The sequence below is a fragment of the Strix aluco genome, chromosome 4, assembly GCF_031877795.1.
Source record: "Strix aluco isolate bStrAlu1 chromosome 4, bStrAlu1.hap1, whole genome shotgun sequence".
Classification (NCBI taxonomy): Eukaryota; Metazoa; Chordata; class Aves; order Strigiformes; family Strigidae; genus Strix; species Strix aluco.
This window is the reverse complement of record NC_133934.1, coordinates 98,912,969-99,201,326: the sequence shown is the minus strand read 5'-3', so window position 1 is coordinate 99,201,326 and position 288,358 is coordinate 98,912,969. Positions and strand designations below refer to the sequence as shown.

Here is a 288,358-nt window from a genome sequence, read left to right as displayed (position 1 = left end):
CCTCTGTCAGTCTGGAGTCCACATGGGCTAAAATTTGCCACTGGTCCTGCTGAGAATCCTGATTGATCCTTCAAGGTCTTCCTTTCTCTCCCTCCCCTTCATCACTACTCAACAGCATAACCTCCAAGACAGTCTCATGCAACTTGCACTGCCTCCTGCTTTCAGCAACATGAGAACAAGGAACCAATGAAGAGCAGCCACTATTCTTTTAATGTAAGAATCAGTAGAGAGAAGCATGCCCTTCAGACTCTGGCTGTCAGTCATTAACCTTTTTATGACTTAAACAGTGCTTTGAGCCTTTCAGTGGCTAAGACATACTAAGGATTTTATGCTTCAAGCAGCACAGAACATAGAAAAAGGTTTGTAAAAAACTACTTACATCTCAAAGCCATTTAATACAGAAAATATGGAGTGTTTGTACATATTGTGTTTCACTTAAGAAACATTTCTAGAAATAATATTGATACTTTATTGTCATCAATAGAGTACAAAAACAAGCAGATACATGAGTTCATGTGTTAAATTGTTCATTAAACAAGTTTTTTGTAAGTTTTCGTACTCTGATCTTGTAGTGACAGCCTTCCTGATTTACAAGCAAAGAAACCATGATGTTAAGAGACGACAGAATTGTTTCTTTAAGTTTCCATTACTGTCACTGTCTGATTGCATCAGTAGTGCTTGACAGCATAGTGGATAGAAGTGATTATATTCAAAAGAGACGGGGTTCCTCTGGAGTGATGAAACCATAACTTTCCCCCAATTTTATTTTTTTTCCGAGCACATACTTTTTACATTGAAACAATATTATTTTTATGTGCTCCATTAGCAGTGGATGTATTCCAGATTTAGAAGCTACAGAATATAGCTGTTGGAACATACATTTCAATGTTTTAAAATGAGAAAAAAAACATAGCTCTCTAAAGTGTAATGATTGTCTAGTGACACTGATAGGCACAAATGAAAGGAAAACCACTCGATATTAACAAACAATGTCTATGACTGCATCTCCAACAATTGCCTTAGAAACTAATGCGAGTGAGATTTTGATGTTAATGTTTTCTCAAAGGGATATTCAGAATTTTAAGTAATGTGCGATGTAAAAAATAATAGTATAGTCATTTGCTATTCTTTGCTAGCAGCAGACAACTGTCCATTTTCACACGTAGCTTGAAGCTTTTGATATATTTTTTTAAGGAAGAACTCACATATTAAAGTGCTTTAAACTGTATTTTTTCTGTTCCTTGAAGGCTGGCTGACCATTTTAACAGCACGTGCATCACTTGCATATCCAAGTTCCAGTTTCAAATATAACTTAAGTACTTAAGACTTTAAAGATTAAATCCAAGTGTCATTGAGATCATGGTGTTATGGCATAGATTCTCACTTAGAAATAAGACTTCATTCCAAATGATCGTAAGCAACCAAGTATTTCTATGGCTACATTCTTTTCCTGTGGCATTTAAGATTGCCATTTTCCAGGCAGGTATTAGAGACAAGGTTTATGGGATTTTTCTCAGGATAGAATCACTTATAAACACTGAAATACTGGAAATCAAAATAATCAAATTCCAATGATTTCTGAACCAGCCCCCTGGAGGTTGCCTTTCTGTGAGAAGCATGCTGCTAATAGTTTAGAATGGTAAGTGGACAAACAGCACAATAAACAGCACTTCCCTGTCAGGGCAATACAACCATACCTGATATAGAGCAGAGCAGGCCCTGAGAACACGTCAGTAGCTTGCAATGCACATGCCAAAATTATTATCTTTGCTTTAGCTTACTTGTGCCACTGTAAAAAAGTGTATTACACAGTGTACTACACAGTGTACTACAAAGCAAACAGACTTCTGAAGATGTTAGCTTAAATTACAGGGATGAATAATGGTGAGGGAATAATTAAAAACAGATGTGGATACCTGTGAGTTCTATTAATTTTGAAAGGCATCTTTAAACTAATTTGAGCACCTTACTTTGTAACATGTAAAGGTGGCAAAACCCTCAGGGTGCTGATCAAACTGTGAGTCAAAGTACTTTTTTTCCATAGCTTTTGGTCTTCCTTATGGAATGAATGCATTTGTCTTTTTTAATCCAAGGGGTGCTGTCATTTGAGCAGGAGGTTTCTGGTTAATATATAAACTGCAAAGAGAGATGAAAAGCGTGGACTTCCATGGTAGATATGGTAGAGACACATTATGTAAGTGTAATGGAATGTGTAAAACTGACCAGAGAATTGCTGGGAGAATAATAGACAAACAGAACAAAGCTGTTGCTAAAATGCCTTTCTACACTGTATGTAATATGGCACATATCACTTTCTTCAGATTCTGAGTGTCAGCCTTGAGATATTATACCTGAGATATTCTTCTGCCTGAACTAATCTCCTGCTCAAATATCCCACCTTGCTGGGGTGCCTTTACTGCAATAATAATAGACACTGAAAACCAGAAAACTCGAGTTCATGGAAATATCCACCAATAATTTATTGCTTCAACATATTACCAAAGAAAAGATTGTTCTCAGACTTGCTGGAAAGTGTAAGACGTGTCTTTTTTTATATCAGTGTTGGAATTTTGGGTTATTCCATTCTGGTTTCATTTTTCTTACCAACACCAGTATCAGCCAAAGCTAGTTCTCATCAGATTTTAGGTACAGTAGGAAAACTTACAATATCTCTTAGCCACTGCTTCACAAATTAGAAAGTATATCCTGTCATGGCATTTTTCTTGAGTCAGAAAATAGTCATGAAGCCACTGGGTGGAAATGATTACAGTGTGCTACTTCTACATTATGTTTCCTGGCTGTATTCTATGATGTCACCTAATTTTCTTCCTCCCCAGCCACTTTCTTTGACTAGCCACTTCCTTCTCACTCCCCCATCTGCCTCCACAGCCTGCACTCCACACCATTTTAAGTGATACTTAATCACTGATGGTTAATTTATTTTCTTTCACTCATCTAAACTGAATTTTTTACAAGAAATGCAAGAAGAACAAGATGACAGGTGAACCCTAATTTCTAAAACAGAAAAGACAAAAAAAGCTAAAGAAAGCTAAAAAGTTTGCTTTGAAAAAAAAGTCTGGTTCACCTAATAAATCACATGCAAATATTTTTATTTGAGACTAAATAGGTATAGTAATTATTATAGGGTTCTTTGCACACTGTGGGAGAGCAATTCATTCAAAAAAAGTAAGAAATGACCTTCTGAGCAAACTCAAATCATACAATTTTGTGATAGCACTCATGATATCAGACAATTTGTAATGCAAGACTCTAGAATAATATTTACTCCAGAAATTGCAAAAGAATAATCACCCTCTGCAAAAAAACTGATAAAAACTCGTATTTCCTTTCATTACACAAGCATATAATTAATTTTTTAAAATTTTAATAACAGGACAATCAGCAGTTTTCCCATTATTAGGGTACAAAGTAGGAACCTGCATAGGCTGACCAGTTATTATGACTGGATTGCTTTTAATTAGGGCTGATATTAACTTATTATCACCTTTAAGAACTTATTTCTGATCTGCTTACTCTAGTAATGGTGCTAAATTCCAAAAAGTCAATGAAAGGACTGCAGTTTTAGAGGTAATATAGTAGGAAAAAAAAAAAAAAAATTAAAAATCTATTTGAAATAACACCTCTAATTCAATAAGGCACTTAGAGAATATGGTATTTTTAACCATGTTAAATTCCAACGTTAATTGCCAAAACGTATGAATATGTAGTAACACCTCTTAAAATTTAGTGTATGCTTGAATGCTTTGCTGCATTTGAACCTAATAAGAGCTTTTGAAGTTTTTCATAGCTTTTTAATAACTCAGATTCTTGATAGCTTTTATCAATATAGAAAAGGTGGAAGTATCTTCATGATTATTTGGAGATCATTATCAGTGCTACGGGGAATGATAGCTACACTGTGATATGTCTGTGCTAAGAGCTCAATATATATGAAGGCATCAAAGATTTTTACAACTCAGCTAGTCTAGTTTTTGTATTGTGTCTACAACGATGATGAGAAAATGACTTGATGTGTGGTATGGCATACACTTATGAATAGCTTTTCGTGATACTAATTTGACGACTGTAGTATATTATGGGCCTTGTTTTAACCACCACATAATATTAGCCTATTCATTCCTTGAGACCTTACACTTGATGTGTTCTTCTATGAATTAAACCTGGGTTTTCTGTAATCTGGAGAAGAATAATAGGCTCATTTCTAAATCTACAATGGAGTCCAAGATTTCCTATCATTTTTGTAGCCTCTTGAACTAGATATAAAGGAACAATAAATAATTATACTGTTTCATATACCTTGAATTCAAACTGGAATAGCACTGAGAATCCTGAAAATTTTTACATGAAAATCTTGAAAATGTAGAATACGTAGGTGTAAAAATGTAGACAAGAGTTTACAGTTCTGCACACCTTTACAAGTTAGGAATATAAAACTTGCTCTAAAAAAATATGCAATTTATATTTTTAAAACAGTCTTTAATGACTTGCAGCTAGCTTTTTTTTTTCTTTTTTTGCATGTAGCTTTTCTTCTTCACTAACAGTGAAATTCACTGTAGTGGGGGATGTTATTTATATTGTAATATAAATTAATATAATTAATATTGTATATTAATTTTAATTAATATTGATACAATTAATATTGTATATTGTGCTTAACTAACTCTCATCTAAACTCCATTTGCAGCTAAGATTTCGGCAGAATACACTGTGATCACAGTGGTCCCATGGAGTCATACAGCAGAAATATCATGAAGGAAACATATTTGCCTTAGCCCAGTGAAAGTATTGAAGGGACCTGCTCTATGAACCACAAAGGAAAACCACATCTTTGCTTATGTGGGCTAGCTGCAGAATAATTTTGGAGAACATGGTATTCTCAAAGATTTTTCCTCTAAAGATCATAACATTGTGGCATAGCACACCAAGATGTTTCTTCATTTGATCACTGTTATTTAAGTGTCTGATCTGTGCTTGAACTGTTATGTACAAAGAACCTATATGTATTGGGCAGAACTGGCAGAAACTACACTAGATAGTGTAGGGCTGGGACAGAGTGGTTTGTGACATTCATTTGTGATATAGTCCTGAATGTTTAGCTATTGTTTCAAGCAAAAGCTGATCTTCACTTTTCATCTCTTTTATGTCATCTTCATGAGATGGGAACTCCACTTCAGCCATATAGGGCCCAAGTATGTAGTCTTCATGTGGAACCATGAAGGGGTTAAATGAAAGCCTTGGAGTTTATACAACAATGTAAAATGAGATGATGTTCTGCAGTGTAAGTGGCATTTTCCTTGAAGCCACTGCTGCAGTTCTTTCACCTTTAACTCATCTTATTAGCATTCAATCAACCAAAATGCACATTAGTTTCAGCCTATCCCACTGTCATTCTACAGACCGGTCAGCATATGCTTACGTTGAGGCCACACACATAGTTCGTAAAGGTGTTACAGAATTCCTATATTTTTGAGATTTGGGTCTTTTGTGTTGTGGAGTACATAAAGACAATTTTGATGTTTCACCATTAAATTCAGACACTAGTCCAAATGTAAGTAAGCTATCTTCATGCTTACATGCCTGAATGAGTCAGAATTGATAGGAGAAGATAAATTGTCTGGTATCCTGTACACTGATACTTCAATCACAATTGCTAACTATAGCCATGTTTGCTGAAATTTAAAAGTTAGTTTATCTGACCTAAATTAGAAAGGAAACATTCTATATGGGAAGTTCCCATGTGAAAGTCAGTGGTTTATTACTATCCTTTACAATAGCCAAATATTCTAAAAGCTGTAATGCCATTTATGAAGTGTTGAATAATACACGGCACCATGTGCATTATTAATAGCTACCTATGTATGAAGAGAAATTCAGCTAAACTTCCCCGAAGGTATACTTCAAGGACTGTTTCTTAATGTTACATCTGAGGAACTAGTTTGTGAAGATGAACATGACATTTATTATTCATTTAAGCATTGACTGTAGGGAAAGACTTATTCTTTTTAAATATAATTACCCTTGTGTAATGGGTAGTTTAGATCCTTCAAAATCTGAAAGACTGTCCTTGTGACCAAATCCCTTAGACAGCAAGATGCCCTAACAATTTCAGTTATGTCAGCTGTGGAAGTTATGTTTAAGTTCTTGTACTCTGAGAAATTGCCTTGGGGGTTCAAAGGGACAAGGTCTTCTGTGTAGTTCGAAATATTAACAAAATATTTGGGAATAATGAAGTGATAATTTTTGTTGCTAATATGAAATTATTCAGGCTAATCAATGTTAAATTGACAGTGAAGTGTTGCACTGATAACACTTAATGACCAACAATAAAATGCCAGATTATATAACAACAAATACAAAGGAAGGAACCACCCAGTGGTGCAGACATTTTGTGTGAGACTCATTTGATGAAATGTAGGTACTTAGAGTGTAAACTTCCACATCAAATTTAGTTTTCTGTTCCCCATCAAAGGTGTTACGCATTTTATCCTAAAGCATCTCCTGAAAACTCACATTTTTTGTTGAACACAGAAAGAGATCAGAATAAAAGTCAGAACCCCAAGACTTCATCAAAAAACACTGAACTACATTAACAAAATTCTCTAACATCCCTCTGGTTCAGATATACTAGAGGTTACTGATGTATATAGCTACACTGCAGTACAAACACATTACACTATAAACACTTTAAACTCATACTGCCTAAACATGTGTTTTGCTGAATATTTTAATCTTTAACTTTAACAAAATATATTGTATTTGCCTGAATATTTTCCCCATTGTGGTACTAAGTATTGTTAGGAAAAGTGCCAAACGCTATAATAGCCACCACGTACTAAAGCATTAAAGAAGTTTACCTTGATTCAGGAACTGCTATAGAACACTAAAGTGTTTCTTTGGGAAACAGAGGACCACGAATTCTCAACATAATTTTATTTTCTTTTTTTTTAAGTGCCTAGTGAATGTTCTTTACTTATGCAATGCCCTTGTTAATGAAAATTGACTGTAGGTCTAACAGACCGATCATCATAATTTTCCAAATTCAGAGACTTTTTTCATACATCTTGAATTTCTGTAGTCACCCATATCAGGCTGTTGTGTGGCCGGTTTCTTCAAAATGTGAGGAAAATTCAGGACAATGAATTGCACTGGGTGACTCAATTCCCATTAACAGGACTCAGGACAAGCCTCCTCTCAGCTCTTAGACAGCTGTCTGCATATCAGCCAAATCCTGTTCCCAAAAGCTGGTAATATCTCTGACTACAAATAGGGACATCTCTGCAGACATGGAAAAAAAAGATCTGTAATGACTGGATTGGCAGCACAAATCTCCAGTGCCTGCAGTTCTGACCTCTGTTATTTCTGTGGTTTTATTGAATTTTTCCACTCTTCCAGGCAAGAAGATGGATATTTTCACTATTATAAAGCACTATATATGTTACTTATTAGAGAGAGAGATGAAACTGGTAACAGCAAGTAGCTGGGGGAAAAAAAGGAGGTAAAGAGAACAAAAGGTACTGAAGAAATTTAAGTATGAGTCAAAGATGAATGCTGAAGAGGACAAGGGGAAAAAATACATCTTTCTAAGTACGAAGAAGGGAAAATGAAAAGGAGAAAATGAAAAAAATTGTAATGAACCATATACAGAACAGAAAAAATGCGAGAGGAAAGAAATGCACGAGTATAAAACAAGGTAAGATATTAAAAAGATGGAATTTCTAAATTAGTGAGTTTATTTCATCTGCTTAGCAGGTGTGACTGATACAAGAAGTCTAGAAAAGACATTGTCTGAGCCCCTTAAAGCTAATACTGCTGCTAGTTTCTAGGCTTTCTATATATTATAGACAAAAATGGCCACAATGGTTTGTGAGGGATTTGTCTTCTTATATTGTTTTCTTACAGCTCACTCTGTTCCTCTAAAGAAATTGGTTCCTTCATCTTTTCCCTGCTCCATAAATTCCTGACGCTCCATATGAATTTTTCACTTCCATTAAGTTTTCTGAAGCAGGAGGAATTTTTCACACTTGTTGAGTGGGGACTAGCATATTCTGCTACTGCTGGTCTGCAACATCAAAAGATGTTGACACCGTGGTCTTGTTTGGACACTTTTTGTTAGCCTCTCTGCCTATTTAGCCTCTGTCTTCACTGATGAGATTTTTCAGAGGTATCACTTCATTGATTATCAAAGTGAATTTCAAGTCCATTTAAATAGGTCTGAAGCAGAATTCTTTTTTCAAGATGTAAGGACTAATTTGTTTTTACAGATCCCAACTAATAGCCTGGGAGTTACTTTGAAAACCTAGGATAGTCTTGATTTCATATATAACCAGGGAAAATTACTACTTCTCCTTACTTTACCAGTGTGTTGCTGTGAGAGATGACTTGTAACTTCCTGAAACAAGGCCTGAGAGAAACAGGCCTGTGAGGAAAAAACAGCCTTAGAGAGATAAGGGATGGTGGGAACCAGAGGCCCTCCAAGCCAAGAAACATCTCAAACACTCACAAGTAACGAAACTATAGTCACAGGGTAGATGGTGTGGAGTTTGGAGCTGATAAGGCTGCCTGGATAGCACAGGATGCAGCTGGAGCGGGGAGCCCTGTAAAGGCAGGACGGTTCTGCTCTGGGGCACCTTGTAAAGTTTCAAGAGCTATCTGTCTGGTGAATGACCTTTGCTTCATTATCTGTGAAATGTATCTTAAACTTGACACCCCTGAATATGTTAATAAAGATTAACAAGATCACGTTATTTATATCACCCCATGAAGCACTCCTCCCCATACATGCGATATATAGGTATGTGTGTCGATTTAGGGGACAGACCCAAGGAAAGTGTATATAAATTTTGGCTGCAACTCAGGGAGAAAAGGAGAGTTTACGACCTTTGGAAGAAGGGGCTAGCCACTCACAATGATTACAAAGATGCCGTGAGGTTATGCAGGACGGAAATCAGGAGGCCTAAAGCCCAGCTAGAAATTAATCTGGCTTCAGCAATCAAGGACAACAAGAAATGTTTCTATAAGTATGTCAACAGCAAAAGAAAGACCAGGGAGAGCCTCCATCCCCTGCTAGATGCAGGAGGAAACATGGTAACAAGTGATGAGGAAAAGGCTGAGGTGCTTAATGCCTTCTTTGCCTCAGTCTTTAATAAGAAGACTAGTTGTACTGAGGGAATCCAGCCTCCTCAGCCAGAAGACAGAGACTGGGAGAACGACCCCCCCACAATCCAGGAGGAGATAGTCAGTGACCTACTGCATCACATACACAAGTCTATGGGACCAGGTGGGATACACCCAAGAGTGCTGAAGGAGCTGGCTGGGGTGCTCGCCAAGCCACTTTCCATCATTTACCAGCAGTCCTGGCTGACCGGGGAGGTCCCGACAGATTGGAAATTGGCCAATGTGACGCCCATATATAAGAAGGGTCGGAAGGATGATCTGGGAAATTACAGGCCTGTCAGCTTGACTTCAGTGCCCGGGAAGCTGATGGAGCAGCTCATCTTGAGTACCATCATACAACACGTGTGGGACAATCAGATGATCAGGCCCAGTCAACATGGGTTTATGAAAGGCAGGTCCTGCTTGACAAACCTGATCTTTTTCTACGACAGGGTGACCTGTTTATTGGATGAGAGAAAGGCTGTAGATATTGTCTACCTTGACTTTAGTAAGGCCTTTGACACATTTCCCACAGCATTCTCCTGGCAAAACTGGCTGCTTGTGGCTTGGGTGGTCACATGCTTCTCTGGGTAAAAAACTGGCTGGATGGCTGGGCCCAAAGAGTTGTGGTGAACGGAGTTAAATCCAGTTGGCGGCCGGTCACGAGTGGTGTCCCCCAGGGCTCGGTTTTGGGGCCCCTCCTATTTAACATCTTTATTGATGATCTAGACGAGGGGATCGAGTGCACCCTCAGTAAGTTTGCAGATGACACCAAGTTGGGTGGGAGTGTTGATCTGCTCGAGGGTAGGGAGGCTCTGCAGAGAGACCTGGACAGGCTGGAGCGATGGGCTAAGGCCAACTGTAGGAGTTTCAATAAGGCCAAATGCTGGGTTCTGCACTTCAACCACAACAACCCCCAGCAGCGCTACAGGCTTGGGGAGGAGTGGCTGGAGAGCTGCCAGTCAGAGAGGGACCTGGGGGTGCTGATTGACAGGCGGCTGAACATAAGCCAGCAGTGTGCCCAGGTGACCAAGAAGGCCAATGGCATCCTGGCTTGTATCAGAAATAGCGTGGCCAGCAAGGACAGGGAAGTGATCTTACCCCTGTACTCGGCACTGGTGAGGCCGCACCTCAATTACTGTGTTCAGTTTTGGGCCCCTCACTACAAAAAAGGACATTGAATTACTCAAGCATGTCCAAAGAAGGGCAACGAAGCTGCTGCAGGGTCTGGAGCACATGTTGTACGAGGAGCGGCTGAGGGAACTGGGGTTGTTTAGTCTGGAGAAGAGGAGGCTGAGGGGAGACCTCATCGCCCTCTACAACTACCAGAAAGGAGGTTGCAGAGAACTGGGGATGAGTCTCTTGAACCAAGGAACAAGTGATAGGACAAGAGGTAATGGCCTCAAGTTTCGCCAGGGAAGGTTTAGACTAGATATTAGGAAGCATTTCTTTACAGAACAGGTTGTTAGGCGTTGGAATGGGCTGCCCAGGGAGGTGGTGGAGTGCTCATCCCTGTAGGTGTTTAAGAGTCGGGTTGACATAGCGCTGAGGGATATGGTGTAGTTGGGAACTGTTAATGTTGGGTTGATGGTTGGACTGGATGATCTTCAAGGTCTTTTTCAACCTAAACAATTCTGTGATTCTGTGAAATTGAGGGGGGAAGAGGAGTGAAATATAGAAAGAAAAAAGAAGACATGAAGAAGTGAAGAAAACAAATGCATCCCTGATGAACTTGGACAGGACCAATGCAGGAACCCAGACCAGTGATCTCTATTTCTCTATTCTCCCTCCTTTCCTTTTTCCCCTTTTCCCTCACTACCATTAAGTAACACAAGGCATACTATATCACTTGCCATAATTCATTATATACCTCGCCAATTATTGTATATCCAGTTAGGACATTGTGAGAAGTTAATAAATGTCTGGAATTTGAGACTTTTCTCACTGTTGTCCACTCCACTGGGGATTTACGAATCACTTGTCTCCCTCTTCTGAGTGGGACATGACAATTGCTCACTGCTAATAAGATATATGACATTTACAAAAAGGGTACACTAGGGAGCTTTGAGGGAAACTACGGGGACATTTTAAACAAATGAAAGGAAGTGGTTCTTCACACAATATGTAATTAAGTTGTCACAAGCAACTGTAGATGCTAAGAGTTTTCAGGAGTTAAAAAAGCCAAAGGTTACATCCATGGAAGAAAAAAATAATTTTAAGGACTACTAAATATAAAGAATCCACTTCTGGCTTTGGAGTGTCTGAGATGTAAAATGCTGGAGAAATGAGGGAGAATTTTCTGGGGAGCTGTTACTTGCAATAGCTATATTCTTACCCTTTCTCCATGCTTTCCAGGCTATGCACTAAGCAAGTAAGCAATGAAACCAGTCATCATTCCTGAAATTTAATTAATCCTAAAGATGACAGAAATAGCCAAACATTCTCAATATACTGGAATTCAGATGGTAATCAACATCAAAACTGGAAGACAATTACATTTTGATCACTAAGAAAATGTACTAAATTTTACAGGGAATCAGTTTATAGGCTTTGGCACAAGTACTATAATGCAGCTGATTAAAATACTTCATATAAAGATTTTTCAGTGTTTCCACTGCAAACTGTTGATTTAACAACATCTAAATCTCATGTGGAAATAACTGATTTTGTGAACATTTAGTAGATTTATAAAAATTATTCTGTTTTGCAGGTTTGAAATCTATTTCAACTATATTGTTTGACTTTTACTGTGTAATTTTTACTACAGTAAATAAAAATGTTTGGACTTCATCATAACAAGGCCAAGTGCCAGCTCCTGCACTTGGGCCACAACAACCCCACGCATCGCTACAGGCTTGGGGAGGTGTGGCTGGAGAGCTGTCTGGAAGAAAAGGCTCTGGGGGTTCTACTTGACAAGCAGCTGAACATGAGCCAGCAGTGTGCCCATGTGGCCAAGAAAGCCAACGGCATCCTGGCTTGTATTAGAAATAGTGTGAGCAGCAGAAGTAGGGAGGTGATAGTCCCCCTGTACTCTGTGCTGGTGAGGCCACACCTTGAGTATTGTGTCCAGTTTTGGGCACCTCAATACGAGAGGGATATCGAGGTGCTGGAGCAAGTGCAGAGGAGGGCAACGAAGCTGGTGAAGGGCCTGGAGAACAAATCTTATGAGGAGCGATTGAGGGAGCTGGGACTGTTCAGTTTGAGGAGGAGAAGGCTAAGGGGAGACCTCATCACTCTCTACAACTACCTGAAAGGACATTGTAGAGAGGTTGGTGCTGGTCTCTTCTCACAGGTGATTAGTAACAGAACAAGAGGGAATGGCTTTAAACTGCAACAGGGGAGGTTCAGACTGGACATTAGGAAAAAAATGTTCACAGAAAGAGTGGTCAGACAGTGGAATAGGCTGCCTAGGGAGGTGGTGGAGTCACCATCCCTGGATGTGTTTAAGGGTCGTTTGCATGAGATGTTGGGAGATATCGTGTAGGGGAGAACTTTGTAGAGTAGGGCTGATGGTTGGATTCGATGATTCCAAGGGTCTTTTCCAGCCTGAACGATTCTATGATTCTATATAAGGAGTAGAATTAATGTGAAGCAGAGAAGCTACAATATAAACAATAATAATAACTCATCACTTTCACTCTGGCATTATATCTGACCTGACTAGTAGTCAACCCATATATGAAACTATCAGTTGTCACAGAATATCATGTTATAAATTTATTCTGGTCACATCTTTGGCTTTTATTTTACTATAACGAAATACGTGGATTTTTTTTCACAGGAGGTTTATGCTTCTTTTTTGGGGGGCAGGGGGGAATAGTGATCTGCACACCTCTTCAGTCTATAGTGTGGCTAGGTGGAGAGGAACAATTCTGGGAGAAAAAAAGCAGAAAAATACAGAGGCTCAGAGGTTGTATTGATTCCCTAAATTAGGGAACCAGCTGCAGCTCTGAAAACCCCAGGAGCCAGCTGCCTTATTCTGGAGTCAAGCCCAAGTGTCTATTCTTCCATAACTGCCATGGACGTATGAAGTTACAAGTTTCAGTTCAAGTGCAAACCTAAATTAATATAGCATAGAACTAAGGAGAACCTTATGCAGTATTTGAATATCCAGGACAGAAATTTGAATCCATATTTTTTATGCTTACTTTTCAGCAGTGCAGAGCAGAACAAAATCGTAGCTTCATAAGTTATCTGTTAAGAGGAATACTTCCTTTTAACTCATATTTAATTGTCTCATCTTGAAATTCTTGTCCCACTGAAAAGTAACACTCTAACGTAACACAGCTGCCTCAAATATGGACCGTGTTTTATTCAATGTCACCTCTGAGGACAAATAAGTTATTTACACAGCATTCTACAAACAGCTTGTTCATTGAAAGACTAAACTTTGGAAAAATAAATCCACAGGAAACTCAACAAACTGAGATTCCCATATTTAAACAGAAGAGGGAAGTAGAGGGCCAATGTCAATACAACTTCAACCATTGGGTTTCATCAGGGTTATTTTCAGATTACACTAATGATTTAAAATATCCAGAAATTAATGTTGGTTTCTGTGCAGCAAAGGTTGCCCAAGCAAGTCTGAAGTGAATTTGAATTAGCTAGGTGACAAGAGAGAACAGAACAAATGATTTAAAAGACCATAGTGGTATGCTCTGCTTGTGCATCAGGTATCTGAGAGAACAATCAGGAATAATTGCTTGTTTAAAGCAACATTGTGGTTGCCATCTAGCAGCCATCAGGCATTCAGCAAGTGTTAATGTGGCACCTAGGGTACATACTATATAGAATATGATGGAGATCTTAAGACAGCACCTCTAGGGGTTTTATAAAAAACCAACATTTGAGAATTCATCACCTCATAATCAGTGTGGAGGACAAATCACTTAATGTCATCATCTGTCACAATCATACAATACAGAGTGTGCTACACACTTCATACCTACATAATCAATGTCAGTTCCTTCCTGATCATGTTTTCAATCTTGAGTATAAGGTAAGAGGCAAGTGGGAACGGCAAGGGTGAAAATGACAATCACCATGTCAGCATGATGGGCATTACATTAAGCTGCCAAGTTTTGAAAATTATCTATGAGCTACAGACTACCAGTTCATTGAGTACTCTGAGTACTGTACACTTACTATGGAAATATCAATGAAAGAGAGTCCCTCTTTGAAAATGAGAATGGTAGATCAAGGCTGATGGTAACACAGTTCTTAGGGTGATTCTGGATAGTAAAAATTGCACAGAGTAATGTATCTTTCCCTTCTGTTAAGGATCTCCAAGCCACAGAGCAGGGTTTTAAATGGCAAAGCAGAGAACAGTTTGCTAAAGTGTTCTAAGGTCATTTTTTTTGTCTCCTACAGAAGTCTTGTTTTGTTATTAAATTGCAAAAAATATTTTTCACAGATCTTTTCAGACTCTTCTGTTGTCTTTCTGTTTACTTGTCTTCAGTGACTTTTCTGGGACATGGAAATACAGTTGACATTCCATTTTGTTCATGTTTTTAAGATCAAATACTTACAGATAACTTTTGACCCATTGCATGGGCAGTACAATTTTTGGACCATTTTACTAAGCTTCTCAGCATGAAAAGATGTAGACTGTGGAAACTGAGCTGTCAGCCTAATTTGAGAAACAGCAACAGCAGCAGAAAAATAACAAGAGAGAGCTAACGTTTTAGCCAAAGAAGCTAAACTACAGCAGCAGCAAATGTAGTCCCTGCTGTGAGAGAAGCTTTCTTGTGTATTGTTTTCTTGACTCTCTTTTCTGGAACAGATTTGTTATACAGTGGTGTTATTCCCTATTTGATTTACAAAGAAAATAAAGTCAATAGAACTGAACCAGCAGTCTAAAAATATTCCACTAGGCTTCTTTTTTTAAAAAAATCCTATTTAATCACTTCTCCATACCCACACCAACTTTGTAATTTAAGATGCAGGTTTGGGAATTTCAGCCTTGAGATTCTTCTAGCTTCTCTTGAAATTATCCTTCTGATTTTTGGACCACAATCACTCCTAATGAATTGCCAATGACAGTACAAAAGCGGGGGAGGAAATATTAAATTTCACTGTCCTGAGACTGCAAAGGCCAATTAATCTCCTATTCCTGAATATGGAAGCGCAAAAGACTGCCCTTTCTTTCTCATTCACAAGCTATTTATGTGATACTGAATCAAATAAAAATCTTGCCTATTATTCCTTGTATACTTCTAGTGTCTCCAATACTTCTATACACATCCATCTATAAGCCTTTGAATTAGAAAGGATTTGAACTGAAATAAAGTTTGGTTGGGTCATATCTGTTGTTTCCAGAGATATCTTTGAGGTCCTTTATAGGATTTCATTTTAATTCCTTGAAAGGGACAGTAGTCACTCTAAAAGTAACATTTCATAAGAGGACAACTGGATCTTCTCAATTTATAAAACACATTACAGCAGTACAGCTCTTGCTATTACTGGTGAAAATAAATTTGCTTTTCTTTCTCATACCTCTATTTAAACTTTCTACATCACCACAGAATTCTTTTTCCAGGAAGTACCATAAAATCATCATGATTCCTCAATATTCTTAAATCTTTTGAACAAGAGGTGTGAATGATCCCAGCCAATCTTATCTCGGGAGAACCAGGTACATAGGAGTCCAGGAGTGCCACAGTTCTTCTGTCACAGCACATCATAGGATCATAGAATGGTTTGAGTTGGAAGGGACTTTAAAGATCATCTAGTTCCAACCCCCCTGTCATATACAGGGACACCTTCCACTAGCCCGGGTTGCTCAAAGCCCCGTCCAGCCTGGCCTTGAACACTTCCAGGGAGGGGGCAGCCACAGCTTCTCTCAGGCTCACAGTAAAGAATGTCCCACTCCAACATTTGTTTTGTTTTAGTATGTGAACACAGGCACATGTCATCATGGCAGGGGCAACTCCTGCTCTGGAGAGTGGAGTCCATCCACACTGGAACTCCCTTAATCTTTCTTTGTGATTCTGAGTTCAGTGAACTGCAGTGGATATAATGCAATGAAAGTAGCAGGTAATAAAGAAATATTATGTCACAAATGTGATTCTTTTTTTAAAATCAACTCTTAAATTCCTCATAGGGTTGTTGTGCATCCATGAACTCGTGCAGTAGCCCACAGTGGGGATTTTGCTGGGTCTTCCTAAATTTGGGAAGGAGGGCATGTGGTGTTTTCATGCTCAGACTGAGCATGAAACAAGGTCTGCAGGAGACTGTTACAGGGTCCTTTACAAAATGATGTCTGGGTTGGTTTTTGGGGTTTTTTTTTTTGCTTTCTAATTGATAGCAGCTAAATATTCCTATCTTGTTACTGTTACCTTAATGATGAATAACCCATACTGTTCTTGTTTTGTATATTCTTCTCTTAAACCTCTGTTGCATAATACACCTAAATATGAATACATGCATCTGCTACAAAATTTTCTGTTGAGCTCCCCACCAGCAAAAAAAGCCATAGAGCCACCATGATGAACTGTGGTAATAATACTGCTGTCACAAGAAGTACAGCCATCTATATTCTTTAAAGAGTCTGAATCTGTAAAGAGAAGAATATATTTTATTAAACCAGCTAACAAAAAAGGGAAATGACACTTCTGGATGCATAAACCTCCTACAGGTCCCTGCAAAACTTATCCCTAAAGAGAGCTTGTCTTCCCCAATGTCTGTTTTCCAAAATGCCATCCCCCAGCCTAATAAAATATTACCTTTTTTACATCCCTTGTCTGACTTACAGTCTTAGCTTGGGTGATCACAGCTACAATGACACTGCTACCCTTACAACAAAGTTAAACTCTAGAACATTCACCCTTACTTTAGCAGCAGGTTGTCATGTATTGAAATTGGCAGCTTTACCTCATTCAGAAATCGTTCTCAAACAATAATCTGCAAAAAATTTCCAAACACAAAGAAGAATGTTGCGATGATAAGGGAAGAAACATATGTGCCAGGCCTATGCTCATAGTTCAGGAACTGTAGTTAGCTACATTAATTTGTAGATATTATGCCTAAAAGTTCTTAATTATAGCTGACCCTGTAACTCTATTCTTGGTCTGATCCCAGAATGACCTTTTTTCATTGGACTTTGATGATTTATGGTATGATTGTTTACCTTACCTGATTTAAGTAATACAGAATTTATCTCTTGTTGGTATCAAAGAGTTTGGTTCACTCACTTTGTTACATAAAGGGTTACTCCTTCTCACACTACCATGAAAGTTAGGCCTACAGTACACGCTGAACAGGCATACAAAAGCCTTTGGTTTTTTTAATTACTCCCTTCCATAACTAATATATACTACTTATAACATACAGATGGGTCTACCCTTTTTCTCTACAGGAGATGCTGTCTTTGCTTATCAAAAATACTGTAGCAAAAAATTCAAACCTTGCTAGAGTGGACAAAAAAAAATCCAAGCAATCAAAACCAACATCTTCTTTTAATTATTCTACCAGGAATAGTTCCCCCCCCCAGTTTTTGCTGTTAAATTACTTCCTCTCCTGGTCATTACTTTCTATTTGTATAATGCTAGCTATTTTACAGGTTAAGTAAAACACTCAACTGGTTTTCCCACTAGCAGTTTCTAACATTCAGACCTTATGCTACAACCAATCTGTCAGGATGCTTTCACATGGAAGGGCTCAGTGCATTGACACTGGATTACTTCTGAAGACACAAAAGAAAATGTTCCTATTTCAAAATAATCCAAATGAAAGAAGTTAAAAACAGTACACAACAGAGAAAAGAGAAGTGGAGTCTCTAATGAAATGTTTACATTTCTTTTATTTCTTTTTCATTTATCTGAGTACTTTTTCTGAATTAAATGAATGATTAAGTCTCCACATTAGCACACATCTCTTCTGCAGCATGGATTTTCTTCCACTATTTAAGTTCCTTCTTCCCACTTTAGAAATGGATGTAATTTACTAAAACTTATTTCTTCTTGATTTTAAAATCAAATAGAACTAATTCCTCTCTGGGAAGAGAATGTCATGGCCTATTGTGACACAAAACAGGAAAAACTTAACATGGTGAAAAAGCAGTGGTCACAGACATTTCCACTCATCTCTCCATTCTTTTCCATCACCAAAGCTTTTCTTGCCTTCTTCTGCAAGTGGAGAAAGAACCTCCAATTACCCCTGCAGATTTCCAGTCTCTGGAAGCTGGACGTGAAAGGCTACCACAGACCTCAGTCTGGCATTCAAGGGATACCTACTGGGACAATAACACAAGGAAGAAAGAGCAGTCTCCTGAGAAAGGAGACACAGGCCAGTAAACCAGCCTAGGGAGCACATTATCCCCAAATCCAAAGACGCAATAAAAAACTCCTCCTTATGACTACACATAAAAATAACATCCCAGCCCAGGGAACCCCCTTGCTAAACACACCCAAAACTACTGTTGCTTCACCTGCCTCTGGGGTACAATGGGGCCAGGATGCCTGACTGAAGCTGGGAATACAGCAGGACAGGCAGCACTGGTGCTGGCACTCTGGGCACATTTGTCTGGGCATGGAAAGCCATGAACAAAGGGGCTCCATCCCTGCCATGCCAGCCTGGCCCTGAGTTACAGGGCAGCCTTGGTCCCAAAGGGCAAAGATGGCACCTCTAGCCCCATATGCAGTGGGATCACACCAAGCAAGCTGCCAGCTGGCCAGAAAGCCTGCCAGATCTCCACCCTGGCTACAGGAAGGCATGAGCTCAACCTAACCCCACAGCAACAGGAATGACTCTTCAAAGGAGGTTTCTAATTTTTGTTTGGTCACTTATACTCTGGAACTTGCAAACCTATATTTGAAAATCAGGTTTGTTTTCAATCTTTTTTTTTTTTATTTAATCGAAACACATTCATCTCTCTTCTTTTATGAATCTAAAACAAATTGTTCACATTGATTGTAAAGAGCCAAAATGCATTTTCCTAGTCAACAAAACTATGCAAAGCATTTATGCAGGGCTGGCAAATTCAGCAATATGGTAGGCTTTCTTGAGGTGCACATAATTCTTGATGTTCCAGTCTTGATTCCCACTCCAAAACTACCAGAAATAATATTATGGTTTTTACAGCAGAATTGAATTAATATTTGCCATATTGTCTTTTTTTCACCTTTGAGACTTTTGATGCATTTTCTAGAAGAAGGTCACCAAAGTCGGTGTTTTTTTGTTGAGCCCCTGAGTAAATCTTGGCCCTACATGCTCAGATTTCCTGTTCTATAGCCAGCTTGATCTTTCTGATGCTAAGCAGCTGGGGTCTTTTCCTTTAAGGGAAAAAAAATTCTTTTGTCTTTAAGGGAAAAAATTGACAGTTTTCCGTACACCTCTGTGCCCTATATAATATCTCAGCAGAGTTGCAGTCCACATGATTAAACTCTGCAATGCCAGGCTATATTCTGCTCTAGTGGCCTGTGCTGTTAGTTTCTCAGGAGAAAAAGTACTGACAACAATTCTGTCTTCATTAACTTAGCTGTCTTGTATTAACCAGTTTCATGCTCTGTTCTTTTCAAGCTGATAATACTGATATCTGTTCTGAGTGACAGCCCACATTTTAATCTTCTGAACCTTGGAGTAAAGATAATTGATCAAAGCAAAAGCTTGCAGATGATTTTAAACTGATTTGCAGATATTTGAGTAGAAAAAATGCAAATGTAGCCAAGAACTTTCTTTTATAAGCATATGTCACTCATTCTGAGAGCTGGACAGGAGTATCTATGAAACATATTTTCTTGGCAGTTGTATTTTCAGTAACTGTTCCTGTCAGATAGGAAAGAAACAAAGATAATGCATTTAAAGTATGTGTTCTCTGTAATCAATACCACAAGCGTTGGTCCTAGGTTTGAAAGAGTAGGCTTCTAAAACTGCATCGAACCCACTGTAAGGTTGTAACCATCTAGTGCAGTATCAAGCATCCAAAGATCCCTATAATTTCATTTTCAGGGTCCAACAGGATAGAAGAATTAATTCAAAATAACAGTCCACCCCAACTACATAATTAATTCTTCACAAACCAACAACTAATGGGACATACTGACTCTTTAATTTCCTGTTTTAGCAGAATTTTATGGAGGAAAAAAATGTAATGTTATGTACTATCCATACATTATTGAATATAGTTCTCTTTTTAAAGAACTTTAACAGTTAACTTTTCATATGTTTGTTTCCATGTGAGATGTGATATTGACCTATGTGGGGCTTTTAGAACATCTATAATAAATGTGTCATTGATTTGTAAGATCAAAATGGGAAAAAGACTTCACAACCACACCCATCCATCTTTAAATTCTCATAGGTTCTTGTTAGATGTTGTTGCTAAAACAAAGCAGACAACTACATTACAATTATAGAACACATTTTAATGTGTTTTATAAGAGAGGAAGGCGAACCCTGCTGATAGCTCTAATCTTTTCCTCTCAGCCTTAGGCTTGCCTGAACCTCAGATAATAACAAGCTGCTCACGTTTGCCTCACTGTTAGGACTCTGAAGTAAGTAGACTGCTGTACTGTTCAGAATTCAGCCATTCTGATTAAAACAATCCCTTTGGACTGGTTTGAAGATGATGGAATCTATTCATACTAGCTGTTAATTTGCTCGAGTATCTTACTTGCCTTTCTGTAAATGTGATCAGAAAGCTGTCTAGTGAAACTTTGATGTGGATTACTAATGTGTTAAGGTAAGATGGCTAAGAGAGGTCTCCTGTTCTAGTCAGAAGGTGGGACGAAACTGTGTGAGGACACTGGGTGATTATCAGCAATTGACAAAATCTGTGTCTTCCCTGTAAAGAGGATGATCCGTTAACGTGAGTGAACAGGAACACTGAGGTTAAATTGATACATTTCCAGGCTTCAAAGCTAGTCTGGGCCAAATGCACAGCCAAACACGGAGAGCCCTTCTGTGTGAACCTAAGTGAGGACTGAAGTAACAACTGAACTAAATGCAACAGAAACAGACTGAACAAAAATCAGAATCCCATAGCAGACTAATCCTTCTCCTAGATAAAACTGTATTGTATTAATGAGTTTGAAATTATTCTATATGCTCAACTCTATAGCAAACTTCATAAGAAATAGGTGACAGTGATGGGACTGAAAATTGACATGCTGACAGAAGGGTAGGTCATGAAAAAGCCAAGGCCAAGGGCAGAACATTTGAAACAAGCCTTTTTTACATACACTTATATTACTCTACATCTGTCCATTTTCCTCTCACACTGTCTATTTTTTCCAGCAACACAAAATAGTCATTGGCATTAAGAAACTATTCTCAGACTGAGTAATAGTTTTGCCACTGATGTTCTAATAATTAATTCTGTGAAGCAGTTCAGTGAAAACTAATTGTGACCTGTGCTGTGGGCTACTGCAAGAGTATGTACTTCTAATGCTATTTTATGATTTTCTACTACTTTGTTTCCTTACACTTTGGGAGATTTCAAACAACATCAAGCTATATCTTAACTAGGTACTTGCTGGGAAAGTAATGCTGGACTTTCATGTAATGATGAGACTTAATCATGTCTTGACTCTGAACTGATACTGTCTCCCTATATTTGCAAGTATTTAATTGCTTCTGAAAGAAATCCTCTAACTGATCAATAACATATAATGAAGTATTTTCTCAACATTCATTCTAATAATGAGGGAGCAGCAGTCTTGGAAAAGATCTCTATCCCACATCTAACGTATATCTTTTCATATGCAAAGTATAGACCAGTGTTCAAGCTACTGTTCTGAACCATGAATAAGACTTTTCCACTTTGCTTGCCAAAGCCTCTGTTTATCAGGAAGAATTTGAATCAGGAAAGTGATTGCCCAGCTATTAAGGCCTAATGGATTTAAAATGCTATCTAAATATTAAATAGTAATTACAATTATTTATTTTCACTGAAGTCAAAGAACATGTTTTGCAACCTACTTAAAAGGGGGAAAGTTCAGGCTCAAGAAAAGATGAATTTGTAAAAAAATTAATCTTAAACATTATCGTAGTATTGTATTTTGTTATTTAAATTATATTCATTTATTTGATTATATCAAAATTTTGAGTGAATTCACATGGGAAGAAGTAGCACAGAAATTTAAACAACCTATGATATTCACAGAGATCTTCAATCTTAACAAGTTAATAAGTGCAATGCTTTTAATATCTGACAGAACATCTATTTAAAGAGGCTGTTAGATAGCTTTCTCAGCATCACAATATTAATGTTTTTCAGCATAATTACTTCTTATGTTTTAATTGCTTCTTATGTTTTATTTCTATTAGACTAAACCACTGGGTTTTTTAAAGAATATTCTTTTCTCGACAAATAGTCTCAATGGTATAAGTTACATAATTTTAAGTGAAAAATCTACCAGCAGTATATAGGAAGAAGAAAGTGCAAAAGAAGATTCCATAGCGATTTCTTCAGATAAGAAAAGAAATAATAAAATTTCAAGATAATAAACTCCTTTATCTCTTTTTTAATTTAGTTCAATCAATGCAACAAGTCACCATCATTATTTGACATGTTTTTTCTAACAAGAGCAATGTGTTTGTTCCTAAGAGCAATTCAAATGATATGTGTCCATCTTAGAAGAAATATGTGTTAATATTGTTGATAGAAATACAGAATGATGTCAAAGTTCATTGTCCAGAAAGCAAATACATCTAGCATCTTTTACAACTACCATTTTAAAATGAAAATAGTACATGTAACATACCTCTTGAATTCCGTCCTTGGATGGATCCATCCTTTCCATCCTTGGAAATATTCAAAAGCTGTTTGGACATAGTTCCGGGCAACCTGCTATAGATGACCCTGCTTGAGCAGGGCAGGGGTTGGAGGAAATGACCTCCAGAAGCCCCTTCCAACCTCACCCATTCTGTGTTTTTGTGAAATCAGGCTCAGACACAGACACATTTACTTGTTTACTTAGTATCTCATCTAGTATCAGAAGTCAATAATATGGTTCCTTTTCTGTAAAAGTTTTTATTTTATATGGTTCATCTGCATCAGTGGAGGGGGAGCATTTCTGAGTTGGTTGTCTCTGAATGGAAGAGTGACTAGGACATGTGAAATAAACTATCATTTGGAGTTACCTGACTCTCCTCATTGAGTATAGACAGTTTTGACAGCTACTTAGCCTAGAAGTATTTTCTAGATAGCTAAAGTTCGATAATAGGAATCATAACCAGAAGGACCAATTTAATGTAGTTTGGGGCACAAAGCCTTCCATGTTAACCAATCAGGTGAATATCAGACATCCTCCATGAAGAACCTGGCATGAGCAATGAGACAGCATGAGTAGTTGAGATGTACATACTTATACTGTAAACTTCTGTAGCTGGATGGGATTACCACTATCTTTAACTTTCTGTAGCTAAATCTTGCAGTCAAATTCCACAAACATCTGCCTACTTTCAGATACCTGGTTTCAGCAATGATTAAGTAAGAATCTGAATTAGCCACAGAGTGAACTGGGACAATTAAACAACTAGGTTTGGGATTCGCAGGAAACACATGTTTTGGAGCAGATGTGTAATCTTCACAAGAACACTTAAGAGAAGGTCTTCTATAAAATGTTTTGGATGTCTTATGTGCCTGGATCTCTGAGTTCAGTATATGTGTGAGATTGCAGTCCGCATCATGAAACTTCCTTTTTTGACATGGGCTGTCTTTTACATAGGGGTATCTGGCTTTTTTCCTTGTAAAACAATTTAAAGAGAAGGGGAAGAAGGGGCATCACTTTCCTTGTATGTTCTTGCTTATTGGATAAAAGAGCTACCTAGGAAGTCAGACATGTTCTGCACCCTCTCAGCTGCAGGCTGTTTTACCAACAACCCAACAGTCCTTTAGTTTACACATCTCTATCTCACCCAAAAGACCTGCCCACAGTCCAAGTTCTCACCTATATTCCTTTAGGCAAAAGATTATATATTCCCATTAAGTATGAGATAATATCTCAACAGATTAATGGGGACTTTAATCCTTACTTTCCCAGGGCTTTTTAAGACAACACAACAAGAGTCTGTTGTGGTAAACTTTTGGGTTTTGACAAAACTTTCTTGGTTCTGAACTTGTACGATTGATTGGAGTGTGAATTATTTTGTAATAAAAGGGACTGAAATAAATGGAAACTTCTCACAATATCAAATAACAATCCAGAATATCACTCATGTCACATTCCATGCAAAGGAGTGTCTTAGAAAATGTCAGCAATGTGCCATATTTTTTTCTGCTCCAATTAACAGAAAATACCTTACAATCCTGCAATCACTAAGGTGAAACTTATTACAACTCAAAGGACACATAATCCTCCATACCACTTATATATTCTTGCACAAGTGTTATAGGGTAAAATATGGCTCCCTCTTCCTAAATATAAATGTATGTGAAAGCGCTTTTAAGATCTGAGGTATAAATTCATGGTTCTGTAGATCATTAATTCAATTTCATTACTATTTTTAAATGTGACTAAGAGAATATATAACCTTAAATAATTCAGAAACAAATCCCACTGAATTTTAACAGGCCTTGGGCAGGCACTGCAGTGTGCCTGTAACCTGCAAACTTATTACCTCTGATATTAAGAACCCTCACGTTTGGGTTTTTTTTTTGTAAAACGGCAGCACATTGTCAAGCATAACAGGAACATGCATAGAATCAGACATTATGAAAGAACTAATGCTTCAAATGTTGTTAAACCTCTGTTTCAATTTAAACCTTCCCACATGTGGACTCACTGCCTGCTTGTTCTCCACAGTTAATGTTTGTACAGACAGAAATCACAGTTTCTGAGAAGGCACTTTGCATTCATGTGAGTAAAACACAAGGGAAGATAAAAAGAACAAAAGTGGACACTATTTATCAGCTGTCTGAATGTTTTTCTAAAGCTAATAAGCATATCATATTTGTTCAAACAGTTATGCAATATGTGTACTATCTTAACTTGAACATGCTTCAAGAGAAAATTTGCCTCTTTTGCATTTTCACTGAATTTGTCTTATTCCCTGAAATATAAGCCAAGGTTGACTCAAAATCTGGTGAATCTTTGCTTCCAGAATGTCTGTATCCTGAAAACTCTATATTCTATATTTCTGTACTCTGGAAAGTATATTCTGCAAATTATTTTCAGTTCTAAGGCTAAGAGAACCATTTGTGCCTGTTACAAGCAAATTGGCAGTAGATAGATTCGTAACTTCATATATTTTTGTTATTTAAAAGGTCTGTCAATCATTTATCCTTAAAATCAACCTTGCATACTGCAAGTGCTTAAATATCCAATTAAGTTTCCTAGATGTACCATTATTCCTCAATAAAATTCAGCAGTAAAAGCTTCAACCTCCTTAGACTTCTTGGTAATTGCTAGAATTAATTTCAAATAATCAACAGAATCACTTTGTTAGTTTAAGTTTTACACAGGGGTTGCAAGAAAAAAAATAAATTCTGTTAAGTAAAAAGTAAGAACACATAAAACTAGGGAATGGGACGGACAGTGAGGAAAATGTGAGGGAATGATGACTTTGTAGGTGTCTGGAGTTATATTTTGGTGTAAGTAAGTGGAGAAAATATTCTGGAAGACAGATTGATAATAGCCATAAGGTTTTAACTTTGCTGTGGTCTTTCTCAGCTCTGAGGTAAGTAGAGGCTATTTTCTCTTTCACTCTGGTGTTTTGTAGTGAAAAACTAAAACAAAAAAACCCACTTATCCTCACCATCGATAATCACAAGCATGATGGGAGCCTGGGTATTTGAACAGTTAAACCTTTGAATGTCATTTTAGATACCTTTTAAGCTGTGCCTTTTCACTGTCATTCCTTAGAAACCCCAGAGAGGTCACAGTCCTGTTTTGCTGGCAGGTAAACCTGCCAAACTGACAGTCCCCACCTCAGAAATCTACTGTCCTCAACATGACCTCTGTTTGTCATCTTCAGTCTTGCATGTTTAAGGACCAGATCCTTATCTGATCAAATCAACTCAATGCTTAGGAAATAAATGTTATTTTCATTTGTATCGGAAGAAAGGACTTCTGTGGGTAAAGGGAACTAGAGGAGGACATAAGAAAAGAGTGTAATTTAAGGAATTGCAAATATGGTTACAGTTCCAGATTTCCTTGCAACGGAGTTTCTCAGGGATTTGAAAGGCATCTTTGAATATTACATTTTGGAAAAAGGAAAGAGGCAAGCGACTGGAGAGACAGGATCTAACTTTACATTATTCTTTGTCAGAAAAATCTAGACTTGATTTCTTTCTGAGGATCTTGCATTGAGAAGCTGCAGCCTTAGCAGAAGTCCTACGCTCAGCAGCAGTAAGTAGCAATTTGGACAACAGGTTTTCTTTCCATTCCTTGGACATTTCTTTAAGTAGAGATTTATCTAAGAGCTATTTTTGGACACTGCCCAGGAGCACAATTATACAGGCTTCCTAATTTCCATCTGAAAAATAGTATCAATAACTTCAATGCACATCTCATATTTTAAACACATTAAGCATTCCCCAAATTTTAGCGGTGATTAGTGAAACTAATGACCACAAAGGGATTTGCTTGACTTGATTGCAGAAGCTGTTAATATCAGAGGCTGAGGACATTAATCTCTTACTTCAATGAGCATTTAAAAATGTGGAACATAATGATTTTTCTATGCATTGTTTTCAGTATATTTCTAAATGTTAAAAATATGTTTATTGGATAATAACATGTCTCTGCTACCAAGAAAAGCGACCCAGAGTGGAAATGTTTTTATTTGACAGAATAAATTTTCCACAATAAAACTTTTTTCAAAAGCCATCACCAGAGAAGTGGTGTTTCTCATACAAGACTATTTCCAGTGCATTACTGAACCAAACCTGCAGGAAATAAAGCATAAGTATTTTCTAAGTAAATAAGCAGGACTCACTGGTACAGATTAAATTGTTTCTTTTAGACACCTACCCTGTGGAAAAAAATAATTTAAATTACATTTTAAATTACTCTAACTTCCTTGAGCTGTCTCCTAATGAGTTACTGAAACTACAGTTAAAACTCACATCAGGTAACCACCCAGTTTGGCATTAGCCTCTACACTACTTTTAACAGACAAGAATGTAGTAATATTTTTGAAAATAAAATTAAAGTGCTGTATCTGGGCCACAGATAAGGATGCTTGTATACCTACACAATTCATACAGAACTTTGTATTCAGTCCTTCATTTACATAAGGTCTAAGAACCAACAGTATTAATTAAATCTGGATGATCTAAGCAGTGGGATAAATATTTTAGGAGGATCCAAAGAAATCTTTGGAACTTTGATGAAACCTTTATCATCCTAATGCTTTCTATTACTTGGAGCTGCTACTGGCCAGCTGCTACTACCAGACTCTCACGTAGCAACTTCTTCACAAGCATGATAGCTTGTGATTACACTTTAGGTGTAATTATGTTTGTAAACACAGTAAAGCTTCTAGGCCTCACGTCCTGTCAGTAACTACTAAATCCCACCGTATCCAGTTTCAATGTGAAGCAGTAGTTGTAAAGGTGATGGGCTGAATGGAGCTGACCCCAGAGCCCATATCACAGAATCATAGAATCATTCCAGTTGGAAAGACCCTTGGGATCGAGTCCAACCATCAGCCCTACTCTACAAAGTTCTCCCCTACACGATATCTCCCAACATCTCATGCAAACGACCCTTAAACACATCCAGGGATGGTGACTCCACCACCTCCCTAGGCAGCCTATTCCACTGTCTGACCACTCTTTCTGTGAAAATTTTTTTCCTAATGTCCAGTCTGAACCTCTCCTGTTGTAGTTTAAAGCCATTCCCTCTTGTTCTGTCACTAATCACCTGTGAGAAGAGACCAGCACCAACCTCTCTACAATGTCCTTTCAGGTAGTTGTAGAGAGTGATGAGGTCTCCCCTCAGCCTTCTCCTCCTCAAACTGAACAGTCCCAGCTCCCTCAATCGCTCCTCAGAGCATTTATTCTCCAGGCCCTTCACCAGCTTCGTTGCCCTCCTCTGCACTCGCTCCAGCACCTCGATATCCCTCTCGTATTGAGGTGCCCAAAACTGGACACAATACTCAAGGTGTGGCCTCACCAGCACAGAGTACAGGGGGACTATCACCTCCCTACTTCTGCTGCTCACACTATTTCTAATACAAGCCAGGATGCCGTTGGCTTTCTTGGCCACATGGGCACACTGCTGGCTCATGTTCAGCTGCTTGTCAAGTAGAACCCCCGGAGCCTTTTCTTCCAGACAGCTCTCCAGCCACACCTCCCCACAAGCATAGCTGGAGGACTCCATTGTAATGTGTGCATAAGGTAACTCCATGCCCAAAGTTGCTGTTGTAAATTTCTAAGCACTACACCTGTTTTGATCTTTTACTCACCAGCTAGTTTATTGGTTCATCGCTAGACAATTGCTCTAGATAAATATTCATATATCTCATCCCTAAGTATGAGGTTTGGATAAGGAGGATTGATCATGCAGTATACTTTCCAATATGCTGAAGAAAAGTTTTCCTTGATTTACTGCTTTTTGTAGGTATGTCCCTGCCTTCTTTAAATAATGCAAGTAAACAGGAATTCAAGAACAGGATAGATCTTTAATTTCATTATCACCTGCTTGCGGATCTGTAGTCTGTCATTAATACGGAGTTCAATTTTCCCATAAAAGGTAAGAGTAAGTTTTTAATAACAGCAAATAATTCATATAGGTCTTTTTAGAAATAAATGTCAAAACACTTTTTATCCCACTATGTAGTGGAGCACAGAGAGGCAGGGTGACTTGATCAGTGTCACACAACTGATGCCTAGTGCTATTTTATGTAACATGCTTTCCTATGCCGAGTACAAAAGAAGGAGAAAACCAACTACTTTTATTTCTAGATAAATTAATTTTCTCTAGAAATGTAAATATTGTTTGTCTTCACTTCTCTTTCTAAAATGAAAGTCAATTCTTCCCTTATTGTTCATAGATATCTGCATATAACATATTGGTTTTTAAAAAGGCAGTACCCAGATTTCAATAATTCATTCCAAGTATAATCTTATTTTGTTTACATGCACAAACCACGCTTCCAATCTATGTGATCAAGTAGCAAATAAACAACCATTTTCCTCTGATATCTCAAATCAGCCTCAGTATTCAATCCCTACATAAAAATTATTCCTCAAGAGTTGTCTATGCTCAGAAACCAAAGGAGAATATAAACCTTTCATCCAGCTTCCTCTTCAAGCAGTTTCTGCACAAAACTGAACATATTTCTCTAAAACTAAACATTTACTTGTGTATGCAGAACAGCATTGAAAGTATGTGCAAATAATACCATGTGTGAATTCTCACCATAATATACAATCAGCATTAGCTCAATACATAAAACTGGCTTTCCATTGTCTCTGCAAAACAAATTCTCTGAGGAAAAGTACAGTGATGAAAAATTCAGGATATCGATCTTTGAATCTTCATTTCTATCTCTAATTGCAGTTCATTAATCAGCATGTTTAATATGGTAATAAATACTCTAGGGAAAATTGTAACGAAGCTGTGCAACAATCTGGAGTTTTATTTCTAATGCTCTGATACATTTGTTCAAAAGTTTTGTAAGGAACTGTGATGAGTCAGATGGGCTCCACAAGCAGAAATGTTAGAAAAGTTGAAAACTGTATATTTAATTGGTTTTACTGTGGTGGATTAACCTTGGCTAAGGGTCAAACTCCTGCTTAGCTGCTCACTCCCTTCCCCTACTCAGCAGGACAGGGGTAGAAAATAAGATAGGAAAGATTGTGATTTGAGATAAAGACAGGGACATCACTCACCAATGACTGACTTGGGGAAAATTAATTTAATTTATTGTCCATTAAAATAGATTTAGGTAGTGAGAAACAAAGACAAATATTAAAACACCTTTCCTTCCCCCTTTCCCATTCTCGATGTTACTCCTTCACTCTGAGTAAGAACTGTGAAACATTTAAAGCAACTCAGTTCAAAGAAGAATTATTCTTCTGTAATGCTAATAACTCATCTAATGTTTATCACATATCTTCTAGTGATTTGTTTTTAGCACATGACCTTCAATTTAGGAATACTTTTATTTTTCCCCCATTCTAGGATGGTATTTTTCCAGACTTGATCAAGTTGTAAGGAGTTTCATAAATTAAACTGAACTTTGAAACTTCAGTAAATGGACACTGTTTGCAGGACTGTAAATAGAGAAAGCAGAACTATTAAGTTACAGACCAGATGGTATCTGAAATGCTGTATTCATTGCACTGGTTACCAGCAATTTTATAGTGTTTTCCCAGATATAATAATAGCAATATGTAAGTAAAATTACAGTTTTGAGATTTACCTTGACATCTATATTATCTAGCAAGTTTTGGGTTTTTTTAACTCTCTAGAGCTTACCATCTATGTTAACCTGGAACCTCAAGTTTTATGGCATAAAAAGTAGGATTCTTGTTCTCATTACTTCAGTGAAAAATTTCAGAGTGTGACCCCATAAAAGCCAAATTAAAAAAGGAACAAAGATAGAACCCCATCTGGAACACAAACTGATTTGTAAACCAGTTCAGTAGTTTTAGAGAGCTTTGGGATTGGCAATGTTAGATTCAAGCTTCCACAGTACAGCTGTTGTTTTGCGCTTTTTTTGTGCTTGTTTGTTTGGGGGACGAGTTATGACTTTGCCTGAATTAAGACATGTGTTACATAGAAAAGAGCACTTTGGAAACTTGAATAGCCGTTCCAGACTTTAAGTAAAATAATGGTGCTGACAGAGCAGAAATTGAGAAGGATGAATGCCTGAAAAGATGAGTGAGGGATGTATCTCTGGAACAGTTATTCTCTGAGGAGGTTCACCAGGTAATGTCAGACAGAAAAGACAGATTTTTCAAAGAAGAGAATAAAAGCCCTAGACGTAGGAAGAAATTGGTTGCTATTGCAAAATAGGAAAAATTATTGGTCATATGTTTTCTCTGAAGTCAGTTGTATATTAAAATATATGCCATATCTTTATTTACAACATATCAATAATGTTTAAACAATTTGGTGACTTTTATAATTTGTAAGTCTTTTGACCAAAATATTCCTGAAATTGTATATAAGCTCAAAGCCAAAGCACTAATTACATTTTAGATCAAATTTATTAAAGAGTCAGCTAGGTTGTTCAACAAGCACTTTCAGTAAGCATAAATTGGCACAGATACTGGAAAAAGCATTCCTGGTCACCACTAAAAACATGCTCCTATCCTCATTCCTCCCATCCCTTATATCAGCACAAATGATTGTGTGTGTTTACACAGTGACCTGGGTCAGAGAGCTGAGCAGATAAAAATGGAAAAGGGGAAGAGAGAGGGAGGAATCATTTTCTGTCAGATCAGATCCTGCATCCGATCCTCTACTTTGACACATCAACAATTTTCTGACACAACTGAGCCTTGAGAGCAGGGAGCACACGGGTAAGGAGTGAGCAGGACTTCTTTAGGTGGAAGTGGTGACTTGTAACTGCTGAAATGGCTGCGGAAAAATTCCCATCTGAGAAGCACCAGATTCAGACTGTGGTATGAGCTTACTCTGCTGGTTTAAATATTTTCTAAAATGGTTGACTATTTATAGCAGTATTTATTTGTAGCAGGATTATCTAAGCAAGTGAAACATGCAAACATCTAGTAAAGATCAGGAAGGATAAGCTACAATAAACATTTCTATCTTGCTGTTAGATTTTTTTTTTTTCTGCTATGTTACATGTTCCTCTCTTGCACTTTAGCCTGGATCTCACCATTTTCATCTTTTCAATGATACTTTAGGATTTAAGACCTTCTTTTAACCTTCTCAGCTATATGCAGGTTACCAGTGTTGTGAGTAACGAGCTATAGTGAAACTTGTTCAACAGATATGTATCAAATGAAAACTTAATGTTTGCCTTTTAGAAGTTCCTACTGGATTGTTGAGCAGGCAACAATCTTATGTTAATTTTTTTTACTTATTTCTGGCAGCTGCAGAAGCTAGAAGAATGTATCATAAGGCCAGTTTGCACTCTGTGTGTGGCTGCCAAATACAGGTCATTGTTTCTATCTAGGGAGAAATAGCTTGTCTTTGCCTTTTCCTCTCTTCTTTCATGATAACATTTTCTGTAGGAGATTCCTCCTTCTAGCAGTGCCAGCTCCAACAGCAAAAATACAATTCCTAGAGCCTAATGTACAATCTATAAAATTATTTAGCTGAAACCTTCATTTTTTTCCTTCTGCTAGTCTGGTGCAAAACTTCCTTTAGGAAGAGAAACAGTTTCTCTTCAGACAGCAACTTCATACTGTTGATCACCTCCTTTATTGACTAAAACCTTATATGAAGAAATGAAACTAAGTATATTTTGATTCTTATGTAACTGATCACAACATAACCTGTTACAGATACCTGCTCAGATTTCCTGTAGCATAGAAGAGGCAGAAAGATACTTGAACTTCACCACAGGTGTATTTGGTCTTTTGTACATGAGAACAGAACTGGGAAGTGGCTACCTAGTTCCACACTAAAACTGATTTTGGATCCTTGCTGCTGTGTGTGCTGGAAAACAAGGCACAGTGTGGAACTTCAAAGGCCAGAAAATGGCATATGAACAATTAGAGCACGTCAGAGTTCTCCAAATATCATCAAATTTATTTTTGGAAAAGTGGGCAAAATATGCAAAGGAGAATGTCAAGTCTCCTCTGTGGCTCCCCTCTGCCACACATAATTATAGGATGGTTTGATTTTGTGGGACCTCTGTGGTCTCAGATTAGGATCTACACCTGGTCATACAGAGAAAAGGAGTAAGGGAGGTTTTATATTAGGCCTCCTGTACTGAGATGTGGGTCAGCCCAGGCTAAGCACATTGTAGTTCATTCTGTTATACGAAGAATGCTGCCATTTGCTGTGGGGCTTCCCAGAGCTGAAGGGTTTCTTTAAATCCGGTTTTACTACTGGTAGAATGGCTGAGGCTCTTCAGGAGATTGTAAAATATTTCAAATAAAAGCTTAGAAGGAGGATTTCAAATAAAAGCTTACTTTCAGTTTCCTGTTCTTAAGTCACACACTATTCTACTTTTTATAGAAGCTGTGTTTTAAGTGTATTTTAACAGAAACTAAACTATTTTCAAAATACGTCAAAATATAAAACTGTGCTTCCATACTGTTGGAGCCTCCTTTCAACATCTTTCAGGCTTAGGCTAAAAATCAAAATATCTTCTAACTGAACTAAGCAGAAGGCCTCCCCATATAAAACATGGCCATGCACATATTAAGAGGAAAACATGCTCAAAGATGCAACACAGTCCTTTAAGAAGAGCAGTGTGCTTCTTCCTGTACAGCTTGTTCTCTGACAATGTATGAAGCTGAGAGAAAGAATGGTATATGTTTTTTTCTGGCAGTAGAGCACCATGTTTTAACACTTTCATATTTCAATTCTATAATGCCTGATTATGCATAGTACGTAGGTCTGCAAGTGAGGAGTGTTTTTTGTGTCCTTTGCCATTCTCCATATACATCTGTACAAGAACAGCTGAAGTTTGGCCCCCCAGGAGTCCTGGAGGTTTAACTATCTGCTGGTCTTAGAGACAGCCATAGCAGCTGCAACACAGATTTTACTGGTTTGAAGCTTAAGTAGACAGATAATAAAAGTGCTGGGGCATAGATGTGCTAAAGCAGAGCAGGAGTCACTTTCAAGGTAAGATACAGACAATCTGGTGCTTGAAATTAAAAAAAAAAAAAAAACAACAACAAAACACAACAAAAAACAACACAGGAACAAGTAGCTAGGGCTTGCAAACAAAATTTCCGATCCATCACAGGAATTGTCTTTCATATTGTGGAAAATTAAATCACATCTTAATAGAAGGAAATAATGATAACTTCATGAAACTGTGTCTGATTCATGCATATTTTAGCTCTTCCAGGGCTTATAAATGCTTATATTTGTTATGAGCAATGGGTAGCTGCTGGAATGGGCACTGACACTCTGATACCAGAACAACTGACCTGTTCATCCAGCTGTTTCCTTGTCAGCGAGGGAAGCACCCATCCACCCCAATCTCCTGACTGCTGTCATCTGGCCATTTTTCAGATCAAATCACATAATACTTTAAGCTGAAAGGCACCTCCATTACCATCTATCCCAACACCCTGCTCAGTGCAGGTCTAATTTTATCAGGTTTCTCCAGGCCAAGTGCAGTCAGGTCCTGAATACGTTGAAGGCTGGAGAGTCCACAACCTCTGGGGCCAACCTGTTCCTCTTGGTAAAAAATGTTTCTTTATATCTAGTTGGAGTTTTCCATGTTCCTGTGCCTGTTACCTCTCATCCCATTGCTGCACACCGCCAAGAAGAGTCTGACTACATTTTCCCTCCATCCTCCCATCAGGGATTTGTAGGCAGTAGTAAGGTCTCCCTGAGACCTTCCCTTTTCCAGGCTGAACTTTCCAGTCCTCCTAGCAGATCCCGTCCTCCAGCCACCCAGCCAGTGAGAGCTGGTCTTCACGGCACATCTTGTCAGCTCTGTCTGTCCTGTCTATAACTTGATCAGATGAAAAGCTGGTTGAATGCATAGGCAGGAGCATAAATTGGGTGTATGGCCCTTTGCTAATTCATTCTGCTCTCATAAAAACATTAATGGCTTTGAAACTTTATATCAAAACTGGCATTTATTTTGGGGTGAGAAGAATAAAAACTTGTTCCCCTGGCAGTTAGGCAAAAGTAAGTGAAATTACAGCATTCCCTGAATTGACTAAAATTTTTCTGATTAAAAAAAAAAAAAAGTGGGGTCAGAATGGAAAAGTTGTGCATATTTTTAAGCTCTGTTGAGTTCTAAACATTTGTCTAAGGATTTTGCTAAAAACAGATAAATTTGGGTTAATCTTACAGTGATAGATGAGCTGCAACTAGAGAAAATAAGGCTTGACTTTTTTAATCAGAAAAAATATAAATGTATAGGAAAACTATTTTAAAATCAAGATTTTTGAATAAGCTTTATATTACACTTGAAGAAGGGCATTTCTGTGTATATAAGGAAGGAAGATTAGTTATAAAACTATTTTTAAAATTACATAGACTACATTTAAATTTATAATGTCTTTTGGAATTAAAGTATAAATATTTATGAATTAATGCTATTAATTTCTGTAGCAAATCAGATTTTTATTTAAATATTTCTGAAGTAAAACTATATCCTTGGATAATAGAATCCAAATCATTAAATAAATAATATTCATTTATAATAAATAACTAACATGATAGTTTGCAAATATTTTTTTCTTCTGCTTTTTATCTTTTACTACTACCTATCCTAATAAGATCTGAGCTGGAAAAGGTAATTTGTAGTATGACAGAGCCGTTCAACTGATGAACTAAGTCCTTAAATTATATGGAATATTATAATAATTTTTTGTCTGAACAAATCAAGTTTAATCCCCCAAGGGGGCTAGCTTTTTAGACATTCAGTAAAATCAAAGGAAATATCTTTGAACCTGATTTAGTCTATTGTTGCCTTCCACAAGTGTTAATTGTCATGGGACTTAAGAAGTGAATGGCACTTACACTGAAACTAATGGCAAATAATTTCTTGAAATGTCCTTTTTATGAATTAATTTTGTCTGTGTAATAGGCTATATGCTACAGAAGAAATCTTCAGAGAACTAATAGCAGGTATCAGCAATTTACAACTGATTAATTACTAAAGTACTACTTAATGATTATTAGAAGATAGCTAATATATTAATCCCTGTTCATGGAAGATAATATTGAAGTATTTATAACTGAAAGATGTTTATAACCACTGATATGGGGAGCTGATATGATATTAGAGGATAAAATGCAATTTGTTTAGGAGTCTTGATAGTTCACATAGCTGAGATGAGTACATTATATATTATTGACAAAGTTAAAAATACAAAGCAGTAGTTTTAGATAGTAACCAAAGCTTCCAAAAATTCTATTTCAGGTCTCCCTTCTTCTGTATACAAAATAGACTGAGAAAATAGGCTTAAAATTAATCTCTACAGCCAATACTTTGTGGGGTTTTTTAAATACAAAATAAGCAAATAGCACACAAGCTTGTCTACACACACATGTATACATTTTTTCCCCAGAAGAGAGAGAAAAATAAACAAAAATAATGAAAACATCTTCCAGTGCTGGAAAAAAAATATATTGAGAATTTTTTTTTTCTATTTTGCCTGGAGTTTTTTGTTTGGGGTATTTTTTTCCCCATTTTCCTAAGGTGAAAAACCTTGTTTCCTATATGGATAATTTTGAAGAGGAATTTTTATCTTTAGCAAGTTGAAGTGGAAAAAGCTTCCATTTTACAGCCAGATCTAGGAATCTTGGCAGGCCATGAAAAAGAATGAGATTCCCTTCTTTTTTTTAAGAAAATACCCAATGTGAGAGACAGCCCTTGAAAGTGAACATGGTGGTTCAGAAGGTGGCACTGTTCCCCCTGTTGACTTTAAATGTTAGTGTGGTGTACAGGGACAGGGCACAGCTGTCATTTAATTAAGTTGTATGAATTCCTTCCACATCCATTAATGCATATGAGAAGGAAATGGAAAAATAAAATGAATGTTAATGCTTTGCTTATTACCTACTGAGTCAAGTAATACCCTATTACAATTCCAGTTATGTCTCTTACCTGCCTCTCTGTGCTTGAAGTATGTAAAATCACCTCTGTTCACATTATGGAAATACAGACTATAGAATTTCATTATGAATATCTTGGTTTTGTCATGGTCAGACATTTCTGATATGGTCCGTTATGTTCATTCTGCCCACAAATATACACCAAATATGGTAAAGAGAGTATCTGCTAATTACCCTTTATCTCATCTCCGTAAACTATTTTGCTATTGTTTACTCTAATAAATAAAAGAATATTTAGAGTTTTCTGTAGTTTTCAGAAAGGAAAAATAATCCACTTTCTAGATGTAATGCATTAACTGAAAAACTCTAAAATAACAGATGTCAGTGCAGATTGGATTTATTTTTCCAATATGCTTTTAAACGAATGAATGTGAAACTGTTAATACTTGTTGTATCTCAGAAAGTTGGTTATATTTACATGATTTTAATGTCTGTTTTTTAATGTTCGAACTGCAGTCACATATGTGGGAGGTAACTGATGTTTGGCAGTTTCCCAAAAGAGCCTAGCTGCTATGAGCTTGTCATTTAGGATGACAGCCATCTTTTCTTTCCTATTTATTTTGTGATTTCATAAATCAGATCTTTTTTTCACAGTTAAATACTGAATGCAGTGTTTCTACTCACAGTAGAGCTCAACAGTCAGATACATGTTCCAACAATGCTATATGGACAAATGAAGAAGGGCATATTTTTCCCGGAAGAAAGACATTGTAGTCTTCTAAAGCAGTGTTGTATTGTTGTTGAACCTGTACAGAGATATTTTCTTCTTGATGCAGATAATGAAATACATGCTGGTTCATTACTTGTAGGCATCTTGAGAATGTGATAAAATGAGATCCACTAATAAACCAACCTGCAGAGGTTATGGTCAGGAAAAATAACATTGTAAGGTGTGATGTCCTATTATTCTGAATCTACATCCTTGAAAGCTGTGGAGTCACACAGACTTGCTGTAATGCCAAAGATTTTTTTTTTCACTGCTGTGTTATAGTATCAATACAGTTATGGAAGAATGAGCTGGACTGCAGCTTTCCTTCTACATCATCCAAACTGTCAGCTTAGCTCTGTCTGCAGACTCCTCATTAGAAAGGAGAGTGGAGGGAATGAACAGCTTGCTTTTTTCAGATTCCAGACGGACTTTGTAAATCTGACAGGTGGGAAAAAGAAATGAGTGGAAAAGAAACATTTTCATACTTGTGAAATGATGAAAATCTGTCTAGAAAGTCTTGAGAAAATGAATACTGGACAAACCAGGGTTGCATATTATACCTTTCCTGAGTATAACAGCATTTGAGGGTTAACCATTCAAAAGTACTTAATTCAAAATCATTCAGAAAAACTAACAGCCAGATAATCCACAATTAGAAATATATCAAATGAATACCAGCTGAGATCCTTGTCCATGAACAGATTACTTTGCATAAAGGCTTGCACTATTAGGTATTTCATTTGAACCTCATTTTCCTGTATCCTTCATGTATGAAATGTCTCTCTGCTACAGAAATACAAATCTTACAGATACAGCTTACTTGCTTTTTTAAAAAAAATCTAATGTGTTTTCAGGCATCAAATAACTGTACAAGGGCCATATGGAATGCGCTTTTTACTTTGCTTCACATAAATTTTTAAGATTTCACATAACTTTTAATATGCTGGGTTCCTTTTTGAGCTTGCAAGCATGAAGCTGTGATTTTCCAGATATGGGTATTAGACTACACAGCACAGGTGTCTAACTAGGTAGCTCTCTAGCTTCAGGTCAATACTTATCTGCTTGCTTGCTTCACATCTGACTGTGCCGCTTATCTGAAATGAACTGGACTTAAATAAATACAGCAGCTAGCTTATATAAATCATACTTTCCATTTTGCACGTTTGCAGATATTGGAGGCATGGAAAGGAAGTCAGGTTGAAAGCTTAAAAGCTAAGCTTTATGCTACAAGCCACTTAATTTCTATATATTCCCAAATGTATTGGAAAAGCAAAAGGTAAGGAAAGAGCACAGAAAAAAAAAAAAAAACAAACCTGAATGTGTGATAATAAAATAGACTGAAAACCAAATTTCTTTTAACGGTTTGTGAGTAAGTATGTGGATATGTCTGATTGCTCTCTGCAAATGCAAGCTAAGCAGCTATGCAACACTACTGGGAGCAGCAGGTAGAGATGAGGTATATGGAAGCCTATGGGGGTTTGTGGAGCAGGTATGTGGAGCAGTTGTGGAGCTCTGAACTAAAATTTTGCTGCCTGGCTGGCTGTCATTGTATGAAGACTAACTAGATTACACATGTGGTTCCTTACAGTCCTATTTGGGAACAACTGAAGTGAAATCCCTGACCATGTTGAAGTATTTCCATTCATTTGAATATGCCTGGGTTTAATTTTAATTTAATTTAATTTTCTAGGCAGTCTGTTGTGTTCCTATCTCTGAATTTGCCTATATATCTATATAGACATACATATACACTATATATATAAATATAATATATAGTATATATAGATATATATACTATACAAATATATATACTTCCAGATTATAGTGTGTCATAATACAGGCTTTAGCTGGCTTGTAAACTTCTCCAGAGCATAAGTAGGTAAAATAAATGCTAGGTAAAATAAATAGCTGTACATCACAGTGTTGAGCTCTCCAGTACTTTATGACATCTGAAGATTCACAGTACAAGTAACTCACAGAAAATCTTTCATATCAGTTATGATCCAGACCCTGACCTTCATAAGAAGTGGCATACAAAAAATGTTTTAATTTGAGTGAAAGGAAATGGAATATGATTATCTTGAAACTAAGCAACTTAATCCTTTGCGATAATATATGCCTTTACAGAACTATTTCAAGATGTCAAGAAAGAAAACTTACTTTCTGTTAGCCTGCCACATTTGTATTACACCATTAAAATAGAATTAAAAATAATTTAAAAAATCTAATTTCCTTTTCACATTGTTCATCATTTTTCCATTTTTGTATACCACTAGTCTTGAAATAATTTATTAGTTTTACATTTTCTTATTGTTGGTTTTCTTATTGTGTGTTTCACCTGACATTTCATGCAATAGATGAAAACTGAAATATAAGGAATGTTACATAAGGTCAATGCAAAGGTCTGTCTAATCCTTGCAGTGGCTGATAGCACATGCATAAGGGAAGAGTACAAGAACCAGGGCATTTATATGATCCTTCCCCTTTTGGATTCTGGCAGATCAGTTAAACTAGAGGTTTAAAAGCAAAATTTTATGTTTAATAGCTATCAGTGGAACCATCTTCCAAAAATTATCTTCTCCTATTGCCTTTTAATATGTGAAAAAGATTTGTGTTTATTTTTTACTTATAGTGCTTTACCTTTAAACCTTTATATTAGATACTGAAGCAAAATGACTGTACTTTTCCCTAAAAGAATGGCCCCAGAAGCTGTGAATCCATCAAACAAGGTCAAAGAACCTACAGAAACTGATACGTAAAAATCTATTTCTCTAGTCTGAAATGGGCTCTTGGCAGGGCTTCAAAATCCAGATATAAATTTCTTCTGACCACAGAAGGCCTGCTTCTGGGTCACAGAAGAGCAAGTGCTTTCAAGGAACACGAGATTCACGATTTTGCTCTCAGTGGAGTGTAAACTGCTAAAGGCTGCATACCTGAAGGCTGCATTCAGAAAGAACTCTGACTCCTTTGTATCACAGAGAAATATCAAACTCTTAGATATCCTCTGGGGGAAAAATGTATATGCTGGGAAAATAAAGGTCCTGCCTCTACCACAGGAAGGTATTACACTGATGCTTTTAGAAGCTGTGGAAGGATATTTGTGATCTGCTATGCTGTGTTGTACACCATAAATTCTTCATGTTTCTGTTACAAGCTGTTATTTTTACTTTAGTTGCATTTAGAAAGAAAAATACCTTTTAGGGTAGTATTTCACAACTCACTGTCTGCAAAGTGTGCAAAAGGAAGAGGATTGTTCACTGGTTGACTCAAAGAATTCTAATTTCTCTTCCCATTTTGCATCTTTATGCCTTAATCTAAGCACTTCAGGAAACAGCCATACTCTATTCTCACAGAGGCTCTAGGCAGAGATTTATTAGCAACATGCTTCTGAATTCTTCAGATTAATATATGACTGAAATGCAAAGTGCCCTTACTGATTACAGAAATTGCAGCCTATACAACCAGGATAAAGCATTTTTCATAAACTTAAACTGGAATCAAATGCTGCTGCATTTGTATCCATAGTGTGTATTAGAGGTAGGTAGTAAGAACTACCAGAGATTCATTAATTTTGTTTCCAACCAAAAAACCATGTATTCTAAAAATTTACTTAAAATATTACTTGGGCAGCCTCTAAGAATGCTTGGCTTGAAATTAGTCATCAAGCACTGAGGGATAATTATAGCACCGTAGCAGAGTGAGGGTGAGGAATTGTGGTTCTCATTGCTGAAGCAGAGACAATTACTGTGAGCAGGCTCTCCCCCCTTGCCTTTCTATAAACACTCAGCCGAGGAGTGGTGAAGAGACTGCTTAGCTTATTTCTGCAAAAACATGTCCATGTGTCGTTAGTCTAGAACATTAAGAGGAAATCTATTTTAGTCAAATCAGTGGTAATTTTGCTGTCTTCTTCAACAGCTATGTCTTACTCTACCATACTATCAGAGGCTCAAATGTGCTTATTAGTCTGTTTCCCCGCTGTTAGTAGTATCTGACAACAATACCTGCTTTCTGCAGAAGTATCCCCAGAGCCTCATGACATCCTTGTGACCCTCCCTTCCCTTTCCATTTCAGTCCCAGCTACCCCTACATGCACCAAAAGAGCCACACAGTAGCAGGATGAAAAACAACCCTCTCCTTTCGCAGGTAAACCCCATGTTTCAGGTATCTAGCAACTGATTGACATGCACATGTCTTTTTTACTCAGGCTAGGAATGCCTGCATCATATGCCAATATGGGAATATTTGGCATGTAAAAATTTCTTAGGCAGTCCCCACAGACGCCTTGATCACCACCATACTTTCTCTCCAGCTTTCACCAAAACCTGAACTGTACACAGTAGCAGTCTGCTCCATGCAGATACTGCAGATGCAAAATGCAATCCAAGGACTCTAATGTTTGATGAAGATGTTGTATATGCTGGTGTCAGAACATGCTCTAGAGAACTTGGTTTTGTTTCTCTGTCCCAGTCAATCCTGCATGCCTTTTCACATTTTTCTCCAAATCTCTATTCTCTTTCCCATTTACAGAATGTCCAAACACATCTCCAAATTTGTCAGCAAATTCCCTGAGGAAGAATTCACCTATATTTTTCTCCAAAAGCAGCTCAATGTGTTGGGGACATGTTGAGAGCACTACTTCAGCAATCTCTCTCATGGCTTCTCCACGCTGCTGGCCTACAGTGGAACTCCTGCCATACAGAGAGGGATTTAACATGCAGAAGCAAATCTGGGTAGAATGGAAGTCTGGAAGAAGTATAACAATTGAAAAATTCCTAAGTAGTAAGTCATACATGTGATGCCTCAGCCTGCCTAAGGAACAGAAGCATGCAAAGCACCTCTATTGCAGCTACGGACACCGATTTCAGATGTCCATGCTAGTTTCCAAGGTGGCAAGAATCAGCAAGGAGCTTGTGCAAAGCTCGCCATTCTCTCTTGCTGGGACAGACACAACAGATGAGCAGATTGTCTTAGATGAAGAAAAGAAAAAGCAGACCTTTCCTTTCCTCTTTCCCTTTGCTTCCATTTCTTAGCCTTTCCATCTGCTCTAGAGGAATAGCTAGCATAACTGTGCTGTCTCCTTCAGAACCCTGAATCTGCAGTGTGAAGTTCAGCTACCTAAAAGACAAGCATCTAAGCTTTCTCACTGGAAATAAAAATACACTCTCATAGTCCCCTATCATCATCTAAGCCAATGCAAGAAATGTTTCCAAAGTATGACCACATATTGAAATTATTTTTGTATCAGACAAAATAGCCTGTGGAGATGTTTTAGAGAAATTACTGATTTAAAATGCTCTTCACTCACCTGAGTATGGCATTTTTAGTTTTTTGTTCTGTGATTTTAAAATCATGTAAAATATTCTATTGTTAAACTTGTTTACTGCTGAAAATTGAGAGTCTGAGTTCCTGTCCCATTGTTCATTCACTCAGGAAAGTGTATGTTCTTTATTATAAATATGGTGTGTTTTTAAAGCAATTGCATTTTATTTGCGGGTTTCTACATTTCTGAAGCAAAGAAAAACACAGGCTTTAGTACTCTTGTACTCACATTAACCAAATAATATTATTAACATTTGAGAAGGGCTTTTCATATACAATGTTATGTCAACACGTATTTTCTCAGCCCAGTCAGCAAAATTGAGTTCTAATGGAATTAATTATTCCTCACATAAGAATGAAACGCAGGCAATGTGGCATCTTAGTAAGCAAAAGCATCATTTTAAACATGATTTTTATATGCATGTTAAAATAAAAGTCACATTATATAATAATATTTATTCTCTCCACACAATTTTCCTTCCTAGCTGACTTGTCATAACACAAAATGTCAATTCCCAACTGTTAAAAACATGATTGCTTTGTTTGTATTTTACGTATTTTTTCCCCCTGCAATGCCATTACTAAAAACATAATTTGGGGAGTAATTTTCAGTGCTACCTAATGTAATGTGTTTCTGGTGTGGAGTTTTCACATAAAGATAAGTACCCACCTTGAAATTTGCGCTCTCTTCACTCTATTGATTTTTAAATATTTTGTGTACACTACAGAGTGGCAGTATATTTTTAAGGAAATATATCTATTGTCACTATGTCTTCTCTGAAAAGTCCTGTAAATAAATATTACATAAAAATCAATAGGTTTTGGGTTTTTTTTCTTCTAGTGATTATCCAAAAGCACTGGCATCAGTATCAGTACCATTTATGTAAAGGACTTCAATAATTTTAACTTAAGAGTACATACTTATTCTAATACTTAATAGCTAAGTTGCCAATTCAATATACACTCTTTGTTCAGCTTGCTTCTGATTTTCAACAAGTGTCTTAGTTGATCAGTTGTGGGTTTTGCAAAATCTAATCACAGTCCCAGAGCTGTAGGGTCATCTTGCCTTTTTTTTTTAACCAGTCCTTATATACTGAAAATCTCCTTACTCATTACTGAAATCTGAATAAACATTAAGTAGAAACTTTTTTTTGATTATAGGCCCATAGGAAAATTTAGTGACTTCTCTTGAACATAGAAAGCCCAATAAATATCGAGTGATTTTAATGTTCTTTTGTTCAGGCTGTCAGAATAAGTAGCTCTTCAAGAGAGTTGGGAGAACTATAACAAACACCAGAACATTTGGGTTAGGCCAATTATTGTCTGAGTAAGTTGTTAGTTTTTCAGTGATTCCCCCTCTTCAAGGTGCTGGTTGGTGAAGAATTGAGAATTAAGAAGAACAGATGCTATGGGCAGCATCACGTACATGAGCCAGATACTACTGGGGTGAGAAAACACAACGGATGATCTCTTCTGTATCTGCCACTCATAGAGATGATGGGCAAGAGTTTTCAAACTGCTGAATGTCACCTCCTGAATTATATTATCAGATGATAGCCACCAGTAGTCTTCCTGGCTGCCAGAAATGGCAGTTGTCTACTTCAGCAGCTAAAGGGTGAACTCAGCACAGATTTACATGCGTGGGCATTGACTCTTTCATCTGGAAGCTCTCCCTTCACTGATGCTACTCTACAGCACTCAGCCAGTATCTTCCTCAGGGTCCAGACACTATCTGGTGTAGGTGTCTGGATGTTTATGAGACAGACATCTGGCAGTCAGATGCACTAGCTGCACTGCCAGCTCTGCTCCCTGCCTACCACTCTGTGGTTTTTGGAGAGCAGGAAACAGTATTTGCTGTTCAGTGGCTGCACAGCTCCATTCCCAATGTCCAGCTGCTGTCAGGTTGCAGACCAGAAAGGCTTCTAAAAAGCACTCGGGAAGTGACTGGCCTGAAAGGTAATGGTGTTCTGTTAGTGGTGTGGTTCTTTATCAGGGGTTTTTGCAAGGCTGAGCTCAGAAACAGGAGAGCCTGCGAACCAGCTGCCAAAAGCCTCCTCAATGTGCCATGCAGCTACACAGAGGAAAAACACCAGGCAATCTGGAATAGTAGCCCACATGACCACAGAGCATGCAGATGTAAATGCCATAATACTGCTCTCTGCATTCTCACTTGGTCCCATTCAAATCTGCACTAGTGATCTGAGAGCACAGGGATCCCCTTGAAATGAAACTGAATGCACGGCCTCAGGTACCAACAGAATCCTGTCTCTCCTAAGCTTTCCCCTAGTTTAATTTAGCTTTTTTGTTATGTTAAACACTCATTCTAGCTATAATTCCCTGACTCGGGGTTCTCATTATTAACACCTGAGAACAAAAGTCACAAATCACTGAGTATTCTGAAATCAGATGTGTTCTGAAAAACACACAGAAATCCATGAAGTTTTCAATTTACTTCATTTAAACTGCCTTAACTTCTTAAAGGACACAGTGGGGTTATCTGTATATCATACTGTGTATTGTTGCAGTGTACTCTTTATTATCTTGGGGAGAAGGCTTTACCATCATAAGTACTTGCATCTGCACTTTTGCACAGAAGAATATTAAAGAAGTCCAGATAAAAGAAGCCAGTTGAAAATTAAAAATGTCTTTTGGATTTGGTCTGCAGACTGTAAGCAGTAAGGGAGTGGGGTTTTTTAAATCCTGTATACTTATGAAAAACTTCAGCTGAACAAAAAAATGTTTTTCCAGTCTTAGCAATATTTTTCACTGGTACACAAGGAAAACATTTACTGTATTGAAAGAAAAATGAATTAAAAAAATTGGGAAGATTACAAGATTAAAAGAGAAGTAACTTCACTGAAATTAGGCAGCTACAAGAACACAGTGAAGTCAAAGTGCACATTTCAGAGCAGAGCCAGCACACCCCGCAGAATATTTATCATTAACATTGATCATGCAGTGTTAAAACACAAGTTAGCTGCAGTAATATTCTCACTCATAGAACACTAACTTTTAAAACTAACATTTGGATGTTAACAAGAATGTATTATTTCATGATTTTCTCTTCCTCAACTGTCTTTTTTATTTTAGGAATTTTTGGCCTGACCTTCTTCTACTTCCCCTTACAGACAATCAAGGCTTAAAAGACAGAAGTTGCTTAACATGGATATTTTCTTTCCTTTTTTTTCCTGACTTAAAAAAAAAAAAAAAGGTTTACCTTTAGACACAAAAGCAAGCAAATGCAACAAATATCCAAAACATTTTTCACTTAGACAAGATGGTATCAATGAAAGCTGATTTTAGTTCTGCTTATCTAGACATTAAAGTGCTTATAAAGGAGAAAATTTATCTTAACTCTTTGCCAGAGATATGCAGGTTAAAAATATCATGGTAGTGAAACAAAACACATGATGACAATGTGCCAGTTGACAACTAAATGGCCTAGAAATGGAATGAATTCTATGTACAATATCTTCTCCTTACATGCTCTACACAAGTTTTCTTTTCTCAGTTACCCTCTACTATAGCATAAGACTCAAAAGTAGAATAGTCAACAGAATGCAGTGTTAACTTCAAGTTAGAGATACACTACTAGATCTGGAGTTGGTGTTTGGGGAGGTGATAGTGATTGTTTTGTTAGAAACAGACTGAATTTTATTCATTAACTGTATTCATCATTACTTTTCTTCAATAGATTAACAACAAAAGGCAACTAATATTATTATTATTATTATTTATTTAGTTTAAATATGTCACAGGAAACTTTTCTACTAACAGTACCAAATGTTCTTTTGGAACTGAATTTATTCAAGAGATTGGTTGGTTTTCATATTTAGATAACTCTTCTCTTTCCTAGACAGAGACTCTTTACTATGTTTTTTATTTCCCTTAGTTTGCAGAAAGTAAAATGTAGCTAAGAGAAATCAATCCAGAATTCATTTTTTGAACTTCAGATTATTATCAGAAGTGTTAACAATAAAGCCTAATGAAGACAAAGCTTATGTTGCAAAGAGGATCTGCCTAATTTATCCTAAGAAATATTTATAAGGAACTTTATTAATGACATGACAGGAAGTTACTTTGATTATTGTTACTATTATACAGAGAATGAAAGCTCTGCACAATGAACCGCACTTTAAAATTAATCCCTGAGTATTCAGAAGAGCAGACTTCAAATACTTGGAAAGTTTATAATCCCTCTTGGGAAGTTAACATCACTGGCCATATACAGGTGCGTAGTGAAATTAATTTTGAATTTCATATGAAGGAAAAGTCACTCATTCTTCTTTAAATCCTCAAGACTATTAATTTTTAAAGCACCTTTCCATTACATATGCTCAAATCCTTCAAATGCTGTATTGTAAATAGATGAACTTCCCCCCCCCCCCCCCAATTTATTATGTCTCTGTATATTGACTACGCTATTGAATCAGCATTTTTAGTATTTAAAGAAACATGATGGTGCAATCAATTGTATTATTTGGTAAGTGATTTCAGGTCAAAAAACACAGTATTGATTAGACCCCAGTTTTGAAAGAACGAAACAAACTGAACATCTATTGCTTTATCTTTCTGTGCATATATATATGTATATACACATATATGTGCATAGCTGCTTATTTTGACAAAGATGGTTTGACTAGCTCCCCAAGGGAATGGTGCCAATAATCAGCTAATCATGAGTGCAAAATTGCCCATTGGGCATTTATTTCATTGTCAGAATACACAAAGCCATTTCACCTAACTGATTTTTTAAATGACTGGAGAGGCAGGGTACTATGCTATGTATGGCTTGAAAACTGATTTTCTTAAATACAAAATGAAACTCAGAAGTTATTAAGTATGCATGCTTGCTACTGTCCTCGGCTGTATACAGTGAAACCTTTTTAAAGTTTGAGATGTTTACAGTGCTGGAGCTGACTGAACTCCAAGACTCTTTTCTCTGAAGTAAGGACTGTGAGCTATAATGCTCCCAACAGTCTTGGTGGGCAACAGAGAGCCCATGCCATGAGTAAGTACACAGCTTTGCACTATTTATAGGCCTCACTGCACACCTGTTTCACCTCTGTTGCAAAAATTCCCAGGGTACGTGTACTAAGTCTTTGAGGATTGTGATTATTTCAGTAAGGTGATAATGTTAAACTATTTCCACAGAAACACGCATATCTATACGCATACATAGGATATAGATATACCTGTAAATATTAAAAAAAATATGTTCATTAAATAACTTATTAATTTCTTTCTTAAGACCACTGATTTGATTCTTTCTGCCTCTGAAGACAAGATTTAATTTACTGTCATTGACGTAAGCAATGTATTTTACAGCTTTCGGGTTGTAACTGGACTTTTACCTAATAATCCTTACTATTCTAAAAAAGCACATTCTCCCACATGCGTATGTCCCTATCCAAGCAACCTGACCATACAAATTGTGTCTAATATCATTTCAGTACAACGTCTAGCATTGGCAACCAACCAGTAAACCTCTGTGGTGGTTTGACCTTGGCTAAATGCCAGGTACCCACCAAGTCACTCTATCTAATTTCCCCCACTTCCCCTTTTTTTCTCAACAGGGCAAAGAGGGGAAAGAAAATAAGATAGGAAAAAAAAAAAAAACCCAACCCTTGTGGGTAAAACAAAAGCAGTTTTAATATAAGCAAAGCAAAGCAAAGGACAGCACGCGAAAGCAAAAAGAAAACAGATTTATTCTCTACTTCCCATGAACAGGCGATGTCGGGCCTTCTCAGGAAGCAGGGCTCCCATACGCATAGTGGTTGCCTCGGAGGACCAAGGGTGACCCCACCCCCTTCCTCCTTTTTCCCGGCTTTATACTTGAGCAGACATCATATGGTCTGGAATATCCCTTTGGTCAGTTCGAGTCAGCTGTCCTGGTTGTGTCCCCTCCTAAGATCTTTTCCCTCCCTGTCCCACTGGGGTGGGAAAATGTCAGAAAGAGCCTTGGTGCTGTGTAAGCACTACTCAGCAGTAGCCACAACACCAGGGTGCTATCAACACCCTGCCAGCTCCCAACATAAAACACAGCACCATGAGGGCTGCTGTAGGGGGAAACCAATTCTGGCTCAGCCAGACCCAGTACAACCTCTTTCAGTGTTAATGCCTTAACAGAGCCTGTGGCTGATTTTTACCAGAGGCGGACTCAAATCTAGCCCTGAATTTAACACTATTTCACATATCAAGTCTATGACACAGAAAACTTTGAAACTATTTTCAATTTGCTGTGTCCTCACAAAAAGCAGACAGATGGTCAGTGGTAGAAAAATAAAGAAGAAAACCCACAGGAAATCTATTTTAATGTTATTAGAAATTCATATTAGAAAAAAAAATTACCAAATAATTCAAGAAGCAGTGGTGCAAATGATTTGCATCTACCTTCTTTTTGTATCTTCCTTTGTCAAGACGGGTTGCAGAAACAAAGGTAAACATAGTCATTAGAACAACAAATCTGAGTTCCAGAGAATAAAGTTTGTCAAGATCTTTAAGCTTCTTTAAGATTTATGGTCTTTCAATTTTTCACCAATGCCGAATTAACTGCTCTGCAGATATGGATTTTCTGATTTTTATGGTTTTATTTGATGACTCTTATAAAAAAAAAAGATATAAGCAGCAATGTTCATGAGTGAAAAATTTTTATAGTTCACTGTGTATTTCAAAAGCATGCCTTATCATTATATCCTGCCTATGATGAGTTTTTATAAGCAGAGGTTTCACCTTTTTTTTACAATAAAATGCCTCCTTGCGATTCTTGTTACTCCTTATTCCCACTTTGAAGATTCATTAATACACAAATTAGTTAGAAAAGATTGAAGAGTTTTACAAGGGGAGTTACAAGAAACATAAGGAACATTCTCTGTCTTATCAGACATCTGCCCACCATGAGGACAGAGGAGAGCTTCGCAGAGCTTGCCAGTCCCAGTCCACCTCCTCGCATACCCCCCAGTGCCATGGCAGGATACAACCTTCTCAGGCAGGTTTTGAGTGCCTGTGCTGGCCTCAGACAGAGCCTCCTCCCAGTTCTTCAGGATGACACTTGAATCTAACTCAGTCATGGAATCACAGGAAAATTTAATTAGGTCATTTTGTCCAAACTCAAAGCAGGGCTAATTTCAAGGACAGATCTGGCCTTCCCAGCGATGGCTATTCCACTGCCCCTCTGAGCAACCTGTCCTTGTGTATCATCACTCTCATCACCAAGAACTTCTTTCCAGTTATATCTACATACAATACTGTAGTTGCGGCACTAAGACCTGTTAAGAAAAGAAGACCTTCTTAAAAAAAAACACAAGGTACAGATCAAAGACTCTCCTCTTTCAAACCTACCAGCTGCTGTCCAGTCATGGTCACACTTTTAAAAATTACTTCTAATTTTACATTTCTTTCTCATGCATATTATTTTGGGCATTTTAAGCAGTTCTTCAAGTCTGAGACACCAAGAAGTTTGAGATCACTTTTGAAGATGCAGCTTTTGGTATCTCTGGGCTTCACCTCTCTTGAAAAGTTAGAATATACTTCATAGAGTATTATGCATGTTAATTGTCAAAAATTGGAATAATTATATTTATTGGCTTAGAATGTTGAATTTAAACTGTCATTACCTGTGGATTTCCACTAAAAGCACTCCCTTCATCTTCAAAACTTCCTAACATTACTCTGGGACATATGTTATCCACAGCTCTCATCCAGAGCTCCACTTATATCAGCAAGACTATTATTCTCGCAGTTTTAGGAAGTACAGGGTACTGTCCTATTTCTGAGTTGTAATCAGAATGTGAAGTGAGATACTTGTTTTTCAGTTACAATGGGTTATAAAATATGGATTCCATTGTATTGCCAATATCTTGTAAGGATTTCTGTTCACAGCCTTGACTCTCTCATAGGATTACACCTTTCTTCAAATTGAATGTAAGACTGTGGCTAACAATTTTTTTTCAGAAAATTGGAATTTAGAGTGTGTGTATATGTATGTATGTGTCTGCCTGTAATTAGTTATGAATCCAGACAACTGCACACACAAATGACAGCATTCAGCTATCTTTCACAGCCAACTGAAAGGCAAGGTAGTTTGACCTTAATTTTTCCATTTGCGTATGCAAAAATAGAAGTCAGACTGAGGAGCTTTTGAAAACTTTGCATCTTCATAAGCCAACATCATAATATTGATAAAAATAATAGTTTTCAAAAATCTATTTTCAATGCTTCCTCCAGCATGTAGTGTATCTTCAGTTATCTATCTATATGGTCTTTAAACCTACTCCTGTTATTATTAGCAAGCTGTTTCAAATATAATATTTAATTGAGGAAAATAGATTTCATGTACATTTTCTATTTCAAATATAAAACCACATAACAGTTTACACCCTAAACAAAATTAGGGTCTATAATCACTGCAATAATAAAAAATAAACTGCATGGTTTTCTGGAAGAACAAAACTTTCCCAAAACAATCATATTTTTCTTTTTTTTATTCACAGCTGCAAGTTGAATAGAAAAATAAACTTGTTTCTAAGAAAGGAACATATTTGTATTATCTAATCTGGCACATGATTTAGGAAAGAATACTACAGAGCTGATAAAACATTACACAAGTGCTTTGTACAGGCATCAGAGTAAATTATCTAGTTGCTGTCTGCTTTTTCTCCACTTTACCATGAAGGGCATTTTTCAAATAATTGCTATAAACTTTCTAAGAACTCTTGACTCCAAAGCAAAAAAATCCTCAGTTGTAAAAGTTTTTAAATTAACTGTTATGAAAAAAGTTTCTAACCATTCTAAAGTCCTTGAATTTCATACTCAGCTCCATAATCTTTAACACTAGTCTCCACATGGCTATGATACTAATCATTTAGTGATGATAAACAGAAAGACATCCTGTGCAAATTATATATAATTCTATGCTGCATTCTCCATACCATATTACGAATCACACTAGAATTTCTGTGGTCAAGTCATACACTTTGTTAGGCCAGGCAGCATGTGACGCCACTCCCCTGGTAATCATAAACATTATGCATAGATTTTATCTCCTCTTCAAGAGAAACCTGTAATTAGTGACTAAGCCAACCAGATCTAATAAAATGATAGGGTCTTCCAAGTCCTATAAGCATACACTAATCAAACCCCTTTAAAGCTCCCACTGCTGCTCAACCCACTGTATGTCTTTTCAGAAAAGTGCATCTTTTCAGAAAATTTAGGAAAACATCACAAACATTTCCGAGAACTCTGAGGCTCACTTGTGCTCCCCACTGCTTTGCTGTGAGTCTGAAAGCTTTCTGAGGTATCACTGGTCAGGGAAGACAATTCTTCATCTCATTCTTACATAGCTATTTTTAAACTGTCCATGTGCATTCTGTGACAACAAGCATCTGTACCTTAATTTTAGGGAGCTGGACAGTTCTAATGTATCCCAGTAGTTTGGGGTTTGGATTTTCCACACACAGACACATATATATATTTTGATGTTATCTTAATTAGATATAGATAAGGGGTATTTCATTTGGACAGTGCTCATACTTAATTAAACACTTTAATTCTCAATTTGAGATGAGGCTTAGAGGAGACCTGAATTTGCAGTTAGGGATATTACTTTTAATGTAAACAGGAAATGAATAAATATCAGAAGATATCAGTGAAGAAACAGAAAAATGATGATGAAATATTATTCAACTTTTTGTGGTGCTTCATTTTGTCTGTCTTAAGGATAAAACAATCTTGTAGAACAGCATCCTCCACATACTGGACTTTTATTGATATTTTGAAGTATTGAAACTTGCTGATCTTCTTTAATGGTTCTGTGAGATGAGAGTTCCTCTATGCTTTGCTCTACATGTCTTATAGATCCTGCTGTAGAATATATCATATCCAGGCTATAAAGTGTTGTTTCTTCAAACTGACTTGCTTCCCAGCCTCAATCCTTTTGGTTGTTCTTTCAGCCTCATAGAAAGTATGCTTTCAGGAAGGTATTTTGGGGGCTTTTTGTTATGTGGGAAGGGAAGAGTCCAAAAAAGTAGAGAGGAGGAATGCCTCCTTTGGTACCTGTCAATATTTTCTGATTCTGGACGAAGTGAAGAATTCCTGAATGCTCCCTCTGTGGGTAACAAAGGGGTGGAAGCGATTTGTTAAATTACCTTTTTATCACTAAGAAGTCTGTATCTATTAATACAGACTTACCAATTTTGCAGTGCATAGATGCATACTGCTTTTCTTGCAAATATTCGTAAATCATATTAATTCTGTGGACCAGATTGTACCAGATTTCTTTTTCTTAAGTAACACTTGCTAATACCGAGTACTTCCAGAAGAAAATATGACAGAGCAAGGACGATGGAAGTATACTTTTATGTTAAAAATGTATTTGTACCTTTTAAAAAATACAGATGCAATTCTGTCCATTTAATTTCTTACATATGGATGCATTCTTTCATCATTAGAAAAAGCAATACTGTTTATTTCATTCTGAAGCAAAAAAAGAAACAGTTATGGTCCTTCAGATGACACACTGGGGATCTGCTGTCGTTTTGCAGTATACATGCTGTTCATCACGGGTGACTAGTTTCTGCTTTTACCTATGTTGCACAAGGTTCTACCCCTCCGGCTCTCCACAGACCCCACCTCTTGACTCTTCGAGGCTGGCTGCCTTCCTAACTAGGCAACAGGAACCCCAGTGGCTCAAGAGCCTGTCCCTGCCATCCACCAAGTCCCCTGACTCACCCAATTACTTTTAATCACAGACTTGGATTTGTGATGTGGGGTTTTCTGATCTGAGGGCTAGAACAATTAGCAAGAGGAGCACCACATGCAGGTGACAGCAGAACACAATTCTGGCTCCACAGCACTGCCGCCTGAGAAATCCAAAAGTCCAGGACACAGCTTCCCTCTATATATAGTTCATCAATACACTGTATCATGCTGTTTCTTAAGAGCTATTTTCTCTATCTTACATCTGTAAAGCATTTAAATTGCTTAATGACTTTAGCTATGCACTAGGAATGAATGCCAGCACTTGTCATTAGCAGCCTTGTGCACTCAGTTTATGCTATGTATCTTTAAATATTATGTTTGAACTTTATTTCCCATATAATACTTCAGGTGTCCTGCATAGTTAGTGCTGTGATGGACTGCAGACATTCTGTTCATTAGTCCTTTATCAAGCTCTTTGTCAGCGACACTCCTAGGCATTCCGGTGGTTCAACTGCATAGCTATAATAGATTTCCTGCTCTCCAGGCCTGCATTTCTTTGGCCTAAATTCTGAGGTCATATTTCTCGAAAGCAGTTTATTATCTGAAATGTAATTTTAAGTATCTTGCACACTAGCCATTTCCACAGTTTCATGTGCTCCTGGAGCAAAGGCAAAGTTTTGCTTTTGAATACTCAGATGAGTCTTAGAACCAGTAACCATCAATATCTCTATTACACCCCTGCTCTGGTGGAACGGATGGAAAGCGAACCTTTCCGAATCTGGACCTTCCTCCTGATCCCACAGGATTACAGAATATACAGGCAAGATCAGAGTTCGTGTCTTTGATCTCAACCCTGCAAACACTATGGCTCTCAGCCATGTGCTTTGGTAGAATTAGTTAAAATGGTTTCAGACAGTATCACTTCCTAGGTTTGAGCAGCAGGTTGCTGCAAGGAATGTTTAGGTTAGAGGTGAGGTTAGTTTGTGCTGAGATAACAGACTATGAATTGGAGTAGGAGAGACACAAACCCATGTCCTGTTCTGCTGTGCAAATGGTAAACTCTGTGAAGGAATCTGGCATACAGCTGTGGGCATTAATCTCTCAAATTTATTCATTTAAATCCACCAGATATTACTTGTCAGAACCATTAGGCACTCAGGTAATTTTACATGGTTGAGTGACACATCTTTTTTGTGTTGTTTAGGGCTACTTATATGTGTAAACACACTTGTTGCTTAGACCTATTTGGCATGAAGGCTGAAGTCTGCTGGGCAGTTTCGGTGTGCTAAATCTATCTAACTAACAAATTTATCCAGTTATAGGAAGAGAACATGGCTGAGCACAAGCATGTCACTCAGCCTGACAAGCCCAAGGACATTGAAGAACACATTTTTCAAGAACAGTACAAGTCATTGTAAATGACAGGCTATATGCTTAAATATAAACCAAAGTCCATCAATATAATTTAGCATTTCTAGTAGCAGCAACCAATTTATAAAAATTACATTCTACTAGTTCAGAAGATGATGGAAGCAAAAATGAGACACATTTGAAAGGTTTGAGTAGCTGCAAAAATAAAAGCTGGACTTCACGTTCTACTCTTATCTGAAATATACTGCCTGCAGAGAACCTACAGGAGAAAAAAGAGAGGGAAAAAACCCCACCCAAAACCAAAAAAAGCAAAAAATGAAACCCCATCAAAATACACTAGAAGAAGAAAAAAGGGATAAAAGGTTGAAGGGCTGGAAAGTGTCATTTTTAGTGTTCCCAAATGCATATTCAGCTTTTTTCTCCTTGGTTTCTCAAATCAGGCAATTAAATGACCAGCTCAGCTTCAGCGTTACTAGTCTGTATGGTTGCAGAGAAGTTAGAAAATGACATTTTAAAGGACTTGGTATTTAGATAGTAGATAAAAATGGATCACATATTTGGATGTTCCCACGTTTATCTTTCTAAAAAAAGGTAGTGAACTCTTTGAAGGTCTCAAGACTCAGATTTATCCTAAAAAAAGTAACCTTGTTTCCAACTTTTCCTTTTAGAACTGTGGCCCGTTTTCCCTGTTTTCATGGCTGTGCATCTGGCCAGAATTCCGTGGATGTGGAAGACACTGAAATCTACTGGCAACCAGACTCACACTAAAAAAAAGGGATCTATCTTTTGGAAATTTCTTTTGAATATACAGGGAAAACTGAAGGCCACTGAGGGCTGAACTTCTTTAAATATAAGATGGGGAGGCAGCAAGGCATTTGTGGGAGGCTGTTGCCTACAACAGAAGTAGATTGGTCTGTTTCCACGACACCCATGCAAAATTTATTGAAATTAATATGAGTCATTGAATGGATTTCAGAGCATTTTTAAGAGATCTAAAGGCCCAGCAATACAACTGAGCGTAACAGACTGAAAAACTAAGGCGGTAGTGAACAACTGCTACTGTGTAACATCAACAGCCATTAGATTAAATGATGGGATCAAAACACACACAGGCCGAGCAAACAATCAACTTACATTTTCATTAAGTAACAGAAACTGTACTGACTACAGTTCATGTTGACAATCACACAAAAATGCAGTGTTATAAATTAAACATTGTAAAATAAAGTACAAAAATATCTTGCTATGTCAGGAATGTTTATTTTCTTACTATCCAGCTTATTGTTTTCAAGCATGACATCCCCAGTATTTTCATACTGAACGCTCAGCAATTCCAGCCCAGCGTGGCGCAGAAGCTGGGCATCTCGCTCACCCCCCAAGCAGGCAGTGTAGCAGCAGGATTGTTTGCAGCCTCACCCCCCAGCGTGGACTGACAGCCCTCCGTTACTACTTCGAAGCCGGTCATTACTGGACGCCTGACGCTCCGGCGGAGCGCCGTGCCTGCCGGGGAGCTCGCTGTGGGCTCCGAGCAGCCGCTCCCGCACCGGGCCCGCCGGGCTCCAGCGCCGCTCCGCCCTGGGGCCGCTCGCTACCCGGCCCCGACACCGCGGGGCCTCCCGGGACAAGGTGCGAACGTGTTTCGGGCTCCCTCGGTGCCTTTGGCGCTGCAAAACTCCCGAGAGCGCCAAAGGAATGCTTTAGAGATTCATGAGGGAGATTTCTCCGTCTAAACTCTTTTAACCCAGGGCCGGGCGCCTCCGCCGCCCTCCAGCGGCGCGGGGCTCCGGCCGCGGCGGAACCCAGCCTCCGCGGGGCCTCCCCCGGCCGCCGCCGCCCCCACGGTGCGGCCCCGCGGGCACGGAAGCGGCACACAGCCCGCGACAGGCAGCGTTTGGGGTTTCTTTGTTCCCTCCCCGCCGGCGGTCCCAACCTCCCGTCCCAACGCGCTGATTTCCCCCTGCCTCCCGAGCCGGCTTCCCGCCCGCCCCGCCCCGCCCCGCCGGCGGCGGCGGCGGCGGCTCGCGGGCGGCCCGGGACGGGGACGGCGGCGGGGGCGGGGGGCGGGGGGCGGCCCGCGGGCGGCCCCGATTGGCGCAGCCGGCGCACGTGGGGCCGCCCTCACGCCTCGGCCGCTGGCAGCGCGGCGGCTGCCGCCGCGGGGCACGGCGCGGCAGTCGGCGCGGTTCTCCGCGCACCGTCTGCGGCGAGGAGAGGAGCCGAGCTGGCGGGAAGGTAGGGGGGCGGGCGGCAGCTCCCGGGCGGCGGGTCGCGGTCGCCGTGGGGCGGGCGGCGGGGCTGCGCCCACCGGCTCCCTCGGTGTCGGCGCCGCGCCCGCCCCGTTGGGGCTGCCGGCTGCCGCGGCGCCCGCGGGAGGAGCCCTCTGAGAAAGCGGGGCTGCGAGTTAACGATCAACTCCACCGTGGCGTCCCCCGTCTCGGCGCCGGGAGCGCCCCGGGGTGCCGGACCGCGGCAGCCGGGTTTGCGCCCTCAAGGGGAGGCGGCTGCTCCCGGGCCCCCGGCGGGGCGGGGGCGGTGGCTGCCGGAGCCCGCGGAGCTCCGCGGCCGCGAAGCGCCGTCCGCCGCGCGGTTGGGGTGAGGCGAGCGGCGCGGCTGGGTGCGCAGCCCTCCTTCCCTCGCCGTCGGAGCCGGGCGGCGCGGGGGGTGTCCCGGCCCTGCAGTCACCCCACAGCCGGGGGCTTCGCTCTGGCCGCGGCCCAACAGGCTGGGCGCTGCCGGGAGCCGCTGGTGCAGCCCGGCAGTGGTCCTTCCCCTGTCGTCCCTCCTGGGGAGATCCTCCGGGTGGCGAAGAGCAGCACAAAACCGGCCAGCGAACGTTAAGCGGATCTGCTGGTCTCCGTCCAACACCATGTTTTAGGAGTAACCTTGACAGTCAGTGGAACGGCCACCACTGTCTTCTGTTTGAACTAGCTTTGCTAATGGAAAAGTAAAACTTAAAACATCAGTCGTTATCCGCTTGTGCTGCACTGATGCTGCTGAAGTCTGAAGTTCAAGGAAATATTCACCATTATTTAGAGAAATGTGTTACTTTTTTTTTAAAAAAAAAATCTTAATTTGCACTCTGACAAACAGAGAAGTTTACATTTTAGGAATTACATCACTTTGCAAATTCCTCTATCTTTGTCTAAATACAAGCTGTCTTTTAGGGTGTCTTCTGCTTGGCTGTTTTCCTTTTGTGAGTCAGAACTAGTGTTACTGCTTTTCATCGCTTGAACAGGCTCCACAGACCCGTGACACCTCTCTTAGGAGTTTTAAGAGTTGTTGCTTGTAGGATGGGGGTCATCTGGCATCTCTTTGGACGTAATGTTACTAAGGTGGACGGGACCTTATCCTTTTCCGTCCTGAAGTACTGGAAGATGGCAATATGGTATCTTGAGGGTCTTTTGGTTATGACTTCAATCAAAGCTGCAGCATCTAACTATAGAGGAAGTCTCTGACCTGTCATCACTTCTGTAAGGGGGGAATAAGCAGACAGCAGGGAAGTTGTACCTTGCTGGTGATGCACTGAGTTAGCAAGTCGTGTTGCTTTTCAACATCTGTAGTTTCTAAGCTCCCTTTAACTCCTGAATTTTTCTGTAAGTGTAGCTAGCTATTTTAATGAGGCCTTGAAAACTCCAGATGTGGTGTTTTTTGAATTAATAAACACAAAAGAAATACTTGTGGTAGTTTATGAGTGTGAATAATCGTGATGGTGAGTTGTTTGGTTTTTTTTTCCCCAACCCCTGTGAAATATAATTTTAGAGTTTCTTGCCCCTAGGAAGAATGATCCCCCATGGGGTTGATGGCAGTCTGCTTGATAAATTTCTTGAAAAAGGTCTCTTTCACTGAAATGTTTTAGGACCTTTCTGCCCTGGGGGAATGCAGTTATGGTGTAGTCATGCCACACTAATTTCCCTTGTTCATACTCTTGATTTTCTTTAAGAATATGCCTTAAAAGTTGGATGGCACCTTTAAAGATGTGCTAAGGTAAATCAATGAAAATGAAAAATACTGTGACATTTTTAGAGTGGAGTGAAAACACTAGTTTGGAATTTAGCCCAATCACCATTTTGTGGTAGCTTCCCCAGGTGAAGGAATTTCTAGGTGGAAAAAGGTCTTTGAAGTATTGTGCTATGAAAAGTAAGAGGTGTTCTACTCCTGAGTAAGAGTGTTTGCTGTGAGGAGTGAAGTTTCTGTTAACTCACACGCATTGATTTCTCATCTCCATTCCATTTATCTTCAAGTTTCTGAGTGTCCGTCTAGACATGGTCCAGATCTGAACATCTAGAGTCAGGGAAGTGTGATGATAACACAATAATGTGTGCTATAGAAGGCCAAAAGGGAAATATTTTATGTTTTTTCTTCCAGATATATATTCAGATCACCTCACTCTTGTGTGCATGTAGGATTTTTAGACAGTGAGGATAGTATAAAAATAAGCTATTTACAAAATCCTCAGTATGAAGGGTATTTTTTCCCCCTCCTAGTTAAATATTTTTTCATTACACTGCTTCAGGCTACTTATACTGGAAGTTCACTGTTAATATATACCTCTTGTGTTTGTTAGTAGATTAAAGTATACATTTTAGAGAACTTAAAAATACCTTTTAAAAAAATGCAGTTTTAAAAACTATATGAGGTAAGATGACTTCTGTTTTATTATGAATAAAGTTCAGTGAAATGATGACTCTGGAAAGCAGTAGCTGTTGGTCTGTCCTGGGGGTAGGTATGCTGTCTAAATAATAGTGCATTTGTTCTTTCTTTCTCTTTTCTTCCTTTGTAACTTAATGTTCCTTTCCAGTGTACAGCTGGTAAGTTGACATTGCCAAGGTTGTACAAAAGTGTTTTAATCACAGTTTTGGAGGCCTGTGTTTGGATAATGTGATGGTAAGACAAATTGATTCCTCTGGTTTTTAACCAAACAGGAATGCTGTAGCTAATGTGCGTACAGAGACAAATCAAGTCCTTCAAGAGAATGCTTAATTTGTTTAGTCCTTGATTGGCAGTCTCTAGTGATGTTGGGGATTTAGCAAACGGATGAACTAAAAAGCCTTGGCATTAATTTGTATTGTAGCCAGATATGCCAATGAATTCATTAATACATTTTTTGCATATTACTGCAGCAGGCAGTGCTGTGTTAACTGTATAGAAGTGTGTTTAAATTTAGGCTTTTGGTTTGACTATTTTTTTGTTATGAATCAGGACACACAAACTAGGGTAAATCTAGTAACTTATCAGTGCTAACAAACGTCACCTGATTGTTTCTGGTTGCTTCTTGTGTAGCATTCCTTGGTTCTACAAATCTTTAATAAGGAACAACTAAGCCAGTGTTTGGTTTTTTTTGTATTTCAAACAAATTTCTTAAACTTGGAGAAAAGGAGAGCAAAATAGTAACAACGATTCAAAACAAGAAATATCTTAACAAGAGAAGGGACTATTAGTTTTCCTGCTCGAATGATGTCGTTGAACATTTAGACTGACATGAAGAGGGGAACTCTAGTTTTAGAGAGGTGGGGGGAAGGACGTTGCCTCTTAGTGCCTTTTTTTTTTCCTACTCTCCTCTGAGTAAGCTGCTATCACAGAAAGGAATGATGGTTTCTCAGGAAGCAAATGCATTACTGAGCCTGTATATATAGCAGAAATAAACTCATGAAACATACTCACTGGGTAATTGAGGGGAGAAAAGAGACCAGACCATTTTACAAAATTATTGTATTCAAACTATTCCAAAACTGCCAGTACCCTTCCTTCATCCCAAAAAATCTTTCTGGTAGTCCGTGTTCTTTCTCCAGTATGCATTTGTTGGAGACCCAGTTGACTTCTGGCATGTGTTGTTCATTGTGAACATTAAGGTGCATTTTTTTTCCATCTTAAGCTTAGACAGATGTTCTCTGCAGCTGAGGTCTTTGACACAGATGATGCTGTGGGGCTTCTTTGCCATAAGTGTAAGAGATACTAATTCCTTTGCAAATGGGATTGCATGACTGTAGGTTAGCTCAGTAATATGTGTTTCTGTTTTCCTTTTCATAGTATTTCTTTGGCAGAAAGTGTTGGGAAAGGATTCCTGGCTGTGCTGGAGGTGCTGCAGGTCTGGGAGCAGTTTGGACTGTAATGTTCCTGGAAGGGCAGTCTGTGTTCTTTACAAGGTAGCCCTTACATTAGATTTCTGATGCTTGTAAGACCATATGTATGTGTGCAACATTGTGAGCTTCTGACTTTTATATGTAGATGACAGTTAGTAATGCAACGACAGTTGCCCCAAGGGAAAAAATCTGGATATTTCTGATCTGTAAAATTTTGATTTCCTTAATAAAACAGGAGCATTACGAATGTTTAAGATTTCTCAGTGCGGATTTCTTACCAATGGTTATGAACACAACTTATTAAAAATTTTACTGTCATAAGCTGATATAAAGTCCAGCCCTGAAAGCTAAACTTCTTAAACTCGGTTATAGTCTTGCTGTAGACATGAGAGCAGTGCCAGCTTCAAGAGTCTTCCCCCCTGCCCTCTGGCCTTGACTATCTTGTGTGGTAAACCAGATGCTTTCCCTTCATTATCTTCTCTTAGAGATTGCATGTGATTTTTATCTGTGCAGTTTCCAAGTAGCATAAAACTCATATGGTATAATTACAGCCAGATCTGTTAATAATAGGTGAAACCCCTAGATTATATTTATCTGTATGAAACACTTTGGATGGAGAGACTTCACAAACAGGTTTCTGGGTAGGTTCAGTTTGTCTTGTCTGTGCATAAAACAGTTCAGTTAAACCTGTAGCAGTAATAAATGATAAACTTGTTTTGAATTAGATTTCAGTATAAGAAATTAACCTACTCCCTCTCCACTTAAACTGAACCAAAATAAACCTGGTTAAATCATGAATAAAATTTTACTGCTGTGGAAACGATTCCTTTTGCTTGAAGCATCACCATAAGGTAGAATCGGAAATGTAACTAATAAAATTTGGTGCTTGCCTGCAGTTCATTTATGAAAAAAATCTTAAATACTTCTAATTTCCTCTTAGTAACTGTGCTGGCCAATAAGTTTGTTACTTACACGTTTTGGTTTTGGGTCTCCTTTTCCCAGGCAAGTCTGTGCTATGCAGGCAGGCTGTTTTAGAAAACACTCTTTTGTATTCTGCAATTACTTGCTCACAGAACCAAAACCATAATTCCCTAAGTTTGCTTACAGTTTTTTTCAGGACTGTTGAAGCGCAAAGTTGGAAAGTCTTTCAATTCTAATTCTACCTCTCCACTTGCTAGTGTATTTTGGAGGAGGGGAAGAACAAACAATTGACCATATGCAATCCACACTTGGAAACTCCCTCTTGGTAATTAATAGACGTTCTAGGATGTTCACAAGCTTCCTCTTGAATTGTTTGCCTTTGTGGGCCATTATCTGAGCATACAGACTTTTTCTGTTTATTTAAAGAGACACAATGCTCAGGTCATTATCGTTACTTATATATAGGAAGAAAGAATGTGATCAGTTATTGACAAATTAGTATTACTTTGTTAGAGTGAGTTCCTGTTAGTTCATTTATTTTCTTCAGCTTGTATGGCAGGTTCCTGACACTGTAATAAAGTGTCCAAATGTTCTGATATGCCCAGAGATCAGTGACTAGTCTGTTAGCACCTTTGTGACTTTTATATAAACATTTCAGTTAGTTTTGTGGAGTGTGAATTTGTTCGCTGTAGGTTAACAGTCAACTCTACCCTCTAACAGCATACACTTTGTTACTCTGTAGGACTCCGTGTTGGGGCCTTAGTCTTTCAAGCAGCATGCACTGGAGAAGGGATGGATGCTCAGAGATGTGCTCCACTTGTGCCTCGCAATGCAAAGGGACTTAACTGGCTTCCTGGTGGCCATCAGTTTCTTGCTGATAGACAGCCACTGCAGATGGGCTCTGTACCTGTGGCCTTTGCAACTTTTCTTCACTGAATGCAAGTTATGAGATTCAGAGAGACAAAAAAGTGGTGTCTTTCCACTGGGAAAGACCAACAAAAGGACTTGTATTCAACTTCCCTTAGTCTCTTAAGGACAGATTTAAAGGTAGGTGTTGAAACTCAGAATTCACAACTTAGTTTTGTCATTTTAAAATCTCTGTCCGCACCAAAGTGATTGCCTGAACAAAGCAATCTGACTTCTAAAATGCAAAAAAACCCCAGAATATCAGGGTCACGGAACAGTTGAGGTTGGATGGGACCTCTGGAGGTCCCTTTTTTCAGTTCTGTCACACCTTTCTCTTTAGGACAAAAGCTATGTTAAGATTAACTTTTTTGTTTGTTTTGGAAGATGTAGAAAGGAAATTGCTGCTTGTAAATTTAGATGCTCACTAGTTAAGAGGGAATATCAAACACAGGAGGTTTGGTTTTGTTCTTTTCCAGTTGCTTTGTAAGCAGATGGCTGAGTGAGGTCAGAGAGGCATTCACAGATGGAATGGAGTGCTTGTTTACTAAACCTGAAATTTTCTTAACACATTTTTCTGAGCCATCTTAAATGGGGACCTTTTCTGAGCCATCTTAGATTGTGCTAAAACTATTAATTTTTGTCTTGATCAGTACAGAAGTTCAGTTTCAGTATAAACACACTTTCAGTATGTTGTTTGGGGAAGGATTGTACTTGACTGGTTTTAGTAAAACTCCAGTTTGAGAATTGAAATCATGTGTCAATAGTTCATTTAAATTTTGAAAACATCAGTTTTACTGTAGCCTGCATGCATTTGCAGCTGTTCAGAGTGACTGACAGAGGAGTAAAGAATGATTCAACAGCACTTGAAGAGTTAGATACTTCCTACACCACTGGTAATGTAGTATGATCTCTATTTGAAAAATGCAACACAGACTGAATATTTACATGTTTTTAATAACTTTTCTGGATGACAAACTACTTTGGGTATGTTATGTTATGTATGTTAAGCCTGATCTCCTTCTACGACAGGGCGACCTGCTTATTGGATGAGGGAAAGGCTGTGGATGTTGCCTACCTTGACTTTAGTAAGGCTTTTGACACCGTTTCCCACAGCATTCTCCTGGCGAAACTGGCTGCTCGTAGCTTGGATGGGCACACACTTTGGTGGGTAAAAAACTGACTGGATGTCTGGGCCCAAAGAGTTGTGGTGAACGGAGTTAAATCCAGTTGGCGGCCGGTCACGAGTGGTGTCCCCCAGGGCTCGGTTTTGGGGCCACTCCTGTTTAACATCTCCATTGATGATCTAGACGAGGGGATCGAGTGCACCCGCAGTGAGTTTGCAGATGACACCAAGTTGGGTGGGATTGTTGATCTGCTCGAGGGTAGGGAGGCTCTGCAGAGAGATCTGGACAGGCTGGAGCGATGAGCTAAGGCCAACTGTAGGAGTTTCAATAAGGCCAAATGCCGGGTGCTGCACTTGGGCCACAACAACCCCCAGCAGCGCTACAGGCTTGGGGAGGAGTGGCTGGAGAGCTGCCAGTCAGAGAGGGACCTGGGGGTGTTGATTGACAGCTGGCTGAACATGAGCCAGCAGTGTGCCCAGGTGGCCAAGAAGGCCAATGGCATCCTGGCCTGTATCAGCAATAGCGTGGCCAGCAGGGACAGGGAAGTGATCTTACCCCTGTACTCGGCACTGGTGAGGCCGCACCTCGATGACTGTGTTCAGTTTTGGGCCCCTCACTACAAAAAGGACATTGAATTACTCGAGCGTGTCCAGAGAAGGGCAACGAAGCTGGTGAAGGGTCTGGAGCACGTGTCGTACGAGGAGCGGCTGAGGGAACTGGGGTTGTTTAGTCTGGAGAAGAGGAGGCTGAGGGGAGACCTCATCGCCCTCTACAACTACCTGAAAGGAGGTTTCAGAGAGCTGGGGATGAGTCTCTTTAACCAAGTAATAAGTGATAGGACAAGAGGGAACGGCCTCAAGTTTCGCCAGGGAAGGTTTAGACTGGATATTAGGAAGCATTTCTTTACAGAACGGATTGTTAGGCGTTGGAATGGGCTGCCCAGGGAGGTGGTGGAGTCCCCATCCCTGGAGGTGTTTAAGAGTCGGGTTGACATAGCGCTGAGGGATATGGTGTAGTTGGGAACTGTCAGTGTTAGGTTAATGGTTGGACTGGATGATCTTCAAGGTCTTTTCCAACCTAGACGCTTCTGTGATACAGTAGCAGACTGAGATTGCTTTAAGGTACTCACTTTCAATTGACTGGGCCCTGAAATATGCATACCGAAATTGGCGATTTAAGTGTGTTTTTTGAAGATTCTGACTAATTTTAACTCCCGTGAAAATTAAAGACTGTAGTTGACTACATGGGGACTTGAACAGCAGCTAGGCATGCTTTGTCCTGTGGAGTTGCTTTACTTTCCTGACTCCTGTGTATTTAGTAGGCTTCAGACATTCCTTTAATATGTAACTTTGGGACTAGATGGCATGCATTTCTCAGATGCTAAGACTATAGATACAGTATATAATCTATTATTGAAATACCCAAATCTATGACTAAGGATTTTTCTTATGATGATTGGATGTATCTTACAAAGCTGTTAATTAACCTGCAGTTAGATACAAATTGCATTAGTGGTTCAGACTGGGCTTAAAACCAGAGTCTTTTGTGTCAGGCCTTGCATTGACTCTTGTGACTTGACACTGTCTACTCGAGGCACCTGATTATCCCCTGACCTGAGGTGTCCACATTTCCTGTCTAGTCAGTGGAAGGAGTTTGAAGCCCTGAGGGCATGAATTGGAGCATTGTAGTGTTTCACAAAATAGTAATGGCATTAATTCAGTAAGCTGTATTAAAAAGCATGAACAGAAATAGCTTTTATATGAGTTGGGAATAAGGCAATGCAATTTTGTGGCTGTACCATATTGAGTGATGCTAGCTGTCTGTTGGGTTATGTCCCATTTACACATCTTAGCACACCAACATTCCTGCATGCCTGAACTTACCAAGGTAATACTGAATTGTGGATGGTTCTTGTCCCCAGCCCAGGGGATTGCTTGTATGGGGGTGTTTCTTGAGAAGGCTTTGTGAAGGTAAGAGAATTCATTGATCTTTGAAGTTTCTCAGGATGAAGTTGGGACCTGTAACTTGTTTTTAATGCCTTGATGTGATCTCAAATGTGACATTTAACATAAAATAAAAATAAAAGCTGTGTGTCTGATATTTTAACTCAAAGCCCTTATCTGACAGAAGATTAGTATGCCAGCTCTTAAAGAAGTAACACCAAAATTCCTTGATTAAGGAATCTAGTAGATGTGAGCTATGTATAGGGCACCTTCAGATCCTCAGAAGAATTCCATGTAAGACAACTAGTTTCAGGTTCTGTTCAGTTTTTAGACAATGTTTCAATTTAGGGGACAAGTAGTATGCAGTTAAAACATTTTAGGCTCTGGTAGCTTTTTTTTTTCTTTATAAATCATGCATCATAACCTCCAAAAAAAAAAAACCCAAACAACCACTTCACAGATAACTTCTGTTAGCTAAGAAATGTCTTGATTGTGTTACATTTTTTTTCCAGAAAAGAAGAAAGTGTATATGTGTATATGTATTTTTATATATAATATGTGTACACACACACATATATTGGACTTAGTCATGTCATGTAAAATAAAACTGCCCTTTTTTTTTGGTAGGGGTTATCCTTGCGGAAGAGACAGTAATGTTTTGGAGCGGGAGAATAAGTGCTTATGATGGGCCTTGTCCTTAGAGTGCAGTAACAGTGCTACTGCATTAATATTACAGGGGTGATAAGAACATGTTTGCAACTCTGGTTCTTCTTCCCCACCACTACTTTGTTAGAGACTAGTTTATTTAAAGACTCAGTTTTCTGCATGTTTGGGTAAGTAAAATGGAATTCTGGGGTGGTATTGGACACTTGCTTATTTCATGTTTGTCCCCTAGCGAAGCTTGTGAAGCAGTATCTGGTTAAGATGCTGAAATGGCTTGTCTTCAAATTATTTATCTGAAACCTTGAAGTAACTTTAAATATTGACTGGTTTTTGTGTGTGAGGGTAGTCTTGTTACTCATTCAGAAGCTAGCTGTGTACAGTTTGGTATTTATTCTTTGTATTCCATTTACTTACTAGGAAAAGTGCAGGAATGGGTTGTCTTTGCCAGTAACCCAGGTACCACTTTGAGTGCCAGGTGAGGCTTCCTTACAGCCACCCTCTCGGAGAACTGATCAGGCCAAGGAATGCAGCTGTGCACCCCTACAGTACTGACCTGGCACCTGTGGTCCCGCAGGTGTGTACTGAATGCTCCCATACATCTGTGAGCTGGGTGAGGTGAACCCACATTTGCTGCCGAAGTAAATGACCTTAAATGAGTTGTTTAAGGTCATGTTACACTTTAGTGGTAAAACTGTGATAGTAATGCATCTTTCTATTTCCCTTTTTGTAGATTGCTGGTGTATTAAACTTTATTTATATCTTTTAAGGAATTCAGTAAAAGACTTGAAATCAACTCAGCATGCATTTTGAAGTCCCTTGGTATTTGAATTTGTGGATTTATGCCATGGAGAATCTTGCCCAGCTGGTAACACAGACTTGTTCCCCTTTGTAGTTTATAACAAACCAGTTACTCTAGGTTTCTAGAGTAAAACAGGCAATGATGTATTTGGATGGTTACATTTTCTGCCTCTTTCTTTGCACATCTGTTGCGTCTTCTTCTGTAGGCTGACATAGTTTGTGCATGTACCCGGTCTCTGCACCAGAAGGAAATGAACTTTCACAGGTGGAGCAATAAAGGTCACCCACGTGAAGGTGTAGTGTCTGGGTGTTTCGCAGGGACCTGGTTTGGTAGCCAGTTACGCAAGCGCATTTGCTCACTTCCTGCTGGTGACAAAGCAGTAAATCCAGGGTTAGTTTTCTGTATGTTCCCTCCACTATGTGGATTTATTTCATGTTCTTAAAACATAGGCTTGTCTGAACTTCAAGACGTGCCCAGCTTTGACATGTGAGTGCTCATAATAATTTTTGCCTTATCACTTCATCATTCCCCCCCGCCCCCCCTTCCAAAAGGGCGGTATGAGATAGAGGTGACGATTTATGTCTATTATGGCTTTGAAAGGGAACCTTGTTCTTCTGAAATGGGGGCAAATAATGTGATTTTGGTGGCAGTAAGAGAAAAATCCTTTCTATTTCGTTTGGTGAGCTACCCTGGAGGGGAGGGAGGCTAGTAGGAATCCCAAAAAAGGTGAAACCCAAACTGCATTGTATAATGTATTCTGATAAGCTATTTTGAATAAACTCCTCTGAAAATGGAAAAGAAATATTATAGGACTTTTGGAAAGTGCATCAGTCCCCCTATAAACATGTCTGAGATAGGGGGAAGTGAGATTTCAGTACCACTAAAACACGGAGAGGTGCAGTGAGTAGCCTTCTTAACACTGAGGTATGTGTGCAAGCTCTTGGAGGTATTTATCTGATTAATGAACCAGTAGCAGTGGTTCAGCTGTCCTTCTCTGACAAGGATTATTCCCATGACCTGGCCTCAGCTGTGTGTTACTCTGTCTAATCTTGCTCTTTATATTTTCTGTCTTCATAATTTTGGCTATTATTTCAGCATTTCTCATTTTGTTGTCCTTCATGTGTGTCTTTAATCATCAGGCTGCTCTCCTTCAAACCTCATTTAGCAGTCCCCTGGGACTTCTTAAGGGACTCAGTAGGTGTGTATTTCACTGTTGTGCCTCACCTTAAATGTTAACTTCTGCATCTTTGGACAAAAAATTTTGTCTAGAGATTGATTTCTTCCATTGACAGATTAGCTCTACCCTTTCCTCATTTTCTTGTTTCCTTATCTAAATAATCAGACTTTTCCAGCTTATCTTGAAAACAAGGTATCTTGTAGGAGGAGAGTAAGATGTGACATTTTCTTTTTAGCTTCCATTTCTCTCTACTTTCCATTTTTCTTCCCTTTCACAAAGTTTCTTCTATCATTCTTACGAGAGTTGTATACTTTAAATGAAACAATGAAGTAACTGATGGTAAGGGATAAAAGGTAAGTGTTCTGTAAATGCCACTGTGGTATGTTCTGGGTCTTTCCAGATATGTCATTACAGTCTGTGACAGGAGGATGTAAAATATTTCACACACAGTGAGTAAATAATAGCTGTTCAGAATAAATGTTTTTAAATTAGCAGAGCTGGATAACTTGTTTAAGAAAATCCTAAAATGAAAAGCTGGAGAACATGGATAGAATAAGGGGTTGCATGGAGAGAGGGCCCTGGAATTATATTAGATAGGTAAGTAAATGGTTGCTCCTTATGCTATAGTGGAGCGAAAGCAGCCAATGCTGTGCCAGTGCTTAATGGTCGCTAAAAATAAGAAGACAAATCTGAGGTGGTGGGTTGTTGTTTGCCTCAGAATAGGGCACTGTGCAGAGTATTCTATATGTAATAAAGCTTAAAACTGGATCAACGTACATTCAAAGGCAAGAGAAATAGATCCGTTATCTTTACACCTTTCATTGAAAGGAGCAATTGGTTTCATTGTAGGATGATCTGTATAATAAGATACAGGACATTGAAGGGCAGCTTCCTCTTCTGATTGTCATTTTTCCTTGTTCTAAAAAGTCTGAGCACTTCAAATACTGGTAACATCTCTACCATACTTCTGAATTTTCTATTGCACTTCTTTAAAATTATTTGTTAAGGGTTAACTTTAGTATACATAATTAGTGAATTAATTAGATGTTTATCTATATCTGAGACCTCTGCTTTTTAAGAGATGAACTTGTATCTCTGCATAACCATAATGTGCATTTTTTTTTATATTAGTTTGAAAAGTGGGACATAAGCCAAATGTGAATTGTCTTAACTTCAGGTATCAGTAAAAATCTGCTCTTACAGAGTATGAAGTTGAAACGAGTGGTCTGTTTGCAGAGTTACATTGTATTACCAGTACACAGAAGCCCTTAGAATGGCAGTGGTCTGAGCAGTATTATGTTTTGGATTGATAATTTATTGATTGATCTGCCGTGTTGATAGAATAAATACATTTTTTATTTTTTTGTGTTTGGACTTGAACGGACAGCTGAGGCAAAAAGCATTTCTTGGAAGATTTTTGGAAGGTTTATTACCAGTAGATCCTTGCTTGATTCCAGATGGAAATCTTTCAATTCTCTTTGGGGTTTTTATGAAATTGTTCTTTCCTACAGTAAGCAAATAGTCTCTCTCAAGTATATAAATGATGCTAGAATTGTCAAACTGAATGAGCGACTAAAAATAATGAGTTGCAAAGAATTCAAAGTATGCATCTGGCTATTAGGGCTATACCCACACTTTTCTGATATCATCCTTATTTGAAAACCATTTCTCTTTCTTCACTTGCTGTGCAGATGGCCATACAAAAGATTGCTCTTGTAAGAAAGAATGAAACATCACTAGGCACAGTAGCTAAAAGCATAGAATGAATTTAACTGTCCTCAATCTCAAAATCTCCCTTATGTGGATTTAGAAGCAGCTCTCACAATGATGTATCTTTTGACAAATTGGTATCCTTATAAAAGTGAAATGAAAGCCTTTTAAGAAGTTGTCAGAACAATATTTGTGTCGTGCTGTGTGCCTACACTCATGGCTCTTGTATTGTAGATGCTGATTTTTCCAGAGTTGCCTGTCTGTTCTTGCAAGTACTTCCTGTAAGAAATTTTCTTGGAGAGACAGAAGGTTCTCAAATAATAATAGAATATGTAGCCCTTAAGACATGTATGTTTTGCAAATTAAATGCTTGCTTGTTTCTTCAGGTAAATGGAGTAATGTGTGGGGTTTCTGGGTTTTTTAGGGGGAAAAAAAAAATCGTAAGCTTTTTTTCCCCAGAGCATTTTTGGAGGTTAACTTTGAAAATATAGTCGACTCCTGTTTTTCTTCTTTGAAATCTTTCTAACATATAAACAGGAATAATAAGGATTTTTAAGTAATGCAGCCTCAATAGTATCCCACTTTTTAAAAGCATTTGGTGCTATTGGAATCTTGATGAAAACATCTCAACGTGTGGAAAACTAGTTTCAGCTACGGTAGTGGAGTATGATCAGAAGAAAGCATATGTAGATATGTGCATGCACCCACTGTGTCATCAGACCCTTTCAAGGATAATGTTTACTGGTTCTCTTTTTTGAAACTTCTTTACCTGTCTGTATGTGTTGTGTGTGATTCATCGGTGGCCTCACTGTACCTGTTATGCTGAATATAGTCTGTTAGTTTATATTTTGGCTCAGCATCACTCCTCGAATACATACTGTACGTCTGCATTGCACATAAACACTCTATTTAAAAAAAAAAAAATATTTCTCATATCTGCCAAGGCTTGAATTCAGCCTTTGAATTTCTGGGTTTTTTTGGTTTTGGTTTTTTTTGCTATGGCTCAGGAATCGGTTATGAAACTGTGGTGAGGAATGTGGGTCCCGCTTTGACGTATTGATGAAGGTGGAAGAATTCTGTAAGCCAGGTAGTCTATTTTAAAGACTAAAACTTGCAGTATTTAAATCTCAGAAGGTTAGTGATGGTAACGTAGTAACTTATCCTTACCAGAGTAGAGATGAAAATATTATTTGCAAAGCAAATGTGGGCAAGATCAAATGGGTCTGCCTTATTATCTTTGTGGGGTATGGATAATTTTTTGTTTGGTTGGATTTCTTTGTTTTTTGTCTTTTGTTTATACTGTGTTTAATGTATTATGTGAGCGATAATATCTATGATAAAATGCATGGCTGAATCCTTCTTGCATAATGGGAGAGCTACTGGAAGAGCTGTTGGGTATGAAGAGTTGTCCCTGAGCTTTTAATTACCTGTCCTGAAGATCTCTGTCAGGGATTTCTCCAGTTGTTGAACATAATGAGTGCAGAACATCATTAACTTTAAAGATACCTATGTGTAGAACACAATCCTGGCTTTTTGTTGAATGCATGACATTTATGGATTTTCTTCCTCTCAGAGGAAGAAATTTCTCCTTTAAGTCTGTCCTGTTCCTGTTGCACACTTATCTTCATGTGAAAATTAATAGGTCTTCCCTTCCTTTCCTTCTCTTTCCTCAATTTTCCTTCTCCTTTATCCTGGTGTCACATGCTTGGATTACCTTTCTTTTATCTTCTGTTCCCTCCCTTCACCAAATTTATTGGGTACGAGTGGTTGAAAAGATTGTAGTTGCAGCAGGATGCCTACTTAGGTTACAGCGTGATTAGTGTGAAAGTTTACTATTAAAAGGAGAAGACTTTAAAGAAAGAAAAAACTGTTAAACTACCAGCAAAAATGTACAAAACCTTGATGTTTAACAAGGTATAGAATGCCATTCATGTTGCAGTGAAGAGTACTGATCACAAAAGAATATTAAAAACAGTAGCTTGAATGAGATTTTAACAGTTCTAGGACAAGTTTCTAGTTGATGAAAGCTTGTTTAAAGATATTTTCCTTTTGACTTCAGCGTACTTTCACACAGCTCTCTACCCTTCCCACTGTATTGCAACAGGGCTCAAAAACAGAGTTAAGCCATTTTTCTTTCCTTTCAGAAAGGAACAGAGGAGAGAATTGTGTTTCTGGTGAAGACAGCTCTAGAGCTGTGTACGAGGAAATGCTAGATCTGAATTGTTCTTATTGCAGTTGTGAAAAGGCATCAGAGCAGTAAATAATTCTATTGTGTAGCAGCAAAGACAACTAAAGGACAGTAAACATTTGGGTTTGATCTTGAATCTGATTTACATAGTTTATTTAACAAGGCTACCTGCTTTTAGAGTAGAAGAGCAGGAACTTGTGGCAATTATAAGGTGAGTAGTAGCTTGAGTTTCCATGTATGCCTTCTTCAGGTGTTTGTACCTTGGGTTTACTGGGTGTCACATATGTTGAAGCAGTTAACATACTTGCAAAAGCTAGCAGGAATACTGCATACATTTGAATGCTTGGCAAACATTTGTAGTTTATTTTAGGCAAACTCACAGGTGTCAGGGTAAACTTATAAGGCACCAAATGTGCTGGTACACTGAGAACACTTCTCATCAGTGTGAACACAGCTGTACCAGCTGGCTTCTTGATACTGGGAAATAAGATCCTGAGAAGGGTGAGTCCTCCTAACAAAAGGCTGAGAAAACCTGGTGGTGTTTGAAGGACCTAGTTCTTTCTCTCTGTATGTGAAACATAGCTGACATCTTTGCACTACAAGGAAGGAGAGAATCGGGCAATCTTCCTGTGAGAGCTTCAGAGACCATGCTGACTGGGTTTGAGAGCATTGTATGAAAAAAATCCCATAATCTGCTGGCAAAGTAATGGTATAGCCAGAGAGTACTCTTAATCTCTTTGGGGTGTTAAATATGAGACTAAAAACCAAATTACCTTGGCTTGAACAGAAGATGAAATTCATCTGATTTCATTCATCACTAAGGACAGCAGTAGTAACCAGAATAGCCTGGTGATTTCAAGTAAACTGTGCAGTGTTGATTTAAAAACACCTAAAGAGGTAGAACCACAAATTTGTTTATGAAACTCGGGTAACTTGAAGAGGTTGTGGGTGTTTGTTTCACATGGAACCTTTGTTCTCCCTTTTACCTATACCTCATTCATATTGTGAAGTTGTACCGGGATTGTACCACCAACTTCAATCATGTGTTACTACAGTGTTTTAGGATTCCCCCCTGTGTCCTCTCCTTAAGTAAAGGTAAGGAAAATAAGGTGATTACTGTTTCCATTGCAAATGTGTTGTGAACTAAGAGAAATGAGGGCACTTTATTAAAACTGTAGAACTGTCCTAGATTTCTCTCATCACAACACTTCCTCAAAAAAATGGATTTCTGGTTCTTGTTTTCTGAAGTATTTAAAAATGCAGTCTGCTAATATATTTGAATTGGAAGAAATGGTCTCAAAGATATGGTTAGTTTAAGCTTTTTTTTTTTTTTTGGAACTAAAGTTACCTAAGAAGTGGCAGTTGGTCACTTCTGTTACCTCTTCTCCTTCAGGGAGGACACTCACAAAGCCAATAAATGCAGACTTGTGTGGATCAGAGTGGATAACATTCCAAGGTTATAGCATTTGGATCTAATGCTTTGCTCCCAATTCCTTTTCTTCTATACCACCCATATAAGTGCTGTCTCTCCTGCCCCCAAACAATTATGTACTGAAAATCCATAAATTGGGGAATTTGATAAATAGTTTAATCTCCTATATCAGCTAAGATAATTTTCTCTTCTGTGTATTCAGGTTGTGGAATGAAATCTGGGGATTTGAATTGCATGAGATGTTCCGTTCCTCAAAAGTATACCCAAACAGGAAACATACGACAGGAATTAGTTTGACTGAGTTGGAGTAGAGGTGTTAAACAGAATGCGGTACTGTGGTGAAAAAAACCAGTATTTTCATTTGTGTCTGGATTATCATAGTAATGTTAAAAGTTAAAAGATTTTGGTGCTGATTTAGCATGGAGATGAACTTTTTTCTTAAACTGTATAATAAAAAGAAATGTTGCAGTAATTTCTGAGAGACAGTTCCTGGCAGATACTAGAATTATGATTATATTAATATAAAGTTAGTTGCATTATTTTTATTTGGTTTACTTTTTCCTTTCTGAGGTGGATGTGGTGGTTCCTCTCATAGAAGAATATTTCTGAGATCTTCTGATAATGTGTGCAACAGTGACAGTGCCAGAAAATGGTTCTCTAAAAATGCAGTCTCTTAAGGCAACCGAATGCTTCATTGCAAGCAGCTTTTTAAATCTACAAGTCAGTAGACATCAATCCTATTCAGTGATTTGCGCTCACGATTGATTAAGTTTTAAAAGACAACCATTGATGTCATACTGAAGCTTGCATAATGCCAGTGCTGGTTGCCTAATGCCGATTATTTCTATGAGCTACCCAAAATCCAGACTTCTTTGTAGTGCAGATACTTTACATTGTCTTCTGGAAACAGAAAGGATCCTCTTTTCTGCATTGTTTTCCATATTGTAGTTTCAAGTAACTGAAGAAGGTGCATTTGCCTATGATTTTCCACCATTGCCCACAGCAAAGATCCTAGATATTGCCAATTTGGCAAAATAAGTTTATGAAGGTAATCAAAGAAAGGCTATTTTGAAATAGAGCAGGAGGAGAAAGGGAATCTTCCCCTATGGATACTGTTACTATGCCTAAGTGAGAACAGCTTAGAAGTCTGCCCTTTGCATACAGGTTTTCTTTTTTATCTCCGCCCCCCCATGTTGGTTTAATAGTGTAGGTATGCTGGAGACAAACCATGTAACCTCTCTGTGGTCATATGTGGAAATGCTGTCTCAGAAGAGAAATGGGAAGAGGGAAACTTACGTGAGACAGCAGAAAGATACTAATTACAAATGTGAACTTCCAAGTCTAGTGTTTTATTTCAGTATGTTTTCAGTTTGCATCTGTTTATTTACTTGGAACAGAATTATCACTAATTACTTTAACCATTCCATTTGTCTTTTTTTTTTTGGTATTTTGGAGCACTATGCATTATTAAACCACTCGTTAGCCTCAAATGTTACCGTTTGTCAGTGAAGTTCGTAATATCTTTTGCTTCTTTAGCTTAAAGAAAGAGGTGTGCTCTCTGCTTTAAACCTTTATGTTTTGTGTGATTGTGCTAGAAGGTGGTAACTGGCACCTTGGTTCTTCATACAATTTAAGGATGCTTTTTAATGAATTTCCTTTGCTGTTCTTCACGATAACGTAATTCACAAGAAACTGAAAGGAAGTTACGTGGAATATCACATGTCTGTTTCTCTTTTGGCAGTACTTAGTAAGCATGTTTCATCATCCCAGAAATTCTTTTCAGTCTAAGCCTAATTTTGGAAAAAAAGGAAAACTGGCTGTTTCTGTCTGGAACTTGCTTGCTACAGGGCAGAAACTTTGTAACTGAAGGAATACACGTAATTTGGGTTTGAATAAATTAATAACCATAAGGAAAAAATATGAGTTGGAATCTTAGGTTTTTCATTTGATTTCAACTGTCATGAAAGCAGCTTCAGTATAAATGACAGTTTTCAAATACACTTGCGAATTTTGTCCCGTTGCTTGTAGGTTGCATTAATCCCCTTTCACTGCTTTTAATGGGTTTGTGGGATCTCTTCAGCAGCTGGAAAGGAGTCTGTCTCATAACACTTGTCAGCATCACCATTTATAGTTTGTACAGTGTACCATCTACTGCTTGCTGCTAAAGTGCTGAGCTATTCTAGCATGGAGGTATGTGACCTATGAGTCTTTTGCATACCTTTATCCTATGCATAAGCACTGCAATTACCTCATGCTTATGTGTCACCAGCATGGACATGAGCCCTGTGTGTAATACAGAATGCTCATGTAATAGAGGAATGCTTGGCGGAGTGATGTAATTAAGTGTGGTGCAAACAGGACATGTGTATCCGTCAAATATGAGCTGTATGTTCTATAACTAGTACAAATAAATGGTCGTCTTTGGATGGACAAAAGTCTAGCGTTTTGATCTGTTAAATGCTAGATGACAAGATTATCAAGCACTAAATAGAAAGCTCTTAAATTTTTTCTGTTTTAAATTTGGGTTTAGAAGATTGAGATCTCTGTTTCTTCTAATGCTGTTCAAACTAATTTTTTACATCAACACATGGACAATGGTTTCTGGTTTTAAAAAGTCAGATTACTACTTTTATTACTACTTTTTAAGATGCTTATGCAATTTGACAGTGTCTTTGAGTTTGAACTATTATGTAGAAGCAGGCGAGGCTTGAATGGTATCAGTGACATTAGTAGTAAGTAGGATTAAAGGATATTAAAACAAGCCAAGGAATAGCTTGTTCCCTTTGGGTTTTTTATATCTCATATGCATGAAGTGATGGGTTTCCTTTGGTTTAGACAGATTTAGGAATGACGTTTCCTGGTTTCATCTCCTGGGGGGAAAAATACCTCTAGAAGAAGGTTACCTTGGGGTGGCATTAAAAACTGCTTAGAGAATTACCAGTTGTAAATGTGTACTGGAGCTGTCCCCAGGAGGGACTAGATTTTTTTGAAATGCTTTCCAGATCTATTTTCTGAGTTTCAATATGAATTAAACTTCTTTCAGAATGAAAGCTTACCCACTCTCCAGAAATAAGAAATAAGTCCTGTCCCCAGAAATAAGTTGATCCGTTGTTTTTGGTGTTCCCCTATATCAGTAATTCTTAACTGGTAGTTTACCTGGCAGTGGTGCTAGTTGCTTTGTTTTGTTGCTATTTTCTGTTTCAAATCTCAAAATTTTGCCTCCTTATGCAAGGCTGAGGAGAATCAGTTTGTTTTATAAGTGGGTAAAACAGTTCTTGTTTACAATAGGTAGTTATGTGCTTCACTTCATACATCTACTGACCAAAAATGGAGAAGACCTGTGGGAAATAATGAAACCTTTGAAACTCACCAAGGGTTTCTCATAACTGTTCAGGCAGAAGCAGCAGTCTCTTATTTTATGCATAGGCAGCATTTTGAGAGGTAGAATTAATTAAACTATTAAGGTTTGTAGCCAATGTCTTATTGATAGTTACACATACTACTGATCTGTGAAATGATTTTAACTCTTTCTGAACAACTGCACAAATTGCTCAAAAATCTGATGTAAAATGTTTCTCTTATACAGGAACAATGCTTTGGACTTTTTTTCCCTTTCTGTTCAGACATGCTTATAAGTTCAAGGATTTATTTCTTTTTTTTTAATTTCTTTGAGTTTATGGACTAGAGTCTCCTTGATAATTCAGAAGACTGCCTGTTGCTGACCTGTATGCAAAGGGAACCATATTGAACCATGGAACAAGACCATTCCATGCATAATTTTCCTTTCTGGTCTGCTGCATTTATCTTCTCACTAGGATGGGACTGTGCCCACTGGATGTTCATAAATATTGATAAGGATCAGTTGCAGTCTGAGCAGTTACTTCTATTATACATGAACTGTTGTGTTTGAATAAGAAGGAATTTTTATTGACACTGGTATCATGTGCTGGGCGCTCTAATTGTTAAAGTGGTTATCTCATTGTCTTGACTTAGAGTGGAAGAAGGAAGAACTGGTGAGGCTCGGTAGGTCTTTTGCCTCCTATCTAGTTTATATTTCTTGCCAGTGTCACCAAACCAGTTTTTTAATGTGCTCTTATTAGACTAGAATTGCTCATATCATTTTTCTTTCCCATTAAATTTCAGCTCAGAGTTTGTCAGAAGGACTAAGTATGTTTTTGTGATGCTGGTCAGTGTTTCGAAGAATGTCATTAGTCACTTTGGCTCTGTGCATTGAGGCTTGCCTACAGGAGGCATGGTGACTAAAGGAGATGGTGTAGCCTTTCTAGGTCAAAGTCAAATCAGGCTGCTGCTGTCATTTTGCAAAAGTTTTGCAGCCCTCCCTCTCTCCATCTGCAGTTCTGAAGTCCTTGCTGCCCCTGCTAACCACAAATAAACACAAAGGTTTTGATTCAGTGCTATAGCTTTCAGATGTGTGCTGTCTTCCTTTCTGCTGCTGAGCTGCTGTGCTGGGCAGTCTCTTGCATAACTACCTTTTCTTTGAAAAATAGCTCAGGCTGGTTACTGCTGTTGAATTGGCGATACTGCTATGTGCAAGCAATGGTTAGGTGTTTCTGTTTCCTTCCTTGTGCTTTTCTGCTCTCATGGGTTGCTCGTCCTCTACTGGTAGCTTCCATGGTAGTGTCTCTTGTGATCTGCAGTCCATTACTTAAAACCTTCTGAAAGCAAGTAAAAATCAATTTTGTTTGCTTGATTCCTTTGTTTTTCCCTGTCACAGTGAGACTTGAAATAACTGCGTGGTAGCAAAAGGCTTGAGTCAGTATGGGCTTTGGATCCTTCTTGCTGCTTAGTTAGTTGACTCAAGCTGTTGTTGATGTTCCTTGTGCACAGTTGCTGATGGTTTTGAGTCACACTTCTGTTTCTTGTGTAGGTTAAACCTGCCCAGGTGCCCTGTGGACAGGTGGTTCCCTGTGGCTGGGGCACCAGGAGTGGCAGGGGCGCCCGTGGGGCTTACAGCCAGGGCTGGGGGGCAGCCCCAGACCAGGGCATTGAGCGTCTCCCTGGGGATGAGGACAAGCCAAGTCCAGGCCAGGACATCAGCCCATCGTCAGGTGGGGGCAGGATCAGGCCTGTTGAGGGGGAACCATGGACAGACAGGTCTGTAGGGACGGGCTGAGGCCATGCTGGGATGTGGGCCTGGCTTGGTGAGCCCATGGCCAGGCAGGCAGGGCTGTGGCGAGCTGGAGACAGGCCCTGCTGACTGCAGCATCACTGGGGCAGGGGCTGGTGGCCCCGGGGGCTGACATGGGGCCCTGGGCTGGGCTGGACAGGGAAAGCCCAGGGGGGACTATGCAGGGCCAGTAAGTCCTGTCACGGTCCTGACAAAACCTATACATGGTTTTAGCTGTAAAATTAAAATAACTAATAGAACAGTTTAAAATACCTATTTAAATATGAGGGTTTTTTACATGAAAAGAGTAAAACATAGAAGAAGCACTGGTGGTTGTCAGATGTGCAGAAGGCTGGACTGAGGATATTTTCTAGCACAGAAAGATCACGAACATATTGGCAATCTTTTTTACACCATAAAACATAGCTTTAAAAAATTTGACTAGCTATTTCTTTGACATGCTTATTGTAAATTTCTATAACAATAGGAGGTGCTGTACAATTTTAATAGTTTTACTCATGTACCCCTGCTGATACTTTCAACGTACAATTTTTTTTTTTTTTTGTCAGATTGATGTTATGGAAATAACAGCTTGTTATTGCTTGTTTACAGAAGTCTCCTTGCAGAATTATAGTCTACATTTAAACCTTGACTGAGAAAAGAGGATTAGTTCCACTGTTCCCTTCCCCATCTATGTCTTGTCTTTCTCCTTTATGCTTAATAAGAATTAGTATGTGAAGAACTTCATTCATCTAATTGATGTGCCAAAGGTCATATGGTTTACAGCAACAATAAAAAGTCTGAGAGTTTTTACACGCTAATTTTACTTCATGTGGCATAGTAAGACATGTTTTTTGCTGTTGGCTGTACATAAATAAATGAAGTTAGTAGTGCCATATATTTATCTTATTATGGACGTTATGTAAAGCAAATGGTTTTGTGGGGGTATTTTCTCTGATATACCACAACCCCCTATTCCATTTGGGAGAAATTTGCTTGTTGATTTGCATTATTTAAGGTAGAAGTTAGACAAGAAGTGGGATAATACTAATACTGCTTTTCATAACTCTGAAACTTGATTAATCTCAAACTTACTGGGAAGAATGCAGTGGGAATGTAACAAAATCACTTCTTGAAACCCATTGGCTATTGGGCAGTGACAAATCAATAGAATTTGGTATGATATAACTGACCTCTAGCTGTTATGTTCTGTACTTTTGTATCTTTGTCACGTAGCTGATAATGCCCTTACTGGACCTGCATTTAACAGTTGCATGTTGATTGCTTTGCTGCAAAAGTGTAAAATCTAGGATGATATGGAGGTGGTGACTATAGGGGTTTTTTGGGTTTGTATTTTTCGTATCAAAATAAGCATACAGTTTACTAAGGAACTAGTTACATGCATCATACGGTGGTACTAAAGTCTTATATCACCAGCTCAAATTACATCTGTTTCTGCCTTAGTAATCTTAGTTTGGGCTACATCTGTAGCTCAGATGAGTAAAGGCATAAATTTGTTGGTTAATTGCTGTAGGATTTTTCCAGATTGTTAACACTTCAGCTTCATGGGTGCATGTCTCTTCTTGCCTTTGGTATGAAAGCTGTGAAAGATCTTTCTTGTGGAGTATTGAACAGTATCTAGAGCATTGAATAAAGACCAGTGATCCCCTTAAGTGCAAGTGAAATGTAATTTATTTGAGCGTAAGTAAAATAATTTGAAGTGAGGTATGTTTGACTGTTTGAAGCTGTTTTCCAGTTCTGTGGATTTCACTAAGGTATGGGTATTTAGCTTCTATTACTGTTCTGAAGTGCCAGGTTTTCTTCACTGGGATGCAAATTAGATACACTTTAGAGTAGTGTTACAAAAGAAACTGGATAGGAAGGAGGAAATATTATGTTAGAAAACAGAGCCACGTGCAAAGGAGGATATGGTAATGATAGAGGGTGGGGGAGGAGAGGGCAAACATGCATCATAAACAGATTTCTCTCTGAACGGGTTCATACTGGAATTCTGTCATTTTAGGGGTAGATGAAAATAAATATTTATGGGGAAGAGACATCATGTAGCGGTTATTTCTTTTAGCATAACTCCACTGATGTTATTCAAGTGTGTAGTGAGAAAGACTTTAAAAAAAATCAGTTAACTAACAAAACTGTCTAAATGAAAACACTCTACTTGATTTGAGGTTTGATGTCAAACTGAACAATGCTGAAAGTTACTTCTTTCAGTTTCATTATCTGTTAATAAACTGTACTTGGGCCTTAGTTTAATTTTATGTCACAAACAATAATAGTTTTTGTTGCATAAGACCTATGCAAGTAAACTTGAAAGCCAGAAACCTGAATATTTAGAAGTTATACTTTTTTACAGATCATAACTGGGAAATTCAATCTCTATTGGCAAGACTGTTTTCTTTTTCCTAAATAAGTTGTTCAAGTGTCGGCAGCATACACTGCCATTTCAGTTTTAGCACAATAGTGTTTAGAAAAGACTAAGACAGGAGCATGACTGTCATGCTTTATCTTCTGTATACAAAGTGAAGCCTGGTATTTTTATAAGCAAGACATGCTGAAGGAATTAATTCATCATAAACAAAACATCTTGTCTCCCTAGCAATTTTTTTGCTGGGATTGAAATGAGTCATGGGTTTGGGAACTGTGCTGGTCTCAGCGCAATGAGATCACCAGAAGACTTAAGTGTTTTCACTGTTTCCTGCTTTCCAAGAAGAAAAATTATATTTTCTTTTATAAAAAAAGTTTAAAAAAAGAAGGGGAGATGGGGGAGGGGCTCCCGTGCCTCAAAATTATATTTTGAAGTCAGTAAAACTTACCTTCCTTTTACAGTTGCACATGGCCTTCTACTTTTGAGCCTTATGAAACTAGGAACTCTCTTTCATGAGAGCTGTTTTCTTTCCCATTAAATGGATTGAAGGGACTTGAACAAAATTTTCTATGTAGTAAAAGAAAGAATCTGAATGCAATGAGAGGAAATGAAGAATATGGCAAGAGTGGTGAGAAACAGCAGGTTGTTGCCAGTTCAGTTTTGGCCTAAATTTATATATGGGTAAATACCATAACTGAGGGAAAAACTTTGAGTGGCTGGCAAAAAGTAATACAGAAATGTTTTGAAGAAAATCATATTTTAAACACAAACTGCTTGGAAAGCAGTGTCATGGCACTAGTAGATGGAAAATCAATGTTGAAAATGAAGCTGTTCTCTTCTGCACTTGCTTTTTCTGGGTTTTATTTGTGAAGTATTAGTTTATCTAGTTGACATGATTTCTTTACAAGGAGATATTGAGATGACTTTCAATAATTCAGTCCATTCTTTCTAACTCTTGAGAAGATGTAGTAAGTTTTGAAATACTGTTTAGCAAGGACGTTGTATAACTATTCTCCAGATTTGGTGCTGTAGTTCATAAGGGAAGAACAGCAACTATGTTGCTGGCAGAAAAGTACACAGTTGGGCTAGCATAAGCACCTTGCACTTGAACTTTCCTTTTCACACAATCACAGAATCGTCTAGGTTGGAAAGGACCTTGAAGATCATCTAGTCCAACCATTAACCTAACAGTGACAGTTCTCAACTACACCATATCCCTAAGCTCTATGTCGACCCTACTCTTAAACACCTTCAGGGATGGGGAATAAAATCCCTAATTTTGATTTATATGGAAACTGATCCAGTCTCAGTCCCTTAAAAAAAATCTAGTTTGTTTTGTACCTCAGCTGCTGGATCCCACGTGCTTCCTGAGATCTTTTGTTACCATGGTGGTCAGTGGCCCTGTCTCTGGGTATCCTGCATATACTCCCACACTGAGATGCTCTATCTGGTAATCTCATTAAGCAGTGGGATCCTTTACTCCAGCTATGAGTCATAGGCCCTCCCATGATTTTATTTCCTCTTTAGGGTTGGATTTTCTGTGGGAGTCTTATTTTTCAAAGTTTCTTTAATTTATATTAATATGTCTTAGCTGCACATAAATTGAGGAAGGAGGCTTATCCTAAGACTTAAAGCATGAACAAATTACTTTTGTACTTGGCAAGACCATCAGGGTATCACTGCTCTCTTGCTAGGCAATGGTGGTATTATATGGGCTGAAGAAACAAGTTTTACCTTTTCATCTGGAATGAGAACTTTTTTTTTAATCTCTTCTGGCAAAGTATTTCATAACTGTGCCACCTGTCATGAGCTTCTAAATCAAGGGCCTCTTGCACTTGGGGTTATTGTACTCGCTTAATTTTTTACTGGTATTTCATCAAATGTTCTCTGTCTCCTCTCCCTTCATCACTGGAAGCTGGAATTGCTCTCTTCTGTAAGTTTCTTGACTGCACCCATACTGTTTTGACCAACATACATTTGTTTCACGTATATGTTTTCTTCCTTGTAACTGTACATAGGGTAACTGCTGGTTACTATCTAGATTGCAAGTCTGTTAAGGTGGATGTAGTGAGATTTTTTTATTATGCATTTAATGTTGCCAAAGTGCTGTTTTCAGTGTGGATGAACCAGACACAGAAATGAGCTGTAATGTAATTTTCTCAAAGTTTTTGAGTACATTGTTTAACAAGACTTTATATAAATTCTTCTGTAATTATATGTATTATAAGTTACCTTAAACGTGCAAGCATATCCTTAGATGGTGGAAGTTGTAAATGTGTATTGTGAATTTAAGTTACCTGTGTAAATTCTCAAGCTTCTTCACTAAATCTTGTTAGTCACTATGAAATGAACATTTTTGAAGTGAATTGTTACAGTTGTTTAATCTAGTGAATGGTCAAGTATCAGATTCCGAAGCCATGTTTATTTACACACTGACTGTGAAATAAAAAGTAAAGTAAAAGGTAAAGTGAAGTTTGATTTGGATCATTCATATTATTAAATGAAACTTTTTATTTTAATGTAGCTGATTTTATAGGTGGGTGGTTTTCAGGAGTTACGAGTCTGGAGATAATGCTACTGATACCTGTGCTGTGTTTGTGTGGTGGGGGTCTTTAGTAGCAGGGGAAGGGGGTACAGCAGTGGCCCCTGTGAGAGGCTGCTCGAAGCTCCCCTGGCTCCAAGTCAGACCTACCTCAGCACCACTACCTTAGCAACAGTAGCTGTGCCTCTGCAATAATGTATTTAGAAGGGGAACCTGGGAGGAGTTGTGAGGACGAGTTGCAGGGAGGACACCTGTGTGAACACCGAGGTCGATGGAAGAAAGGAGGAAGAGGAGGGGAAGGTGCACCTGAGCAGAGACATGCAGCCCATAGAGAGAGGGCAGGGCCACCCCCACTATCACCCATGGAGGTCACCGGAGGAGCAGATGCCCACCTGCAGCCTGTGGAGCACCCCATGCAGGAGCAGGTGGCTACGCCCAAAGAAGGCTGGAACTCTGTGAGAAGAAGCCCCTGCTGTTGTAGTTCAGCGCTGGAAGGGTTGAAACACATGGGAGGGATCCATGGTGGAGCAGCTCTGGAATGGCTGCAGCCTGTGGGAACAACTCATGTCAGAGGAAGTTCATGGAGGACTGTCTCCTCTGAAAGGAGAGCCAGACTGGAGCAGGGGAAGAACGTGAGGAGTCCTCCTCCTGAGGAGGAAGGAGCGGCAGGACTGACCACAATGGGGAATGGGGCCCAGTGGCTGGTGGGGAGGAGGTAGAGAAATCGGGAGCAAAGCTGAGCCTGGGAGGAAGGGAGGGGTGGGGGGGAAGGTGGTGTTAAGATGTGCTAATACTTCTCACTGTCCTACTCTGTTAAGTGTGTTGTTGTTAGTGTCTGAATTAAATTGATGTTCTTTTTCTTCCCCTAAGGAATCTGTCTTTTGCCTGTGACAGTAATGGGTGAGTCATCCCTCCTTGTCCTTATCTTGATTCTCAAGCCTTTTGCTTTATTTGTCCTTCCCATTCCTGAGGGGGAAGGGGGGAAGTAAGCAGCTGCATGGTGCTCAGTTGCCCTCTGGGCTCAAACCACGACAATACTTCTGACTTTTTTGTTTTGTATTGTTCTTCTGTGTCTGCAGAATATATGAAAGGAAAAGTCTATAGCAAAGAAATCACTTGGCCTAATGTAAGATATACTTGTAAATTTTCTGGATGCTGGGTGTGATAAGTAGTTAATTACTGACCAGACCTAATTGCTTTTAACTACTTATGATGATTGTTGGACTACTTGAAAGGTAAAGTAGTTTAGTAGTTTGGGATAAAGCATGGTGTTAGGATGAATAGAGGTTACATGTCCTGTTGAGTAAAGAAAGAAAAAGGTTGAAGCTGTGGAGAGGACTCTCTAGATTCATTATAACAGGCCACATCACATCATTGTCTGAGACATCAGTTTAAGATTCAAGTCTAATCCACTTTAAGAATGTCATTTTCAGGCTTATTTCTAAAGACATCTGCAGAGACAAGGGTAAGGTTTCAAGAATGAATGAACACAGTGAACTGTAGATTATTGCCAGAAGCAGTGCATATTCCCACAGTCTCACTGTGTTGATACTAATGATGTGCAGCTGCAAATTTTAGTATGGGATTAGCGTTCTGATGAATCTTCAAAAACCTGGGAGATGAAGGATGTTGACCACTTTATTTGGTAGCATCCCACAATTAAACTGGCAAAAGCTGGTGCTGAAAAGTTTCTTTTGGCTGAGGAAAGGACTAGATTGACTTCTTGGTGAAACAATTTTCCTACCTCTAAGTGGGTATTTCTGTCCTTAAGCAATTGTATGGGTTGCTACTATTGCATGGTGGTGGTTTGGCTTTGCGCACATGGAGGATTTTCATGAAGCTGTTTATGTTGGAAAAAGAATATTACATCTGAGATAAACATGTATGTATCTACATGGATTCCTCTTCTAGGCTGCACAGCACAACCAGGGATGTGTGGCTGCTAGTTGTTTTCTCTTAAGTTGTATTCAGATGTGTTAGTTAAAGATGCAATCTATTTCTTCCTGTTGATCTCACAGGAAGTATTTGTGGGTTAAAAATCATAAGACTATATGGGATATCTGCTTGTTCTTTCAGTTGGATGCCATTATCTAAGGGTGTTGCCATGTAAAATACCTTTTTGTATTTTTTTAGATGGTTTCTGGCAGTAAACAGTTTGAAGGTTGGAGATGTCATTCTGTTTGTAATATCCATGTTCACAGCTCAGCACTAGATGTGGGATGTATTAAGTTGATTTTGACACAGAATTGCAGTTGCAGAGGATTTGTTGCTGTGGACGTTGTCAATTATTATACTTCTGAATAGTGAGGAGAGTGAAAGGGAGAGTGAATAGTGAAGGAGGAGGGAGACTAAAATTCTTAGTCCATTTGAAAATGTATGTTTCTAAATTCAGTGTACTTTTGGTGCTACGATTATCTTTGTGTAAGCCTGTGAAGATATTTTGAGAGATGATGTTATTTCAGGGTCTGTAGCTGTGCCCACTGTTTAGAGACAATGTAAATTATTCACAGTAAAGCCAGCAGGGCTTTGGATTTTTCAGTCACGGGATAGTATACAGGACACCAGACCTGTTGGCATTGGATGGGACGCACCTGTCCCAGAGGGGGAAAAGGATCTTGGTGCAAGAGTTAGCTGGGCTCACTGAGAGAGCTTTAAACTAGATTTGAAGGGGGAAGGGGGCAAAACTGGAACTCCCAGACATAAGCCCCAGGGTAGATTACCGCAGTTTGTGGGCTGTTGTGCCAGCGACGACCCTCGCCCTGCCATTTCAGTGGAGGCAAGGGATGGAGACAGGCAGCACAACAAAGATGCAAGGGATATTGATGGATCAGTAACTGTGTTGACACCTGTGAAAGCTCAGGCTGGACTTAGGACCTCTAAATGCAAAAAGGTGCTGGGGACATCAGCCCATCTGCAGTGCATGTATACCAATGCACACAGCATGGGTAACAAACAGGAGGAGCTTGAAGCCATGATGAAACAGGAAAATTATGATGTAGTGGCTATTACAGAAACATGGTGGGATGTCTCCCATGACTGGAGTGCACCAATTGATGGCTACAAGGTCTTTAGAAGGGATAGACAAGGAAGGAGAGGCGGTGGGATGGTACTGTATGTTAGGGACTGTTATGATTGCTTTGAGTACAAGTGTAGTGAAGACAGGGTGGGGTGTCTTTGTGTTAGAATCGGGGGAAGGCCAACAGGGCAGATATCGCAGTGGGAGTCTACTATAGGCCACCCAGCCAGGACAGAGAGGTGGATGAAATATTCTATAGGCACTTAGGAGAAATCTCACAATTGCTTGCCCTTGTTCTTGTGGGAGACTTTAACTTCCCAGACATCTGCTGGAAATACAACACAGCGGAGCGGGACCAGTCTCAGAGATTCCTGGAATGTGTGGGAGACAACTTCCTGATGCAGCTGGTGAGTGAACTGACCAGAGAAGGAGCCCTGCTGGACCTCCTCTTTGTGAGCAGAGAAGGACTGGTGGATGATGTGGTGGTTGGAGGCCGACTAAGGCACAGTGATCATGAAATAATAGAGTTCTCTATTCTTAGGGAGGCCAGGAGAGGGGACAGCAGAACTGCCATCCTGGACTTCAAAAGAGCTGACTTTGTCTTGTTTAAGCACCTGATTGACAGAATCCCTTGGGAGACAGTCCTGAAGGGTATAGGGGTCCAGGAAGGCTGTGCACTCTTTAAGAAGGAAGTCTTAATGGAACAGGAGCAGACTGTCCCCAGGTGCTGTAAGAGAAGCCACTGGCAGAGAAGGCCGCTCTGGCTGAACAGGGAGCTTTGGCTGCAACTCAGGGAGAAAAGAAGGGTTTATGGCCTTTGGAAGAAGGGGCTAGCGACTCACAATGATTCAACAGATGCTGTGAGGCTATGCAGGGTGGAAATCAGACGGTCTAAAACCCAGCTACAAATTAATCTGGCTTCAGCAGTCAAAGATAACAAGAAATGTTTCTATAAGTATGTGAGCAACAAAAGAAAGACCAGGGAGAGCCTCCATCCCTTGCTAGATGCAGGAGGAAACATGGTAACAAGTGATGAGGAAAAGGCTGAGGTGCTTAATGCCTTCTTTGCCTCAGTCTTTAATAACAAGACTAGTTGTACTGAGGGAATCCAGCCTCCTCAGCCAGAAGACAGAGACTGGGAGAACGACCCCCCCACAATCCAGGAGGAGATAGTCAGTGACCTACTGCATCACATACACAAGTCTATGGGACCAGATGGGATACACCCGAGGGTGCTGCAGGAGCTGGCTGGGGTGCTCGCCAAGCCACTTTCTATCATTTACCAGCAGTCCTGGCTGACCGGGGAGGTCCCGACAGATTGGAAATAGGCCAGTGTGACGCCCATATATAAGAAGGGTCAGAAGGATGATCTGGGAAATTACAGGCCTGTCAGCTTGACTTCGGTGCCCGGGAAGCTGATGGAGCAGCTCATCCTGAGTACCATCATACAACACGTGTGGGACAACCAGATGATCAGGCCCAGTCAGCATGGGTTTATGAAAGGCAGGTCCTGCTTGACAAACCTGATCTCCTTCTACGACAGGGTGACGTGCTTATTGGATGAGGGAAAGGCTGTGGATGTAGTTTCCCTTGACTTCAGTAAGGCCTTTGACACCAGTTCCTACAGCATTCTCCTGGCAAAACTGGCTGCTTGTGGCTTGGGTGGTCACATGCTTCTCTGGGTAAAAAACTGACTGGATGTCTGGGCCCAAAGAGTTGTGGTGAATGGAGTTAAATCCAGTTGGCGGCCGGTCATGAGTGGTGTTCCCCAGGGCTCGGTTTTGGGGCCACTCCTGTTTAACATCTTCATTGATGATCTAGACGAGGAAATCAAGAGCACCCTCAGTAAGTTTGCAGATGACACCAAGTTGGGTGGGAGTGTTGATCTGCTCGAGGGTAGGGAGGCTCTGCAGAGAGATCTGGACAGGCTGGAGCGATGAGCTAAGGCCAGCTGTAGGAGTTTCAATAAGGCCAAATGCCGGGTGCTGCACTTGGGCCACAACAACCCCCAGCAGCGCTACAGGCTTGGGGAGGAGTGGCTGGAGAGCTGCCAGTCAGAGAGGGACCTGGGGGTGTTGATTGACAGCCAGCTGAACATGAGCCAACAGTGTGCCCAGGTGGCCAAGAAGGCCAATGGTATCCTGGCTTGTATCAGAAATAGCGTGGCCAGCAGGGACAGGGAAGTGATCTTACCCCTGTACTCGGCACTGGTGAGGCCGCACCTCGATGACTGTGTTCAGTTTTGGGCCCCTCACTACAAAAAGGACATTGAATTACTCGAGCGTGTCCAGAGAAGGGCAACGAAGCTGGTGAAGGGTCTGGAGCACATGTCGTACGAGGAGCAGCTGAGGAACTGGGGTTGTTTAGTCTGGAGAAGAGGAGGCTGAGGGGAGACCTCATCGCCCTCTACAGCTACCTGAAAGGAGGTTTCAGAGAGCTGGGGATGAGTCTCTTTAACCAAGTAACAAGTGATAGGACAAGAGGTAATGGCTTCAAGTTTCGCCAGGGAAGGTTTAGACTAGATATTGGGAAGCATTTCTTTACAGAACAGGTTGTTAGGCATTGGAATGGGCTGCCCAGGGAGGTGGTGGAGTCCCCATCCCTGGAGGTGTTTAAGAGTCGGGTTGACATAGCGCTGAGGGATATGGTGTAGTTGGGAACTGTCAGTGTTAGGTTAATGGTTGGACTGGATGATCTACAAGGTCTTTTCCAGCCTGTGAGATTCTGTTTGAAGGATATCTGATACATTGATGGAGCTGGTATCTTCTGAGGTCTGTCTAACCGCAGATGTACACTGTATGTTTTGGTTTTTCTATTTTTTTTTTTAAACAGCCCTCCTACTTTGACACATGAAATGGGTAGATGCCTAAGGGTTATAAATGTAAGTTCTGTATGCAAGAAACAGAATCACTCCTAAATTTATGAAATGGATGTTGCAGGACTTTTCCTTGGATAGGATGTTTTTTATACAAGCTTAAGTGCCACTGTTTGGTCCACCTTTTCGTGACTCCATGTTGTATTGTCTCAGTTCAGGTGTGGAAAACATACGTAATTATTTGAAGTGAAAACATTGAGAGAAAGGTACTGCAGTCTCTCTTGGGAAAATGTAAAAGCATGTAATAGGAAGAACTAGAGAAGGATGTGTTTTGTTTTGTTTGTCTATCTAGGTTCCCCTATTTCATCCCTCACTGTGCTGTTACACTGTTGATCTCAGAATTTAGTGTAGAACTGTAAAATGTTACTTTGTCTTTTACAGGTATGCTATACTTTGATTAATAACACACTCAAACTGTGAGAAATTTTAATCTAAAACTTACTGGTTTGTCCAGATTCATAAACATGATGAAAGCTTTCACATCCTCAAGAAGTCACTACTTGATCCATGAAAAAAGTGCAGAGGCGGTAGCCGTATCTTCTTTTTTTGACTTTAAAAGAAGAATATCTCATTCCCAACAAACTGTCACTTGACAAGGTGAATTCTCCCCACACCTCCATGTTTAATGGAAATTTTCTAGTTGTTAAAATAGAATACTGCTATCACTGATTGCAAATTACTATGAAAGCATCTCTCCACAGGGAGAGGAAAAAGCCAGTAGTTTCCCTGCTAGCTTTGCTCAGATTTCTGTGAGACTAAACAACAGGCCATTTATTTAAAAAAAAAAAAAAGTCTTGAAACATGCAAGGTCTGTTTGCAGTGTTGTTTTTTTCTTCCTGAATTCTGTCAGAACTGCAGAGCTAAGCAATCAAATGGGGGGGGAAGTTGGGGGATAAAAGCCATGGATGGCATTTTTAATAATTCCTGAGATAATGTGCCTTGAACAAAACACTGGAGCAGATCAGTTTTTCATAATTTCTTCAGCTTGCAGGAGTCTTCAGTTTTGCAAGCTTTATTGGGCTCACCCATTTTGAAATGGGTGATGCTTATAGCTGTTGGAAGATTCCTGGAAAGAAGTATGCAGCATGTCAGAAATGTGCTCAGCTTGTGTTATTTGCCAGAAAGAAAACTGTTTAGTTAACTGCTAGAAAGTATTAGGATACTGCCAACAGATGGTTTACTACTTTTACACAGTTCTTGTTTTCTCTCAAGTAAAACATTGGTGTAATACTTTGCAGAGGTCTCTCTGCCCTTACACAGATTCTGATATCCCCAGAACCTCATATACTCTGTTCTTAAAAGAATTATGCATTTTGCTAGTAAGTGATTTTGCTCAGACATTTGGAGTGATTGAAAAAAAAAATCTATACATACCAGAGAAAGCTGATTCATCTTGGATGGTTGAAATAGAATGCTTTAATCCCTTAATGTTATGTTTTATCCCATTGTATTACTCTGGTTTTGTATTCTTCCCCAGCATTAAAGTAACATAAAAGAACATAATGATAAAGAGTTCACTTCCCTATTTTTCAGATGTGAGGTTGCAGTTGAGAAAATTGAAAATCTTCAGAGCCTGAGAGACCTGGCTTTGTTCCCTCCTTCTCTTTTGGAATATTCCACTTCATAGATGACTGTACTATGCAGAAATTTGCAGTTTGTACCAATACCAGCTATGTGAGGAGGAATGGAACTGGAACTGTGAGGATTTGGAAAGCATGATTTAAGAGCGTACTGAGGTATACTAGTTGGAGTAAGGCAGTGGCAAGAGTACTATGTGCTAGCTGTTAGCTGAAACAATTTTTTTTCCCTTTAAAACACCTTCAGTTAATACTGTAGTAATGCCCTATCTCTCTGGCAACCTGTACCCTGAATTATGAATCCATTTAACATCTGGTTTTGCAGTGATGAGTACTTAGTACTTGCAAATTGTCCTTATTGAGCATCTGTGATTGTTCATGGTAATAAGGCAAAATCAGGTTCCTGTGAGATGTCTTGCCAGAGTAGCTGCCGTGACTTAGTGTGTTCTAGTTATGTAGGATATACTACAGTAATAGCATTGCATAATACTTTTGTATATTCCTATATGCAGCAGGTTCTGATTTAGTGCAGAAATCACACTGCAGTCTAAGCCTAACTTCCAACCTGCCTTTTTGCTATGCATATGTTTAACCCAACAAATAATGGAGTCAGTATACCAAGAAATTTGCTCCTATTTGAGATACATTTGTTCTTATCAAGAAGACCCATATGAATGCCTCTGTTTTACAGCTTTTTATTCACAGTTTGGCACTTTGTTGCAAGTTTTGATTTTGAAAAATTTTGTCTAGATTGGCTCTATGCCATGTCTTCAGTCAACCAATTTCACTATTTGAAAGCTCCTGACATTTCAGGTTTTGTCTTTAAACTGCAGTTTCATGATCCTTGTAAACTAATACTGCTGGTGGCTAAGGCAGCCCTAATCTTACCCCTGCTCTTCCTTCCCGTGTGCTGACACACAGCTGTATAGTGAACTGAGTTGGAGCTGATCTGAGTAAAATCAAAACTAATCACTATTTTTCTTCGTTTAAACTGGATTAAACTTGAATTAATTATCTCCTCTAGTTCACTGCACTACCTCATAAGCACTTGTGCTATCATAAGGAAGAAAAGTGCCCAGGGAAATGATTCCTTTCTGCCAGTATAAATGCACAAGGTGGCCATAAATGAAATGTGAAACAACACAAACAGCTGAAAGAAACTGCACGTGCTCCAAACTGCAGTCCTTCAAACCAGTTCCACTTTCCTTGGGGAATGTGGACTGCTCCTTCTCACCAAGATTCTTTAATTTCATTTTAAAAATTATTTTTCTTTGCTGAAATATTGGACAAACAATGCAACAAATTAAGAGAGAACTCAAAAAAACCCCAAAACCAACATCCCAAACCCCTAAACAAAAAACCAACTTCAAACCAATTGATTTGTTTCTGTGATAAAGTTATTAGACCATACGAATAAATTGAAACTAGCAGATATATCTCCACTTTAATGGTGTCTTTAATAGTGTCTCATGTGACATTAGTCATGAATGAACTAAGGAAATTAAGTTTACGTGGAAGTAGTGTAAGATGTAGGAACAAAAAAAATGATTGTAGAAGCTATTCAAGGGAGTTGGTATCTTTCTAGTTCTAACTGGAGGAATGAACAGAGGCTGTGTTAGGTTTCAACCAGTTGTAACTGTCTAAAGTGGTGGTACACTCAATGTAGATCTTGGTTTTCAGTGTGTCAATCTAGAGACCTGCAAGTGTTGCAAGACAGGATTGGAAGTTAAAATGATCATACAGTATTGGAAAAATAGCCTGAAAGTTGTAAGTACAAAAATCCCCTGTTAAATGGGAGTAATTAGTTACTTAGATGTCAAATGTCTTATTTTTTCCAGAAAAAGATTGAAGAATATGGTAGATGTTGAACTGAAGCCCTTGTCTTTTGCTGACCAGTTGGAAAAGATCCACATATGGCAGTAGCTATACAAGCAGGAGTGTTTGCTGTAAGGTCTATAAAGTATCATAGAATCATAAAATATCTGGAGTTGGAGAGACGAAAAAAGATCAAGTCCAACTCCCTGCTCCTTGCAGGACTACCTAAAACTAAACCATATGACTAAGAGCGTTGTCCAAATGCTCCTTGAACTCTGACAGGCTTGGTGCCATGACCACTTCCCTGGGGAGCCTGTTACAGTGACCAACCCATTAGTTTTTCCAGTTGACTCTGGTGCCATAAATGAAGCTGAGAGTCCAGATTTGAGGACTGCATTTCAAAAAAGATGTAGGCCAACGCGAAGGAGTCTAGAGAGGTGAGGTGTCTAGGACAAGAAATCTCTGAGGAATGGCAGAACAAGCTGTAGTAGTTCAGCCCTCAAATAAAAGTCTAAGGGTGGATGTAATGACTGGTCTTAACATCTAAACATATCTAAAAGGTCATAGGAGTTAAGCTAACCTCTTAAGACTATGATTTTTAATGTTGCTATGAAGTCCCGGTATCCTGAAGTAATAAATACAATTTTCCACAAATGCAAATGTGGTCTCTCTGGGGCTTCGTTGCAACATCCAGCAGGCAGTTCCTAAGTTTCGCTGTGAATCTCTTTGTGAAATTCAGAACATTCCCATTTCAAAAAGATTACTCCAGTGGCAGTCTTCCCAAGCACTTTCTGTTTGGATGGAGCTGCTTAATGTGGCATTGTCTATCCTTGTTTTCAAATGCATATGTTCTCAGACAACAACTTTCAGACTTTGGGACTCTTCTAATGAGGACCTCTCTGAGTGGGTCCCTAGCTGTTCCACTTCATTCAGAGAGGCCCTGACAGGGCTGTACCACCTTCTGCTGAGGTGCCTTTCCCTCCCTGGGGCATGTCCCAGAAGCAGCCCAAGCTGTCCATACAGGGTTTGGGGGAAAGCTTGTTTAAGGAACACTGCTGCTCTTGGCTGCTTAGAGGATGAATATCCACAACGTCCACCAATTCTTGCGTTATTATTTTATTAACTTCTTAGGCGTATAGCATTGATCATAAATGCTAAGGAAACATAAGCAGCAATTCACTTTAAACAGGCATGCATAACAACCATACATTCAAGAACTGCAAAAATTAAAGTAGTCTACTGTCTGCAGCTGTTCACACATAGAATTGCAGTACAGAAATATTATATGTCTTATTTAAGCTGGATTTTTCCAGCTTGCAGTACTGTAGGTTCACTTGAATTCACATCCTTGTGAGCAGAGTTTAGCTGGGACTCACCATGCTGTTTACTAGGACATTAGCTGTTAGATCTGGAATTGCTGTTTTCTTGTCAGAACAAGAAAAACTTGTTTGGCGTGGAATATACAGTAACCCATCCATCAGTATGCTTCTTTGGTGCCTTCTTGTGCCACCTCCTACCTAATTTTTTGTACCGTTTGGGGGCACAGAATCTCAGAACCACCAAGTGATGTTGCATGTTCTGCTTTTTCCACCATCTGGCGTGAGGAAGTAAGGATCTTGGTTACCATGCTGCTGTATGCATGTGTCTCACTCTCTCAGCAGTAATATACTTTTACTAGAGCAGAGTGCAGGAATGAAAACAGCTGCTCTGTCTTCCATGTGAAAGTGGGATTGGTTCTGATTTACACACTTGTGGGATTTCTGTCATGTCCCTGATAATCTGTCATTGTAAGTCGATGTTTGGGGTCTTTTGGGGTGATGAAGGAAGGTGAACAAAACTTCTAGGTGAACTTTGTTCATTTTTTTTAAATGGATTGTGTCAGGGTTTGCCAGATTGAGGCACTGGATGATATAAACTCAAAGGTACCTTTCTGTTCTGCATCCCTTTTTTTTATTGCTTCTTTATAAATACATATTCCATTCAGAGCTCTTAATGCATTTGATCTCTTTACATCTATAGGTCCATACAACTTGCACCAAACTCAAATTGCCTTCCTTTGGGATGAAATGTTGTAGGAATTGCTCAGGCTTCAGACTGCCTGCCTCAGGTGAAGAAACATCAAACATCAATATTTAAGCACTTAACTGCTTCTGTCTGACTTTAACATATTATTACTATACCTTTTGCCCTTTTTTTTCTTGACTAAAAACTTCAGGTTCTCAAGCCACAGAGTATGGTACCATTCTTTTTGCTTATGGTAGGAGTTTTTGAGAGATTCATGGATCATTCAAACCAGGCTGCTCTAAGGGGTGAGTAAATAGTGCTGGAACACTATTAAATCCCTGTAACCAAACCGTAGCTCAGTTAAAAGCAAAGTTAAGAAGGCTTGTATTTCTAGCTTACAGTATGTTCTGCCAAACATTGATCTTGGATTAGGTAGCTACAATATAGAGTAGGCTCCACTTAAAAGGATGAAAAAAGTCACTTCACTGCAAGAAAGATTCAAATTTTAGATTTAGGAGCCATTGCTTTCTGAAGTCTGAAAGTCCAGTTCAGCTTGACTGGGCAGACAGTTTACTTTGTAGTTATATATGTAAGTAAAAACACATTTATTGTTTCTATTTTAAATTGCTACAAATACAGTTACAATTTTGTAATTTTCATATTTTAGAATTAATATTCAAATAAACCAGTTATCACTGCAAGTTTATTTGAAAAAATTAATTGGAAATGTGCCTACAAATAACTCTGGAGAGTGATTTTTTTTTTTGTTGTTTTTTTTTTTCTTCCCAGTAAATACTTGTAAGTCATGAACTCATGTTAGTAGGATGTAATAGAATTTTTCTGTCCTGTGGAGTGACTGCCTCTATTGTCCTAATTTAAATAAAAATCTATCAAGCAAAGTTAGATTTGCAAAAAGAAGGATGACAGAAGATATTCTGATCTTCTTGTTATGTTCAGGCCTTCTAAAGATTTTACGTCAACTGTTTTAGAGTAAGGTTGATCTACTGGTTTAATCCTTGTTTGCAGAACTAACTAAACTTGGTGTTATTCCTTTAGGATAGAGTTAAGCGTAATAAATCTACTGCAAAGCAGCTTCAGAAATTGTATGTTTTAGTATGTGTTTTTTAAGGATTTATAAATTATTTGCCTTGCTTTAGCAATGATTTTGTGCTTCTCCAAAGTTGTACTAGCTATTTGAGATACCAACAAATACAGAATTTTGATGAATGGTAATGATCAAATATGTAGTCTCAACACTTTCAGTAAGTAAATACCAGATAATTATCACAACAACAGAAGCTGGGCTTTTAATAATGGTGTCTTGCAATGATTTTCTAAAGTAGATGTTCTCTGTCAGGATGGTGGCTTTATTAAAAGCAGATTTGAGTGCTAGAGCTACCAGTGCAGTCCAACAATCTTTGGTTGCTCAGATGATTTCACACTGCAGGGAACATTTCAGTGGTTAGCCTGTTCTGTAAGCCCATCCCTGTTTGTGATTAAACTAAAGATCTTTGAAAACACCAAGACTTAACATACTGAACATTTTTTCTTTTTTTGGAAAACATCACTTGCTCTTCCTTCTCCTTATTTCATTTCTCCTTTCTAATTTACTACTATTTAAATTCTGCATGCTGAGGATTAGTTTCCCCAGTTCTTTCTGTATACCAATACCTCAACAAAGATACTATAGATATCTTTTTTTTTCCACTTACTTGCATAGACCTACAAAACATCTGGATGTGAAGATAAGTCAGCCGCTTGCTGGCTGTCTGCCTGAAAACAGTCTGAGATTCTGGCTGACCAGAAAACAGTTTTCTGTTACTGAACATGTGGGATCTGTGAAGGTATCAGCCTAAGTATCTTGGTTTTTTACTTGTAGGGGTTTTTTGGGGTTTTGGGGGTTTTGATTTTGGTTTGGTTTTTTTTGTTTTAGAAATTACCTTTAATCACTGTCCCCTCACACACTTATAGATGAATGGTCAGCTGTTCCTAGGAGGATAGCTGTTCCTAGCAATAGAAATATCATGGAGAATAATTGCAGTACAGAAAGGTTTGAGGAGATGCAAATGGGGTGTGTATTGCAGGCACTAGTTCAAATCCACACAGGAATCCTCCCTCTTGGGCATTTCTGTTGGGCACTGGAGGCACAGTGTAAATGCTCACATCTTCTTCCATAAGGCTGTGATGGTTGGAGTGAAAAACCGTGTCAGGAAAATGGAATTTTCTTCGTTCAACCAAAAGCATCGTTATAATGATTTGACTGGAATTAAATATGTGGAACAAAGAAAGTGTGTGAGGCAGGAAATGCAGGCTTTCTTCAAAGACTCTTGCGTTTCCTGAAACGCTTAAATCCCCCTTGCCTTAGAGGGGTAAACGTTGTGAAAAGTACTGTACTATCTTGGAGTGCTCAGAGATCCTCCAGTAAAAGTTTCTTCTGGGAGGCATTTTTTATTCAAGCATGGGGGAAACTGTTTGCATTCCAGTGTGTGAGTCCACATGGCTGTGGATGGAAACTGATGATGGTTTGAATTTGTCCTGAAATGTGCGCCAAGAACAAATGTTACTGTGTAAGGAAATGGGCATGTACTACATGAAATTGTGCATGTACAGCCAGCATCTTTTTTTATTTGTTTTTTTTATGAAAAGAGGTGGTTTGTTGGAAAATGGGAAAAATTGAGACTTACTCATGTTTCTTGAGCAAGTCTTACATATTTTTTTTTGGTAAAACTAACAAAAAGATTGCATTATGTCTGCTCTTGAAAAAGAGGAACACTGTAATGTTTTACTTAAGCAAAGGTCTTTTGTGCACATCTGCCAGTAAATGAGAAGGTTGCTTATTTAAATCCAGCTGCTGATTTTTTGACCTATGAAAAACAACTTCATTCAAACTGTACTGACAGCTCAAGTGTGCAAGTCTGCCTGCACACAGGCACAGTTAGTTGTTTTCTTTTTTATATAGACTTTTGTGTTTTGTGCTAGTGTCAGTTTCCACATTAGATGCAGCAATCGTGTCAAGTACACTGCATTAGATTAATTGCTTAATTCTGGCATCTGAGGCTGTTGTAAACCAAGTATTGGGAACAGAAGGATCGCAACCTCCTAGGCAGTGAGTGCACACTTTAGTTCGAGGTTCCAGTTACAATGATGGGTGTCTACTGTGTCTGTGTACAACTTCTGGTAGATGTATATAAAACCAGCTTAATCACAAAGCAAGTAAGAGCATGCAGCCATAAACTGCAATATTTGATTGTTCTATGTTGTCTTCTGTGTTTCTACTGAAACAGAAGATTTAATCTGCCTTGGCATACTCTGTTGAGCTAGTCTTTATTTGAAGTTGGATTTGTATGTTGATTGTGCATAAAAGCACTTGCATTAAGTAATAGAGATGTTTGTATACATAGAGAGGTGTGTTAATTAAATCTAGGTTTTGCATTTATTTTGGATTATTGAATATGTGGCTGTCATTCTAGTTTCATGTTGTAAGTTGTAGTGCACATATGAAGGAAAATGATTTGGGGTATCTATGGAACAGGGTTTGAATAGTGTCTTGGTTGGCTTGCCTCCTGTTCAGCAGAGTTTTATCAAATGCAGCTATATACCATGAGACCTATTGCTTGTAATATCCTTACAGTAAATCTTGAAGTACTATATGAAAGTTTTGAACCTATAGACCAATAACATTTTCTGCTACAATCAACTGTAGGTAAGGGAAATTTATATTCTCTCTTAATCCAGGAAGCCTTTACATCACTGAGTATATCTTTGAAATCACACTTTATTTTTCAGTGTGTGAGTCTGAAGAAAACGTTTGAGAACATCTGTTCAACAAGTCGGTTAACACAATTAACAGCATCAGATCATTGCAAGCTGGAGAACACTTTTTCAGTTGGATGTAACTTGAGTATATTTTTACCTTGCAGCATTTGTGTGTGTTTTCCCAATAAGCATGTAGAGGTCTGAGACAGAAGTTATTTTTCCAAAGATTATCAGTCTCCATCTCAGGAGGAGGTCTGATTAAACCCATAGTCATTGACAGTGGCCTTGAATTTAAAAAAAAAAAAAAAAAAAAAAAAGCCAGTAACCAAAAACTAGTTATAATGTGTCAACATCTTCCATAACATATATTGCAAATATTTTCAGAACATAGAAGAAGAGAAAATTGTGGTATAATGAACATTGAATGTGAAAACAACCTTTTCTGAGTAACTAGCAGGCAAATTTATTCTTTTAATTCTGTTTTCATGTTGCTGTATTTGTTGTTAAGGGATAGGTAACTTACATAGCAGAAGTTACAAAATCATATCTTTTTCAGGAGCTGCGTGGTTGTCTTTGAAACTGGTCTGGGTTTTTCTTTTGATGGGGCCATTTTTTAAATGCAGTTGATTTTTTGTAAAGGTGCATGTAAAATGACTCAATGATAAAACTTGTCAGAATTTACATACCTCTATTGGTTAACTGAGGTATACCATTACAAAGTATTTAGGCAGAGGATTCTATTTGCATCCCAAAATAAGTAGGTGGTGGATTTGAGTTGGACTAAGTTGTGTTCCCTTGTGCCTCTGTGAATATGGCTCTTCCTTTTTTCTTTTTTTTTTAAGATAAGGGAATATCATAAATAAGTACCAACAAAATATTGAGACTGAAAGTGTTAAGACAATTACTCTGCTGGTAGTATGCACACTAAAAATAATGGATCTGTGACTCTTTTGGCTTCATAATCTATTTTTGACTGGAATTTATCTATGTTTTCTAATAGTTAAGTTGTGGCAAATATCAAATGATTCCACAGGCAGAATATCTGGCTTCAGTAGTTGAGACCTGAAGATGATCGATCTTGTACTAAGAAAGATAAGGATGTCAAAGATCTGTGGGCTTGAAAGTCTTAATAATATGGAGATGAAGAATTTAATGCATGTGTCTTGAAGCATCATTATATCTGAACAGTTAAAAGGGGCATTCCGCAGTCTGTATCACTGGGACCTATGTACTTATTAACAGATTTCAGTGCAGAACTAATTGGAGTTACAACTGTGGTGCTGTCTACATAAAGAGCCTGTTAATGTCCTCTCAGAAACTGCATCTCTCTCCTTTAATTGGGATCCTCTGTAAGCTGTGGTCATATCGACCTTTTCTTTGATGGACACGCCTGAATAAGCAGCTTCCCTCCTTTTCCCTCCCTGTTCTCTACAATTTTTTTTCCTCTCCAAATGTCTCCTAAGTTGACTGTGCTGTTTTCTTGTGAAACACATTGAGGAACTGACCTGGGTCAAAATTACGTAGGAGAAAAGAGGAGGTGTGGTTTTGTCTGCGTTAACCTCGATGATTTCTCTGACGCTATTTCCTGTGCAGTTGCCCAGTTGATAATTATAGAGGAGTTGAGGGGATGAGGGTGCTAAAGCTGCGAGAGGTGCAGGAGCTGCTTAATCAAGTACTGTCACCAAGAGTAGTGTTCCTGAAGGGAACAGTCTTACTGAGTATGAAGCTTTCTCCATCTTCTGTGAATGAGACTTGTCTATCAGCACAAGCACAGTGTTTCTTCCCTATGTCCTTGCAGTGCTTTCCCTGTCTATGTGGGACAGATGAGTTTCCCTCCAGTTTCCAGAGAGGGAATTAATGAGGCTTTTATGCAGCATGAAGTAACAGGGTATCTCTCTGAGAAGATTTTTGCATCATACTGAAGAGCTAGTGTGGACAGCTTCTGCCCAAAATAAGCTAAGCTAGTTTAAGAGAATTTAAGAAGCATGGAGAACAAGTTCAGTGAAGACTCTTAGATACTTTGAAAATTCTGCCTTTAAGTGCCTGAAATTATCTTCTAAATTCTTCGAATCATTAAAAACTTTATTTGAAGGTCAGAGCTGCGAACACACATGTAAGCTAACTGGACTTTCACATAACTTAGAAGTTTCTGATATTTTTTTATTTATGATTGTATTTTTAGAGAGCAGCAGTCTACTATATCTGTGATCTACAATGAATGCCAAGTCTGCAATCAGCAAAGAAATTTTTGCCCCACACGATGAAAGGATGCTGGGAGCTGTCCAAGTGAAAAGAAGAACAAAAAAAAAGATTCCTTTCCTAGCTACTGGGGGTCAGGGTGAATATTTAACATACATCTGCCTCTCAGGTAAGATTAATGATTTTGACATCCAGTTATCTGTTTAGCTTTATCTTTGATTAACTGATTAGATGTTATCCATAGCCATAAGGAGCTGGGTGACTTGAATCTTAATAATGTGACCAGGGAATTACGGCACTTACGTCTTTAATCCTGAGAAACCACATGCTCAAGGCTATTAATGTTTATACCATGTAATAAATTGAACAGGTGGTTTCATTGTTTAAAAAATATTACATGTTCTCTCACAGCATAGCTTCAGAGTATGAGCAAGTAGAATATTTGGTAACAGTCTTTGCATATTGAGGTTAAGATCTTTCTTGGAGGGATGAACTTTACATTGTATTTCATTTTAATGCCCTGAAATTTTTTGTTTGAAGCAGGTATGTATTCCTCTTCTTTTTATATTCTCCTCTGTATGTTACTAGCTCATTTGGTAGTTAGATATGCAACTTTCAGCCAGAATATTTTCAGTCCATTGAACAGAACAGTGGTACTATGTGTCAATCACCTGATTTTAAAAGGGACTAACATGGAAATTCTTGGATTGAAGGAGAAAAGGATGTATAAAGACACATTTTATGAGAGGTCATGGGGAACAGGGATAAATTTGTTGCTGATGTGTTCAGATGAAAGTTTCTCCAAGGTCAAACCAGCACTTGTGACAGTCTGGATTTCAGGAACAGGGTAGGTAGTAGCTACACAGTAGTTTGCTTTATATATTTACCCTTTCTAATAAGAGTAAAGGTCCAGTTAATATGTTTCTAAATGTATAAATGAAATCCAATGATTGGGTAACTTGTGGTTAACTATGGTTATCGTAGGTTTTTTGGCTTTTTAATGCTTTGAATACTCTGGTTATTGTAGTGAAATTTACCTTCGGATTACGTCTTAAGGCAGTTGGAAAGTAGTTTGTGATTCTGATTTGCCTGTAGTTTATACCTGTTTTCAAACTTAATAATGGAATTCTGTTGCCTGGAGGTAGGCATTTAGTGCAGTTTCAGGTTTCCAGCTACCTCCAGGTAGCTCTCTAGAAAGGCAGAAATCCCATGTTGTTTCTGTGTCTGCCAACTGAGTATGTGTGAATAGCTCTAGTATCCTAGGGTGATTTAGTCACTTAGGTTTTCAGGCATATCTGTTGCTCCCCTTTGAGTGTGTGCATTTTACTGGAAGTACAACTAGTGGTCAGAGGAAGAAGTGCTCTATTAATCTCAGAAGACTGCAATTATTTTTGGACTGTAAGGAAGATAATGTTCCATGGACTCCTTCAAATTTTTTTCCACTGAAAACTACGTTAAAACTTTCAAAGCATAGGAAGTAAAACTCAGTGACTCTACTCAGTGACTTGGTATAAGACCACGTACACTTTCACACAAAATGTACATTTATGGAATGTTGTTGAATGAAATGTTATTTGTATGCGTATGTAAAAATGCTCATGTTAAAATACAAGTTGCAGAGTATATGCACACACATGCTGAGGACAGTGAGACAAAACAGAAGACTTTTCCTTTCCAGCTCAGTGTTCTACTTGTCATTCTCCCTATATATAGAGCTTCAAGAAAGGGTTTAAAAAATTATTCACCTAGGCTGTTCCCTAGACTTGTGATTGGAATGCTCTTTGGATTTAAGGATTGCAGGTTTCAATTCTCTCAGGTTGCAGAGGAAGCTGAATCTAGGTCTCCCATCTCTTAAAGAAATGTTCAAATCGCTAACCTTTTTAAACAAAGCTCAACTCTTCTTAGTTTGGCAGTCAAAGTGTCAGTCCAATTTTTTTTCTAAGTCATCTTATTTTAAAGAACAATCCTGTTCTAGGACCAGGTAGTCAATTTTGTAATAGCCAGGTGTTTGATACTCATGTTCATGAAGAAAGGTTAGAGGTGTGATCTCTGCTTATAATTTTCTGTAGGCTAACTCTATTCAGTAGATGGATTTTAATTTTTTTTTTAATTGGCATTCTGGGGAACTTAGCCCTCCTTCAGCTCCCCCACCCTCATGTTGATGTGTAGTAGCCAACGTGGATTTTAGGAGATTGAATGATCTTAGACGCATCTAATGTCTTTCTGCAACAGGATAACATATTATAAGTAAGAAACAGCAGATGTCCTGACTTCAGCAGAGTTTCTTTCTCGTGATGAGGAGAAGCATTCAGGATCTAAATAAAAAAGCTGCATAATTGTATTTGAAGAGCCCTCATGCATGGATCACTCTTAGTGGGGTTTTGCAGGGATCTGAGACCAGTTGTTTTGTATACATCTGTAGTTTATATTATGAAACATACAGTATCATTGGTAATTTCAGTAGGCAGCGAAGCAACTAGGGAGAGGACTGCCTGACTGTGTGTGTGTTTGAGGGCAATATTAGAGTTCCAAATAGTCTGATCAGAAAGATGATGCAATTCAGTAGGGTCAACTGCAATTAGTTATTTAGATGGATATAATCAATGGCACAAAAGTAAGGGGTAGGGAACAACTCTTTCTGCCACTGTGGTTTTTACTATTTGTGATGACTATGAAGCAATAATGGTTTTAGTTGCTGCAAGAAGTTGTATTACCAATTAAGAAAAAGCTTTCCTTTAGTAAGGGTAAGTTAATGTGGGGATGTCAATTTAGCTGTGTCCCCAAACGGTCTAAGATGAACTAATTATTATTATAATATATTATATTATTATAATTATTATAAAATAATTATTATCTTGGGATAACAGAATGTACTTGGTGTCCTTCCATTTTTCTGTGATTCGGTATAATGAATGTGACACAATGGTTGCTAGCTCTGGATTTTATTTTCTATTTAAAGTGACACATGCTTTAATGCTGAGTGTTGCAACACCTATCTTGGAAACACCTTTATCAGCCTTTGACTGTTGTACCATTTTTTCCCAGGTTTGCAGTATATTAAGTAAATGTAGTGACTGAAATATATTTGTGTTCTTAGTTTCCTTTGACTAACTCAGTTTGGCCTTTGCTAAAAGGAATTTGATAATTTACTGTTTAAAACTGTTGAAAGAATACACATAGAAACTGACTTAAGGGACTTATAAATATTTGTGAATATAAAATATCCTGCCTAGTTATAGTTTCATTCAAGATGTGGTATAGAAAATGAAACAACAGCCATTGTGATAACTACTTTTAGTTACTGCTCAGTTTGTAACTGTCAAATTGCACAAATTAAGTGTTTTCCTTTCTGTGTTGAATTGAAAATACATTATCTCATAATTGTTGTATATCTGCATTTTTGTAAATATGGATAGAGATGCTGAGCAGGGAGAATACCCTTAGGCCTTGAAGAGATGAGGTAGTGAAGCATTGAAAGAATCAAATAGTGAACAGAGCAAGATAAGAGAGTAAAGGAGATTCTTTCGTCAAATACCAATTTTAACTATATACTGGATTTTTTTTTTATTTGACAATACTAAATACTGAATTGGTTAGAAGGAAATCCTCATTAATGCTCAAAAAAAGATGTACCTAATGTTTGTCATCTGAAACTACAGACAGGTTAATGTAAGAAAGCTGTAGCAAGACTGCTCATGTTACCTGCAACCTTTCTAGCCTGTTGTAGTGGTGGTTAGACTGCCAAGCAGAGCCAAGGAGATCTTTTGGGAGTTACATAGTTGAAGAACAGCAAGAAAGGAGTAGACAGATGGGAAACACAGAGGTGGGGTAACTGTAGGCAGAACAGAGAAGATGAAAACTGGGATTTTTAAATCTTTTTTTTAATGTAGAAGAGGATTTAACATAGAGAAAAGACAAGAAATTCAGAGCTGAAAGTGGATACTTATCACCTCCTCCACACTAGCAGACCTAGTGACAGTTATTGGATCAGATCTAAATTTTAATTTTGTCACCATTGTCTTATATAATTGAAACATAATTATTCAAAATAGTTCTTAGCCTTATTTAGAATTCCAAATTAAGTATAAAATGCTTCAAAGGTCACTTCAGAGATATAGGACATTGGTGATCTCTTCTACTTGCTTGTGCGCAGTTCTCTGTGTTATTTCCTTTGACACCCTATCATTACATTCTTTTAAGTAACTTCTATTTAAAAAGGTTTTTAATGTGTTATAGTGCATTGGAAGTGTTCCAGTTTGTATATATGGATATGGTGTTGACCTTTCAGGACTAAAAATCTATTGAAGTTGCAGTGAACTGAATGAACCAGATGGTTCCTTTTGAACCTGAATTCCTGTGTGTCGTAACACTCTCAGCTTAGCTGTACCACTCTTTCTAGTCCTTCTGCTGAAAAGCTTGGGATTTGACTGTAAAGCTAAAGTTGTTTACAACTGAGAGTGGAACTTTTCCCCCGTCTTTACAACTTTAATAGTGTTCTTTCTTTGCCATTTCCAAATTAAATTAACATATTGTCACTTCAGGGTCTTTTTTTGGATGGCTTTTATGCAGAAATACAATCTATCAAGAATGGTGCCAGAAGAGCCAAAAGGAAATGCAAAGAAATCATTAGAAATAATATATAAAAATGTATGTGCAGGGGGAGAGCGTGTTGGGTTTTTCTTCCTCCTTTAAAATCTAACCTTATTGGCCACGTCACGGATTTTTTTCAAAAGACTGCTATTTGCAGTTAACCACAGTAGGTGTTTGGGATTTTTTTACTTCTGTTTCTAAGTATACAGAGACACAGAGGTTTGGCTTACTAGTTTAAATAGTTCTGTGAATATCCTCGTTTGTGCTCTTACAGCACACTTACTTCAGCAGATATCTACCACCGCCACTCGGTTACACTTCCAACATAAGCTTTTGTATTCTGTTTTTTCCCTGTAGAGCCAATGGTGCCGTGAAACTCTTTTCCAAATACGCATTTGTTGTTGCTTCCATGCTGGCTGCTCGTGGAATAGAATATTACCCAGGAATGACTTATATCTCTTGCTCCTTTGACATGACTGCTAGAAATTGGCCTTAATGTCATGTGGCGTTCCAGGGCAGGTTAAGTGCAACTGAGTTTTCAGCATGGTAGCTGAACTGAAAACTAGAAAGCAGTGATAAGGAACTTCATATCAAAAGAATTCAGTTTTCTCCTAATGTGTTTTCATTTTCCATTTGAGTTTCACTACTGTACTGAAGTGACAATCTCCCAATTTATTTTCTGTATTTTCTTGTTGAAGAAAACATCCCATTTTCAGGACATAATAGTGCAGAGGATTCTCATGGTTCTTTCTCAGGACGTGAGAAAACAGAGTAAACATTTTCTGCTGATTTTTCCAGGAGAATGTTGTAATCACCTCCCCATAGTGTGTATTTGAGGAATTACTGCATATTTGGGGGGGCATTTCCCGCCTGTTTAAATGTTGTATTAAGGAGTGAGAATGATACTTCAGTGTTCATGGTCAGACACAGGGTATTCACTGTCTGACCCACTTAAATGTCAGACTCTCCAATGAATGTTTAATTGTTTATGTAAAATAGAACATGACTGGCATGAGAGATTCAGTCAGCCCAGAAGAACATGCATGTGAAATGGTGGTCCAGTCTTCTGCAAGCTCTGAGCTGGACAGCCATTTGAAGACAACTGCAGGCCAGCTGCGGTGCTTTCCCTAGCCCTGTGGACCCAGACTGGCACAGCAGGCTGAACATCTGGGCATAAATTAGGGGAAATATTTCTGGTACCTGTACCTAAGACAAGGGCTGCCTGTTGCAGATGGTGGCTTTGACATAAAGACCATATTCTATCCCTCAGAGAAATCAGATGTTAAGTATTCCTATGTCTCGGATGAGTGTCTTGAATACTAATCATCAGTATAAAAAGTGTGGCTGCCATCACTAGTTCTCTGCCTCAACACTTTTGTATTTTATCTGAAAATACCTGATAACTTCCTGATGGCTAATGGAGAAACTATTCCAGAATTTAATGGGCAGGACTCTGCAGTGCAGAAAATGTAGAAAATAAATGTACTATTCCTTCTTTATTGGCTTTTTCAGTGCCAAAGTACAGACACATTGGAGACTTTCTTCAATTGGCTACTGATCCTTCTAAAACCTTCTCACTGTTCAGAGTCTGGCTGATTTTGTTTCCAGTTACTCAGAGACCTGACCTACACAGATTTTGTGCATATTTTGCATTAGTGTTGACTAAGTCAGTCATACAGTTTGTTAGGGTGGGCGGAGTTAAATTGATGTAGCATTTTGTGGTTTCCACACATACGTAGTTAGGTTCCGATTTAATGGCAACTTCATGTTTATTCCTGGACTTCTGTGGACTGATGCCTCTGACTGCCTTCCTGGTGCCTACACTGATGTTCATGTGTCTGTATAGTGAGCTCACTATAGCAGCTCACTGAAGCTTTTTACCATGGCTCATGCAGCTGAGCTGGTGCAAATGTGTGAGCAAGAATCTCTGGCTGTGAGAAACATTAATAATTTCAGCTGACTTTTACTGGTATGGAACTATTAAGACTAACATTACAGTTGTAAAAAAATAAAATACAGTGATGAAGATGCTATGAGGAAAACGTTTTTGTGGGGTTTTTTTAACAGTAAGAATAACAAGTCATTGGTATAACTATGAAAATTTATATAGTTTGTCATTGGAGACCTTTGGGAAGAACCTGTGGAAGTGTGTCAGGAGTGGTATTAAAGGTGACTGGCTTTGCATTTAGGATAAGAAGATGCTCAGAGAGATCACTTGTATTTACTTCAGATAGATTATTTTTTTAATACATTATTACATAGACTTTTTTTTTAGAGTAGCTTCAGCACAGAGGAAGGAAAAAGTCAGTAACGTACTGTTTTCTGTTAAGCTGTTGATTTTTTTTTTTTCCTATTCTACTGCTGGATACCTTTCAATATGCTTAGATGTAAATGTGTTGGCATATACCTGTGTAAAATGTAATCATACTAAATCCTTTTTTTTATTCAGTCTTCATACAGTAATTGTTTTGCCACCAGAAAGCAAGTAAATATACACAAGGGTTGTCAGCCTTTATATGTTATTTCATACATGCTGTATCTTGTTTCTGCATTTCAAGTTTTTCGTTTGTATTTTCAGATTAGAAAATCTGGGAAACAATTTTCTGGGTGTGTACAGCACACCATCTGTATAATACTTAGTTGATAATTGGAGCTGTGGTTCAATCTTGAAAAATCAGCTTTCCTCATCTGGGGAAATACTTCATTCACTGAAGAAGCTTTCCAGGAAACCTGCTGAAATACATAAGCTCTTCAGTGAAATTTAAGGGCATGTGTGAGGATTCCTTAAAGTGAGTCAGAAGGCTGTGGCAAATATTAAAAAGGGTCAAGGACTGAGTCCTTTTCAATACATATGTCTTGGCGTTCAAACTTTCAATGTTGGGAGGTGGAATAGGCTTATTCTGCTTTCTTTGCTTTGCTTTATTAATTTAGAAAAAGATTATTTGATCATTCCAATGCTTATCTGTTCTACTTCTGAATAAGATAGTGCCTTCTTGGAATTGTGTACATGGCAGATTACTCTATTTTTCTTTACCACCAAGTGTGTGTTAGGCTGGTGCTCATATTTGTTGCTTAGCAAAGTTATATCCAGTGATGATACCAAATTTAAAAATGTCATTAAATGCTAGCAAACAAAAGCCCATGCTTAGTGACTGTCAGTATTAATATAAAGTCAATTTCTGCATAACATAAATTCTCATTTGGAAAACACATTTACATCATCAAATATGGAAGAATGATTATGGCCTTTCATGGATGGATAAATTTTCCCCTTATTAGCATTGCTTCAGAAGTCAGTCCGAGTGGAGTTAAAATCCCTTGTAAAAACAATAGGACTGAAGCAAATAGGTCTCTTCAGCATCCCTACCTTGTCTTTACTAGGGTTTCTTTTAACCTTGATGAACCATCATAGGAGCTTGGAGGAATTCTCTGATGCTTACTCTGCCTTTACTTTTCCTTCTGAAATAGCTACTTAAAAACTCAACAGAAGTTTCTGCTTAATTTGAGTTATTTAAATTTTATTATTTTAAAAATAAGGAAATAGAAATTTATGTATGCAGAGGCATAATATTATCATTAGCCTTTCTGTGAACTAAGATGTGTTACAACATTGATCTTTTAAGACAATTTCTAAGAGAAATAAAAAATAAAGTCCAAGAGATGTTTCAGACTTCGTCTTCTCTACCATGAGCCTCTAACCATGCATGTTGCTTTAGTTTCAGGTGTTAGCTGAGTTTTTTGTGTTTTAACAATAACAACATAAGCTTTGTACTGTGTTTTGTAGTGAAATGCAAATCCTTTTTTTCAAAAGACAGAACAGGAAAAAAACCAAACAGGCTTCTCTTCCTTCCACTTCTTCCAAGGGTAAAGTTAATAACCATCACTGCCTCATCTTGGTAATGGCTTCTTTAAGGTGAAGGATTAATCATTTGGGTAGCTCTAGGGCAAATGAATGTCCAGCTCTTCTTGCTGGGTATTCAATGACATATATTCTCTACGCTGAACTGACTGTTAAGTTGGGTAAAGGAGAGCACTGATACTCTTTTGAATTGTTGCTTAACGTGGTTACATTCATGTTGTGTACTGTGTGTGTCTAAGTAAACATAAACGTGTACATATGTACGAAGTTTCCACCTACTCTTAGCTGCTAGCCTCAGGGCTTGTTGAAACGAAGCAGTTGTTTCCAGTAGTGCTGGTTGATTGTAACTGGCTGTGCTCAGACATATCTCATGTTGAGGCTTGGAAGACTGGCAGCACCTCAAGGGTAATGCTTGTCTCAAAAACAGCTTTCCTGATGCATCACGGCTCAGTGGATTTGCCACAGTGTTGATGCTTTAGGTGCAGTGCTCATATTAAACTGTCAAAATATAATCACCTTCACCTATAAGTGATTGTGATACTGAATACAGTTCTTAACCAAGTGTCTTTTGCCTTCTTTATCAGAACATGTTTTGTCTTTGTTAGGTATTTCTGACATTTTATCTCCATGGTTTCCAGAAGGAGTTTTAGAAGTCCAAATATCACTTGCTCTTAATACTAATAAATGCCAAATTCCATTTATGAAAGGAATTTAAAAATCTGAAGTCATGTTAAGGGTCTTTGAAAAACTTTGCCAGTGATCAAATCACAGAAGTGAAAAACTGGTGGCTTTTGGGTGGGGGCCAGATTAACCTTCTGTTCTTCATTATTGATTTTTTTTGTATTTATTGAAATACAAAAGGGGAAATTATTAACTACTTCGGCAGGTAGGCTGTATTTATTGATCGTATTCAGAATAACACCCTTAATATATGTTGATGTTCTGATCCCTCGTGACTCTGAGTTGTTCAGCTTAATGTAACCAGTCCTTTTTCACAATAATTTTGTGTAGGAGGGAATCCTGTTATAGCAGAGCTACAGAATTGCGTATTTGAAAGCATCTAGTCTAAGATTAGTGTGCTTTTTGTTTGGTGTTTTTTTCTGAAAGTGGAGAAAGAATGTATGTGTGTTCCTGTGCTTCCTCCCAACACACTACTTGATCTAATTTGCATGCAGGAAATATTTTCTAAATTTCAAGCTGAAGGTGTGCAGTTATGTATCTGATGTTTAGCTCTTTTCCTCTTTCCTTTTTTTTTTTTTTTTTTTTAGAATACAGTTGTAGCAGATAAAGCTTCACAGTTAACTATTGAAACAAAGCAATTGACTCAACAGTCAGAATCCAATATAACTGTTAAGCAGGTATTCTTTATTAGCAGCGCTGGGGTTGCCCTGGGGATTCTCCACCATAAGGGCTCCCAAGAACTAGCAAGGGATATCAGTTTACATACAAACAAATCATACATATTCATTAGATTTCCTGGAAAGGGGTGTCTTATGATAATAAGTTCCAGAAATTCATTTACATAGTCTGAGCATGCGTAGTAAAAATAGAGTGGGGGTCTTCGGTGGTGGAGGGAAGAAGTAAGTAGTCTTTTTCACAGTAGTTGACCTTCTTTCCAGAGCATGCACTGTAAAGTAAAGTCTAGGTGTTGGCTTCCTAAATTAGCAAGATCATCCTCCCTATAATAGGATCTCTGTGTCCTTTTGTTCGAGTCCCCCTTATCTTCGTTTGCCCATTCTAGGAGTTGCCCGAGTGTCCATTGAAATCTCTGAGTCTGCTATCAGTGATTTACTTCGGGAGATCTAAACAGACAAAAGAGGTCTAGGGAAACAGTTAGAGTCGTTGGGAAACAAAAACCACAAGCAAATCTTTGAAACAAACAAAGTAAAACACAAGCAAAGGTTTCATGTATCACAGTTTAGTCTTAATCAATGATTGTCAGAAATTTATTTGTTTGAGCCCTTTCACTATTGTGCATCACTTCCAGTTTTATAAAATGAAGTGTTGTTCCAGGGAACTTGTGTTACCAATGTTGCCTTCAGTTTTGTTCAGAATTGAGCTTTTGGAATTGCTTCTCCATCCACTTCAAGCACACATGGACTTATTGGAAAGATTTCCAAAACCCAAAATGAGATTATCTTGGAAAAATAAGAAAGGCAAAAACATCAACTAAACAAAATCATGGAAAATTTGATGGGAAGATCAGATCTGTTTTAGTCAGATGTAATTTTGCAGTAATTAAAAGGGATAGGTCTAATATTCATAAATGTGAAGCCTGTATTGATGCAGTAAGTTTTTGTTCATAAAGCAAGCTGGTTGCAAAGCTGTATGTTGGAAATTGTACACTGGAAACTGTGTGTCCACATTCATCATAAAGGAAGCTTGATGATGTTATTCTTAGTTGGAATTTGTAGCCTTTCTGTGGAGGCATCCAAAAATTACTGTGAAGGCTTACACAGAGTTGTGAGGTTGCAGGCTCCCTTTCCCACCTCCAGGTTCAGAAGAGGATGGTGTCTCTGTGGTGCTTTATCCATTCGTTGGAATTACTTGTGTTGGGTAGGTTTGTATTCCTCAAGAGCTGTCAGTAGCTTCCTTCAGTGAGTACAGCATATTTCACTGCAGTGTTTTGCCCAGAACATGGCAGATGCTTGCATCAAGTTTAATGCCAGGTTAAAGTGTTTGAATGCTGTCATGGTGTCTGTTTGTCATGCTGTCTTTGGAAGCAGTTTGTTCATTCTTTGTTCAAGTGAGACTTTTGGCAGGGCTTGGTGCTGTCTTATAGATGATAAAAATGCAGAACTAGAAGTAAGGATATACTAAACAGTACTGCATGGCAACTATTTCTTCAAGTTGAAGTACAGCAACCATGCACATAAGACCTGCTTGAGTATCCCCTAATTGCTAGCTTTGGTGGAAAGCATTCTCATTCTACCATGATAGTTAAAACTGGTGTGTTTTGCTTTGAGGTAGAATTCATTTTGAACAGTTTTCTTAGTTTTCCTGATTCTGGAGAGTTGTATTTATAATACCCAGACTCACTGCATTATGGGTTGTTGAACTTGAATCATACTGGCTAGAAAACATGTGGATTGTTCCCTTGCTGTTACACTTCAGAAAGCATTTCTGTCAATTGCTGTGTAACTCTGCTCTTAGTTGTAACAGCTTGTGAAGAAATCCAAAACTTCTGCCTGACCAGTGGTTGGTATATTACAGACTCTTAGTAGATAAACATCAGATTAAAATCTTATCCTTTTATAGTCTTCCAAGCTGTAGGAGTCAAATTCTGTAAGTTTTCATCATACTTCTGAGCTTTGAAGACTGTCCTATCAAATAATTTTCAGTGCAGAGCAGCACATAAGGAGTACTTAACAAAGGAATTGCTAAGCTGATTAGAATATTCCATCAAGTTTCTCTATCATTAGGTAGATTTTATTGTTGCCTTGACAAAGAAGATGATGAATGATGCAGTCCTGATCTCTAAATATTTTCTGTTTGTGACTTTAAATAATTTTTTTTAAAGCAAGTTAAATAGGAAAAGAACAGATCAGAACCTGATGCCTGATCTTCTGTGATTTGCCTGTATTCCCCACTTTATCCAAACTGCTGCCGCAGGAGCTCAGATACCAATCAAGTAGCATGCCACCTATAAAATACAGTAGGGAGGGAATTTTGAACTAATTCTGTCCAGTTCTCCCTCACCAATACATCTGAGCATTTCAGATGGCAGCAATAAAAACCAAGCTCATGATCTCGAGTATGCATGTATATATGCTATTGCAAACAACTGTTCTGCATTTAAAGCAGGCAGTGTTCTTCCTCCAGCCTACTAACATTAAGATTTTCATGTAACTTGGTTTGGGTAGTCTGATTATGCATATCCTAACAAGATGGAAAAACAACATATGAAGGGTGGGGAGGCTGAGAGAATATAAACTATGCAGAGTTTTGTTGGCCTTGTATCAGGGAGGAGCCTAATCATTTGTCCAAGTTAAAACAATCTCTAGTAACTGTTTGGCTGGAACAACTTCATAGAGAAAGTCTGGTACACCCTATCAGCTGTTCTTCTGCTGTGTTCAGTAGAGCTTAGTAGCACACAGTAACTTTTGGTAGCCTCAGGGAATGATGGAGTTAAAACCATACTGCAGCTCAAATTCTCTTAGCATTAGTACTTTGAAGAAAATTTCATTTAGGTGAAATTTTTAGGGGGTGGGACTGAGATAGCTTTATAATATTGTGGAACATATGCATCAGTCAGTGACGTTTTAGACAGTTTTATCCCCTAAATCTAGATGGCTATTGAAAAATTGCTTTAAGCTTCTAATTGTCCTTCATATTGTCTACTCTGACATATCTTCAGAGGACAGGCTCAGCTGGAAGGGAAGCTGCAACATAAACTTCTTGCTGGATGAAATAACTAGTAAATGCTTTTCATGAATAATACGATATCAGCCCCTGCTGTGCTAGTTTTCTTAAATCTCTGCCTCTTCTCACTCTTTGGAACACAGTAGTAATGGCAAGAACAGTTTTCTGTGACTGGATCAATGACTTGGAAGAGAACAGAAGTGTTAAAAGAGTATTCTCTTCTAGCAAGAGAAGCTTTTGCACAAAGCATTTAAAGCATTTACACAAAGTATGTTTTTTCTGAGTGAGGTGAAAATTGAAATCTTAAATAAACAAAAGCTTTCAACCTCCAGTCATTATGTTTGTTCACTTGCATTAATGACAGATTCCTAAAGTTCATGTGTCCAGGAATATCTAAAGTACTGATAAGATTTTTGGCAGCTGAAATTTTTTGAGTTTACTTAAAAAGAAAACAAGAGCTAGGTAAAGAACTTTTTTAAAAGTTCTGGAATAATTTGTGTTCCATTTTATTTTTGTATTCAGATGTCAGTTTCTTTTAAGAATAGCTTTCTTAAGTTTAGCCCACATAAATTTAGCATACAAATACACACAAACCATTCTTCAGCCCTACCATCTGAGGGAATGCTGGTTGCTTACCCAGTGTAGTTGGAAAGCAGAAGAACAGAAGTCGTCCTTAACTGTGGAGAACATAAAATTGGAAGAGACTTGGAGAGATGCTTTGAAATTTGTCAGGAATTGGAAAAAGGGGTGGTTTGTACCATGGCATTTGAAAGATTCAAAACTGATAGACCACCCTGTGTGTTGACTGATAAAGCCATGAGGTATTCATGTTTTATTCAGTTGGACTCTCAAATCAAATCTAATTTTTTTTTTGTAAACTTAAATTTTAAAAAAAGTTTTCCTGTAGTGTCTTCCCCTGCGGCCCGTCCGCCTGTCCGTCCGTGTGTGTCGTCCCCCCCACCCCCAGAAAAAAGGTAGGCAAGCTTTCCAACTTCTTTAAGTATTGATCTGTGTTTGTAGCAGATTGTATAAAGCAATATGTATCAATTTTAACCAAAGGTGAGGTTTGTTTTCTAGCTAGAAACTGATGTAGCCTAATTTAAACATTTTTGTGCTGATGTCAAATAGCTTTTTTTCTTGGCCAGGGGAGAGATCAGGAGGGCAAGAGCAGAATGGTAAGAGTCAATGTGTGCAACTGTACGAGCTGGTAGAATACAGACTTAACGCTAATAGTGTATTGGAGCATGATGTTATTTTGCAAGATAGGTCTTTCCATCCATACTGAGATACTGCAAGGACTAAAGCACTCTAACTTCCAGTGGTAGTGGGGTTTTTGTGATCCAGGTGATGAGATATAACATAGACTTCATTGAAGACTCTAAGTGCCTTTTATATATGACAAAAAAGGCTTTTTGTTTGTTTAGTCATATTTCAGTCCTTACGCTAGACGAATCATAGAATGGCAGAACAGCCTGCGTTGGAAGGGACCTTGAAAGATCCTCTGGTCCAGCCTTTACTTACTAAATAATGTATTCAAAGAAATAGTCTGTAGTGAGACAGTGGTGTCATTCAGGCAGTCTGCTAGAATTATTCAGAGGAGCAGTCTAAACAGTAGAATTATTGTCAAGAATTGTGTTAGCCATTCATTTAGATAGCACAGTCTCAAAGAGGTATACGATTGCTTTGGTCTCAAAATTTCATGAAGTGGAGAAAAATACCATAAGGGTTGCTTGTATTTGTGACTTTCTACAGTTCTATTTTTCCTGTTGTAAGCACTTACCCATTACCTATTATTTCAGACTGTTTCAGCTCAGTGTTGGTCACTTTCTTAATGGATTTTGTAAAGACTGTTCTCACCTCTCTGCTTACTGTGGACCTGTTCAAATTTTATTCTTTCCATTTGCTCTTCTCTCCTTTTAAAAAAGCCTACATCATTTAGGGGAATCAACTTGGTTTCATGATGTCTTTCCCCTTTCTGCATATCTAAAATTCCTTGAAAGGCTGGAGAAAATGTTTGAAATGCCCTTTTTCTGTAAGTAGTTTCTATTTTAAAACAAGCCTGTTGTGGACAGCTTTTTAGCCTTCTTATTTGTGGAAGCTTTGGCAAGGTTTCTGTTTATTACTTCTGCTTTAAAAATACTCCTTTTTCTTTATGGTTAGTTAATTGAAGTCTTTCTGCAGCCATTGGTATTGCTTCTTGCCGTATCTACTGTTTTCTGTCAGCTGCTTGTCTCTGATTCTCTTAGGCTACAACACCTTCTTGGAGAAATTTCAGTCACTGAATATAGTTCCTTCACTTCAAGTTAATTCTAGTTTTAATTTTGCATGCTTCCTTTCTGAATATGAATACTCACCAGCAACAGTCCATTGTCAACTTGCTGCTATTTCTGCTTAACTCAATTTCCAGCTGTCCAGCTCTATGCAAGAATCTACTGGGTTTTTTAAACAGGTAAAACATAACACTATTCTTCCTTTGTCAACCATTGCTTGTACCAACCTCTTCCATTCCTAACGCAGACTAGCAATGTTGCTGATTCTCTGTTAACCTCACGTGATTATTCCATCCCCTTTTACCTTCCTTGTTCTTTTTAGGCAGTCCAGTCTTCTGACTTTTCCATCTTACAGTCAAGATCTTTAATTCGCAATACTTCATCTGCTCTATTGGACCATATTCTTGTTTTGTTTTGTATTGCTTTGTTTTTCTCTTTTCCTTTGTTTCTAGAATCCTGCTGCAGCTGTAAACCCAGGCTTCCGCTATGCCATTTCCGTGAAAATTTGATATCCTATCGCTTGGCTTCATTCCCTGCTCAGGAGAAATCATTTGAAGTGCAGAATTCCTATTTCTTATTCTCCCTGCATGCTTTGCCTCCAGCCCAATTGGATGTTTGCTGTTTCTGTTGGCTTTTGCAAACTCCATGCTTTGTTAATGAGTGTCTATTGGGAGATCAAAAGGTATCATTCAGCAGACTTGTGTAATACTTGATTAAAGCAGTCCTAGCACTTGCTTGTCAGCTCTGTACAAGGAGTCACATAGCAGAAGGGCAGAGAAATTGTTCCTGAAAAATGGTTTGGGTTTTTGGCTACACAGCCTGGTTTTAAAACCATTTGGAAAATTAAGAAATGCACAGAATAGCAAAGAAACAATGAGTATTAGAACAGCCTTGCAGATCTATATTTTTGGCTGTGTATGAGTAGTCATTAGGACATGTTTGTGGGGATGGATCATTGGAAACAGCTGTGTTGCATTCTCTTAAGCATTTGGGATTCAGCTGTAAATTTCTGCTGCAGCTAGTTGTGCTCTGTCTTCCTTTTCATCTGTTAAAGCATATTACTCCTTCCCTCTAGGAGAGCTTTTTGTCTTTACTGTTGTTCATGCTTCATTCTCTTTTGCATGTTAATCTCAATAGAGAATTTACAGCTTCTTCCCCCCTTTTTACACAGTGTTCTCCATAAACACTATCATATATATGTATAAAAGAATGTATTGTCCATGTGTTGAGGCTTCAGTGAACATCACAGGAGTGAGGAATACAAATCGATCTCTCTTTCAACACATCCATCCTCATATGTTTTAAAGTTAGCTTTAGACCTAGTTCCTCTTTGTTACAAGCTGTCTCGCAGAATTTCTTGCAAAAGAGTGCAGATAAAAAATGGGTAATATGGTGACTTAATTTTCTCTTTTTCATAAAATGCTTTATCTCTGATAGTGTGACATGTTAATAACACAGTTTGTCAAACATCTGTATGTGTATAGAAAATAGAATAAAAGAAATGCAAATTCTTTGGGCCTTAGAGTGCTGCCTAAGCAGACAATTTCTCTTAAACCATAACAGGAATACATCAATTTGAGGGCTGCTTTTAAAATTATTTTTCATAAGTATAGAAATGTTTTTAAAGGATGGATTTTGTTTCATTTTGAGCATAATACAAGTATCTCAAGAACTGAATGGAATTGATATTCAGTAAATTCTGGAAACTTAATATAATACATGCACATGCAACTTTGTCAGGCTATGTCTTGACTATGTGCTTTATCTGTCAAAGCAATCTGACTCAGAGTACACATAGAATTTCCTAGAATAGTAATAACTTGACTGACATGTCCTTTATTTTAAGATGTTATTTTTACTGAACCAGTAGTTTCATAATCTAGTTATCAATGTTCTTGAAACAACGGCAGTTACCACCAAGTTGCTAAGTGAGTATAAGCTTGCATAAGGGGTAATTAGTACTGTAAAGAAAAAAAGTGGGCAGTCTACCCCTTATGTTTCTAGTATAAAACTCAGAGTTCTTGTCTAATTTTTCAGGTTCATTCTTTGACACTGATGTGGCTGAAACTTGTATAGAAATTAGTTTTATCTTACTGGGTACTGAGTACCAAAAGATATGTTACAAGATACATTGAATCATAAAGGTAGATGACTGCAGGATTACCTTTCCACAAGGAATGCTATTTCCTTATTACCTGAGATGTTGGCTAGTGCTTTGTTTCATTTTTTTAAAGCAAATGAAACAGGATCTTTGAGTTACCAATGACAGGAAGTCTCAGGGGACAGCTGATGCCATACTGTGCAAGCTGTGCACAGTACGGTGTGCAGCCTCCATCACAAGAAGGGTGCAGCTGTGCACCTGCTCTGCACACATCCACGGTCTGGCCAGATCTTTAAGTGCAGTATCCTCAGCCATGGGAAAGTTAGGCTCAGAACCTCTGGGGCACACTTTCATAGATGTGGTATTTTAGCTAATGGTATTCATACTTACTTTATTGAAATTCAGTCTGGATTAAGGGAGTAGCATGTGTAAATTAAAAGGCACCACAAAGAAAATCACTCACTGGAAACGATGATGGCTGCAGAACATCCAAAATGTGATTAAGCAAGGCATTGAGGTACTATTTCTGGATATTTCAAGTACCGTGAGGATCTGCAGGATTTTCTTCACCACTATAATATGGTATGGAAAGAACAAACAGTAGAAGCAATGAATTAGCTCACATTCCCTTTGATGTTGACCATAACAAATTGGACAAGCAGACTGAGGCAGGTAAAAGGAGATTGATTTACTAAACTGATGTGTATCAATACATGTAATCCCTGTGTTAGTAAGGTCTAGAATCTGGAAGAGGTCATAATATTTGATCAGTAACAGGTGATTCTTATGGACATATCTCAAAAAATTGCATGTTCTTTGAAAGCAAATGCTGAGTGACATAATGTGTGTTATTCCTTTCCACCTGTGTACCTTTGGGATTGTTTTGTTGCTCTGAAATGCAGTGAGTGTTCTAAAAAGACTTTGTTGTCTTCCCCCTATCTTTTGTGTTGTACCAGTAAGTGCTTGATGTACAGCTGATAATGGCATTGATAGCTTCTAAAGAATTCAATGTTGTTTTCTTCCAGGTTCAGTGTGTTAGTTGTTTGAAATGCACTGTCCAAGGAAGTTGGTGAGGTATGTCATGGTTTAAACCCATCTGGCAGACAAACACCATGCAGCCATTTGCTCACCCTTCCCCACCTGGGGGATACAGGATAGATTGGAAGGGTAAAGGGAGACTTGTAGGTTGAGATAAAACCAGTTTAATAATTGTAATAAAATAAGACAATAGCAATAATAGAAAGTACAAATGGATAATGCATAATGTGATTGCTCACCACCCACCGACTGATACCCAGCTGATTCCCGGCTAGTTCCCAAGATCGCACAATTGCAATCCCGGCAGTGAGATAACCCCCTCCTTCTCAGTCACCCCTCCTTTATATATTTACACTGAGCATGACATTACATGATATGGAATATTTCATTGGCTAATTTGGGTCTGGTGCTCTGGCTCTTCTCCCTCACAGCTTCTTGTACTCCTGCCCCTGAGCAGGACGTGGGGAGTTGGAGAGACCTTGATCTCTTAACAACAACTGAAAACATCAGTGTCTTGTCAGCATTGTTCTCATACCACATCCCATACCGAATCCAGCACTATTCTAGCTACTAAGAATAAAAATTAACTCTATCCCAGCCAAAACCAGGACAGGTGTCAGAAAGCAGAAGCCAGGCAAGTGGGGACAGAAATAGAGAAAAGAGCTATAGTTCTATCTGCAGCCAGTGTATCCTGCTGACAGTACTACCATTCTATAAAATTAGGTGGATACTACCATATCCAGTTCAACCAAGTCTTAATTTATTTTATATCTGATATGCAGTCTCTGCATTCGTTCAGAACGTTGTTAAAGTTGTTATGCAGTTGGTCGGTTGTTTGTGCCCAACCTGCTGTTGGATTGTGTTTGAACTTGGTTATTAGTGTTCCAGAGGAATGCTAACAGGGGTAACCACACACTTGTTAGGTGGGGTGTTTTTTTTAGATAAGACATTTCTATTTATTGTTCTGGGAAACTTTGACCTCTTAGTCATATAAATGTTTTGACGCACTCCAGGAGAACAGAAGTTTACATTTTCCCAGCAGTAATTCCTAGTCCCAAGAATACCGCACCACTGCTTCACCCAAATGCTTGGTTATTCAGTGTACTCTGACATACTCTCTGGAAAATCTCCTTTTGAAGACTGAGAGGTGCTTATTCTGTAAGGTACTGCTATTCTGATTTCTATTTGACTGTAATTTCAGAGCTATTTACTCTCATATATTATATATAAACACTAAAAAACAAAACCCCAGGCCCTAAATCCTGTTATCCCAAACCTCCATCTGTGATGATACTAGATCTGTGGTCCCATAATGTTAAATCGTTCATCAGAAAGATATCTTATCTAATCTGTAACCTTAATCTACAGATTAGCATTGTTTCTTATAATGCAATAATAAAATTCAATAATTTCCTACTCATGCATTGCTGTATTTCTTTAACTCTGCAGGATCAGCCACATGATAATCACTCTTGGCTGTGTCTCATCTGTATTATGTATTTCACAGGATCTCTGCTGGTAATATTTGTTTAAGCTTTCAAGATGCAGCTGCTTCTTATGTTTTTAAACCCTTTCATTATGTATTCTTTACAGAAGAATAAATACAAACAGGTTAAACGACAATGGCAAGAGAACTTACTGCAGTTTGGGGCTATACAACTGCAATTTGTGTAGTGTTGTACAGTATGCTGTGTTCACTTTTAAAGTTCGACGTTTATATACTAAGAATTCACTATGAATTTGCTGTATAATTTCTAAAATTAAGGCTGAGCTTCTTAGGATGGTAGAATGAATTAGTAAAAGGCTGGGATTCCTATTAAAGCCAACTGATTAGTATACTATATTGGCAAAAGAAAGCCTTCAGTGATCTTAATCTGAGTGGTGGTAGGTACAGTATGAAATTCTGATTTTAAAAATCAACTATTAAAAAAATCTAAATATCTTTAGTACGGGGCATTAGGATTTCTTTTTTGTTCATGGAAAATCTTATATAAAAACAAAGTTACCCCCCTGCAAAACCCTACCTATAATACCATGCATTTTCTAATCTCTTGAGATACGACCTCTTCTGAGAATTGTTCAGCACAAAAAATGGTCTGCACTGCGTATGTGGAAGGCTAAGGAATTACAGGAACTTTAAGTAGATACTCATTTTTCTCCAACAGCTACAAGCAGGGGCAGGGAAAAGTATCTCAGCTAAATATAATTTTGTTCCTACTCCAGCTACTTGAACTAGCTCATGTCGTTCCAGGCCATGGACTTTTGAATCCTTGTTTATTTGCTCAATTGAGAGATGTATATGCAACTCTGATAGCTCTTTATCTTTCTCAGTGAAGGAGTAGTTGAGTGAGATTTTTGTGGTGTTGAGGAGTCGTCCAAGGAATCTTAAGCAGAATTCCTGCATTTTTACATGGGATTTCCAGACAAATATGTATGAAAGTGCATGCATTGCAAGTCCTGAAGTGTGTGTGTGTTTGCAGTTCTAAATCAGTGCACACACTGTGCAGGTGTTTCTCAGGATCCTGCTATGTTGTTCAGTCTCATAGTCTCACCTGAGTAACAAATTTTGTGGGAAACCTCATGCAAGTATTCCATGTCTTCAGCTTATGTTTAGGAAAGACTTCCAGATGGAAAGAGGAGGACGTATCTCAGGAAACTTGAACATAGGGCAGGTCTGTTTCTTAGCTTTGTTTTATTTTCAGCTTTCTGGAAAGTGACTTGCTTTATAAACAAAATGTTGAAATAATAACCTTGTTTGGTAATGTTAAAATAATTGATCTGCAATAGATGACAGATACTTATGTAGAATTTTTGGAAAGCTTATTGTACTCATGTATTGTGTGTTAGGATTTGGGGGACCAAGTGTGAATCAGGCTGGATTATTGTATTTTAATTTGATTTTCCAGATTAACATGCTTTATCTTCTTACCCCAATTTGTAATCAAATGCATGTAGTGAATCCTCTTTCTGCATATGTGAAACACAGTATCTTAAGCAGCTTCATAAAGCCATGTTTTTATATTCCTGTCTGAATAGCACTATCCCTAGCAATGACCAAGAGAACTTGCCACAGCACTGATATATATACATACTGAATTGTTTACACTGTCTTTAGCTGTAATGATTTGGGTGAGTTTAATAGTATATCCAGTGGTGCTTATTGTTCTGATGGTTATAGGGCTTTAATTATCTATTTCATTTTGTCATTGTTTGTAATGGTTACAACTAAGTCCTAACTGGCAGAGCTGCCGTGGGAAGGTGTACTTTAATGCTCTATTGTCAGTGCTCTGGTTAAGGAGAACAGTTTCTGGCTAATCCAGCAGTAAAAGATAAATTAGATGTTAAGCCTGAACAAAAATCACATACTATTTATTTTAATGATAGCACGTTGTTGTTTATATTGATGGGTGAATTGGAAAGTAGACAGGATCCTAAGGCAGTAAGGGTTATTCAGCAATTGCATTTATAAAAACAAAGGAATTGACTTCTTTTAGAATGTTCTTGATGATGGCTCCAAACTTGACTATTTGCTGAAATAAGTAGTCCCCCTTTTTACTCTCATATATTAATCTGTCATAATTTCAGATAAAGTCATTGGGTGAAATATTTAAATGATTTAAATGCTTTAAGATACAGTTCAAGTCAAATGTACTAGCTTGAAAAGTATAATAGGAAGCGCAGTTCAAGAAACTGTTCTAAACTAGTCAGTAGGGTCTGTTTCCTTCATGTAAGTGAATTACTGTGGTTTACTTTTTGACAATTTCATGGCTTCTTTCTCAAGCTGCAGAATTTTGGTTATCTTTACTTTTTCTGTCTTAAAATAGTTTGAACCAAATATTAAATCAACAGGAAGGCCATAGTGTGAACCAGGACTTAGAAAACATAGGATTAGAAGAAACCCAATCTTTATGTAGTCTCACCTCTCCTGTAGCATAGGTCACAGAATACTGTCCAGCAAATTGAGGTTGAATTTGTATTTAGTTAGCTCTTATCCAGTGTAATGGGAGACTGACACAGTCCAGGTCATGAAAGACAAGGAATTAGCTCAATGATGTACTGGGGGATGTGTCAGAGTGAAAACAAAGCAAAAACAAACAAACAAAAAAACCACCCCCAAAACCCAAAAACCACAGGTTTGAAAGGAGTCTGCAAAGCAAGTTCTTCAGCATAAGTCTTTGCTCTTACCTTTTAACATTTTGGTGGCTGTTAAGGGAGTTGCTATTCTCTCTCTGATAGCACTGCAGTTTGTGAGGTTGTATACTGACCCAGGTCAGGAACTGATTCAACTGAAAAGTATTTTTCTTTTCCTGTGTTCCTTTTCAGCCTGCTCACTTTGCAGTCTGGTTCTTTCTGTGACTGTGAAAGCCACAGCATGGGACGTAGTGAAAGACAGGGGAATGGGAGGAGGAAGCTGGCAGCAGTACCTGATTTAAGCTGTAGAGCTTCCAAGATTCTAACCATAGTCTGTGCTCTCTCTGCACTGCAGCCCTTGTTTGGTGCTGGTACAAATCCTGAACAAACCAATTTAAATTCAGATAAAAGTTATGCATTTATTAAAAGTAAAATAAAAATGTTGTGTGTAAATAATCAAAACAGGAACAAAGTGAAATTCACAAGGCTGGGGTATTACAGGAGGGTTTTCCTAATCAGTAGCTGTTAAGGTAACAACCTTAATAGTTACTTCAAATGTGCTTTTTGTCCAAAAGATAGAACAGTATTTTGCATAGACTCCCCTTGATGAATTGGTCATATATACTAGGATATGCATTCAGAGGAAGCTAAGGGGCGCAACAGCCCATTACATAAAGGAGATGTAGCAAGCTGCTCAGCGTTCTCAGCCACAGAATGGCAGCTCACAACCCAAATAAGTGTTCCAGCTCAGTCACTGAAGCCTCTCAAAGATGGTGGGTTATGTCCCATTGTAAAGATGATATCTTAGGCATTTATCCCTGCCAGATTTATGTGAAATGCATGATTTATTTCCTCGGACTATTGTTCTTTATTTGCCATTGATTGAACACTTAGTATCAACATTATAGATGGTCTCAAATCTTCATTTTTATATTTATTGCAATGAATTAACTTAATAAATTTATTGTAAAAGCTGTATAATATATGCATCATCCATCTCGGGAGAAATGTTGTTTCTGATTGGCAGTATAAGGCGAGTTGCGGAGAACGTATGGTGTTATTAGTTTTCCTGTCACATTCTAATACTTGTGAGTATCTCATGTTGAGATATAAGTAAAGAACTGCTTCTTTCTTAAGCAAAAGTATTGTATCAGATAGCATCCCTTTTCCTGGGTTTTTATGGAAGTATGATGCTGATGTCTGTGTTACATGGGTAGGAAACAAAGCTATGTAGCTTCAGGGTCTTTTATGACTGTACAGATGACCTTTCTGCAAGGTCTCTTTAAGATGAAACTAATAGTTCTTACATCTGGACAATTTGACAAACACGGAAGCGTGAAAAAGTTTCTGCCCCTTTTTTAGATCACTCTTTAAATGCATGATGTGCATGCATAATGTAGCTGTGAAACATCACTTGGCTGATGATGCATTTCATCTCTCCTTAAGAGAAATTGATGTGATTCAGTTATTTGCTTTAAAGTAATCGGGTCCTAGTTATTTCCTTACAGTCTTGCTGGACGTATTCAAACCTGTTAATCTGGGAATGGTCTGGCCTAACTCAGCACATAAAATACAACTGAATCAGATGTCCCTTTAAAATATAATTAAAACCAAGAGGCCTTACTATTCCCATGGTATTGTCCAGTAATCTTTGAGCATTTGTAAACCATTGGGATGCTGCTTTAACCAGTCTGTCTGTCAGTACTGTATGTTATGCTTCATGCTGTTGAGTTTGACGAGGGAGAGTGAGATGTTAAGATAAAACACTTCAACTAAGATAGGGCTGTTCTGCTCCCTTCCCCTGTAATTTTAGTCCTTGCATCCTTTCAATCCAAATGTCTTTGCTTTTTTCCCCTGATGTTGTAGTTTCTATAGCTATTCTGGATCACATTCAACTTCTTGTGTTCACAGTGTTTGCAATTATACCTCATTCAGTAAATCTGACAAGGCTAAATTGACTTCTGAAGAGCCTTTTGAAGGCCTCATTACTGTCAGTTTCTGTCCTGACATGCTAATAGGGACATCCCTGCACTTCTAGCAGTGCTAAAGAATTAAATACTTGAATACCTGTCCCTGTGCAGTATAAATTTTCTAGGATAGTGCTCTCGTTTCTTTTAGTTTCAAATAGCGTATTCTCTACAGCTGTGATAGAGTAGGTCTGTGGAAACCTGGAACTGGGATGCAGATGTGTCTGCTTAAGAACCATTAAACCAGCTGATGCAGCAACATACTGCTTGTACATAGCTCTTTCTAGCTGGCAAAAACTTTTTTAGGTTCATAGCTAATCTTACGGATTTAAGATTCTAGTTAATGTAAGAGCAAACCAGTATTCTCAGTCTTGGGAGAAGGATGGAAGGGTTCAGTGGCGGTCTCTCGCGAGTGCCATGAGAGGTTTTGAACAGCAAATGTTATGAACAGCTGTTGCATTAGTTAGGCAGGTCAGATGATAGGTACTAATTACTGTATTCCAGTGGTTCCCAGATATTCTGATGTCCCATTTACCATTTCATGAGTGGAGACTGAGTTTTGAAAGAAAGTTGTTGCTTCTTGAAAAGCCAGTGACAGAAAAAGTGCCAGGCAGGAGAGGACTCAAAATGGGAATGCTGAAATGGTGTTTTATGTGTACGTTTAATACTAACTCTCTTGATTTCTCAAATGATCGTGTGAAAAGATGGAAGGGGGGATTAAACCCCTTAAAGTGAGGGGTCCTATTTCTTGATCTTTTATTTATTTATTTATTTCAGAGGGGAAGCAAAATAACTGGTTTTAGTAAAGCATCTTACCTAGCAGCAGAATGCTGCTCTGAGCAAACAGGTCACTAACTAGGAATAATTACTAGATGGAAAAGGTAATGGAAATGGACATCCATGAAACAAGTAAATGTTTCTCATTAAGAGAATTAGCCTGTAGGGTGGGGTGGTTGTAACTCCTGTCCCTCTCCCTTCACACTCACCCCCCCGCACCTCACCCCCTGGCTTTTAAGGTACTCTGCTACCATTAATGTATACTTATGTAATTAAGCTATTGAATACTGCTAAATTTTTAAAACTTCTGTTTCTAGGAGATTTCTGTAGTGTTATTTTCTCTTAAATTTCACTCTGAAGCAGCTTAAATAATGTAATGGCTTTATTACTACTTTCTTCTCTTCCAGTTTCATATTTTACAAAGGGTTGGGACTTGGAAATTTCCAACTGATTTTCCAACTTCCAGTTTCAGTGGGAGGCAGGATCAGACCTGCAGAAATTATGGTAGCTCTTGACAATACGCTGCTGTTGTAAATTCTTTTAAGTTGTGAAAGTGAATCTTTATGGTGTGAAGCAAACCCTGTGTGTTTTTTTATCTGAAACTTAAATGCTGAGAACTTCTTTAAGTACGCAGATTTTCCCATTTTGATTTCAAACACTTTTTACATTTCAGTTCTGTTTCCAGCTTATAACCCTATTCTGAAATTTAAATTTATTTACTTGACAAGGTTCTGTTACGTAAAATAAAAGTTTGTTCAATAGGGCTTGTGTTTGCAGGGACTGATCTGTGAAAATTAATATTTTTATTTACTGCTTCTGTGGAAAAATAGTGAGTTTTTTTCCCCTCTGTAATGGAAATTCTTTAGCAACAACTCTAACTTTATTAATTTCAAAGGAATTTAATAAATAGTACATCTGATGTTTCTAGAAGGAAAAGGTATGGAAGTATACTGTACCTCCTTGGTGGATAGAGGAGGACAGAGACAGAAGCCAGCTATAGATATACCGTGTTTGACTTGTTTTGAATTACCTCTGTCTCTCAAAATGTGTGCTTATCTGAAGAAAACAAAATATTTAAGTGATTCATTGGCTAGAGCTTTTTTGTACAAAAATTGATTCCTAGCATTAGAGAACCAACCACAAATTGTAAACCACAATAATAAAACAGGTCATGATAGTGTAGTGAGTTCTTCCAGGCTGAGTAAATCAAAGCAGTTAGTTATTACTGAAGCAGGACACAGTTTGACACTGCATGGTTGAAATCTTCCTCAGTTTATACAAACAAAGAAAAAATATTAGCCTTAGGCCACATGTATAAGACAGTGACTTGGAACTGTTTTCCTCCTGAAACATCAGCCAGAGACGTGGAGCTCTGATGCAGTTATCTCTTGATGGCTGGGGACAGCTGGCTGTGAAATGGTGCAGAAGAGAACTATTAAGGGAAAATAGATTGTGCTAAAGCTTCTTGTTCTGTTCTCCTTTTATCTTGACTTAAGAAGGTTGTCATCCCGTTTTCACAGGGCTCTGATAGGAAAGGGAGGTGTTACAAGTCTGAATTCTGCAGAGTAGTGACGTGTAATACAAACATGTGATTCAGTTAAGCATGGAGAAACAGTGATACATGGGCTGCAGTCCTGAGGTTCCCATCCCCACTTCCTGAAACTGTGTGAGGCTGAGCCCAGTAAATAACCTTTGATTCAAAATGAAAGAAACTTTCACTTGCTTATACCAATATGCTTTAGACTTAAAGTATTCTTTTCACTGCTCAGCAGCTTGCTTTAGCCATTTAAGTGCTTTAAGGACGTCACAGAAGGCAGCTGAGAAATAATTCTTGCAGTGTTCTTTGTTGGTTTTTCCTCAGTCAGCTAAGCATTTGGTAACTTGCAAAGAAATGCATGATTCAACAGGTTTTAATAGTGGGTTTTGACTGAATAGCTTAGTCGGTGCTGGTCTGTAAGGTTACTTTGTCTGTGACTGGTTAGTCTGTAACAGCTATACTGAGAATGATCCATCTAGCTGCAATTTCTTTGATACTGACTAATAATGAGTACTTGGAGGGCGAAGTTAAGGAGAGGGTGAACACGTCATTATACTCACTAATATATTTTCTAGCTCCTTCCTAAATCTTAGACTTTATTAGAAATAGCCATTCTATGGCTTACGTGTGAAGTAGCTTATTCTCTGGATTAAGTCCTGGTTCAACTCTTTAAGTGGTACTTAGGCATTAAAACAGTCTAGAAAGATTCGGATGGAAAATGTTTTCTGCTTGTAATGCTTACATTTATCTACTAAGCGTCCTGTTACAGTGTTCTCCAGGACTTTTTATTTTTAAATATATGAGGATTCTTAATAAATCTGAGAAACCACCATCTGGGACCGCTGGTGATACTGAAGTTGGTTCTCTTGCCTTGGCAGAACTTTGCTGTTGTCCTGTTGCTTAATAAATCTGTAAAACATCTCATCTTAAGTCCTCAATATAGACGGTCATCAGAGGATTTGTATTGATTTGCATCAGCTGATGGGTGAACTTAAAGGCCATATATTTAAGTTGAGGTTGGACTGGGACTTATACCCTCTTGACAGCCTGTTGACCAGCTGAACAAACTGCATGATATACCACAGTTCATGGAGAGGGACTTCATGTCTTTTGTCTTCAATAAGTGATAAAGTTCTCAGTAAAATAGGGTATCTTTTCGTAAGTCACTTTTGGTATATCACTATCCTAATAAAAGCAAAGCTTATCTTTTCATGGTATTTTAATTCTTTAAAGTAAATCTGAGTTAAGGCTGCTGTATTGTTTTTGTGGAATTATAAAAGCTTTATTCACTAAAATTAATACTTTTGAGAGGTCATTTTGGTAGTGTAAATCACTTGAAATCACTGGACAAAGCTGTTGAAGCATGAGTTTAGTGACAAAATCTACTGTTAAGGAGGATCTTTTTTTAGGAAGTTTTGACCCTTGTTTTCTTGGTCAGCTCTCGTCATACAGTTTCTGAATGTTATATTAAAAAGTGTAGCTATGCCTGTCACTGATCTGTAAGTATACCATTTTCTTTCTTATGCTTTTAAACTAATAAGTCAATACCTGTAAATAATGTTCTGAATTTTATGATTTAAGTACTTAGTTTATCCTGATATCACACGGCGAATGTAATTTCAAAGGCTGCTTTGCAGTAACTTTTTTTCTTGCATAAACTTAAGATCTGTAACACTAATTGATTTACCAGGGAATCTCTTCTAATCTGCAAAGAAAATATGTAGTGTTACTAATAGGAGGTGAAGGAGGTACTTTATGATGCTGTTGTTGGAAAGGCTATTTTTAGACTGTTGAAAGAATATAAAAAGCTGGGAGAGAGTCTACTTAACTTTATACATTTGTACACTTGCAGGTATGTCTTAAGTACAGAGATTCGCAACGAAGAAGCATAGGAAGTGTTAAAATCTGTAAATATCTTCTAAAATATATTCTTAATTTATGTAGCATAAGCAGAATACTTCAGGGAATATTTTAGTGAGGTGCTTTAATGTAACTTTTGACAAATGTTCAGAATTTACTTTCTGAATTGCCAAAGCTGAATACAAGTGTGTGTATTGCAGTGACACTGGTTTGATTTGCAAATGCATCACTTAGGACACAGTCCCACTTTTTTGGTTTGTCTACAGCTATTAATAAGTTAACAAATGCAACTGCATTTTTTTATAATTTTTCTAAAATAATTTTATATTGGACATTTTTATTTTAAAAAGACTTGTCTTTTGAGGAGAAGATGGCTAGTTATTGGTGTTTCTGGCTATAAAGGTCTAATATGTTTTAAGACTTTCAGCAAGCTTTGAAAGAATTTTATTTCACACAGGGTAAAGTCTTAAGGAAATTGAAAAAGCTGTGGAGTTATTACTACCACTACTGTAGTTCAAGTTCAAGGCCATTCTGTCCACATCTTAAATAACAAATTTCAATGTAGTTTCAAGCCCTTGAGAAACACGTTGATACATTGAAACTAGGCGATTTACAGTAAGGACAGCAGATATATTTTCTTCTGTGCTGCACCTTTTAACTGGTTTTATCAATGAGTATTTATGGATGACACTTAACAGGGTAATTACAGGATAGCCTTCATAAACTAGGCAGCAGACAAACTAACACTCCTGATGATTTTTGGCTCTGGACTATGCAGTAGGAAGAAGCTATTAACAGCAAATTTACAAGCGATGGGGCTTAGAATAATAGAATGTATTAATACTTTGTATTTGAGAACAGGAAACCCAAGCAAATGCTGTTATATGTACAATATCAGATTAGACATAGGAGCTTTCCTTTCAATATGGGAATTGTCTGGTTTAGGGGTATATAAAGCATAGAATAAGAAAGAAACTTCAAAAAGTCATAACCAAGCCAAAAAAAAAAAAGTTTAAAAAGTCAAATACAAAAATGCATGTAACTTGCGTAGTAATAAATTTCATACAAGAAAAATAGGAATTGGTTAGCTATATGTTGAAATTCCAGTCCTGCTGTTTGGAGATTCTTCTGTTTCTTAATGTGAATTTAAATTTGAATGGGGAAAAGTGGAGGAATGGGTAATTTGTTAAAAATATTGTGGGTTTTTTCTTTTACTTAATTCCCTCACTTTAAAGTGCTTGCAGCTTTTACAGACTAGTTAGCACACTAAAAATGACTGAGACATAAATGTTAAGAATATAGAATTTGGTCAGAAGAGAATGTTGACACCAAGTAAGAGGGCAGTTAAGTTGAATGGTAACATTATTTCTGAGTAATAGGTCTGTAATTTCTATGTATTTTTAGTCTGTTCAAGCTTTCACTATAAGTTTATGTAAACATTAGTTAAATTGAAATTTGCAAATCAAATTTCATTTGCAAATCTGCTCAGTGCTAGACCCTTAGACACTATGTTTGCCATTATATAATTGGTCTGATTTTAAGTGTTAGGCCCTGAGTCTTCAATAATTAAGTAATGCTAAAGTAGAGTATTGGTGAGGGTAAAAGTTATGTATTACAGAAAATCGACATCAAAAGACTGATCTATAGCTTACTGTTCAGCATTACAACAGTAAATCGATGTATTGATGCTTGTAATGTAATTTAAATCCTGAAGTAAATGTAATATCACTCAGTTATCATATGGGGACATAGTCATGTAGAAGTGTAGTACAGTGCTAGTCATGTAGAAGCATAGTACAATGCTCTGCCTTTCCACCCTTGCAAGCAGATAGGGTAATTTGGATTGGAGAGATGAACTGTGAGGTGAGAGGAGGAGCTGGGAGGACCGCAGGGCTCAAAGATGTGATTCTGTGTCTCCTCAGTGGTTCAGAGTCTTAACTGGCCAGCTGCTGGTGGAATGGTGCAGAGGCTGGTCCTGGCGCTGATCCTAGTTCATGTCCTTGTCTGCTCAGGACAACGGGATGTGCTGTGCTTCCCTCAGGTTTGCAAGAGATGCCAAATTGGAGGACAGTAATCATTATGCGAGGAGGGAGACAGGACTTTTAATAAGCTGACTCTAGATGGGGGAATGAGATGACAGGAACATCATGACATTCAACCAAGACAAACGGAAAGTCCAACACCTGGGCTGGAATAATCCACTGCTCGGGCTGGAGACTGGCTAGTTGAGTTAGGAGCAGCCTTGTGGTAAAGACAGGCTGGATAGGGGTGAGTGGACCACCCTTGCAGCAGTGAAGATGCTATTAGCAGGAGTGTAGCCTGCAGATCAGCAGGAGTGATTAGTCTCCTCTGCTGGGCATATGGGACTGCATTGGAAACCTTCTTCAGCATCCTAGTGTAAGGTGCATACTGTTAGACTTCAGAGTCTAGCACAAGTTAACTGTAGTATATGTGTAAGCTGTAGTATATGACAGGAGGAGAGACTGAGGAAACTGGTTTTGTTTAGAAAAGATCAAAAGAAAACAAGGCCAGGGGGGATCTAATTACAGCCTTCCTCTCCCTAAATGTTTCATGGCTGTAGAGAAGGTAGAACTACATTCTTCTTAGATGTGTACAGTAGAAAACTAGGAGGCAAATGTGACAAGTCACAATCAGGGAAATCACAATCTGTTAAAAGGGAAAAGGAAAAAAAAAAAATTGCTATGGGGAAGTGAAGTTATGCACTTAGTTTTGCTATGTTTTGCCACTGAGCCACCTTGCTGAATGTTAATGTTTGCCCTGTTTTGAGCAGGGGTTTGACTAGATGACCTTGAGAGGTCTGTTTCAGTTCTGTGATTCTGAGTTGTATAAACAAGCAGGCAGCAGTGGAGCAACTTCAGTGTGTTTAGACAAATTCCAGTCTGTCATGAGATCACACATGTTTTGGGAATCTGAGTGCTGTGTACAACAGGAGCTTCTTTAAAGCTTCATAATGGAATTGGGGCAAGCAAAAAAACTTTTCTGAAGGAAGAGGAAAATATTAGATTTAGATTATAAATCTCTTTATGAACGTGCTGGGTGCTTCCTAAGGCTGTCACTGATACCAGTGGACATTTTTTTCCCTGAAGATTGAGTTTGGAGATATCTATTAGTCCTGAATTAACTTTGCTTTTAATGACAAGTACATTGCATAAGAACTAGGATGCTGGTAAATGCAAGACATTTTGTGAGAGAGGGAAGATTCTATCAAGATAAAACCTGAACTGATTTTATCCTTGCTCCTGATTAGCATTGCCAAAAGTATCACCGCTCGGTCGTAAGTTTGTTGATTATCTTTTCCAAAATTTAGCAGTGAAGTGTGGCAGATTGTAACAATATCATGCTGTGACAGAAATTGCATTTGATTTTAACTTCCCAGATTAGTCTCCCTCATGAGGAAATCCACAGTAAAGTCTTATTTATTAAAGTTGATATTTGAATCTTACTTTACTTTTCAACAATGGCTGTTACGTATTCATTTTGTAACTATTGGTTGGATGTGGTTTTATCTGGTGTGTTTTTGTACCTTAGCGTAGAATGGGTGGACCTAATATGTTTTCCTTCAGGTTAAGTGCTGCAATAGATGTATGAAAGTGAATACAAATTACTGATTTTCTGATGACTTCTGCAGCAAGTGTACTGAGCCTTTTTGCTAGATTATTGTAGACACAAGAAGTAGTTTCATTTAGGGACTTCATTTAAAGAAGTCAGAATAATTATTTTCATTTGGTCTTGTTTGATTCTTCTAGTGTTTGGCTAGAAGAAACCAAATGCATTTTCCATATCAAGCATGTTGCCAGAGGCTTCTTGTAAAACACTGGCGAGGTATAGGTTATCCATACTGTTATCTCCAATGCACTGCAAAGGACTGAAAAAATCAGTCATGAGACAAGAAAGCTACACTGTCAGATTTCAGTTTACAGGTTGTGCATCTCTTGAGGTGGTTGTGTTTTAGAGATCATAACTTCAAGTATAGGCTTTTAAAAAAAACTCACTGGAATTAGTTGCGTTTTTTCACATCTTAGCAGTCTTGCCAGGTACCAAATTTGCCTGATTGTATGCTGGTCTGCACCTCATTTCTTACCACAAAGAAGCTAAAACTCAGTCAGAAGAATTAAGTACAGGGAGACATAACAAGCAGTTCATCCATTTTAAAATAAATCTCTCTCATTGCATTGTGCAATTAATACATAGTGACAACAGTAGGAACAAATCTGCATGGTGTTAGTGGTGCTTGTAGTATCAGCTGTCTTTATGTTCAGACAGTGTTTTTCTGTAAGGAGACGTTTGGTGAAATGCAGATTGGGGTTTTTTGCAGCATTTTTTTGACACACAGATTTATCGTAGCTATTTTGAGTTTAAAGTGATCCTACTGTATTTCTCCTGGTTTGGGGAATTGTTTGGCTTCCAGATACTACCATGATTTAGGGCTTTTTTGCACTATTGTAGCATTGTATTTTTCCTTTCCTGTTATATGACTGTTTGTGGGAATGACCCTGTTAATTTGATTGCAGTAGTACTAATGTCCTCTGTATGACCACCCACCAAGACGGCAGGTACCTCCACTCTTTTATAGCTCTTGTACCAACCATCACAGCATGACTGTGAGCTAAGGGGGCACACCTGCTGACACAAGTTCAAACTATTGAGTGTCCTAGTTGTGTAACTCTTGCTAGACAGTGAAGCTATTTTAAATATTTAAGATTCTTGATTTCTGTGCTCTATAGTTTCTTCATGTTTCATGCCTGTTCTTTATCTTTGTGTTGCTTTTTTTTCTCCTTTCAAGAATTTTCAAACTGTTGCAATTTTCTGCTTCAAAATATCTTTAGTTTTAACCTCTGAATGTAGAGGAAATCAGGATCTGAGGAACATTTTTTTTTCCTCCCACCTGGTTTTAATTTGGCTATAAATATAAATGTGTTACTCATACACACACTTTGCAAAAGAAAATAATTGTTTTTTCTCTCTCAAAGACTGATGTTAGTGTACTGTGTCTGGGAACGCTATGGATATTGCTTTGAAGAAAATACTCTATCCTCTGTGTGTGAGTGTCCTTTAACTTATCCTTTGTGTACTGTCAATTAATTTATACTTTCAGTGGCTGTTTTCTTGTAGGAAACTGATCCAATTCAATCATGCAAAACACACTTCCAACCAAGTGATTCATAATTATCTACTTGGACAGATAAAATCCTACTGTTCAGATAGTTTTTAAAAACAAAGGCAAGCAGTAGTGCTTTTAACAGACATGCTTTTATTCTAGTTTATTTCTAGTTTGGGGTTTTTTGTTGTTTTGTTTTGCAAAGCGGATGCATGGGCTAGATATGTAACAGTTTTGGTGTGTTTTATACTTTCCTGAGGAAGAGGTTTTGTCTATCTATTTTTCCATGAAGTGTGCTACAGCAGACCAAGTTTAGATAAGATAGTATTCAAATGTTAATCTGCTGATCTGTTTCAAACCAAGCATTAGTATGCATTCCCTGTCCATAGAGTTTAACTGAGAGGACCCGACTCATTAGTTCAATGGCCCTGTGTAGGGATGATTAATCACCCTTCAAAAGGCCAAGTCAGTTCATAAAACATGAATGTTGATGTCGTCTTTTGCAGCTCTTGTGGTGTAAGCTTCACTGATTATCTTCTGATTCTGTCATTCAACCTCTAAAAACCAAGGTCTTGTGTTTTAGTCTATATATGGGAAGTGCTGAAAATAGTGGCTAATTTCTTGCCCTGTGAAGGAGAAGGACTTTTGTGGTTCCATCTTTGGAGGCAGGAGAGAGTCACTGTTTTTAATATTTCAGAAAAAAATGACATGTCAGTAAAATCTGCTAGACAGTATCAAAATTGTCTTTCGCAGTTGAAAGTAGTGCATACTATAGCATTTGGGTGCTATGCTACTGAATGCCTCCTCTTTATCTTAAATTGAGTGGTGACCACTAATGCATAGTATAAAAATAACTTTTTGAAAGTTCTGACTTCATTTTTTAATCAGTTCTTTGGACTTAACTTATTTACGGTATCAGTGAGATTTTTGCTTTTGGGGTCCTTATATTTTAAAAATATTTTTTTGTCTTTTTGTTTGTTGGGGGCTTTGTGACTTGATGATAATTGATACTTTGTAGAGGGAAATTGGAACGTATGTCTGCAGTAGTTTCTATTGTGAGCATTTACAGATAATGGACAAAACTAGTGCAATCTATACAGACTTGTTAAATAACATTTCAGTATTGATCTGGAACCCAAAATGAAACTTTAAAATGTTTCCAGACTGAAATATCTTTTCTCTTTTGGCTTCACTTTTCAGCTATAACTTTAGGTCTGGCCTCTTCATGTACCACTTAATGTGTCAAAAACTATTTCATGGCCTGTGGGTCTGTTCTGTTAGTCTTTCTTCTCTACTCTGTATCTGTTTTGGTAGGATTACAGTGTTTAGAAGCCTTTAGTGAACATCTGTTAACCTGAAAAGTGTCACAGAATCATCTAGGTTGGAAAAGACCTTGTAGATCGTCTCGTCCAACCATTAACCTAACACTGACAGTTCCCAACTACACCATATCCCTCAGTGCTATGTCAACCCGACTCTTAAACACCTCCAGAGATGGGGACTCCACCACCTCCCTGGGCAGCCCATTCCAACACCTAACAACCCGTTCTGTAAAGAAATGCTTCCTAATATCCAGTCTAAACCTTTCCTGGTGCAACTTGAGGCCATTCCCTCTTGTCCTATTGCTTGTTACTTGGTTCAAGAGACTCATCCCCATCTCTCAGCAACCTCCTTTCAGGTAGCTGTAGAGGGTGATGAGGTCTCCCCTCAGCCTCCTCTTCTCCAGACTAAACAACCCCAGTTCCCTCAGCCGCTCCTCATACGACATGTGCTCCAGACCCTTCACCAGCTTCGTTGCCCTTCTCTGGACCTGCTCGAGTAATTCAATGTCCTTTTTGTAGTGAGGGGCCCAAAACTGAACACAGTAATTGAGGTGCGGAATGTTAACAGTTGTTTTTGGTTTTATGAAATGTAATGAAAAGGATGTTGTCCTCATAGCGCAGTACATTGTGTATACAGTAGAAAAATAAGTTGCAAAGGCCTCTTGCTATGAGGATCTATAACATGCAAAGAAATAAGGTTAAGTCAGTCATTTTTTGTGCTCTAAAATAAGTTAATGAAGAAAACTCCTTTTGTAACACTGGCAGTATAGATTTTTTTTTCAGGGTAATTTTCAAAGGAAAAATTTTCACAAAAGAAAAGCTATTATAAGCAGTAAAGTGTTACTGCAAATTAAAAATCAATGCTACATTAGCATAGTAAATCATTAAAAGGTTTTTAGGATACTATTTTCTATTTAAAATGTGTAGAGTTATTTCTAGATTTTTTTTGAGACATTTTTATGTCTGTGGGGTATCTATTTTTCTCATTAAGCATGACTCATCAATTGTATCTTAAAACTGTGTCCAAGTTTTTCTTTGGTTTGAAATTTCATATGTAAAGTAATAGCCAGGGGCACATTCAGTTTAGGTTTTCATAGTTTCACAGCTGAGAGATAAAATCTGAAGCCAAATTTCATTTAATTGAGTTACAATTAAAGAGAAGAGCACAGTCTTCCACACTACTGGGCAGAAAATTTGGGGCCTGTAAGGACCAGAGTATATTCCTGTAAGAAGTATGCCTATGAAATAGCAGTAATTAATCCTGTAACATAAGGAGCTATGCATTTTAAGATATAAATCAATAGGCCTCCTTCAAATGGAAAAAAACACAAACTGAAAAAAAAGAGTTGGTGAGAAAAAAAGCTGGTGGCATGCACTTGAGATGTTTAGTCCTACCTTTGTATGCATGCCCACACACAAATGTAATGAGAAAGGTAGTTCAGTTAGATGTACCCAAATGTTGCATGGTAAGTAATAAGGTAAACTTTATCCTTTATCTTTTTACTTGTGTTTTTCTGCCTGGAAATTACCCATTTCAGTGAACCTTTTAGGAAATGGAAATAGCAGATTGACTGAATACCAGTTTGATCACCTGCTATTCATCATACTATACCATATTAAATAGCATAGATTAAATCTACTAGTTTAAATTAGATTAAATCTACACCTAATCACATTAAATCTAGTAGATTTAATAAGCCTGCAGAAAGTTTCTGAAGTCAGTAAGATCCTTGATGAAGAGAACTACAAAAAATTTCTCTGAGGTTTCTTAGACCTATGTATGAGGAAGCACAAATACAGACACTCGTAACTGACTTACTGAGAGGTCATGGAGGAAAGCTGGAGAAAGTCTGCCACAGTAGCTTTTGGCTTTTCTGACAACATACTGGATATTTTCATATAATTCATTCTACTGTGATGTCTTGTATCTATGATTTTAGATATTCAGCTTTTGTTCAGTTGACCAGTCTGAGAATGTACCTCTTCAAAATACATTTTCAAAATATTCAGTTATTTAAGTACATCATCATAAATCACTTGGACTTGGGACAGTTAGCCTCTTATGTTAAGTTTTGAAGAGATGGCTTAGGTAAACTTCCAATTTACGAAGGTGATCTTCACTTCAAACTTGTACTGGTTATGTAGTCTTATGTTCGGGGATATGGAAGCTGTTAGGGAAGTCCTTCAGCTGTCCCCTAATTGCATATCAAAGTGAGACCTACCTGTGGTCAATTCTCTCCCATCACAAAATGTTGCCTGATGGACCTTTCTTTGGTGGAGTACCTTTTAAAATTATTCTTCAAGGAGGTGTAGCTCAGTCCTTGATTGCTGTGGCCTCATTTAAGGAGAGTGATTAAGTTGGAGAAATAAAAATTTGCTAACAATGTACATGCTTTTCTTCTACTGTTAAACCTGTTTGACTTACTCTCTACAACAACTTTTTACCTGGGTTTCTGGGGTTTTTTCTTCTTTAAAGGCTAGGAAAGCTCCATGGTTGGAAATGGTAGACTTTTCCTTGGTAAAGAGGAACTACTGATACTTTCGAGAGTTTTCTTTAAGAATAGTAAATATGAGAACTACCATTTAAGTCAAATTTTCAATCTTAGCATTGCAAGATTGTGCGATGGCAGATGAGAGTAGTTGTATTTTAATAAAACTATTTGAGTTAAAAGAAGCACATTTTGCAGAGGTGCTCTGAGATTCAGTGCTTTGCAGAGGGCTTTGGTAGTAATAATAATAGTAACAATGCACACGCTAAGTATTTGCTTTTCAGTTTCTGCTCTGGTCCCTTATAGTGAAATCTTTTATGTTAATAAAAGGAACTGTATGCAGTATTTCATACGTCATGTAACTTAGAATACTACCTATAGTAACTGAATGCTATCTACACATAGCGTCTTCAAATAAAATCTAGTACACTGCAGGTGCAAAATTTGTAATGTAGAATATAAAATGAAAACTTCTCTTGCAGTTCAAATATATTTCTACAGAGTCTAATGAGGGATATATTCCTACTGGATATGTTTGTTCTGTGAATGTACCTAGGATCCAAGTGTTAAGAAAAATGAAAGACTGTTTATAACATGGGTAAAATCTGTGAAGCTAAGATACTCAGATTTCAGTGTCTGTTCAAAGATTGAGAAAATATACCTTTACACAGTTGAAGTGTATTCACAAAGGTCTTTCTGCATTGGTTTTACTTGTCTGAGAATACTGACCCAATGAATCAGCAATTGATACTTGCTGTGTTAAGGGGGGAAAAATAAAAAATCCATTCAGATGGTCCTACTGAAATGCATTCAGGTGCAATGGTGGTGTGCTGTAATCCTGGAGTTCTGAAAATTATCTCTTATAACATGAAGTACACATTTGTTTTGCTGTTAATTTCACTAATGTTATGAAGTAACTGTTACAAATGTCTTGCATATATGTTTAATATAAATTGTGTATTAACAAATACACAAGAGTTCTAGAGTTTGTGGTGGGGGCTTTTTTGTTTGTTTGCATACCAGTAGTAGAAGACTGCTTTTCCTTTTTTCATACTGTAAATACTTTTATTTCACACTTTCTTTACAACCTTTCAGTGTGACAATGGAAGACAGACATACCTTATTCACTGACCTACTCTTGTAGGATTTAAGCAGCTAATGATTTCTTTCCCACAAAATCACACCTCCTTTTAATGCATGTGCCATCAGTGAGATCAGGATCATGTTGATTATTTTGGACTGCACAGCCAGGGAGACAGAGGGGAACTGAATTAGGCTCTTTTTTTTTTTTCTGTTTTGCTGTCTAAAAAGAAAGGGAACCAAAATATAACTATTTATTAAGTATTCTACCATGTTTCTTTCTTCCTGTTTATTTGTCCTTGTTTTTAGAGCTGTAATTAGTTGTTCAGTGTTTGTCACTCTCATTCTTTTGGTGTTGCTTGTGGCTGCTCTTGGTTTATTGTGGTAGGGCCTTTCGATGGATCAGTCTGTAAGTAAGCATTGGTATAGTAAAAGTAGCAAAGTATACATACACTTCAGTTTCTAGGCACTTTGCCGGCATCTTGTTCACAAAGTGAAACAAGCTCACTGGGTAGCTGCAATAAATCAATAGTTGAAAGAAAAAAAGGCATTTGAGAAATGCTATCATTGTACAAATGTAAAATGGAGCAGGAGAATAAAGCATAGTGGAAAAGAATGGAGTGTAAATACAGAACCTAAGGGTTGGGTCCCAGTTCAGCAAGACACTTATTTCTGTAAAATGGATTGGTTTTATTACTTTTTAAGTTAGCCTCCTTAGGGTCTCAGTTTCATTTGGTTTTCAGATCACAATTCATATGCTTAAAGATTTCAAAACTTTAAATAATACTCACATGGTCTCAAAGTGCTTTGCAAACCAAATTGGCATACAAATAAGTGGAGGTGACTTCTGAGCCTGAAATGCTGTTGTTGAACAGGACATGGAAATACTAGTGAACATCTGGACAAGAGACCATGCTGTGCCCCTTCAAATAACTGAAGCTGTATGGAATATTTATGAAGGTTTAAGAAAGTCTCTGTTTATTTTGTGGGTTATGTCAAGAATACTTGGTTGATGCCATTGAAAAGGGAAGACCTTATAGCGGCCTTCCAGTACTTAAAGGGGGCTACAGGAGAGATGGGGAGGGACTCTTTATCAGGGAGAGTAGTGATAGGATGAGGGGTAACAGTTTTAAACTGCAAGAGGGTAGATTTAGATTAGATAAAATGAGGAAATTCTTTACTGTGAGGGTGATGAGGCACTGGAACAGGTTGCCTAGAGAAGTTGTGCATGCTTCCTCTTTGGAAGTGTTCAAGGCCAGGTTGGATGGGGCTTTAGATGGTCTTTAAGGTCCTTTCCAACCCAAACCATTCTATGGGTCTATGAAAAAGAGGACTTAACCACTGAACTCAGTGTGCAAGAGCATTGAAAACCTTGGTTGCAGATGGGCAGAGAACAGATTTCCAGAAGCATGATGGGCATTGAAAGTGTGACAAGGGTGCAGTCTGCTGAACTATCCATAAAACACTGCACAGGATTCTGTCTCATGGAGGTTTTTGGTCTTGCCTATAAACTGCTTTGATAGTGTTTAATATGTAAATTTGTGAAAATTGGGGTCTAAAGTTAATTTCATAGAATCATAGAATCATTCAGGTTGGAAAAGACCCTTTGGATCATCGAGTCCAACCATCAGCCCTACTCTACAAAGTTCTCCCCTACACCATATCCCCCAGCACCTCATCTAAATGACACTTAATTTGTTGCATTCACATTTTTTAGAGCAGCCAAAAAATTGGAGGGGTAAGATTGCATTTCAAAAGTCTGTTCTTCATACATGTATATGTATGAAATAAACCAAATTACTCTGGACTACTACTGGATATGTAGGATAGAGATGGGACCTGCTGATATGTAAAATATTCTGTGTATTTGTGTAAGACACATCACTTGAGCATTCTCCCAGATCGAATAACAGTAGTACTGGTAGTCTTATTTTATGAACTTAAATCGAGTTGAAAATATTCAGAATAGACATACTTTAGAGACTTTTTTCCTACTTTTACATTTCAAGCTCAATACTACCTGAAATGTATGTGTTGCTGTATTTCATTTTAGTTGTCTGCAGAAAATAATTCGGACAGTAAAAAAACATCAGCATGTAAAAATGTCCCTTCATAGCAATTATTGCACTTCCAGTGATAAGCTGCAAGAAAGGCTGGATGTGACTTCTGCTGAATAAATGTGTTGTGGGTGATATACTGGGGGTAGAGTACTTCAGAGAATCACAGAATCATCTAGGTTGGAAAAGACCTTGAAGATCATCTAGTCCAACCATTAACCTAACACTGACAGTTCCCAGCTACACCATATCCCTCAGCGCTATGTCAGCCCAACTCTTAAACACCTCCAGGGATGGGGACTCCACCACCTCCCTGGGCAGCCCATTCCAACACCTAACAACCTGTTCTGTAAAGAAATGCTTCCTGATATCCAGTCTAAACCTTCCCTGGCGCAACTTGAGGCCATTCCCTCTTGTCCTATCGCTTGTTACTTGGTTCAAGAGACTCATCCCCATCTCTCTGCAACCTCCTTTCAGGTAGTTGTGGAGGGCGATGAGGTCTCCCCTCAGCTTCCTCTTCTCCAGACTAAACAACCCCAGTTCCCTCAGCCGCTCCTCGTACGACATGTGCTCCAGACCCTTCACCAGCTTCGTTGCCCTTCTTTGGACCTGCTCGAGTAATTCAATGTCCTTTTTGTAGTGAGGAGCTCAAAACAGGTGTGGCCTCGCTTATCTGATAGGTTCAGATATCTGTATCTGATTCAGATATTCAGTATCTGATAAGTTCAGATGCTGGGTTTTGTTGAATGGATAGGATTTAAATAATTGGCTTCAGTTAAAATAACGTATGATAATTTGGGATGGCAGCTGTTAGCCCACTTGTTTTTCATCCTGCTTGGCCTCTCCTTTTATCACCTCCAATACTTCCCCACAGATGTGTTTCTGGGGTTTTTGTTGGGGGTGTGTGTGTTTTAATTTCTTCATAATCTGAAGTCGTCAAAATCTACCAGCCTTTTTTAGTTGCTTATATTGAGACCTGGATGTTGTTATGCCACATGTGAACATGAAGGGTTTTGTACAATTCTGTCCATCTGAAAGTTTGAGCCGTAAGAATATGGAATAATTTGTGCACTGCTGTTCTGACTTCAGCTGTTGTATAGTAAAAGCTAGGGATTTTGTGCTGAACAGATGTAATAGTACTTTCTTGCATCTGCTGTGTCAAAGTATTTTCTGTACTAGTAGTCTCGTCTACTATATTTTAGGTCATTGATTCAGTACATCAAGAAAACAGCACAGTTTTATAAGTCAGTTTAAAAGCTCCAGTAAACACTATCCTGTTACAACAGGGTCATTTTAAATTGTAGGATCTTAAAAGTCATTGGCCAGTTAGATCCAGAACCTGAAGTCCGTCAGGTTACCTAAGCAAACTTAGAAATGGGGAACTCTTTCATAATACCACACTTTTTATGAGTTACTGAGTAACAAATTCAAACTTTAATTTTCCAGAGCCTCTTCCTGCCCCTCAGGACACTTGCTGTGAATTTCAAACATTGTTTTCAGGCTGGTGAGGTAATTCCTAGTGTACTCTCTGCATGCGGATGCACATCTGTTAACTTGTACGGGAATTATGCCAAATTTCACTTACTAAGTTTAGAAATACATTTGTGATATTGACTTTAACTGGTTCTCCATAGTTGCGGGTGCTGAAGTGACCAGAAGTGATAAAAGGAGTATCTCAAGCCACCCACACAGATATTCAGTGTGGTCTGTATCTTGAGCCTTGATTTCGAAACTAGATTGAAGTGGGATTTTCTGAAGTGTGTGTAAATGCTTACAAGACTATTTAAAGTATCCTGTTCAGCAAAGTCTGTGTAGGATGCTGCCTTCCTTTTAAGGAAAATAGAGCAAAGAAGATTGAAGCTGTAGATGATCCAGAATAATACAGAAGGGCACATGCTATGGTGGGCTGAAATTCTCAGTCACCAAATACCTTCTAGTTAAGAGGTGAGGCTCTACCATCCCAGGAAAAGGTGAACTACTAATGTGAAATGCTCTAGGCCAGGATCAGCAGGAGCTCTGTGCTGATTAACAGGTCTCTGATTAAGACTTTGATCCCTGGGTTGTGAGGAAGTCATCCCTCTTCCCTGGGACCTGGCTGGAATACCCGTTATCTTCCTCTGCAGTAACAGTACCTTGGTAGATCTGTCAGAGCACCATCCTGTTCTCTCAACTAGGTTTTAACTAAAACCATATACACAACTCAAATTTGCTATATTTGACTAGAAGTATCTCGAGTCTTCAAATGCAGCTGACTGTATGCAGGAAGGAGGAGGTGATAGAAGTTTGAAAGTTGGCTGCTTTGCAATATAGAATAGTAAAAGCAATTCCAACAAAACCTGGAAGTTCAGTCATCATTCTGGAAGTGAATGTGTGTTTAATAAGATTCCTTTCCAAATATTTGCAGATAAGCAGAAGCTTTCTCTCGGGCTATAAAATGAAGTATGCCATTCTTTCCACTGTTAACTGCATCTGTCTCTATAACCATGCCAATATGAAAAGCAGTTGCTTTGGTATCAATACCTCAAACTATATTGCTGTAGTATATGAAGAGTAATTTAAACAAGCTATTTATAACTGCAATAGTTCTATCTTTCTAGCTTTAATAATTTTATAGGAATGAAAAAATGAGTCTGTCAAGAAACTGTAAGGACTAATGTGTATAGTATGATGGGGACTTAAAGTTTTTTGAATAGGCATGAAAACTATTTTTAAGGACATGTATTTACATGGCATTCTGAAAAGTAAATATAATGGAAAACTAGGTGCAAAAACTGAAGAGCAAGGCGCTATAAGCAGCAGTTTTGTTATTAATGCATTCCGTGGTATATTTGGAAAATAATCTCTCACTTCAGGCTTATAGCACTTTATGTGTCTTACACATGAAAATAAGTTTTTCATTGCAACCCAAAGCAATTTTTCTTTTTTTTTTTTTTATTTAAAGACACCAGAAAACTGTTTTGTCTAGTCTGTCATCTTGGGAATTTATCACATACTTTAATATGAATTTTCAGAGTAACTGATTTTTTTAGTACTTGATTTTTGGTTTACTATTCAGCAGATGCAAGTTATCTTTATGTAGAAAGAAAAAAAACTACTTAAAACTATTTTGAATAATCAGTGAATAAACCTTAATTAAGAAATATATATTTCCTACATTTTTGTCTGGAAAGCAATGAGAGTGAGGCTGGCAACTTGTTACAGACAGTAATGCAGTAGATGCTGATTTAAGCAGGCAGATGATGCAGAGTGTTTGTTATTTGAACTATTGGGAAGGGCTCTGGGAAGAAAACGTGTTAGATTATGACTAGCATGCCTATGTTGTATCTGAAAGCTTCTCTTTGTGTTTTCCAATTTGATGTCAAAACATTATGCTGTGACAAAAGAAACAGAAGGAATTCATTTCTGGTTAAACTGCTGTGTATTTAGGGCCACTGACATCCCCTTGTCCTATTTGGCAAGTAGAAAAGGTGGGAGCTGTGCAGCTTCTCCCTGCTTTCAGCTCCTTTGATCCCAGATGGTGAGAAAGCAGCATTGTCAAAGGAAAGAGGAAATATGGGCAAAAGTAGGAAATGCAATTCTGAGAAGTCAAGCCTTAACTTATCAGACATTTTGACACCTGGCATGCCTTGACTAGCAAGTGGTAATTTAAACCTGCACCAGTTTCAGCTGCTTTTCTTTATTTTCAATGAGTCTAGCAGTCTTCTACTGCAAACATACCCTTTTTTGTCTGTACCTAAAATTAATCCTGGAGGTGGCAGCGTAAATCTGGGTTCTTATTAGCACTGTCTTCTCAGAGCATCTCTTTGTATTATAGATAGCTGAGGTCTAAGAACCATGGCAGGTACGAAGGTTACAGGAGGTAGCAGTTGCATGGCCACAGTGGGAAGGCTTCAAGTTCTAGAATTAATTTAGACTCCACATTAAATCAGTATTTAGTTGAAACTTCTCTGAAAAAACATGAAACACCACAAGTTTTGATGTTCAAACTCAAAGCTGGAGTTGATAGACAGCAAAGCTCACAACCATCATGTGAAGCAGAATGGAAATAGTTTTCCTGAAATCTACATGGTATACTAAGACAGTTTCATGTATCTGGTCCTAATTCTTTAATACCTAAGCAAGTCAGAATGTACTCATTTGCTCTATCTTACTTAATCCTCAGCTTCCTTTGACCGTTGGAAAGTTGCTTTAGGAAATTCTGGAAGTTGCTTGCCAGGACCATACTTTGCTTATAGGACTATGTGGCCTGAACAGTAGTACTTCAAACTACCTTGGAGCATTGCACAACAGCAATAATACAGGCTTCTACTATCATAAGGGATGAGGGGTCTGTTACTTAGTGTCCCTACCCCTGCCTAGTGCCCATTTCCTCACTGGGAATAAAACAGGGAGAGTAAAATTTTGAAATGTGGAGGAAAACAATTGTAAGATGGTTCTTGTGACAGAAGGAAGAGCTACTAGTGGTAGAGGAACCAAGTCTTGTTTTCTTGACTTTTGCTTTGAAATGGTATAGGTGAGAATAGCAAATGAGGGTCAGGCCTTGTAGATATCTTGTTGATACTGTCTTTTCTTTCAGCCTTTGTACTTTATGACATTTGCAAGAAAGAAATCTGTCCTGAGTTTCTGCAAATTTCTGAGGCATTTCCATAAATTACTTGTGCTATGTCCTCTGAATACCAAATTCAAACATGTTGCAGAATTGAGTAGAAATTGGTCAAAGAAACAAAAAAGTCACTATTTTTTTGACGGTCAGAAACTGCAGATCATCAGCCTAACTGGTAGCCATAGCTTACTAGGACTGTGTATGTGACTGTCAGGATTTTAGTCAGCTTTTTGCAAGTTGTTTTCTTGGTGACTGGGAGTGAAGGGACTTGCAGAGTGAGAATTAGATGTAATTGCACAAGCAGAAGTCTGGAGGGAGAAGACAGCTTTTCAATATGTAACTCTGGAAAACTGGAAAGTATAGAGAAGTAATTATCTCGGTCACAATCTATTCATAACTTTTTTTCCTTAAGAACTGGCTTGAAAAAAAGATGCATTTCTACCAGAAATACTAATACATAATTTTATCTATTTTGTAATAAAATCTGTATCAGATATTAAATAATATTTTAAATTAGAATGTGCTACTGCTTTGAAATCTGCTCTCTTTATTCTGACTGAATCAAAAGCTCTTTGGGAAACTCCTGGCTGTTTTTAGACTTACTCTCACTGTGAAAAGAAGAGTTTTGCTTTAGGGCAACGTTTCTAGAAGAAGGTAGGAATGATTAAGCTCTAGATACAATGACCATGAAATCACATCACACAGCGATGATACTGAGTTCAACTTTTTCTTCATCAGAGATCTTTTTCTAAAAGGCTTTAGACTGTCTTGAGTCTATTCTAAAGCTTGTTTCCATCATTAATTATTAACAGCCACCTTGAACTTCGCATCATTGATTATTTGTGACTTGAGGGTTGAGTATCCACTGTACAGGATTTGACATACAGATAGATTATACTGATCGAACATTAAATTGATGAATAGTTTTGGATGGAACTACACAGATAGCCAATGCCTTCAGTAGACTTCTTCAGGCCCATTCAGGAATGAGTCTGTCACTTTCACAAATGAAATAATTTCATAGATGAAAGTAATTTTTTGAGTGATCTTACTTCTTTTATGCTATTTTATTTTTTTTCCTCAAGAGCTAGTGACAGAATAACAGTAAAAGTTAAGGCTGCTTAAGTGATTAATCTGTGCAGTGCCCAGGTAAAAAAAATTACAGAATCACAGAATCATCTAGGCTGGAAAGGACCTTGAAGATCATCTAGTCCAACCATTAACCTAACACTGACAGTTCCCAGCTACACCATATCCCTCAGCGCTATGTCAACCCTACTCTTAAACACCTCCAGGGATGGGGACTCCACCACCTCCCTGGGCAGCCCATTCCAATGCCCAACAACCCGTTCTGTAAAGAAATGCTTCCTAATATCTAGTCTAAACCTTCCCTGGTGCAACTTGAGGCCATTACCTCTTGTTCTATTGCTTATTACTTGGTTCAAGAGACTCATCCCTATCTCTCTGCAACCTCCTTTCAGGTAGTTGTGGAGGGCGATGAGATCTCCCCTCAGCTTCCTCTTCTCCAGACTAAACAACCCCAGTTCCCTCAGCCGCTCCTCATAAGACCTGTCCTCCAGACCCTTCACCAGCTTCGTTGCCCTTCTTTGGACCTGCTCGAGAAATTCAATGTCATTTTTGTAATGAGAAGCCCAAAACTGAACACAGTAACCAAGGTGTGGCCTCACCAGTGCCAAGTACATGGGTAGTAAGATCACCTCCCCGTCCCTGCTGGCCACGCTATTTCTGATACAAGCCAGGATACCATTGGCCTTCTTGGCCACCTGGGCACACTGCTGGCTCATGTTCAGCCGGCTGTCAATCAACACCCCCAGGTCCCTCTCTGACTGGCAGCTCTCCAGCCACTCCTACCCCATTATTATTAGAATGTGAACAATTGCAGCAGTCACTGCCTGCTTCAAGACTTTGTATTTTTTAATTTCTCCCTTAGGCACTGAATGACTGAACTAACTACTGTAGACATAGACTGCAATGTGACTACAAATTTTGTGAGTCAGTCAAGCCATTTGTCATAAGATTCCTAATTACCTAGAGTTTGAGTTATTAAATACACAGATCCAAATTTAAAGAACATCCAAAACAAACACAGATATCCACAGTCAAGACTTGAATGACAGACATTGCTTTTTAAATATGCATTTCAAATCTGGTAATGAATAAATAAAATTTCATAGTGTGGTGGTTTAGAGCTTTCAGACTGCTTCTCAAGGCTTGGGTAGGTATTTAAGGAATTAACCATTTTTCATTATTTTATCTTTTCCATTCAAGTAAGGATACTTTAGAAGACTGAAAAAATAAAATATATTCTGGACTTCAGATGAGATGAAGTTGGACTATGACTTCAGTTTCCCTTAGCATTCTGTGATGAGCTGTATTGATTTGCTGCTTAAGATGCGAGACATGCACATGGTACTTGATTCTAGCTGAGGTCTGGAATTCAAATACATTTGTTTCTATGTGTTCCAAATGATGAGAATAGTGACTTTCCTGACTGTCATAGCATTCTTTAAAGCTAATTCTGATCTGACTGTTTCTGCCTCATATTCTCTGATCTGCTTTTGAAAGAGTATTTCACTTAAATACGTGCCTCTCAAGTTTTAACAACCTCTTTGAAACTTAATACTGTAATTTATTTTTATTTATAATGCAAAATGGTTAATGTCTTCAATGCCAGAAGAAATGGTGCTGGTTCTGACTCAGCACTTTTGGTTGTATGTTAATCTAGTGTGTAAAAAAAAAAAAAAGACAAACACCAAAACCAAACCTCATGATGTCTTCCATCATAAATTGCTGTAGCAGACTTCTCACACATTCTTTCTTACTTTACCAATAACTGTATGTTCCTTTAAAAAATAAATAAATAGAAATGAAAAATTTTATTTACTTGCATCTGACACACAGAAATACCATATGGAACTACCATCTATTGATGGGTTCCAAATAAATATGTTTTTCCACACTACTACAGCTTCATATTTTGAAGCATAATGTTAAGTACTGTTACCAAAAAAAAAAAAAAAAAATCCACACAAAGAAACCCCAGAGCAAACAAAAACCGCCACCTAAAATTGAAGCATAACTTAATAAAAGAAAATATTTAAGGTAGATAATAATTGTGGAAGACTTTAGCAAACACATTTGAATGACTTGTCAGAGAGGGACTATGGCTAGGAACATGTAATTGCTTCAAATTATTTTCACATTTAAGAAAAGACTTCTTACATGCTTGCAAGGTAACACCCACTCAGTGGCTTGTGTGGAAGTGCTCTAGTTTGCAAAGCAACATAATGAGCAGCTAGTGAGTTTGGTTTTCCCAGCTGCCAAAGGGTTTCACAGAGTTGTAATGACTGCCATACTACTGTCAAGCTGTCGTGGACTAAATGAAGGTTTTAAAGCATGTTTGCTGGGTTTGTGGGTAGCTGTTGTTTTGAATATTCTAGAAATGCTAGCTTTTTCCTAAAATAACAAGACATGAAAGGTGACATGCAACTAGATCTGTTTGGCTGTGCGCAGTAATTAGAAGTGTGAGACCTAAAGGGGGAACTGCCATTTTTCCAAGTGGATCACATCAGCTACCTTGAGACTAAATGTCTGCCTAAGACAACTGAGATACCCAAGACCCTGAGATACCCAAGACTCCCTCTTCTGTAGAAAAGGAGCCCTCTTGGCCTCTCCCAGAGTTACTGTGTGGTGGATGGTATAGAAAGAGTCATCTAGTCAAGATGTTTTTATAGTTGATCACCAATAGCCATTTTTAAGAGTTGCCAAAGTTTAGTCACTTCTTTTGCTGAAGTACAGTGCACTAACAGCTCCAGCTGAAGACAAAGCTGCTGTTCATTGATTATTAAAAGTGCTGTACAGAGAAGTTTGGGGAATTAGATTTTGCATATGTCAAATGAGCCAATTTATGGAGATGTTGAGATGAGACATTTAGTGTTTAACTATCATATATGTAGATTTTGATATTTTCACCTTGAAATGGTGAGCCTTGTTTTCAAGAGCACTAGAATGTATGTCATGTAGAAGACTCCAGAGAAGTGAGAAATTTGCTGTATTAAAGTTTAAGGCTACATATCTCGTAATTGATTATCCATGAGATACTGAGAGGAAAAAAATAGCGTTTGGTTACATAATTGTTGTGTCTAGTGGTTCCTAGTTTTGAATGCTTTGTTTTGCAGTGCTACTAGGGTTAATTCTATATGTGGCTTATGTATAGTGTGCACAATTTTTTCTTTTTAATACATGGCTCATTCAGCAGTAGATTATTGCCTGGTTTGCATGGAAAGAGAATAATCTGCAGATCTCAAAACTTGAGCCACTGTTAGATAGCCTTCTATTAGTACTGCTTTGTAGAAAATATGTGAAACTTCATGTAACGCTATAGAGTCTACTAAAGCGATCACTGTTCTTGACAAAAAAGACGTGAGTAAATATTAGAAATGGTGAATTTGTGGAAGGTAGGGACATAAGTTGGTGGCCTGCTCATGTAACTTTTGAATTCATTTCCCACTCAGTCGTGTGTAAACTTGAAGTAAAAGCAGAACCTGTATACACGATGTAACTATGGATAGGATGCCTGTCACCTCTGTTTTATTGATATTTAGGCTTGGGTGTATAGGCCATTGAGCAATCAATGAATCTTTAATCTCACTTCTTACTAATATCTAGTCTTCGCATTTCATTAATTGTTCTGATCTAGTTTTGCTGCTACCTTCTGATACTACGTTGGTTTTTTTTTTTTCTGTTCTGTACTATTTTAATAGAATGTGGAATGCAGATGGAAAGACCTTCGGTTTAGTTCTGTTTTTTACAGGGTGTTGGCATCTTAAGCCGATAATGGCTAGAATATATCTAATTTTGAGTAGTATAATGCTTGTCTGGCATTGTACCACCATTCTGACAATGAGGAATGTGCTTTTTAGTATGTTATCCAGGAAGGGGAATGTGTTCTACTGTCAGAATCAGTGACATGTGTTTACTTTGTGAGACATTATAGAAAATACACCAGCAAACCAACTACTGATACAGTGAACTAAATGGCATGTTTCTAAAACATTAAGCCCGTTTCAGTTATATGTTTTTTCTGTTATATGTTCAGTGACAAACAAGAAACCAGCTCAAGCATCTATTACGAAGGTGAAGCAATTTGAAGGCTCTACATCTTTTGTCAGGAGAACGCAGTGGATGCTCGAGCAGCTTCGCCAGGTCAATGGTATAGACCCTAATCGGGTGAGTTTGAACACTTCTAGAAAACAGAAATTGAGCTCTTTTACAACTGATTTGTGAGTCAGGCATTCTTTCGCAATTCAAAAGGTATCTGGAAAGATAAGATACACGTTTAAGTGTAAATTCTCAAAAAATAATTAAGTCAATGGAATATATGAAATAGATTTTAATGGGAAAGTTGGGAAGAGGCCGAAGCTCACAGTCATACAGGGTTTTTTTTCTTCCTGTCTTTCCCTACTTTTCTTCCTACTCCCTTTGTAAAGAGAAAAATAAGAGCGTTGTTTGCCTTGTCTTCAGCTATAAGTCTCTTGGGGTCCATTTTGGCATGTAGCGATGTTGTAAAATAGAGCAGTAAGTAGAAGTAAGGATAGGAGAGGTTACTGAGGTTCAGGTTTGTGAAATATTGTGAACCTTGCGTTTTTTCTAGGACATTCCTCTCCTCATATCCTTCTGCATTGCTTATCTTTTTCTACAAAGGGTGGTGGTGTGGTTTCGTTGCCAATGGCACATGAATGCTGATTTAAACCAAAAATAAAATAAACAAACCAACCCCCGCTAAATAGTTCTGGAATTATTCCTTTAATGTGGAATATACAGCCTGCCTTGAGCTGTCTCAAGACAGTCATACTAATATGCAATAAGCTTATGAATACATATCTTTAGTAGTAAACGAGCAGAATTAGAAGTTAGGAATGTGGCTTGTACTGTGTGATCACAAAGTGACTTACTGTGTTCACTGTACAGAAAAATGTTTGTGACTAACCCACTTGGTTTGTTCAAAGCTGTGCTCTGATCAGCCACCTAAGCATATTAACAGTGGTGCACCAAATTCTGTTACTACCCAGTACAGTCCTTTTTCTACAAAAAAGACGACCTTTGGCCACTGTCTTCTGAAATGCAGGGGGTGGAATTATATATTTCTTGGGGAAAGGGACAATGAAAATGAGAGCGGTGACAATAGATAAGGGATATGAGTTTTAGGCCCTTTCCCAGCTTGTGCTGCGCAGCTACGTAAATAACAGATACTTGGGATACTATCAGATTGAAAGTCCTGTCAAGTTCTTAAGCTTAGACACGTTCCTTTCAGACTTGTCTTCCTGTGAATTCCTAGTGTCATCAATTAAAAAAAAAAAGCATTTACTAGATTAGATTGCAAAATTATATTTAGCAAATATTGCTAAATGTATAGCAATACTTCTTGCATAAAATTCATTTATTTTGGTAGTTGATGCATGGTATAGAGCTGGACTTTGATTTGTTCTGGGAGTGCTCTTTTCTTCACGTGATCCTGAGACCTAAGCAAGACTTTATGGTAATACAGTAAATACAGTAGCTAGGACTTGCTATTTGTTTTCCCTTTTTGGCTCGTCATCAAGAGCAGAACCACATGTGTGAAAGTAGATTCTGTGCTGAAAGTCACAAATCCTTGTGTAATGTAGAAGACACAAGTAACTGTATTATTGTAGATAACAAGGATTTCTTAAGAGGTTCCAACTTATAATTTTTTGGTCTAAAGTATTTTTGTTTTCAGGTATTTTTGTCATAGCTGAATAGTCCTCATTAAAAATATCTGCAAGAAAAAAACTTCCTGCCTTACTTTTTTTGCATCCAGAAACATGCAAAGGAAAAATAATCCCAGGGATGGTCTTGAGTTGCATGAGCTTCCAACATAATAACTTCTAAAAAATAATATTTCTGTATTACTCTCCAAATCATTTATAAAACTGGAATAATAGTAGTGTGTTGTTTTTTTTTTCTTCTAGGATTCCCCAGAATTTGATTTACTATTTGAAAATGCCTTTGACCAATGGGTAGCAAGCACAGCTTCGGAAAAATGCACATTCTTTCAGGTTCTACATCACACTTGTCAGCGTTACCTTACAGACAAGAAGCCAGAATTTATCAACTGCCAATCTAAAATTATGGGAGGTAAGTCAACTGAAGCTGGAGTGCTTTGTGCAGTTGGACATGAAATGATTTTGCACGTGAGTTACTCTGTGTTCAGATGAGCTCACAGCCTAATTACATCTTGAAGTCATGGGTCTGAATATGCTAACTTGACAGTAGTAAACTTCTAGGCTTCAGCATTTCTTCATCGAGCACCACTTCACACTCTTCTGCTATTTTTGCTCTCCTAGTCTTCAGTTCTAGAGGCAACGTCCCCTACACACCTTGTCAGAAGTCATTCTCCTCCCCTTTTAGCAACCCTCGTTTCAATTTGTGCCTCTACTTTTGTTTATCCAGAAGCATTTCTGGGTGGCCTGAAATATTTCCTACTAAAAGCCTGTCCTGTGTTGCCATTTCCTTACACATCTGTGAAAAAGTAGTTATTACTAAACTTCCCATGGGTTTTTTGGAATTTGCTTTGATCTTGACAGGAATCAGTTGGTTTAGAGTTTTTTTACATTTTGTAAGTCTCATATCTTAAGGTGAACTTCCAGGATTACACTAAAAAAATGTCTGGTTAAATAAAAAACATCTGGTTAATATGTGAAATTGGTATTTACCATTCACTTCCTGAGCAACAAAAACTGTTTTTTGGGGAGGATGTTCACATATTTCACTAAGTATTCTTTATGAAAAAAAAATGGTTTAGTTGTTCCCTTAAACTGATATCTCTGAAAACAGTCATAGTCTTTTTGTCTGCTCTAAACCAGAACACTTTTAAAAGTACGCCTCCCATGTTCTTCCCAGCTGGAATAAAAAAATGTTTTTTCTCTTAATGAGTCTCCAAACTGTAGAAAAGTGCAAGCTGCCTTGGGGTTCTGTTTAGTTGTTGTTTCTTCCCCCTAGTAGACATCAATTATAAATATGCAGAGCCTTACTCAGTTCTTTCTGGTAATTCTTCTCTCTCATAAATCTAGAATACATTACTGTTTGTTCTTTTTTCTGTCTGTTATTTGTCTTGCATCCGTTTCCTCTAAAACACCAAAGGTAAACTTGAGGAAGGGGGAAATCATCTCCAGTTTGGTGCTTACATTTTAGCTACTGACACTGAGATTACCACTAACTTTGTGATCATAAGTCAGAACTGTTTTGTCAATCATTCTTTTCTTTTAGTGTCTTCTCAAATGAAGAAAAAAGGCACAAAATTTCTTTCAGACTATCTTTTTATTTTTTTTAATCCCTTCCACATTAATAGGATTTCCTTTTTTTCTTTTTGGTGTGGTGGGGAGGAGGGAGGAGCAGTTTCTGCACTGATGGGAGAAGACATATCCTCTACAATTTTTCCACTTTGTATAGAAGAAATCTCATATCAAGCCTTTGTTTGTCATCTGTTTGCTAATGATGCTCACTTCCATCCTTCCTGCTAATGTCAGTATTAATAAACCACCACTCATTTCAGCCTCTAAAATTATTTTATTCTCATAAGCTTGATCTGTCCAAACTTGAGTTCCTGGTTCAACTGACACAAATACTAACCTTTATCCTAAACAAGTGTCATCACAGCGGGGGGGAAAAAAAGAATGTTGCCACTGAGGTTCATAAACTTTTGCTTGACTTCTACTTTTTTTAAAACACACACTGAGTCCTACCATGTCCCATGAAGCACATTCACATTCTCTCTATTACCACTTTGTAGCTAAAATGGGCTTATTCAACCATCCTCTGGTACCAGATGGTGACTGTTTCCGTATTCCTTGCCTGTCATTCTGACTGTGCACAGATGCAGTCTGTGTGTGTACACACACGGTACAAGGCTACGGACATGGTACAGGGCCAGGGACTAATAAACCTCCTCATGGATAAGTGCTTCTGCTGTTCTTCTTGCTGTCAACTTTTTGCTCATACTGGGTTACAGACTCCCTGTAGATAAGTTTAAATTTGACAGAAACTATAATAACTGTAAACCAAGTAATAGTTGACCCTAAATTCTAGTGACTTTCTGTGTGCCAGCCTCACTGAGCAATGGAAAATCTACCAAAACTTTTAAAAAGTCCTCATTAGCAAATAACCAATATCAATAATTATAAACAGCAATGCAATCATACTTTTGGAAATTGTCTTGTAATACATAAGGTGCAATAGTCTGTTTAAATGTCTGCTATTCCTTTCATTATTCAGATTGGTATTCTTAATGCAATACTGTTTTCTACAGAAATACTGTATCTATACTATAATTACAAGTTTTATAGGTGTGTACAGATAAATTCTTATTCAGTTCCAAAAGCATTGTTCTAGCACTCATGCTGGTATTTTAAAATTAGTTTTTCAAACTAAATTTTTTTGACTTGTGGAAAAAATTTTGTGCTCTGTTTAGCATTTTTCCTAATGTTCTAGTATACATGGGAATATATTTCATTAATCTTTCCATCATCTTCAAGAACTTTTGCATAAATAATTGTCATAGCAGCTTTGAAATATCTCCCAATTAAAGCCAGGTGTTCTTGGTAATGTGTAATACTGTGAAGTTAGTTCAGTCACTGGGTTATGTTAGTCGGTAGTTGGGAGGGTCAGACACTGGAGTGAGATACCTGCAGTTCTGCTAGTCCTTGTTTGAAGCCCAGGGATGGGCCAGCTGTGTATCAAAACCCATTTAGTCTGAAACCTTCAGTATTGAAGTTTTTTTATGGAAAATAGTGAAATGTGTTGTTGGTCTCAGATTCATCCTGACTGGAAAAAGTAAGGTCCAACTGTAGCCAAGCAAACCAAAGAACATATACCTGACGATATAGCTTGAAATTAATTAAATTCAGTTCAGAATTTGCAACTTGGTTCTTTTGTTGGGGTATTTTGCTAATTAGCCAAAACAGTATATTCATATCATTCTTACACCTTAGTGCGGTCAGATTTCAGGTGAAGCCTGTCATTTCATCTTCTCCAACAAGGTAGCATTTATGTTTTAAGTGATATTCTTCTGAACTTTCTGGAGGATGTGAAAAGTTTTTTGGAAGGTTAGTCAGTTTAACTTCTAATACCCTACAAGTATTTTTTAAAATACATTATGAGAATATATATGCGCGTACACCCACATGCTTATATATGTAATTATATATAGATATGCATATCATATATGTAATGTGTATCTTGTAGCTAATGCATATTTTCGAAACAAAAAAAAAATACCACCAAAGAACACTTCCTCCCAAGTGGAACTGAAGATGAAAGAACTTAAAGGGTTTGTTTACAAGCTTACTTACCTTATTGAGCCTTATTGCTTCCTAAAGGATAGGAGTGAAGAAAGTGAAATTCATGCTGCTCCTGTTTCTGCAGGAAGTGCTTAGGAGCTTAGCTGTAAATATGGGTGTCCCTGTGGAACTGCAGACCCTCTTCGTTGCCTTTCTTCTTTTACCTCCTCACACACACACATGCACTTTGCACTACAGGCTGGAGCCCTGTCCCTGATTCTTTTCCTTCAGAATCATTTTTTGCTTTATTTTCATTTGAGTATCATGTAAGGATATAGTCTGTAGAGTTAAATAGGCTAGACTGTTTTCTGTAACTTGATTAATGACATTAGTAATTAGAGCAATAATGAGAACTGATTAAAGGTGCGGGTGCTAATTCTGAGAAGAAGGAACAAATTCAAATTTAGGAAGATCGTAACAAGATTCCTCCCACTAGTATCTTGTACTAAATATTTCGAGTTTGTCTTTTGTTTAGAATTTAGAAGAGCACTCTCCATAGCTTATGTACATTCTGGATGTTACCTTGGAGAGGGAAGGAAGGGCAAGCATTTGGGAGTAGAGGGTTTTTTAACTGAGGTAGGAAGTATTTTCCACTTTTGTATCTTACATACAGGTTCTGATACTGGAGTATGTTTAATTTGGAGTATCCTTCTGTTATGTTAATTGCTATTCAGCGGCCAAGTTAATCAGGTTGTATTGCTTTTCCATCAGTAAAGTAAAAAACAAAGCTGGAGATGAGTGGTGTGCAGAAATTTTGTCATCTACAAGTTGTGTTCATTAGAACAACTTAATTCTTGACATAACATTAGCCTGACGCTGAAGATGAATTTGACTCTTATTTCTGGGTAGAACCTTGTGATACAGCATTTGAAGCTCTTCAAAGATTAATTCTGGACCTGTAAGAATAAACAGTTGCTGCCACCTGTAGTTACATATTAGAAATGCATAATCCTTGGAAAGGAGTAAGACCTAGGGTTGAAGGAAGATTGTGATCTTGAGATTTTGTTTTTTTGTTTTAAGCTTTGCCCTACATATATGCTTTGGTTTTAACAGTCATTCTGCTGAATTAATTAAAATACTCTTAGAAGCCCAGTAATGACATCTTTGCCTCTGTAACCTTTTCTCTAGGACAAGTGGCAGGCGTTATTAATGGATCATTCTTTTTCTTCTCCAAGAATATATTGCCAGTGTGAGAATGGTAATGAGTACTTCTTTTTTCATACACTATTGACTCGTGTTAGCTTACCACATTTGAGACCTGGTAAGCGTATAGTGGTGTTTACCATACTGTGCAAGATTAATGACTGACTAAAGGAGATAAACAAAAATTTGCTGTTAAGAATTAGGATGGGAAGACAGACAATTGCTCCCCTCCCTCCTGTCAAATACTTGGTAGTTGTTGGTTTTAATTCTTAACTGATAGCCATTGGGAAAAAGTGTGTAATTAAACATAGTATTCTTACAGATTTTCCCTTTGTAAATTAGTTGTGATGCAAATTAATTATTTGACCAAAAAACCCCACCCCAAAGTAGCTACTATATTATTTTTGTGGTGTTTTACTATTTTGAAATTACAAATCAGATAAATCTTAGCAATGTTTCCATGCAGAAAGAACAACTTTTTTTGCATTTGATTAAGATAATTCTTGCCAATATATACTAAATACTCAGTTGTTTGCTTTAGAGAAAATAAAGGCCACTGTCAGTCTGGAGATTGAAATATTAGAAATACATTTTCTGCTGCCAAAGACCGTTGCAGGTGCTTGCTTTTATGCTTTGCATATTCATGTCAAGATTAATTCTGCTTTACCTTTTTTTTTATTTAACTGGATGGGTTTTAGTTATCTTAAGCATAAAAGCCATGTGTTGAGATCAGAATGGATAAGAATATTTGAGTGCTTGTTCCATAGAAATATTGCATATAATCAGAGCTCTAAATTAACTTTCTAAAATGGGAATCTTGGGGAAAAAAGTACATTATGTTCTTGTAAAATCTGTAGGGTTACATAAAATGAGAAGGGGCATTTGTCATTATAAAGGTTGGTTCTATTTTGATCTGTATAACTCTGAGATGAGATAATATAGAAAGCATTAAGTGAGATATTTTCTTGTCTTTTCTGAAGAATTAAAGTCTGAGTGAGGTGTTATCTTCAAGATGCAGAATATTACTGTTTGTCATAGAAATGGGAAATTTTCTTGTGTCAAATTAGCAGATTTTGGTGCTTACAGAGCCAGAATGGAGTTCTGTGGTTTTGTAGCAATTAGTGATTCTGAAAATTCCTGGTTGGTTAGAATTTCATTAGTTAGTACTGAAAATATGCTAACTTCAGTTAGTATTGATTTTTATAAATGTATTAATTGAGAGTTTAAAGTTTTCAAGTCTAAACAAATTTCTCAGTTTAGAAGAGAGTAAAGGTTGTGGTAGTACGAAATTGATCCTAATTAGGTATTTCCTTAATTTATAGCTAATCCATAATATACAATAATGTTCTGTCCTGGCACCAATGCCAGTATATAAAAACATCAACAAGAGAAGTACATTTGAAAGAGAGAAGACAAGTTTTTTTTAAAATTCATTTGTGACCTGTCAATTTGGCTCTTAATATTTGTGCTATATATTCTCCAGACTTTAATTATTAGTTTCTAATTTCTGTAATTTTGACTAAACTTTAAACTTCAGTACTGTATTTTGGAGGCAGGAAGGCAGGGACATCAAAACTATGTGGTGATGTTGAACCCTAGAAGAAACTGAAACGTGTGAATGTAATTGGCTTGAAAAATTATAGATAATATCTTATCCTTTTATTTATGGAATATTTATTAGCACTAAAACGAGGTCAAGAGAAAAAGATCAAAAAAACGATCAAAAAGATCAAAAAAAACGAGGTCAAGAGGAAAATAAAAAAAAACTTAGCTTACGAAAATCCTTCCTTTAATGTGCTGCCTCTGTAAAAACATTTAAAAGATTAGCTATCTAAAAATATGAATATAATAATAATTTTTTAATAAGCAAAGACTGGATGTAATCTGTTATTTACTTGTTCTTCTGATCATCAAGCAAATTAGTAGTTATTGAGGCTTAGGGGATGACTTCGTTGTATAGTTATTCCAGTGTGCCTGTCACATCCCTTTGAGAAGGTGGTAATGCATACACCTAGACAGACCACGGATCTGATCCATTGTGGCAGTTCTATTTACTTCTCTATAAATAAAATACAATTGGTTTATAATGCAGTTCTACTGAACTGCTGTCCTATCTGTAGTGCATTCCAAGACCTTTGAGTCATACACTTGTGTATATTGTGTGTCTGTGCCTTGGTAAGTATTTTCCTAGGAAATTGCATTTAAACTGAATGTATTGTTTATTGTGGCTTGCAAGTTACTGCACTGTCGGTTTTGGTGCATTATAGTTCTGCTTGAAAAAGTGCTTTTGTGGTAGAAAGTGAATAGAATGTAAAAATAAACTTGATAGAGAAGTCGGTTTCTGCACATGTCAGTCATGCCATGAATCTGATTCCAGGAGAAAGCACAGTGTCACAGTGCTACATATGACAAGAAAAAGTTTGTGTGGGTCCTATTTCACATTACAGTGAACACTAGAGATCACATCCTCCACATGTGAAGAAAGTTACTGTATTTCAGATGAAATGCAACTGTCTGGACTCATAAACTAATGCTGACATCTTTGAAATGCTCGCTGCAGGTAGCTGATATTTGCTGTGGTTCACTAAACAAAATTGCTGATAAGTAAGCTGAAGAAAAGTTAATGTTTTTCTTCTTTACTGGTTGATGGGTCTTAGCACACCTGAGTTATTACATACTCACTTCCAGTCCTGTAAGCCCACCTCAAGGACTACTTGATATGTTTCTTACCCCAGAGGTGGAATTTATCTTGAATGTAATTTATGATAAAAGTGGCAAAGCTATTCACTGTCAGTTTGACCCTGATTTGTTTTACTGAGATATCTTTTGCTGTTTCACTTTGCATAGCTTCCTTAGTTTAGTGTTTTTAATAGATTTCGAAGGTAAAAGTCTGATTTACTCATACTGAGTATAGGTATATAGATATATTCATGTATAGATGAAACGTAAGTTTGATTTTCTATATGTATTTTATAGCATTTTGGAATTCATCAGTACTTGCTTAAAATGAACTGGATGCTAGTTCTGTTTTGGTGCTGCTGTGCATTAATTGATTGGTGAATTCTGGTCACCTTTGTGGGTAGCCATGTGAGACCAGCCAGTTTCTTCATCCTTAATGAAACTTTTTGATCTAGGTGTACTCTGATATGGAAAGGTGATTGTCCATGTTCATAATGACTTCAGAACCGTTAGAAATGGAAAACAGAATTGCTTCTCTTACAAAAAAGAAAAAAAGCAGCCTTGGATGATGGCCAAATGAAATCTTTTAAAAGGGAAAACTGCACCACCTGAATGCCCAGCTGTTTCAAAAACTAAAATCCTTCTTTTCTGTGCCTGAGACCCGGTATTTCTTTTCTTCTTTATGTCACGGTTACTTCATTCAATGCAGCCATTTTTCCTAGTCTAGAAAATGAATGCAAGTGGTGCTTCGATAGTAATGACTGAAAATGAACTACTGAAAATACCTCTATGGGACACACACTTTTGTGTGAATCCAAACCCATTCCTTAATATTTGTGAGCTGCTTAAGTCCTTGAGAATTATTTTTGCATAAACTCTTAGATTGCTTGAGACAAGAAAACTCAAATGAAGCATTAAATAACAGTTTTTCTTAAAATGACAGTGTTCCCAACCATTTGACCTCATCTTGTTTGTAAACCACACAGCCACTAGTCCATTTGAAATGTGTTACTCAGAACCATGTGGTGCTTAATGAATTGATTTTTTTTTTTTTCAGTGTATCTTTTTGTTATATTTTTGAATTTTGATTCCAGTTTCAGTCAGAAAGGATAGGACTCAATCTGTCTCAATAATCACTTGATCTTCTGGGTAAAAATCCTATATGCCATATTTTTCATAAATGGTCCCTTTCAAGGTCATAAGGCAATGACATTACTATACATCTGAATGAAGTAAATTGTAAGTGTAAATTATCTTGTATTTGTTATCCAGCATTGTTTCCATTCCAAAATTCTTTCTAAATTTAGTACCATATAGTCCTTCATAAGTAGCAGGAATTCATTGGTGTTGACACTTTCAGTTTTCTGTACTTCTGTTGACACAGATAGGAACAGTTCAGTGTGTATATATATCCCCACCATGTGATTTCACAGCAATGGCTCTCTTTCTACTTTGATAGCATAGGTCATTTCTCTTCTGAAGGATTTTATCTTCTCCTTCATCTTTCGCAGTTCCCATATTGACATAAGAATGTGTAGACCACCTTGCTTGGATAGTCTTATTTACTAACACTTTATTTTTTATTTCTGATTGTTCAGATGCAATATTAATTTGATAGCTGCATTTTAATTCATAATATCTATAGTACATGATCTGTGGCTTTGTTTTTCATTTGTTTGTGTTTGTAGGGGTATTTGGTGGTTTTTGTTTGTTTGTTTTCCTTCTTATAAACCCTAGTATTTGAAAACACAGAACTCAGAATAGGCCCCTACAGTGGGAAAAAAAATCAGGGTTGTTTTCCCTCTGACTTAAGTTCTTGCAGTTCAAACTACGTTTTAATATGGCTGACCTTCCCAGGTTCAGGGCTTCCAAAAAATGAATTGGAAGATAGTATTTAAATGTTGGAAAAGTCCGTGCTAAATCTATGTGAAGATGAGGCAAACAATACCAGTTAAACTACATTCTCCATCTCCAGACTTTCTGGGAATTGATGGGAAGGAAGATAAAAAAAAGTTATTCAGCAGCTGAGATGTTGGGAGGTGATCCCTTTGTTCCACATGGTAATAAAACCATAATCCTTTCCAGGTCACCTGGAATAAAACTTCCAGAATCAGGAGTCTGTTTAGAGGAACAAATGATTAGAACAACTAAAATTGCTTCTTTATGTGTTAATACATAGTTAATTTTGTGTCCAGCAAAACTAAATCTACAACAAAGAAATATTATTAAGTATTTTATTGCTGAACAATGTTCCCTTCATGTTTTCATCTCTCTTCTTTTTCAATTCTGTGTACATAACTGTTCAAAAATTTAAAAAGTCTGCTGGCAGTGCTGTCGGATAAAATTGCCCATTTTAATTGTCTAGTTTTGTTTTCCACCCCCTGATTTTAACAACCATTCCATGCTAGCTTAATTATATATCTCCAGTCTCCACGTTTGAATAGAATGTCAGTCCCTGTTCTTTGGCTTAGAAGAAAAAGCTAGTTTCTGGGTGTCTAGCATCTTTCATCTGGTCTCTAAATAAACATAGATATGAAACCTTCCTCCTAACCAAGCTTTCTAAACTGTTTAGATTTCTAACCTGGAAGAGGTTAATCTAAAATACAAAGTTGTAGATCATCAGTCATGGTACCAGATAAACAGGAAAGTGTCTTCCAGGCTACTCAAGCCACTTGAAAAATAATGCATAAAATTTAGGTGCAATGAGTCAATATTTTTATGATTCCTTTTCATGGATTAGCATTATTGTTTAATATAAAACATTAAGAAATGGAACACTGTATGTAGTCTTGATGATGTCTTAGACCAAAGTATCGGATTTTTGCTGTTCAGAATTACTTACAAAAGGATTGTTTCAGAATGCCTGCTGTGGCATCATACTAATTTTCTAAGCATAGAATTTATTGATTTTTCTGTCTTTCTTTCTTTTCACAGTATTTAAACTCATAAAATGTAAACCAGATTGGATCTACATCACCTTTACTCACTGTAGACTTTAGTGCATTGCATTACATCTGTGCAGCTGTAGAACATCTTGAGAGGAGAAGAGGCTTGGTATGAATGCGACTGTTTTGATTTCCAGGGGTAGAATCAAATCTGAAGTGACAATCCCTAAAATCACTTAATTTTCCTATTATTGAAGGTTAGAAGCTGATCCAAGCTACTGAAAGACTAGTTATACTGGCTAATCATGGTAGATCCTTTGCTGCTATCAGGCTACAAACAGATTTTGTAAAGACATTTGTCTCATCTCTTTATTCTGTTAGAAATTTTTCTTCGTTAAAATAATACATAGTTGGTGGAGCTATGTAATATTGTCTATTCTCTCTCCACTGCCAGACCACTCACAAGGTATAACATCAAATGATTTCTTTCCTTCTTTGCTTTTATTTACATTTGATAAAAATGTAAAATGAGTACCTTGGCTGGTTGCTTTTTCTTCTTACCAGTACATACCCTCAGTTTGCACACCTATATAAACAATATTCTTTCTTCTGTTTCCTTCTCCCCTCCTTCCCCCCTCTGAAGGGATAGTGCTGAAATGATGCTTTAAAGCCAGTTACGGATTTCAACAGGAAAGTACAAAAGGTAAAGTTCTTTCAAGTGTTGACTTAAGCTTACAGTTAGCAAAGTCATTGCTATTCTAACCTGCACAGGTTTTTAGTACCATGTCCTTCCACTCCTGCTGAATTTAAGGTCAGTAGTGTCTTTCAGACTTCCCTTATCCCCTGTCAGGAACCGTAGCAGATTCCTCTTCATTCACTGTGAATTTCAGCTCTAAGTTATTAAGCTGTTGAGCACCTGGATACTGTGATTGTCCTACATGGTTCATGTTTGATAGTGGTGCAAAAGTGAAGAAACGTTATTCCATCAGTGTCTCATTTAGAATATTTCCACAAATATATGATAAAAAAAATCATGCAGATGAGTTGAGCATAACTCTACTAAGCAGAATACTATTAGTCTAGTTATAGCAGTCGTGAAATCAGAGCATTACTGGGGTCGATAGGTGGACCTTGCAGCCTCTTCAAAGATTTGTGCAGCTGTGATGATATTACTTGCAAGACCCTGGGTAGCTGGCAGTTCACATCTGGAATGTGTAGGCTGCACTCGTTGCAGGAATGTGAAATATAGACACAGTCTTCATTCAGTCAGTCAATCCAGAAAGAATATGTAGCTTTCTTTTTTAGCTTTCTTTTCACTAAATAGGTTAAAGCCAGGGCTAAAACAAAAAGTGGGATGTTATCCACTAGACTGATCTTTTAGTTGTGGGTTTTTTGTTGGTTAGTGTGTTGTTTTTTTTTCCTGTGGCACTTAAAATGTACCTAGCAAATCTGAAGAGCTGACATGGCTAATGAGAGCAGAGGAAGAAACTGATCTCAGTTGTCAATAAAGGTTATCTTGTTTTGTTGATTGCTGATGAAGGTTTTGCAGCTGAACAGTTAGGATTATCATTTTGCCTCCTACCTTTATAATCAGTAGGACTTTTCTAAAAGTATAATGTTATGATTTAAAGGTATTTTTTGTTATTGTTAGAAATAACTTGGAAGCATCTGTTTAACTCCCAGGGTATAGATATTACTTAAACTAGTGGTAGTAAAATAATGCAGTTTCCTCATGCGAGAACTGAGATATGTTAAACTTGGGGGTTTTTTGGCCTTAAAAGTACAAGATTACAGATATATAAAAAGAAATTGTACGCAGATGTAAATAATGTATTCAGAAGCAATAAAGTGACAAACTAGGGTTATATTAGAACATTTTGTACAGTATGAAATATTCTAAATTACTAGAACTAATGTTACAGGCTTCATTTCAGATGTTGCAGTCAGGAAGACTGAAAAGTATTGGGTCATATTTTAAGAGGTTTATAGAGGTTTAAAGAGTGTTTATAATCCACTGTTTTTTCTTTGTCTTATGTGCTTTGGAAAAAATACCACATTAGATGGATTTTTTTAATCTAAAAGTCTCTGCTTCAAAATAATATGCAATTTTCCTGCATTTTTCTATTCACAGCTGTTCTTGGCCACTGTTGGCATTAATGGGTATTAAAAGGTTTGTGTCAGAAGAAATAGCCTATGCCACATCAAAACAGGGGAAACTAGTGTAATCAATCTTAATTTGAGATAATTTCTTACTCTGGAACCTCTGTTACTTTCGTGGGCAGAATCACATTTTTTACAAAGGTGGACCATTGATCTGTGACTTGAGAGTACAGTGACTCATAATGTTGCGTGATTAGTAAAAGCTAAATTAAGTGCAGAATACATACTACTTGCATCACAACAGTTACCAGACTTTGGTAACTAACAATTCTTTTGATGGTCATAAACTTTCCAGATTGCGGTGAAAAGACCTACAGAACTGGTTTGTTTACTTTTAAAGGAGGTGGAAGTCTGTGGAAATCCTCCTGTCCAGGCTGAGCTAGGAGACTTCTAGATTTTATAGCTTACACTTAAGTTGGAAAGTATATTATCCAGATAAATTGAGAGATTTATGTTCACATTTAAATTCAGGTTCAAGTATTTCAAAGTTACAATTAAATTAATAAATCCAGTAAAGATACTGCTTTCCGTGAATGTTCTGTCTTTCAGATCACTTAGTCATCCTTTCTGGCTGATAATTTAAATATAGAAATTATCTGGAGAACTTTCCAGTCATGTGATACAGGAATTCATTAAGTTGTAAGAGGGAATTATCTTATAGGATTACAATCACAGAAATACTTTTTCTGTAATCTTCTACTTAATAACTCGAGTTGCTTAATAAGGCTTTTGAATGGCTCTTTGAGAGGTCAGAAACCTTTTATCTGTTTAGTTCTTTTTAGCAGCAGTTTCCTCTTTTATGCAAAAGAGCTCCTAAACAAGGCTGTTAGCACAGCACCAATACACCTGAAAGGATGTGTAACAGTCACTTGGCAGGGAGGTGAGGGCATGAAAAAGGAGGGGAAGAACATGTTTGTCCTGTTGACCTTTTTATGATCAGCTGTTATGTTACAGTACTGATGGAAAGCCTTGGGCTCATGGTAGTCTAGGAACTGTAACTCTGTGGTAATGACGATTTTAACAAAGCAAATGTGCTCATTAAGGAGAGGCATCTTATGGAAGTGTGAAGTGCCACCATCAGTCAGAACTGATCAGTTTAAATATTCTGAATTTGAAATACCTAAGCTTCCTGAGTTAGAAGCCTAGATAGAGTTCACTTAGTCCTTTATTACTATTGTGGTGTTTCTGGTGGGTCATTCCAGACACAACTGTTCCTTGTTGTGAACAGTTTCTGTGACAATTTTAGTGGAGGAAGAGACTTGCCTTCATGTCTTCAGTGCTGTGTTGCAGTAATGAACAGCTATTAATTATTATTTTTTTATGGTATAATTCTTTCTCCTAACAAAATTTATTAGCCAGATTCAGCAATCAAAGCAATATGTGGGAGTCACCAGAGCTTTGAACAGCGTAGGGGAAACTTTCGAACTAGAGAAACTTGTAACTTCTTCCGTTTTCTAGGAAGTTGAATTCCCATCTGAACAAATGCCAGGTAAAGAATTTGAGCTTCCTGTGTTTGCTTTCTTCTTTCTGAAGTGTTGTTTTCAGTGGTTAAGTATGGTTTGGAGGGTGGAGGAGGTGGCTTTTGCAAAGTGTTTGCTAAAAAAGAGTGACTAATCAGATACAAGAGATGTTCAAGCTGTTTTTTATTATTGACAGTAGTTGATGGAAACAGATGGGAGAAATGCACACAGTTAGCGGAGAAGACTTTCAGACATAAACATAGTCGTACCAGTCCTGGGTGGCTAGGATGCTGCTGAAAGATTGCCCTTAAATGTATTGCTTCTAGGTTACCAGACCACGTTTTCCCTGAGGACAGCTACTCTTGTACAGCCTGTCAGTCTCAGGCCAGACACTGCATTTGTCATTTGACACGTTCAAACCATTGCTCTTAACTGACTCCATTCTGACCTTGACCTGTTCTCACTCAGTCTTCTTCATTCTTACTCATGAGCTACAACTTTGTCAGCCTATGTGGTAACAGAAGTTGGTGATTTTGAATATGCTACTTAAATAGCCTTTGTGTAAATAAACAGATTGAATTTGTAGCAAACACAGAATTCTCAGTCACCTACCTGATTTAGAAGTGTGAATCTGTTGACAAATACACTGTGTTCCATGCCTCCATTGTAGCACATTAGCGTGTTGTTTCTCAGTAATAATTAATGCTACTTAATCAGAAGATCAATCAATGCTATTGACACAGTGACTGCAAGCAGTACCTTTGTTTAGAAAAATCCTGTGTTCTATCTTCAGGGTATGTTGCTACCTGATTCTCCTTCCCACCCTAAAAGAAATGTCAATACTTTGGTGAATTGAGTTCAAAACAAAACAACAAAAAAGTTGCATCTGGAGATGTGTAAACCCTTTGGCTTGCCTTACCAGGGAAAGATGAATTAGACTTTGTATTGGTTTTGGCTGGGTTGGAGCTCATTTTCTTCACAGCAGCCAGTAGAGTGCTGTATTCTAGACCTGTGATCAAAACTGTGTTGATAACATACCAGTGTTTTAGGTGAACAGTGCTTCCTTACACAGTGTCAAGGCCTTCTCAGTTTCTCATTCTGTCTGCTCCCAGCAAGTAGGCTGGGAGAGAACACAAGTAGCCTGGAAGCTGAGCCAAATTGACCAAGATGATACTCCATGCCATGTAACAGCTTGCTCAGCAGTAAGAACTGGGCAGGGAGGAAGGGGGTTCCCAGGGAAGCCACTGCTCAGGGACCAGCTGGGCATTGGGCTGCTGGTGGTAAGTGATTGGTTTTGCATCACTTGGTTTTTGTTGTTTTTAATTCTTTCCCCTTCACTTATTAAACTGTTTTTATCTCAGCCTTTGAGTTTTCTTGCTTTTGCCCTTCTGGTTCTCTTCCCTCATCCCACTGGGTGGGAGCAAGCAAGCAGCTGGGTGGGAGCTTACCTGCTGACAAGGGTCAACTCACCACAGGCTTTCATTCAAAATCAGATGTTTTTCATATTAAGTATAACTCTACTTAGTAGTGCTGTCTTTTTATCATATATGAAATATGTTTCCTACTGAATATTCCTTACAGAAAAATATTCTCATTTAGAATAGAATTTGATTGGATATTTCATCTTGTGGTCATGAAGAAATGTAAGAAATACAGGATTTCGCCTACTGGCAGAAATGGCTGAAAGGTTTCAAACAAAAACCCCATACTTCCTCTTTATAGGATGATATCAATGTCAATAAAAATCCACATGGAAGTTATCCCATTTCCAGTGATTTTACCACTCAGCTGATCAAAAAGCAGCAAAGCTCTCAAGCTTTTTTGGTATTCACAACTATCCACATGTGGCCCCAGCAGAACTGCACGTAAGATAAATGTTTAAATTTGGCATCTCATTCTAAAACAGAAGCTTGCCATGGTGTGTAGCTGCTGTTCTTTGATTTAATTGCACATTCTTCTGCTTGTCAGGTCAGCTGTAATAGTTGCATTGCTTGAGATCCAGAACTTTTCCAGAGTAAGCCCCTTTAACTCATAATTGTCATAATGGGCAAATATCACTACTCAGTATGATTTTTAGACTTTATTGGTTTTATCATCCCCAAGAAAATTACTATTTTTAGAGAACACATTAAGCTTTCTTTCTGCAAGGTTTTCAGAGTTATTACATACAATTGTCTTTTCCACCTTGGCTCTTCAGATACGAAGTTTTTCCCGAAAGTGCAAATTTCTGTGTATTTGGCCTCTATTTGATATACTGGGTTAATAATCTTGACTATTTATCATTAATATAAGCACTAATTAACTATCACCATTAAATGTTATTTAATGATGGTTTTCATTTTTCAGGATTTATCTTTAAGAAGGTATTTACTTAAAATGTAGTAAAACTAACAGCATAATAACCCCCCAAGGATTAACAACATTTTGAGCAAAGTAAAGATAAGAGACAAATTCCTACAGTAAATTGAAGCAAAGATATGTTAAATGATTTTTTCTAACTTTACTGTTTGAAGTTTGAATCAGTAGTTTGATCAGATTAGTCTCATCATGCCTAGTGCAGGCATTCTTAACAAAAACTTTTAATATGCAGAGTTTTTCTTCCTTTTCTTGGTCTTTGTCAGATTTTTCTGTGGAGAAAATATTTTTTGACCCTTTTTCTACACCTTTGAATCTGGTCCTACTTAGGTGACCCAACTTGTAAAGCTTTAGATAACACATTATTTCACATATCATCTATGCAACATAGCTTTCTTTTAATATTTCTAAGGACATTTATCTTTTCAGTTAACACAATCTGTGCTTATAAAAGCATTTCCATTAGTTTAACTGTTCAAAAGTATGAATAATTTACTTGACACCATTGCTATGGAGTACTGAATTAAACAGAAGGGAATCTCAGTAGATCAGGAGGTATTCTCATTATCAAGATATCTCATCAATGAAAAACCTTTTTTTTTACTCTAATGACCCCTGTGTTGTTTAATGTCCCTATTTTAAATAAAAGGGCACTACCATCAGAGATAATACTTCCATTTTCTTCTAACTGGCAAGAAAGCTTATCATACTCATCTGTATGTGGAGGGGATTATTATAGTTCCTTGCAGAACCATAAAAAGGGTTGGTTTTTTGCAGTACAACTATTTCTAAATCTAAGATTTTGCAAGCCATATTGAGAAATTTGGATACACCTTGCTTGTTAGAAATAAAAATACTGAACTGTTGTACCCTTAAGGTAATTTTTTTTTTTTAAGACCTTATCTTCTCCACTTGATTAAATTTTATTGCCTGTGCTCTGCAGAAGCCATTCTGTTCATGTGCTGCTTTCAGGTTTTGGTCAGCTTAACAGTCTGCTGTGTTTCATGCTACCTGATTTTTATTTTTTTTTTTTTTTAATTTATGTAGTTCTGGTTAGGATATGTTGAAATATGGGAGTTAAGTAGCAGAGATATCCAGATGCATATATTTGGAAATAATATTATTTGGCCAGCTAAAAGGAAGTCAGTTCTTTTCTTAGAGCAGTTTATGAAAATAATTCAGTCAAGATGATATGTGCAAAGATACTGTTTGTCTTATGAAATCCTCAAAGCCACAAATAGCTGTAGACTTGGCAAATATACTAGGTAAGTGTCACTATATGTTTACCTTGCTCTAAAACTTTTTGAAAGCATCTGCTGGTTCTTGTAATTTTCTTAGATGTCCATCAATTGTTGTTAAACATCTTCAGGAGTTTTCTTGGAACATAATGAACATGCAAACCAGATCAGAGTAAAATCTATTTAGCCTAGTATTTTGTCTTTGATAGCAGTGATCTCCTTAATTCATTATTTGCAAACAAAATTGCCAATTTCTAATGCTTTTGGGGAGAGGGGGAACACATCCTAAAGGGAAGGTTTAGAGCATTTAAACAGGTTAAAGCATGGGTGTCTGAAGGAGATCAAACTGGCTTCAATACAGTTCCTATGTGTAGCTAGACTGATTAAAGTGAAAGTAAAATTAAATAATAATATGGGCATAAGATGTGTTACTACTGGCAAACACTACTAACTGTAACTCAGGATTGAGACTTTCTGTGACTTGATCTGGCTGTTGTGAATCCAAAGTAATGTTGCAGGAATCATCCAATTTCTGCTATGTTCAGAAACGCTTCAGTTTTTCTGTGGGGCAAATCCCAGCTCTCATCCTTAAGCATGGAGGTAAGTTTTGCAATGGAGCTGCTTGTACTCTAGTAGATTTAGGAGAGATTTAGGGGAGATTTAGGGAAGCCTATGTCAGGAGTGTTCATGGGCTGCAGACTGCAGAGCCTGGTTACTCGCAAGCTGTTGATCAGCATTGCTGGTGGAGACATTTAGCTGGAACAAGTACAAATTTCAACACAGCAGCCCACACTAGAGGATTTCTTCCCCCTCAATTTCCTGCTGCTTTAGTTAAATTACCTTCAGGTTTAGCATAACAAACAAACATTATCTCTGCCAGAGAGAGAACCTGCCAGAAATAGAATGCTAAAATAGCAGCCTTTCACTGAGGGAAAGACACAAAAGGACATGATGTTAAAAAAAAAAAAAAGTCTCATTGTGACTGGAGTGAGCTGTCATGCTGATAGATTTGAGAATTTTTTTTCTCCAGTCTATTAGAAGTTTTTATAGTAGTGAATGAGTTTGGTATCAAGGAAATACTGTGGATCTTTGCTGTGCAGTAATTATGGGTAGGTGTTTTCCAAAACTTTTTATGAAAACTAAGATGGAGGTGGTTAAAAAAAAATTGACAATTCAAAAAAAAACTGCAAAAAAACCAAAAAATCCCCCCCCAGAAAAAAAAAACCACTTCTACTTTGAGACACGCAAATGACTGTAGTAATTTTTATCAGGCCTGGAATCTGAAAATTAATGCTTGACATTGACAACTAAGACAACATCCAACATGAATAGCCATATTATGGGTAAGACTGAAGATTAAATGAGACTTTCACGAGTTTGAATTCTATTTGCATTTATAGAGAAGCTTTGGTATTTAACAGTTATGTGAACCCAGTGATATTTCTGTGCTGAAAACTTGAAATACATTTTTTTACCTTTGTAAGGCTATTGAGCAAATCCTCTAGACACACAGAGGACAAGGATTGCTGGAACCAGAGATTTGTTAAAAAAATCGTTCCTAACCAGCTTGTCTTCTGCGATGAAGTGACTGGCTTGGTGGATGAAGGAAGGGCAGCAGATGTCTCCTTCCTTGACTTCAGCAAGTCATTCAACACTGTCTCCTCTAGCATTGTCATAGCAAAGCTGGGGAAATATAGAGTGGATAGGTAGACAGCAAGGTGGGTGCACATCAGAGGTAATGGTCATCAATTCAAAGTCCAAATGGTAGCCAGTTACTATTGTCATTCCTTTTAAGTCAGCACCAAGGCCCATGCTATTTAACAGCCTCGATGACAGCATGAAATGCTAAGAGAGACCTAAGAAATTACTTGTGGTTAAGAGAAAAATTTAACTTTATTATATTTCTGAAGTTCATTTAAAAAGAGATGTAATATCTTTAAAAATCACAGAAATACTTGACCTGAAATTACTGTTTATCTTGAGCATTTTTCCCATGCTCAATTAACTTGCCAGTAAGAGATTTGGAACACGTGAACACAAGATCAAAGTATTAGCAAACTGGCTCTTTTTCTTTGTAATTTTCTTTATATTTTAATCAATTTTTATATATGTATATGGAGTCTAATAATAATCATTGGTGTGAAGGGGTTAGAAAACTGCTGTAACTAAGCAAAGAATTTAAAGCTGGTCTGTTATGTAAGTCAAAAGGATCATCATTAATTTTACATGGAAATTAAAAAGGTGATTTATTTTCAAAATTCCCTTTTGAAGCCATATTCTGTCTTTATCTCATCAGTCCTTAAAAATGAAGGTGACAAACTGGAAAGTAATCTTAATTCCTAGCTATAATTAGAAATACAGTCTTAAGACTTCTTTCACTATTCTTTGTCAGGAAACTCAGAATTTATATTAATCTTTTCCCCTCTTTGTGTTTTTTATATTTGGCTTTTGTCAATTTAAACAGGTTTTTCAGCAGGTGTTTTGAAATAACTTGGGAAGAGAAATAATGCTATATTATATAGCTTCTTCCATGCCTTCAGACCACTTTCCCACTTAAAAAATGCATTTCTGTGATGCTGCCTTCTTTCACAAGGGATATATTCATTCTTAACTGTTCAGCATCTTTCTCTTCTCCTTAAAGTCCTTTAGTTTTATATTGATATTTTAATTGGTCAATGCTTTTGGTTCTTAAGTGATCACTTGAGTGTACAGGAAGTTAACAAAACACAAAATAGTAAGGAGAAAGTAGCCATTTTTTGTATTTACAATCAATGTTTCCAAATTTCTGTTGAACTTCTAGTGGCACCAGCATATCTGAGTGTAGACAGTATATGTAGGCATATAGAATAATTATGTTGTGATGGTGGTGGTCTTGCTAATGAAGTTGAACTGATTGTTATTATACTTTTAACCTTTATTCAGTGACACAGGTCCAGTTCTGTGCAGTTCAATGGGCATTGTAAATACCTGTTTTCTTTAAAAAGTGTGTGTCATAGATGGAACTTCTTAATTATAGCTAATTGCATTTATTTCCTTCTCAGGTAGTTGCTAAGTGCTGTGTTAGTGTATATACAACTAAAAAGTAAATGCTAGCATAAGACTGTAAAGTCTTATCACTAATGTACAGATAAATCCCTGCATTGAACTGAAATTCATTTGATGTGGCTAATAGAGAATGTGATTAACCTTTTACGAATGTGTGTTAAAACAAATCATGCAAACTGTCTCTAGAGACCAATTAGTTTCTTCAACAAATAGACTGGTTCCCATGCTGTTTGATGATAGTGTCTCTATATCTTTCAGGTATGGTAGGTTAAGGATGTACTTTTCTCTTGTGCATGATAAAAGGCCTAAAGTAATGTCACTTCATTTCATGGACTGCAAGACTCTCTGATATAGCTTGTGATCATAAGAACCATAGATTTAAAAATGAGTCTGAGAGGAGCGGTGGTGCTTCCTGCAGGGTTCTTCAGTTTTTATGCCCATAAAAACCATACTTCATACTTCAACCATAAAACCCCATACTTCAAGGATCACTGGTCTAAAGCACTCGCCCAAGGCCCACTGCCCTTCTGTTTCTTCATCTTTGGGCCCCAATAATGTTACATATAATTATACAGGTCACTAATTGAATTTTCTAAGGGGAAAAGGGAGTTTAATTCCAATAGTTTATATTTTGCTACAGGAAATTCAAATAAAATATTTAATTTAACAAATTGGATTACCAAGCTGTGTAGCTGTTGACTGGTTTGGAAATCTTCATGCTCTTTTCCTCTAGGTAGACAACCTCAGATAATAAGACAAAAAGCATTATAGAAGAAAAAGCTGTGTTAGAAGCGATCTTATTAAGCCATTTGTTTGAGTAACTGAAAATAAATTAGCAGTATGTTTCTGTGCTTTGAAATATGTAGCAAAATTAAACTGAAGAAAAACACTGAATTAGGCTTGATTTGTTTAGTTTCAACTGAAGTTGGCCTAAACATATGTGTTTTGCTGATACTAGAAATTAATACTAACCTAATACTTTATAATAAGCTCAGTATAAATACGTATTTTCTCCATGTTATCTGGTAATATTTGCTCCACTTACTCAGTGAGTCTGCAAATACTGTTAGATAGTGAAAAGCTGTGTGCTTGCCCTTAATAGAAACTTCAGAAAATGCTGTTTAATAAAATTAAAAATTATGTGAACTTTCCTATTTTGCTTTCATGCTTATTTGAAAGAGAAAAGTCTGTAATCTCAACTCTGGGACCTGTTCTGCAAAGCTATAGAAAAATACGTGCACTCCAAAAGTGGGAGGATCCATGTATACTTTAGAAAAAGCACCAACACAAGCATGTGACTCTTTCTGCTCACAGTGAAGACTGTAGCCATGCAAAGTTTGAGATCACAGGCCATTGGAGTTTGAACATCTTGGGAATAATGCGAGTGCTTTCCTACTAAAAGCAACTCAGAACATCAGCTGACCCATACCCATATTTTTGTGGTGTTTATCTCATCTTGCAAGTGTTATAAAATCTCTTTCCTAAAATGTATGTGAAAAGCTCTTGAAAGTCTTCCATTGAGGAGCTTATGTCTCTCACCTAATAGATAAGAAGTCCTGAAGTTCCTCAGACTCTTCATAGACCAGAAAAAACAAAACAAGGTGGTTAACAGCAGTTGTCACGTCTTTGGTTAAAAATTAAACAAAGATAGAAAACAGTATTTCCAGAAAAGAGTTGTTGACTGTCATTTCTTTGATCTTTTCTTCAGTGGCTTAGTGCAGATGGTAGGCCTAAGTTTACACCTAAGTGGGTACAGCTCAGGCAGGTTTGTTGTTCAGTCATGGGACAGACTTCTCCGGAGATCATGAATTGTAGTAGTTACCTACTGAAGAGCAGCTTAAAAATTTTGCAGGTTGTAGGTGGTTTGTTCATAGGAATGATTCTCCACTACATCCAGTACAAGTGTTGCTATTCTTGCAGTGATACTAATATAAGGACAAGGCATAGTCAGTCATACCAGAAACCACCTACACATGCTCTAGAAATACACTGATGAAATTCAATAGACTACTGACACATGAGTTTGTGTTGCTCGTAGAGTGGATATTTTTATTTTGCTGACATTCCATTGGAAAAGATTATCCAAAAGTAGTTCTCTAAAACAGTCTCACTGCTCGTAGAAGAATACAGAGAGAACACAATACCGTATTAGCTAGAAGGAAAAACAATTATTATGATTGTGCCAAACTTCCAAGTTCTTTCTTTTCTGAAAACAGTGTGGAGAAATAAATATCAATCTTTGGCTACAAATTCTGATATTTTCAGGAATACAGAAAATACAGAATATTTTCATTCTGCAATTTCCTATTGACATTGACAGTAGGTCAGCAATCTGTGTTAACCTCTATTCCCCAACACATGTTAAGACTTCAGAAGATGCTTAGCTCTATAAAGGTCTCCGTGTACCCTGCTTCTCTTGAATTCAGCAACATTTGAGATGCTGTAAAGCAGCAACAGATTTAATTCAGTGTTGAGAGCTTTTAAAACTCTTATCTTAGAACACTAGCACTGATTCATACAAGAGGGTAAAACCTTTGGATCAAACCACCAAAAAAAGGGAAACTATGTGGTGTTGCCCAGTACCTGTGTTTATTGGAAAATTTACCTGAACAGAATCCAAAATAATCTCCTAAAAACTGGCTTTAAATGAGCAAATTATGAACAAAATAACAATTAACTGAAAAAATCTTGAATTAAGAAAGTGTACAATATTTAAAGTTGTTTGGTTTTATTATCAGACTCCTCAGTGTCTGAAGAGAGACCACTTGTAAAAATAGTTTCATTTCTGTCTGCAAATTCCAACTTACTGTATTCTCAGATATTATTCTCTTCAACATTAATGGCAATTGTTATTTTCCTTTTCTAAATATAGCGTCTTTGTTCCATGCAACAATAGAAAAAAAAAAAAAAAAAGTAGCTGTTTCACATCCTATACATCCATTATTTTTTAATTGCTGATGTGAAAAATGTAACAATATTGGTATACAGGAGGCTACCGTGCTCTTTGCTTGGTATTTCTCATACTGATTCATCATATGTGAGTCATTGTGTGTGGGTTCTTGGGTCCCTCCCCCACTTCCATAGTTTTATACTAGTTGTGTTTTATTTAATAAAATTTTAAGGCAGTTTTTTATCTCAAGAGTTCCTACATGTGCAGCTTGTACTGTTGTTGCACAGGATACTTGGGGCAACCTTCAGTTTCACTCTTCATTGTTTGTTTGCTGTTTTTAAGGAAAGGAATATTAGCTGTAAAATGAATCTGAATGGGTCTTTTGTTCTTTTTCCTGATGAAACTAATAGAAAAGTAACCCTTCAAATTAATGCTTGGGCTTTATTTTTTAATCTGGAAATATTTTTGAGGTAGACACACTTTTCAGATTAATGATAAAAGCAGTAGGTTTGTGTTTATTTTCATTTGTCTTTGTATGTAAGAACAGCAGACTTTGTTGTAACGGCGGATTTGCTGCAGTGCTCAGTTCAGCTTCATGTGTTGTGCTGGTTTCATACCTTTACCAGTGTAATTCATTTAAAAGTGTTACATATTGGGTTTTAATGCTGTGAAAAAAAAGGCTTTGTGTGATTACAATATTTGGGGCAGTTTAGAAAACCAGCAGTGACAGTGTGCCTCTAATGGTTAATACTCTGTATTGGCTTTCTGGCTCTCACATTGCCTTTGGATACATCTAGACAACAAATTGCTACGTAACAAATTCCCTGTAAGGTAGATTAAGTTCTAAAGTTTGTGCAAGACTCCAAGGGCCTACCGTATTGCAAAAAGCTGAATTTTTACTAGTCCTTTTTCTGAAAAGGTTAAAGGAGAAGACCTACGTGTGTTTTAATACATACCAGTTCATAGCGATAATGTGTAACTTTGAAGAGTTTCCAGTTTGTACTGTGGTTCGTACTATAAACATTCATCAGCAGTTCATTTCCGAAAGAGGTCCCTTCTGTTGAGAAGCAGTATAGAAAGGAGTACTGAAAAGAGTGAGCATTTGAAAGGGAAAAACGTAGAGGAGAAATGCAGTTCTGATGAGAACTTGAAACTACTACATTTTGTGCCAGAGAAGAAACAGAGAAGCCAGTAAGTTGATTTGGATGGTGAAGCTAAAGTCTTAGAAGACATTGAGCCTTGCTGGGACTTTAAATGGTAAGGTTTAAAGAAAGTGTGTTGTCGCATGAAACATGGCCAGTGCTGCATGTGGAGAAGGGTCAAAGGTAAAGAGATCAAAGCAGCATAAAATAACTGTAGTAATAGTGTTTTGGGTGCACTTGTAAATGAATTAATACTATAATAATTATAATATGGAAAAAAATGTTCAATTCGTACAGATGTGTCCTGCAGAGTCTATCATTTATTCTCTAGGGGAACAGTGTAACTTCCAAAGAAAGTTGATCTGTATGAACCATGAGAGTGTTGTGAAGAAGCTGTGTGCACTTGTGAATGGTTTCACTGATTTAGTAGCATAGCTTCATGAAATGATGTATGAGCATAAGGCTTAAAGAAATAACACGTAGCTGTTATATCCACTGCTTCCTTATGTTACCCAAGAATTATGTTGCAATATGGTACTTGTTTATAATTTGCTAAAAATACGGTTTGAGTGAGAAAACAGTAACTTACCTATTATCCAAAATGCAGCTAGAGGATAAACTAGCAGATAACACATCAGCTCTAGAACATTATAAATTAAAATAATTGTATTTAATACAAAGCTTATATATAGTTGGGTGTTTTAACGGTTTCTTTTGATATTGCAGGAAACAGCATACTGCATTCAGCAGCAGACAGTGTGACAAGTGCAGTACAGAAGGCAAGTCAGGCTTTGAATGAGCGTGGTGAAAGGCTAGGTCGAGCAGAAGAAAAGACAGAGGAACTGAAAAACAGTGCTCAGCAGTTTGCGGAAACTGCACACAAGGTAAGATTTTGGTGGGAGTAAAGCTCTCAGTAGGTCAGTGTCACACATTCCTTTATTGCAAGGGGAAGAAGCTCTAGAAAGAATTGCAGTCGGTCACTGTTTACAAACAGCTTGCTGTTTGCCTTGATATATATACTGTTCCTCACTTGGCAGTTTTTTGGTTTATAACTACTTCTGTGCATAGATCTGAGGTTTGCTTTGCCACTTGAATTGAAACTACTTATCTTCTCCTTCCTGGAGTATATTTCAAATCCATCTTCCCACTACTGTTTGGAACGATTCCTCATACTTTGTGCAGCAGTATAGTGAAATTGTTGTTAATCCTCATTGATAAGCAGTCGTAGGTCTGTGACTATCTGTTTCTGAAGAGGTATCTTTTTATGTCTGGAAAAGTTATTTATGAGGGTTTTGAGGAATTGTTCAGTCTTGGTTATGCATGGACATTCTCTATGCTTGGTGAAAGATATTGATAGTACTATGCCTGTTGCGGCTGCATGTGCATAATGGTGCTGAGTTTCCATCTCTGTGACAGAAATTCTAGGCATCCACAGTGTTTGATTCAGTGGCTGTGTAGCACCTTCACACCAGAAAGTTTTCTGCACATGGGCAACCATTTTAGCATGCAAGTTTGATAGGTTTCCTGCTTAGGACATGCGTTAGGCCTTATCGTGCTTATGCCAAACAGTGCCTGGCTACTGCATTAGCGCTAGAAATCCTGGATTGATGTCTTGCAGTTCTGTACAAGCCTCAGTTTTATGTAATCTTCAAAATTTCACAAAACATTTTAATTTTTACTGGGATAATTCTCTACTTTGTGGTCCATTTAGCGTGGTTCAGCTTAGTGGCATGAGTATGGAGTCTGCTCTTGGGTTCTTCCATCTAACACCACCTTCTTTCCCCACCCCCCTCCCCCAGTGATGATAACTATGCCGACTCAGAAAACCAGCCTTATACAGCAGCTGCCACTGCTTCTAGGATGGGGGGGGAATCAGGTTTGCTGCTTTCAAGTAAAGCATAGAGTGCTGCTTGGTAGGGAGTTCAAAAATGAAAAATGCCTCTGATAGTTGGGCTACTATGAATCTTGATTAAGATTTGAGTAAGTTTCATTAGTGTGTGTTGTCCTTTCATCGTCCACATATTCAGAACAGCAGTTCCATAGCTGAAGACATGCTGTGAACAAAACCAAATCTTTTCAAACAGATTCTGTTAGGGAAATCTTATGTCTAAAAAATCTCAGTATTTTAATGAAAATACTATCCTTGATAGCCTGTGCTGTACCATATTTAGGATTTTGTAAACATTTATTTCCAATATAATAATTTAAAACAAATGTTGAGGGGAAACACAGCAGGAATGGTGGAGAAGCTAAAAACATCCACAATACAAATATTTTTTTAATCAAATAAAAAAATATAGGGAAATTCTCAATAGGATATTGTACATAGTCATTTGAGTTTACATGTGTCTATAGCAGAAAGAGAGCAGTTTCTGCAAGAAACGTCTAGGTGATGCAGAATAGAAAAGGATAATCTCCATTTGGACAGTGTGCTGGGCTGAGATTCTGAAACATTCCTGCCAGTCCTGTTATACAGATCAACAGTCTTCCTCAGATAAGTGTGAAGGGCCATGTGCTGTTAAAGCTATCCCAGTTACCAGCTGCCTGAAACAGGAGTGTGACAGTCTTTCAGTTGATGATAGTTAAGGATTTGTAATAAATGCTTGGTTTTTGTCTTTTTAACAAGAAAATAGCATCTTTGTGTGTGAAGAAAACAAAATAAAGTTTAGGTCTTAAAGGACCATAAATGAACACTTGTCATCTTAATGGTCATAAAGGTAATTTAGTAAAATGGGATTTAACAACATTTATTGGTACCCCAAGTCTGGAATTATATCTTAGAGGTGCAGTAGTCCTGCAATTCCTTTACTGTTATCACACAACAATGCACAGGGCAGCTATCGAAGAATGTATTAGGTTAGAGACGGTTGTTTTATGGTGGTGTGCTTTGGTTTTCAAAAAGTTTTGTTGGGGTTTTGGCGAAGCGTTTAGGAATAAGTACAATATTGATATTGTATAATATTCCTCTGGTTAAGTCTTTTAGGGGCAGCTGCTACTCAGACCTTAGAGGTTGTTTGTACAGAAAAGAAAACATACTACTCCAGTGAAACCAGAAAATTGAGGTCCACCTGAGTGTTGCTTAAATGGCAAAATCGTAACTTTCTGGCAAAATGGTGACTGAAGAGAAAGGCACAAATGTTGACTTACATTTGTGAACACTTTGTGCAGCAAAGCAGAGTTCCCATTTTGGTTCCTCTGTCGTTGCCTTCAGTAAAAGTACTTTGAATTATTGTCAGCCCATAATTAATTTTGCCACTATAGTATCAGGACTGGATATGCTTAATTTGTATGTCTGCACATTGCTTTGGTTATATGTCAGGTTATTTTAAGATATAAAACACGTAATTGGAGACGGAAGATGCACAGCGTAGGAATACACTTTCTATCATCTTTAAAAAAAACCTTAGTCATCTATTTTAAAAAAATTTTTAAAAGCAACCAAAAACCAAACAAAAAATGACTCAGTTTGCACCAGAAACAACAGCCCTCACAGAGTGCTTCTGTTTTGGCTATTGGAGTTTGTTGAATGAAAGCATATATCTATATTTAGTTGTGTAACAGCTGGAACTTAGCTCAGGGTATCTATCAAATCCACCTTATGACACCTTCTTCACTTTCTTTGTTTGCCTCTGAAATTTCTTTCCCTTGTTGGTGACTGCACAAGACTCAGAGTTATGGATTCTGTATAATAAAAACTTACTGTCAGAATTGCCTGCTAAAGATGAATATTTCTGAAAAAAAATCTTGTTGTTTGAGGTGAGAATGAAAAGTGTTGGAGTTTTTCCATGCTGAAATGCCTTTCCAGTATATCTCTCTAAATAATAGCTTTTTTAAATGGCATGTTTATGACCAGGTCCTTGATTGTCAAAGGCTTATGTCAATTAAATTCGAGTCATTTATTGGTCAGCATTTCACTGGTAGCAAATGAGGAAATTTTAACTGCCCTTACCAATTCTGGTTTCTAGGCAACTTCCTAGGGGGTTCACTCATCTCAGCTTTGTATAGCATGCTATTATCTGCAGATTCCAATTTTTTATTATACAGAGCCTAGAACTAAGTTCTCTGCTTGGCTTGCCAATGTCAGTTTGTCTAAACTTTTTATATAGGATTTAATTCACTTCAGCTCTTTCTTATCTCTCTCATTCCCAGTTTTAAGTCCATTTTTTAATTATTTGAAATGGAAATAATCAATAATCACAAAGGTAGAAAGGCAATCAGTTCTTAATTTTTTCTCACTTGTAGTGGCAGTGCTGCTGAATAGGTGTTTTAAATTACTTCTTTAGAATTTCTGATTATATTTAACAATCCAAATCATTCGGTCTAAATGACTGTACAATAAATAAGTAAATAAATAAAGCATGTATTTGTTTCTAGCATCTTGCTGTAGCCCCTTCTCACAGATACCAAAATAATGGAACATTGGGAAACACAGCTATGAAAGCAGATAAATCCTACCTCGTCAGCATAGCAAAGGGAGACTTTGCATATCTGTCACAGCAAAGGGTACGACTGCATATCTGTGTGCAAAGAAGTTATGGATTTCAGGCATCTTTTGAAGAATTCAGTTTACAAGGTCTTCTGATCCAGACTAGCCCCGTTAGTTTGATCTAGCTATCATTACATGTGATCTCTCTTTAATTCATTTTTTCTTCATTTTTCAGCTTGCCATGAAGCACAAATGCTGAGATACTGCCCAAAGTTGAAATCTTCCCGAGAGAAACTGGAAAGGCTACGTTCAGCAGTTCTTACAGGAGATCCAGGCTTCTGTGTGCTTTTTTTCTTCCAGTTCAGTGGAGATGCATTCTTTCAGTTTCTGTGCAGGAGTGTTGCATTTCTACCTTTTTTGACTTACTTTTGTTCCTTTTTTGTAATATTGCTACACGGTCCTGCAGTACTTTCTACCTGTATTTCAATTGTTACAGGAGTGAAAGCAAACAGGGGAACTGGACCAAATGACAAGCTGATCAAGATTAAAATAGTAATATTATTCCCTATTTGTACAGATAATTATTTAACTGGTTGTGGATGTATGTGTGGAAATAAAATCCAAAGAAGGGGTATACTTCATTTTATGTAGCATTAGCAGAATGTGAATGTTGGAATTAAACACCTGGGGTTGTAACTATAGTGGAGAATAGACTGCTTTGTCCTGGGAAACAGAAAAACTTGTTTCTTCTACCCAGTGTAGGAAGTTTTGCATGTGCCATCACCAGCATTCAGAAGTGCATATCTGAATTTCGTAGGGGAATCTGTTACCAGTGCTGCATTTTGAATATTTCTATTTTCCCTTCCGTATTGGTTATTTGAATAGTATAATGAAACCTACAGAATGTATGCTTGAGGTTTCAAAATCGAGGAAAAAAAGTAGTTTTTACATCTGTACACACATGGCTGTGCCTCAAACACGATCTTGAATTTACCAATCTGATATAAAACATTTCATTTTCTTTTTACCTGTGATTCTGTGGATAAAGTTTTATGTAAATGAGAATACAGGGGCCTGAGAAAATGAGACTGCACCGTTTTCCAAGTCTTCTGTTTTTCATAAATTCTAGAGTAAGAAATTTTGGGAACACTTCAGAAATTTGTCTGATTAGAATGACTTTTGTGTTAGCTAGTTGTCTGATTTTTGAATAGAAGCTTTCAAAAAGCATGTCTTGGTACATTAGAACCATAACTTCTAGTTTGGGTCTCAGTTTTCAGTATATATTATCACTGGATGGGTGATTCCCTACTTCATTCTGTATTCACTATATGCAATATATGCACTGTATTCTCTTACAAAAATAAGTAGGTTATTCTTTTCCTTCACAACTGTGTTCTTAACATTTTTTAAGTGTTTTAATATGCTTCTAGAATGAAGGAAAAAAAAAGGAAAAAGAAAAAAAAAAAAGATGCTGCACTTTTTTTTTTTACCGGTAAGCTAGAATCAGAAATCCTAGCAGAAGTTTCAGCCTTCATCTTCTGAAGATGTGTACTCTTCACTTCTGTCCTCATCTTACCAGAGAGCCAGAAAGCTGGCATTATATGAATGTACTGTAGTTTTCATTTTCAATGTAGAATAAGATTTTTGCATTATTGATGACACTTTTAACAGTCTAAATCATCAGAGCAGTGCTTGCAGGAGAGAGAAAAAAGCTTCTGTAGTAATTGAGAATATTTTAGTTACTGCAAACTGAAGTAACTGAAATCTCTTGGAAATAACCATTTTGTAAAAAGATGCTTGGCTTTAGGAAAACATTCTCATTTGAACTAAGGACATGTCTTGTTAACTGATTACATTCAAACTTTACATCTGTTTTTCCTGTAATTTAAACTGTTTTGTATCAAGCCTTTTATTTAATCTCAGAGTGGGAATTAAGAGATAAATTTGTCATCTGCATAGTACCATACGATCATTTAGATCTATTTAGCATCAGCTCTAACAGTTAGTACATCCAGCACTGTCAACTGAAAAGGAATTTGGCCCCATCTGTTGTTAAGTCAGAACAGGCTCATTAACGACATGAGTTCTGAACACTCCATTGAGCTACGTACAATTAATGCTTGCCCTGGAAATGCCAGTAGCTTTCTGAGCGCTATTGTAATGACTATTGGTATTTCTGCAAATTAACTAGGAAAGCAGGCCCTCATTAGAAATGTCTTCTACTAGACACAAAATGTTAGGCTATTATTTTAAAAATAGCTGCATTGGAAATTAGTCAGGGAGTACATTTTTGACCATATAGCTATCTTCTGTCATCATCTTTTCCACTCTTTCTTTAACTATATTCTGCTGCTAACCTCACAAGTCTTTCTCTTGAGAGAAGGAAGGAATAGAATAGGTTTTGAACTGCTGCCCTCTAACACGTCTTCTAAGTTTGTCAATAATTTAGAAGTGTCTAAACCCCAGATGAGATAGACCTGACAAGAATTAGTTGTCTAAATTCAGATAAAAAGGCATGGGGTTTCAGGTGTTTACATGAATATCAACTGGACAGGACAAGGTCACAGTTGCACTGCTAAGTTCCAGACCTTTTGTGAGTTGAAGTGTTCTAAAACATTTCTTTAGTCCCACTGACAGTTTTTCAGCTTTTTTTTTTTTTTTTTTAGATCCTCCAGTTAAGTGTATTGTGTTATGTATCATAACTCAGGACTTTTATCCAGCCATCAAAAGCCATTACTATGGGAAATCTGAGTAACCTAGTGTTACTGAATGAAGGAAAAGTTTTTTGTCTGTGTGTTTAATTTGTTCTTGCTGTTCATTAAATGACAAGATTTGGTAGTTTTTAGAGAAAAATCAGAGGTGTATAAATGTCTATCCAAAGGTAAATCATACAGCATTGCAATCTCATTCTGGAACTTAGCTTCTAGCTTATACAACCTAGTATTATTAGATAGTCATGTACATAACATATACTATAATTCAGGTTAATGTTTCATATGAAAGAATGTATTTGTAAATTGCAACATCAATAGTTTCTTTATCTTTTTAAAGTTCTGCAAAGAATAAAAATACTGTATTGCTAGATTTGACTGTGTACTGCAAACTCTGTCTTACAAGGCTACTTTTGTGTTTAGCAAAAGTTGTGCATTATGTGAAATATTAACAAAAATATGCTCTCTAAAAGTGATCTTAAAGGTAGGTAGGTTTTGCTATGATACACCAGAACTGTAATACTTGCGGGTATCTGTTGTAACCAATTTCTTGAAAGTTCTCAAAGATGTAGAAATTATTTTGTGCCATTCTGGGGGGAAAAAAAAAAAGTGGGACCTACTCTCGAGTCATTACTGGAAACCCTGATTTTGTCATTAAATACTTTAACTGTGATCAAAAGAAAACTGTCCTTGGATTATTTGTCTATTCAAAATATAAATGATTTGTAAATTATATTTTTATATTTCACTCTAGCAGAATTATATTTCACTCTAGCAAAACTGAATAAAAATTAACTTCCACTGTAATGATGAAAACTTTATCTAGAAAAAATACTGTAATTAAAATAGTAATGGGAACTAGGTTGATGGATTTCACGTCCAAGCAGATTCCAGACAGTGGTTAACACAGCTTTAAGTTAGCATCCTTCCTAAAGGTTGTACAGGTTGAAAAGAATGTCTGTGTTAACTTGCTTTCAGTTTGCTATAAAATGCTTATTCTCAAATTGTTACTGTTTTCTTTTTGGCAATCTAATTTTATTGATAATCTTTTATCAAAGTGAAAGAATTTTAATTGCCCTATGGGAATAATATAGAGGTAGAATTCTTCTACACACAGTGAATGGGGGCTACTTGCAGAAGAATTGTATCCAATATGAACTGACTTCGCTGCCACCTCTTCTTTTTTTTTTTTTTAGGCTTAAGCATGCTCCCTAATCTCAGAAATGTCCTGTTGATTAATATTGTCAACTGGTTAAATTACTTCAATTGCTGGGTAAATTTTTGCTGGAATGCATGTCATCCATCCGATGTTGAATGCTGTACGTGCCCAATGCCCAAAATGTATGAAACTTTTAGAAAGAAGTAGATTTCTGGTGGGTCAGAAGCGAACTTGATCAGAACAGCATTTTGTTGTAGTTCACACATAACATTTTGGCAGTTCTTTTCCATCATTATTGTACATTTATCCTGTAAGAATAGAAAAAGAAAATGGTTCATTTTCTGACCATTTTTTTAGATCAATTTCACCATGTTGGTATTTTTTTCTTGATTTTGTGGTTCTCATAAATCATCAGGTTAATCTGCTGCTGTGTATAATTTGATAAAGATGATGGGGTCTTGTTTGTTATCTTTAAGTCATGGAAGAGGCTCAAGCACGAATGTTTACAGATTCAATATATTAGGATTTCTAAGTCAAAGATGGGCTAGTATGTTGAGTGTGTTGTAGAATATTGTTGCTGTCACACTCCTGAAGGCATAATATGTGACTTGAGAAAATCAAACTAAGCCACCTGTCACCTTCAGCTGCAAGTCACAATATCAGTGAAGATATGCATTACTTCACGTAGTAAGCAGATCAGTTAGACCTATCCAATACTCACTAAGGATTGCAATGCCTCAGATTAAAAATTGCTTTAATTTTTTTTCAAAATTAGTCCCTCATGGAAGTGGTCAGCTACTAGTAGGGTAATACATAACTTATATAAACAATAATTTTTCCAATGATTCTGAAACCTCAGCGTCCACTTCATAGCACATCAGTTTTTGTGCATCACCTGGAAGCACTGTATAGTATATGTTTCAACTATACTCTTTTTTTATTATTTGAGTTGTTACTATCTTTTTGTCTGCTGTCACCCCAAGCAATCCAAATTGTGGTAACATTGTTTAATGTGATGGTGGCTAGTTTTGGCAGGCATTGACTAGGGATTACAGGCACAAAAAGTAATTTACTATTTATTTTCACAATGACTGAACAACTCTAAACCAAGTGTAGAGATACTGTTACATAGAAGCATAGTAGTATGGGAGATCTTCAGTGTTAGGACTAAGTATCCAGAGTATAAAATGGTATAAAAGTAAGCTTGTTAGGGAAGTCAGATGGCTTTAGAAGTGTAGAGAATAGGCATCTAACAAAATTCTAATAGGTATTTTAAACAATTTCACAGGTTTCTGGTAGCTAAGATTGTGATAACTTTTGCAGAGGAACTAAAGTTCAAGCCTGTATTGTGTTGAAATTCTGTTGCTGCTAAAAATGGAAGGACAAAGATTTTTTTCTTCTGTCTTAAGTGTTCTCTTCTGAATAGAACAGAAAGGAAATGGGATAAAAATAAACCAGAAAATTTTGATCATGTTTCATACTATATCAAAAAGGAAATCTTCAACATATGCAACTAACATTAATCAACATGCTGATTTGCAGCCAAATCAGTGTCAGGGTTTTTTCCTATTTCAGAAAGAAGAGATACAGTGAAGCTTTCTTCATATTAGCGTTATGAGAAAATAAGGATTTCTACAAAAAGTGCATTTACCTATGGGAAGTATTAAGATGGTAATGAGAATCCTTCTTTCCAAAACCTTTACCAGTTTTATAAATAGAGCATCTGGAAACACGTATGACAGCTATGAGATCCTCAGTGTTGTAGGTATGGTCAGCACTCTGATAAAAGGCTTTAATAATAGATTGCTACATTCGTTTGAGGCTTGTAAGACAGTTTAGCTCAGAAGCATCCCAATATTGCTCTGTAGGGAAAAGGAAGTGTAAGCACTGTTTGTGCTGCAAATCAACAGCAGCTAAACTCTGAGGTGAGGGTGGGTGAGATAAGGGAAGAGTTGGAGACTTCTGGGTCACCATATGAGCAAATCAGAAGAGGTGATGAAGTAACTGCCAGGAGAGCCCTGTGATGATGTTGCTCCCAGGGAAGAGGACAGCAGGGGTGAAGGGCTTGCCATGAGTGTTTTCTCACAAGTGGGTAGAGAGCCATCTGTAATTTTAGCAGCGAGTTCTAGCAAAATTTATTCAGGACAGTCCTGAGGGGCTTTAAACCTCTGTATAGAGAAATGTGAGTACCCTCGGTTTCTATCTTACCCATTCTTTTCTGTTGCTTCTCCACGTGCAGTTGTTCAGCATTTCAGACAAGCTGAAAACAGGTCTGTTAAAAGGCGGAGCACTCAAACTGCATGACAGGTACTATTCTTTACTGAGGCCGTGAACAATTGCGGAGTTGCCAGTGTCTGACTGAAATAATAGCTGTACATATAGGATCATTTGTAAGACAGATGACTGAGAAAGGTACCATTTATCTGCCAGGCAAGGTTTCATAACTCTTAGCATCCATTCATGAGAAAAGCATCATTAACTGTTAGCTATTGCTAATTACCTCAACTTAGTAGGTGTTAGATTAAAATCCTTTTTTTTTTTTTTCTGAAATCTGTATTCTATATGGCAGTATCTACACTGAAAGAGGAAAAGTAGGTGGGAAGAAAGTGGTTATGTGTTCATGTTCTTTGACTGGATATGCTTCAGAGAATCTGTTCCTCTGTCTCTGTCTGGCACAGTAGATGGTGCAGTTATTTATGGCTTCCCCTACTACCCCAAGTGTCTTTCCTAGTTCCCACTTCTGTAGTACAGTCTTTCCATATTCAGTATCATGTTTTCCTCTCATTACTTACAAGTCCCTCATGCTAAGAAGTGGCTCCACAGCTGAACACTTGGGATTTTTAAGGTCAACATGAAGTACGATCTTTAGCCCTTGCCCTTTGGAGTTTGAACAGCTCCTGTTGATTTATTTATTGACTGCAGTTTGTTGCTGTTTGTAGATGAAGATGTAGACATGCACTGCACATAAAATGAGGATACTTCACATCAGAAGGGCAAAGTTGTAGTGGAGGTGTTTCAGCATGTCTGAAAGCATTTAGGACAAGATTTCATAGTCCGAAATTCATAGTCCTAGATCACCAACCGAGGTGTTTCTTCCTTAATCTTGCTAAGTTTTTCTTTAAAGTCTGTGCTGAAGCTGTAATAATAGAAGGTATTTATACTGAATTTAGTATTTTTCACTCTTCTGTAACAAGAATTCAAAGAGAAATACCAAATTTCTTTCATACAGGTATAAACTAAGGCATGGAAGTAAGTAATTTACAGTAAATTAATGGGCAGGAATAGAATGGAGATCTAAGAATATAGAACTCAGATCTCTTTATTCCTAGTACAAAATGTCAGGATTATAATGGAAATATTTTTACTTTCTTGTTTTGTTAGAAGCGTCAGAAACAAAAGTAGGCTTGTGACAAAGACTGTTTTTCCTTCCTGCTCTAGCAATATAGTATCTTTCATGGTGTGCGGTATACACTGCCTGCAAAGCCCAATCTGTTGTTGCAAAATGTTTCTGGAGAAAGAGAGGAACCAGAGGAAAGCTGGGCAAAGGCAGCAATAAAACCTCATTGCTCCTCTACTTGGATTTTACAAGCACTGCAAGAAGCTGTCGGCTTTCAGGCTGAATGCATTTGTATCAATGCCATGAAAGAACTCAGTTTAAGGTATTTGGGGGAATGCTCTGTGTGTATGCCTTTTGTCACAGGCTTCAGCATCTCTGAGGAAAAAATGTCTGTTGCCTTGTGCTCACACAGTTCTGACACTCTTTGGCTTGGTGTAAGGAACAAAACCATCTGTGTCAGTCACACAGAATGCCTTGTCCGTGTCAGCTTTCATTAAACTGCTCTTTTGAAACATACGAACCCTCCGTCCTCAAAGCATCAAAAAAGTAACTCAAGGAAAAGAAGGTAAGTCTTAATAAAGCATCAGAAGTACTCCTATTCTGCAATGGTATTTGCTATAGGAATTCATATTGCAAACAGTATTTCAGGCAGCCAAACTTGAGCTGTTTTCTTAACTCAGCTGAATGAAATTAAAAAGCTCTTCAAAGTCTTTCCTGTCCCTGCTTTTGGAATTTAGAAATCAAGCATTGGAATTGTCAGGTGAAGTGAAAGGGATTGTATTACAAAATAACAATGTGGAATAGGATGAGAAGTACTTTTAGAAACAAGACTTACCACTACCCATGGATGGCACCCAGGAGGGGGGTCATGCAGGGAACACAGGAGGCACAGAAAGACCAAAAAGTCACAGTAAAGAAATGAGGATAGGCTGGACAGCCTTGATCCTCAAAGGGCAACAGAATTTGGCATTTCAGGGGAGAAGTGATAATCTGTGAAAAGCATGTGATTTGTGGCTGTCATGCAAGAAATAACCAGGACAGTCATGTAGAGTTAAATTTCATAAGATCATGTAGAGAATTTACAAATAGAAAAGTAGGCAGAATTTGTTTTTTAACCTCAAATAGTTTAGCTGTCTCTAATGAACAGCATGGGGTTTCATTTTAAGGTATGCTTATAATGAGTGTAACTCAACCATTTTCAAGTTTCATGCTGTAAGCTGTAAGCAACTTTATCATTCCTAATCAAATGCTAATGTAATGTCAGAGGGGCTTAGTTTAACCCAAATGAGACAAACAGATGTCTTAATTTTCATTCTAACTGATCAAAAAATAGAAGAAACTGTTCTTTGGCCATCCCTTCCATACAAAAAAGATCTTTGCAGTGTTGACTGTTTAATATTTCACCAGTTCTGCTAAGGTTCCTTGTCCTGTAGTGGGGTTAAGTGAAAACTTCTAGTATCTGTTGTCCTCAAATCTGGAATTTTTCAGTTCTGAGACTTGTAAAAATGTTACTACTAAAATGGCACAAAGTCTTTATCTCAATTTTGTTATTTTACAGCATAGTTTCTATCTGAAATGCATCATAGTGCGATTAGTGGCTGACAGCTCATGCTGTGACCTGCAATGACTCGTCAAACCAGTATAGTGTTACCAAGTTCCAATCAAATTCTTTATACTGGTAAATATTAATTCTTACTAACCTTACTAGAACTTGTATTAAAATCTGTCATACTTTTGACATTCCAAGGATTGTAAAGCAACAGAGTAGCATTTTGCCAGACAGGCAGTGATTCCCCAAGTCAGACTGCAAGTGCAGCTACTTGTGTCAGGTGAATTTAGAAATCTCTCCAAATAAAATAGCTTCAGGATTTTTCTTGCTAAGAAAGTCAATGTAAAACAATGATGGAAAGGCTTTTGGAATGGTAATAATAAGGTGGTTTATTTTCTTAAATTGAAGGGAATGAAGAGAAAGGCTGGCTGGAATCCCTAGAAAGCACAGAGCAGAGACTTTCTAGGAGGTGATGATAGTTTAGGGTTGTTTTGCATAAGCCAAGATCTAGGCTTGTTTGTATAGTCAGAGACTCCCTAGACAATTTTTGTGAGTTTTATGAGTTTCGGCACAGTGCGTTAAGGCACTTCTGAGTGGGATGTATAGAAACCGGCATGCTGTCATATGATACATCTAAAACAAAGAGGACATGCAAGTACACTGTGTCTTTTCACAACATCTGGAACATATGTAGAGTCAAGTATTAAAAATATATTTAATGGAGCAAGTTAGCAAAATCACATTAGTATATGAAAATACTTATTTGCCAGACTTACCCAGGGAATTATAAAAACGTAATCATATGTAATCACTCATTATAAAAATGTAATCATATGTTCAAATGAAGAACATCTTCCAGTAAGAAGATGTAAGTCCAATAGCTTTCATCCTATCATCTGTATCTGATCCCTAGAAAAATGTTATAGGCACATCAGAAGCAATTCAGATACTAGGGTTTAATGGGTTCCTCAGTTATGTTCTGACAACTAACTGGGTTCAGGCTTATCCAATAAAACAAACTTGCTTAAACTACTTTTGTAGTACGCAGCCTTTGTGTTTTAATCAAGCATGGTTTATTTCACAAATAGGAATTCTAAGAGAATCCACATGGCCAGTTTTTAAAGCTTGACTAGTGAGTTAAGCTTGCTTGACACAGTATGACAGAAGTCACATAGCCATAACTTAATTCTTCTCATTTTAGTTATTACAATTAGTTTGCATTATTGTTCTTTGTTCCTTTTCTGAATTTCTCCTTAGTGCAATGTTTCTGTAAGTGCAGTTGACAGATTTCCTGAGTTATGTATATTCTTTCTAGACACAAGTGTAATCAAAATAAATGCTTAGTTAGATGTTTTTGCTGCAGTAAACTCCATTTGTCTGTGTAACCCAGTATTTTTGTGGATTTTTCAAGACCCTCTCAGAAAAGTTTTGAAGAATGACATGAACTATGTTATGTGCAGGAAGTTTGCTGAACTGAAAAAAAAAGAATAACATGAGGAGAAAACAATTCTACTGTCAAAAGGCACTTACTAAGTTAATTAGCCTACTTACAAAAGCTAAAAGGAAAATGCAATTTCTTACAATTCTTGTTAATTCTGTCATGCTGATTAATATGAGTGATAATGATAATGTGCCTTGTTTCTTGTCTATTGTGTAGGCAATGGAATCCTAGAGGAGATTCAGAAAAGAATTTAAATGTCTTGAAGACATAGAGCATACTGCCATAGTGACTTTTAATATCCTACATGAACTGTTGTGTACAGAAAAAAATAATCCTTCAATTACTAGTATTGAAAGCATGTGCCACTATAAGTTCTGAGAGTGTGGGAGGGATGTTTTAGATGTTTATAATTTATCAAAAGTTAAAAGTTATTTGAGCCAGCTGCATGCTAGAGTACAATTCTTTCATGTGAGAGGTACTGCTAAAGAAATTGACTATGTCCTTTATGAAGTATCAGGGAAACAGAAAAACTCTATGGTATTAAGAAATGGTATATGTTCTTTACTACTTTTTTAAGTTGCATTAAGATAATAGTCTCACTTTTTCTCTTGGTACTAATTTATCATCCTGATATTTGTCATTATGTAACAATATATACCATCAAGCGTGTGTGTCAGAATTAGTGCAAATTGTCTTCCTCTTCAACAAACATTTACACATTTTCAAATATTTTGTCTTCTTCAACATACATTTTCAAATATTTTCAAACTCTCTTTGAAAAGCAGTATCCTAATCTCATTGCTACTTCTGCTGTAGGCACTCATGTTCATAAAGAGAAATAATCTTAAAATAAATTTTCATTTATTACAGTATTTGTTTAATTGTTTTTTTGCTGCTCCCGTTCTCTGTGTCTTAAGCATATTTTGACAATCTTCTGTGTATAGCTTAATCATTGAGACATTAAGTGATGAATTTCACCCTAGGTCTGCCTTGAAGGACTATTTTGCTAAAGGACATGGAATTTTGTGATGGTCCTTTACATAATGTTGCAAGTTACATTCAATGTTCTAGAAACTAACTTTCAATTTATTAATTTGGCCTCTTACATGTTGTAAATTACAAATACAGTACAGATTCCCATGAAATTGATTATTGTTGTAGGTGTTCTTAGCCTGATAGTTAAAATTGACTTATGGTCAAGGATACCCTTGACCGCCTCTGGATCTGAAATTTCAGTTTCTGGAGTGGAACATTATCTTGGATATATGTCTTGTGTTAGATAACAAGCTTTCCTTCTCCTCTGTTGCTTCCCCTTTGTTTCCCTCTCAAAGAATAAAACCAGGCCATGTAGAATGGAAGTGAGCCACACACTTTGGAAGCCCTTTTGAGATAACTGGGGAAAAGAGAAGGTGGGATGTGTGGCACAGCACACTTTCCTTCAGTCTTGACAAACCAAAAAGATGAAGACTCCTCTGACCAACATGATAAATTGAGTCATTTAGAGCTCCTTTGAAAAGGTTAAAAAGTTAATATTCTTTATGTCTCAAGGTGTGAATTACAGGAAGTAGGACCTGAGAAATAGATTACTTCTGTGAGCACCATAGGACGGCTTACCAACTGTAGGCAAGGAGTGCAAGAAGAAATAAAAAAATAAGTCTCTCTGGTCTCGGATTAAGATTTGAAAGATGAGGGATTACCACAGTGTATTTGTTGTAAGAGAAAAAAGGGACTTCCCAGGCTTTCTGAAGCATCTGTGGAAGAGACATGAAGAAATGTCCTTTCTTAATTGTGATATTTGTTAAAGCTAAAATTACAATGTTGACTTAAAATTAGGGGAACTAAAAATTCAACTTGTTGGTCAACGGAACTTTGGGTCACAACGGAGTTAGACAAGGCAATGCATGCACTGGGTCGGTTTGTCATGATCATTAATCCTTGTAGTCACTGGAGTCAGTTTCAATTTGCAATAAATTACATCTTTATTGATTTGCAAAGAAAACAGTGCTGCAATGACACTGGTTTGGGGGAGCCTCTCTTTTGGGGTTTAGTTTTGTTTTGTTTTAGACAAGTTTTTATCCCACTCTCCCTGGTTGTGTATTCATAGTTTTCTATGAAAATAATAACTGGTTTTTATGTAAACGTTTATCTTTCAAGCACTGTCCCCAGAGTTTGGAATTGATTATGAACTTGTATAAAACTCCACAGCCAGCCAGTACTTATTCATGGCTCTGGAAAGGAAAGGAAAACAAATCACAGATGCACAAAATTAATATACAGAAATTATATTACACATGCACATGCAATACTCAAAACATACCCCCGATACATCATATTTGTAATTTGAAATATGACTGTATAATGTGACTCATTTTTCACATAAAAATCCTCCATTTTCTGAGGAGTTTTGCACCCCATATCCCAGGTTTTTTGTATCTTAGGAAGACAAAAGATGAGGTTGCCTGAAGTAGAAAACTGTCATAAAAGATTTTCTTAGGAAATTATTTCTGAAACAGTAAGGTATTTGTCTACTTGATAACAAATTATTAGCTATCATGAGCTGAACAATTAATTCCACTACTTCCTGAGATTTCTAGAAGTCACTTCTAGTTGTAAATATCAGTAATTAAGTAGTTGACAATTAGCCTGAAAAATGGTGACTCGAAGACCAGAATTGTCAACTAATTTTTGTTCCTGCACAGTACAATTATATCTGGAGCTGCAGAGTAGAGATCATGATACTATAGTGTTTGAAATATGTGGTTAGTAAGATAATAATTATACAGGATTTACAGAAAAGGAAAAAGCAATTCATGGCATTTTTCTTCATAGTGCTTTTCTGTCACGAATTCAAGCATGACTATTTGCTCTGAAGTAGAGGAGTGTTCTCATCAATCATCCAAATGAAAAAGCAAAAGTAATATTACTGTAGTATCCTTTACTATTTTTCCTAAATTGGTGTATATGTGAATTTATACTTAGAGTTCTTAGACCATTACAGTTGTCACTTGAAGCAATTAAAACTGATAAACAGCTACACTGTGCTAGCAGTGATAATTATCGTGGCCTTTTAAAAAATCACCAAAACTATGTTAAACAGTTGTACTATACATTACACATGTCTGAAAAAGCAGTTTCTCTCTGAGTCCCCTATTTAATGTTCAAACTATTAAGAAAGTCACTAGTAGCAAAAAAAAAAAAAAAAAAAAAAAAGGAGAAAAATGTAAACAGGTTCCAATTTTAATGACCCTACCAGCTGACTTTATGGCTGTAGGTATCACCTCTTATTTCATGGTTGTTCTGCTTCAGATACAATTCTTTATATTATCACTTCTGGTTTAGCTTATGGTCTGCCATCTTCTCCATATAACAGGGATTGTTTTCTACAGTTCTTCTGATAACATTCTGCAAATTATACTAGGACTTCTTTTTCTTTTTCTCTGTTACAGTGGTTTCTTGTAAAACATGAAGAGATGCTCTTTTGTCAAGAAACAAGGAATCTGGGATTTTTCTTGCTAGATAGTTCTAACTCTCAAACAGTGGGCTGTGCTATTAATGTATTCATCTATTAAATGATTTTTGGTTGCCTATTATAGTAATATAAAGTTTGATTGAAAAAAGCTCTAAAATCTTAAATGCTCTTGAATACATTGTCTTATGCTTTAAGTACAATATATGAAATATTAGAATACAGTTAATGCATTACTAATTTAAAAAAAAAGTAGAAAAAATAGAACTGTTTCTTCAATAGAATATTTCCTCTTTCAGATATATTTCTGAACTACAATGTTGTATTAATTGTCCTTTAAACTGAGGAACCAGGTCAGGCTATATAGGAAATAATTATTTTTCCCTAAACATCCTTCACAAATAATGTGTCTTCTCACCTAACTACTTCTCACATAACTACTATTGATTATCTGCTCTCTGTTAAATTCTGCTTCTCTTCAGCACTGAAGGGTGCATACAGGAGTTCTGACAGATTGATCAGGATGTGCAGAATGCAGTTTAAGGAGATGATAGCTCTAACCTTCAACTGAGAAGCCAATCCAAGCTGCTGTGTAAAGTGTGTTCTTTAATTACCCAAGTCATTGGACTGATATTTTCTCTCGCTTTAGAAATATATATATAATGTTTATGTAAGTTTCTTCAAAACCTGAATTTTGAAACTTTGAAGTTTCACTTTTGAAAAATGCAATTGCTAGAAATAATATAGGAATACAATGCAAAGGATCAGCAAAGCTATAATGAACTTGATTTGACAGTATTGCACTTCTGGCAAACAAGGCACCTGACTTACATCAAGTGGTAAAGAGAAGAAAAGAGTTAGTATTGTCTCTTGGAAGAATGTTCAGTATAACAAATCTCAAAATAACCCTGGGTTCAAAACCACAGATATTAAGATTGTATTTGGGAGTGAAACAGGCTAAAAAAGTGCCAAAAAAAAAAAAGATAGTAATGATACTTTCCAAGTAACATAAATAAAGGGCAGAACCTGAATAATGTAACAGAAAAAACACTCAAAGCAAGTGTAGTATTTATTGAACTCAATGATATCTGAATATCTCACAAACAAAAATGACAATGTATATAGAGATATTTCACTTGACAGCTGTCAGCCAACCCTTACATGCCATGAAAATATGGTCATTAAGAAAGAGCAATAATAAGGGATTGGAAGTGGTTTAGTTACCTGCATCCTGAAAGTATCTTGGAAGTGTCTTTGATCTGTATGTCAGACTGAGGAAGAAAATCTCGAAGAGGGTTGTCTGTACTGTCCTTTTGAAAAAATTGTGGTATCAATGTTGTGTTGTATACATCATAAGATAGCAGAGAACGGTAATGGTGGGACATCTGAGGCTTCTTTATGGAGAGAAAAAAAAAAAAAAAAGGAGGACTCTCTCGGATGTGGTGATATGTTCTCATCTGGGTCTGTAACTTGGAGGTTAACAGGTGATTATAGCACCCCACCAAGACTGGAGATATGAGAAAGGAAAAATAAAAAGGAAAAAAGGCAAAAAACTCCACCCTGGTCAAAACTAGACCAAGATAAATTTAGAACCATTTCTGTACATTTATTGTATGTTTTGCTAGACTTCCTATTATCAAAATAATGTGAGATCCATAGAGAAGGACAAAGAAAAGAATATAACCAGAAGTCCTTGAACTATTTTCCTGCTTAGAATATGATGTGATTGTATCCTAGACCTCTGAAGACGTAAAAATGTTAAGATTGGTGTGCTCAGAATTTTTGTTTTGACATTAGAAGTTCAGAGAGTTTCAGAGATTTTTTTATCATTGTAGTGAAGAGAGAAGCATAGTAATAGTGTTTAACCTCCAGCAAGCGCTAACATAACAAATGATAGAAAAAAAGGTTCAGACACTGAGTGCTGAGACCTAATTGTGAGTAAAAGTCAGGTTACTGGCAAGCAAAACTTGGATATTGACTTACTGCATCCTGAGGTTATGCTGGCTTTTCTTGTTATATACAAACCTAAGCATGCGGGCAGTATTAGATGCTGTTGTTTTTACATCAATGCTAATTATTGTTGCTTTCAGTGTTGTAGACTACAGAATAAATGGTGTTATGATGAGAACAGTAACACCTACCATAATTTTTCCCCCTGTCCTTTGCAAGGGAGCAGCGTCTAACATTCAGCAGAATGTCATGACTCAGGGCTGAAACTGACTCCGGTTTAGGTCTCATTGTCAGCTATAATTTGCATTAATGGAAGAAACTTGCCTTAATGGAAGAAAGAGGTTGTCTGTTTTTTTTCCTGTCCTGTGCTGTCCATAAATTGTAAGAAAATTCAGATAATTTTTCTACACTAGATCACAACACTAGTGACAAGAGAAAGAAAGATCTCCTGCAGATGAGGAAGTTTTCTTTCCTCTACTCTGGTTCTTCTCTTCTCTGAGGACATCTGGCATCATTTTAAATCTGGAAGAATTCATTAGAGAACTCTTGGAGATGCTAGGAAAGAACCACTTGTGGCCATATTGGTCCTTCTACTGTGTGTGGCTAGAAAATACTGGATAGCTTTGGCATTGGTGTCTACATGAGAGATGTAAATATCCTCAGATGGGTATCTACATCAGACAGACCCAAAAGTGAGGCTTGGATGTTACTGTTACAGGTGGGAAGAGACAACTGAAAAAAGTACAAGTAATGATGTAGGAAATTAAGAGTGGAGACACTTTCTTGTTGAAAAAATGTCTTGAAGTATATGCTGCATGAGCTGATACATGGCTGATGTTTAAAGATCTTTGATTCCAAGAAATGTGTATACTGAAACTGAAGTTCTTTACATATAAATCTTTACATTGTTTCACTGTTTTTTTTTTAGAAATTAATCTAAATTCTTGTAGGCTACAAAAACCACATCTGAATAAAATAATAAAGTTGCAAACTGAAAAATGCTGCGTGGGCTAGTTGCAGGGATATACATCCCTTGGCATCATTGCCATACTGTGATTGAAAAAACCCCTACACTATGTTAAGAGTGTAGACAATCATACCCTTATGGCCTGCATTATTTTTTTTTTATCTCTTACCCCTTTTCAAGTATTTATCAGGTGGCTAACTTTCTGCTGTCTCCCATTAAAGCAAGGCTAAGCAGCAGGAAACCTCTGCAATTTGTTTTATTATTAGAAACCAATTACTGTCTGGTGTTATACTGTTGGAAAAGGTTATTTTTCTATGTCAGCAAATATGAAGTGAGGCATCTTGGTGAACGTACAGAGGAGGCAGGAATATTGCTGCGATATAACTATTGTCTTGATCCAAGAAGCCTTCATATGCATGTAGATTGTCTGGTAAGCCAAAAGAACAAAGTGGCTAATGAAGTTGTTAATCTTTTGCATTTTTGATAGTAGCCATATGGAAGGACCTGGGACACTGAACAGGGAATTTTGTTCAAGATATTGGATGCATATCAACTCTTCAAAATAACACCTTTCTAACACTCATCCAAACAGCCATCTTGTCTTAGTCAAATATTTTTTCTTGAGCTTGCCATGAAAGTTTGTTTTTAATGAAGCAAAGCTGACCTTTGTGTTCTAAAAAACTGCCTCAGATATTTGACCAGCAAAAGAAAATATGGCTAGGAAGCACCATAGCTAAAGCCTCACCGTGACAACAAATCTGAAATAAAACCCATTTGGGGTATTTCTTACATTTGAACAACAATAGACTTCTTTTGCACAAAGCAACAAATTTATTTAGATAGATATCATTTCCTCTCAAATTAGTTCTGTTGGCTAATTTTTGACCTGCTTTCCTTGTTCCTTTTTCTGATATCTTAATTGACCAACTTCCTCTCCAGCAATAATTCAGGTTTTCTGGGACAGTTTCTTTCACCCAAATGTATGCAACATTCAGACCATCAATGTCAGTGTGCTGCTACCTCATCTTGTCCTCATTTCTTCTGCTTAATACAGTTTTGGCATCCTTCTTTCCCCAGCACTCTTACTCTTTGTCATTTCTCTATCACTAGAAAGTGAACTGTAAAGTTGCTATGATTATTTTTTTTCTAGTCTTTGCCTTTCCAGACAAAAAAAAAAATATCGTTCACAAAGTCCCAAACCCTTTTGACTACTTCTGTTATGTGCAAGTAACAAATTGCCATATTGCTTGCATTCTTGTTGACTCTTCCACAGAGAGAGGTCTGACATGAGTGGAGAGTAGCCTGGAACTGAAGGGCAACAAAAATGATCTACAAAGTGTTAAGCAAGGAGGAAAGTCTGAACACATTCAAGTCATTTAGCGTAGCAAAGACAGAGAATGCATGATGATGACTTACAAATATGTAAAAAGATAATAAGAACAAAGGATTAAAGAGTATTAAAGTGTTTCATAGCAGGTAGCTTAAGAAGCAATGGTATTACAACTGCAGGAAAGCAGATATAAGTTAGACAATAGAAAACATTTCTTAATGGTGTAAATATGTGTCCTGGTTTAGCTAGGATAGGGTTAAGTTTCCCCAGCAGTGGGGGGAAGCTCTAGCCAGGTTACTCATATACCATGCTGACGTCACATCCTGGCGCCATAGCGCGGGAAGATTCGGTGAGCACGTAGGTTTGTGCAGTCGGTCCTCTCACTGCTGTATCGGTACATACCTTGCTTTGTTCATTGTTATTACTGTTATTCTTATTGTTATTGTTGTTGTTTGTTGTGTTGCTGTTGCACTGTTGTATTAAACCTCTCCTTATCTCAGCCCCGGGGCTTTGTATTTCGCTCCCTTTGTAGGGGAGGGGCAGCGGCCGTGTGGTCTCAGACCCCGGCAGGGACTAAACCACCACAATATGGTTGAATGGGAATCACTGAGAGTTCTGAAGACCAGAAATGATGGAGCTATGATTTATCTTCTCTTGGGGCAGGTAACCTCAGTATCCTTTTCATCCATATCATTAATGATTCTGTGACTTCAGATCTCTTTTCTATTAGTGTTCACTAATTGAGTGTAGACTCAATCAAACTGCATTTCACATCATCGTTATCCTTGTACTGGCTCCCCAAATATACTCATTACATCATTAATTAAATTAGAATGTAAGTGACCTTTCCTTAAGGACCACTTTAAAGTGTCAGTTCAGTACATGGCACAGTAGAAAAATCTATTGAGGTTACTCTGAAATACATATCTCTCTCTGCAGAGAAACTCTAAGGCTCCTTGGAAATTAGGAAGAATGAAAAGTATAAAGATCAAAGACAAGAAAAAAAAAGTAAAATTGACTGGCTTGTCACACTTCTGAATAGTCTTGGACTATGTCACTGAACATTGTAAGCAGGATCTGAAGTTAACAGTTGCCCTTAATCAAAACTGGCTTGTTAAGATCTTTGTGAGTGTAACTGAACAGCCGTGTTGCAAAAGTACAAGGTCAATAGCATCGCATAACTACACAGAACCCAAAAATTCCATGGATATGTCTTCAAGCCTAGCAGCATTGTATGTTATTTTTCTCTGTTTTCCTTTCTTATTTTGTTCACACTTAATAGTAGTGTAAAAACTTCAAATGTAAAAATTCCTAGAAAGGAATTGTTTAGACTGCTTTTTTCTACACTACCTGTAGAAGGTTTTAATAAATCAGTATTTTGGATTTTATCTCAAAAGATCAAGAGCAAAAGATAGAGATAAGAGTGAAGCTTATGCATTTATGTTAAATACCTTTAACTGTGTCCAGTGAAATACATGTCATGGTTCTAGGACTCCGCTTTGAATTAGATGTTTCACATGTAATTTGGGCGAATCAGTGTCTGATGTTGCCTAGTGGGCTGAAAGAAATAAGCTAGCTATTTTGGTCCATGAGTTTTTCTCATGCCAGTTTTTCCCGAAGCCAGTGATGGTAAGGAATATCTCAGCACCTGATCTAGGGGTTGTCCAACTCCCAGCCATATTTTATCCTGTCAGTATGAGACCACATTATCTCAACTGATCTTGATAACACTGACAGGCCTTCAGAGGCTGAGATACAGACAGATTAGAAAATCTTCCATTGCTATTTCTAATCATGTATCTGCTCCTTCTTTCTGAACACCTGATGCACTATGATCATCCCTACTCACTTTTTAAAGTAAATACACAAAAGAAACTGGAAGTTTTACAGGCATTTGAGGCTTTTATACCATAGTTTCTGTGAAGTGTATGAAATGGTAATTTAAAATTACTTGTTTACATTCTAATCAATATTAGTATTTCTTTTTCTTTTTAAAATATGGTTCAGACCTCTTAAATCACATATATAATTTTTACTGTGTAATTGTTTGTTGATTATTTTAATTCAGACTTACAGACATCAATCTATATCTTGTCCATTTATTTCCTACAGTATTTTCTATCAAGCTTTAAATCTAGTTGATGATCTAATGTATACCTCCAATTATATTTCTGGTTAAGATAGATTAACCCTGAAATGAAACATGTGGTTCTAACCAGTGATCAAATACACCATATCGTTAACTCCAGTGAGTGGAAGTAAGGGGAGTTGCTAGTGAGTAACAAAAGACTAAGTTAAAAACATTTATCCAATTATTCTTAGCTTTATTTCACAAAAACAGAAGTGTTCAGAAATAAGTAATTTAGCAATTGTGATTTTTTTCACTTTCTGAGTGAAATATGTTTAATTGCCTGATAAAATATTGTATTAAACAATTATTCTTAAGTTTAAATTTCTTTCAATTTCTGCATTTTACTTAGCTATATTTTAACATAAGAATTACCTCAATATATTTTGCAGTTTTAAATAGAAGGACATGCTTGGTAAAGGTCTACTTTAAATCATGTCCATTAAAATAACTCCTACTGTTTTGCAAGTGATTGGAACAGTGGGTACGTTTGCTTAAATCTATTTTTCCTCTTTCTGTATGAAAGAGAACAGGAGTAAAAAAAAAGTGTCCTTTCTACCAATGGGGTTCAAATTTAACAGGATAACACTTTAAAGCTATTTTTGGAAATATGCTTAAGGGGTTACATTTCTACTTGATACAGCTCTGTAGCTGATTGTGTGTGATTTTTGTCAGATAATACTTATTGAGATCATGGATTCTGGATTTTTACTTGTCAGTGGTAATCTGCTGTTTTCAGAAAGCAGATCCTGCATTTTAGGAGAAGGTGGTAATTCGAATCTGAAGGCGTAAATGACCTCTGTATTTATAGGACTAAGCCCACACTTTTAATTAACTACGTTCATCATTAAAACCACTTCCATATCATCTTCAGTGATGGGGTGACTGTGTTTGAACTAATGTACATGAGGGTAGAATTTGGCTTAGGATGCCTTGATTAACTGAACTTCGCCTTCCTAGTTGGCTGCGAGTGTGCACAAGCAGAAGAAAACTCTATAGCCGTATACTATATAAAATTGCAATTTTTATGTTATAGACCAAGAAGCAAATTCTGGCAGAAATTATTAATACATCCCCTTAAGATATAGTTCAAATGTTAAGCATAAACAATATGACAATTACCTTGCTTGCTCTGATTCTTTTAGGATTTTCCCACTCAATTACTTAACTTCACTGTAGTCAGATATTAATGGCAAGATATGTAGCATTTAGGCAGGAGGTTCAAGCTAGATTCTGTCCACTTTGTTCATTTGGGATCCCAGTGTGCATTTTGTAAAAGCAAGACTGTCATCTTCAACAGGCTTGATCGTAATCCACAGTCATATTCTCTCTGATCAAAATCTCATTACAATTTTAATTGGATGTGATATTCTTTATTTTAAACTATATAAAAGATGCTGATACCAATAAACAAATGGTAATTATGTTAAAATTTCGAGTCTGTATTTTTAAGTTTGAGATGCTTTTATGGGTATGCAAATTTGATATAAATATGTAGACAATGTGTGCATGTGTGTATCTATATATGTAAATATACACTAAATTTGCAAGATCAGTCATTTAAGAGTTAGGAAGGGCCAGTCTGTTTATGTACTGTCAACTTGAAACTGACTCTCCTAGGTTTATGATTCAGTATTTTGCAGTCATGTCACCAACTTTTTTTTTCTTCACAGATCTCTGGCTTAATTTCAGGTAGAGGTAACAACCTGGTGGAACTTGCTTTAATCTTTTTTGCCCTTTTAGATATAGTGAATGAAGAATGAGAAAAGATGGCTGCAGAGTTCAGGCAGGTAAATGTTTCCTTGGGGAGTGGGATTCTGTCCCTGTTTCATCTGATGTGTCCAGATGCCCTGAGTTGCACTTTCCCAAGTATATACAGATACAGCTGTGCTTCAACAGTAGGTGTTAGAAAATGTTTGGCTGCTCAAAAATTCAGCTCCAATACATGTTGCAATTCATCAATCTAAAACTAATAATGTTTTTTTTTTTTAGTTTACCTCTAAAGTGGGAAATAATGTTTCACACCATAGTAAGTATTGTGAAAATCAATACTAACTATTTGTGAAGGACTTGGACTTTATACAGGGATAAGCACCACAGAGAAATTGTAGCCAAACTCATCACTCACTGTTCAGAATAGTGTTTGATGATGGATCACATACAAGGTATGGACTGACAGCCTAAACAATGACTTGAAAACAAAAATAAATTGCTTTATTACTTCCTTACATGTAATTAAATGCCAAATAGTACATGTGCATTATTAAAAGTATAGAATACCAAAGATCTGCAAGGAAATACTTCTTGCAGTAATATGTGGTTTCTGGCAAAGTTTCACAGCAAAAAGCAATATGGCAGATTTTTTTTTCTTTCAGTTTCTATTGATGAAACGAAATCAATTTTTTTTATTCATTTATAATCCTTTTAATCTTCATCCCAATGAGGGATAAGTTGTTTCTTCTTAGGAGATGTATTCTTTTTTTTCTTCTTTTTTTTTTTCTCTTCTTCTTATTTTTACTTTCACTTTGTTGTTTGGATTTCCAGAAGATGCTGAATATCCCATGTTGGAGGACAGAATAGATGACTGAGCTGCTGAAGACTGCTAGTATGAACCCAGTACTAGCCCATAAGTCACGTAATTTAACTACTACTCTGTTTAACGGAGTAATAGAGTATTGTGGAAAAAATGAGTTTAAATATTTCTCTCTATTTTTTTATTGCACTATTAATAAGTTAAGATTAGGGCTTTCTGGTTGCCACACTGCTTAATGATGCCAAGTTTTTGAAATGAAATTAAGGACAATAATTTGAAAGTTTAGCTTAAAATTGTCAAGATGCTAAAAATAATATATTTGACTTCTTTTTTTCAACTGGTTTTAGGCTGTCAGCATACAATCAGGTCATATATACAAGCTTTTCTTCAACCATGGGTGTTAAGAAAAGCATATTTCTCAAGGAAAGCCAAAAGCCTTTCATAATCACAGATCTCCAGCAACTGGAATTTTAAGAGATGTATCAAAGATCTTGAAACCAGTAACATTATTACAAGAATTAATGACACTTTTTTTTTTTTTCAAAATAATAATCTTCATTTACATATTGTAAAGGAAACTGGTGTTGTCAGACCTGAACAGCACAGTTGGATTCTGAAAAATACCTGTATAGATGTGCAACTCTCATGATTTTTGTGTGGATCTACTAGCAGGGCCTACAAAGCATTCCTGTATATAGGCTAACATCTATATTGTTATTGTGCTATTAGTTACCAGACCAACTAAGATAGGTCTGTGTCCTGGTTTTGGCTGGGATAGAGTTAATTTTTATTTTTAGTAGCTAGAATAGTGCTGTGTTTTGGATTTGGTATGAGAAGAATGCTGATAATACACTGATGTTTACAGTTGTTGCTTAGAGATCAAGGACTCTCCAACTCCCCATGTTCTGTCCATGCATAGGTGTACAAGAAGCTGGGAGGGAGCACAGCCAGAGCACTGGACCCAAATTAGCCAATTAAATATTCCATATCATGTAATGTCATGCTCAGTATATAAAGGAGGGGCAGCCAGGACGGAGGGGGTTCTCTCTCACTTCTGGGATTGCAGTTGCCAGCTCTTAGTTTTTTTGGGATCACTGGGAATGGGCTGGGCATCAGTCGGTGGGTGGTGAGCAATTGCATTGTGAATTACCCATTTGTATGTTCTATTATTGTTATTGTCTTATTTTATTACAATTAGTAAACTGGTTTTTATCCCAACCTACATGTCTCCCTTTATCACTCCAATTTTCCCTCCCATCCCCCGGGTGGCAGGAGGGTGAGTGAGCGGCTGCATAGTGTTTGGCTGCCAGCTGAGTTCAAACCATGACAGTCTGTGACAGTAAGCATTAAAAATGTTGTGTGGTCTATTCAATTTGTTTTTATACATAATTCCAGAAGTTCTTACAGTGGCCAAAGTTAACTAAAAGAATATTCAGAATAATTTTTTTTAAAAATGTACACCTTCATGTAAGTACATTCTTTTGGTCTCAACATTCTGGAAACATTGAATTGCTTGGTTTGCAATCTGGATAACCTGTTTTGAAAAGAAAGAAATGGCTTTTTTAAAAGAAATCAGAGCTCAGAAATAAAAAAGTGGTGACCTTAAAAGTCCAACATTATAATAGGAAAGGTAGAGTTTGCCTCTCACTGAAGCTGGTGGGAGACACATCTGAGATTTTTCTATCCTGCTTTGGAGCTATAGTTCAGAAACTTGAGATACTGCTCTATATTTTAATACTTATTCCAAATACAATGAGTAAAGCAAAAGGCTAGCTGAATAGGGCTATTAATCTTTTTCTGCATGAAGAAAGAGTCAACTTCTGACCATACTTTTTATTATAAAAATACAGTCATAAGTCCTGAAGATTCTGAAATAAAGTCTACTTTGACATCCTGCTAATAGCTGTTCAAATTGAAAATTTTCTTGTGCCAGCACACCGCAGTCCAGCTGGTGCAAACGATAGATGCTTCCTATTTTCTTAAATTGGTTTCCTGGCTCTGGATTATTTGCTATGCAAAGACTGCTGTCCTATAAGGGTTCATGGAATCCTTTTAGAGACTGGATATGCTTGCATTAATTTCCTCCATGCCTTTTTTTGTGAATTAAGCCTGGCACAATTGTGACTGTTCCCTTTTGACCAAACATTCCAGACAAGGACTGCAGTTCATTTACTACCTCTCAAGTAACCATGCCAAAGTGCATTATAGAGCATGATGTCTGAGGAGGTGTTGCTACTATCTGAACTAAGCAGGCACATTTGCAAATTCATGAGCTCTTTTTGAAATTCATGAGCCATCCTCTGCCCAGTTTTTCATTTTGTTTTCTACAATAGAATATTCAGAAGATTTGTCTTTTTCTTCTTCTGAAAGCATATTACAGCATCTTTTAAAATATAAAGCCAACAAAAAAAATAAAATATGTATATAAATACAAGGTAGAACAAGCATATGTGAATGAATTATGGTCTTCCTTCTTAGCCACAATTTTTTCTTCATTCAATGCATTTCCAGCTGAAATCATGGGGCATATGCAATTTCCATTCAATTAATCAGCTTTCAGTTACCTGATTTTTTGTTGTTTTTTTTTTTTTATAGCAAAACATCCTCCTCCATGATATGTTCCAGTGACAAAGTACTTGTCTGTGCTCATACATTAGACACAGGAATTGCACCTGATTATGAACATAGGATGATGAATAAAAGTGTGCCTTTTTTTTCAGTCCCATTCCAGTGTCTGAGCATCTCTTCTGATAAATCCCATCTGGTTTTCACACTGGGAAGATTTCCTGGACTCAGGAGAAAGATGTATGGACAGCAGTAATCACCAAGATAATTTATTAGGTCCTTCTAACTATAGGGATGAGTTTTACATGGACATTTTGTGGACACCATGAAAATGCATATCCTATGCTACTCACATTGTTAGGAGACAAAGACAGAAAAGCAATTGTTCCTCTCACCTATGCAGGGCAATGTAGATAACAGAATATACTCTAGGGGTTGGATGGAATTCATTGTATATAGGCATATGAATTTTTCATTTTTGACTCATTGAAAAATGCTTCTTGGTAACTTGATCTTTGTCAAAGACAATAACACATATTTGTGGAAATGAATACTAGTGCTAATAAACTGCATTAATCTTTTATATATTGGCTACAATAGGCATTTGTATCAGGGTACATAGAGAACAAAATACAGAATGGTTAAAAGAGTTGGTAGAATAAAATGTAACATGATGACCTTCAGTACTACATGTCCTGATTTTTTTTCGTTGTTGTTGACTGTTGTTGACTAAAGACACTGTTGACTGTCTTTAGTCTCACACTAAATTTCTTAGTTTCACTGAAAGTGAGATATGAACTGAATAAATACAAGAGATGACAAAGTTGTGGGAGAAACTATAGGAATTGCCCAGTTCTGTGTAACCCAGCATTAAATTAAGCATAGCCACAAAATATCAAAGAAAAAGAAAATGAGTGATGGGGCAGGGTTTTGAAATATCATTGACAGGGAAACATGAGAAAATTACACAAGCTCCTTAAATATAGAAATCCAAAAAAAAGCATTCAAAGAGATATCCCTAGCAACTCCACTGGTTCCAAAGGGAGGGTTACTCTTCTATGACTGCAAATTTTGCACCAATGAGACAATACTCTATCAGAAGAAGTTGCAAATCTGAAACATCCCGTATCTGATATTAATTGAATTGGGTTTTTTTATAAATGTTAGAGATATTTTGGGCATTTTATAGCAACTATCCTATTTAAAAAAATAAGTCTGGTAAAGGTTGAAAAATATGTGGTTTTTATCTGCTGGAAAAAATTTTGATGTAAAAAACAAACAATTGCATAAATTTATTTTCAAACAACTTTTTTCATGCTTTTCAGCCTTTTTCCACAGGAAAAAGTGATTGAAGCTTTCCTTTTTTTTTTTTTTAACAACTTTTCCATTAACATCTTTTATTTTCTATTTCAATGTATATGGTAGTACTATGGTAAAGGCCCAGTCCTGTAGATGAGGTACAGAGTGAATCAAAAAGTAAAGTCCAGAACCTTCCAATGTTAAGATAAGAAGGAGAATCAGAAGTGCCCATGGCCTTGACTTGTACTGGTATCAGAAGTCAATCTTTCACCCGGTCAGTTCCCACACTTCACTATGTATTGGCCTATGTTAAACCCCTCTTTTTGAGGAAGAAATAAGATAGTCTCTTACAGTCTCCCATATCCAAACAGTTTTGAAGAATGATGTCCAGTGCAGAAAGATTTCCACTGCTCTGTGGAAACCTTACTGAAAAATTCATGGACCTCACAGTTTTCATGGACTGCTGGCTATCAAGGAAACACTTGTTGAGGTGGTTGCTCAGGCTAAGCAAGCTTTTTTTAAAAACTCTATGTTAGTGAACTGCCTGTGCCATGTGACTGAGGCATTTCCTGTTTGTCAATTCTGAATACACAGACCCCAGCAATGATATAATGCAAACAGCCAACAACCTTGAATTGCTTTGCAAATAGAAGAAGGCTGAATGTAAGTGAACTTTACAGAACTTTTCTACCAGTTATGCCTCACCCCTAACTATAGCAAAGTTCATCAGGAACCACTCAGTTTGGGGAATGAAACAGGGAATATTCTGCATCTCTTTAGCTGTTCTTTTTCCATTATTTGCAGAGCAAGGCAATCCATGCAGATGCACTGAAATACTGATTTCAGACATATCAATATTAACAGTGCCATTCTGCTTTTTGTAGGAGACATGGTAATTACAAATTTGAAATAATTTTACTGTTTTCCTAGTTAAGTTCTTGCAGTGAATAGAATATTGACTACTTTTGAAAAAAACTAGTGGAGGCAGGGAGCGAATGGTTAGTTTGAAAATGTCTGAAACATTGGATAAATTGAGTAGAGTCACAAACTAAAGAAAATTGCTTCAAAGTAATACTCTTAAGCAGGAAAAGATAGCCTTATATGTAAAAAAGATGAGATTTTTGGAAACAGAAATAAAGAGATTTTTGTGTGTGTATCCATGCAATGTATATGCATTCAAATACTTTCAAGATGCTCTATCAAATCTCTGGACTGAGCCCAACACAAAATGAAAGGATGGCTCAGAAAACTCAGACTATAGCAGCCATAGTGAATTGACAGAAAAATTCTAAAGACATGAGGGCTGAGTCCGAGTATCTCTCAGTTTTGTTCCAAGAACCAGGTCAGGCAATAAAGAATCATGACTGTAAAGTCAGATCCAAGACTCAAGAGCTGCTTTGGCTACCCAGGGAGATAGGTGTTACAGTTGGTATGAGTGCACTGTCTGAGCTACGAGTGGCACAGTTTATCCAAAAGGCACCACTAGCTAATGGTAACTGAAAGTTTCAGTGCAATTCCATTGGGAACCTTCACAAAACAGAACCGGTCTACAGAGCTCTGTTGATGTTATCTGACATTGAGTCAAATTTCTTGCATGTGGGCTGCAGGGATGAGCCCAGCAAATGTCTGGGCTCTGAGATTCCTCAGAGATCCTACTGCCCCCGCACTTTTCAAGACCTTGAGACTACTGTTGGCCTAGTGCCTTGGGGCTATCAATTCAAATAATTGTGAGGAGGAGGACTGTAAGTGGAACCTGGGAGCTGGGCAGTAGGACAATGTCAGCATTTCTGAAATATTTAATGTCAGAAGATTTAGTCTTGCAATAAAAAATGACATTAAAAAATGTATTCTCCAATATTACTTGCCCAATTACAAAATAATAGATGTTTCAAAGTGGTTCTGAAAAGATTTTAAAAGTTCACTAAATGTGAGATGTTTTAGTTATCTAACAATAGGTGCTTTATAATGTATGTGTGCAAAAAAGACAATTCTACAGGCAATTTTAAGTCAATACTTTAGAAATATGTGCTTGAGCTTTTACTCAGTCATAGTGTGTTAACATTTTCATGCCATCTAGCTGACTGATATTTACATTACAGTTATATCAGGCATTTGCAACTACTGTGTAAAAGATTAAATTTTGTATTGAATATTTTTGCACAATGAGCACATGATAGGATATTGTATTACAAATTGTGGTAGGTGGAGCTAAGATAAATGTTGCTAAATTTGCATCCAGAACATTTAAACACAAATTAATGTAAGGGAAGGAAACCTTGAGTGTGGGTTTTATTGGGTTTTCTCTCAGCTTGAGAATAGATCTTGAAAACTTAGAAGTGATCCTACTTTTGAATAGATCTTGAAAACTTAGAAGTGATCCTGTTTTCAGGTTTGTCAGAAACATATATGGTCTTGCACACCAGAAATTAACGTAAAACAGAATTCAAAGCAGTTTTGCTGAAGACAAAGAAATGAAGCACAGAAAAACTGCAATTCAGATTACCCAAAGCACCCCAAGTGGAGACTGCCCAGAGGATTCTACACTGGAAGTATGATATAAAGAAGTTGACAGTCTATGTATTGTATGGTAGATAATGTGATTAGAGTAAGAGTTCTCTTGGGCAAAAGGGTATCCTAGAAAAAAAATTCATTCACAGAATGATGTTTGAAAATGTTTGCAAATCAACAGCATGCAATCAATTAGAAGCACATAGAAATGAAAATTTTCAGTTTAATGTAAAATGTCACAGCATTACTTGTGTTTCAACTGGTGGTTGAGTTACATTTCTAAGCATTCAGAGACTGATTCCATTCATACAGCTTAAATGGGTTTTCAGCCCAGGTTGGAAATTTCCCAGCCCCTGGGAATGAAGTAGGAAATTTAAGAGAATAGCTTTTCAGCTTCATGGTATCTAAGAATGCAAGCTAATTCGCATTTTAAGCATATCTATTTGCTGGATGGTTTATTCTTTCTGTTTTGCAAGATGCTATGATATCAAATGAACAATATTAATTTGAGTGACTGCATCTGTCAGAATTACTTTACCAGCATAGGGGATTGATCCTCTGGAAAGGATTGCGTGGAAAGGAAGATTGTAATGCCAGTGTTCTTTCTTGCTGAAGAACATGTTTTCAAATATGTATTCAAATATATTTTCAAATTAGTGTTCCACAGGATACCCTTATTGAGGTTGCTGAGGATGTCTTGTGGCTGAACTACCTCCAGTCTGTTTTTGTAAGAGGGATTATAGACTCACACGGCTGAGACACATCAGAACTCATTTGGACTTTGCTTTTCCTTCCCCCTCCTCTTTGCCCTTCTCTCTGCTGAAAGTCTGGGGACAATATTATCTTGCTAAGAGAAAATTTGAACTGAAGAGTACAAAAAAACAAATGGCTTGCACAACAGTAAAAGCATTAACTTTCTCAGGATTCCACATGCAATGAAGGGGGAAGCCTGGGGAAGAAGGTATTTTAAAAGTAAATTAGTGACATATAGGATATTTTTTGTCTTTTTTTCCCCAGCATATAAATGCTCTACACTTCTGTAATGCTGCTTCTTTTAAAGTTTTTCTAATATAAAGAACTGGCTGCTTGTTCACTTTGCACACATGTTCCTTTATTTTTAAGCCAGTGTAAGTTTAGTGTACATTGAATAACAATATTGGAGTGAGCCAGACATTTTGGGAAGATATAGAGGCTTTCTCTCACTGCTGCTTTAATGCACCTGTATGTTGACCTGCAATATCCCAGTCACTGGCCCCAGCAGAAGACACTTAAAGACATGACAAGGAACGCTGATGCACTTTGCTAGCTTGTGCTGTGGCAAAAGAGTTTACAAGAGGCTTTAAAATAATGAACTCTGACAGCATTCAAATATTGTTCTCCAGACCTGCAGCACAAACACATTCATTGTGAGTCCTAGCTCTTTTATACCATAAAAGGAGACACATTAAGAATGTCATTACCATACCACAGAGGTGTTCACAATATGTAAAACAGAACACTGCATAGACTACATGGTGATAATTGCATGGTTTTGTGTCTTAGGAGGCTTTAAAATGCAGTAAGGCCTAAATTAATTTGTCATATTGAATCACAGGCACAATGCAAAGTTATTTCATGGTCAGGTAAGTTAAAAAACTCTATCTGAATATTCATCACAGATCTTTCTTACATCTCCTGAAATTACACAGGACGAAAAACTCAATTCCAGGTTACTTTGGGTGGCAAAACACCAGCTTTTGGAAGGTCCTCTGCTGCTACTGAAAGGTGACCTTGAAGTATCAGAGCCAGCACTTGCTGCCGAGTCAATTGTGGCTATTATCATGCTTTGGCTGCAGCTTGCAGCAATGTTGTATTATTGTCACTCTTGGCAGAATTCCCTACATGCATTAGTATGAAATAGTATATACAAAGCCTGTATAGTCAATAAAGTTGTAAAGGCTGGAAAAATGTAGGAAAACATGTTTAATTTGCTCAGTTCCCTGGGCTCATTAAATTGGCTCAGTGACTGTATTTAAAATAACCAAGCTGATATATCAGGCCCAAATCATTTTTATGCCAGAAACAGCAGCATTGTACTCCAGTGCTAGATTTTCCTGTGACATACTGCCCTCTTGTGCATCAGTAGCTTTGTTATAAGGACAATCTAAGAGCGAGAAGCCCATTTACAGCCTGCCAAAATGTACGTCTGATATTGATACGAATATAACAGCTTGCAAAACATTCCACGGAGCATGAGGGACAGAAGGAATATGTAATAAAGAGAAGTCCTCATACCATCTTGTGATCTCTTTCGACATCTTCTATTTTTATCCAGAATGAAATATTCTTAGATAAATAAATTAAAAAATGATGTCTTCTTTGCAGATAATACCTAACCAATGGACAACTGTGATATACCTACGGGTAGGGCCATTCAGAGGGTTGCCAAGAGAATGAAGAAATGAGTTGACAGAAACCTCGTGAACTTCAGCAGAGACAAGTGCAAAATCCTGCGGGGAGAGGATAAGCCCATGCAACAGTGCAGGCTGAAGAGCGACCAGCTTTGCAGAAAAAACCCTAGGGGTCTTGAGGGATGACAAGGTGAACACTAGTCAGTGATTACTAACGGAGAAAAACCCCCTGCCTATCAGGCATGAGTATAGCCAGCAGGTCTGGAAAAATGTTCCTCCACTTGTGTTTGACACTTACAAGATTGCACCAGAAGTGCTGTGTCCAGTTCGGGGCTCCTCAGGACAATTATAGGTACTGATTTGCTACTGATTTGAGTAAAAAGGTGTCCTTCTCTTTTGCATTTATTAAACAGATGATTCTCAGCTTACTTCAAGTATCAGAGATTAAATGAACTATACATCTCACCAATTAATGCCATAATAGCTTAGATGAGAGTTATAGGTGCAGTTAGTTATGTTTGGCAAGGATTAGTTTAACTGAGGCAAGCCCTGTGGCAGAAATAAGAGGACATGAAAATTTCTGTATCTCAGTTTAGTATGTCAAGTTTGGCAGTAAGCATTTAAGCAGCCATGTTAGATACCTACATATTTTTGCTGATATAGGCCCCACTGTACTTCTGGAAAGAACTCTGTGTCTTTAGTGCTTTCGAAAAATGTTACACTTTCTTTGGATTCAAATTAAAAAACTATGTGGTAATTTAAAAATAAATCGTACTTCCCTTACTCGTGGCAATGTTTGGCCCTTTATGAGAAAGGAAAAAATATTAATACAGCTATTCTACCATCAGTCATGTACCACATCTCTATGAAAGTGCCAGGTAATTTATTGGAGCTTTCAGAAACACGACAGTATAGATTTCTTATATAATAATAATTCTACTCTAAAGAAAACCTTCCTTGCCAACAGCAAATAGTGATTTGGAGAGGAAAGAAAATATTTTCTATGTAAACAATAATTATTCAAAATATAGAGCGGAAAACTTGCTCCTACACATTACATACTGTGTAGTATATACTATAAACAGCCATAGGAAACTTAGTAATGACAATTTACTAGGGACTCTGTTTTTACAACCTTAGAAGTGATTTAATGGCTCTGGATTAATTCATTGTTAGTCTAATACCTTACATCTATAACAGCACAAATCCTGCAAAATTAACATACAAACTATTACTTCCTTTCAGTCTTCTGGAAAAAAGGTCATTCACAATCCTTGCTCACTGATGCCATCACACTCTAGAACAATTTCCACTGATGGGAGAACTTTTTTGGCTGCAAAGGCCTGCATCCATTTCATGAATCTGCCAGTTCAAAAAAATGTGTAATAAAAGGTGGAAAACTGGTGGTTAAGTCAGGGTGCTTGTGAGGTTACTGTCCCTGAACAAGAAACAGAGGTTATGTGAAACCAGAGGAAGGATTATCTCACTCAGCTTAAAGTGTGTGACAGGGCCATGTCTGGAATCTGTGGAGAAGAAACTTAAGAGCTGGAAGTCTTGTACTCCAGCCGTCTCCCTGGTTTTGACAGCGAAGGGACCAGACTCTGCCTATCCCACAGTGCAGCTGTAGCAAAAAGGCTCTGAGTCATCCAGAAGATAATTCAGAGCAGAAGTCTTACTTCCTAATGTCTTTAAAAGAATCCTAGAGAAAACAGCTTTCTAATTTAAAGATCTTTGTTAGGTGCCTAAAATTTTATGAGTTGAACTTTACCAGCTTCTTAGCAAAATGAACTCTTGAAAGTTCATGCAACATGCCCCAGATCCTGGTTTATTCCAACGTAATATCATCAGCATTCATCAAGAGGGATTGGTGGTAAATTAAGTCCATTAATAAAAGTCTATGCAAAAGTTTTAAATCAGTGAATGTTATTTTCAGCAGCTACTTTAGCCATAATTTTGTTATTAGAAATAAACACAGACATCTCCAGTGTATTGCTCTTTTGCATGTTTAGCAGGGGATTTGTCACAAGTAATGCTATTCAATTTTAATCCTATTCAAGCTGCGCTTGGGGGAGAGCCAATATGAAACAAAATAAAGATTGTAAGCCCAGGAGTAATAAAATAAATCTCTGAAGTTAGTGTCAAATTCTGATGTGTAAGTTGATATATCTCCAGTAGAGCTGGAATCACTGGGGATGAAATATTGAACAAAACCAAATAATAAAAGATGCTCTAGTATCTTAATTTTAAAAAAATCCTCAAAACTTGTCTGTTTACTTGAATTAAACAGCAGCTCAGTTATACTACTATAAAACAGTGAAAGCAAAGCTGACACTATTGTAGCTATTTTTAGTAAATTATGTTATTATGCAAATATTGTCTTTATTTTATGCATCTTATTTGGCCCAGCTCTGCAAAAAAACTGTGTCAGTGTTTAATTTTATCTTGTGTGTATAATCATACTGACTATTCTTTAGAATCAGAGTCACTGCACACAGCAGTATTTGGCTCTGTCCTGAAACTTTTCTAGGTACAATTTGGCAGCATCTTCTATTGTCACTGGTCTACTACTGCACTTGTTCTGCAAAGATATTATCTGGCCTGTGGGGTGAAATCTATTCAATAAGACTAAGTAATTGTTAAAATCACATTTTCTTCCTGCAGAACACATGGTGTTTCCAATTACAGAGCTTATTTACTGCCTGCTTTCTAAGCTACTTATTCTGACTATTAGCAATCTTGTGGTAGGTGCACATTTCAGTTATGCTAGGTTCCAAAAAAGTAGTCTACTCTAGCTGCCAAATTACAGTGGGTATTTACAGATCATGAAACTAACTTAATGACTTCTTGCCTTGGTCCAGATATACAAAAAGAAGAAGCAGTCAAGCTCAGAGAGCTAATATACATGAAGAATTTCTGGGGATAAGAGGTCTACAACCCACTACAACAGTATTTATATTTAGTATTATGGAGTGAAATATCTCGACTTATACCATGAAATTTGGTGAAACATGAGAGAGACCTTTGTGTTTAATTTCATGCAGCATGAGCAAATGTAATGCAAACACAGTTTAAAGAAACAGAGTATTTCTTATTTTTAAGATAGAGGGATATGTAGCAAAGAGAACTTTGCTGATGTGAATACAACCTAAATCTCCCCTGGAAAGTTTTTAAGTGCAATTTACCTTTTTATGATGAAGAATGATGATGATAATACATTCTTTGAAGAAAATACACAAAGGTTTGGAAACCATTTTATTAGTTTACAGAGTTATCATCTGGGATAACATTTTAACCTTGTGAGATTGAATACTCTCACCAAAATTTTAATAGAAAAATCTGACCTATATGTACCTATGACTTTGATTGCAAGTTAATAAATAATCAGATTTAAAATCTGTCACTATCCTAATTTAGCCTCCATTACTTAAATTATGCTGAACAAAATTGAACAATGCCCTTATCCAATTAAAGTTACGATTACAATCAAATTAAATCCATTAGTAATACAGAATGAAGAGAGAAGGCAAACTGACTCATCAGAGAAGCTCAAAACAGGAAATTACACTATATTGGTCTCATTTTTAACATCTAAGCACTAACTAAGCTTCTTTATCTTTTTTAATTTGGATAGCAAGTCCCTCTGAATTACCATTTATTCAGTGACTTATAAGGAGTCCATATTCTGTTTAAATCCTCTATTTTGATATGGAATGGCTTATAATTCCCAATTGTTTTTGTATTGTAGAATACTTTTAGGTGAACACACTTCTAGAGCTGAAGAAAACATAATCTGATTCATGGTATTGTCTGCTAGATGGAAGGATAATATACATCTTATCAACTGAGCACCACACAGCCACTCACTCACTCCTTCCCCCTCTCTGCTGGGATGGGGAAAAGAAAATATAAGAAAAGGCTCAGGGATAGAGACAAAGACAGGGAGGGATGACTCACTAATTATGGTCATGGGCAAAACACAGACTCGGGAAGAAAAAGAACATCAATTTAATTTAAACACCACTACTAACTTACCAATAGTAAGAAATACAACCACATCTTAAAAACACCTTCTCCCCACCCTTCTCTTCTTCCCGGGCTCATCTTTGCTCCCAATTTTCTCTAATTCCTCCCTCCAAGCAGTGCAGGGTGACAGGGGACAGGGGTTGTGATCAGTTCGTCACCCATTGTCTCTGCCACTCCTTCCTCCTCAGGGGGAGCACTCCTCACGCTCTTCCCCTGCTCCAGCGTGGGGTCTTTTCCACAGGAGGCAGTCCTTCACTAAGTTCTCCAACATGAGTCCTTCTCACAGGGTCACAGTTCTTCATGCATTGCTCCAGTGTGGATCCCTTCCACGGGCTGCAGTCCTCCCAGCAACAGACTGCTCCAGCACAGACTTCCCTCAGAGTCACGGCCGTCCTTGGGCTCAGCCGCCTGTGTCCTGGTTTTGGCCAGGATAGAGTTAGCTTTCCTTGGGCTGAGAGGGAGCACAGCTGAAGGGCTGGGTCCTGATCGATCACTGGAGCATTCCATGTCATCTGACGTCAAAGCTCAGCGTATAGGCGGGCGCGTGCTCTCTCATGTACATTGTTTTGTTTTCAGTTTACTGATCAGCTGGGCGGAGTTCTCTGGTGCGGTCAGATTGCTGCTGGGGATGGACTTTGTACCGGTCACTGCTTGGTGAGCCATTACTGCATTTTACCCATTTTGAACCTCTATTATTACTGTTGGTTTTGCTAGTAATTTTTTTGTAATTTAACCTACAAATTTCTTCTTTTGTCCCTCCCCTATTTCATGGGGGCGGGGGGGTTATGCGGGGAGTAGACAACTGGCCACGTGGCAATTTGTTACCGGCTGGGTTCAAACCTCAACAACCTGCTCCAGTGTGGAGTGCTCCACGGGCTACAGGTGGACATCTGCTCCACTGCTGACCTCCATGGGCTGCAGGGAGACAGTCTGCCCTCTCACCAGAGGCTGCAGGGGTGAATCTCTTCTCCAGCACAACTCCCCCTCTACCTCCTTTTTTCCACTGACCTTAGTGTTTGCATAGATATTTCCCTCACTCCCCCTCCTCCTCTCAGGTTCCTCTTCTTAAATATGTTATCACTGAAGCACTACCACTATCGCTGATTGACTTGGCCTTGGCCAGAGGCGGGTCTGTTGGAGGCAGGGAAGTTTCTAGAACCTTCAACAGGAGTCTGCTCTCTAGCCCCTCCCGTGCTAGCACCACCCCCACCCTCACCCCCCCCCCCCCACCCAAACCCAACACACACACACCTTCTCAAAGATTATGGAGAGCAACCTTGCAATGACACCCTTGAGTGGATATTGTCAGGGCCCATCAATTTGTAGGGGTCAAGCTCCTGTAATATTTCACATATCAACTCTTCCTTCACTGACGGTGGGTCTGTGTTTGCATCACCCTGGATTTTTGTTCCCAAGGCCTGGGGCTCAACAGTGCTGGTAAAGACGGAGGTGAAGAAATTGTTGAGAACCTCTGCCTTTTCAGTGTTGGTGGTGACTAACTCACCTCTCCTGTTTAACAGCAGGCCAATATTTTCCTTCTGCTTCTGCTTGTTCTTTACGCACCTGAAAAACTCTTTCTTGTAGTTTTTGACATCTCTGGCCATTTTCAATTCAAGCTGAGCTTTTGTTTTTCTAACTGCATCTCTGCACACCCTGGTAATGCCCTTGTACTTCTCAACAGGTATTATTCTGCCTTTCCACCTCTGGTACACTTCTCTTTTGGTTTTAAGCAGACTCAGAAACTCACAGTTAAGCCAAGGTTGACTCTTGCTCTGCCTACTTCCCTTACCTTTAAAGGGGATGAACTATTTTTTTACTTCTGGGAGAAGGTTCTTGAAAAATTCCTAGCACTTGCTAGCATCTTTATCTTCCATAGAAGCTTCCCATAGAATCCCTCCCAACTGAGCTCTGAGTGAGCTGAAGTTTGCTCTTCTGAAATCTAAAACCTTTGTCTTAGTACTAGCCTTCAGCATGCTCACAGGATCACAAACTCCACAATATTGTGATCACTGCAGACAAGGCTATCACTAACTGAGATATTGCAAGGCAGGTTTTCCTGGTTTGTGAGTAGCAAGTCCAGCAGTGCCTCATTCCTGGTTGGCACATCTAACATTTTTATGAGGAAGCAGTCCCCTATGCATTCCAGGAACCTGATGGATGACATTTGAGCTGATGTATTGTTCTTCCAACAAATGCCTGGGTAGTTGAAGTCACTCATAAAAACCAGGTTCTGTTGACCTGAAGCTTGCTTAAGTGACCTAAATATTGCTTCTTTGGCCTTATCATCTTGGTTTGGATGTTGATAGCAGATGCCTACTCTAAGATCCCCCTTGGAGATCTTGACCCAGAGGCATTCGATAAGGCTTCCACAATCACTGTAGTTGACTACTATACATTCAAGATTCTCCTTAACATAGAGCACAGCTCCTCCTCCTCTTCTTCTCTGCCTGTCTTTACAGAACATCCTACAGCCAACCATTGCTATTCTCCAGTCATGTGAGTTGTCCCACCATGTTTCAGTTTCCTACGATATCATAACTTTCTGACTGGGTGTGGAGCTCCAGTTCTTCCTGTTTCTTCCCCAGGCTGCGTGCATGCATACATACACTTGAGGTGGTTGTTCTTCTGGTTCTCATCTTGCAAGGCAGCTAAGGAAGATCTGTTGCTGCTGTGGTTGGCCTGGCTTATCCCCCAGTTGGTTGCAATAGTGTGAGTATTGCCACTTTGGACCCCATCCCCCAGATCCTTCAGTTTAAAGCCCACCTCACCAAGTTAGCCAGCCTGCTGCCAAAGATTCCCTTACCTCTTCTAGAAAGGTAGATCCTATCCCTCCCTAACAAGCTATAATCATAGAAGAATGTCCCATTGTCATAAAAGCCCAAATCCTCATGATGACACCAGCCATGAAGCCAGAAGGTGTTTTGCATTATACATCTATTTCTGGCTGCGCCCTTACCTCTAATTGGTAAAATGGAAGTAAAGATAACTTGGGCACCAATACTTTTTGCTTGCACCCCCAAGGCTTTGTCATCTTCCTTGATTGCGCCCAGGTTCTGGCTTGCAATGTCGTTCATGTCCACATGAAAGAGTAGCAATGGATAGTAGTCTGTGCTCTTGATAAGTTTGAGCACCCTCTCAGCAACAGCTCTGACCTTAGCTCTGGGAAGGCAACATACCTATGGTGACTCACTGTCAGGCTGACAGATGGGCACCTCAGTCACCCACTATGAGCACTCGTCATTTCTTTTTGCGGTATTCACTGTGTTAGTGGTGTATTCTATATTCTATAAACAGACTAACTTTTTTAGTTTGATAATTATGCAAATTAATTCAGTTTTTCAAACATATTATAACTCAAAAATATTATTAATAATGACACATCTCCTAAATTAAATTTCTAAATCTGATTTGTGACTTGTATGGAGCATATATGCCAAGGCAGGGGGCAGCTGTATGTCCAGATTAAGTAGGCAGTTGCCTAAGGCAGCAGCAGAGAGACATGAAAATCACTGTGGTAGCAGAGCAGCTCCCCCAGGCACAACCTGGTGTGCTGAGAATGTACTATCTTAGTCTCAATAATGAGAAAATTTATCCCACTCCCTGGCCTTGGTTTTTCCCTCATCCTACTGCTGATAGACAAAGGAGGTCTGGAAACATACCAGCATGGAGCTGGAGGACAGCCCTTCCTTTCATCTCTCTTCTCTTAGGCAGTCATGCTACATTGGGTCAGAAAGTCTAAGCAAGTGTTTGTTATTTTATCCTCATTAATTTTGATTCACTGCTGTGAAACCTTGAGTCTGCCCATGACAAAATCATTATACTGATTTCTGTACCACTGTACTGGTTTTGGGTAGGATAGAGTTAATTTTGTTTGTTTTGTATAACTAGGTTATAAATACTGTGCCTTGCTGATAAAAATGGGAGATAACTGTTAAATAGATTTTTAATTTTTTCTTTTCACTTTTTTTTTTAAATCTAGAAGCTCTGTTAGAACTGCCTCTGAATATTTGATATACCTTGGGCATTCTCAAAGTTAGACATGCCTTAAAAACATAATATCAATGATATTTCTTGTTCTTTTTCTTCTCTGATAAGAAACTACACTGTTTGCAGTACATTATTTGGGTTTTCCCTTCAGAATCTGACCTCGAAAAATTCATGTCTGAACACAGGCAGCACAGCTTACAGCTAGGACACAGCCTTGTCTCTTGTTAGATAATTACAGCTTCCTGCATGAGACTGATGCTAACTACATAAGCATGAAGTTCTCATGTTCCCTTCCATTTCAAAGTCAAAGAGGTCAGCTTAAGCCATCTGCTTGGCGTACATCAGAACAAAGGAAAAAGAGCTCACTCTCCTCCAGGATGTGCATCTGCCTCCTTAGGCACCTTTCTATGGCTTCTCTTGTAGAAAGTAATCTTCTACCTCTCACTAAAGCAGAATGAAGAACTGGTTTTACCTCCTCACTGAACATGGTATCAGCTGTGAGAAGTCAGTTTCTCGTCTTTCCCAGTTTATATGAGCCGTATGTGATCTACACCTGTTGAACTTTCTGCTGCTCTGTTCTAGAGCTCACTACGGTGTCTATTGATGGTCCATAAAGCTGATATTGCTCATACATAGGGAAGCTAATGGTACGCTATCTCTTATAACATGTTCTCAATCTCCAGATGCCCAAGCTCCTACTTACCACAGAGCAGCCATCTTTTGAGTCCAGGGACATACAGAGGCAATACAAATTCTAGGTAGGGGGAACTTATCTGACTATAAGACCTCAACTGAATGACTGGAAGATGAGCTAGGACTGGAATCAATTCTCCCATCAGGCTAAATGCCCAAAGTTAGAATATTAGTGTTAGCCTAAGAAGTATCACATTGGCACATGCAATGTAGGGTGGTAAATGTAGGAGCTTTCGTTTGTACATTAGTTTATACTTGTATAAAGACAGTTAACTCTTCTGTTAACGGTAGAGTTACTTCCTGTTTTCAGTAAATGGGAAAACGTAATATTTTATGAGTTAATAAATGTAAATCTTTTTATTAGTGACAATATACTTTTTTCACAGAGAGCACAATCTAAAATGTTGTTTTGTAAAGGAAAAATGATAGGAAAAGCAAACATTTACCTGCCACAGAAAGTCTTGATATCATAGAGAATTCAATTAATATTGTATTTGTAAAGGAGAGAAACTAGAGGATGACAGCTATGATGACAAAGTATCCTTTTCTAGTCTTACTGAAGTTTTTGCTCAAAAAGTCATTCTCCTTGGATTTCATATAACTTATGCTGGTAAATTTCACTTTCTACTTGGTGTGAGGAGTCTCTGTTGTTTAGCATTTAGAGGTGGTGACATGAGATGTCTGCATGCCTCTTAGTTGTCAAAGTCTAGTAGTCAGTTGCAGTTTGCATTCACTAGGGACCTACTCAGCTGCTGTCAAAGTTGATTTTTGCCTACTCGCCCTGCCTGTAGAGTCAGTATAATTGATAGTTGGAAGGAGCTGCTAATAGTTGCCTGGTCTGAATGCCCAGATTGTACCAGCTGCCTTGAGTGATACTTTCATGCCAATGAACTATATTCTAACTATTTTGACTACTGATTCTTCAGAAAAACAATGCAGAGGAACAATTTTTTTCTTTTCTTTCCTTTTCTTCCATTTTTGTTGAGGATGAAAGGATAAATTGCTTTGGCAATGACATCCACAAAGGGCGTTCATGGTTGTGAATATTGCATTGGAGAAATAACTAGCTCTGGATAACATGGCCTACTTTTCTCTTTTGGGCATTTCATACTGGCTAGTCCCTGATAGTCTCTCTCTTTTTCTCTCCCTCAATCATTATAATATCATTGTGAATTGCACTAGGCAGCAGGACAGACAAAAAGAAACCAAGCAGTGCAGTGGTCGGCATCCCAATACTCATATAAGCCTTGTGCATCCAGATTCACAGTCTAACAACTGAAAAAATTATGTGTTTCTGTAAAGCCGCTGACCACCAACTTTACACAAGGCTTTCCCAGCTGATTTTTAAAAGCTTAAGCAGAGCTGATATTGGGAACCATCATGAATTGTTATCAAGATTTGAAATTATCATCTTGAGTTGAACAAACAATTTCTGGTAGTGGGTGACTTGAAATTTTCTCCAGAGGAGTAAGGAGAATTATAATAGGACTGGATATGTGCAAGAATTATACCAGTATTTAATTTGGAAAGTTCAAATGCTTAATTGTTATTACCCTGTGGTCTGATTTTCACCTCCATTGTTTCACGTGGGGAGTTTCTATATTCATACCCTTCTAAAATTAAGTTTTCATAAAGACTTCTGAGACCTGTACTTTATACATTTTGCCAACTTTGGTTTTGTTTCAACCTTCTTTGCAATTGGCTCTTTGGCAAAGTCATGAATATTTGTTGCTGGCAAAAAGAACCTCAGATTCCAACCCAGCTACATGCCCATCTATTTTTTGGGAACTTACTAATTGTTTAGGATTAGAGATTATATCATTATTTTAATTACATTTTTGTAATAATTATTATTTATATAAAATTATTGTTTATAATAATTATTTTAGTAATAGTAAGGAGTAGCACATTTGCTTTCTAAAGATTATGTGAAGGCTTATAGACTTAATGCAACCTACAGTGGAAAGCAATTTTCATTCATGAAGATGCTTAAAAAGGGAGATTTTGTAGTGACAATGATCTATTGCAGATCTTCATTGTATAGCTTGAAGATTTTCTTGTAACCTCACCTACTGTACAAACACATTCTTGGTTTTGTGCATCTTGTTCTGCATAATGAACAAAGGCAATCCTATCAGTTCTAAACAAGAGCAGTGTTTAGTAGGAAAAACAGTAATTTAGCTTGTGCTATATGTATATATATGAAGATGGTAAAATACAGAGTTATCGAATAGATCTGCACTTCTTAATTGAGAAGAGAGGTGAGATTGAGGAAAGACTGACGTAGGAAATACAGCAATATAACTACATTATTTTTAGAAGTATCCAAACAACTCAGTCATAGAATCATAGAATGGTTTGGGTTGGAAGGGACCTTAAAGATCATCTACTACCAACCCCCCTGCCACAGTCAGGGACACTTTACACTAGACCAGGTTGCTCAAAGCACCGTCCAACCTGGCCTTAAACACTTCCAGGGAGGGAGTATCCACAACTTCTCTGGGAAACCTGTTCCAGTGCCTCACCACCCTCATAGTGAAGAATATCTGCCTTATATCTAAGCTAAATCTACCCTCTTTTAGTTTAAAGCCATTACCTTTCATCCTATCACCTCTTTCCTTGATAAAGAGTCCCCCCATCTTTCCTGTAGCCCCCTTTAAGTACTGGAAGGCCACTATAAGGTCTCCCTGGAGCCTTCTCTTCTCCAGGCTGAACAACCCCAACTCTCCCAGCCTGTCCACATAGGGGAGGTGCTCCAGCACCCTGATCATCTTTGTGGTCTCCTCTGGACCTGCTCGAGTGGGTCTGTGTCCTTCTTATGTTGGGGCCCCAGAGCTGGACATAGTAATCCAGGTGGGGTCTCATGAGAATGGAGTAGATGGGGAGAATCTGCTCCCTCGACCTGCTGGCCACACTTCTCTTAATGCAGCCCAGGATGCGGTTGGCTTTCTGGGCTGTGAGCATACATTGCTGGTTCATATTCAGTTTTCCATCCACTAATACTCCAAGTCCTTCTCTGCAGGGCTGCTCTCAATCCACTCATCCCCAGTGCTTAGCATTGCCCTGACCCATGTGCAGGACCTTGCACTTGGCCTTGTTGAACTCAGTGACTGAGGACAGATCTGTAGATCTACAAATTAGCTAGCTGTTTGGGAAAAATCTGAAAAGACCACTTCCTTTTTTTTAAGGAAGTCAGTACCTTCTCACCCTAAATCATTGATCTAATTTCCAAAGGTGGAAGAGCTGAGGAGAAGTAAGGGAAGAGCTATGACCCAGAAACCAATGACACATAAGACATCAACCCTATGTTGTGTTAGACAATCAGTCACACTGCAGCAGAAATCAAAGAATTCAGCATCAAATGAGAATCTGAAGACTAGACTTTTCCTTTGGCTTTGCCATTTATTTGAACTTGGGATTTCACTTCAAAGAAGAATGCTGCATCTTGGTTGCATACTCTTTTATTCAGATATCCGAGACTAGACTATCAGAATTTGAAATCGTGTTAAATTCTTATATTATAGTCTTATTTAGAAGCTTCTAACACATTGTTCTGACTTTTCATCAATGATGATACCTTCGTGCCAGTTTTGTCTAAAAAAATCAAGGTTTCACTAATCAGGAATTCTATACCTAAGTAACTCATTAGACGTCCCTAAAAACAATGTGATTATGTGTAGTTAAAGATGGTCTCAAAATTTGAGTAAATTTTTATGAGGCCACTAGATGGTGCCACATGTTTTGTTATATACTTCAGAAAACAAAGTTCTGGGGAAAAACAAACAAACAAACAAACAAACAAACAAACAAAATGAACAAAATACCAAAACAAAGAAGACATAATACTGCTGCATAAAATAACAAGGATGTTTTTAGATATTATTTTTCATTTTCTTCATCCTGCCATTTCTCTCTACTACCTCAAATTGTACTGTTCTTTCTTTTATGCACTGGGTAAGATACACACTTCTTTTGTGCACTGGGTAAGATACACACTGGGTAAGATACATACTACACAAAGTGTAGCACTACAATTCACAGAATATGTGAGGCATTAATAGAATATGTGCAGGTTCAGCTTTTGATCAAGATTTACTGGAGACAAAAATCAACCAGAGCTTGATTATTTTTTCATGACAAATACAGTCAAGAAGGTAGTAAAGTAGTATAAATTTACTGTGTTCTAAAAGACTTCATGAAATCAGGCTGTTCACTTGTTGGTCTCCATCAGACTTGGTCAAGGCTGACATTGAATGGAAGACTTTCTCTGTGCTATATGAAAGTGATGAAGGAAGTGATTCATCTATGTATTGGGTTTGAGTGGCAAGGTTTTGGTAGGGGGTGAGGCTACTGGGGTGGCTTCTGTGAGAACCTGCTAGAAGCTTCCCCTATGTCCAATAGAGCCAATGCCAGCTGGCTCTAAGATGGATCCACCACTGGCCAAGGTGGAGGCCATCAACAACGGTGGTAGCACCTCTGTGATAACATATTTAAGAAGAGGAAAGAAAAGCTGTTCAACAGCAATTGCAGCCAGAGAGATGAGTGAGAATATGTGAGAGAAACAACTCTGCAGACATGAAGGGTAGTGAAGAAGGAGGGGGACAAGGTACTCCAGGTGCTGGAGCAGAGATTCCCTTGCAGCCCATGATGAAGACCATGGTGAGGCAGGTTCTCCCCCTGCAGCCCAGGGAGGACCCCATGCTGGAGCAGGTGGATGCCTGAAGGAGGCTGTGGCCCCATGGGAAACCCACGCTGGAGCAGGCTCCTGGCAGGACCTGTGGATCCATGGAGAGAGGAGTCCACGCTGGAGTAGGTTTGCTGGCAGGACTTGTGACACTGTGGGGGACCCACACTAGAGCAGTCTGTTCCTGAAGCACTGCATCCCATGGGAGGGATCCATGCTGGAGCAGTTTGTGAAGGGCTGCAGCCCATGGGAAGGACCTACACTGGAGAAGTTCTTGGAGAACTGTCTCCTGTGGGAGGAACCCCACACTGGAGCAGGAGAAGAGTGTGAGGCGTCCTCGCCCTGAGGAAGAAAGAGTGTCAGAGACAACATGTGATGAACTGATGGCAACCCCCATTCCCTGTCCCACTGTGCCACTGGGGGGGAGGAGTCAGAGAAAATTGAGAGTAAAGTAAAGCCCAGGAAAAAGGGAGGGGTGGGGGGAAGGTGTTTTTAAGATTTGGTTTTATTTCTGATTACCCTACTCTGATTTGATCTGTAATAAATTAAACTAATTTCCCCAAGTCAAGTCTGTTTTGCCAGTGACAGTAATTGGCGAGTGATCTCTCCCTGTCCTTATTTTGACCCACAAGGCTTTCATTGTGTTTTTCTCCCCTGCCCAGCTCAGAAGGGGGAGTGATAGGGTGTCTTTAGTGGACACTTGGCATCCAGCCAGGGTCAACCCACCACAATCTAGTACCATTATTTCTAGCCCCATCTCAATACATTCTTACATGATGTTACCATGACTGATTGTTGTTGGATTATTTTGACAGAGCATGAAAGCCAGCCACATTTCCTCCCAATATCTCAGCAATCCCCAACTGAAGCAGTTACATATAATTTGTATATGAATTCAGTTAGGCATATTGAAGTGATGGAATAGAATTTTATTTTGCTTAAATAGGTAGCACAAGGCAGTCTTTGGTTGGAAGGCCTTACTGTCTAATTTAAGATAAGACAGTCAACTCTTTCCTTCCATCAGGAACAGTGTAGCTTTACTGTGGAACATGGACCACACCACCAGATGATATTTTCCTAGCAGATATAGCTAGGTACAAATTTAGATATTGTGCCTTAGGGATGAGACAGGATAGTAAAAAATGAAGTGAGAGGATATTTGCAGGAGATAAATATACTCATAGCCCTCATCTGGACGAAATATAAGGAAGCTGCACCTTTGCCAGTGAATTATAGTGCTGTAGACATATAAGTCACACCAAGAGCCCAGAGTTTTCATCCTCTGTCTTATAAATATGTGATCATGCATTTTACTTAAATATAGTTAACAATAAGTTGGAACATAAAAGCATAGACAAAGAAGATACATTTGCTGAAGCAGAGAAAAAGTTGTCAGCTGAAAGCTGTGAAGTATTATATCAACAATAATTCAGAGACTGTTAGATACAGAAGGCAAAACTGGAATGGTCCTACATACAGAAACCAGAGATCAAGTGCATTAAAATTATGTGAGCAGTCATAAAATTAATTTATATATATTTATGTCATTGGAAAGAGTTCCTCTTCCATAACTCTTGTTTTATTGCTAACAGCAGTGCTGCACAGTTTGTACTCTCCAAACCTTGAGGTGACTCCTGGTGCAAATACATTTGTCCAAACATTTTGAAAATTCTCCTTTACAGAACAGTCCTTCAGTTAAACCATCTGTCTCATTGTGTCATATCCAATCAGGAATGTGAGCTAAATTGACAAGTGTCAGGTCAGAGAGGACCTTCACCCTTTGATGCCTGACTGCAGTTGATTCATTAGCAGTGCTACTTAGTAAGTCTTAAGAGTATGAAGAAGGCATTCTTCTATTATATATATGCAAAGTGTTTGTATTCATTTATACTTCCAAAATTTGGGGAAACACAGAAACGAAGTACCAGTTCTTTTACTAATAATCCAAAAAACAGACTTGGTTTCGTTAGCAGAATCTCTACAACCCTCCTTTAGACAGACTTGGGAAGACTACAGCTTCTCCCCTCAGCCTTTTCCTTGGAGCTCAAGAAATCCAGTTCCTTCAGCTCCTTGTCAAAGAGCATGTGTTGCAGCCTCTTTCATCATCTCGGTGTCTCTCCAGAAGACTTTCTCTACTTTGTCCATATCTTTTTATTCTGAGGTCTCAGCTTGGACTGGGTACAGAAAAAATGGCCAAGCAAGCAGCAGGCAGCAGTCCCTTCCCTGGGCCTGTGGGCTGTGGTCCATCTCTGTGCCTGGCACACAGCTGGCCCTGTTGCCACAAGAGTACACTGCTGACTCATGTTCAAGAAAAATCAGCAAAATGATCCATTGAGATCCCCTCAGTTTGATCAGAGGTATAACTTTAAATAAGCAGGAAAGTTTCCAGGGAAATGTTTGTATTGTGGGCAGACCTTTCCTCACTGCAACTTCTGATGCAGCTGCACATCAAATGGGTATTGGCTGCTGCCGTGGTTTAACTCCAGCTGGCAACTAAGCACCATGCAGCCACTCGCTCACTCCCCCCACTCAGTGGGATGGGGAGGGAATCAGAAAAAAAAAGTAAAACTTGTGGGTTGAGATAAAGACAGTTTAATAGGACAGAAAAGGAAGAAAATAATAATAATAGTAATAATAATAATTTAAAAATAATTAGAATATACAAAACAAGAGATGCACAATGCAATTTCTCACCACTCACCAACCAATGCCCAGTCAGTTCCTGAGCAGCTGTGCCCAGCCAACTTTCACCCCAGTTTATATACTGGTTATGATGTCATATGGTATGGAATATCCCTTTGGCCAGTTTGGGTCAGCTGTCCTGGCTGTGTTCCCTCCCAACTTGTGCCCCTTCAGCTTCCTCAGTGGCGGGGCATGAGAAGATGAAAAGTCCTTGACTTATTGTAACACTACTTGGCAACAGCTAAAAACATCAGTGTGTTATCAACATTATTCTCATACTAAATCCAAAACACAACACTGTACCAGCTGCTAGGAAGAAAATGAACTCTATCCCAACCAAAACCAGGACAGTTATCTGTTTATGTGCCAGTGACTGTTTAGACTCCATGCACAAAACAGGACCTGTAAATCAAACCTGATGAGTAGTGTGCAGGAGATACCCCCTGGAGTAAATATATTTTAATTTAGGCAAACCAAAAATATTTTCAGGATCAAACTTTTTGAAAGTAATTTTAAGGTGATCTGGAGATTTCCTGGGGTTTTTCTGCATGTAGGGACAGAAAGTTGATTTTTTCACTAGTCTTAGAATATACTGTAGCTTAATATATACACTGGTATCTTAGTATGAGGCCAAAGCCCAAAAGGAGCATCCTATGGCCAATGCCTGAGGCAGCTGTCTTAGCTAGAAACCATAAAGTTCCTCATTTTCTCAGGGCCTTCTATTTGTGGTCTCGCAAAATGGATTTTTTCTGCAAATCACTGCCTTTTTGGAAAGTCAGCTCTAAAGATAGACAGAAAATTAAGTTGAACAGATTTTCACTTGACCAGAGGTTATAACGATGACAAAAATATCTATTAAATTCAACAGCTATGAATCCAGAAGGTGAAAGTTCACTTTAAACCCCTAGTCTACTGAAGTGTTCCAAATACTTGGATTTGCTGCAAGCTATTCTCATTACAAACTGGCTGGTAGCTGCAAGATACTGTCCCGTGGGAGGTGACCTCTGGGTGAGGGTTAAAATTTTAAGCCTGGATGGGGCCATCAAGATTCAGCCCATGTGTGACATGCTGAAAAAGGTCTGTGCAAACAAGACCTTTTACTCAAACAAAATATCCTACTTGCTGTCCTACATTTACTGCCAGTCATGTCTGCAATTTTTTTTCTCTTTTTTTTTTACTCTTTTTTTTTCACTCTTTTTTTTTCAGCAAATCCAAGTATGTTTCACAAATTTTCATCCTGCTGGCAATAATGTGCCAGCTCTTTTTAGGACAAATACGTTATTTTGATTAGCCTGATACCATTCTAGAAATGTTGCTGTCCTCCAGGGTATAATGTAGTCTTGTTTATCTCAAGTGTTAAAAATGCTGAGCAGCATTTGGCCCATTCAAAGCCCTTGCTTTATGGCAACTTACTGAGCTTCATTAGAAAATTCTATTCAAGAGTCAGAAGAGTACGTCTCAGGCTGCCATCTTCACAGTTGTTACTTCCTCTGAGCTGTCTGTTTTACATCCAGTCTTAGGAGTTTTCCATCAGCTGATGACAAAAATATGCATTTTTTTACTATCATATAAAGCTATTCAACTCCTAGCTTATTCTGGATAATTTGTAAATATCTGCCTGTACATGCATTTTATTCCTGATCTTTATCACACAGTCAGCTAGACCAAAACTCATCTCTGTTTATTCCTAAATGATCTCAGGAATTGAAACCACTTTAAAATTGCTGCTTCCCAGATTACCACCTAACAACTATGCAATTAAACAGAGAGAATTGTGCAAAAGTATTTCTGCATTTTGATATTATGGTTTAGCTAAAATTGCCGTGATAGTAAACAGGTTGTTTTGATGTCCAAGACCTCATAATAACACTAATTATGTAACAGTATGCAACTGGTCTTGATAAGCAAGCTACTTCATTTTGAACTCCCCCTATTTACCCTTTCTGATGCAGAACATCTTCCTAGTCATTTCTTTCCAACATCACTCATGTATGATCTCTTCTATACAGAACAGCTTCCTCTAGTCTGAAAATGTCACTTCTCTTGTAACATTATTATCCAAACAAAACAGTTCCATGTCTGAGATTTCTACTCATTTATTACCAATGGGAAACATTGTCCTAGTTTGAGTGAGTGGCAGGGGTTTGTGGTAACAGGGGAGGGGGCTGCAGTGGTTGCCCCCTGTGAGAATCTTCTCGAAGCTCCCCCAGCTCTGAGTTGGACCCGCCTTTGCGCCAAGGCTAGGCCAGTTAGCTGCACCTCTGTGATAATGTATTTAAGAAGGGGAACCTGGGGGAGTTGTGAGGAGAAGTTACAAGGAGAACATCTGTGCGAACACCAGGGTCAGTGGAAGGAAGGAGGAGAAGGGGTGTAGGTGTGCCAGAGCAAATACTCCCCCGTATCCCATGGTGAGATGGCAGGGCTGCTCCTCCTGCCACACATGGAGGTCCACGGTGGAGCAGATGTCGATTTGTGGTCTGTGAGGGCCGCACGCAGTGCCAGTTGACTGTGCCCGAAGAAGTCTGGGACCCCATGGGAAGAAGCCCCTGCAGTTGTAGTTTGGTGCTGGGAGGACTGCAACATGTGGGGGGGGACACACCCACACACCCACGGGAATGACTCATGTAGGAGTTGGTTTGTGAAGGACTGTCCTGTGTGAGAGGGGGACCGTGCTGGGACAGGGAAGGAATGCAAGAAGCTTCCCCCTTCCTGAGGTGGAAGAAGTGGCAGGACTGACTGCACCCCCCCATTCCCTGCCCCCTGCGCTGCTGGGGGAGAGTGGGGAGAGATGTCAGGAGCAAAGCTGAGGCTGGTAAGAAGGGAGGGTGCTGCAAGGTGTTTTCAAGATGTGGTAATGCTTCTCACAGCCCTAGTCTGTCTGTTAAAAGTGTTGTTGTTTTTAGGGTCTGTTTTAAATTTATGGTTTTTTCTTCCCCTAATGAACCTGGTTTTTGCCTGTACCTTAAAGGATGACATCATCCCTCCCTGTCCTTATCTCAAATTTCTGGGTCTTTTGCTTCCCTCCTTCTCAGCGCTGGGGGGCGAAGAGGGGAGCAGCTGCATGGTTCTCAGTTGCCCTCTGAGCTAAGACCACAACAAGCATAGGCAAAATATTTGCTGTAGGTGCTTGAAGAAAATTTTAAAACATAAAAGCCTACAAACTCTAATCTAGTTATATGGGACAGACATCATAGTTCTATGCATCCCCCTATTCCCAGCCTTGGTTGGACAAGTTGCTGGAGAGGAGATATGACACAGAAAGATCCAGGAAGCAAAATTTCACACCAGCAAGGAGTAGCTCAGCATCTGAGCAGTGTGAGTTGATGCAAGAGCAGATAATGTTACCTCTTATCGTTGGTATCTTGGGGATAAGTCTAGAATTCATGAAGTCTTTCATTGAGTGCTTCTCTACTGCTGGTATTATAAAGGTGTGAGTAGCAGTTTTAGGATTTTGATGAAAAGCAAACAGTGGCACAAACTTTATTAGGAATGGGAGAAAGATATGTGGGAGTAAGCAGGTTTGGGATTACCATGGTTAAGCAGGATAAAGCCAGTGGAGTAAATTAAATCAATAGCTGAGGTGATGACAGACTGCACAAAACAGAGAGTAAGAGTAGCACTGTCACAAAGTCAAGAACATTTATAGTTTGAATGGACCTTGGAAGGCCATTACTGGGTGCTGAATGCATTTAGTCATGTACACACATTCCTAGCAATGTCATACAACTGTCATAACACAGTGTCAACCTTCTAATTTACAGTTATTTTGATAGCTGTCAGTGCAGCAGCTTGCAAGAGTGAAGACCTTTATTCAATATCAAACTGCAATCATATTACACCACACTATTGATTTTAAGTTGATGGAAATCAGATAAATACTTGTGGTTATTGTATTACTACATTGCATATTCTTCTCACACTTTAGCTCCTTAACGTTCAGAGCTGTGCTGCTCTTCTGTACTTTTATTATCATACTTCATATCACAACTACATTATACTACTGCAGAGGGCACTAATGGTGCATATGAACAGCTGTTGAGCAAACCCACAATTTCAACTGCATCAAATCCGTACAGCGGATGTCCACAAGTTTGTATTTATTCACCATATTTGGCCTATTGATGCTAAGGACCTGGTTATGTGATCACACCTGACCAAATGATCTTAGACACAGAGAAAATAAGAATAAAAAATGATTCAAGTAAACAAATAGTTCTTGTATGTTTTAAAGTTATTAAATAGAATGTGGCGGAGGTTAAAAAAGCCCTTGCCATTTAAATTATGTTTAAACAGTTAATTTTAAATCTTTGTGCAATTTTCTCTGGGGCATCTTAAGTTTTAGATGCAATCATTTGTGTGAACTCGTACCAAATCATGGTTTTAATATTTCAATGACAAATCAACTTTAAAAAACTTCACTTGTGCTTTAAATAGATATATTAAACCATAGAACACTCTTGATGCTTTCTCTGATGAACATTCAAAAAGAAGGTTTGTTTCTATTTCCAGATATGTTTCTGAACAGTACTTTGACTTTACGCAAATGACTACTTAGTTCCTATATGGCTGTAAATTGGGTGTGATTGCTACTAAAATGATTTATAATTTTTGGATGGAATGACTTTTATTAGTGTTAATATTTTTAGGAAAATATTTTGGCATCTATGGTCATTGAAATTTTTGCTGTTAGGCTGAATCTTGTTGTGTTTAGGATAGAGGTTTTGGATGGAAAATGGAGATTTGGACTCTTTGGAGAGTTTCACTATTCAAGTAATTTGTCTCCTGTTTCTTCCTGCAGAGACAAAGCAAGCAGCCAAAGCCACAAGTGTCCATCCTAGAGGCATTTTGCTGACACTAGATGTCTGTTATACCTACTTTCCTGATGTTTAAAGCTGGCCTTTACCATAACTGTGATAAAAAGAGTAGAAAAACATTCCTAGTAGGAAAAAGTTCTGGGAAATATCTGTTCCCACTAACTCTAAAAAATTTAGGGGACAATTTGATCATAGTGTCTAAACAGTAGATGGTACAGATTGAGTTCTCAGACTAGCCTGAAAAAGTGTGAAAGGATCCAGAGACTGGAAGTTGAAGACAGATAATTTCACAGTAGGTTTGTTTGCATTTTTAGAAATGTGAATAACTAGCTACTGGAATGACATGTCAAGATGTCTTCTCCATCATTATATTCACAAATGTATTTTTTTCATCTTTGAAAGATATGCTCTTCTAAGGTTAGAAACTCATTCAGGGAGATTTGGTACTGCTCTACCAAGATCAATCCCATCTAGATTCAGATCCAGACCTAGATCTGCCATATGAGCCTAAAGGAGGGAGCACAAAATATTTTACAAGTTTATTCCAAAGCTTCTATGTGGCTTATGTAAGGTTTATTTTATACGATTGGCTCCTGACAGCCATTCATAAAACTTGCAGCATTTGCTATCCAAATAGCTTCCAGCCACTGACATTATATCCTCTAGCATATCTGCTTACATTCTGCTGTTGTCCTACTTCCAGATACCATTCATCTTTGAGCACACAGTCTCACCAGATGCATCATTGCTTGCTCTGCTGATATCTTCATTGAAAGGACTCAGATATTACAAACAGCAGGTGCCATTTAAACAAAATAACCATGTGATTTGATATGTTAAAATCCTGCAGGTCTGTTCTAAACCTGCTAATCTTAAACATATGCATAAGATTGTTTATTCACTGATTTTTCATACTGCTTTTACCAGATTATTGTAAAACTATTTAAAAATTAGTTAACTTGAAGGAAAATTAACCAACAGCACTAAACATGCCCATATTAACCATTTTACAGTTCCACTGTTCGGGTGCTTGAGATGATCACTTTACAAACATTAAACCTTCATAAATCAGCATAGTCAAATAAGGGAGTGGACCCAACTGTGCATTCCTGTTTCTGTGCCTTCCCATCCCGTCTTACCTCCCTTCCCCACCCTTATGCCCTATGCCACATTTATAAGACTATAACTCTGAAGTTGGGGTGAGGGAACTGACCTGGGTTAAAACATATTCAGCACCAGATGTAGATAACTGAATGGTGCTTTCAATCTGTAGTTTCTCTGTACATTCACTATGCAGTTCCACAGTTATTCTGGTATTGAGGAATAAAGCAGCATAGGGATGAAAACAAGTATGAAGAACAGTCAGCATCTCTGTTGAGCAACTGCTCAGGCTCAAAGCATTTGTGAAACTTGTTTTGCAGTGCTTTAGACATCATTGCCCGCTGTGGCCTCAGCTTAAGGAATAATACAGCTGAAGTATTAGACATCTTCTTACCAAGGTACCACATCAATCAGCATTTTATATGTGCAGACTGTAAGGCTATTATAATAATCTTGATTCCCTGAAAACTTCAACAAAGTACTTCCATTTGATATAGGAAAAGGACTTATGCAGCAGGAATTTTTTATGAAGCATATACAAATCACTTCCAAGGTACTATTTCACATTAATTTCTTAACAGTGGGTGAGCAAATAAAGTTAGGATTATACATCAACTGAATTAATACCATTATTGACTTCACTGGCAGTGGTGTGAACATCAACATCTTGGAAAAAGAAATGCAAAGTTACATTACATTCAGTATAAATTTTTATTTGTATAAAGCCCAAATAAGCTGCAAAGTAGAAGAAAATTATGTTTGTATCTCCTTTAAGTCTTGTTTCTTTTTGAGTGATATAGAGTGTAAATCAGAATTTTGCCAAGAGGGATCCTGAACCACTGTTTTTTGTTGGAGATACTTATAATCTTCTTATACCTAACACTGTTATATTGTAATTTTACTTGGCAACCCTTGCACTATTTTTTTTCAAAGTAGGTTAAGTATGAGTCACATTGTTATAACACAATTGTATTGCTTTCCAGGCTAAGATGTTGAGTTTGCAGAACATGAATGAAAACTAGCTGGAAAGGAACAGTGAGTCACTTCATCTAATAAAACTTTTTTAAAGTGTTAGAAGAAAAAACCTCCAGCACATTAGAAGTATCTACAGAAAGGGTAGTGTTCAGTGGATAAATCACAAAGCTAGATAATCTGACACCAGAGTAGTTCTACCTTTGTGGCACATAATTGCAGTGTGACCTTAAAGTCCATCTGCATAGTACTTTCCATTGACTACCTATAACTGAGTAATTCATTTCACAACCTCAGCTGTCTAAAAGTTAGGTATCTGTTTTAAGTTACTTATCTGGATTGCATCTAACTCTTGTCAATACAGACATAAATACATCATTCAAATGCAATGAACCTTCCTTGGGATCCCTCTCTCCATCATCAGTAGAGAGAATGTAGCTTAAACCAGATGAATCCATTTAAGCTTGGTAAAGTTAGGTGAGCGAGGTGAACTAGTAGCCCCTTGGTTAATACTCAGTTTCTTTCCGGATGGTTCCTCTAAGAAATTCATATGTCATTTAATTAGGACCATGAAGTAGCACTGGAATTTAGGCCAAGTACTTTGTCTTTAGGAACCTTTAACATCTCTCTTTTTTGTCTCTCCTGGTTGCAAGTAGAAATTCTGCCTACATTTGTAAAACAGATTCTTCTTCATACCTCCCTCTTTTGTAATATAAGCAATACATGCTAAATAAATTAAAAGCATAGGTGATTTAATTGACATGGAATTTCTTGACTATCAATTCTGCACTGATATTGAACTGTATATTGACAGTGACACACAGTAGTTACTGATGTGTTTTGTTGCTGTAAGTTCACAAAGGCTACATACTGCATTCTTAAAAATAGCCTGCTTTCCTATCCAGTCTAACTGAGATTTTGTCTAAGATTGCAATGCAGAATAGGTCCCCAGGTCTACATGCTTAGAATCATATGAATATTCGTTTGAAAAAAATGAAAGAAATGCACATGTGCTGAAAAACAAAAGCGTCGCTTCTAACTGAAATGAATCAGTTACTTTAGCAGCTCATCCCTTTGGGACGCCTAAAGGCAGTGGTTCATATTATGGACTAATGGGCTGCAAAATTTCAGTGTAATGACAGAATTTTGTTTCTGGCAGATTGACAGAATTTTCTTATTTTGGGGAAGGCTGTAGGGGTAACCATAGCATAAAAGTAAGGTCAACTCCAGTCAGACAATTTTTAGTAACTGGAAGATTGTGATGGTTGCCTGGCAACTAGAGCAGATATGAACTAGCATTTCCAGGTGACTTGGGAGACTTATGGCTTTTTCTCTTGGTATATTGAGAAGATTGCCTTTTAAAAGGGTCTGGCAGTCAGAAAGGTAAATTAATCATAGTTAACTTGGCCCATGGTAAAGGCAGAGACTGGCTGATCTGGGTTCTTCCCAGCACTTTTTTCCCATGTTTCCATGAAGTGTTAATATATTGTATAACTCTTGAAATTAAGACACACAGGCTTCATTGTTTTGCTGCATTTGTATAAACTAACAACATATGTGGGCTCAAAACATATCTCTAGCTTCCCAACATCATCCCCTAAGCATTTCTCTCAGCCTGCAGGGAACACTCAACAGGTTCTAGGTGGGACCCACTTTATGCAGAACTCCGTCTTTATGCCATTTGTTATTCATCGGTACGAAATGATTACAGAAAGCAAAGCCTCCTCTTCTCACCAAGGAAAGATAAGAATAAGGAAGTGATTTAAATTTCAAAACTTCTCTGAGACCTTGCTGGATTAGCTCTAAAAGTACACAGAAGGTATTGATGGACCTCATTTGTTGTACCAAGTCACAACATATTGCTTTGTCTTCTGGGATCCTTTCATCCATCTGAAGAGCAACTCCTTTCAATTGTGATTTGCCACTGGGTGTTCTTGTTGCTGTCTCAGCTCCTCTAGGATGTTCAGACTGGCCATAAAGTAGTCGTGGATAAGGATTTAATCGTTTTCATGACTGATTCCCATAAATGTTGTCATTCCCATGTGGAGGATAACTTATCTGGGGAAAAATTCACTGCATCCACCTTCAATAGGATACAGTAGGCTACAGGATACAGGTTGCTTTGTAGTCAGTGGAAGATCACCACTACCATTTACCTACCTTAGATACTTATGATACAATGGGTGTCCTGCTGACTGGTTCAGACTAACTACTTTCAGAAAGCTATGGCTAGGTGTAATGTATTCCATACTTGATGTTGCAAGCCCCAGTGTCCTGACAGTCTCACAGGCACCATAATCCTTTGTCCAAGACAAATTGCTTATTTTCACAGGGCATCTGGTAACAATTTCACAGATGATGCAGAAATAAGTATATGGTAAGGAATGTTACTGCTTAATATCTGCTTTGTTTCTTTTCTCTTCTGCCTGTTGATCAGTATCTCAACCCTCACTTTCCCATTCCTTTCTCTACCCTGTCAGCCTAATCTAGGTATCAGCTCTTCTGAAAAATATTCTTTCTAGTCTTGTTTTCTAATAGTTTATCACTATCTATAGATAACAGTGTGTATCACTGAAAAAGGTGATGTTTCACCATTCCATGGTTCTAGCTGGTATTTTGTACTTCTTCTGAACCCTTTCTCTTAGGTATCTGTATTATACAATTTGTAAGATACTATATATTTTTTAATAGAGCTCCAAACTCTCAGATGCTTAACTGCTTATAACTGAATGGTTTAAATACCTAAACCCATTTTTAGAGTCAGGTTGGACTTGTTGAATCTATTTCTTTAAGAAAAGAGTTTAAAAAGCTTGATTTTTTTTTTTTTTTTAATTTTGATAAGCCCTGTCAGTTTGTTTTGTTGTTCTGAAATGTTTGATCATTTCATTGGATTCCCTGTAAGATGCTCCAGAGTCCAGTAGCAGTATTATGAATTTTATAATAGCATTTTGCATAACATTTTCTGGAAAAGCTTGACTAAATATTGATTTCTCATTACAAGTGAGAGTTTCATTACACAGCAATTGTTGCAGGCTCAATGCAGATGTTTAATTGAAAATCGATTACCATAAAATAGTTTACCTTCAGTATAAATGAGTTCCTGGATTTTGATGGGGTTGTTCTTTATACTGTTTAATCAACATGTGTAAACAAGTAACATTTCGAAAGCAATAAACAAGCAATTATTCTCTGTATTAGACTACTACTCCTTGTGCATGATTTTCCTTCATGAATGAGATGCTGTGTCTTTTATAATTTCCTGCCATTTTTACTTTACGAGTTCTGTCATCAAATCTGACAATTATTTATTGCTCATTGGTGAAGAATGGTAGGTAAAGTAGCAGCTACTCAAAGACCTGTATGCTGTTTCACTTGCCAGTGCATGTATTTTTTCATCAGAAGCATTTAGGATTTTCACAAGGAATTTCATTCATGCTGATCTCATTTTGTGCTAGAAATTGTCCATGTACATACATCTTAGGGGCAGCAGAACTGACATCCTTGACTTCCAAAGAGCTGACTTTGTCTTGTTTAAGCACCTGATTGACAGAATCCCTTGATGGTCCTGAAGGGTATAAGGGTCCAGGAAGGCTGGGCACTCTTTAAGAATAAAGTCTTAATGGCACAGGAACAGGTTGTCCCCAGGTGCTGTAAGAGAAGCTGGTGGCATAGAAGGCCATCCTGGCTGAACAGGGAGCTTTGGCTGCAACTCAGGGAGAAAAGGAGAGTTTGCAGCCTTTGGAAGAAGGGGCTTGACACTCACAATGATTACACAGATGCTGTGAGGCTATGCAGGGTGGAAATCAGACGGTCTAAAGCCCAGCTAGAAATTAATCTGGCTTCAGCAATCAAGGATAACAAAAAGTGTTTCTATAAGTATGTGAGCAGCAAAAGAAAGACCAGGGAGAGCCTCCATCCCCTGCTAGATGCAGGAGGAAACATGGTAACAAGTGATGAGGAAAAGGCTGAGGTGCTTAATGCCTTCTTTGCCTCAGTCTTTAATAACAAGACTAGTTGTACTGAGGGAATCCAGCCTCCTCAGCCAGAAGACAGAGACTGGGAGAACGACCCCCCCACAATCCAGGAGGAGATAGTCAGTGACCTACTGCATCACATACACAAGTCTATGGGACCAGGTGGGATACACCCGAGGGTGCTGAAGGAGCTGGCTGGGTTGCTCGCCAAGCCACTTTCCATCATTTACCAGCAGTCCTGGCTGACCGGGGAGGTCCCGACAGATTAGAAATTGGCCAATGGGACGCCCATATATAAGAAGGATCAGAAGGATGATCCGGGAAATTACAGGCCTGTCAGCTTGACTTCAGTGCCCGGGAAGCTGATGGAGCAGATCATCCTGAGTACCATCATACAACACGTGCGGGACAACCAGATGATCAGTCCCAGTCAGCATGGGTTTATGAAAGGCAGGTCCTGCTTGACAAACCTGATCTCCTTCTACGACAGGGTGACCTGTTTATTGGATGAGGGAAAGGCTGTGGATGTAGTTTCCCTTGACTTCAGTAAGGCCTTTGACACCATTTCCCACAGCACTCTCCTGGCGAAACTGGCTGCTCGAGGCTTGGATCATTGTACGCTTTGCTGGGTAAAAAACTGGCTGGATGGCTGGGCCCAAAGAGTTGTGGTGAACGGAGTTAAATCCAGTTGGCGGCCGGTCATGAGTGGTGTGCCCCAGGGCTCGGTTTTGGGGCCACTCCTGTTTAACATCTTCATTGATGATCTAGATGAGGGAATCGAGTGCACCCTCAGTAAGTTTGCAGATGACACCAAGTTGGGTGGGAGTGTTGATCTGCTCGAGGGTAGGGAGGCTCTGCAGAGAGACCTGGACAGGCTGGAGCGATGGGCTGAGGCCAAATGTAGGAGTTTCAATAAGGCCAAATGCCGGGTGCTGCACTTCAGCCACAACAACCCCCAGCAGCGCTACAGGCTTGGGGAGGAGTGGCTGGAGAGCTGCCAGTCAGAGAGGGACCTGGGGGTGTTGATTGACAGGCGGCTGAACATGAGCCAGCAGTGTGCCCAGGTGGCCAAGAAGGCCAATGGCATCCTGGCCTGTATCAGAAATAGTGTGGCCAGCAGGGACAGGGAAGTGATCTTACCCCTGTACTCGGCACTGGTGAGGCCGCACCTCGATGACTGTGTTCAGTTTTGGGCCCCTCACTACAAAAAGGACATTGAATTACTCGAGCGTGTCCAGAGAAGGGCAATGAAGCTGGTGAAGGATCTGGAGCACATGTCATACAAGGAGCGGCTGAGGGAACTGGGGTTGTTTAGTCTGGAGAAGAGGAGGCTGAGGAGAGACCTCAGCACCCTCTAAACTACCTGAAAGGAGGTTGCAGAGGGATGGGGACGAGTCTCTTCAACCAAGTAATGAGTGATAGGACAAGAGGTAATGGCCTCAAGTTGCAGCAGGGAAGGTTTAGACTGGATATTAGGAAGCATTTCTTCACAGAACGGGTTGTTAGGTGTTGGAATGGGCTGCCCAGGGCAGTGGTGGAGTCCCCATCCCTGGAGGTGTTTAAGAGTCGGGTTGACATAGCGCTGAGGGATATGGTGTAGTTCGGAGCTGTTAATGTTGGGTTGATGGTTGGACTGGATGATCTTCAAGGTCTTTTCCAATCTAGACGATTCTATGATTCTGTGATTCTTTCTAGATATTCATCAAAAGAAGCCTGAGCACAAAACACACAGAATTGGTGGTTTGGTACTTGTACCTGGAATCCAGCTACACTGGTCTTGGGACAACACCCCTTGTTCTTTCTTTTCCAGCCTTCCATTCAGTATGGAGCAGCTATCATTCGAAGTCCTCTTTCACAGATAATCTCCCAGTCTGTCACACAGCTGATACTATCTGCCTCTAAGAAGAGAGATCTTTGCTAATAGTTTGACAATAAAAGAATATGACATTTTCTTGTAAACTCTATTGCTAGGCCACTTAAATATAATATTCCTGCAGTTGATGCCCTACCTTTTTTCCAATCTGAAGTTCACTGGTACCATTTGCTTAAAAACTAATTTAACTAATTTTAGCTGTCTGTCTGTAAGCCTCTGTAAACAGACTGTGGTTTCTCAAAAGTAATTGTTCAAATAATTTGCCAAAGATTTTGTGTTTGTATATTTTTTCTCTCAGTAGTTAAATAACATTGTATAGTTTTCAGTATCAGTGTACACATTTAGTTTCCTCCTCCATCTACAAAATAACTCTTCTAAGACAAGACAAATAGGTAAAAAAATTATGTCAAATGGTAACTCTGACTGACCTCTCACAAACACTACTCTGAGTTAAGGGACAAATTGAGCAACACCTAAGTTTTTCTATGAAAAATACTTTAAAAACATCATACTCTATAAATAGTGTGCTTACTTAAACCAGCTGACCTAACCCTATTTAACATAGTCATAGATATAAACTCAGTCACTTTTTGTTAACTTCAAACCTCTGGCTACTCCCTCAGATTGTCTCATGACTATCTGAGAGCCTCAAGCCAGAGCCATGGAACTGACAAACATTGTGAGCGCTGAGTGTCAAAGGATGCTTTTTGTCTACACAGAGGCAAGCACCAAGGATGCTGCAGATTTAGACTGAAAAATATGTATCTGGAGTAGTAATTTGTAATCTAGACAAAATCTTCTCTACTATTGACATAGGTATTCTTGTGCCAAGGTGTTAAAGATTTATGAAGGCTTTTAAGGAGATATGTTGATTTTCCTAAGGCTTTTGAAAGTAGGTGTTATCAGGATACATCAATAGGTTTTCTCTGTTTATAGTTTAGGAAACATATTGTGCTTTTCACCCCAGATCACCTTGCAGTTCTCACATTCATCCCTATGTGACATAATGCAGCTGAAACCAGGCCTGGAGCTATTATGCAATGCTAATGCCTTTTTTGTTTATAGTGGAAATCAGCCATTTTCTGTGCAGTCTGGATGTTACCGTTCTGAAGTGTCCTACAAAATGACATAGACGTTTTCTTTGTCCATTCTAACAGCCTTATAAATCCAGTTTCACAGAAACTCAAAAAGAAGGGGTTATCCTAATTAATGCTGCTGGGTTTTTTTAAACTAATTATAGTTAATAATTTGTTCTTTTATGTTTGAGGTTATAGCTTCTGTACTTGGAAATAGCAATAAAACTGGTATGCAGACTATTTTGTTTGAGTATTTGTTGAATGACTGGTAAAAAAGTAGTTCTTTTAGAAACATAAAAAATTTTATGATGATGCTAGAAAGCTAGAAGCCTATGGTAAGAAGAAGCTAAAACTAGATTTTGCAGTTCTTTGCTCTTACTGAAAATCAAGGGGACTTTTACCCTGGACTGCAGCAGAAAGGAAGGTAGGCCACCAACAAAATCCTTTTGCAGATCTCCATCACGTGTTTCAGGGAAACCTACAAGGAAGGTAAAAAGAACAACACTCTGCACATGAATGAGCAGATTAATTATTTGCCTTAGAATGGAAAAAGCTATTCCTAAAACATTAATCACCCACATTCCTTTTCTAAGGGTTGTTGCAGAGATATTACTGAACATCTTTAAGTGGTGTGTGTCTGGGCTATTGCAGCAGCCCAGAGAGAAACGATTATCGCAATGAATTTTTTTCTTCAATAAGGAGTAGGCTTGCTGAGAATATACTGGAAAGAATAAAAATGCCTGCTGTTCTTCTCCTTTCATGATAAAATACTTCTTTTGTCATCATTTTCCCAAACTAGTCTGAGTTACTGGACTCCATCTGCCGTGTAAGCGGTATATTATTTTTGGCATGATGTGTTACTGTATCTGCCTTTACACTCAGCTGGAACATGATCCTCCATTCAGAGTATGGGGAGAGCACAGGTAAAATGTCTTTCCTGACAACACAGCATTACAGAGAAAGGTATAGACAGAGAATTTTTTTAATTAATTGTTGCCTATTATACAAGAGTTCAATTTAGTCAAGAAGCAGCTGTTCGAATTCTCTGAGTAGGGCTTATTTTATGCAAATTGTATAAATCTTTACTCTCAGATAAATCTATAACTATATTCATTTAGCTAAATAATTTACTTTAAAATGTTTTCATTGTTGTGTGACAGTTATTTCATTATTTTGAACTTTGGTGTTTGCATGTATACATTTTTTCTGTAGAAATTTGTAATTTTAATAACTGTATATGTGCTTTGAGAGTTTTGCAAGAGAACGTATGAATTTGTCCTGTGAAGTCTTCATTCATGTTATACCACAGGCAATATACAGCACTGTACACATCATGATTTCATCATCTGTTCATTTGAAAGGAATTTTTAAAAAGGGCTTTAAGACAGCACAGGGAACAGCATCTAGATGGAAAATTTTACTAAAAACAAATGTTTTCTATTTTATCCACAAATGTAATCTAATTCTTAAAAACAGATTTTTGTTATTGTCATTGCTAATCATCTGGGCAATTGTCCCCTTCTTCAGACAACACATTAACGTTTTACTTTGCCTGTAAAAGTCTTGGGCACTCTAGCAATAGGCTAGAAGTCTGTATTTTCCAAATTGTTATCCATTAGTCGTGGTTTCTGACTGACAAAAGCATGAAATCTAGACACTTTATGATCACTTAAACTTGCTTTAACTCTCCAAGGTTTCAAGAAGTGATAGATGTTGACAAAGAATACAGAGAAAAAAAGCCACAGGATGGTGAGCCCACAGGATGTTAAGACATATGTGCCTTCATTTCCATCTGCTTTTAATCATCTAGAGTTAAACTAAAGAGCAGGAGTGGTCTTTCAGACATGGGATTTGTTGATTCTGAAATATTGTACAAATTAATTTTTATTGTCAGTTGATTCTTTACTGTGTTATTTATAGTAGCTCTTTGGGTCTACATTAGCCTGTTTAATAGGTTGGCAATTCATGAAGATTGGTTACAAAAAATGTTAAACTTCCTGTTAGGTTGGAAGCAACATAAAATTAATTTTTACAGTGACAGGTTTATAGTTTTGCTGCTAGTAGACAAATAGCCTTTAATGTATCAGTTGCTACTCTAGAGGTATTGCCTATTATTCCATGTTAAACCAAAATATCCAAAGAACAGAATGAGAGAACAGGGATATTGAACAGTCTTCATGGTTATCTTAGTAGTGGGCAGTATTTGCCTGCCTTTATATAGGTAGTAGAAATGTTATTTAGGTTCACATGATACGTTTTTACAAATTAATATCAGGTGTACATATTTAACATTAATAAATATGAAATTTATTTAAGAAAATTGAGTCACTCAACGGCATAAGCATTGACTACAGATTTAAGCGTATTAGAGTATGCAGTTCTGTGTAGCAGATAATTTTTCTACAAACCTTCTCTAAGACTTGGTCACTCATTAAAATTAATTGAAGGCTTTCTATGAAATCAGAGTGACATTGGATCATTAGATGTGGACAAAGATCTTACTCTTTACTCAAAAGGCTTTAATAAAATTAATTAAACGTAAGATATCTCCACTTTCACATATTTTATGCTTTGCATTTTCTTCAATAAGGAGATCTCCAAAGAACCTTACCTACTGCGAAAGGTAAAGTAAATACTGTTTGTGCAGGACTAAGAGAGATCAGCGAAAGCAATGGGAAACATAAAGAATTTAGAAACTGCATGTATGGGACTGTTAGGTTGATTTGTTTACATGGAACGATAAGGAAGATAAGTGGTGTAACTGAGTTTAGAGAGAGATCACTGAGGAGAAAATGTTTTACATGGAGTGGCCACAAATGTTATGTTCTGAGGAACAAAATAAATCTGGCTTTTTTTCTCCTATGCTTTGTGATTGTTATTACAATACAAGGTCCCATAATTCTGAAATTCTAACATATTTATTTTTATTATTTCTAAAGTGAAGAGAAATACTAGCAGTTATTATATGGAGATATAATATAATAATGTTTCTAATAATCTGATTTGTTCCTAGGCAGAAAATAGCAGTAGTTCATGATTGGGGGTGTGAGGGGTCATGGAAGAGGGAGCTGTTTCTTTTTTCCATTTCCACTAACAGGGAGGAAAAAAATGGCAGTGATAATGTTCAGATGTTTTTGAAGAGTTGTGAGTCGTTTACAAGTAAATCAATTATTATTATCTGTAGGGAAATGAAATGGAAAAAAAAGCACCCCACCTTGCAGTGGCATTTTGGTCATATGACAAAAAGTGGAGTCAGCTCAGGTCATGGTGGTATAACAGAAAGAACCAAGAAACATTAATAACACAGGGAAAAATTTAAGGACTGCCATTAAGTTTGGATTATTCATAGTTTCTATTAGATAACTGATGTAAGATTATGAGATGTAAGAAGTACAATTTTTTTCCTCTGAAGAAAATGATAAATGATAAGTGATGTCAGCGGTTTTTTAAATAAAAGAATCTCTTTTATTTCAAAAATTATTTCACAATATGCCATCTTTCACTGAAGAACTTTTATCCAGCAACTGTTTATAAATTGCTGGGTTAATGCTTTTTTGTTACAAATTTTACACAGATTAGATTAGCTGAAGCGTAAAGGGACTATGACAGAGATACAGCCCAACCTTTTTACTGAGGAGACATAGCAGCTTTGTCTTGTCTTTTCTACATGGGTATGGAGGTGTTGCTGGCTCCTCTATAGGAGTCATATATCCCATCCAGCCACCTCTCCGCTTACATGGAGAAAACTGTGGCAGCTCTTCTAAGGAAAAGGCAGCTGGCCAAGCAGAACCATCCCATGGACTACATCCAGCTCGCAAGATACTAGAGACCATCCTGGCCAGAGCTGCTCATGGCTGCATTAGTTTGAGCTCTGAGAATATCATGAACCTTGGTTAAGCCCAGGAACTTGAATTTTACAGAAGAATGTTCTTATCCTGATACTTGTTTGGAAAAAAAAAAAAAAAAAAAAAAAAAAAAAAGAATTGCATGTTAATTCTTCTGAATTTTTAATTTGCCATTCCAGACTGCACAGCTCCTGTGAAAATTTGAGTAAGATGAGTACGTTTTGGAGGGGTTTCCTTTGCCAGTTATTACTAAGCATGTGTTTATTGTTTTTGGTTAATTGAGCAAATAATGCCCTTGATATCCCTTTCTTTTCACCATAGTCAAAGGCAAGGTAATTATTTAATTGCCAGAAGGGGTTGTTAACTGCTGGTAATGAACCACTATTGAGGAAATTACTACTACAGTACCATTAGATACTGCAAGCAAGCATGCGTGAAGGGGAGAAATACTGTTTCTGGTTTCTGATATTTCTGTACTTTTTCCTGCAAGGGAGTTGTAGCACATATATTGCTGAGAGATACAGAAAAAAAAAAACAAAACAAACCAACCAACCAAACAAAAAACCCAACAAAAAACCACCAAAACAACAGGGTGAGAACAATTACAATTTACAGAAAAAATTATCCCACTGTTAAGAATGATTCTTCATGTGGCTAGTAAAGACATGAATTTTCAAGGTAATAGTTGGTAGCTGGGAAAGTGTTTTGGCTACCACTGAGCAGTGCTCGCACAGCATCAAGGCTGTCTCTCCAACATCCCCCCTCACCAGCAGGCTGGGGGTGGACAAGATTTGGGGAGGCGACGTAGCCAGGACAGCTGACCCAAATGGACCAAGGGGATATTCCATACCATATGACATCTGCTCAGCAATAAAAGCTAAGAGAAAGGAGAAGGAGGTGCAGAGGCGTTCATTATTACAACGTTTATGTGCTAGAGCAACCACTACACATACTGAAGTCCTGCTTCCCTGGAAGTGGCTGGACATCACTTTCTGATGGGAAGTAGAGAATAAATCTTTTGTTTTCCTTTGCTTCCATGCGTGGCCTTTGTTTTTGCTTTATTAAATTGCCTTTATCTTGACCCATGAGGGTTTTTTTCCACCTTATTTTCTCCCCCTTTCTGTCCTGCTGAGGAGAGGAGTGATAGAGCAGCTTGGTGGACACCTAGCATCCAGCCAAGGTCAACCCACAACATATGAGAAGTTGTTAAAAGGCAATCACATTTATACTATGTCTGGGAACAAAAAATAGAAACCAGCAAGCTGTATGGCAGCCTCCACCTCTTCTAAGCAGTTCTATCTCTATGCAAACAATCCACAGATGTCTCTCCTTGTCTGAACAGGGCTTTGAGGTGAGTTTTACATGCCATACATATACTAGCACAGTCATCTACTAGCTATTCATGTCTGCTGTGTAAAGGATTATAATTTCCTTTTGCAAGAAGAAAATTCCTTCCTCTTGGAAAACAAAATGTTCAGAGTTGACAAAAACTGTGCCACCACATCAGAAAAAAGATTAGTAGAAAATTCAGTGAAATAGTAGCATTAATTATGAACTTCCTAGCAGGCTGCAACAATATAAGTAGTATGAGTTTCTACAAATCGGTATATATTGCCAAAAATAGTACCTATTGTATCCTATTTATGTCTTCATCACAAACATGTTACTATTTACTAGTACTATATTACTATCTATCTAGTAGTATTAGAATTTTTATAGATTACATTGTTGCTAAAATTCAGGGAATATTTCCATTAGAGTTAATTTGTATAATTACTAGGTAACTGCAATTAATTGATGAATGTTTTCTCAGGATTAAAATTTAATATGTAAATTCTCAAAAATAAAGCATTTTAGTCACAGAAAAAAATGTGATACTTCTGGACAATATTGTTTGTCATGCTTGTTTTCTTTGCAGAATAACTCTGAAACAGAATTTAGCAAATAATTATGGAGGTAAAGTCAACCCCTGTGTTGACTCTTATGCAGGCAAGACACAAGAGAAGGCACAAAAAGAATGTATTATATTTTATATGGGTAGCGGATTACATATTAATTTACTACATGCCTTTAAAGGAAGGCAAAGAGACACTGGGAAGCAGAAATCGATGTATAGAAACTCAGAAACTAAATGGACTGTAACCAGATCTCCCATTTGTGATCTATTTCAGGCTACATAGACAACACCTACTTAAGGTATCTAAGTTCAAATACCTTATATCCGAGCACCCTGTTAAGTATGGAGGAGATTCAGAACAGCTAAGCAGAGACCTTGGACTGGCTGTGAATACTTCCCTGTATTCCTGTACAAGAAATTCCCTGTGTTTCTGTACAAGAAACATAACAGTTTCACTTGATTAACTCAGCATAGTCCCAAACCAGCAAGGAACATAAGCAAGTACTGAAATCTCAGTGTCTCAGTAGCTGCATTGGCACATGTTTTCTTTAGGTCCAAGCCTTTGGAAATAGCTATCCTCCCCCAACAGAAAGTTTGCTCCCTACCTCTCCCACACAGCTTCACAAAGGAATTTAGATAGCACTTTAGCCCTCTAAATTTAGACTGCCACTTCATTTCTCTAAATCCAGCTGTGAGACCCTCAGAAAGCCCTGCTTAGCTGTTGCTTAACCTGAAAGGCACTGAAATTATCTCAGCATGGAAATACTCCACCAATAAATTATTCTAGATCCCCAAACTTCTGATGCTGGATAACAATATCTTGTGCATATCCTGAAGATGCCGAGCAGCTGCAAATGTAAGCATGGCAGATTCTCAAATTAGGCATTCTGCTGCTTGGCTTGGCTGTTGGGACTAATCTCACAGACATCCTTATATGCCAACAATTGAATCAGATTTCAGGCGTTCTATTGCCAGAGGAAGGGATGTTACGTTACCTCTGAGTAATTCACTTCTAGTTCATTTTTTGGGGAGGTGGGAGATCTACTTTCCTCTTCCAAATCAGGCACAAAAAGGAGGTAAGAAGCTGAATCTTTTCACTGGGATGTCATATAAAAGACACATCATTTCTGCCTGTTTTATCAGAGAAAGGCCATTAGAAGCTAGGATTAATCTAAATACAAATTCCCCCATACTGCAGAAAGTAATTTCCTTCCAACTACCTTAACAACACTGCTGTTCAGCAGCCTCTTCTATTTTATTCATTCGTCTGTCTTACAGAGTCGCTTGGGTGACTTTTTACTCTCCTAGTGCCTGCTATGGGTCCTCTTCTTAGGACTCTGCTGCTTTCTATGTGCAAGAATTCCTAAATCTGGACTGAGAAGTTCACTAGAGAATAAGTGCCTACCAATCTGTATTACTAAAGATAATCTCACCTGCAAATTTAAATTCTTACTGCTTCATGTCCCATGTGTCTGAACTCTCAGTTCAGTGCTGCCTACTCTCAGTTTTACCTTGCTGTCTCACTGCAGTAAATCCAGTCCCTGCAACAGATAGGAGGTTTGTTCCTCTCCAATTTGAATTCAATACCAAATTCTTGCTGCTTTGAATGATATGGAATCAAATGTTGTTCAGAATCACAGTTCTTTGGGACTTGTCACAAAAAGAAACTGGGCAGGTGCAGAACTGTTTGCAAGCCCATGGACTCAGCTGTAATTTCCTTCAGACAAGTACTGTCTTTCATTTGCTTTCAACGCCTCATGCACACCTGCAGCACTTAAAATATTACAGTTGTAAGAAGATGGAGAAAACTATTAGAGGATGAAAGGAGTTTGTTAGGAGTGACCGTAAATAGTGAATTAAAAAAAATATTCTGCTGGGCTTAACATGCCATACAGAAAATGGATTTAGCCTGGAAAATCAGCTTTTGTCAGGATTGTCTGGACAATTGGCATCCAGGTAAAGTGGAGTCCACTATACAGCCTCTGTAAAAATATCAAATCAAGGATTAGCCTTATCTGAGATTTCAAGTTGCTAGTGATCTGAAAAAGTTACTTCACAGAAAAGTTTTATACGTAATAGCATCTGGAAAGAAAGAAATTAAGATGACTCTATTCATTAGCCTTAGAAGTGTATAGGATTCTGCAGATTTTCTATTTTTAAATGAATTTAGGAGAAAAATGTACATGTTTTATTTCCATAGCTGCAAGGACAAACCCACAGTTAAGAAAAATAATCATTCCTGTTACAGATTCTTAAGTTGTACACTTAAAGTGGGTGAACATGAAGTGGAGCACAAACAACTGAAAGCCAAATAAGATTTGGGCCATAACATTGACTCATAACAGCAAATGAGTGTAATTATTACAAGCCAATTTTGTTGAACAATATTTGGGGGGAAATAAAGGAAAACATTCGTTTAGAATAACTTTTGGATTTGGCAGTTTGCAATATTTAAAGCATGCTGGAATCTTATTTTATTTAAACTCTAACACATCCTCATAATAAAGAGAAAAGTTAAATTTGTTTCATTATACCTTTAATGTTTTAATAAATCTATAATTTCTTAAGATAATTATTTTTCAGAATTTATACGCTTAGTTTCAGACCAGGAATTAGACTTCCTTATTTTTTTTAAAAAAATAGGTCTACCAATCTTTTGATATACATAAACTGATCTAGAGCTATCATATTTCTTTGCAGTTCCCAGTGAGATAGAATAGACAAAACATATTTCAAGATGAAATAATGAATAGAAGGATTTTATGAGAAATGTTTTAAGCTCTTGCTGCAGACTTTGACAGTTTTGTTTTCATCTAGGGTTTGACAGATCATTTCTTGTTGATTTCATCCTTTAGAAGAGAAATTACTTAAATATTTCCATGTTGTGTCATGGGAAAGGTCTACAACTCAACTCCAGATTGGCAAGTAATGTAGCTGACTTTAGTACCATGCATTAACTGAGATAATTAGGCTGCTTTAAAGGCCCAGCCTATTAGACTGGACACAGAACCATAGTATGACAGCTGTATTGTTTTCAAATATTAGCTGATAGCTCTGTAGTAGCTATAGCTATGCATTTTGCTGAAGGACCATATCAACAAGCCTGGAGCTACCTCAGAAGTATTCAGAATGAGACCACACATTACTCTGGTTTGCCCTAGTGAGAGCACAGCAGGTTTAGTGAACATGTGGGAGTTAATCTAGCCAAGTTTCCTAGAGAACTTATAGCTATAGGAAAAATCTGTAACATACATTATTACCACTATCTAAATTGATGCTTTTATTCTCTGTATTTTCCTTATATAATTTCAGCAACATGTTACAAGCCCTTTGCCAAACAGTAGGATCATTTTGAGAAGAAGGTGATTTTATTTGATCTGGACAAAGTGTAATCTTCACAGAAATAATATGCCATGAGTTTTGAATGTGTTTACTATTTCATCCAGGGTTCATTCCTGTTCTAGTTCAGTTTAATAACAAGATGCTATTAAATTCAAAAGGATGAGAAAGAGACAAGTATAAGCAGCGATGCTCTATTAAAAACCTTGAAGGCAAGCAAATGATTTCTGCAGGGAATTTGTTACTCCCCATTACAAAATTATATTAGGCCTATGGAAAATGTCCTATACATTATTCTGCATTTTATGTTGAGGAAAGAAAAGTCTTTCAGTAATTGGTTTCCATTATGCAAGTAAAGCTTCAGTGGCATGTGCTGGCAATAATAGTGATATCTGTGTTGTGAACACATACAAAGAAGCATGGCATTTGAAGAAGATAATTTTGCACTATAAATATTATCATTGTGCATAGCTTGTGAAATCTAAAGAAAAAAAAAAGCAATTAAAAAAGTCAGAGAAATGTTCCAAAGATGGAATTGTTTTGTCCAGTTTATATTACCTAAAGATTAAGCAGGTTTGAGGTTCCTGAATAATAAGTGGCTATTATTCAGTCCTTCAGCATTGTCAGGATTGATATCTAGTACTCTACGACACTGCAGAACAAGAAATGCAAGCTGCATGCTGCTAGAAATGGGAGGGAACCCAGCTTTTAACCCTGAGGTGTTATATAAGAGCTGCATCACTGTGCCTGTTTGAGCTGCGTTGGCATCAGCTGAAATGCTGCAGGAGGAGTTACCCACCACTTTGACATCCCATGTGAATCCGCAGCTAACAGCAACCACCTCCAGAGTAAACAGGGCCACTTTGCCAAAAAGAAAGAATCAAAGCAGCCAAGAGTGGAAGTGGGACAAATGCATTTGATGATAGTTTATATTTAACAAACTGCATGTAGTGACTTTTTGCCTTAAAATTTAGCTGGTCTTAGACTCATCACTTCTGTATTTAATTTTTCTCAGGTTTTGACCTTCTAGAAAATGTCAGTAACTTTGCAGATGATATTTTGTTGACAATATTATTAACCTTGAACATTTTCATCAGAATAATTGCATATGGTAAGTATGGGGAGGTCTCTCTGGTTTCTAGTGTTGCTGTTATTATAGGTCAGCTGTTAGATTCTAGAGAAATGTTAATATTAATTTATTTACTAACCGCTTAATGTATCAGTGTATTTTTAAGAAAACATCTGTGTCATCTTATGTGAGTATGAGAAATTATCAAAGCAATAATTTGTCCCATTGCCTGCTATTTTTATTGTTATGCTTTTACCTACCATGCACTTCCAATTTATAAAAAGCAAAATGAGTGCACATAAAAAAAAATTACATATCAAGACTTCCATTCTGTTGTGAATAACAGAAGATATTTGAATCTTGGAACAAATACAGTACTGAGAGAACTGTATTTGCATATTAAAGCAAGGGGTTATTAAAACTGTGCAGAGAAAGACAGGAAGACTGATGAGTTTTTTAAACTGTGTTCTAAAATATAGGGAAGTGAATAACAATAAAACAGAAAAAGTGTCCTGCTGAAAAGAAAATATCTTTAATGTTGAAAGAAGAACAGCAAGCTTAGTTTTATTTGATTATGACCAGGAATTCACCAGCTTTGCTTATAGATCTGAGAAGCTAAAAATTGGGATAGCACTGATAAGTACTGTAATGTTAGTAAACCATGTTGATGTTAAAAACATCTTGGCTAAGCTAACGTACATAGAAAGTATTTTGTGGGTACAACTATATCACTGAGATTTAACTATTTATTTTTGTCTGAAATTTACAAGTTCTCCAAAGAAATGGTTCTCCAAAACCACAGATTATGGATGAAAAACACATGTTTCAGGCTTGCTGTTTGCCATATATCATTTAAGCCAGTGATAAATGACAGTCAGTAGAAGCTGTTCAACCAGAAATCCAAGAGTACCACATGTTGTCGCATTGTTTGCTTTCCTGGAGAACAGAAATTACTAAACTGGAAATCCAGAAGTAGGCTTAATCATATACAGCATTCAAATGTCGTGAGACCAAAAGGTATCCATCTCCATAAGTAGTATCATGCAGGTGAGAAGCAACAAGTATTTTTAGACTGAGATAGAAATTAAATCATCAGATTAAGGGTTAGACTAGGAGCTTGGGTCACACATGACAATACAGGCTCTTCTTAGTTGTAATAGTGTCTCTGCTAAAGAACTGCACTGATCATTGATCTTTGATATTTGGATTAGAATAAATATTCAAAGTGTATGTATGTTGTTCCAGACTTCCCCCTTGGCCTCTGATCCCTACAGTGTGTCAGTGTACTCCATACTGATTTGTTGTAAGAAGGAAAGTATGATTTGAATCATTGCCCAAACAAAAGGTGAAACAGTGAATCTTCTTCTAATCGTGCCAGTATTGTTCCTGAGGAACTGCAGTATAAAATTTATCACAGACTTGGTGGCTGCCAAGGCTAAGGAAGATGGAAAATTTAGTGGTAAACCAAATTTTAGATGAATAAAGGGCAGCCCTTGGATAAGATCTAGTATACTGGCCAGAGGCTATAGCATCAATTTTATTTAAATTTTGAGTGATTAATATACAGAAAGGCAGTTTACTAATGCTTTACCCATTTGTAGATTAAACAAAGGCTCATTAACTCACATGAGACAGTTCAGTTTTATTTTTAGCTACAGTATAGCTGGTGCAATGCCTCTTCTTTTAACATTTTCATTTTGCATTGACTTCAGTCCTGACATGAAAGTTAACATTAATCTGCCAACTCATTCTGATTGGATTGCTTTGGAAGTCACTCCAAAGTCACAATGGCTAAATGGGATGAAGCTGTAAGACAGAAATGCATTGCAGTTAATACCTCTGCAGTACTGAAGCTAAGCCAGTGCCAGCCCTAATTCCTGAAAGAAAACAAATCCACAATAATCCATCCCTTAATTCTGAACAGAGTGGCACAATGCCAAAATATATAAAACATGTATTCCATACTAAACCACTGTATCTTATTCCACCATGATTTCTCTTGGCCTTTTATTGATGTAGTTTGAGGTCAACGAGCAGCATACATGTGAAGGTGTTATCTGTACTGACACTTACAGCATTCCAGTGTTCTTCTGAAGTAAGAGGACTTGGGGAGAGAATGGTTGTTGAAACAAATAATTTCAGTTTCTGCTGCAGCAATAAGAAGGCAAAAATTAAGATACCTCCCAATCGCACAGACACTCCTACCCAGAAATCTGAGAATATTTTCAGTCATTTAATTTTGTTTTTTCATAATCTGGGTCAGATTTTGGTTCTGCAAAAAGCAACGATGATCCCATTCATGTCTAATTAGTATCAGTTTGGAGATTTTGATTAGGAGCATGCTGATTTTAGCCCAAACCTAGACTGTGTTATTTAGAATCTATTCTCCCTAAAGTGCTTTTGTGATGATAACTTAGTGTGACAAAAAGAACCAGTTTAGATGTTTCTATCTTCATCCAAAAATGTGTCCTCATGAAGAAATAAGCCTTAAAAATATCTTACTAACATGAAATGTCCCACAGAAACAGATAAGCATATTGGAATGAGTTATATGGCTAGCAAGTATTTCTAGAGATCAGGCCTAATTAGAATCCCTTAGGATTCCATTGCAATAGTCTTTTTGTAATGTAAGCCTCATACTTTATTAAAATATATTTTTTAAGACTTATGTTAAATCAAACTATGAAAGAAATTTTGTTCATTACCCGGCCAGAGCTGAAAAACAAGAACAAAGTGGCAAAGTGCCCCATTTATTTCAGGGTTGGCAGGCCTTACTGTGAATGAAATCCTTGTAACTACTCTAAGGCCCTTAAGATACATATCTATAAAAAGAGTGGAAATATTTCAAGAAATTCACTTTAAGGTGCCTAATAAAATATTTAAAACAATTCTGTTTTCAAGCACTATATACACACATGTATGTATTTGTGCATTATTCTTTATGAATCCAATTTGAGTCCCTTTCTCCTTCATTTTGTCAACTTTGTGGTTTTTCCACTACTTTTGGTAAAATGTCAGATTGTCGTTTTTATCTTTGCAGCAAAAAAAATCTGTGTGGCCTACAGAAATTGTTACTTTATAAATGAAGAAGAGTACTTACTGCAAACATTTCAGAAGCCCAGAAGAGACAAGGAGGCAAAACATCTTGCTTTCATCCTCTGGCATGGCTTCTCAAATGAAGGTGCAGAAGGCTGTATAGACAAAAATGAGCTTTCCCCTCCCGCCACATTTTAATGGTTTCGGTGCCATTGTCAGTAAGTATATGGCTGGATGGCTAGACAGTGATGCAAAACAATAGGTAACCATGAGCCAGTCCTCCATAGCCTGACAGATCTGCATTCAGTGCTACGTGATGAAATGGCGTGATTTTGAAAAGCCCTAAAACTTCATGTACAAATCTACATTTGAAACAAGCATAATCAGCTCATCAGTACTGTGCTGATGCACCTGTTTGCTTCTGTTTGGATGTCTAGCTGTAGCTCTGTAGTAGACACTTACATATATATGCATGTAAGATAATATTCATGCCTATTGTTAACATCTATTTTTAAAGGTTGAAAACCCTGCTTACCTCTAGCAAATGCTGCAAACAATTGACTCACAAGTGAACTATAAATAATGTTTGCAGCACATAGCCCATGCAACATACTGCTCTAGCGTTACTGAATATTCAGAACCTGCTGCCTCTGGTAGCTATATACGTCATGTTCATGACAGGTTTAGACTTCAGTAGCCCAGAGCCTAAGATCCGGCATGTGTTTTGGAACTAAAGCATTTGCAGATTAGAGAATACTAGCCACAGGGCCAGGTATGATGTGGAAACTTGAAAATACAAAGTGTCTGTACTGACATACTGAGTATTACCACAATATAATATAAAATATAAAGTTTGGGATGAGATGAGGGGAATGACTGACAAATGCTGCCAAGCATAAAGCAATTTAAGCAGCTTCAGGGCCAGCCTCCATCATGTGCAAGGCTTCTGTTGTAGGCAGATTTTTGAAGGAACGACTGCAGGCATGGAAAATGGTATGAAACTGGGTTTAACAAGAATAGAACTTAGCAGACTAAGCTGATAAATAGTTGACCAGCATCAAAACAATTGTGGTAGAAGATGGGAGCAGCTCTGGAAGGGCAACTGCATGTTTCCATCATGCTGATTTGTCTCCCTTGGAGTTAGTAAAACAGCCCCTGTGCTGCTTGTCTGCACCCCAGGAAAGTGCAGAGCACTCGGCTTGTTGGTGGCACCAGGGGTGAAGGGAAGGAAAGGGAATGGATCTTCCACATATTGCCAGCCAGACTGATGCAGTAAATCTCCAGCATCCCCATCAGAACAGGACAGCCCTGCAGTCAGTTCCCTATTTGGTAGGAATAGAGTAAGAGGAAATGAAACACATAGGTTAAAAGAAAGGATCCAGGCTACCACAGCTTAGTGTACACAGCGTCAGCTCAGTGCCTGTGTTCAACGCTGCATTATACCCCATTCCAAGAAGATTTATTGTCTTGAAGGCAGGAGGATAGGAGCTCATGGAGGCAAGAGTCTAGTAGCAGTATGGCTAGCTCCTTACTGTGCTACATCTCACATAGAATATTCAACCAGAACCTGAAATGTCATGGTGCACACACATACCAGCTGCCTTTACATAAAAGTCAGCTTGTGTTTGGCCATACCCAGCAGCTCAAGATCTGTGTGATGAGAATGTGGCTACTTCTACAGATACTGAAACAAAATCACTGCATTTGTACTGTGTCTCTTGACAGCAGGCTTGCCAGACCAAAGCAGGCTATGCTGAGCTATCTTGGAGTCTGTGCACCTGCATCATGAATTATGCACTAACAGTCTAGTTGACTAAGTTAATGTATATCTCTGTGTATATCAAAGAGCTAACTCTGGTGTTAAAATGTCAATACATAAATCAAGCTACAGATTAAATATTTGGGTTTTGAGCATTTGTTCTGAGAGATTAAATGAATGAAACAGATATCCTATTTCTGATCATTCTATTCTTTTAATATTTGCCCAGGCAAAGCTCTCTTGAAGATCACTCAGACATTGCTGTCAAAACAGAAGGTTATAGTAATTTTTACATCTAATGATAAATGATGTCTTTGCTCTATGGGAAAGGATAGTTGCTTATAGAAACACTGTAATCTTGAGTTACAATTGGTCAAAAAATTCAGCTATTGGAGTCCATAGCAAATTTTTAAAATGTTTTCACTTTCTTGTTGTGCTGTGAAAATCCCTCCATATGTACTTGTGGGAAAATGCTGAAGCTGATTAAACAGAAATGCCATCAAATGCATAAAGGCCTGAACTGCATTATTTTGATATAAATCCCAAACAAATATAAGTGCATTCTTTGGCTGCCCTGACATAGCACTTGTAATTGAAATTCAAGGTCTGTATTCTGGACTGTTTTCCAGCTCTGCAGTAAGGTCAAGAGGTTTGAACAAAGATAGAGTACTGACTTGACCCATTACCCTCTGCCTTACCACATTCTACTCATTATTCTCTTTCAATCTGCCATTAAAGGATTCTTCCATCAGCTTTCAGATAGCTGAACATTACACATAGAATTGTGTAAGTTCAAACAAAATTCATCTCCAATGTGCTGCTTTGTTTCTAATGTACTAGTTGCTTGCAGAGGAAAATAATGTTTGAGCTGTTCTTAGTCAGTGAAAAGCATTAAAGATTCTCCCCTGAGATTTGTCACTTGTGGGGTTAACATTTTCAGCAGAAGATTTAAAATCTCTCTGATTCTGACTGACAAAGGATTACTACATGGTCTTTTCACAGAAATACTGTAGATTGTTCATGTTCTTTGGCTTTTTTAGGACATGGTTGAGGAATCCTAAACCTGTTGTTTCTTACAGGATATTGAATTTTGTTAAATTATGGCTTCACCAAGGGCTTTTGAGGTATTTTTAGCAGAAGTGAAAGAAAAAGAGGTTATTAAAAGGGCAACTAGCAGATGATTTGGCAGCATTACACATAAAGCATAAATACTGTCTTCTTCCACAGTCACTTCTTGCTGTTCATGTTCCTCTAACCTAAACATGCCTGATATTTGCCACTGGTTCATTTAATGTCATGGAAGGAAAAGGAAAGGAAAGGGGAAAGACCAATATCTTTGGAACAAACACATTTCTTCACATAAATTCTTATTAAAAATTTGATTACAAACAACATGTAGACCTCCTTAGCACCCCACATGGCTATCACTGAGATGCAGATAAGTGACTGAAAAGCAATTACTGCTAGTTCAAACTGCACAGACCCAGAGAAAGGCTTAAAGAAGCTTGATAATATCTGGGAAATCAATAGAAAAAAAAGGGTTTCAGTATACCTGGCAGATTTCTTTTTCTTTGGTGAAATTTCAGACTCTGTTCTTTAAGAGGATATAGGATTAGCTATGGTAAAAATCACATAAAAACCCTATATCAAAGTTTTAGCTGTCAATTTAATGGTATCAATTAATGTAAATGCTAAAACCTGTAACAGGTGTTTTGTCTTTTTTCATGTAACCTGATGGATGCAGAAAATTAAATTAGAAGGTAATCAGATAAATTAAAGAGTTGGTTTGCAGTACAAATTAGGAATTGGATACAAACTACCAGAAAATGCATCCGACTAATTGTTTCTTAGCAAAGATTTTTTGCATCATCAATAGCGTGGCCAGCAGGGACAGGGAAGTGATCTTACCCCTGTACTCGGCACTGGTGAGGCCGCACCTCGATGACTGTGTTCAGTTTTGGGCCCCTCACTACAAAAAGGACATTGAATTACTCGAGCATGTCCAAAGAAGGGCAACGAAGCTGGTGAAGGGTCTGGAGCACATGTCGTACGAGGAGTGGCTGAGGGAACTGGGGTTGTTTAGTCTGGAGAAGAGGAGGCTGAGGGGAGACCTCATCGCCCTCTACAACTACCTGAAAGGAGGTTGCAGAGGGATGCGATGAGCCTCTTTAAGCAAGTAATAAGTGATAGGACAAGAGGGAATGGCCTCAAGTTGCAGCAGGGAAGGTTTAGACTGGATATTAGGAAGCATTTCTTTACAGAACGGGTTGTTAGGTGTTGGAATGGGCTGCCCAGGGCAGTGGTGGAGTCCCCATCCCTGGAGGTGTTTAAGAGTTGGGTTGACATAGCGCTGAGGGATATGGTGTAGTTGGGAACTGTTAATGTTGGGTTGATGGTTGGACTGGATGATCTTCAAGGTCTTTTCCAATCTAGATGATTCTGTGATTCTGTGATTAATCTGTCTAAATTTTGGATGACCACCTTTACAAAGGTGTTAAGTGTTATTTTGAGAAAATAAAAGTATTCTTGATTTCCTCTTTCTGAACTCAGTTTTCATTTTATTTCCTGTCATTAATATACCTTAAACCTTTTATAAAGAATAATGGGCCTAAACAAAGGCTTTTAATGTTATTTACCATAAGGAGAGAAAACTGTCATTACGCTCTTGTGTTTTCAAATTTGAAAATAATGCATGCTTTCAGTGCTACAGAAAGGTATGTTACAAATTCAGGTCCTCCCAACACCAGAAAAATTTAGGGGTACTAGGAGGACCAGTAACAAAACAATAAAAGAGAGACAAAACTGAGAAAATGTTATTTATTAACGTTGCTTCAAATGTTGGTTTTGTTGTTGTTAAGTGTTATTCTAAAATGCCTATTAGATATAATAATAACTGACCACTTCACTTAATGTTCAGAATTTTCCCTGTACACAATGCTATATCATTCAACTCTCTATGAGAAAGGGGAGTAAAAAAATGGACATTCCTAAAGTTCCTAATGACAAAATCCTTTAGGAAAAAAAAAAAAAAAAATCCAAGCTTCTTTGTATACCCTAATGATATACAAAAAAGAACCTCCCATGACTCCAGTCTTTTTCTCTTCTGAAAACTTTTTTTTTGTGAACAGAAAACACAGTAAACATTTATGCTTCTTTTGTCCCCCTTTGTTTCTTTTTTTATCCTACATGATGGTAAACCTAGATCTGGATTCATTCCTGATGCCTTAAAATCCCCGATAAATCTTGTTGCAGCACCAGAAGATGCCAACTAGCTTTGCTGGAAATGGCATCTTGTGCAGCTGTCTAACCATGGGGAGGGCCAGGATTTTCAGAAGTGACTAATGATTCTGTTGCCCACATGAAACCTCTTCATGTGTCAGGCAGTGGGTACAGGCATATCTTAAAAATCAATATCTAAATGTGCCTGAAGTAGTATACCTAACATCTTTGGAAAGTCTTAGCTTATCTTTTAGGACAAGGAGTGAACTGTTAGGCAATGATAAAGCAGGTGAACCATGTGAGGAATGTTTGCCAAGTTCCTCAATCAGATATTACTCTTCTTGTACCACAAAATTATTTGAAAATGCATTGTGAGGTTTCATATCTTGGAAAAGATCCCATACAGCCAGCTTTTTGAATTCATCTTGTGGAAAGAAACATTGATTCTTTCACTTACTTTGAGTGAAGAGGTTTGAAAATGTATTTCCTTTCCTTCTGTGTCAATATGATACTGTAGGAAAATACTGAACAGCTGAAGTGAATGGATGTAAAAATCAGCTCGGGGCTGTTCAGTCATAACTGTATGTCTGATTTCCACTCTAGGAAAAAAAAATAATTCTGTGATTCTGTGAAAATCTGAACAATTTTTTCAGGAACAGTATTGCATTTTGTTATACGTTTCATAGAATATTTGCACAGAGTATTTTGTAAAATGTGGCAAATTCAGTGCAAGCAAACATGGAATCACTTATCACTCACTTCTTCCAAGCCAATCTAACAGACAACATATGCCAAACAATCCTTCTGTGTAATGTGAAAAAAAAATTGCTCTGTGTACTCCTAAACATTATAATTCAGATGTCTAGTAAGCAGGAAAAGTGCTTTTGTAGAAAACCAACAATAACAACAAAACTCCAATAACTTCATGTGCTTTAATGTCAACTTTTTCTGTGCAAATCCAGTAAGCCAGCTAGGGAAGAAAAAACTTGTAGGAAAGGCACAGGCTATTTCATACAGAGGCTACACTTTCAACTCACAGAAGAAAATTTTATTTCAGAAAAGAATATTTGATGTATTAAAGAATTAGAAATGGATTCAGGAATGAGATCGTGCAGTAGGACACTCCCACTTGTCCTACATAACTACATTAGGAAATGTCTGCCACTTAGGTGAAAGGGAGAATAACATGTCAGGTACTTTTCAGACCCAGTTGTTCAACAATTGTGGGAAAAATCTTCATTGCTCCACAGCTTTTAGCCTCTTTGTAGGACCACATGTTTTTAAACAGCACTGACAATCTCAGGTTTTTTAAGGAAAAATAACAATCCAGCATAGCAAGTCAGCAACTCACAAGTGTTTCTGGTCAGCAACAAGCCATATGTAATGTTTAGATATGCCTAACCTTTCAAGTATGTAAACTTCTGTAGGACATAATGTTCCAGGACACTGATGTATTTTCCAAAGTAAATCTGGTGAAAAACTCTCTGATTATTAATAAGCATAAATCCTAGGAATAAATGTATAAAGATATTGTGCAATTAGTGACATATGTTCTTAACCAGTTTATTTGGAAAAATGAACACAAGTTCAGTTTTCCAAAAACGGTTTTGGAAAGCTGAAAAGAATACAAAAACTACAAAAATGGAAAAAGAAACCATTTGTGTCAGTATCTATAACTCTAGTCTCCATTCTGCAGTACAGAATGATGATGTTCTTTCCCAGCTGATCTAAAAGTTTATGATTACTAATGAGATGGAAATTATGGCCTTTAGTAGGCCTTCATTTTTAAATCGAAACTGTGGTTACTGAGGGTGCAGTTGTGTCCTTGAGGAATGACTCTGGGAAGTGCAAAGTAGAAGATCCTTCGTGTGCACAGCCTGGTTTTCTTTCACCATTCTTTTGAGCAATAACATTTGTTTATTACTAAATATATAGCCCAAATCTTCAGATTAGATTAGATTACACCAGGTTTTAGAATGGCATATAGCTTTATCTCCTCTTTACACTCCAAAAGGTGTTTGTTTTGTTTCCTCTAGCATAGAGGACCCAAAATCTAACCAGACTCATCACCTGTGTGCATAGTTACTGGATTTGCTGTTCAATAACTTGACTGTTCCTTTTCTTGCACCAAACTGGCTGTGCTTACTTGATGAAATTGGAGGAAAGACACACTGGGAATCTGCTGCTAGAAATCACTTGATGTCAAAGCAAGTGAAGGAGGTGCTCAAAAGTAACCTCTCTTACAAAGAAAAGAAAAAGGGAGGAATCTGGCACAACACTGTGGAGGAAGAGTCTAAACTCATGATGGTCTTGTGCCACCCCCAGTAACAAGCAGCAGTGGGATGGATAATATGTGTGGTAGGCCTTGGGAAATCTTTACTGACTACTTAAGGAATCTACTGACCTTCAGATTGAAGAGAATCCTGAGGAAGGGCAAGATGAAGAAGTCAGCAGCATTGCAACTCTTTATTATGCTATAACAGCTGTTGCTATCAGACTGAAACCATTTCCATTCCTCTTATTCCCATTTGAGACTGAGCCTAATCCTACTGGCTAGCCAAAAGTAAATAGTGCACAGATCAGACAGATTTTATCACAGCACTTTTAATAGAGGGCACTTGTGTGCATTACATTTCTTGAAATGTCCATGAAAATAATTCATCTTCCTTAATTTCCTATAATGATCTACTGGTTTGACTAATGATTTTTTGTGAGGAAAGTCTTCTCTTGCCTTACACCATAAAATCACCATAAAAATGTTCTCATCTTGGAGTACTACCCTATACATCTTACAAAAATATTCTCCACCAGTATAAATAAAGGCTTTAAACATGTCACTCCTTATTAATATCACCACATTAAAAATCAGACACAAAAGGGAGGAAGGCAAAATTGTTGTTGCTTTATTTAGAAACAAAATACATGAGGAAAAAAATGTCTCACCAGTTACAAGGCACATGGCGATGTCACATTCCACAAAGATTTTGGTGCAAGGAATATAACAGTCTGTATCTGTTAATTTTTATAACACTTAACACTAACTGGAGCAGAAGGAAAATACAGTATGTTCTTTTACTGCCATTGTTTATGGCTAAATATAGGAATCCTATGGAGCCTGTAGGTAAATTCTTGTTATCTAAGGAATCGTTCATTACTCAGTCAAGTCTACACAGGAAGACTGCTGAGATGCCTAATTGTTGCTCGAGAGTGTTTAGAAAAGTCTGACCTGAGTTCATTCTTAAGGTAAGTTGTCTTCTTCAGTGTGTTCACAGCTAAATCACTGCCTGCATCGCAGCTGTATGACAAATGGTTCCATAAACAGAATGGTACCTGTATGCACATCATGCCCTCACACATCCTTCTTTCTTTTATAATGACATTTGAATGTTCAGAGAGGAAAAGAGCAGCAGTGTAGTCCAATGTTTTCCACAGTGTGGCTGAGGACCGGAGCTGCAGAAGTAGCCAGACACCCTGTCATGTAAGTGCAGCCAAACAGTGGTACGGGAATCTCAATGGACTGAATTGTTGTGTATATAATAGTGTGTAATCTTATGTGACATGATTACTCAGAGGGGAGGGTATGTTATAGATTTGAGTTATAAAAATTCTGGCATACCATGATGTTGACAAGATAAGCATTTCTGTACCCAGATTGTATGCATACACCCATCATATGCACTTTTTTAGTCATAAGGCTACTAGTTTTTGCATAAGAAATTTAGAATTAAATGTTTTGTGGCTTGCTTGTTTTACCTTGCCAGAGGTATACTAGCATTATTTATAATAGCATTTTTGAAATAACTTAATAAAAGTTAATTTGACAGTCACGTATGTAGCAGGTATGAGAACAGAAGAATTAACACCTTCAGACACTGGTATTTAAATTATCAGTGCTTTTAAAAAATTATTTATTCTGACAGTTCATAAAAAATATGATAGCAGCTGCTGCTACCAGGAAGCAGAATGGTATCCAATGCATGCATGTATACAAAATATGCAGGGCAGAAAGTTCTGTTTAGGTGGAATCTAGTTCAGCTGTTTTGAAACATGAGCATGAAGTCGTAAACAGACTAAGTAGTGTATAATCTACTTCACTGTTTGCAGTTCATGACTGATAAATGTTCCTTAATAATCATAAAAGCTGACGAACACTTGAAACATAACACACAATTTTCACTGTGTTCTCTCTGATTTGTCAAGATTCTTCAAGTAGCCAAGATTCAGTCTTGCATTTGAAAGCATACACTATGACCTCTGCATCCAGCATCTTCAAAACCATCAGAATTCCATGTGAGTCCAGTTATTAGCTCCTGGATAATATCACTTGCAGGTTAATCAAAGTGTTTCATGAAATGCTCTTTCTTGTGTAGTTTCTGGAAGGGTACCATACCAAGCCTGCTGAACTTCAAGGTTAGATGTTGTAGAAAGATGTATGGTATGAACATTTTAGAGACCAGACCATTCAAAAATCATATCAGTCTGAAAGAAAGGTGTGACAAGGAGGCCACATTTGGGTTTTGGGCTGCATTTTTTAGATGAAGGACAACAGTTCTCTGAAGACTGGCATAGCGAGGCTGACTGTGCTGAGTATAGCTAGACAATGAAGCCTAGTTTTGTGGCAGGGAGATCAAGACACTATAAACAGAAGCACAAAGCAGAACACTATAAAAAGTTAAAGTTCAGTCTGTGGCCAGTGAAAGCAAAGAAGGAAGCAATGATTTCTAAGCTGTCATGTTAGTCCAGAGGATTTGGGGTTTTGATGCATTTGATAGATACTCAACGACAAACCTCATCCTACCCTGGGCACAGCTGCATAAACACCTATACAAGTGTTTAATATTACATGGATGCTATTGATATTTGTAGGATTTTAACAAATACATATGTTTGCTTTCCCATTTCTACATCAGAAACTGGACACAAACATTGACTATCAAACCTTCTGACAACAGTTCATAGACTGCACATCCTAGGATTTAAATGTCTCAAGTAAAAATGTTTCCCAGTCCTCAAAAGAACTGTATATGTTAACATTTTCTCATTCCATGATGCATCCAAGGACTGAAATGTCCGGGCTCAGTTTTCCCCAGCTGCATACACTTCTGTGTGAGTGATGATGGGCTCAGCCATTCATGTGATGCAGAGGGAGCGAGCGCTCGTGTTACTCTGCCACAAATGTGTTGTATCCTCATGCCTTGTGGAAGGGGGGGAATGTGGTAACTGAAGCTCCTCATAACTAAAAGCTGACTGCCATGCAAACCACTCGTTATGCACTTCAGTTTCTTCAGACGTGCTGAAGTCCTAATGAGGATACTGATTGCTACAACAGGCATTTTAGAGATGCTTTCTATGCTGGAGTTTTGGGGAAGCTGCTGAGAAAGAAGGTGCCCAACACTTTCCAACATTTTAAGTGCTGTCTTGGATCAATCTTTCCTCTTGACTGGGGAGGCTCAAATGCACCTTTAGTGAGTGTTACATGTGCAGTAAAGGCATTGATGCTTTGGGGATGATTGGTGCCAGTTAATTTACTGATTCGTAGAAGGAGAATAATGAGAATATGGTAAAAGCCCAGCTATAGGAGTGAGATGAATGTGTTCTATTTTTATCTCTTTACGTTAATTTAAATTTCTCTCTTCCATTTGTACACAGAAAGCGGTACTTTTAGTTTACATATGTCCCAAGATTTAAAGCACTGCTTTTTTTTAAAGAGGGTATTTTGGTCTTTGTATAAACACTGTTATGAAAATAGTTTAACAAGTTATTTTCATTATGAATTAATACTGTTCAGTCAAACCCCATTTATTCACAGATTTTGCAAACTTTTGTTCTGTACTTTTTAAGGGAACAGTAAAAAAAAAATCTAAACTTGATCTTTGCCTTAACCTCTCCAGGTAGAGAAAAATCATGCAAAAAACATGACACTTGGGTTGCTGTAAAGTGGGGTTCATAACTATATATTATAAAAACTTGTAAGATCAAAGTGATCAAAGTTTGTGAGATTTCTATCCTCTTTGGTGTAAATCTTTTATTATTACTCTGTCTGTAATACTATTTCTGTCAGCTTGTCCCAGGTTTCTTCAGATTGGCTGTGACTTCTTGATGCATGTGAATACAGCCAGAAATTAGGTCCCATATGGTTCTGGACACAACCCAATACTAAAATCAGAAGGGTTGCTTCTAATCTGGGAGTTTAAATCCACCCCGTACTCAGAAATCTGAAAGCACTCAGATTTAAAGTTCTTTTTTGGCTGGGCTCTACTTAACATCAAAGTTCTAAATGTAATGTACATGACATGAGGAAGACAATGCAGAGAGAGGAAAGAGTGAGCAGGCAGAATTCCACTCTCTAAGGCCAGGAATAGATTTGCCATTGTTAGCAGATCTGCCACTAAACACAGTGCACAATGCTGTAAATATCACATGGCACTATCTACATCTTATAAAAGATCACACCAGGGCAATAGTGATGTGGTCTCCTCTACTATATACAGCTTTAGCATTAAAAGGCAGGAGGGTGCCATCATGCCCATACATTTTATGCTGTGAAAAGAATGCGAGAAATTTTTATAGCTGTCTGGGTTCCCTCTTTTCCTTTGGGTGTCTTTCTTCAGGCAGCCTTCCAAATGCAAGGCCATTATACAAGCAAAATAAATAAATAAAATAATTAGATTGACATTGAACATACAACACATAGGAATTTTAAAGGAACAGGTTAGAAATATGGTTTTGCATGGCTTGCAGTCTGAAAGGTCAGAGGGCAGATAAAACCTGACAGCTAATCTCCAGTGATCACTGAGAATGTTCTAAACCTGCCTTTTAATGCTTTACTTTTTAAAGTCATATAAAATAGTCAATAATGACTATAAATTTGGGGAACTTGAAACTGCTTGCTTATTTTCCTTTTTTCTTTAGTGACACTTCATTCAGGATCAAGCTATTCTAATCCACACATTTTGCAGGCACATGGAGTGAAACAGTTCCACAACGCTCTCCAAAACAAAATATATACAAATGAAATGATAGACATCATTGACCATGATGGAAGCCCATTGTCATTGGCCAGATTATTGTTAACAGAATTAGATCCAAGGAAGAATTTTAGAGGCCAAAACCAGCATTTCTTCAAGCACAGATTTTCTGGGAAGGCTGCACTGTTCTGGGAACACCAGAAGTATTGCCAGCACTAGGACTAGGATAGATGGCAATTATTAAGGTGAGCTGTTTCAATGTAGGATTTCCACTCTCATCACATCTCTGAACACAGGCACGTGGTCTTTTCACATGGCTCACAAGGTTCATGTGAGGGACAGTATCCCAATCCCATTTATCCTTAGGTTATATTGCTGTGACTAAAGACAGGATTCTCACTAATATAAGGCAACATTAAGATGTGGGGTTTTTTTTCCTGAAACAATAAAAAGAACCAGTTAGCTAAAATATGATCTTTGTAAAGACAGTGGGAATATAGAAGGAACCTCCAACATGAAGAGATAGGTGAGCAGTCGACAGAAATAAACTAGTGTATTAAGCTAGAATGGGAAGTGGAATGGTAATAGTACTAGAAAAGTGGATGATTTGGATATATATGACAAGAAGTGAAGAGTGTGTGCCTTAGGAAGGCCAGAGAAAGGGAGATGCTAGCATTTAAGATGCCATCACTAAAGGAAAGGGAAAATTCTGGAAACTTTCTGATAGGTATGAAGAGAAATCAGAGGGAAAGAATAAGTGTAACTGGAAAGGAAAATCCAAGAAAGCTAAATATTTCTAGAAATCCTTTATTATTGTTCAAGGTACTTGAATTGCAGATGTTAATGCTATAAAATGAATCCTACTTTGCATCTTTCTTTGCTTTTCATCTCTCATCATGTAGAACCTTTTTGGTACTCAATACTTCATTATGGCACTGGGAAAAAATGAACACACATTTTGCTGCTGATCCAAATCCCTTCAGTTATATTGACTATTGTCAATTTTTGCATTTATGCACTGCTGTACAGTCTTACCAGAAACTTCATGATAAACTCATGCAGAAATCTCATGGTAAACTCAAGCAACATGCAGATCTAGTAGTATCCCTTGTGTGAGGTATTATTCATTTGATGAAGGAGACTTGTTATTCTTTTTCCTTCCATAGAACTCTGCATCATATGTACCCTGAAAACTTGGGACTTGCATGTTTCCACATACACATATCTAACAAGGCCTGTCTGACTGAGGCAAGAAAGGAAGCAATGAGGATCCAATGTTTGAGTCCTGATAGATAGACTTTGTCTGTTCTACAAGAATGACCAACTTGTTTCTTGAAGAGCAAAAGGTCATGAACAAACAGAAGATGAATGTAGAAGAAGGTTAGAAGACAGAGTCAGCAATTTAAAACATGAACACACATCAGAGGAACTACACAAGTAGTATTTCTTCACCAAGAGAGAGAGGAAGAAACATAGGTAGATTCAAGACTTTCTGCAGAAGCATTCATCAAGCTGGAAACACAAATGGAGAGAGTGGATGGTCTTGCAGAGTGCAGAGTGAGAGAACACACAACTGAGGGAGACAATAAGAGGAATAACGTGTGTTGGTAGATTAAAGAGTACAGAACTGATTAATTAAGTGGAACTTGTAATATTGCACAATGACATTACTGCAGGCAAAATACAAAGGAAAGAGCAATTTCTTGAAGGCTGTGATCAGCAAGTTGGGATTTTCTCAGGTTTTTAACTTAAAAAGTGTTATATTATTCTTGTGTTAGGGAAGACAGCATGGAGCATAGTTGCACCATCCTCAGTAAAATAGTGTAAGATACTGTGCCCAAGTGTTGTGGGTTCACCCTAGGGGGCAGCTCAGCCCCACACAGCTGCTTGCTCACTTACCCCAGTGGGATAGAGGAGAGAATCAGAAGGGTAAAAGTGAGAAAACATGTGTGTTGACATAAAGACAGTTTAATAGGGAAAGCAAAAGCTGTGTACGCAAGCAAAGCAAATTAAGGAATTAATTCACTACTTCCTAACAGCAGGCAGGTGTTTAGTCATTTCCAAGAAAGCAGGCCTTCATCATGCACAACAGTTACGTGGGAAGACAAATGCAATAACTCCAAATGTCCCCCCATTCCGCCTTCGTTTCCCAGCTTTTATTACTGAGCACAATGTCATATGACATGAAATACTCCTTTGGTCAGTCGGGATCAGCTGTCCTGGCTGTATCCCCTTCCAACTTCTTGCTCACCCTATACCTAATTTCTGTCAGGGTCAGCAAGAGAAACAGAGAAGGTCTAGATGCTGTGTAAGCACTGTTCAGTAGTAGCTAGAACACTGGTGTGTTACAAACACTGTTTTGGTCACAAATGCAAAACATAGCACCATACCAGCTACTATGAAGAAAATTAACTCTATCCCAGCCAAAATCAGTACACCGAGGAAATGCAGTACTTCCTGGAATGAAATAATGTGCCTGAAAAGTAGTGACATCCTGTCTTCATTTAACATGATAAGCGATTTTCTTTACACTGCCTCAACTCTGTGGAAAAAAAGGAGTCTCTCCATGTTATTTTTTTACCATGAGATATGGGAGTTTATTGAGATTTAACTAAGCAAATAAAAGATGAGGAGAGCAAACTTAAACATCTGCCTGTGCAAGTAAGGACTGACAACAGTCTGCCCTTATTTTCTGAGCATGTTTTTTTGGATATCTGTGGGGAGCTCTCAGCCAAAAAAATGGACCTTCCTTTTCGATATGAGTCTGAAACTGCTGCCATCAGTACTGCCAGCTTATGGGGCAGAGATTGTCACACAATGGGGGAAATAGCTGAAGCAAAACCGACCCCTTAGCAATTCTCCCCTCTGTGCTTGCCTTCAGGGCTGCCTTGGATGAGAGCTCAAAGATTATATAACCTGGCAGCAGCTCTTTAGGCTGGTTTTTGAGCCTACAATATCTGCTATAGCTTGTTCTGAATAAAACGGGTGCACTTGTTCAGTTATTTAAATACTGCTGTCACAAATGTAGCCTCTCTCAGAAGTCAGGCATCATCAAAAGTTTACATTTTTTCTAATTAAAACAGTTTGCAATAATTAAATTTTATGTCTGTGTTTCTACTTCAAAAAGGCTAAATAGTTGGCAAGCCTCCGAAAGTAGGATTAGACTGCAGACCAGCTCAGACAATGCTTCCAGGCATCAAGGATGTACTGCAGAATCAGTTTAATAAAGTCTGATTAGATTACTTTCTCTGGTCAATTTGAAACACACTGGCCATGGGATAAATCATCTTTTTATCTCACTGCACTGCTCTTTTTGTTTGCTGAATCATATTTTAAAACATTAAACATATTTTTAAAATATCTATTTATATACAGATGCAAAGAAGCATAACCTCATGAATTCCCTGTTGTCCCAGTGCAGTTTGGTAGTAGGACTGACCCATTGCTTGAGAAGTCTATACTTAGTGGTTTCCCTTCTTAATACGTTATCATCTCCCTTTTTCCCCTGCATAAATGGCCTTGTTAGTATTACAAGAAAACAGTCTTGCATTTCGTATCTTGATCTGTCAAGATATGTATCGAAAACAGTGGTATCTGCCAAGATAACAGCTTATGTACTGAAAACAGTGATAAAGTTAGATGTTTCTGACAAGTTACTAGTTTAAGAAGAGCGTTGAATTCTAGTCATTTGGGTTAACATGTACATGGATCTGAATATCTTTAAACTTGATTTGTTACATGCTGTGTAGAACAAATAAAGAGTTATTCAGAATGTCTGAGTCTAGAACTCCTTTGTTTAAGTTTTCAATGCTTACAGTAACAGAGCTTGCATTTTGCTAGTGTCCTACCTAATGCCACAACTAGTAGAAGAGGTATTTAAGTATTTAAGTCAACACAAAATATGCCTTTCTCTGTCCTCTTTTTATGATGCTGAGATATGCCAACAGACCTTAGCAGACAGCTCAGCTCCTTGAAAGGGCATTACTCCAGTCTGATTTGTCTTTCACCAGTCTGTGCCCAGTCACTTCTTCAAGCTCTTATCTGGTCTGAAGCTTCTCTGCTGATGATACACAAATTCTGTTGCATTTTGTACATTTGAATTTCATTTTCCATTGAAAAAAAGAAACATTTCACCTTCTTCTAAGGTTACTATGTCCATATAGTACCATATTAATAAATAAATGGGTGCAGGTGTTTCCCATGGACTCTAGAATAACATTCAATAAGACTATTTGTAGTACCTGGAGGTGATAAGAATATACAGTGTCCAACCCAGAGGACATCTTCTATGTCAAGGACCAACCCTACGAAAAGCTCCTCAAGATTCTGTTTCATTGTCTTAAGTTCCGAACAAGGATTTTCAGTGGTTTGCAGGCTCATTCAATAGAAATGGCCTAGCATGAGTTTCAAGGAAAAAAAATTTTTGCATTATAAATGACTACTGTCTCAAGAATGAAAAGTTGTGAAAAATAAAGGGGAAAAATAAAATAAAGTATTTCCAGAGTTCCATTTTAAATGTATGGTGACAGTATTTTTACAGCTGGTTGAAGTTTATTTCATTAAACTGATAATTTAAAACAGATTATGTCCATGAGGCCTGTCTGTTCATACATTCTTTTAGTTTATTCTCTTCTAATCTAATTAACATATAGAGACATTTCCCTCAGATTAGATTTATGCACTGTTTTCAAATAGCTGAACAATGTATGGATAGAGAAAAGAGGGGGAGAGAAAAAGAAGCAAAACCTTCCTCTTATATTTTCTGGGGAGGCTGCAAGCATTAGACAAGGAGCCCTGACACATCCTGTCAGACTGCTGTTAAAAATCCAAAGAAAAAGAGACTGCAGTACTCATGTGCTGGTTTTTTTTAATAAGCTTTTTGCAAATTTCTCACTTGGCACTAATTGTGATTTATAGCTGGTGCACAGTAAATGCAAGATTTATCTCTAGCTTTCTACAGGGAGCTATAACGGCCCAGACATGTATAGTTTGAAAGCCTGAGCTACCTAGTCTGGCAAACCATGTTTCCTTGGTTTCCTCTGAGAAATTCCGTCTCCTGTGAAATCTTACAAAAATTGAACACTGATGCACTTTGGAGCCTGGATTGGTGGGGTTTGTCTACTTGTTAGTAAAATGTCACTAGATCCTGTTAAAACTTGGTTAAACCTTACAAACTAACTCACTCAGCAAACCATGTTAAAACAAACTGGATAGGAGACAGAAGAGATGAGACAGGATTATTTAAATCTAATATGTGTTAGAATACAGCTTAAGTCCTCTGACCCTAATCACTTTCCACCGGAGTACATCAAATTAGGATCCTGGGACAATTTATGTAGGAGTCTGAGTAAAGTACTACTAGCTTTGCCCTATAGAAGAATTCATGCCCTTTAATAATAAGCGAAAAACATGGATGGCCTCATATTAGTTCCAGAGGCTATCTTTATGCATAAGAAAGCCCAGCATAGAAACTGCAGTGCTGGTTCTGGTTCTTAAGTACAAATACAGTGAAAGATGAGATGTGCTGCACCCTCAGCAGCCTCTGTTGCTGCTCTTTTATACCTTAGCTCATAAAGTTAACTCTGTATAACAAGAATTAGTGTATAGTTCATAAGCTTTTCTTTTCTTTGGTCATTCTCTTAGACTTCTGTTCGCCTTTGAATCTACTTTTCTCAGCGAATGCCCTGGAAACAGCTGAGGTGGGCTTGGATAACATGGTCCTGTCTGCAGCATTGTGCATTGTTAGAGAAATTTCAATCAAGCTAGTGAGCAGGTCATGGTAATGACATTGCCTTGATGAGGGAATTGAAATTCTCAGGAGAGTTATGACATGGCAGTACTTAGAGAAGCTTTGGACCTCTCCCATTGCCTCTGTTACTGTGAATAGCTGGGATGCCTTGAAGTAACTAAAGATGATCATCAGTGCTGACACCTGGGATTGTTTATTTGGCATGGGTGTATTTGTTCCTATTTCGCTCAACATGATGGGGGTTATTAGGTGGGTCAGAGGTAAAGTAGGATATATGTTAATTTTTTTTCACTTTGCTTTACCTGATTTTCCAGCTTTTCATAATTTCATTATTTTTTCTTGGGGTGTTCAGAATAATCCATTTCTCAAAGCGACTGTGTGCAGTTTGCCATCAAATCGCTTGTAAGGCACCACATTTCCAATCATTTCTGCCTTCAACTACATCCTTGGCTCTAAACTCAGTTCTTATTTTCATGAGGCTCAGAACAGCAGCACTAAGTGTGGTGACTATGAGTTTATTATGGAAATTTCATGCAGGAGTAGCAATTACTATCATATAGGTGCAAATAAACAGTCTTCAACATTTTGCTACATTTAAGAGAGACAGTCATGGAAAATTAGTCAGATAAGGTAGTAATTAGATTTACAGGAATAGATCCTTAGGTACTTCCTAGCTGGTTTTTGCCTGTTCTGTATCACAGGTGTCAATCCAGCTAGATTTTGCATACAGCTATATTTTGCATAGTTAGGAATACTCTGTGAAACACACAAAAATAACAAACCTGTTGAGATAGCCATTACCTGGATCTAATATATCTATTTAAGATTTACAAGTGTATAGTTAAAAAAAATATAGAGTAGAACAGGGAGATTTGTCATTTATTTTAATACTGATAGAATTCAAGACGATTTTTAGTGTAATGAAGTCAACAACAAGAAATATATTCTTAGAAGACTAACATGTACATGACACTTTATGGTGGTGCTATTTTAAACTAGTAGCAGCCAAATGTTTCTGCAGTCTTTGACTCTTTCTGAATTAGATCAAGTTGTTCATCACTGACATGTTTTCTAAAAAACAGCTGCAGCTGTGACAGCCTGTTTTGTAAGTTAACATTTTCTGATTTTGTCTGAGTGAAGACTATTGCAGGGTAACAGAACTGTGGAAGCATTCTGCGCTCAAAGCAAAAATCCAAGAAACTCCTGGCTTTTCACCAGAACTGAAGCATTCTGAAAAGATTTTAACCTGAGATACTGCAGTGGCAGCATTTATTTTTGTGAATGAAAGTTACTATTTATACCTAGGAAGCAATCCCCATCAACCTGTACATTAAGGACCTTTAAAAAATGCTCCCCATCCCATCACAAAATCCTTCCATTTCTCAATAATTAAAGTAACTCATTTCTCAGTGATCTAAATAATATACTAGCTATGAATAAATTATTTGACCATAAGGCTACATCCAAATTTTTATTTATAGTCCCACAAGAGAGAAAAGTGTTTACACTAATTAATATCTCCCATTCTTCAGCTGTTCTTACTAGGCATAGCTGAGGCTTTGACTTTAAACTGGCTCTAGATCCAAATTCGCATTTATTTTGGGACTTGAACTGGGATCCCTACTGGAATCAACCATAGTATCATAACCGTGAATGTAACTAATGTCAATCATCTTTTTCAGAATTCTGTCTCACTGCAACACAACTTCTCATCTGAAAGCAAGAATTCCTTCACAGACAATTAAATTAAACTTTGGTTACGTGCAATTCAGACCTGCGAATAACCATGGAAAGCTGCTGAATTTTCTGCTGCAGTTGCTGCTACAGTTCATCTCTAGACATTCAGAGTAATTCTTTTAGCAACTGTAAAAATAATACTGTAAGTATTTTACAGAGCCAAGTAAAGGCCCTTTCCAGGATTGTGGTTTTTACCTACACATCTCATCTTAATCTAGGTTTATATCTATACCAAGTCATTAATAGTATGTACAAAAAAGCTTTAATAGGAAATAATTTTTACACTGTAGAAAGCTGTAAGGCTTATCAGGGACATTTTCAGATCTAGAATGATCAAACCCAAGAGATATCTTTAACAGTCAAGGTGTTAGGACTCTGACTGATCTGAGCTGTGAAATAATCTAAGTCCCTCATAACCCCAGCAGATTCCCAAACCAAGAGGTTATAACTTTCTCTCTTTCTTCCTCTCCCTTTCAGAATTCTTAGTTTATTAATTCCAAACAGAATAGGTCTGAATGGACTTGCTTAGGTTTACTGACTCTCTAGTGATGGTCTTTTTTTATCTCTCTGGTTCCTGTTTCAAAACTTCAGCCTGATTGATCTCCCTCTTCCATCTCTTTACATCTTTGTGGTCAGTTTTATTCACAACTTTATCATTTTGCATGCATATGTAGAAATTGATTTTGTTTCTTACAAGTTTCATACGGTTCTTACTGACTGTTGCTGTGTGTCTCCTTTGAAGTTCTGCTTTAAGTAGTTTAAAGGGGGACCTGGAACCTCAAGGTCCTGGTTATACATGGATAAGCAGAACTGGGGCCCAGTCTTATCTGATAATCATATATTGTAGCACTGGGAAGGATCTGGGAAGGAACATCTATAGCTGTATTGTTCCATTATTACCCTATATTTTAAAAACATAATTTCTATCTTATGGTAAAATTCTCGCTCGATAATTGAATTGCAGTGATTTAAATAAAGCAAATACAACATTTTGATGTAAGAAATACAACTTTTTTTTTCTCCTCTGTTAATTGCTTGTATTTAGTAGGTGACATGTTCTAAATCTTCTAAACTCCCCATTGTCTATAAAGTCATCTTGGATGAATAAAGAAGGCAAAACAAACATTGTGTCCCAAAATATCGAATTGTCACAGGTGGAAAATGTTCATGGCTTCTCCTTAGCAGTGTAAAAAGACGAGGAGAGGAGAGGAGAGGAGAGGAGAGGAGAGGAGAGGAGAGGAGAGGAGAGGAGAGGAGAGGAGAGGAGAGGAGAGGAGAGGAGAGGAGAGGAGAGGAGAGGAGAGGAGAGGAGAGGAGAGGAGAGGAGAGGAGAGGAGAGGGGAGGGGAGGGGAGGGGAGGGGAGGGGAGGGGAGGGGAGGGGAGGGGAGGGGAGGGGAGGGGAGGGGAGGAGAGGAGAGGAGAGGAGAGGAGAGGAGAGGAGAGGAGAGGAGAGGAGAGGAGAGGAGAGGAGAGGAGAGGAGAGGAGAGGAGAGGAGAGGAGAGGAGAGGAGAGGAGAGGAGAGGAGAGGAGAGGAGAGGAGAGGAGAGGAGAGGAGAGGAGAGGAGAGGAGAGGAGAGGAGAGGAGAGGAGAGGAGAGGAGAGAGAAACATCAGTTTATTTATTCAAGCTGCTAGCTATCACAACCCCGCTGCTTTCAGTCTGTCCCTTCCTTCAGTCAGAATGACTGGCAACTATAAACACATATTCTTCCTTTTAAAAGTCAGATATGGGGACCCTGGCTAGAACTGCTTGCTGACATGTAGAAATTATCCAAGGATGTAATGTTATTTATCACGATATGTGCTTTGTGCTAAACATCTTAACGTTCTCAAGCCAAAGAGTGGAGTAACGGTATCAGAAGCACGTGTCAGAAATTGAAGCTTAATTTCAGGTCTTTAGATTTTTACTGTTTAATTGAAAACTGTTTTTCATAATTATTGAATGTTTTCAAAAATCAGGGAAGTCAGTTGCAAGTATAAGGCATTTGTAAATGAATATGTGATTATTAACACAGTATATAGATTTAGCTTCAGTGTGCCTTAGAGTTAGACGCATGGATTAGAATTAAGCAAGTGTGCAGGTAATATGAACAAAGGCTACCACAACAGCACCTGCAGGACCACAATACTTCAGTGAGATAAAGCCACTCAAAAGTAGGCATACCAAAATAGCACTAGTCTTCCTTAGCTGCAACTGTCACATTTTTAACAGTATACACTGTGGCAGGGAAGGATGGGAGGGGAAATTCTTTCTCCTATTTCTAATGCCTTTGCACCTTGCAATGCATTATAACCTATCACTAAGAATGTGTGCTTCTGAAAACTTCATTTGTCGGCTTTGTAGATGTCAGATAAATAACTCTGCTTACTGGCTGGGGACTTGCAGGAAGAGGAGAAGCAGGGAACAGGAAGAAAGTGCACACCTTTTTAGCCAATCACTTTTACTAATGCACGGTATGTTTAAGAAATCCTTTTACCATAAGCTTGCTTGACATAACCTTAAGACTTATTACTAATCCCTCTGAAGGATTTTTTCTTTGATTGTCTAAGGAAAGAACTCAAGTAAGTGTACTGAGCAAATTAAAAAATGAGGCAGACTGAGGGAAGCAGGCCAGAAAATCACTGATGAAATACAGGGGCTCAAGAGATTTTCAAGTGGAATGATTCACAAGGGTAGTGGAAATGGTTGTTTAAAGTATAAGAATAAAGATGGGTTATGCAACCCCATGTTTTATTACCCAAATGCAGCTACAGCACCATCTGTTCATAGTACTCTTTCTGCATTTGGAAGAGGACTACCTCTGGCTCCCAAAAACTGACCCATGTCCTCCTGTTCCAAATGTAAATTTCCACTTCTTTTTTCAGTTGAGCTACACTGATTTGGTTGTTTGAGAAGTTTCCACAGCCAGAGAGCTGAGAACCATATTCCTTCCTACACACAAAATCAGTACTATTGACTAATATATTCCAGCACCTCTCCCAGCACCATTAATACAAAATGTTGTTCCTTTGTAGTAATTAAAAACCATTCAGGCTATGAAGAGTGAGTATATTATTAATGGTTAATTATGGATGTGGGTTTGTCATACCTGCTAACAAAGCAAAGGAGATGGCTCAGGAAAGGAAGTCACAATTTTGAGATTATACATTGTGATCCAAGTGACAAAAATGATCAAACCAGGGCAGTAAGACCTTACAACTCTAGGCTTTAAAGTTCACTTTTGCAGAATTGAAGGTGGATGAGGTTGAGTTACCACTAGATGATATACCAGTGATATCTTATAAAAATGTCAAGACAAATTCAAAAAGGCTTGGGTGTATCTGAAAAATGTGCCACATGAGTAAATGTTAGTATGGACAGTATTCAAAGAAACTCTCTAGAATGCTGATTTCAATATTTGTTGTAGACTCAAGTTTAAAAAGTCAACAAAAAAACCACAATGGTTTTCTGTTTGCTTTCAGTCAATGCTAAAAATGAAAATCTGTACCTAAGTGTAGGTAATAAAATCAAAGAAGATGAGTTCACTGAAAGCACTGAAGACTGCCTAGAGTACGACAGTTTAGAACTGCAGAAAAATGTAACTCCAGCCATGAGCGACACGCGGAAGATGGGCGTAATTAGTCCTAGTCTAAAACTTAAGGATTCATTTCTATTTTCTTCAGTGCTCTCAGATGCATCTGTTTTACACCGTTATTACCTCCTCATAGACTTCTTTCAGTCTTTGTGGGTCAGGTTTAGACTCATTTGCCATTTGTGACTTGCGTTTCTCTCTAAACTGTATCAGAAGTGATAGGGATGTAGGGGGTATGCTCAAAGATTCTCATGAGTTTATTTTAAAAGGAGGGACATTTTTCAAAAACAAACAAAAAAATCTTTGTTTCCTGTCTTTTTGACACTTCTGTTGACATTTCCTATAGAAACAGGAAGAGTATAGATTTTTCAGGACACAGAACTTGAGGAAGTTGACAAGTACCATAAAAATGTAGAATTCTTTTTTTTGCATAAGAAACCTTCTGGAGAGACTGTGACTGACATGTTGGTTAAATCTAAATGTAGAAAAGGGCAATAGTGGGCAATGAGGTTAAGCAGAGATCTAAAGATTAGTAGAAGCAATAAACAGAAGGCTTTTAAACATGGAAAAATATTGAGAGTCTTGGAAGGAGAAAGATTTAAGAATTATAAAGTACAGAGAACAAAAAGGTGTATTGCAATTTGAGCTACAGATAATGCTTCAGTACATATTCATTAGTCATCAGAATACCCATTTTAAAACAAATAATAATAAAAGGCTCAAGAACTAGTAGCTGAGTAAAAGTAGGATTAATAAATACAGCATTTCATAAATTAATGCATTTGATGAAATCATTTTTATATTTAAAAGAATAAATGTAGTTAGTTATAAAAAAGCAGATCAACTTGAAGAGAATAGAGAAAGTTAACACAGAATGATAATACAGAATTGATAATATAAAAAATACTATTAAAAAAGAGTTATATGAGGTTTAAGTAAAGTCCAGAAGTCTGATATTTCATAGAAGATTTAAGTGCAAGAAAATGAGGTCTAAAATATTTACAGCTTTAATTTCTGGTTTGTTTTGGGTTTTTTCTCTTTTAGATTATCTTGATTTTGAGCAATTTTTAATTCAGCAATTTAAGCTTCTAAAAAATACAGTTTATTCAAAATCAAAAACATGTATAAAAGATGATACTTTTGCTGCAGAGAGCATTTCTTGAAGGTTGCGGAACCAAATTTAGGTAAGTGAACTTATATTCTCTTCTTTTGTTTATTGTCTCTTTCATACCAGTATGCAAATGAGTTTTGCTCACAGAGAGAAGTATAAGAAAGTAAGAATACAGAAGAAAAATAGGAAAGAATGTTTATGTACTCAAACTGTGATAAGTGAACATTGATGCTAAATCAGTGAGCTGATTAAGTGGGTTCATTATATGCTCTTAAGAACCTTTCTTTAGGAGGTACAAATTGCAATGCTGTTTTTTACATCAGTCCTGTTTTGGAAATAAATACAAGATATTTTCACTAGTGTGAGTAGAAAGCATGCTTCTGAATCTGAAACAAAAGAAAGGTTAAGAAAAGCAATCTTGCTGAGCATCACACACTGCTGCCAAGGCTGTTTCAAATCTATGACCTTGAATGATCAGCTTATGGCCTACTTTTCAACGTGTCCCTTCCTAATACAAATAAGAGTGTCGAGACTGTAAGAGCTTGATGAGCTGTCCGTTTCTGTGCATGCATGTACATACACACACACCCTGAGTGGATGAAATTTTACTGTTCTGTAGAGACGTATATTTAACTGACCTAAGTGTTCTTCAAATGCATAATAGGGAATGTGGCCACAACTTTTTCATCTAAAGAAATAGCCACTAAAATAGGAGGCTCTTAATTTTTTGGAGGCAAGAGCTTGTGCCTAACTTAAATCATAGCCAATAAATTGAAGAATACTTTTAAAATAAACTTTTGTATTTTCCAGCTTTTTATTATTTCATAACTCAAAGTACAGAAATAGTGCTAGTATGAAAATTAACTTTCAACAACAAAACTGTTCATAGAAGTACTTTCTCTGACTGACGACTGACCTAGAATTTTGTACCATTTAGCTATTAATATAGTTTATGAAGGGAACTTCTTTGTTTTCTCTCAGGTTGAGGACCAAATTCAAGTGAAATTCCCATGCAGTTCTACATGTGCTTCAGGCAGGTGCAGTTACACATACTCAAATGTAATCAAGTTGTCTGTATTTCTGGCTGAGTAAAGATGATGCAAAAGACCCTCTGCTCTTTAGCATTTTACATTATGTGGAGTTGTGCAAGAATGTTCATAAGAACCCATAGCTTACAATCCTGGTGTGGCATCTACAGACTCTTCTCTTTTAGCCACTTGTTCTACTTTAATATCTTTTCACACCAACTGTCAGAGGGCCATGCAAAATTTGAAAAATTGCCTAGATTTGTGCTGGGCCTGAGAGCATAGTATCAATATTTAATTTCCACAAATCAATTCATTTCTCTGCTTTGGACAGCACAGTGGTTGATACTGTTTCATTCATGCTTAAAAGGCAATTCTTGTACCAATTCACTTCAAGGAAGGTTATATAAGAGGGTAAAAAATTACATGAAAAAATAGATTTGGTCAGAAGTGAAAACTTGAAAACTAGGGTTCAGATGTAGCAGAAAGGGATATTGAAGGAATGAAGAATGGGAGTCTGAAGGACAGAGGGAGAAAGAACATGGTGAAACATTGTTCCAAGGGAAGCATGAGACACAGGAAGAATCCCAGCAGAGCAAGTGTGAAGACTTTAGAGGCATAAACAATCAGCTTGGTTGAAGTCAAAAACTAAACTGAAATGTCTGAGATATCTTACTGTTTATGCAAAAAACTAGTTAACAACATTGGTGATGTCAATTTCATTGACATGACAGAAGAGGGCAAAAATAATTTTGCTTCTGAAACTACCTATGTTTCACCGACATACATTTATGTAGTTAATATTGCTCCTATGGACATTTGATCAGTTTTAGACACAGAGCATACTACCTCACCTCTCAGCAAAGATTGAACAGAATGCTCTGGTACAAAGATTTCAATCTGATTACAAACCATTTACTATATTAAGTTGCAAAATTATCAGAAATAATTAAGGGTAAAAAATTTATGTAATTAAATGAACAAAATTAATTACATATCTCTTGATTTCCTTTTACCCTATTTGTTCACCAAAGAAAACATATTTGTCCTCTTTTGAAAGGCAAAACTTAATGCAAGAATGAACAAATGTAATCTTTCTGCATTTCTCTCTGTTAATGTATAGCTCCTATCTAAATTAACATAAAGGGACCAACCCACAAATTCACAGAACACAATTCTAAACAAAATAGCTATAAGTTCTTTCATATATTTAGCTTTTCAGTAAAATGAGAACAGACAAAAAATGAGTGATTTTGACTTGGAAGGGGAAGGAACCCTGGTCCTACCAACTGGTGGAGATTTTGACCAAATCTCCTTTGATAGGAGTCAAACCTAACCTGTCCAATAGGAAAGAGCCAGACCTATATGGAAAATTGAAATTCTGAATAAATCCAAAGAAATCTTTCAGTGCATCAGCCTCAAACGTTCTCCCAAAAAAGATTGGAAAACATATTCTAAACAGCAAGCATTTGTTCTCCAACTGTAGATAGCTCTGTCTATTAAAAAGAACTTACTTGTTTCAGGTGTCCAATGTACAATGCAGCATCCTAAAATGGTTTTACTAGGAGTCATTCAGAACATATATGTGAGCTCATAATGACTCCAGCATAAAGGGGAGTTGGTATGTTGATTTGGGCACCTCTCTGGAATTATTCTGTCTGAAAATATCAGTTACTTATTCTGACATTACTTTGTAGAAACATAAAATCTTTCAATCTCAGCTAAACGGTGAGGACCTTCTGAGGATCTTCTGAGGTGCAAAAAAAATATTTTGTGTGAGCAAAGTTTTTTTCCAAAGTTTAATTTGGGAAGTTAACTGAAGAAGCTGACAAATAAGACTTATTAGAGTCCATGTTAACATGAAGTGTGTGGGTGGGTGCCTGTGTATATGCACATGCACATACATACACACACAGAATAAGTCATACGGTGATTAAACGTGTCCTTGCATGTCCCTCTCTAACATTTACTAGACTTTTTTTTCCAGTTTAAGTAAGCTTTTTAAAGCTGTCCCTCTATTTGACCCTCTGAGTTCACCAACATAAAAAAACTTTGAATTATGGAAAACTGAAAACAAATTACTTGTTGTTAGCTTGAATATAATAATTAATTTATAGAAATATTTAACTTAAATTTACTGAAAGAGAACAGATGTCTGTCATCTATGATGTACTGCAAAGCCTTTCCAAACTATTTTCTAGACCATACAGTGTAGTTAAAGGTATCTATGGTGACCCTGGCTTGAAAAAGAGTTTAAACACAGTTAAGAAAGAATAATCACTTCAGAAAGAAATGGTTAGTCTGTGGCTACATTAAAACAATTTAGATTTTCATAGGACTAGACTTTAACATGTGATACTTAACCTATTTGAAAGTCTTTGGCCATTATATTAAAATTATCTGATTATATTCTTTGACTGTGAATTTTACTTTTATTATAAAACCCTTTTATTGAAAAGCTCTTGTCTTAAGGAATTATTTTCATATAAAAACTTAAAGAATAGCAAATAAAAATCAATTTTGAGGACTTGACTTTTGGGTCATTACTTAAGCTTTCGGATCATATAAAATTTTGGAATGCAGTGTGAAATACTTTTATGGTTCAGGAGGTTATCTAATGTATGTAGATGAGCATTCAATAAAATACATGCTATGTCATCAGCAAATACAGAAAACGGAAATCAAATATCAGAGAGAGGAGAAGAGTCTTTCCATAAGTCCACATAGGAAACATGTACCATCTTTGTTAAGGGTCTCTCACCTGACCTCAGAGGTAAAATAAATCTGATAGCAGGAAATGAAGACTTCTGTATAATGATCTGTAACTGATAAGAGTTCTTCTATGCTACTTGGTTCATTGTAACTCTTCTTTGGGAAAAATATCATTCAAACTGAAGGGTTTCCTTAATAGTTCCTGATGTCTGGAGTAATTAAAAGTACATCAAGTTTTAAGAAATATCAGTGCAAAATCCTTTACCAAAAAATTTTTGTTGGTGGTACAATAAATTTCATGTGACATTTTATATAAACAAACAAAAACAGGTAAAAAGAAAACTAAAAAATCAAACATGCACTTTTTCAGTATTCTATCCCAAAACTTTTCTGTTCACTCTTAGGTAGGGACATCAACTCTCACTGTAAAGAACTGTTGTATTTGCTTTCATATAATCTCAATGATTTAGATTATAATTTTGAAGTGATGTTCATTTCTCTTAGGCAACAATCTCAGGATTTCACTTTTTATAATAAAATTCTGCACATAAAAGTAGTGAGACAAGATGGCTGCATCTATACATTCATGTAATATGTAGTTCCCTAAACTGTCTTCGCCTAGCTGATTCAGTTTTATCCTGAGATTTTACAAACTGCTTTAGTATTCTTTTGCCAGTCCTGAAATGACAAGATATTTGCACCAAAAAATGGTTTGCAAAAAGGATGTGGAGAGCAACCCTAATGTTCTTTTTTATGTCAGTGGAAAAATAGCACTCATTTCAGTGTTGTCAAAATAATGATGAAGTAAAACAATATTTGAAAATTAAACAGTATTTTAATTAGATTTAAATCCAGAATGGTTAATTTCATTTAAAGCAGAATATGGTTAAAGTTATCTCTGGATGAGGACTTTATTCCATAGTAAGCCATTCATAGGTGTACCAATGCAATATATGGAACTAAAAACAAATAATAAAGAAATAAATCAGGAAATATCAAACAACAGCATTTGTTTTTTTTAAAAAATAGTGATTCTTCAATGTTTCCTAATGTTCCAAAGCTAAACAAATGTTGATAATACTCTCAAGGACATTGAGACAGGAAAGCTTCAGAAAGGTGACTCAAAAAAAGGATTTTAATAATATTTAATCTGAAAAACTAGGATAAATTGAGCTTATCCCAATTTGTAAAATCATTTTAAATCTGATGCACTGAAAGAGGATAATTTAATTTCAAGAGGTCAGGAGATTGCCTAGACGTACACTCTGAGTGTATTAAATAGGTGACAAAGTTTGCATCAAAGGAAGTTTGCCCTTGTGTATTGTAGGATATTGTGGAATATTCCTGATAAGGCCCAGGGTTGAATACACAATTTTAGGTGTAGTTTTGCTAAACTCGTACAGAGGGAAAATTCATGGCATGGTTTATGTTACTTCAAAATACCTTAACCTTTTCCTGCAATTACATTTAATTGAGGTACAATTCTCAGTGGGTTTTGTGTAAGAGGTGTCTGAGTAAAAGGTTTGGCCTCCTGAGAAGTGGGCTGTTCTTAGGGATGACTTCCTAGACTAGCATTACAGTCAAGGTCTCTGGCAAGATGTTATATAATCTCTTTCTTGGCATGTTCAAAATGTATTAATCCTTTAAAGAAATATAACAGCTGGTGTTCTGAAGATGCCAGCAAAAACTAAGATTCAAAGAGTCAGTCTACACTTGAGCTGGACACATTTTATTTACAGCTGCTGCAGCAAAACAAAGGTGAACCCAAGTGAATCGAGGAGGTTGAATAACTGACAAACATGAAATTTTTACTTGATGTAAGACTGAGCTCATTTCAGATTTGTTCATAATTGGTTTTGATTAAACTCTGCTAACTTTCATAAACTTTTAAGGTAGAGATGAAAGGAAGACAGGTTTTCATTTCCAATACTGAGGTGGTTCTCTGTTCTGCTTTTAGAATGTATTTGTTAGTATTGTTTCTCTTAAATACTTATTTTCCATAAAAAAAGGAAAGGAGGGAAACTAGGGCATTGTTTTTAGTCAGGCAGAAGCTTTCTTAAATTCCCCAGAGTAACAGAGATCTGATTTTCATCCTGTATTTTTCTATGATGTAAGGCACTGCCTTTTGCCAGGTTCACTTTTTTCCTGATGACACTTAATCCTTATAACTTGTGGCAGAAATTCAAGGTCTTAACAAACGGAAATGCCAATATGTATTTTTCTTCAATTCTTTGTTCAGACAGACCCCCATAGTAAATTCTGTCAGAGACAATAAATTTGCCATATTTCACTAGATCTTTTTCCTCAAATTCCCCCTCCCTTACCTGCAATACATAGCAGGTTCTCAGCTTGCAACAGCTTCTACCACACCAAAAGTTAATCAGAAAACGTATGTTACGTGTGCTATTGTAAGAAACAGAATTACTATGAGGGCCTTTCTACTTTTGCTGTCAGGCATAGGCTTAGATGAGATGATAGATTTGAAGTTGCTTAAACTTGCTACAGGCATTTTATCCCAACAGCTAGCATCTGTTTCCAGTGAACCATTTTATCAAGGTAATATTTCACTGGAGTGTGAAGTGGCAGAAGTTATCCTCATACAAGCTCTTCAGTTGTAAATGTTAGTTATGCTTACGCTGTTACTGATGTTTGTTTATTTTAAGTATAATTACAAGTTAAAATATCTAACATCTACATCACAGAATTTTTACAATTTGTTCCCTACAAAGTTATGAAAAACCTTGTCTTGATGGAAGAAGCATAGCTTGATGGAATTATCCAGATTTTAAATTTTGAGATATTCTTCCAAAAGTGCCGATACGCAAACTACCTACTAAAGAAGGGACTACATTTTCAGGAAAGATTTGATTTATTGGATGTTAAGTGCAGAACAGATGACTTTTTTTTTTTTTTTTTTTAAGAAGACTAGATGTGTTTCTAGAAGTGTTACTAGGCAAAAAGAAGTTCTGAGCAGGAGGCAATTTCTTAATTTGAAATGTTGCTCCTTGAACACAAAGAAATACAGATGTGAAAGGATCAGAAGCAAGACACACAAACATGCAAACTCTTTTTATAGTCCATACCAAAAACCCCAGTGCTCTAGTTTACTTGCATAATGTTTCCTTTTCAATTACAGTGCAGTCAAGAAAAGTCAGTCATAACTATATTCACACACACAATAATAGGTGGCTTTACTCACCAACAGAAAAAAATACATGCTTTTCATCTGACAAAGCTGTCTTCTGAAATTTCCTGTTCTGAGACTGAAAAAAGTGGTGTTATGAATGTACAGAAAAATCCTCTATGACACCTTTTAAAAAATTTCTTAATTACAAGAGGAAATTCATAATTTCTGCTTCTCTCAGCTGTCTGGAATTCTCAAGTTTAATATTCAGCCGTGATTTTGCCTTTAAACATTACTTGTATCAGATGCAACAAAGCTTAACTTTTTTCCTAGTGCTATCCTGTTAAAGTGTGTACAGTCACAGTGGAGTCCAGCACACAGATGGCATTTCATCAAGTAGATGTTCACTGTGCATGAGCTGGTGGTGCAGACCATTAAAAGTCTGGGTCAAGTCATATTAGAGCCTGCATTATGGGGAGATAGTGCTGCTTGTTGATGACACATCGTGAATGCCCCTTGGAAAGAGGGAAAAAAGCTATCTAAATATCTTAAGTGTCTAGGGAAGGAAGTTAATGTCACTAAACTTTCTATACATGGAAAAAAAGTACATGTAGGCTCTTACAGAGTAAGATCTGGAGTATGTTCTTAACATGAAATATGAGTCCAAAATAAGTCACCTCCTGGTTGAGACATAACTAGTGTTTGTCAACATAAATGGCTATAAGTTTTGGTGAATTGTTTGTTTTGTAGATAAAAATAAAAGAAAAGCTAAGTGAAAGTTGTCTAACCTATTTTGGCAAATTCAGCTTCTTTAATGTTAGTCAAAAGTCGGGAGACCTTACCTGTCCCCCCGAAGAAAGACTACTTTAAAGGAATCTTTCTTTTTCATG

General features: G+C 37.7%; 1 protein-coding gene and 1 long non-coding RNA gene across 4 annotated transcripts; one reads left to right on the top strand and one right to left on the bottom strand.

The window, feature by feature from the left end:
• Window positions 1–57,047: 57,047 nt before the first annotated feature.
• Window positions 57,048–185,488, top strand: STXBP6 (syntaxin binding protein 6). Of its 3 annotated transcripts, none has more exons than XM_074824530.1 (6): window positions 57,048–57,126; window positions 101,116–101,301; window positions 151,414–151,544; window positions 153,305–153,470; window positions 178,394–178,551; window positions 182,329–185,488. In XM_074824530.1, exons 2-6 carry the CDS (start codon window positions 101,148–101,150, stop codon window positions 182,350–182,352), a joined length of 633 nt encoding a protein of 210 aa, XP_074680631.1. In that variant the 5' UTR covers window positions 57,048–57,126; window positions 101,116–101,147; the 3' UTR covers window positions 182,353–185,488. The 3 variants fall into 3 exon arrangements, with proteins under 3 accessions (XP_074680631.1, XP_074680632.1, XP_074680633.1); XM_074824531.1 differs by lacking the exon at window positions 57,048–57,126 and adding an exon at window positions 95,427–95,482; XM_074824532.1 differs by lacking the exon at window positions 57,048–57,126 and adding an exon at window positions 96,933–97,021.
• LOC141922403 (uncharacterized) lies at window positions 110,926–123,689 on the bottom strand. Its single transcript, XR_012622974.1, has 3 exons — window positions 123,538–123,689; window positions 118,778–118,886; window positions 110,926–111,208 (listed from the first exon to the last, which is right to left on the bottom strand). It is a non-coding gene; the product is annotated as an uncharacterized LOC141922403 (long non-coding RNA).
• Window positions 185,489–288,358: the final 102,870 nt, after the last annotated feature.

Bases quoted from the DNA above. Each gene is read 5' to 3' on its own strand.
- STXBP6 (XM_074824530.1), top strand. From the start codon at position 101,148: ATGAATGCCAAGTCTGCAATCAGCAAAGAAATTTTTGCCCCACACGAT. The intron at 153,471-178,393 runs GTAAGTCAACTG...TTGATATTGCAG, and splicing joins CCAATCTAAAATTATGGGAG to GAAACAGCATACTGCATTCA. The intron at 178,552-182,328 runs GTAAGATTTTGG...TTCATTTTTCAG, and splicing joins TTGCGGAAACTGCACACAAG to CTTGCCATGAAGCACAAATG.